This window comes from Pipistrellus hanaki (assembly GCF_964339955.1).
Source record: "Pipistrellus hanaki genome assembly, chromosome: 5".
In the NCBI taxonomy this organism is placed as follows: Eukaryota; Metazoa; Chordata; class Mammalia; order Chiroptera; family Vespertilionidae; genus Pipistrellus; species Pipistrellus hanaki.
The window spans coordinates 53,085,703-53,371,000 of record NC_140507.1 but is presented as its reverse complement, the minus strand read 5'-3'; the positions used below and the strand labels follow the sequence as shown (position 1 = coordinate 53,371,000).

Below are 285,298 nucleotides of genomic sequence, written 5' to 3'. Positions count from 1 at the left end.
TTAAATGTCTTGTCTTCACCAAAAACAGTTTGGCTCAATGGATAGAGCGTCGGTCTGTGGACTGAAAGGTCCTGGGTTCGATTCTGGTCAAGGGCATGTACCTTGGTTTCGGGTGCATCCCCGGTGGGGGGTGTGCAGGAGGCAGCTGATTGATGATTCTCTCTCACCAATGTTTCTAACTCTCTATCCCTCTCTCTTCCTCTCTGTAAAAAATCAATAAAATATATATATTTTAAAATGTCTTGTCTTCTTTTTTTGCTCTGGCCACATTTCATATTTTGTCCTTCCTTAATATAAGTTAAAGTATTCAATAAATACTAAAAATTATTAAAATAATTAGTTGAGTACAGATCAAAATCATTATTACAATGATGATAAATATTTGACATTTTAGTTATAATATATTATATTATATTATATTATATTATATTATATTATATATATTTTTTAAATTTTATATTAAATTGTATTTACAAAAATGTTATTTTAACACTAGTGAAGTTTTCATGCATCTATTTGAAATAGATGTAGAAACACTAACTGTGGCCCATTTCTTTTCATTATTTCCTATAAACCACCAAATCCATCTCTCTCATTTTGTTTGTTGAAATTAGGATTAACAACTTTTACAAGAAACTATAGGGAAACCAAAATCAACAACACATATCCCAGCAAGTGCACTGCTTTGTAGCATTTTATGGATGTTTTTGTACAGAATGTGAAACAGTCTTACTAAAATTTTAAAGAGATTTTATTAAAAAGGCTAGGGCCCATTGCACAAAGATTCGTGCAATAGGCCTACCTTCCCCTGGCTGCCAGCACCAATTTTCCTCCAGCACCCAGACCCAGGCCACAGCAGAATGAGGCCTTCAGCCTTCAGGCTTGGCTCCAGCCACAGTGGAGCCTTCAGTCTTCAGTCTTTGCTCTGTGCCTGTGTATGCAAATTAACCCACCATGTTGTTGGGTTAATTTGCATACACACTCCTGATTGGCTGGTGGGTATCACAGAAGTACAATTTGCAACTTTCTCTTTTGTTAAAAGAGATAAGATGTAAATAGCAGTTTGCACCAGGAGAGTATGTTTTAAACAATGCTTTGAAGTGGACTCCTGATAATGATATGACTCACTACATTTCTTTCTCCTCTGAGTAGCATGGGTTGCTTTCACAAATTTCTTTGACTCAGATTTTTAGAAACAAAGTATTATGTTTAAATTAAGTAAAAGAATTTATTGGGTTTTTATATTTGTGTCCCATTTGTTATCTGTACTTTAACACTAGTTTAGTTTTAACTTTTCTTAGAGGAATATACAATCTGACTGAAAAAGCAAATGTGGGTATGTGTCTATTAATTAAAATTAGATGCAAGAATATTTTCTTTCAAAATGTAACTGAGGAAAAGTTTATGTTAATAATCTAGGCTGGATTTTATTTTAATGATAACAGATTCTTGTTGACTTAAAAAAGACTGACTGCCGAAACCGGTTTGGCTCAGTGGATAGAGCATCAGCCTGCGGACTGAAAGGTTCCAGGTTCGATTCTGGTCAAGGGCATGTACCTTGGTTTCGGGCACATCCCCAGTAGGGGGTGTGCAAGAGGCAGCTGGTCGATGATTCTCTCTCATCAATGTTTCTAACTCTCTATCCCTCTCTCCTCTCTGTAAAAAAAAAATCAATAAAACTATTTAAAAAAAGACTATTATATATCAATTGTACCTCAATAAAAATAAATAAAAAGACTGTAAAGAAGACCAAAATATATTTTTTTCTTTTGAGGTGACATTATTTATTATTAATTTATTTTTACACATTTACATTTCATCAACTAGCAATGAAACCATTATTTAATTTCCAGAAATTTAAATTTCTTCTAGCATCTTAAAAAATCTTGTACAACATTAAAATGGAAACTCCTTTGCTTTCCCACTTTTTTCTACTCTAACTGGCCTTCCTTCTTGCCATTACCAGTAGGAAGGTGGGAAGGAAGGGGATACATTGGTGAGCCAAACAGACATTCAAGAAAAAATTGCAGAATGGATGAGTGCACTAGGCTTCATTGAAACATTGCCTCAGAGACCAACTGCTGATCATCACTTACCTGATTTAATTCTTGGAACCACTAAGGTTCATACTGATGATGAAATTGAGGCTAGGAGAAGTTAAGTAAACTATCCAAGGCAAACAGGTAGTAAGTACTAGAACGAGGACTTGACCCAGGTCTGTCCCTCCAGTCCATGCTCTGTGCCCATTACACCATATTGCCCAACAAATACAAACATGAAGAATTTACTGGTATCTTTTGGCTTTGGTTGTTGTTGTTGCTTTGTCTAGCTCATTGTTTTGGGACTACAGTGTCTCATCCTGGCACACATATTCTTAGCCTTTATTTCCACTTTTTCTATAAGGGTGTGGATGTGGATATTCCTGTCTGTATGAGAGGCATGCATGATGCAGTGACAATAACTATGAGTTTCTTTCATCCTAGTCCTTGTTAGATATTGTTTTTCTGTAGAGTTATAGACAGTTACACTAACACACTAAAATGCCCAATATTATAAAGTACCTTACCATGTTTTCAAAGAAAAGGAATATATTTGCAGAGATTTTGCTTAACTAAAATATGTAATTTCTTTCAAATGTTGATGCGATTGGTGGAGATGCAAGGGAGTACTATTTGTTCAGTTATGATTTCAGGTCAAGGGTGCAGTGTTCTTCATATTCGCTGATGCTATTACATAAGTCAAGGGCAGTAAATCAGTGACAGAAAACATCATTCGTCCTGCCCAGGAGCTCTCTGGCAGGAAGGGCAGATTTGTGGGCACTGACTGTCAATGCACTTGCTCTGGATAGTTTTACACTTCATGCCAGGCCCAGTTTGTAGAGCACAAGGCAATTTGTGTTTATGGTGTACAGCGCCCATTTGTGGCCAGGTAGTGTGCTAGGGGCCACGGATACTTTGGTGACCTGGAGAGACTTGCGCCCCATTCTCATAAAGTTTTATGTCTACATGGAGCAGGGCACCAAAGTTTTGGCACCCTAAATCTGCATTTTTGGATAGTGATTTTAGCTGGTTATTAAAGAAAAAGAGACTCATAAAACACACACACACACACACAAAACACACACACACACACCAAAAAACACAAAAAAACAAACAAACAAAAAAAAACGCACCCTTTAACCCTCTCCTTTTTCTTCCCAACAGATTCATATGGAAAGGCCTGCTCCATGAAGGAAATCTTAGCTTTTCCACCTTCGCTTAAGTTGAATGAAGTATGGTAGATAGGAAGGCACCAAGCAGGGACTGGTAGCTAGATGACCCTTGTCCCACTGAAGCAAAAATTTGCTTGACATGTGTGTCCTACACTTCCTCAGTTACATGTACATTGTCCACCTTCATTTTTGAAACCTAAAATCCCATTTCCCTTTTTTCTCCTTGTTCAAAATGACATATACACATAAACACCCAATTTTGATTCACTGTCTTTAGGAATTTTCATGCTTATGTATTAAAATTTATTTCTCCCTGGCAATCTGTTTCTGTTAATTTATTAGCCCAGCTAAAAGCATTTAGAAGGTGGGGGGGGGGGAGTATTACTTTTTAGCCCCCCCACAAAGGGAAGACAGAAAATGAAAACTACTTATAAGATGCACAGTGCCTCAGACAGGGACAGATGATGCTGTGAGAACAGTAACTTAGGGATATAACCTCCTTCAGAGGGAAAAGAGATATACATGGAAAAGGCTTTTGGACTTGAAACGCGTGGTTTGAATGACTGTATGGTTTATATCATACACCTGACACATGGAAGATATTTGATAAATATCTGTTGAAGAAGATCTGAGTGTATGAATAAGTGAATAATTGAGTAAATAAAATAAAATACTGTTTCTTTCTAAATAGGCATAGCTTTTGAGAAAACCATTGTTAGACGCTGTGTGTACTTTTCTTGAGCTACAGTTTGAAAACCGCTATCCAAGGGAAAATAATACTAAAGAGGTGGAGGCCTATTTGGACCAGAGCTTTGATGGGCAAGCCTGAGAGGCCAGTGTGGGGGTGACAATTGTAATTAGTTAGCCATCCACAATGGGAAAGCAGGGAAGGTGAGATGGGGTTAGCTAGTTCTTGTCTTTTGTGGAGAGTCTCTCTTGAGTTGGAAGATGCCACCTTGTTTTTCTTAAGGGAACTGATTGCTACAGAGCATGGCAATATGGGGAAAATGGGATATTTTCTTCTTCAACCCAATGCCAATCACAAGAGCTAGAGAACATACAGAGATGCTCTTCTGCTTCTGTCACATTGGGACTCTAATGAGACCACAAAGGTTAATGAGCACCTGTTGGAGTTCTGTCCCCTTCTGTGGGAATGACCCCCAAAATGCACGAGTGGTCCTGTTAATATTGTGATACCCTGACTTCTTACCCAATCATATTCATAGCAGCATTCTAGAGAGAAAGTCTATCAACCCCAGCAGCAGAAATAACCAAAACTTCTAAACTTGACCATTTCATTCTTCTGTGAGACACCTAATGTCCTTCTAATAGTACCTATTCCCTGTTAGTTAGGCTGAGATGGCTTCTAAGGTGTGTTAAACTAATCCAAAGGAAAAATTAATATCAAATTTTTAAGAATCACATTGATTATTTTTATAGTATAACTTGCACATTAGGAAAATAAGCTGTATTTTCAAACAATAAATCATTAACAGTTTTAATACTTAAGTACACAGTGCCAGCAGTGAAACTGTAAAAAATAAAAATGTTTATTTTATTTTGGAGTATCTTATTGATATTCGTTAAATTTTTTCATTAATAATTATTTCTTTAATTAAATTAACAATATTTTCTGCCCTGACAGGTTTGGCTCATTGGATGAAGCATCAGCCTGTGGACTGAAGGGTTCCAGGTTTGATTCTGGTCAGGGGCATGTACTTTAGCTGCGGGCAAATCCCCAGTGGGAGGTGTGCAGGAGGCGGCTAATCAATGTTTCTCCCTCATTGATGTTTCTAATACTCTATGCCTCTCCCTTCTTCTCTGTAAAAAATCAATAAAATATATATATATTTAAAAATTAACATTATATTCTGTAAAATTCTCTCAGGATTAGATTAATTGCACAATAGACACATTTATTATTTTGAAACATCCAATCCAATAATAAAGTATGCATTTTCATTCATTCAAATATTTTTAATGTCCCTTAAGTTCTTAAAATCTATCTTGCAAATTTTCCATTTAATGCTATTATAAGATGGTTTTCCCTGTTATATTTTTAATTACATATATGAAAGCTTGAGATTTCTAATATTATTTTTGTACTCAGATACCTTAGTGAATTTTCTTATTCTTTCCAACAGTTTCTCCAGTTGATTCCTTTTTTTTTTCAGATATAAAATTATACCATTTGCAAAGACAAATAGCTTTGCTTCATTATTTCCTGTTTTATACCACTTATTTCATCTTTCATCCAATTGCATGATTAGTACTTTCAGAAAAAAAGTAAGTATGGATAATAATGGTGATAGTGGAAATTCTAGTTTTGTGGCTGGCTAATGAGAATGTTTTTAATATTCATCTATAACTGGAACACATTTCTTAAAATTTACTATGATTAGAAAGACAGACTGTCCAAGTATTCTTTTTTTATTTCTGACATCAGGTATTCCCAAAGAAATGAAAACTTTCACCATTCCTTTCTTTTGAATTAGTGAGGAATTATAAATCTAAAAAAAAAAAAAAAAAAAAGTGAAAAGGACATTGAACCAAACAACACTGCATAATTAGTGTTTGATAAATATTTTAAAATTGATTTTTAGAGAGAGAGAGGGAGAGACATCAATGTGAGAGCAAAACATTGATTGGCTGCCTCTGGCATGCCCCCTACCTCAGAATCCAGCCCACAGTAGATGCCAGGGCAGAAACAACTTTTTGATGCCTGACCAACTGAGCCATACCAACGAGGGTGGTTAAGATTTTTGATCAAGGAAGAAGAAACAATATTTATCATTTTTATGAGCATAAAAATGAGAAAAAGCTTCGTTTAAAAAGACCCAATAAAACGTGTGTAAAAATTGACAATGAAATCTACTCTTGTGATTTCCTATCATTATTCAAAGGCAAAGGGCACACAATTATTTGAAAGAAAATAAAAATATCTCAGTATTGGAGAGCTTTTTAAAAAGTAGCTTAACCAAAGAAAGAAGGCCTTTAAATTTGTATTATTGGTTTCACGGTAGCAGACTTAATGTTTACATTTAAGTTATTCCCATCAGCTTTAGGGAAAAATCCTCCTCCGTTTATGAAGAGCAACAGCGACCCCTACTGCTCTTATAAGACACTCTGGTGTCGGCTGGGACAGGGATTCTCAATCTGGTCCTAGATCCTTTTAAGAATCCAAAGAAATCTATAGAACCCCTCCCTCACCAGAACAAAATTTAGGTTCTTATTAACACAAAATTTGTATACAATATAGGTAATTCATGGATCCCTGATCTAGATAACAGAGTCACTGAGCTCTAAAACTTTCAAGTGTATAATTCTGTGAATTCAAGAGCTTTTTAAAATTTGGAGTACAATCCAGTTCAATTTACCAAAATCATTACAATGTTTTCACGAGTCTGGATATATAAATATAATATATATAAATATATATATATTATATATATTTTTTTTTTGAGGGGGAGAGGAAGGTTAACAAGCTAAAAACCTAATAAAACTATTATATTTCCAGATGTATTAGAACCTTGAATACATTTCTATAACTTTATTGCCATTTAAAATCATCTTCTATTGCATAGTTATTACTGTCTTTATAATTGTATACACAGCATGTATTTTAGAATTATGGCATTTTCCTTTCAAGCCCTACCATCAGCGACCATCGACAGAGAAAATTAGCTCTCGGCAAAACTCACATTCAAATTCAGAGTGATTGTACTTGCTAGTATGACCTTAATTAATGGGTTTAATTAATTAAAAATTAATGAATTTCCAAATGAGATAATCCGTTCACATTGCTTTACTTTTGATAGATTTTTTTTTCCTCCTCCCTCTCAAAGTATACTCAGGATGCCCTGGGGTTGTCCTGATCAGTGGAACTGATTCAGTTAAGAAAAAAGGCAAGCCAGTGAAATGTTCGTCTACTCAAGTTGGCAAACGCGCGACGCCACCCCGTTTTTCTTTATTCCAAAAAACACACACTTTCCAGGAGCCTGGGCTCCCCAGACGCGGGACTCCGCCCCCGAGCATGCCGGGAAGAGGAAGGCCCGCCCCTAGCCCGGAACCTGCGCGCACTGTGCGGGGCTACGTCACATCCGGCGCCAGGGCCCCGTTTCCGGAAGAGGCTGCACAGCGGTGGCGGCTGTTTCTGCCTTGATGTTTAGTGTCTTTGCTGCCGGAGCCTCGGAATACACGGCAGCATCATGGTCGAGGTAGGGTGACACGTGGGTGCCGGCGTATTTGAAATCCTGGGGCAGTTTTTCGTTGGCGGCGGGCGTGGAGGGTCGAGTGTGTTGCGACTCCAGGGAGACTGGAGGCTGCGAGGGAGGCTTGTTTGTGGCCGTGGCCGGGTGTCCCACGGCTTTCTGGAGGGAGAGAGGCTGGGTGAGAGCGCGGGTCGGAGGTGGCGTCCGAGCGGGAAGCCTGAGATGATGCCTGCAGCTCTGAGTTGAGCCTGGGCCACTGGTGGTGGGCCCTGTCTTCGGGGGCGGGCCTTCTGTCCGCGTCCGGCCGCTGGTATTCGGCGCCCGCGGGGTCGTGTCCGATGAAACTGGTCTTCTCCGGTGTTGTTCACTGTGTCTCTTACTCCAGCGGTTCCCCAGGAAAAAATCTGCCATTCCGGAATCTGTGCATCTTTCCCTAGCTGGAACAGTCAAGCCTTGTCTCTGTTTTCTCAGAACTATTTTTTTAAATATATATTTTTGATTTTTTACAGAAAGGAAGGGAGAGGGATAGAGAGTTAGAAACATCGATGAGAGAGAGAGACATGGATCAGCTGCCTCCATTCTGGGCAACCAAGGTACATGCCCTTAACCAGAATCGAACCTGGGACCCTTGAGTCCTCAAGCCAATGCTCTATCCACTGAGCCAAACCCGTTAGGGCTAAAACTATTTCTTGACTTTTATCTATACTCACTGCCATCACCTTAATTCACACCAGCATCATCTTTCTCCTGGACAGGTGAATTAGCTCTCAGCTGGTCTCCTTGTTTCCATTTTTTGTTACAGCTCCTCTTCTCCCCAGCCAATATGTTTTAAAATGTAAATTGGTCCTGCTTTTCTTGCTTAAAACCCTTTACTGGCCTTTTGTTATCAGAGCAAAAATACAGAGGGTTGCAATGGTCTTTAAAAAAAATCACCCTGACCTGCACCTGGTCTGTCAACCCTTGCAACCTTATCTTGCTTCCCAACTCATCCTCTCGTTGAATGAATATATGTAACTATTGTGCAGCCCCTGGCATTATTTGCATTACTGAACACCTTTGTTCATGGCATTTTTGTCTCTGCCTGGATTGTTTTTACTTTTTTCTGTGCAAGGCCTAACTTCTTTTCTGCTTAAATACCACTTCAGAGAGATCTTTTGTCATCTCCTAAGTTCTTGCTCCATTTGCTGGTCCCTTGCCTATTTCCTGCATAGTACTTATTAAAATGTTAGGTTGTTTTTGCTTACTTGTATTTGTCTTGAGCACAGGGGCCAGACTGTCTTTTCATCGTGCTATTTCTAGCTCTTACCACAGCACCTTAGCACAGACATATATAGTAGTAGCTCAGTACATTTTTATTGAATAAACCAGAGACCCAGTGCACAACATTTGTGACTTGGGGTGGGGGGAAAGGGTCCCTCAGCTCGCCCTGCACCCTTTTGCAGTCTGGGAGCCCTTGGGGGATGTCCAACTGCCGACTTAGGCCCACAGCCGGCCTGAGCCTGCAGTCAGACATCCTTAGTGCTGCCACTGCCAAGGAGGCAGGAGAGGCTCCCTCCACTGCTGCTGTGCTTGCCAGCGGTGACCCCTGAGTAGCAACCCATCTGTGGGAGCACACTGACCACCAGGGTGCAACTCCTGTGTTGAACGTGTGCCCCCTGGTGGTCAGTGTGCATTATAGCGACCATTGGTCTCAGTTCGGTTGATTTGCGTATTACTCTTTTATTATATAGGAGGATAGGATGATTAATTTTAATCATCGCTCACTTGGTCAACTTGGGGCTCTAGCCAAAGAGGAGCTTCATCTTTTTATCTGAACTTGACTGCCATAGCTTGCTATAAATAGTTGTGGTGAGTGGTGCAAAGTTTTTTACATTTTTAAACATGTAATAACTAACTTGATTTTAATTTAGGTTTGATATGTGTAATTTGTAGCTGGACATGTAAATACACTTTTTCTTTCTAGGAGGTACAGAAACATTCTGTGCATACACTGGTGTTCAGGTCATTGAAGAGGACCCATGACATGTTTGTAGCCGACAATGGAAAACCTGTGCCTTTGGATGAAGAGAGGTAGGTATAGTTTCCTTTTTAATTGCTAGACTAGTTAAATTTCTAATATTGGGGGAAGAGAGCAGGGAGAGGGGAGCCTTTAGAGTTTAGTGAGTGACACTACAGACATAAGTGATCGATTCAGTAACGAGTAGTGTTAGGGCATAATTTAAGCTGATCTGACTTTTTTTTTTTTTTTTTGCCTTATTTTGTACATTAATCAATTAATTGTATTTTATAAGCACTCAGTGATTAGGAGAGTCCTTTTATATGTTATATTTTATAATCAGTCATTTTGAATGCTTTCAGCTTCTCTCCCGCTGCTCTCAGAGCCTTGTTGAGCTGAACTGTACTTTTACTCCCATCTTTTTCTTATTAGTATGATAAAGATTTTTCGTAGCATATTTTGGTTCTACATGTCCAGCTCCTGTCTGGGATTTACATTATGTGCAGCATTCCTCTTTTGCCATTTACCCTTCTTTTAAAAATCTTCTTAATTACTCAAACAAGCATTTATATTTAATTTGTAAAGTGTACTATTTTTTTTTTTTTTAAAGAATAGTTTATTGATTTTTTTTTTTTTTCCTAGAAAGAGAGGAAGGGAAAGGGGGAAAGAGAGAAACATCCATATGCAAGTACCCGTAACCTAGGCATGTGCCCTTGATTGGGAATTAAACCGGCAACCTCCTCATACATTGAACCATGCAAGGGCTAACGTGGACTATTTTTAAATTAATATAGGTACAATTGAAAAATAATGATTGAACTGAGTACTTTGATTAGTTCTAACTTTTTTTTGATATATTCAGTAAAGGTTACTAGAAAAATTTTACTATATTTTTATATTTAGACATTTGAAGGAAAATATATTGACTTCCAGGTTTTTTAAAGATGTTTTAGTTTCTATATATTTTAAAATCAGATCCTTGATACCTCACGAATCATTGATTTACAAACTATAACAATATTTAGATGGATTCTATGTGGTGGATTGTGAATTAAAGTGTGGAAATGAGCCCTGGCTGGTGTGGCTCAGATGGTTGAACATCGTCCCATACACCAAAAGATTGCTGATTCGATTCCTGCTCAGGGTGCATGTCCAGGTTTTGGGTTCTGTCCCAAATCGGGCTATGTAAAGAAGACAACCAATCAATGTTTTTTTCTCTCATCAGTGTTTCTCTATCTCCCTTCATACCTCTCTAAAAATTAATAAAAACATTTTTTTTTTTAAAGGGGGAAATGAACTTGGAAATTTTGAACTTTTTAAAGTGCAGTTTTATTTTAAATTTTTTATAGAAACTTTTTCTACATGATTAGACAAACCTAATAAACTATTTAAGTACTTGTTTCCTGGCTGTCTGTGAATGCATTCATATTGGGGGATATATTTAAAGAACTTAAGGATACATTCTTATGCTTATAACTTTTTAAAATAGTCACAAACGAAAAATGGCAGTCAAGCTACGGAATGAGTATGGTCCTGTGCTGCACATGCCTACTTTGAAAGAAAATTTTAAAGAGAAAGGTCCTCAGAATGCATCAGATTCATATGGTCATAAACAGTATCCTGCAAATCAAGGTGAGTATGGCATTGTCAGAAATGTAAGGACTTATATATGAATTTTAAAAATAGATACATGAAATCTGTTATTGGTACCCCTCCTGGGAGGACTAATTAGAGCCAAACCCTCTTTAACACCTATACCTGTATTGATTTCCTCATTGGAGTAGTGAGTGAGATTACTAGTTGGTAGATTTTTTCTGTAGGAAATGGAAAAGTGGTAGTATAATGATGGCAGAAATTCTTAGGATATGGAGAAGGTCATGATGGAGATTAAAGGAAAAATTCTTAATATGTGGGGAGACGGACTGTCTGTTTTTCAGAAAGATGACATTAAGTACTGAAGTTGTAGTGAATAAAAATAATTCAGGATTCCCCAGGGAAACCATTTGCTTAGAAGAAAAACCAGAGTGGACTATTACTTTATAGGATGATCGCTACACACCATTGCTTTATGGTAAATGCACAACTTTCTTAACATGTTAGCAAATGGTCAAGGAAATCACTATATACGTGATCTTTAGAAGTCAAAACAAAAATGATCAACTTACCTTATTTTGAGGCTTGGATTTAGTTGTGAAATATTTAGAAATCTGGTTGAAATTTAATACTTAATCCATTAAAATAGGTGATACTACTATGTAAGATAAATTTTGCCATTGATAAAACTTTCTACCTATCTTTTTCTCTCTCTCTCTCAGGACAAGAAGTTGAATATTTGGTGACAGGTACACATCCCTACCCATCAGGACCTGGTAAGTGAGCTACATATAGAAAAAGTCTTACTGTCACATGTATTTCTGTGAATGAGTTAATATATGATTCTCATAGCAGATAAAATAAGTTCAATAGCCAGGCATAACTTTTTAGATGATAATGAACTAATATTTAGTATCACAAGCATTTACTTGGCAAATATACTTAGCCAGTTAACTGCCACAATATTTTGAATTTAATTTAAAAAGGTCTGCCACTTATGACTATAGATGCTTATGGCATACAAATGGTTAAGCATCTATATTTTTTTATGCACTTGGCTAGGAATTCAAAGACAATAAGACTGTTCCAGACTAAGACAAGCTTATTTGGAGGTTTAGGCAGACATAAATATCACTAAGCTTATAAAAATGATAGTAGGAAGCGTTAGTGTAGAAGCAGCTGTGATAGAAATGTTTCCTGGTGTGTATATATGGAGGAATTGGCACACAAATGGAGTGGCCAGTATAACGGGGTAGAAGATAAAAATCTTAATATATTTAGGTTCTAGTAATTTTAGAGTACAGAATTACTATATTGAAGGATAGGAGAAATTCTGCTTCTTGTTGTATGTTATACATTTACTCTTCAAAAACATTCTGTTAATATTTAGGGAAATGCTTAATTTTTATATCTGATGGTAATATCCCAAGATTATAGAAGTTTAACTTTACTGTCTTGGACTTTGCTAATACCAAACTTCTTGAGATTAAATTAAATTTGAGTTATATATTGTTAGGCAATATTTGTGGTAAAAAGTTAGTGACAAAAGACATACAAAACGTAATCGGTTTTTGAAATATCATCACGTGGAGATAATCACTGTTACCTTTTTGGTATGGTTTCCTCCAGTGTTTTATTTTAAATGCATGTGAATAAAAACAAAGATGGCTACTAACAGGCTTTTTTTGTGTGTGTGTTTTAAATTTTAACAGGGGTTGCTTTAACAGCAGATACTAAGATCCAAAGAATGCCAAGTGAATCAGCTGCACAGTCCTTAGCTGTAGCATTACCTCCTTCTCAGGCCAGGTATGAAATATGCTTCTCATTATCAGGGTTTTGCAAGCATTGTTTACTGTTCACATTTTCCCCCCTCATTTTAAAAATTGTTTATAAGTGTATTACAGGTCATTTTTCTTTATCAGTGCTTACAAAAATTTAACATAATAAAATTCATTCTACAGAACATGTGATTGGAGTGATTAAATTCTTAGAATCTGATATTTTTTTGCCTCAGGGTTGATGCCAATCGTGCTGCACCTGCTGTAGGCTCTGACCGTTCGCAGCCTGCAGGGATGACTTTGGTAAGTTTCTCTGTGTCAGATCACACTGCACGTGTCTACCTTTTGAGACATGTTGCCTAGTTTTTCTTTATTCTATTTAAGTTTCCCAAAAAATTTAAGTTGCTAATGAATTGACATATTTTTTAGAATTTAAAATTGTGTTAATTCTGTGTCTGCTAACACATTGTTTTTTAATATTTATTTTGGTGAAGATAATGTGACATTGCTCTTTATTATCCGCTATTTAAAATACAAGAAATTTTATTCTGAGACTTGTATTAGTATGTTTTAGATATGAAAAGCCTTTTTTTTAAAATTAAACTCTCAGTTGATTTATACAATTAAGTTGAGTACTAAAAGTTTATCTACAAGTAAATGGCAACTACTGTTACTGGTAGAAGTGGTTAGAGAAAGAATACCTGAAAACACACTGTCACTGGAAATAAGTGTCAGCTTTACTTCTTCACATATTATGCACTTGGTTTGACTTTATGAAGTTATTGGACTTGTAGTCCTCCCACCACATCCTGTTTTTAGTCTCCATTCTCAGGTCTCTGCTCAGGTTTTTTGCCTTCTTTGGAGGAAGTAACGTTAGCTTCTTGATGGTTGGAACTTTATGGACTTAAGTATTTTTCAATAAATGGGTACTGTAACAGTGGATTGCATATTAGCTAGAATGCCTTTTAAAAGGAGTATTGAAATATTTGGGGGGAAGATAGAAGGACCTATCAGTGTCTTCATTGCAGTATTAAATCAATGATGTTAAAATATGGCAATGAAGGGCAATAGTATTAATACACTATAGTCACTTTAAAAATGAGGCACATAGGTTACATAATTTTTACGCAAGGTCAGTCAGCTATTAGTAGAGCTGGGTTTTGGACTTATGCACAGTGATATATACTCTTAACTTCAATGTTCTGCCTCTCTGATTTTTAAATTGCTTTTTTAAATTAACATATATAAAATACAGTTTTTATTAGAAATCTTAGACTCATTTTCTAGCTATGCAAACATGTTTAGCTGCCCTTTCTCTTCATGGGGTGTAGGGAGCTGCTTTCAAAAATTCCCTCTTTGAATTTCCATTTCTGAGAAAACTTTTATAAATCCCCTCTTCACATTTCCATTTTTGATAACATGAAAACTTAAAAGTGATATCTTTAACAATAATGTAATCTGTTCCACACCTAGGCTGTTATGGAGGGTGGCAATGCCAAGAACTCTGCACTCATGGCAAAGAAGGCCCCGACAATGCCAAAACCCCAGTGGCACCCACCGTGGAAACTCTACAGGGTGAGTGAATCTGTATATTATTCCACTACATGAAACGTGGTCACTACTTTCCAATTGATAAGAGCTATGAATAGAGTAAGGAGGAAAAGGAATGAAAATGGGAACTGGTAAAGTGATCTGAGGTTGGGTGATGGAAGGAGCTTAGGCACTATCTTAAAAAAATATATTGGAAAGCACATTTGTATTTTGTATAAAATATTGATAGAAAGCTACTAAATCTGGAGAGCAGGCGAAATAAATTTAGCAATGTACTTGAGGTATTTAATATGGAGCTCAAGGGGAAAAACTGTATTTTAGTATATTTTTTTCACTCTACTGATTGTCTTTTAAATTATAGTAAGTTAAAATGATTTAAATTGTACCAGATCTAAAATAAAATGTTTATAGTAGGGAAGTTGCATAGTTACTTATAATTTAAGTATGTTACACTTTTCAGAACACCATACAGTAAAATAGATTTTCTTTTGGTATAAAGAGCTAATAAATTTAATAGCTATACTAGATTTGGGTAGCCACTACCATAATCAGGATATAGAAGTTCCATTTTTTATATCCACACCCTTCCCCAACCCTGGAGACCATTTGTTTTCCATTACTGTGTCTTTTCAACTGCGTCACATTAATGGAATCATTCAATGTGTTCCCTTTGGGACTTTCTTCACTCAGCTTAATGCCTTTGAGATTCATCCAAGTTGTTGCAAGTAGTAATACATTGCTTCCTATTGCTGAGTAGTATCCCATTATATAGCTATACCACAGTTTGTGCATTCATTCATTGATTGAAGGTAATTTAATATTTAATATCATTCAAAACTCTAATCTAGGCGAAACAGGTTTGGCTCAGTAGTAGAGCATCGGTCTGCGGACTGAAAGGTCCCAGGTTCGATTCCGGTCAGGGCCATGTACATTGGTTGCGGGCACATCCCCGGTAGGGGGTGTGCAGGAGGCAGCTGGTCGATGTTTCTCTCTCATCGGCGTTTCTAACTCTCTATCTCTCTCCCTTCCTCTCTGTAAAAAATCAATAAAATATATTTAAAATATATATATTTAAAAAAAAATTCTAATCTACACTAATAAGAGAAAAATGCTAATTGACTGTACCTTCACTACCCCCACAGCCAATCAGAGCAAGTATGCAAATTAACCCAAACAAAGATGGCGGTAAATTTGCATATGCGGAGGGAGGGAGGAGTGAAGACTGAAGACAGCATAGAAGGAAGAGGGAGGGAAAGTGGAAAGCAAGGCAGCTGCAAGAGAGAAGGCAGAGGTGGCCCTGCCGCAGGAGAAGTGGGGGAGACAGTAGAAGTGGTGGTGGCAGGAGGGAAGCCAGCCGGAAGCCCTGTTCTTGCAGGAATCTTCCTGCAACGGGCCCCTGGTTGTCAGATAGTCTTAAAATCTTACTAGAGGCCCAGTGCAGGAAAGTCATGTACTGGAGGGGGTTCCCTCAGCTGACCTGCACCCTCTCGCAGTCCAGCAGCCCTCGGGATGTCTGACTGACGGCTTAGCACTGCTGCAGTGAGAGGCTCCCGCCACTGCTGCTGCACTCACCATCCGTGAGCCTGGCTTCTGGCTGAGTGCTGCTCCCCCTGTGGGAACACACTGACCACCAGGGACAGCTCCTGCATTGAGTGTCTGCCCCTTGGTGGTCAATGCATGTCATAGTGACCAGTTGTTCTGCCATCAGGCCAAAAATAGCTCTAATATCCCCTGAGGGGTTCCAGATTTCGAGAACGCACAGGCCAGGCCAAGGGATCCCGCTGGTGCATGATCAGGGCTGGGGAGGGACGTGTGAGATTGGCTAACTGGGGAGGGGCTACAGGAGGGCTCCAGGGTGTATCCAGCCCATCTTGATCAGTCCTGATCAGCCAGACCCCAGCAACAAGCTAACCTACCGGTCGGAGTGTCTGCCCCCTGCTAGTCAGTGCATGTCATGGTGACTGGTCAACCAGTCGACTGTCTGCCCCCTGGTGGTCATTATAGTAAGCAGTTGAGTGGCCTTAGCATATCATTAGCATATTATGCTTTGATTGGTTGAACAGCCAACTGGACAGGCAGACAGCATATTAGGCTTTTATTATGTAGGATCATTTGAAGATGTTGGAGGTCAGTTTAAATTTGAATAAACTTTTAACTTACATGTAATGAGATGAAATTGAATAACCTTTAACTTATGTGTCTACTCATTTTACATTCTGATTACAGGTGATCAGTGGGCATCTTGGCTGGGTTCGATGTATTGCTGTGGAACCTGGAAATCAGTGGTTTGTTACTGGATCTGCTGACAGAACTATAAAGGTAATAAGGAAAGAACTGCTTTGTATTTTCCATGTACATTTAAAATGTTTTAAATTATTTCCTGAGGTGGGAATTGCTCTTGTAGTTCCTCTGACTTCTTAGACCTGAGTATGAAGTAAAACTTACTGTCTATACCAGTTAAAAGTTCCATGTGTTTGGAAAAAGGTATTTAAACAACAGTTTTTTCCAAACAGAATATGCTGACTACCTATCACAAATTCCTTGATATTTAAGTTTTTTCTTCTCTGGTTAAAAAACTAAAGCATGATCATCTATAAAAAATGTGGAAAGTACAGAGAAGTATAAAAGAACATAGACCCATATATAATCCTACCACTATCAAGTATTTGAATGAATTTCTCTTTAGTTTTTATTTCTGTGCATATGTATCAGTGCATTTTCTTCTGAATTTTTTTCCTGTGTGTGTGTGTGTGTGTGTGTGTGTGTATGTATGTATCTTTTAAAATCATGCTTGGTAATATAATTTTCAACCTTATTTTTTGCACTTAACATTATATCAAAGCCATATTTCTGTGAAAAAGCTTTTTAAATGGTTCCTTGGAAGTATATAACTTATGCACCCTCTAATCAATTTTCTTTCAATTTTTTAATATTTATTGATTTCAGGGGGAGAGAGAGAAACAGATTAGTTGTTCCACTTATTTATGCATTCAATGATTGATTCTTATATGTGTCCTGCCTGGGGATCAAACTCGCAACCTTAACATAATGGATGAGCTACCTAGCTATGGCCAGCCTTTTCTGTTTTTAAATTATTTTTAATTCTTGGAAATGGAATTAATGGGTTAAACATTTTTGAAGTTTGCACCCAAAGCACAAATTATTTTCTAAAATGGTTAATTGATGCTTACAGTGTATGAGAGGATTCTTTTCAGCCTATTGATTGTGTATGTTTAAAAATTTCTACTCATATGATAAGCAGAAATGGTTACCGTATATTGTAAATTAGAAGATGCCTTAACTCAGTGGTCAGCAAACTATGGCTTGCGAGCCGAGGTTTGCCACTCTGTTGACTAACGAGTTTATCGACCACTGCATAAAGCATTACCCTTACCAGAAGTTTTGACTTCAGGTTAAAGACATTAGTACATTATTAAAGTATTTTTTAGCGTTTTTCCCTAGCAGTGGTCGGCAAACTGATTAGTCAACAGAGCCACAGTTTGCCGATCACTGCCTTCACCAATAAGCCAAACTTATTATAGTTGGAGTCCTGTTCGCTAGCGCTAGCGGGCCCAAAGGAAAACTCGCTTCTCAAATTCTGGGGCCCAATATGGTGGAAGTCTCCCTTATTTATATGTTTTCAGCTTTGTTTTCCAAATTTGGAATTAGACTTCTGGACCTTGTGAGAAAAAGTCCTGTCTGCTGGGATGGGCTGTGAGATTATATCTCAAGGCCTGGTCTGACACCAGCAATAACAACTCTGTCTGGGCATAGTTTATGGCCTCTCTGGAATGGGAGTAGTCTTATTTTACTTATTATTTAAGCAAGCAAATGTTTACAGAAGCCAGAATAGCAGGGTTAAAATTTTAAACAGCAGTTTTTACCCAAGATGTAGGTTACTATGCTTCAGTTATCCAATCTTTCAGAAACTGTTCAGATAGAATTTTTAATGAGGACCAATTTTTTGATCCCTTATAAAACTACTTTCAGGGTTTGAAAAATATTTATTTGAGTTGTAATTGACATATAATATTAGGTTAGTTTTGGGTGTACAACATAATGGTCCACTATTTGTTTATATTGTGATATGATCACCAGAAAGTCTAGTTAACATCTGTTGTGGTACATAGTTACAAGTTTGTTTGTTTTTCTTGTGATGAGAACTTTTAAGATGTACTCTCAGCAGCTTTCAAGTATGCAGTCCAGTATTATTAACTAGTCAACATGCATACATTAATGACATCCCCATAACTTACTAATTTGTAACTGGAACTTTGTACCCTTTGACTCCTTTCACCCATTTTATTCATCTTCACCCTGGCTTCTGACACCATCAATCTGTTCTCTGTATCTACGAGCTTAGTTTTTCAGTTTTTTGTTTCTGTTTTAGATTCTGCATATAAGTGAGATCATGTTCTATTTGTCTTTCCTTTGACTTATTTTGTTTAGCATAATGCTCTGAAGGACAATTCATGTCACAGGTGGCAAGATAATATTCCATTGTATGTATATATGCCACATTCTCTTTATGCATGTATCAGTTAATGAACACTTAGTTTCCTTAGAGGTTGTTCTTTGTTTTATTTTTAATCCTCACCTGAGGATATGCTTAGAGGGAGAGAGAGAAACATCAATGGCACATTGATAGGTTGCCTGCCCACCGGATCAAACCCAAAACCCAGGTCTGTGCCCTGATCAGGAATGGAACCTGGAACTTTTCGGTGCACAGGACAATGCTCAACCAACTGAGCTACTGCAGCCAGACTCCTTAGGGTTTTTTTTAAGTTGCCTTCCTTGGCTAATTCAATACCATAACATTCACACTTTTGTTAACAACGATATCCATTCTATATAAAGAATATTAACTTTTTGTCATCTGTTACCAATATTTTCCCAGTTTGAGCATGCCTTTTAATTTCGATCTCTCTCCTGCTTTTAGTAGTTGGGAGAGGGTGAGGGGGTTGGCAAATAAAAAAATTTATATGTTCATATCTTTCACATTTTGAAGACTTAATTTTAATATCAGGATCTTAAAATTTTATTTTGGGATAACCAGCAAGGAAAAACATGAAATATTCTTTGATTGCAGATCTGGGACTTGGCTAGTGGCAAATTAAAACTGTCATTAACTGGGCATATTAGTACAGTTCGTGGTGTGATAGTAAGCGCAAGGAGCCCATACCTGTTTTCCTGTGGAGAAGACAAACAGGTCAAATGCTGGGATCTTGAATATAATAAGGTAAGCTTGGATATAGGTATTGAAAACAGTGATTCTCTGAGATCTGCTCCTACTGAAGTGGATCAATGATGAAAATAGCCAAATCTGAGCATCAGAAGACCTTCCAGTCCATCTGATGCATGATCTTTCTAGTTCTGAGAAGCAAAAGTATAAAGTAATTTAAAACAATAAGTGTGTGTGTGTGTGTGTGTGTGTGTGTGTGTGTGTGTGTGAAGGTGACAGTGGATAACTGAGGACTTTGCTGATGGATGAATGAGATTGGGGTGGGGAGGTAGGGACATATGTGTTTGAAAACCTGATCAGTTCTGAGCAATGATGAAAAGGTTTGACTACTGACCTTTGTCATAATGAAGGTTTCTACACTTGACCTGAGCTCAGACTTGAATTGAAGAAACAAAAACTCTACATATTATGAGGCATGGGTTTTCTTTCTAATTATAGAAATTTTAACTTTCCTGCTATATTTGTAGGTTATAAGGCACTATCATGGACATCTGAGTGCAGTGTATGGTCTGGATTTGCACCCAACAATTGATGTGCTGGTAACCTGTAGTCGTGATTCAACTGCACGGGTAAATGGAATAGAGCCTGGTGTTTATCTTTAAATACATTGCATCTTATACTTTACATATGTGGTATTGGAGTCACATATTGTTTGGTAAAGAATTAAAGATAGTTACTTTGACCCGCCAATAACCTAATCCCTCTGTTTCCTGACTTGTTTTTACACTTTCATGTTCAGTTCTGTGACCTCACCAAGCTTATTGGGAATGCCCTGCCTCTGAAATGTGACACTCTCACAATCCGTTCTGCCATTGCAGGTTTCATTTAGTAGTTCCATTATACCTCTTCTTACACTTTCAGTCTCCTACTCTTTTGACTCCCCCCTCCTCCACCCCCCTGCCCCCATCAGCTGTCTCCTATATATAGCTCCCAGCCAGCTTCGAGATTATTCTCTCTCATGTAAGGCTTTCTTTATATTCAGGCACTGTCACATATTAAATTCCCAACCTTGAGTTCATTTAGTTACCTGCCTGAGTTATGAATACCTATTCTCTTTGACAGGATGTCTATTGTATGTGTTTGTTTGTTTTTTTTATAGATTTGGGATGTGAGAACTAAAGCCAGTGTACATACATTATCTGGACATACAAATGCAGTTGCTACAGTGAGGTGTCAAGCTGCAGAACCACAAATTATTACTGGTAAAATCAATACTTTCAAGTTTACCATGTATTCATATCAACACGTTATTGTACATGTATTTTTCATACTTGCTGTGACTCTCGCTTTGTATTGTGTATTCTGTGTTTCTGTGTGCATTTGAAATTTATTGTAGTAACATTTTATTCTGTTATCATGTCAGACTTTTTACATATCATAGACTATGTCTTACACAGTCTTATGTAATGTCTGACTAGCATCAGAATTACTGGTTTAGAAAATTAAAATTAGAAGACAAGATATCCTGACATCAGTAATCTTTAGAACAGGTTTGAGGCTTGTTTTAATTAAAGTTAATAACAATGGATTTTTACTCTAAAACTAGAAATTTCTGTGATGTATTTTATTAACTAAAATACCATTTGAGTTTTTTCCTTCCCCTCCACTAGGGGATAACATCATGAATGTGTTTTATCTGTTATTGGCATTTGTTCAAGCTGTTCAGTTGACAGCACATCAAACATGTATTACATTTTTATTGTGGTTAATTCTCACCCAAGCATAATTTTTCATTGATTTTTATGAGAGTATAAGGGAGGGAGGAAGGAAGGGAGAGAGGCGGAGAGGGAGGTAGAGAGAGAAACTGATGTGAGAGAGACACATCATTTGGTTGATTCCCACATATGCCTAACGGGGGCTGAGGTAGAACCTACCCTTGATTGGGAATCTAACCTGTGATCCTTCTGTGCACTGGCTAGCCCTGTCTATTGAATCATGTGGGTCAGGTCTATATTTTTTTCAAGAATTAAATTTAAAAGCAACCTAAAATTTTGGAAGTACAAAGCAACTAGCCAAGGGTTTATATGACTTCCATTTTGTATGTATGTATCTATGAGAGAACACTTCATATTTTATTATAGTTTTGCATTCTTTTTTTTCTGATCTGTGTTTTGGGGATACGTATTTTCATTACAGGAAGCCATGACACTACAATACGATTATGGGATTTGGTGGCTGGAAAAACAAGAGTCACATTAACAAATCACAAAAAATCAGTGAGAGCTGTGGTGTTACATCCAAGACAGTAAGTGTGTTTGCCTAATGAGTTTCTCTCCTTCCTTCAGTTTTTGGTATAGTATAGGAATACCAACGTTAGTACTACTTTGTAGTCATTTAGACACTCATTTACAGGTCTTTTCCTTAAGTGGTGTTTTGCTTCATGCCTTATATGAGATGAGGTTTTCTACATGGTAAATAATGATAATGTCAAATGAAACTATTGGTCTAGTAATAATTAATGTCGTTTTAAACATTCGTTTAAAATCTTGCTTGGCGTTGACTTGTATTGACATAACCTTCAAACACGTGGTATCTACAGAACGTGTGAAGTGCAATTAACAAGTTTTGCTTGAAAAAGTTTGTGTTTGGTTTGGTTTTTGTTGCAAAACTAGGGCTAAGAAGATGGCGGATGAAGAGCATATTCGGCACTGCATGCTTTACGAGTTCCAATTAGGAAGAAAAGCAAGTGAGGCTGCAAAAAACATCTGTAGTGCTCTTGGTCAAGATGCAGTTAGCGCCAGAAAATGCCAGCATTGGTTTGAGAAATTTCGCGAGGGAAATTTTTCATTAGATGACAAGAGTGGTCGAGGCCGTGTGTCCAATTTTGATCAAGAAGCTCTTCAAGCTCTTTTGGTGCAAAATCCTCAAATTACCCAACAAGAGCTTGCGACAACTTTAAATTGTTCACAAAAAACAATTTCCAATCAATTGCGTGCACTTGGCAAAGTCCAAAAGTTTGGAAAATGGGTTCCTCATGAGTTGACCGACAACAACCGTAATCAAAGAGTCACAATTTGCAGTTCGCTCCTCTCTCGTCAAAACCGGTTGCCGTTTTTAGAGCAAATTGTTACCGGAGATGAAGAATGGGTGCTGTATGTTAATTTGAAAAGGCGGCCTCAATGGTTGGACAAAAATGAGGCTCCGCAGCCCACGCCAAAACCTGACTTGCATGCGAAAAAAGTGATGTTGTGTGTTTGGTGGAATTTTAAAGGAATTCTTCATTATGAACTTTTACCATCTACCCAAACCATTACAAGTGCAGTGTATAGTGCCCAATTGGAAAGGTTAGCCCAAGCTTTAAGAGAAAAAGAACCCGCGCTGATTAATCGGAAGGGCGTAATTCTTCACCACGATAACGCACGACCGCATACTGCAAGAATCACTGCTGAAAAACTGCGCCAGTTGGAATGGGAAGTTCTCCCTCAACCTGCATATTCTCCTGATATTGCCCCTTCCGATTACCATTTGTTTTGTTCTTTGCAAAACTTTCTTCTTGGAAAAAAATTTAATAATGAAGAATGCCTCAAAAATGCATTGACCGAATTTTTTGCATCAAAATCACAAGAATTTTACAACAGAGGGATTAAAATGCTTCCTGAGCATTGGGCACAAGTAGTAGAAAACAACGGCAACTATATTGTTGATTAAATTTTGTTGTATTGTTTAAATAAATTCGATTTAAAAAAATATTAGAAAACGACATTAATTATTACTAGACCTAATATATGAACAAGTCACTTTTAAAAACTGGATGTCAAAATAGAAGCTAAGAGTAGCTAGATTTAACGTTTTGGACATAAGTTTTGTTTATTGTACACTGAGATATACATAGAATAGTTTAGTTCTTAAGGGGGAAGTTAATATACATAGGAAAAAAAGGTTGGAACAATGAACATTATAGTCAGGGTATCTAAAGAGGTGGAGCATAATATCCCAAGCTATTATTTGTTATATCACATCACCCTGACATTTTCTGGCCATATTCATGTGTTTTCTCTCTTTCCTCTCCCTTTTTGTCCCCCCCCCCCCACACACTTTCTACTTTTTTCCTTTCCCTGTGTTCTTTACTCCCTTTCTTTCTCTCACTCCCTTTCTCTCTCCCTTCCTCTCTCCCTTCCTCTTCCCTTCTGTATCTTTCCTTGGGTTGTCCTCTTATCTCCCTGTCCCTCCAAAATAGTTGCACAACCCCTTGCCCTTTATATGAATTTAGGGGTTTTCACATTTATTGCTCTAGCTCAGTACAGGTCATTGGGGAAACGAGAAGAAAATAAAACATTAATCTAGGCCTCAAAAGTCGTTTAAAATAATTTGAAAATCTTACTTAGCTTGGAATAAATGTCTTGGTATTTTTACCTCTTGGTATGACAATAATCTTTGGCTAACACTACATAGATCACTGAATAAACATGCTAAATACAACAACATAATAAGCTTCTTGACTACCATTTTATTTTTTTTACTTGGTTTACTTTGTTGCTGTTTTTAATCTTATTTCAGTTACACATTTGCATCTGGTTCTCCAGATAACATAAAACAATGGAAATTCCCTGATGGAAGTTTCATTCAAAATCTTTCTGGTCATAATGCTATTATTAACACATTGACAGTAAATTCTGATGGAGTGCTCGTATCTGGAGGTAAAAAGATTTTTATAAGTTTGTTTTAGTCTGTCATTGTTTGTTTTAATGAATGAGGAAATATTTGTAAAATTTCTAAGCCCTCACACCTAAATATTATAGATCTTGCCTAATGTATATGTGAATGTTTATATGTGTGTTCATGCATAGTCATCTTACGTGTAGCATATTTCGTAGTTCAACCTTCTCTGAGTTTCCACGTGATAAATCTTAAGTTTGGGATTTATGCTGGTTTCATATTCTGGAATTGGATGTCATTTTGTGGTGCTTTTTGAGGTCTGTAATAAATTCTGAATTAAACACAAATGAAAGTGAACAAACCAATATTAAGAGAAGCTTGAGTGCCTTTGTCATATATATCTTCATAATTATAGTTATTGCCATTGTGCTCAGCTAATGGTTCATGCTTAATGCTTGCCAAGCTGAATTGTTAAAGGGATACCCAACTTAACTAGCTATTTCCCTTTAAGCTGACAATGGAACCATGCATCTTTGGGATTGGAGAACTGGCTATAATTTCCAGAGAGTTCATGCAGCTGTGCAGCCTGGGTCTTTGGACAGTGAATCAGGAATATTTGCTTGTGCTTTTGATCAATCTGAAAGTCGGTTACTAACGGCTGAAGCTGATAAAACCATTAAAGTGTACAGAGAGGATGATACAGCGGTAAGTTCTCAGTTTCATGTGCATGTTAAAGTAATTCAACTGTACCAATTTTGCAAGTACATTCTCATTTTAAAGTTACTGAAATTATCAGAAGGGAAAATATTTATAGCGTTAAAGTATTTATCATCTGGAGTAGTGTCAGCTCATAGCTTTCTATATTGGTCTTATTGATGCCAATGAATCCATGCATCCAACTTTTCTTATTACAGTTACCGGGCAAGTGTTGCAAAAAGAACAACAGCAAATAGATTGCTATGCAAATGCATTGTAGAATCATCAGCTTTGGTGTTACTAGAGTATCTACATAGCAATTTTATTTGAAATGAAAAAACATAAACTAGATTTGTAGTGAATCCACTCATTATTAGATTCAGATAACGGTTCCTGAAATTGTTAAATAACTTAAATATATAATGCCAAGTAATATAATGTAGAATAGGTACCTTATTTTTTTAGGAAGGATGTTACTAAATATGAAGAAAACTAATACTTTATTTTCTTACTACTTTTCTATTTTTAGACAGAAGAAACTCATCCAATCAGCTGGAAACCAGAAATTATCAAGAGAAAGAGATTTTAATATGACCTCTTCATGGCGTTTTTTTGTTTTTTGTTTTTATTTTTGTTTTTGTTTTTAGCTTGGTGGATATCCAGTCATTTTGTGCTCTGGCTAGCAAAAACTCAACATGTTCGAATCATTGCTGCTTCATATTTTACAATAAAATGTAATGTCTCCCCCTTGCCATGTTTTTATTTCTAAAATAAACAATTTAAGTCCTAGGAAGATGCAGATAGTAAGCATATGCTGGCTTGTTGACTCCAACTATTATATAACTACTAGTGGCCTGGTGCACAAAAATTCATGCACAGCAGGGGGGGGGTGGCGCAAAGAGGGTGGTCCCTCTCAGCCTGGTCTGCACCCTGTCCAATCTGGGACCCCTCAGGGGATGTCCAACTACCAGTTTAGGCCCGATCCAGGGACCGCTGCCTCCTAACTGCTTACCTGCCTGTCTTGATCACCCCTAAACACTACCTGCTGGCCTGCTTGCCCCCAACTACACCACACACCCCTGCTGCCTGATCACCCCCACTGCCCTTTCCTCCTGGCCTGATTGCCCCTAACCACTTCTGCCTTGGCCCGCTACCATAGCTTTGTCTGAAAAGTCTCCCAGTCTAATTAGCATATTACCCTTTAATTAGTATAGATTTTAAAGATAGAATATTTTGTCAATTTTATAGGCTTTTTTTTTTTAACTTACCAAATTGCCTGCTATAATAGGACTTGTTTTGAGGGAAGTAGTCGGTGATTTTTTTGTTTGTTTCTCAATTCTTTAAACACTTATTTTCAGATAAAAGAATTTGAAGTTTTAATTTAAATTGGATATGTTGATTCCACCGGCAGTTTTATGACACTGATTGACAGGTGCAGCATGCCTGCTGGCAAGTTACTTAACTTTTCTGATGTTTCCTAACTGACAAATGTGGGCTAATAGTACCAACCCCAGGTTGTGCCTGTTAAAGAGCAAGGTGGTCTTAACAGAACTTGGCAAATAGTAAATTTGTATCAGTATTAACTATTATTTCCCTGGATGCATTGACTTCCATCATTCTTAGTTGCTGCTGCTTGTAAGTCTTATAATTGCCTGAAAATTGTTTTCACTCTCACTTTTTAAAGGTTTTTTTTTTATTAGCCATTTTATATTGATTTTTTTACAGAGCAGAAGGGAGAGAGAGAGAAAGCCAGAAACATTGATGAGAGAGAAACATCGGTCAGCTGCCTCCTGCACACATCGTACTGGGGAGGTGCCTACAATCAAGGTACATGCCCTTGACCGGAATTGAACCTGGGACCCTTCAGTCCACAGGCCGATGCTCTATCCACTGAGCCAAACCAGTTAGAGCTTCACTCTCACTTCTATCTAGAGTTGGTAAATTATTTCTACACTCGAAGGCCATGGCTGGCAAACGGCGACTCAAAAGCCACATGTGGCTCTTTGGCCCATTGAGTGTGGCTTTTCCACAGAATACCACAGCCTGGGCTAGTCTATTTTGAAGAAGTGGCGTTAGAAGAAGTTTTAAGTTTAAAAAAATTTGGCTCTCAAAAGAAATTTCAATCGTTGTACTGTTGATACTTGGTTGACTAATGAGTTTGCCGACCCCTGCTCTACGACATTGATTTCTCCCGAAGTCATTGGAAAAGGAGGGTATTTTTGTTTTCCTACCCTTGACCTGAACCAAACCCACAACCCTTCAGTCCACAGGCCAACGCTTTAACCACTGAGCAACTGGCAAGGGTGAGACTTATTTTCTTTAAAGGTTTGCTTCTTTCCATGTACTTTGCTGCAGCCTTTTCTTTACTGAGTACCCGTGATTCCAGAAGTCATATTACTATCCTTTCCAAATGTTTCATCTTCTTTCCCAGCCTGCCTGCCTTCTAATGAAACTGGACATAAATATTCCTGTAGAAAAGCTAATTTTTTTTTTTTTAGCATGTTTTTATTGATTTTCTTATAGAGAAAGGAAGAACAAGAGTGAGAGAGAAACATCATTTGGCTGCCTCCTGCACACTGCCTCCTGGGGGTGGAGCCCACCACCCAGGCACATGATCTGACAGGGAACCCAACTGGCAGCCTTTGGATGCATAAAACGACACCCAACCAACTGAGCCACACTGGCCAGAACTGTGTGTGTTTTTTACTAGTTAAATTCAAAAAGTGAAATGCTTAAAGCACCTGTGCTACTACTTTCAGAGAGAAAAAAAAAAAAAGACATTTAGGGTGACACCTGGCAAATAATAGGTCCACTATAAATGTGAACTCTTGCTTCCTGCAGTAACAGGCCCTTCACTACCTGGAAGGAATTTTTAATTGTCCATTTGCCTTTTATTTTGTCCATTTGAGTTTTATTTCTTCTTTTCAGATTGTGAACTTCTTGGACAAGCTTACTTTTAACGTATGTCATATAAGAGTGTATAATTATTTTTAAAGACCTTTAAGTTAATATTTTTTTTTCCATACAGACCATTTATTCACCTGTTTTGTCACTTAGATAAAACCCAAGAGAATGAACACCCATCCTGTTTTTCAAAATCATTTTGAAATAATGGGAACCCTGCCCAACCCTTTTGAGTAAAAAGCTTACTTTGATAGATTTTGAGGGGTATCCTAGCAACCACTTCATAGTGAAATTGATTAATTTCTCTGGGAGAATTTGCACTAAATCCATGAAAGGGACACTTCAATTTTAGCTTCTTAGAACCATTCTTTTTTCCTTACATTGTTCCAAGAATTGGATCTTCTTAAATACCTTCACTCTTGAGATTTATTTTAATGACTAAACCATATTTGATGTTATCCTGCTGAGGTTTGCTTCTTTAGTGGCACTGGATTATACCAGATGATTGATTGATAGGTAGGTAGATAGGTCGATAGATGATAGATAGATGACAGATAATATTCAATATTTTAAAATTGTATATGCAACCTAAAACTTAATGAAAAAGTAGAATATATGTTTGTGGGGTCTTTTTGTTTTATTTCTGTATATGCAAAGTACAAGACAAAACATTTCTTGATCCTAAGGATATATTGACAAAAGCTGAGCCTTAGAAGCACATTCAGACTTGATAATTTTGGATTTTCTGGATGCTATAAATGGGAGAAGATTTATTTGGCTGTGTTTTCAGATAGTCGTTTTCAAATTTATGATGTTTTTAAAAAAGGATTATGAATGAAAATTAAAATAGAAAATTCTCTCAGGTGTGTAGACAAGTCAAGCATAAAAGAGCAGGAACTGAGCACACATTTCGAAAGCAGGCTTCAGAATTGAACAGGCTTATTAAAATTAAAGAGCGTTAACAATGCAGCTGTGAATAGCCAGGGAATAATGCCTGCAGAGAAAGATAATATGCCTGAGCAAGGCTTACCCTCATCCTTTTGCTATCTTGGAAAGCAGTATAAAATTATAATATGAATTTAGAATCCAATCCATGTATTGTTTTACATGGAAGTCATTTGGTGTTACCTAGGTATCTATGAGGTTGTGTGTATGAGAACATAGATACCAGCAGAGACTTACTTTAATTAGCTTTATGATAATTTAGTTATAGGGAGAGAATTTCCATAATCTAGCAGGCTTATTAATAATGCTTCCTTAATGTGTTCTGATGAATGAAGCATTTAGAAGTCAGTATATACATGGTCAGGCCCGTTGCACTGGATTCATGCACTGGTGGGGGGTGTGGTCGGCTGTGGGAGCACCACTCAACCAGGTAGGTGAGCAGCACTCCCACTGTGGTAGCACACTAACCACCGGGGGCAACTCCTGGTGGTCAGCGTGTATCATAGCGACTGGTTGGTTGGTCTGGTCATTCCATTGTTTGGTCACTGGGCTTCTCCTGTCTAATAAAAAAGCAATATGCAAATTGATTGTCACTCCAACATACAAGATGGCTGCCACAAGATGCCAGCAGGGGAGGGCAGTTGGGAGGAACCAGGCCTGCAAGAGAGGGCAGTTGGGGGTGATTAAGCCTGAAGGGAAGAACAGTTGAGGAGGACCCCTGCAGGGGAGAGCAGTTGGGGGTACCAGGCCTGCAGGGGAGGGCAGTTGTGGGGGGCCAGGCCTACATGGGAGGGCAGTTAGGGGCAATCGGGCTGGCAGGGGAGCAGTTGGCATCAATCAAGGTTGGCAGGGAAATGGTTAGAGAATGATCAGGCTGGCAGGCAGAAATGGTTAGGGGCAATCAGGAAGACAGGCAGGCGAGCAGTTGGGAGCCAGCAGTCCTGGATTGTGAGGCATGTCCGACTGCCCATTTAGGCCCAATCCTACCGGGTCCCAGATTGGAGAGGGTGAGAGACACCCCTTCCCTCCACCCCATGTGCACGATATAGTATTCTGGCAAAATGCCCATTAACAGAGTTGGAATTTATTGCAAATGCTTTTTAAAAATATTTCCATACCTACTAATATGGAAACATTGTTGATTTCACCATACTAAGTATTCTTTTTTTTAAATATATTTTATTGATTTTCCACAGAGAGGAAGGGAGAGGGATAGAAAGCTAGAAACTTCGATGAGAGAGAAACATTGAACAGCTGCCTCCTGCACACCTCCCACCGGGGATGTGCCTGCAACCAATGTACATGCCCTTGACCGGAATCGAACCCGGGACCCCTCAGTCCACAGACCGATGCTCTATCCACTGAGCTAAACCTGTTTTGGCACTAAGTATTCTTTATGAAATTTATTTCTGTATAGTCTGAATTATTTAACATTTATTGTTTGGGTTATTTTTCAGAGGTATGTTAGCATTACCATAGCTTTTTGCATCCTTTTTACTTTTGTTTTTTTAATCCATTTTTAACTTCATAAGTTTAAAGATTATTATTTCCTAAACTTGATGTTTAGCACATTGAATCCTGCATTATTTGTTTTCTGTTACCTTTGGTTTTCTGGAGGGAACTGAGTATATTGTTGATCATTTTAAAATGGAAGCCTGGTATATACCTTAATCAATAAAATAATTTTAAAAAAGAATGAAAAAAATAAAGTGGAATCCTGGGCACATGGTGGCAGGAAATGCCCGTACTTGGAGGTAGAAAATGTGGTAACCCATCCACTTCCCCGTATGGCCTTCTTTTTTGTTCTCTTTCATCCACAACTCCCTCAGTGTCCCTCCTCCAAATACTCTTAGCCAGGGTAATTTAAGAATCCATAGACTAAGAAGGCTTTTCAAGGCAAAACTATCTTATTGTACAAAAAGCACATTCAAAATTCCTACTGCCTTAGGCCACCTTCAGTTTACACTCACAGAACTGCAACTATTTACTGAATAGCTATGGTATGCCGAGTTTATGCCATATATTTCCTGTAAAATGGCTATTTGGAACTCAGAGACACTTTCCCCTAAACATGGCCATCTTTGTATCTGATATCCTAGGTTGGTCAGTAAAAGCCCAAGGGAACCTGGACCAGCTTAACCACTGTTTAACCCTTCTCCTCCCTTCTTTTATTTAAAACAAACAAAGTGAAATATAGTGGCAACCGGGTTCAACCCCACAACACAAAATCCTGGCTCCTGGCACTCTGAATTTCTGTATATATTTACAACACTCTCAAGAAATCTAATTCCTATACAGGTTAGTTTTAAGCCACTCTTTGCAGGTTTAATTGAGATAACTGCAGGGAGACAAAGAGGTAGCAAAATCTGCCTCAGAAGCTTATTGGGGCAGACAGGTGAAAGATGGGACAGAATTCCAGCAGGAGGGAGTGAGGCAAAGATGGACAAAGCACTTGCTGAGGAAAATGTCAGAAATCTGATGGTCACTTTGACAGGAAAACAGATGTAGAGACTAATGCTTTTAGTATGCATTTTATTTTTGAACTTATGAGCATCTTCCTAAAATGGCCTATGTGGGAGGTCACCAAAAGATTCCAGAGAACACAGGATCATTAACAGAATCAATTACCGGTAGTAATTAATATTACTAATGGGTTTTACTCTGAGTCTTGATGACCTCAACAAGTTTTTCCTTCACGTCTTAAATTTTGCCAACTTCACTGCCAAGGGGACAGTAGAATGAGTACTGAGAGCCATGAAAAATAGCCTGGTGATGCTGCAAAGCCCTGAATTCAAGGACAAGAGCACTAACCTACATTAAAAATAATTCTGTGTTATTTTGAATGCTGGTGCTTGAGGGAGGGCAAGTCTAATTAGAGGACGATGAAGAGATTCCAAATGGGACTTGTGGCTACTTTGAGAACTTAAAAGGCTGGTGGCAAAGATTTCTTTTGAACTCTTTTTTTTTTTTTTTTTTTTTTTTCAGAGCTTCTATGAGTCTTCAGAAGCCATAGAAATGTAACAAAAGAAAGATTCCCAAAAGAAACAGGCAGAAAGTGGAAAGAGGAAGAAAAAGAAAGGGATCAAAAGATATTGAGGGGGCCAAAACCGGTTTGGCTCAGTGGATAGAGCGTCAGCCTGCGGACTGAAAGGTCCCGGGTTCAATTCTGGTCAAGGGCATGTACCTGGGTTGTGGGCATATCCCCAGTAAAAGGTGTGCAAGAGGCAGTTGATCGATGATTCTCTCTCATCAATGTTTCTAACTATCCCTCTCCTTTCCTCTCTGTAAAAAAATCAATAAAATATATTAAAAAAAAAAAAAAAGATATTGAGGGGGATGCCTGACTGGTGTGGCTCAGTGGTTGAGTGTTGACCTGTGAACCAGGAGGTCACCATTGGATTCCTGGTTCCTAGTGTGGGACATGTAGGAGGCAGCCAATCAGTGATTCTCATCGATGTTTCCATCTCTCTCTTCCTCTCCCTACCTCTCTGAAATCAATAAAAAAATATTTTTTTAAAAAGATGTTGAGGGGAGAAATTTCTCAGAGCAGTACTGAGAGTAAGGGAGAGACAGAGGGAGAGTAGACATGTGAATAAGAAAGAGAAGAGAGTAAGGAGGAAAGAGAAAGAGCAAAATGGCAAGGTGAGAGGGTGTCTGGGGGGGGGAGACACATAATTGGGGCTACAGTGGTGCTGTGAACCTGGACGTGCTTTAGTGCTGGCTGCACATTACATTCACCCAGGCCTACGTGCTTTGTTTGTTTTTTGTTATGGCAATTTATGAGAATGCATTTTATTGTATTTTTAAATTTTTTAAATTCATTTTTCTCTTTTTAATTGAATTTATTGGGAAGACATTGATTCACAAACCATACAGGTTTCAAGTGTACAACTTAACAAAACACTATCTTCACACTCTATCATGCACCCATTGCCTCAAGCAAAGTCTCTTTTTTCTTTCTGTCTGAATCCACCTCACCACCACCACCACCCCTCCACCCCTTTCGCCTACTTCCATCTACTTCCCATTCCCCTTTTCCCTTTGGCAATGACACTGTTAAGGTGAAGAGGTCAGGCCTGGGGGGTTCAAAAGCTCACTTGGTAGTTCCACTGCATAGCCAGGGTTGAGAACCTCCTGGCAGATCTGAAGACACAGGGCAACATGCAAGGGACTACTTGTGTTTGCAGAATGCTGTTTGTTACCTAGGTGTCACCCTTAAGAACACTTGTGCATCTAAATACTTGATTTGTACTAATTCCCTTGAGGAAGAGACCCTAGGGGTGGTCTCCAGTGCTATCACCTTCTAAGGAGTTGGACTCTTCAGAAGCCATAGAAAACCATGGCATTCAATATAATGATCAAATAGCTTCTTTCAATTATCGATACATCACACTTCATTATAAATGTTTTTATTACCTACTTTTAATTCCAGGGCTTTTATCATTACAACTCTTCTGCTCAGAGATGCAAAAAGGGAAGGAAGCTTCCCTGTTCAGTTGATTTGCATATTAGCCTTTTATTTTATAGGATAGCTATTATGTGTCAGATGTGGGATTAGGTGAATTGTATAGAGAATCTCATGTCATTCACAGAACTCTCTTTTCAAGGTTCAAATATTGTCTTCAGTGATTACAAAAGTCAGCCTGAACATTTAAGAGTTTTGTGCACATTTCCTGAGAAATCACTGTGGTGCAACAGAATCCTTGTCTGGAAGTTAGAAACCTGTGAGAACTTATTCATTTCTCCACGGTATCATTTCTTCCTTTCTTATATTTTCAGACTGCTTGATTTCTATAAATTTATGAAAATCATGGTAAGAAGACATAGTGGATATAACTGAACTGTTGAGTGCATTATGAATGTTTTTGATGGACGGTGCCTTATACTTTCCACTATCAATGTTGTTATTTTTTATTCCCACTCACAGCTCCTCAGTGAGGTAAGAAGGATAAATATCCCCTCAGCTCCTGAGAACAAGGCTGGGAATGTTATTCTCCCTTAAGAAATGATACAGAAGGAGCAGTCAGTTTTTTTGTGTGTGTGTGTTTTTTCCCCTTGCAGTGCAAGGCTGTGGGAAAAGTAAATGAAAGGTTCTATGATTGCTAAAACAAACACACAAAGAGATGTAAAAGCGTGACTGTTTCACTATGCATTGTAAACATTTTACAAATTGTCATTTTACTAAAGAAGAAAATCATCTGAATTGTTTCCCTCTAAAATACTCCACTTGAAAAGGCAATTCAGTCTCCTAGCAACCAACACTTCTCCAAATGAGAAAAATGTCTGGAGGAAGGGAGAAACTACAATTACACATAATGAATAGAGCAGAATTCTCATGGGCCTGGAGAGAATCAGAAAGGGCATCTGAGCCCATTTCCATTCTCCCAGAGTGTCAGTTTCTGGGATCCTCAGAGGCTCTGAACAGGGTCACCAGCAAGGTCAAATGTAGTGGCCTACCTTCTACCTGTGCCTGGTACCAGGGCCTCTTTCTTTCCTACCGTCTTTCTGAAGGAGCAGCATTTTTATGAGCAATGTCTGGAAATCCTCATGGATTACATTAACATTTAATTTTAAATTTGAATACATTTACATGAAATGAAGTTAAAAGTCAGGTCCTCATTCACACAAGTCCCATTTCAAGCACTCACCAGCCTCGTGTGTTGATGGCCATCATATTGCCCAGTGCAGACTTGGACCACTGCCACCATCACAGGAGTTGTGTGCTGCTGCATTGCGCCACTGTGAGTGTCTGCAGAGCGGATTCAGATGGAGACACTTCAATTAGAAAGGGGCTGGCTGGGTGAGGAACCTTGCTATTGCCTCCCTGGGTTTTACCTCCAACTTTTGATTTTCTCATCATATTTCCATATTAGATATGCATTTTTCCTATTGTCCCCTTCAGTGGGAAAAGTAATTTTCATAACTGGTGCATTATGTTATGAATGTGACTGAGGGTCACAGAGGGGAGATCCATGACAGGACAAGCACCTCTTCGCAATCAAGCAATTGATGTTTTCTACAGGTTTAAAAGTTTGTAGCAGCAAAAGGAAACGCAGGTCAGAAATCACAAAATTCTCCATCAAGATAACTCAGCAGGGGTGGGGTGGGGTTAATCTGAGAACCTCAGAAGTGGTTATTTTTTGGTTCCTATTTTTGGATCCTGCTATTGTCTAGCCTGTGAGATGGTGCTGACTTGTCCTTGGGAATGAACATGGATTTCCAGACAGATCAGGATTTTCTCCTGGATTTCTTCATCTGTTCTTCTTCTCTTTCTTTCTCCTACACTGACTTGATCAGCTCCTTCAGTGCCCCATCTAATAAAACGACTTAGAGTCTTGGAGGAGAAGATGAAGCAGAAAGAGAATGCAGTGATCGTGTACAATTTTTGTTGTTGTTGTTGTTGTTGTTGTTGTGTGTGTGTGTGTGTGTGTGTGTGTGTGTGTTCTTGAACCAGATAACTTTATGGGAAGCTAAAACTAAGCAGTATAAAATTCAAATTTAAAAAGTTACTATTTCACCCTGGCGAGTGTTTCTATATTTTTTCCCCATTTTTTTTTATTAAGGTATTATATGTGTCATTAAGATCACGTTTATAAAAATGTGTCCTATGTCACCAAAATACAGTTCTAGGTTGATATTTTCTTTTCTTACAGGATTGCAAATTCTTCCTTCAAAAAACCTTTCCACTCCGATACAGTTCTCTGGAAGACTTTCAATTTGAGAAATTCTAAGTCAGCCTGAGTAGTGGAGTAGTAGAAGCAAGTAGGAATTCTTGGAAACTGAATTAGTTTATAAAGTGTGGGATATTGAGGAATGGACAGATGCAAGGGCTGTGTGAGTTGATGTACCCAAGAGATGCTGGGCATCAGTGATTGGACAGCAATGCCAGCAGGAGGGAATTCCCTGACATGCTCAGCAAATAATACAGCACCCATACTTCTGCTCATATGGAATCAATTTTAAACTAGAATCTAAGCGAGAATTGATCCATACTTTAGGGGAGGCTTAAGACACTCCTCTTTGTACATGGCTGCACCATGCAGAGGGGAGACCATGCAGAGGAAAACCAGATGCCTAGACCTGGTTGAAAGACTAACAGTTGTAGGTTCCTGATCCTGTTTCCATAATAACAAGCGCTGGCAGCCAGCACTTGAAAGGAGCACAAACCACTTCCTGGAAATCAATTACTAAACAGTAACAAAAGGAGAGGAATTGTAGATCGTCTTAAGAATCAGTTTGGTTAACATTTTTACACAAGTCAACTTTGTCCTCAAGCCCCTATTTCTGCCTACTCCAAAAAAAAAAATAATCTTGGAACTCAGCACAGCTCAATCACTTCAGGTATGAAATATAGTCAGGTCAGGATTTAAACAGATTCAAGTAGAATTTTTCGGGGCCCTCCCGCTTCATACACACACCTAGACATGTACACACTTCCTCCCCATGTTGGAGCTCTGGGACACAACTATTTTTGCTCTTGTAGCTCGTGTTATCACAGGGTCCTCCATGAAGCTGTCTGCTAGAGCCACAGACAGGAATTGGAGCAGGGGCCTGCTGTGCTTTTGAGCCTAAATGGTTGGGGTTTCAATATTGCCTCTTTCTGGTAATAAGATGATGATGACAAGGATTGTGGTGAGGTGGGGGACCAACTGGCCATTGTATTGGTGTCTAAACACCTTTGTTCTCTCTCATCTTCTCCATCCTTCTCCCTCCAGTCCCAGAGGGAGGCCCTCTCTTCTCTGCAGAATAAAACGCTGTGCAGCATGGTGTGTCCTTCCTCTGAATGTCATTGACAGCATGAACCCAGTACCTAAGTCCTCCACTCCCTGTGCTTTTGGAGGTACAGATCCTTGTGTCTCTGAACAAAGCCAGACTCTGGTAAACAACTACTTTTCCCCCCCACTCTGTTATTTCTGTAATAGGTTTACAGAAATTAATTTAGCACTTTAATTAATGTTAAATGATTAATTGTTCTTACCCGCTCTCCTCCTGGAAACAATGAATGGCATTGATTCATTGGGTAAAAAGCCCTGGGCAACTAGAAACTATGAGGAATCACTCACTGGGAATGAAGAAAATACTTCGATTGTTAGGTGCCTCACTGACCTCCCAGACCGAGGCTGCCTTCACCTCTGACTTGTTTATTTCCTCTGGTCGTTTATTTTGGCTTTCAACTCTACCAGGCAAAAAATATTTGTTCTTGGCCAGGGCTCAGCAGTCACAAAAATCTCAATTTCATAGAACCCAAATTGGGGGTGTTTTATTAATAAAGGAACTTCCCAGAATTCCTGGGCCAGCCAGCATTGCATTGTGTGTACAAGCAAGTCAAACTCAGCTAAAGGGAACTGATGTGAGAGGAGCAGGGCAGGGCAAGTAGGAAAGAAGGACCTGGACTCCTAGCATCTGCCCCTAGCCTGGGCACAGTCCTCACTGTGGCTGGAGTTGGCCCCTTTGCCTTCAAAACTTTTTTTTTTTTTTTTTAGAGAAACATTTTGGTTGCTTCCCACAATCACCCTGACTGGGGATTAAATCCACAACCAGGGTATGTGCCCTGACCGGGAATCGAACTTCTGGTGTATGTAACAACACTCTAACTAACTGAGCCATACCAGCTAGGGCAAATTTTTATTTATTTTTAATGGGAGAGTACTATGCTAAGTGAAATAAGCCACTCAGAGAAAGATAAGCATCCCATGATTTCACTCATATGTGGAATCTAATGAACAAAATAAACTGATGAACAACATAGATCCAGGGATGTAGAAGCTTCACCGAACAGACTGTAGAATCTCAGAGGAAGGCTGGGGAGGGGGAGGGGAGAAGAGGGCATAGATTAACTGGGGAATTTAAATGTGTATATGCATAGCTCATACACACAATAGTGTGAAGGGTGGGGAGGAAGGAGTCAATGGGAAAATAAAAACAACAACAACAAACCCAAAGGGGACATCGATAACACAATAAAGGTAAATTTAAACAATAAAAAAATAAATAAAAGAATGATAAAGATACTTGAAGGAGAATAAAGAGAATCGAGTTTCAGAGATAAAGTTAAATTGTTTCAAGCACTTCCATTAATGGAGTTACTGACAGGATTAGTGCCATGATTTCATTTTACAAATCCTTCTCCTTTTTGGCTTATTGCTGAGTGTGAATTCTGTTCATGGAACCTGCTTCATCTCTCAATAACTCAAAAGCCAGAAAACATCTCGGATCAATGATTTTTAAATTCACATCTTTGGCTAGTCTTGCCTACCTGTTCCATTTTCATGCTTTATCATTCTCACAGTGGACAGAGAGGAAGGCAGCTTAAAAAAGAAACGGAAAGAGAGCAACAAGCTAAATGGTCATGCCCGGCTTGGCTGTCTGCTTGGTCAGCACATCATTTCCGTGACGAATTCACTTAGACTTACTTTTCAATATTGATTTATTTATGGGGCGTGAACTGGTAATTAGTTATTGACTCTGTGAAAAACAAATTATTTGTGAAGCGTTTATTCTATAATGGCCCATAATACAAATGAGCTTCAGAATGACCAATGACTTTTCAAAACAGTTTAGTTTATTTCTAGGTACCAAAAATCCCCCAGTGGCTACCACACTGCTTATGAGAAATCCAGTTCTAAGTCATTTGAAAGCAGTCATTGGGAGAACAGACTTAAAAAAGAAGTTTTAGTATAAGGGATGGAATATTAATTGAGAAGTAGTCAAAGAAAGGAAAAAGAAGAGTTTGACAAAGGTGGGGTTTTGTGTTTGTTTCAAAGCAGCACCAAAAAGAATTTGAGAATGTCTGTGTTCTCATTCTGCTCTGTGCCCACTTATGCCTACTTTGTCTTTGAACAGCTCCTCTGAACCTGTTTTTGGTGTGTCACTGAGCAGGTCACGTCCCCTCTCCGACCCTCCCTCATTTGGCTCATTTATTTCTAATGATTGTTGGAGCTAGGTCAGGTATTTTCATATATTATTCTTTCTACTTTTGTATAGGTTTAAAATGTTCCATAATAACAAGTAAAAAGAAATAAATGGATTGGAACCAGATCACGGAAGTTTTTCTAGCTCTAACTTTTTTTTTTCTATTTGGAGTGATAGAAGTCTCAGTCAGTGTTTACTCTGAACATTAGCTTATATAACTGGTTTTTGAGTTTATAACACCGATTTTTTTTAATTATAAAAATAATGTGAGATAATTAGAGTAATATAGTTAATTATGGATCTTCACTTCCCCCTTCCCCAAATTCCCACTGTCCTTACAGTAATAATAGTATCTCTCCATCATTTTTTCTGTGGTCATATGAACACTTATAGATACATATAAACTTTGACTTTTTAAAAAAATTTTATTTTATTTTTACAAAATTTTGGCTACTTGTCACTTAATTAAGGTAGAGTTGAAAAAAAATAATAAAATTAGTTAAACCTATGCTTATTTACTAGGGGATTCCTTGATACATTAGGTAATTAAGTGAGAAATATGTAGCCCAAATTTTGTAAAGAAAATAAAACAAAAACACCAAAATTTATATACCGGTATGTATATAAATGTTTGTATGACCACAGAAGAAGGGGTGGAGTGATACTGGTTCTGAGGTAATTAAGATTAACTGGTATGCCAATATTTCAGGATGGTCTTGACATTTCAAAACACAGTGACTGTTATAAAAAAAAATATTAGAACTCATTTGCCACTGCTTTTGAGGTTTTCATCATATTTACTGTTCAGTTATTCATTTATTCTTTCAATAAGTAGTTCTTTAGGACTTTTCACCTGACTTTATACTGCAGACAAAGTCAATACATTGCTGCCCTTCCAGAGCTGACAACTGTGGTCTGAAACTCATGTTAGTTTCTTAAAACAAAAGACTTTTAAAAATTTTCTAAGCCAGTAAATGAAGTGCAAATGGCTTTTATATATGTGTGTCCTTCAATCTACTTAAGCTATCTGGTTTAGGGAAATCAATAGAACTCTACAAAAGAGTCACTAAAAGTAGAGACATAATTTAGCATTCCTTGTGGTGATCAAATGCTGTTCATTTTAAGGCCCGGGAAAGGAAAATGGTGAGAGAATCTCTGAGACCTTAGCTCTTCTTGTTTATAAAAATTTTATAAAGGGAGGATCAGTTTTCTTTCCACCTTCTTCTGTGATCACCAGATGGCAGTGTTTCTGAGCTTTGCTGATACAGCAACTTGACTTAAAATGGCACTGTCTGAATTGCTGTAGGGAAGTCAGGATAAATGATGTGGAAGAACTTTAGGGTGTGAAATAAAACTTACCAGCAAAGAAAAAACAACTGCTTGTTCAGGAATTTGCATTTCTGGAGGAGTGAGAGCGTGCCTAGGTCCTAGAAGATAACGATGGCAATATTTTATAGATTGACAGTGGAAATGAGGGAGCATGTTTAGATTCTTAAGGCAGGCTAGGTAGTCAGGAAGCCATTCCAAAGGTTTAAATGAGACCTGATAGAAGAGATCGGAACCATAATTAAAATTATAATCAGTAGGACTCAGTGATTGTTTTAAAGTCCTAAGTTAGGTGACTGGGTAAATAATCACATTATTATAACTGAATGGATTCTGCCAGAGGGATAGAAAATAAGTTTAGGGGAAGAAGTGGAGTAGAGAGGCCTATAAAATATCATTTGAAGAAGATTAGCTGAGAATTAGAAATTAGCATTTGAGAGGGAAAGGTGTGTAATCTTAAAAGTCACATGTTGGGGTAATTTAGGGTCTAGAAAGCCAAAGCTATGGAGTGGGCATGTGTTATGAGTAGTGGGGGACAGTTTAGCCCCCTAATAATAATCTCCTTGGTCAGAAAAATATTCTATTTATGGCAACTAATGTACTTTCTGAATCTAGTTTAAGACATGGATATATGCATATTACAGTTGCTTTCATATAAACTGTAGATAAAGGAATCTTGAAATTTCTTACTGTAGTAATTTGGGAACACGTACTCCAAGCAAAAGAGAAGTGTTTGCCATAAAGAGATACTCCACTCCACCTTTATGTACTCCCCTCCCCCCCAAAATTAAAAATCCCTCCCTGGACAAGAAAATGAGAAGAGAAGAAAACCAGAGGAAGTGGTTGTTAGCCTTGCCTGTGCACCAACATTACCTATGGCTCTTAGACAAAAAAGTACACATGCTTGGATCCTGTCCAAGGCAATTTCCAGGCTGCAGATCTGGGAGAAGAAAACCAGGAAAGAAAAGTTTTGTGTAAGCCACAGGAGACACTTTTAAAGGAGGGACTGGTGAGCCTTGTCTAAGGCAGCAGAGGTCAAATAAGATCGATACTAGACAGTGCCTTACATGTGGCTGCTGGAAACACATTCAAGCCCTTGTTGGAGCATTGCTATGGGAGCGGGGGTCATTAACAGAAAGGGATGAGGGAAGCATTCTTATGACTTAAGGAATAAGGAATAAGATTTGTTGATTTAAAGTTTTGTTGAACACCTGTGAGGACCCCACTGAGGTCAAAATGTACAGATTTGAAATGGTGTCAACCTGCATTAATTCATAAGTCCATTCTCTACTGTTGAGGGCACTGGTGACAGAGAAGTAAATAAAATACACAAGGATCTTGCATGTCATAGGAAAGGCAGACAATAAACATAATTAGATAAAGGTGTATATTTCAGAAAATGTTAAGTATTACAAAAACAAAACAAAACAAACAAACAAAAAAACAAAAAAACAGCAGTGATGAGAAACAGAGTGAGAAGAAGGTTACCAATGACACCAGGCAGACAGCATCTCAAAGAAGACCAGATAAAAGGAAAAAGGCGTTAGGATTAATCCAAAAAGATATGAGGAATGCGTAGGCCATGAAGGGGGTGTTAGGGACTCAGAAGGATCAAGGGCTAAGGACGTTCAGGTTGTTGCAGAGAGATCGTTGAAGCAATGAACTGCCTTAGCTAGACTGGATCTGAGTGACAGTGAAACTGGCCCAAGTTTCACAGGCTTTTTGGCATACTTTGTTTATCTTGAAATGTAACTCATTTTTCAGTGATCTGCTTTTCCTAGATTGTGAGTTCTTCTGTGGAAGGGATTTTATCTTACAAGTTTATTCCTTGAATTCCTAATGCATAATGTACTTAATAGGTCTGGACAGTTTCTTTCTGGAATGCCAGCAGGAAGAATTTGGCTCTCATGCCTCCTCATTTTACCGTAGTTCAATATAGCCCTATAATCTGCTTATGTGGGGATCCCCAAAAGACCAGGCAACTGGTAGATAATTCCTCAAAAATAACAAAACAGAAGTCAATGACTTAGACTACTCTCTGTTATGTTGGTAAGATTGCTGGAAGAAACCAAAAGGCAATCAGGAATGGATTTAATATTTTTAGAAGTCTTTGGCAAGAAGTGAGGAAAAACAAGTTTTCTGCACATATGAAGAAAAGGAGGTTTAGATCTTTTATTCATACAATAACATAGAAGACAAGTATTTTTTTCACCCTGAGGCATTATTGTTACTGTTTTATGCCGCTGTCTGCAAGCCCAGCCCACCATAGGAAGCTCATTGAGATGCTACATCTTGGGAGCAGCTTTGTAGTTTGATGGCTGAGCTTTCTGGAATTAATACAGACTTCAGACTTTTAAAAAACTCTATTATTCATTTTAAGTCTCTTTAGATATCAAAAATTATTTATCATAACTTATTAAAAAAAATAGCTGCCTCTAAAGAAAAAAATAACATTTAACTACTTTTTGTATTTGTCTGTAACTGAGATGTCTTTCACTTCTATCATTTAAGCAGTCCAAGGGTTTCTAGATCTTATGAGTCCAAATCATGGCTCTGGAAGGTTCTAGAACCTTTCAGTCTAAACTGGAGATGGAAGCTCCCCTCTGACAATGTGTCCAGCTGCTCAGAATTTCTCTCAGCCTTATAAATCAACACTCTCTTTCCCTTCAGGGCAGCTCAATACAAATGTAGATATCAGAATTTCCCTTCAAAATCCTTATTTGAATGCACTTCTCATAATAAGCCACATACTAAATGGAGTAGTATTTGGTGGAGCCAGACTAAGTTCTGGTCCTGGACAGATGGGACAGGTCCAAGACTGACATTTTCCTGTTGTATTGCTCCCTTCCATTATCTATTTGCAGAGGCAAAGCTTTCTTGGTATCTTCTCAGCTGCTTTCTTACACTCAATATATACTTTCCAGCATCCTTCTTTTTGTTTTCTTATCACTTTTTTATAAAAGAGACCATATCCTTTCAGCCCAAACAAACAAACAAAAAACCCACAAATTTTCAGCAGAATTTGATGGGACTTAAAAACAAAGTCACAGCATTTTTGCTCTATAGTCAAAAGGCTTCCAAAATAGTATGTTTTGCTGAAACCGGTTTGGCTCAGTAGATAGAGTATCGGCTTGTGGACTGAAGGGTTCCAAGTTCAATTCTGGTCAAGGGCATGTACCTTGGTTGCAGGCACATCCCCAGTAGGGGGTGTGCAGGAGGCAGCTGACCAATGTTTCTTTCTCATCAATGTTTTTAACTCTCTGTCCCTCTCCCTTCCTCTCTGTAAAAAAAACCAATAAAATATATTTTAAAAAATAGTATGTTTCATATTGTGAAGCCTGGAACTGTGATCTGCCTCAGTTCCAAGGGAAGCTTCCCCTTTTCTGTCAGATTTAATTTTTTACAATCAAATGAGCTGGAGACACTTATTTACATTATCGTTTATTGACTTGCTGTATTGGGGGGCAAGAGCCAAGTCATCTTGATATATGGCAATTTAAACTAATTGCTCTTCTTAACATGGAAGGGAAATTAGCTGGCCTGGTGAGTCAGCCTATTGAGGCAATATGTCTCCATATGTCAGCTCGCTGCTCTCCGTACCACCTGCCAGAGTCCCCTTCAGGGACACAAACTGATGAGCTCACCGCAGCAAGCTATAGATCTTGGGCAAGTTAAGGGTTTGCTTTTGCTTGGTAATGAGGAGAGCGTCTTTGGAAAAGGGGAAATTGGAATCTGTCGCCCGCTCTGCAAACTGATGAGTGATTGCTATTGTTTTGCATCTTGGTAGGGAATTAACTATTCCTCAGCCCTGAGAGTTTAGTGTCATTTTTTATTTTATAGGCAAGACTCAGAGAAGTGTGTTGTGAAGCATAATCCTTGAAGTCAAAGTGAAGGCAAGCAGATTTCTCTGAGTTTAGGATGCTAATATCACCTATCTGTAGCCAGTGTAGTGATGAGGAGGGAAGGTGATTTTCAAGGTGATGTGGGCTAAGATCATAAATCAAAATGCTCTCAGGGAGTGACTCACAATGCTTTGTCCCCAAAGAGTGACTCTGGTTCCCCAAATTCCTGAACTCAAAATTCACAAATACTGTACCAATGTGTCCCATTGCCCCCCACCCGCTTGCAAATGTGACAATACTTTCAGAAATTCCTGATTTTGGTCAGGAATGAATCATTAAAGAACAAAAAAAGTCAAAATTATCTTAAAAAACATTTATTTATTATTTAAACAAATTTACTGGAGGGAAGTTTCCAAGTTGTTCATCCTTGCTTACTCTATTGAAAAAGAAACTTTGGATATAATAATGTTTCTCTTGAGAAAAAAAAAATACTACAAAACTATAAAATTATAAACTTGGGAAAGACCTTAAACGTAACCAATTCCAAACTATTACTTCATTTGAAATTACTAGGTGATAATGAAAAAACTCTTTATCGTCATTTGGAAGAAAATTCTGTAGTGATAAAGAGTACCACTAAAATCTGTGCTTTTGAGCTGCAGGTCATGACCACTTAGTGAAAAATAATAATACAATTAAATAATAAAAATTAGGAAATATTTAAGTTCATTTCACATTGTAAGGATAAGTAGGGTATCATAAAACTATTGTTCCAGTTACATTGTGTGTGTGTGTAGTGGCTTATGATATAAAATGTATTTTTTAGAAAGGGTCAGAAAAGTTTGAAAACCACTGCGTTTAGAATGAGTATGAGGAGGTGAAAAGAAAGAGATTCTCTCTGTGTGCATTAGCAGGTTTCCTATCTCTTGGGCCAGTGACCCCACCATTGAGTTGATTTCATGGTCCATTATATAACACTTAGGCTGTTTTCACAGTCAGGATTTATTTCTCTCCACAATATAACCAGAACCCCTGGCTGTTGGGCCAAGCGCTTTGCCTTAGAAGTAAGCGTCGTGGTTAAGAACACATCATGGTTAAGACTCCGTTGTCATTCTTAGATATACTGTGGCTACCTCTCAGTTGTACTCCAAATGCACGCCTACTTAAGATTTTAACACTTGTGATTGATTGTGTTTTCTGTGCACAGTATTTTTTAATCTTTTAAGTGGATTTTCTTTGCAGATATTTTTCTAAAACATTTTATAAAAATATAAAACTAATGGAGAATGTTTAAATCAAAGGGAAAAAAACCACCCAATTTGACATTGTAAGAAACGAATTTCCTGCAATGAATATGCTCAAATTGCCAGCTGGAACTAATCTGTTGAGGTACCATTGGCTAGAAGCAAGACCAATGCCATGGCAATGTCCACCTTCTTTGTAATGAGCATTTAGATGTTTGAGAGATAACAGGCACTGGAAACATTGCTATTTATCATGGAGGCGGCAGGAAAGAGGGCAAACTGTCCTGGAAACTATGGAGGGACATATTATTGTAGTTTCTTTTTTTTTTTACTTTTAAAAAATATATATTTTATTGATTTTTTACAGAGAAGAAGGGAGAGGGATAGAGAGTCAGAAACATTGACCAGCTGCCTCCAGCACCCCCCACACTGGGGATGTGCCTACAACCAGGGTACATACCCCTGACCAGAATCAAACCAGGGATCCTTCAGTCCGCAGGCCGAGGCTCTAGCCACTGAGACAAACAGGTTAGGGTACATATTAGTTTCTTATTGCTGTTGTAACAAATTCACAAAAATCAGGTGCTGTCAGGGCTCTGTGCCTTCTGGGTGCCGAGGAGAATCCATTTTCTCGTCTATTTCAGCTTCTAAAAGTTGCCTGAATTCTCTCTCTCATAGTTCCTTCACACTGACCTCAGCTTCCATCTCCTGCTCTGACTCTGCCCCTTCTTTCATTTTACAAAGACTTTTGTGATGACACTCACCCATCTGGACAGTCTCCCTGTCTCAAGAAGTTTAACCAATCTGACAAGTCCTTTTTGTCATGTATAGTAATGCACTCACGGATTTGGGGGCTTAGGATGTGGACATCTTTGGAGGAGCATCATTTTATCTGCCACAGGGGACTATGAGGATGAATGTCTAGGAGCAAGGGAAAATGAGGTCCCAAATAATTCACAAATCCATTGTTCTGCTGCTGATAACATGCTTACAGAGGAGAGACGGGAATCATATCCTGTGGGCCTCTACAAAGTTCAAGGATTGGCAGCTGTGTGCCTCTCTGCGGCCTTGTATGGCTCTGCATTTTTCTTCTAGGGCCACGCTGTACACTTGCTCAAAAATGAACAATTGCCTTTATGATTGATGGTGGTTGCTTCCCAACATTTAACATTCCCCTGTGTCTCTGGGTCTTTAAAGCATCTCCTCTATAGTGCATTTCTCTATGGCTGTCATCTGTAAGCTTGCCTGTTTGCCTGGATTGGAGACCAGGGCTTAAAAGAAGAAAAGAACAGTGAACAAAGCCCACAGGTGAAGCAGGTGGGCGGGGTGGGGGTGGGGGGGTCAAAACACATCCCCTTGAAGGCCTTCCAAGGGGATGTTGAAGATAAAGCAAAAACTCAGAAGCTGGATCTATAAATAAAGTGTCAGAAATAAAAGCCCATGAAAGCAGAAGGAAGAAACAACAATGACAACAACAACAAAAAAAAGCCCATATTTACAGACACAGGAAGTAGTACATACTCTGGAATTCAGTGTAATGGTGAAAACACTGTGTGCTGTGTGATCAGACGGATATTATTGACCATGGGACTTAGGCTTGCTTTCCAGAAAGATGATGGTTTATTCATTGAAAGCATCTTGCCAGGCCAAGAGCTTCTGGAATTTCATCATCTGTTTTTCTCTCTCTGTTCACACTATACAAATAGTCATGGGAAACAAGGAATTTGGCAGTCAACAGAGGAAAGTTGAGGAGCACCTGAGTTCAGGAAGCAGTTTCTACCCCGGCCTCTCCAGGGATGGCAACCTCGTTTCCTGGGGCCGTCACTGGGTAGAAGGGACTCTCCTAAGACTTAGTGTTCCAGAGCCCTCCAACTCTGATCCGTGATCTCTCAAAGCACAGGCTCTCTCCTCAGGATTAGCTCAGACTGCTATCACAGAACATCTCAAAATATTAAGCACTGATTCACTCCTTATAAATGATAGTAGCTATAAGGAACCTCTGCTTGCCTTCAAGTGGGTAAAGTCACTCGCTATTTAATCTTTGCAAATATCTGCCTGATTTTCAGATTAGTCTCAGGGCCAATTGTGGTATTTGAATTATAACTTGCTGAAAAAATATTTGGAAAATAGATGCAAAAGAAGTTTAAGTAAAAAAAAAAAAAGTGGAAAATATGAATTGTAAGATAAAAATAATGTTTTTCCCCCCCTCTAAGTTCATGTGTGTTCAGAAAGGCTTGGAATATTCTTCTCTGATTATGCTACTGTGTTGTTAATCATACCAAAGAAAAACAAGGTTGACCTTTAATCTTGCATTTCTCTTTACATGTACACACTGTTAACTCTAAAGAAGCAGGGCAAAACACTCAGATCCTATGTGATCCAGGAATCTTAATCAAGGAGCAGCCCTGCCTTATCCATATGTGTTCCATGAGAAAAACAACTGTGATATGGACACGGCCAAGAATCTGGGGCAGAAGTTTTCTTCCCAAATGTCTGTGTATTAAAGGCGTTTCTCACAGATCGTATTTGTACCCAGTACATCCCCATCTGTGTGTGCAAATCATGAACTGTGCTTGGATCCAGCAGGATCCATTTATTTCCAAAAGAAAAAAAAAGCTGCTTCTTGATCAAATAGGATTCATGTGTGCCTGTTGTAGTGCGGAGACACTCCTGGCCGGATGTGGTTCTTTTCCCCTCCTGCCTTGATTCAATGGGATCCAGGCGTTTTCCAACCGAACAGCTGTGGCTTGGGGAGAATCCAGGTGTTTTTCTCACTGAGTATTTGTGGGATTGGCAGGGTCCTGGGCATTTCCTTTGCTTTCTCTTGCCTGGAATCATTATAACATATATTATCTGTATGTATGTCACTGAACTTTGCTTTGTCCCAAGGAAACAGATCAGATTCCTTTACTTCGCACAAAGAGCAATTACACCGAGAAAAATATGGGCAGGATTAAGTACTACTTATCTTTTTCTTCGCTAGCTACATCCTTCACGCTGGCTTATACAAATACGTGAATATTCTAAAAAGCCATCTGAGCGAAAGCAAGTAATTTGTCTTTGCACTCTGAATAATTATCTACCCTGAAGGCGTTTCTTTACTGGAATTGGGGGTGCCACACCTGTTCTGACATCCGGTTGGTAGGAACCTGTTGCATTTGGCTTTGGTTTCTGATTGAAGAAGGAAGCTTCCCTGGGTTTGGCAGTGTATAGACCCTGCCAGAATATGGTGTGTGGTTTTGGTTTCCACATCTTAAACAATCAATAGGGAAATTGGAAAGAGTTCAGAGAAGAGAAACAAAATGATTAAAGGGTTGGGGAAATAAGGAGCTGGGATTGTTTCATCTAAAGAAAGGCTCTTGGGAAAAACAAGATGGCGTGTGTGCGTGCGTGCACAAAAGAAAGACAAGCCGGACCTTAAAGGTTATGTGTTTGAGCAGGTTTGATTGGCCTTTGTAGGCCATCTGGAGTTGTGGAGGGAGTTGGGAGAAGTTAGTCTGCTTTACCACTTATTGGTAAGGAGAATAAGCAATTTAGGAAAGAGAAGGGGACTTGGGGGAAAATTAGGCAGAAATTACTTTAGCTAGAGCTTCTGTCTCAGATATATTTATAGGATCATTTTCAAATGGGGGGGGGGGGACTTTAGCATATGCACCTCTTACATTCCAGCTTTTACAGGATTTGAAAAATAGGATTCGATACAGCATATCTAACATTACTTAATGATAAGCTATTATACTTCTCTCCAACCATATGATGAAATGTCAGCATAAAGTTGTTTCCCATCTTCCCAAAGAATCAGATAAAATAATTACAGTTGATCCTTGAACACATGGGAGTTAGGGGGTCCAACTCCCACACAGTTGAAAATCCTCATATAACTCCCGATTCCCCCAAAACTTAGCTACAGTGGTCCCTTGGTACCTGTGGGGAATTATTTCCTGTGGCTATTTTCCTGAGCCATCCACCATTCCCACAAAGATGCTGTCCAAATTTCTTTTTTTGTTGTTGTCCTCCCGGGTCTTCCCAAAACTGTTACTATTTCACTGTTTGATTTTAGGGAGAATTCAGAAGCCAAAAATCTGCTTTAAGCAGAAAAATCACAGAGATGATAAATGACCAATGAAGAGCTCAAAAGGCCAGAGACACTGGAGCAGTGCTATCTGGACTTACATTCTGACACACTTGTGTTGTGACTTTGGTCAAGTTACTGGCAATGTTCTTGAACCTCAGTTTCATCTGTAAGATGGAGGTAATAATTATAATTATTTTCCTAAAAGGTTAATTTGAGATGCTTTGAACACTGCCTTGAGCACTTAGTAACTTGTGGGGGGCTGTTTCTCTGCTTTTCATGTCCATCTCCATCACGGAAAAGGAAACAGTCAGGTTCCTGAGTGGAGGAGCTGGGGATTAAGAAATTAAAGAGAAAAAAAAAAAAAAAAGAGAGAGACCAAGAGGTAGAAATAGATTCATCAAGCTGGGAGCCAGGTGGGCGCCATTCTTCCTCTCTGATGGAGAGGAAGCGAGCCCCCAAGCAATGCAGCAGGCTTATTTTATAGGGACAAAGGAGCTTATTTGCATTCTTAACTAGGCCCTAGCATTACTGGATTTACATATCTAGACCCGCCCCTGCTGACACCTGGACAAAGGAAAGTCAGAAACTGAATAACACCCCCAGCCCTCTTGTGGGGTGTAACCAGGACACGGACTCTGCCAGTGCCTCGGGCTCAGCTGACAATTTAAAGGATGTCCATGTGCCTTCTCAGACGGCCCTCTACAGTAACTTTTTAGACTATTTAAGTTAATTATTACAAAGCTAAGAACTGTCTACCATCTGGGAGAAACTGTTTTGACTGTGGACTTCCTGTTCTACTTCAACTGTGTCATGCTGGGTGAAGATCTGCTCTGGGCCTTTTTGCTCATGATAGGGTCTGTTCATGACACTGGGAATTTTACATTTTCCCTCTCTACACCTTAATAGGGGGGCTAAAAAGTCAGAATTTGATATTACTGAGAATCCCAAAACACTTCTCCCCAAATATTTGATCACACAGAGAGCAAAAGAAATAATATTGACTTCTATGTGCTAGTTCACACTCACTGTCTCACTTAAGGCTCATAAAATTCTTGTAGATTAGGTATTTTAACGCCCATTTTACAGAAGAGGAAACTAAGGCTTAACAAGGTTGAAATAACCTGCCCAAAATTATAGAGCAGAACCAGAATTGCTTACTTCAAAGCTCCAATTCTTGCCAGTTTCTCTCTGACATTTCTCTCAAGGGTCAGACCTTCACCTATTTCTTGCAGGCTATTGGCTTCTGTGCTATCTAAAACTATTTCCTTTTTGCATAATTGAGAATGTTCTTATATCTTTTACTCAACTAAATTGAATTCTCTATGCTAGAATGCTGCTCAGGCACTCAATGAGGGGCATAGTGTTGAGAAATGGGCAGTAGAGCTTAGAAACTAATGAAAAATCGATGCTTGAAGTTCCTGATTTTTCTTTTGTTTCTAAACGAAACCAATGTTTACAAAGAATGTGTCATTGAATGATGCAGAAACAATTATCCACCTTTCCTTTATTTTTAGATTCAAGTAAATATTCGATAATAGTACAGTTTGCAAAATACAGTATACTGAAGAAGCTCAAAAATAAGTCCATGAAGCCCCCAGAGAATGGTTAAAAATGAGTAAATTGTGAAGATACAATTCATCACAGTAAAGAATCTCACGGCAAATTAATTCTGAGTTATGGTTTCAAACTCCTCCTTCAGCAGACTTATCCTTCATCTTCCTTTCAGTTCACTCAACCATTCATCCAGTCACCCAACACATAGTGACTAGAAACACATTTGTACTGCATGCTGTTGTAGGTGCTAGGATAAAATAGTGCTTAGAGTGTGTAAAGAAGGTTAAAGTCACAATAATCAAATAAACAAATGAATAAAATAAGCAAATTTAAGGTAATGATAGGTGCTGAGAATGAAAATGTATATAAAGATACAGGGTTTATGGTTCAGAAGCTACTTGAGCTAAGGTGGTCAAGGAAGCATTTGAGTTGAGACCTAAAAAGAGAAAGAACCAAATATTCGTAAAACAGAAGAAATAACTCCTTTCTGTAAAGGTTCGAACAATTCAAACTTAGACTGTCTTAGTCTATTCAAGCTGCTGTAACAAAGTACCACAGACTGTGTGGCTTATGTACAACAAACATTTATTTTTCATGGCTCTGAAGGTTGGAAACTGGAGATCAGGGTGCCTGCAAGGTCAAGTTGTGGTGAGGGCTTCTTGCTAGTTGCCACTGCTTGCAACTTTTGCATCTCACAGGGTGGGGAGCAGGGAGCAGTAAGCTCTCTCATAGCTTTTATAAGGGCACTAATGCCAGGACCTCATCGGATCCTAGTCTCCTCCCAAAGACCCGCCTCATCATACCATCACATTAGGGGGTAAATTTCAACATATGAATTCTTGGGAGACACAAACATTCAATACACATCAGGTACCAAGATCAGAGAGAGGGCAGTGCAGCTGGGTCAGGAGTGAATGAAGTCAGAAAGGTGGGTAGGGCCATGTTAGCTTAAGTCTTGTACTATTAAAAGGAGTCTGAATTATAATCCACATATAATGGAAATATATTGGCAAGTCCATTTTTACAATATTTATTTATTTTTAAAGTATATTTTTTATTGACTTCAGTGAGGAAGGGAGAGATAGAAACATCAGAGTTGAGAGAGAATCATTGATTGGCTGCCCCCTGCAGGCCTCCTGCATGCCCCCTACTGGGGATCCAGCCAGAAACCTGATCATGTGCCCAGATGGGGATTCAACCATGACCTCCTGGATCATAGGTCTAAGCTCAACCACTGAACCACACCAGGCTGACAATATAGTGCCAAGTTTAAACACATTAATCCAAATGCTTGGCTGAGAGTTACTTACAAAGGGGCAATAATGGAGGCAGGGTGAGCTTGAAGAGGTTAAGGCAAAAGAAGATTCTTAACAAATCTCCTTCATTTGAAGGGGACTTTACTGGTGAAAGGAAGCTGAACTTGTTTTAATAATGTCTCCATTTACATGTAACATTATCTGCTATAAAATTGTTTTATTATTATTATTATGTGAGGGATGGAGATGAATGACGTGGGTGCAGATTAGCAATTATATATAATGCCACTATGTATTAAAAAGGTATCTTACTGTTGTTTCAAGGAGCCACTATACGGGGCTTTTGGTCCTCCCTAAATGAGAGCCACAATATTGAGGAAAATTAATTCTCCCCTCCAGTCTAAATGCAAAACTGCAGAAGCCATTTGCTGAAATATGGCCAGCCATTCTTCACAGGGCACCGAGTCCTTCTTCCGGCATTCCTCTTTAGAGGCCATTTATCATATTCCTAGCAATTATTATGGACAACTTACGGGAAACTTGCCACTGTGGCCATTTATTGGCATTTTTCTGGGGCTCAGCCACAAACTGCGTTGAAACTGGTAAGGGTAGTGGCTCTGCTTCCCAACTTCTTTGCTCAGAGGAGACAGTGGGGCGCTGGGAGGTGGTGGGGCCTCAGCCACCCTGTCTTTCAGCCCATAAATCAGCATCTGAAAGCACCCTGGAAGTGTCACGATGGCGCTGAATATACAAAAAGTGTTCGCGAGCCAAATCCGCTGTCTTGTTCCTGGGGGCAGAGGGGAGTGACAAGACGCTCTCGTGTCCCCGAGCAGTAACGCGGCACAGCAAAGCGTGGCTTACACACCATGTGTGCCACACATTTCTCAGGGTTTCTCGAAGGGTTTTTCTTTTCCAAGTTCCACCATCCCTGCTGTACAGTTACCCTGGCCCCAGCTGTGCATCCGCTTTCGACTCCATCTGTCCTTCCGCTGGGGACGAGTCTGTCTCCCTGGTCAAATGGAGAACACAAGTTTGGCTCCCCAAAGTGAGTGTAACCCCCGCCCTCTGCTCAGGCTGAGCCAAGCGTCTGGCCTGTGGAAGGGAAGGGACTGGCGGTCCAGGGGATGGAGAGGGAGGGCTCCCCCCCCCCCCCCCCGCCACGCCTCCGCCACCATCGGCTCTTTGCACGCAAAGCCGGGGCAGATGCCCGCCTGCGCCGTCCCCACCCGTCTGGCGCCCCAAATCTCAGGTCCTTTCTCCTTTGCTCCCTCCTCCTCCTCGGTCCCTGGCCCAACTGCTAAGGCGCCGGCTGCGGAGCGGGGACCGGCAGGTTGGCATCTGCCCTTGCGGGCGCTGCGTCACCCGCCGGGGAGGAGACCTGAGGGGAGGCGCCCGAGGCTGAATCGCAGAGAGCGCCCCGAGACGCGGTGGGGAGCAGCCGCTCCTCTGCAGCCCATGGCGCCGCTGCCCGACCCGCCGCTCCCCCCTTTATTTCCTCCCTTGCTTGCTCCGGCTCGGCGCCCCCACCCTCCGCCTCCCTGCCCTTACTCCACCCCTTCTCCTGCCCGACCCCTCCTCTCTCTGTGTGCGCGCCTTAGATAATCGCATCCTTTTTGGCAAAAGAAACATGCACCTGACTTTACCAGGGGGAAACGATCGGCCCAGGCAGAAGGAACAGGAGAAGGGGGAGGGGGAAAACAAAAAAGATGAGATTCCTTTAAGGAAATCCCGGGGCTGAAGAGGTGGCCGCAGCGCCAGTGGCATCCAGCGCCCCCTCTGCGGGAGCTGCGAGCGGAGGACCTGCTCACCAGTTGCAGATGCGATCCCGGGAACTCCTGGGTCTGTCGGTGTGTTGGACACACGAAGTCTTTTCCTCCTTTGGCTCAGATCCCGAAGAGGCGGCTGGATTTTGCTGCCATCCTACCGCAAGTTGGCTGTTCCTCCCCGGGAGTCTTCCCCGGGAGCTGGCGGACCGATGAGCCGGTCTGCGCGGAGGATGGGCGCAGGGCGCCGGCGGGAGAGGAGAGGGTGGCCCGGCGGGCGGCCCGGAGGCGGCGGTGGCGCCGGGGCGCAGCGCTTCCTGCTCGGGCTCCTCGTGCACACGTGGCTGTGGGCGGCCTCGGGCTCCTCCGCCCAGGTGTTCCACCTCAGCCTCTCCGTGGACGAGGGGCTTCCCCCGGACACCCTGGTCGGCGACATCCGCGCCGGGCTGCCGGCGGCGCAGCAACAGGAGGCGGGCGGCTTCTTTCTGTCCGAGGATTCCCACGACTCCCCGCTGCTGGACGCCTTCCACGTGCACCCGGACACGGGCATCATCCGCACGGCCCGGAGCCTGGACCGCGAGCGGCGGGACCGCTACAGCTTCGTGGCCGCCACCCTGCTGGGCGCCGTGGTGCAGGTGGAAATCCGCGTCAACGACGTCAACGACCACTCGCCCCGCTTTCCCCGGGACTCCCTGCGGCTGGAAGTCTCCGAGCTCAGCCCTCCCGGCACGGCCTTCCGCCTGCCGGGTGCCCACGACCCGGACGCGGGGCTGTTCAGCACGCAGGGCTACACTCTCCTGCAACCGTCCGACCTCCCCGAGGAGGACCCCGCAGGACCCTTCTTCCGGTTGCGCTACGGGACCCCCGGGTCACCGCCGCCGTCGTCCCTGGAGCCCCTGGACCTGGTGCTGCTGCGGCGCTTGGACCGAGAGGCGGCCGCGGCGCACGAGCTGCAGATCGAGGCGTGGGACGGGGGCCGCCCGCGGCGCACAGGCCGCCTGCGGGTGGAGCTGCGCGTGCTGGACGAGAACGACAACCCCCCGGTGTTTGAGCAGGACGAGTACCGCGCCGCCGTGCGCGAGGATGCTCGGCCGGGCGCCGAGGTCTGCCGCGTGCGCGCCACGGACCGGGACCTGGGGCGCAACGGCCACGTGCGCTACCGCCTCCGCTCCCGCCAGGCGCCCGGGCCGCCGGGGGACGCAGCCCACTTCTCCGTGGACCTGCTGAGCGGCGCGGTGCGAGTGCAGAGGCCGCTGGATCGCGAGGCCCAGGCCTGGCACCAGCTGGTGGTGGAGGCCCGCGATGGGGGTGTGGAGCCCGAGGTGGCCACGGTGCGGGTGTCCATCGCTGTGCTGGACGTGAATGACAACCGCCCCACCATTCACCTGCTCTTCCTCACCGAGGGGGGCGCAGCGCGAGTCTCCGAAGGCGCCAGGCCTGGCGACTACGTGGCTCGAGTGTCGGTTTCCGACGCGGACAACGGTGACCCGGAGAAGGAGGAGGAGGAGGCAGCTGGGGAGCTTGATCTGAGCCCTGGGGACAGGACCATCTCTCTGACCTTGGAAGGCACAGAGGGGGCCTTCGCGCTGAGGCCTGGCGGCTCCCCAGGGGTGTTTTTCCTTTGCGTAGAGGGCCCCCTGGACAGGGAAAGCCGAGACCTGTATGATTTGCGGCTGGTGGCCACCGATGCGGGGTCTCCGCCGCTGAGCACGGAGGAGACACTGCTGCTCCGGATCTCAGACCTCAACGACCAGTCGCCCGTCTTCAGCCAGGAGCAGTACCAGGCCTCAGTGTCCGAGGCCGCGGCCCCTGGCACCGCCGTCCTGTGGGTGAGCGCCTCCGACGCGGACGAGGCTGGCACCGGCCACGCCACACTGCGCTATGAGCTGGTTCACCTCCCCGGGCGCTGCAGCCCAGAGGCTCAGTGGCCCACGGCAGCGGAGTGCGGACCATCCTTCACCATAGATTCAGACACCGGCCTGATCAGCACTATCCGGGGTCTGGACCGAGAAGTTCAGGAGGCTTTCGAGCTGCGAGTGGTGGCCCGAGACCTGGGAGAGCCCCCGCTATCCGCCACCTGCCTGGTGAGCATCACTGTGAATGATGTGAACGACAACGAGCCCATCTTCTGGAGGCAGGTGTATAACGCCACCCTTCTGGAGCACGCCCAGGTGGGACACTGCTTTCTGCAGGTGAGTGCCTCGGGCCTGTGGATCAGAGGAGAAGGGAAGGAGTGGCTGTGTGTCTGTCCAGGGAAGGAGAATTGGGATGTGGTGATCGTGGTCATATCCCAGCTTGATATCAGGGAACACGGGTTCTAGCTCCTCCTCTACAGTGAGGTGCATGGGTGCCCTCTGGCTACCTAACTTTTCTGCCAGGGGCTTGGGCTGAATGATCTCTAGGGCCCTTTCCATGTCACATGATAACTTGGATCTTGCTTTTGCTTGTGGATCCGGCTTCCTGAATGTTAGATATGTTTACCCAAATTGGTAGGAACCACCCATTCTCAAACAGTAGTTGAGTGACAATATCTCATAATTTTGAGCATCGTTATGTGCCATCCTAGGGAAGTAAAGTGGCCCTCACAAATTAGTTTTGTTTGTTTGTTTTGTTTGTTGATCCTCACCCAAAGATCAATGCCAGCCAGGGCACAATTAGTTTTTCGAACAAATTCATGCCTTTAAACGCTGAAAGTGTTTTTGAGTAACTCTTTCCAGAGACTTCCTACACGTTGTCCTGCCTGCAAAGGCCAGTTGAGGACATCAAGTGTGGGGGAGCACGGGACTTGGCTGGAGTATCTGTAAGGAGGATTCTCCAAAAGGTCAGAGGCTCTGAGGGGACCTTGCCCAGGGCGGCAGCCCCTACCTTGACTTTTCCAAACAAGTCCGATCCCCTGGGGTGTTCTACTAGAACCTCCATGTTTAGTCTTTAAAGATTCGACCTTATAGAAGCGTATACTTTCTGAAGGATACTAACCCTGCTAATTGTATCTATAGTTCAATCTGTTATGACAATAAAAGCCAAAGGAGGCAGGCGAACAGGGCTACGTGTTCGATAGCCAAGTAGTGCCTTGGCCCTCTCTTTCACAGAAACGTGTGTTAGAGCAATCTGTTCATCCGTCGCTCAGGGTCTGCCCGTCAGTCCCGGCAATCAAGTCCTTTTTATCTCTCGTAGGCCAAGCTCCTCCAGTGATGCCTTCCAGGACCATGAAGAGTAGGGAGGCTCAAATCATCCTTAATAAAAAGGGATCTTGTTCCGGCAAAGGTTTCTCAGTGGTTAGAGTGTCAGCCCAGGCCCCACAGGGTCCTGGGTTCAATTCCTGGTCAAGGGCACTTATCTGAGTTGCAGGTTTGATCCCAGCCTTCTCATCGGAGCAAGTGTAGGAGGCAACCAATCTATGTCTCTCTCACATCTCTCTCTCCTTTTCTTCCTTCCTCCTCCCCTCCCTTCTAGTCTCTCTAAAAAGTCAATGGGAAACATATTTTAGGGTGATGATTAATGACAAAAAGGTGGGGCTCTCTGACCTTCTTTTTTGGGGTGTTGCCTTTTAGAGTTCTGATCCCTCCTTCACTCTTAGGGTATTGTGATATGTTCCTCTCTAAAACCACACTGCTTATTGATTCCAATTTCCTACTTCTTGTCTGATGTGAAATAACAAGCCAGATCGCCAAGACTGGTTTATTTACTCCAAGAAAACTTGAGTAAATAAATAGAGCCAGAGAGGCTAACTAGTGAGTGAAGCTCTGAAAGCTGTAGTTCACTCTTAAGCTGGGTTGTTTTAAGACCTCAAAGGCGTATTTCCTGGTTGGGGGGGTGAGGAGAGCCCTTTGGCTTTTATAAGTTACTAGAGGCCTGGTGCATGAAACTCATGCATGGGTGGAGGGGATTCCTCAACCTGGCCTGCACTCTCTCACAATCCCGGACCTGTTGGGGGATGTCCAGCTTCTGGTTTAGGCCTTATCCCATAGACATCCCTCTCACAATCTAGGACTGCTGGCTCATAACCGCTCACCTGCCTGTCTGATTGCCCCTAACTGTTCTGCCTGCCTGCCTGATCTGCCTGCCTGATTGCCCCTAGTGTTCTGCTTGCCTTCCTGATCACCCCTAACAGCTTGCCTGCCTGCCTGATTTTGCCCCTAAAACTCAAGCTTCTTCTTTTTTAATTTTTAATATTTATATTTCTTCTTTATTTTTTATTTTAAAATTCAAGCTTCTTGGGAAAACGAGGTGTTTAACATTATTCCATATTCCTTATGGAGAGCTAGGCATGGTAAACATAGCAAATACGTTATACTTATGGACTTCTTTTTTTTTTTTTTAATATATTTTATTGATTTTGTACAGAGAGGAAGGGAGAGAGATAGAGAGAAACATTGATGAGAGAGAGTCATCGATCAGCTGCCTCTTGCACACCCCCTACTGGGGATATGCCCGAAACCAAGGTCATGCCCTTGACCGGAATCGAACCCAGGACCCTTCAGTCCCCAAGCCGACTCTCTATCCATTGAGCCAAACCGGTCTCGGCACTTATGGACTTCTATATAAACATTTTCCAACCAGGAATGTTTTAATAGGCAGTCTCCAAAAACTTGAACTGGAAAACCTATATGTACAGTGCTGAGATTTCAGGTATCAGGTTAGCAGGAATTCTATCCCAATTAAACTCTAATTCTGAGTTTAATTGGACAAACTGCCCTTCACTATCTCCAAAGTTTCTTATTCATCACTCTCCCATTTTCCTCCACTTCAAACCAACGTAATAAATGAAACCTTTAATTCTGACCTTCCTCACTGCAAGGGAACAGCAAACCTCAATAGAAATAATTTTCCACCAGAAGTCCAAATATTGCCAGACTGAGAACTATAGGCTGACTACGCACATGCGCAATAAATAACATGGTCTAGCAGTAGGCGCCCTGGCATCCTCCACAATCCCACAATCCTCTGGTCGCACACTTCAGGTTTCTCTAGCTCCTCCTTAAAAGTGGTGCTTCCTTCAGTCCAGTTGCAACGTCCAGGGCCTCTAGTTGGAGAGGATTTTTCTGTTTTGTCGTTGATGGCTGTTTACTATTTGGAATCAGTGAAGTTTCCGGAGTACTGCCACTGCCATGAACATGTGGGTCCCGAGCGCACTCATGAAACAACCGCCCATTCAGTCCACTGATGGAGCCATCCTGGTTCGCAATGAGAAAGATATTGTGTTGAGCCATTTTCCAATCAGGTCTTCCTCTTCCTTCTTCAGCACACCCCAAACCTACTCTGGGCTGACCACTCCAACCTTGCAGACCCTTTGGACCTTCCTATTTCTTTGACTTTCCCCCATCAAACTCGCATCCTAGGGACCCTCCTATCCCGCTCTCTTTGGTGCGGGGCCTGCCTGGGTAAGGTGCATGGTGTTCTTGTCTCTGGGCGTCCTGGTCCTTTCAGTGTTTAGGTGGCTGGCTTTTTATAAGTATAGATGTCTCCAATCACTTTTAGGTAAGCGAGATGCTACTATATTGTAAATATAAGCTTCATGACCGCTTCTATTTTTTGTTTTGTTTTTAATCCTTTGGATGATAATAACCTCCATCATTTGCTCTGGCACAGTTGGCAACTCTGAAAAGCAGTGAATGCTTGCTGTTGCTGAAATGGACAAATCCACAAATGTCAGTGAGTGACATAATGGGACATTACTCATCACTCAAGCAGGGTCTAATATGGTGCAGGTTGGCTGGTCCTCCTCCATCCAAGAGAGCGCCAGGCCTGAGAGTGACTTAAATCAGGTTCACCAACGTCCCATTGCTCAGAGGTTAGCAACGTGGCCTCATATGTATTGCAAAGGGAACTGAGAAGTGGAGAGGAGCCCATGGATGCCAGGGTATGCTGATGGTTTGTGCCACGGATTTCTAAAACTAAAGTCATGATAAGTGAGAGGTTGGATTAGATTTCTTCCATCTGGAAGATTTAAGGATCTTGATATAAAACAGTACGACTTGGCTCCATTTGAAGGAAAATAAGCAGGGTGGGCTAATTGTGATTCCTTTGACTAGAGCTTGTCTTTAGAGCTGTTTCTAAAACTGAGAGGTGATTCTGCTATGAGGTGTGAGTTTATCCCATTGTTACAACTCGGTTCGTGGCAGATCCATTATGGTGAGCTGAACTTGGCTCAAGTGTAGGACTGCATCTCTAACTGCAAAAAACCTTTTCAAATTGCCAGCTATTGCTGTAGATGCCATTACGTTGTGCTGATTAGAATTTCTGGACATGCCAGTGATCCAGCCCCACCAGAATGCAGAAACCCTCTTGCTTATGAGGCTCTCAGGTGGCCCCTCCACTGCAGCAATGTGAACTTTCTGTGTTCCATAAGCCCGTTCGCTGACTCTGCCCCCTAACTTCTGGGGAAGCCTAAATGGAGTGTCTTCCACACACTTTTTTTTCTTTAAAAAAAGTTTATATTAATTATATTAATTTGAGGTATACAATATAGTGATTCAACATTTATATTAAGTAATCATCTGTCCCATGCAAACTTCACTCAATATTATTGACTATTATGGTATATGTATGACTTTGCTCCATTTGAAGGAAAATAAGCAGGGTGGGCTAATTGTGATTCCTTTGACTAGAGCTTATCTTTAGAGCTGTTTATCTTTCTCTGTCTGACTTATTTCACTTATAATAACCTCCAGGTCTATCAATGTCTTCAAGAATGGCAATATTTCATTCCTTTTTATTGCTGCATGACACTCCTTTATTTACATATACCACATCTTCTTTATCCATTTATTTATCCAAGGACACTTATCTTGGCTATTGTAAATAAGGTTGCAATGAACATAGGCTTTATTTTTTTACTCTCAAATTATTTTATATCTCTTTGTAAAAATGAACTCTTTGGATCTCATAGCCTCACCTTTCTTCCAAGGCTTTGTATTAATTACATTATATCAGTTCTTTAACTGTACCTTCTTTCTGTTGCCCTCTGCCAGATTTCTCCTTAGAGACCTAATACATATAAGCTAGATTCTTCTTTGTCAGAATCAAAACAAACTGAGAGACAACAGGGAGAAAAATTTGTTTTCTAGATTCCCTGTAAGTGAATACTATGTCATCTAATAAAACACACTCCTGAGCCTTTTCGGTGTTTTGGTAGTTTATCCACATCACTTACCGGCTCTCAGTGCTCCCCATCCTCCCGAACCCTGGGGCTGGCTGAACCTTTTTATATTGTCACACCCTGAGAGTAAACATGCATAACCAAGTAATCTCTCCCACAGCCATGGTTTGGAATCTCAAACCAAAGCTCCCCAGATAGGAACTTTCCAAAGACTTTGCATGTGGGTCATACACTCGGTGTGCCTCTCCCAACCCTGTGCCTGGCTCGATAGATTCTCTTTTTCCTCAGATTACAATAAACAAGACTAATTTGCCGAAACCGGTGTGGCTCAGTTGGCCTGTGGACTGAAAGGTCCTGAGTTCAATTCCAGTCAAGGGCATGTACCTTGGTTACCCGCACATCCCCAGTAGGGGGTGTGCAAGAGGCATCTGATCCATGATTCTCTCTCATCCATGTTTCTAACTATCCCTCTCTCTTCCTCTTCGTAAGAAATCAATAAAACATATTAAAAAAAAAAAAAAAGACTAACTTAATTCTTCACCCACACTAAATCCAATGGTTTGAACTGCACTTACGGACTTTATCTTGTAATCAGGTCTTAAAACAATATAAATCCAGTGTTGGTACCCGAATCACCCACATGCCAGAGCAAGATTATTCTCTCATGTCCCTCACATATCAGCACTGGATTCATGCACTAATTCATTTATTTAATCAAACAATAGCATTTATTGAATAAGCAGCATCCAGTGGACAAATATTTATTGAGTACCTATTACACGCCAGAAATTGGTCTTGGTGCTGGAGACGCAGCAGTGAGCACAGTGGGCAAGTGCTAACAGAGTCTTGGTCCTTTCTCCCCTTCTCATACTGTCAGTCCTCGTGGATGAATGGATGTGCCCTGCCTCCACCTGCCTATCACTTCTCCCCCCCCTCTTCTAACCTTCCCCCATTACTATACTAAATTCTGCCTCTCAGAAGGTACCTGTGTTCTTTTACTTCAAACCCAATGAACTTTTATTACTCATAACCTCCTCCATTCTCTCTAAAGTATGCTGGACTGTGGCCCACTTCCTCTCTCTTGAGAGTATCTTCTTATTTGCCCTTATCACACTGCACTCTTTCTGGCTCTGTCCTGCCAATTCCCCCTTTTCCTCTTGTTCTGCCCCACTCCGTGTGATAGGGGTATCGCCAAGGGGTCTGTCTTCTTCTCACTTCTTTCTGTACTTTATTCTGTACTTCCACATCTTGAACTTTTTTTTTTTTTTTTTTTTTTTTACATCTCCAGGGTCAACCTCCCTTATAAACTCCAGATGAAACATTTCTCTACTTGGTATGTATCTCTATTTGGATGCTTTTTTGGCATCTTAAACCTAACATTTCCCCAGTGGAACGAACCCATTTCCCTTCTAGCATTTTTTCTTTCTTTTATTTTCAACCTTCATTAATCAGCTCCTTTTGGAACTTTTCCTATCTTTGTGAATGTGTCCTTTCTATAGATGTGTTTATGCACTCGGTGGGTTCTGGGTGATGTATCTGCTGTTTGTTGGCGTGGTTGTGATTGCATTGCTGAGAATTACGAGGATAAAGAGCGAGGTCATGTCTCATGTCAATCAGCTGGATGAAAAGCAGGTCTTGAGATTTCAAACCATGGCTGTGGGAGAGATCACTTGGCTATGTTTGTTTACTCTCCTGGTCTGACTTTGAGGAGAGGTGTCTGGGCAATGGACCTTAAAAATAGAATGTACCATCTGGAAAGACATGCGAAATTGGAAGGCTTGATTCCCACTGTGCTTTATAGACTGAACAGGACTAAATTACAACTTTTTTTTTCTGCTTCATTATATCTTTGGGGGTTATTTTCTTTTTATTGATTCCCAAGCCTTCAGTAAAGTCTTTCTAAGTATGTTCGCTTTGTCTCAGTTGTGCTGTGGAGGTAAAAATGGAATTCATGGTATGATTTAAGGGAAGACTTATTAATTAGCTTTAGCCAAAGTGTCCAGGGCCAGCAGCTGCTCTCCTAAAGTCTGAGTGGTGATGATAGCAAAGGATGCTGAAGTTGGGTGGTTCTTAGGAGCAGAGGTGCTCCTAGTGCCAACTTCAGAAGTTAGAGAGTTTATTAAGGAAGATGTTTCCTAAAATCTTAGTGTCATCTTTGATTCCTCCTTAAATTTGACTACAGTAGAGTCCAAGTCATATAGTATTTCTGACATCTGTCACTTCATTTATACCCATGGTGATCACCCTCACTTTGCCTACTATCACTGATGCATGTTGTTCCAGCTGTAGGGATTGTAGGCTTATCTCAGTCTCCTTCCACTGAAGTTTTATTGGTCAGTCTGGCTACTTTCTTAATGGTTCTTTATGGAGCTATAATTACTTACTCGTTTTAGTAAAACAGGTTTTTTAGTGCCTTGTGGGATTGCAATTTAATGATATTTGAGTCCCTTGTAATTTCTAGTCTCATGTACTAGAAGATCAATTACCTCGTTGAATTATATTGAAGAGCTACATAGCAAAAACAAATTTCTGAAAAGAGTTACAACTAGTCAAGATTTTTTTACTGTTTCAGTTTACACATTATACAATATATAATATATTAACTTTATTATAAATCACTCAGTATATTTTATCATTGGCTCTTTGGAAATTTATGGCCTGAATTGCATTGCGTATCTCATATTTTTTGTCTCTATCAACTTACTACCGATATACTCTTATGGTTTAATTTACATACCAACAGAATTCCATAGTGTGCACCAGCTTTCACAGTCACATCATCATATTTTCTATGTATGATTGTCTTCTTCTGACTGCTTTAAATGGACTGGACCCATCTGTACCCATGCACTGAAAGCATGTCAGGTTTCCACAGTAGTCATTTGTGCCTGTCTCCAGGATGTGTCTAGACCAGCTGCCAACTGTTGTCTTCCCTGAATATCTGACTCGTCCTGGCTTTATACTATAGTGTCAGCATGTGCTGTATATGCCTGTGGCTTTGCTTTGATAAGCTGCTAGACACTCGGGGTTCACTGTAAATTTATCTCTCAGACTTCATTTTGACATCCCACCTCTCCCTTCTCCCCACAACTGCTACCCAAGACCCATCAGCTGGATTTACTTCCTTTCCCCTTTTCTCACTTGAGCAAGGTGATCAGATAATATATTTGGGTATGTAATAGGGAGGATATAACCTAGAATCTGTAGGATGTATTTCTAGTAACAGTTAATATATAACTTACCAGTAATTTGTCTAGTCCTTAGTTCTATAACTAAAGATGCCTCAAATTGCATGGTAGGGTGTTCATAGGTTTAAGGATGAAAACCAGGCTGTATGCAGTGGTGAAAAATATAAAGTCTATATTATAGACAGACTACAGGGCTAGAGTGCCTGGGTTTGAATCTCAGCTCCACTGCTTCCTAGCTGTGTGATCTTGGGCACTGTGCCTCACTTTCCTCACGTGGAAAATATGGATAACAGCAGTGTCAGCTTGATAGTTTTTGTGTGGATAGTGAATTAATACATGTATGTTTATAACAACTCATGTTATATGTTATTAAATGCTAGTAAATAAGACTTCTATAAATGAGGAGGAAAACTATTTTGCCTGATACAGCAAAGACTGAGACCTAATTGAAAATGATATTTTGAATAAAGATTATCTTAGACTCAAAGATGAAAAAAGAGCAGGAAATATTAAATTGCAGATGCATATGTTTATAACAATGAAAGCAGAAATCTGTTTTACTTACTTTGGATGCTTATAAATCTCCTTTGGGCTTACAGAATCCCAGCTGTCTTAAGGACAGTTCAGATGACTTCTCAATAGTTTTTATCTCCCCACAACCCAAACCCCACAAAAAAAATACTGAGAAGGTCTTCAAGAGCCTGGGCAATGTAATACAAGTTGTGGTGAAGGCATGGTGGTCATGAATCCTCTGGGGTGCACTTTAGGGCACTAACCACCATACTTAGACTCGGCACCTGATCCCTCTCAGGTGTGTAGGGTATGTTTCTGGCCTATAGAGTGCCTTAGGGTCTTTTATTCTGTTTGCCAGTTCTTGCTGTTTAGAATCTTTAATTGAGACAATGTGGAAAAAGACAGCCCTGGAGTCAGAAAACCTTAGCTCCAATTCTGACTCCACCATTTATTGTCTCTATTAACTTTTCTGGCCACAGTTCCTCATGCATGGAATGTGTGTTAGTAAGGCCTCTCCAGAGAAATAGAACCAATAAAATATCTGTTTATATATGTGTGTAAATACACATGTATATTATGGTGAAGAATTGACTAGAGAGATTTGATATACATATGAAATTTATGTTTATAACATATAAATTATTAAAATAAAATATATATTATATAAATTCATTATAGTATAATATATAATATATTACATAAATTTATTATAATTATAATAAGTTTAGAATAAATTATACTATAATAAATATAATACATCTTAATAAATATAAATATAAATTTAATGTGCTATTATTTTATTTACTACATATGTATTATATTACATATTAAATATATACAATCTATTAAGAGGAATTGATTCATGTAATTATGAAGACTTAGAAACTTCAGGGATCTGCTCTGCAAGCTGGAGACCCAAGAAAGTCGATGGCATAATTTAGTCCAAGTCTAAAGCCCTGAGAACCAGTAGTCAGAGGGCAAGACAAGACTGATGTCCCAGCTCATGCCAGTGAATTCATCCTTCTTCCTCCTTTTTGTTTTCTTCAGGTCTTCAATGGATTGGATAAGGCCCACACACATTGGTGGCCAAAAACACCTCACAGGTGTACTAATGTTTAGTCAGCTGCTTGGCATTTCATGGCCCAGTGACACTGACACATAAAATTAACAACGCATGATTGTAAGGATTGGAGGTAGTCTGTATTATGGAGTGGAAAGTAGCTGGTGTAGTAGGAGGTAAAGGACCCCAAGGATGAGAAAGATTCCTTTTGCAGTGGATCAGGATGGAGATTTCCCTAAATATAAACTTTCTAGGGATGTATACGTTTACAAATTGTCATGGATGCCTTCCACTGTACATCTTTTCCCCCCATAAAAATGTGTAAATTTTTAGGCATAGTCACCTTTAAAAGAGAATCACTCAGATGGATCTTAGAAAATTATGATCAGTAACATTTCTTTTCTCTAAGGATTGCAATCTGACAATAAATTAATTTTATTAACATCTACACAACAGACTTCTACTAATGAGCCCCTCACCTTCTAAATTATAAATGAAAAGTGAGCAACTATAGAAGTAATTTATACTTTCATGGTCCATTAGGGAAATTACGCTAGAACACTTTTACAAATACCAGGTTAATTGCTTAAAATCTAATTAACATCTTCATTTAAAAGGAATAGCTTTGTGGTGTAGGTAGATCAGGTGAACATCTTAACAAATCCAAGTTTTAATTAAAAACCTGGTTAGGATTACTTAGTCCAAGTGGGAATAGGATGAACTGAAATAGTCATGGCATTTCTGGTTCCTGTTCTGAAATTAGGGGAGGAGTTTTGAAGACTCTGGAGGAGACAGCCCTCGATGGACTTGCACTGTTTGACTAAAGAGTTTGACCTTAATATACAGATGATGCATTACAGAACTGTTCACTTGAAACTTATAGAATCTTATTAACCAATATCACCCAATAAGTTTAATAAAAATGAACAAACAGGAGTTTGGCTTTTGAGAGATATGGGAGGTTTTTGAGTAAAGGTTGACCCATGTAAAGTAAGGTTTTAGGAGGATTTGTTTTGAATTAATAGAAAGAAGTAAGTAGGGAAAGCCTGTAGGAGAGTCCTAATAAAATTGTTGTAATAATCTGGTTTTGGTCATGAGAGCCTGAACTAGGGGAATGGGAGTGAAGTGTAATAAAAAGGATGGCCTTGCTCTAGTTCCTTCCCTGTCCAGCTAGGACTCCAGGATGCAACAAATTGACCCTTGCTCTTCCATACCTATACACATATTACTGAAAGTGGATTAATCTAACTATGTGTATTCTCCTCCCCAACACTTGGACTGAGGAACATCACTGAAGTAATTCCAAGTGACAATAGGTTCTATTTTAAGTCTTGTGTCAGCTAGGCCTGCAATCCTGTTGGGTGATTTTGTTGTATTCACCTTAGTATCTCTCCGGTAACTTCACTCTCCTTAAACATCATATCTTGGTCCCTTACTTTTTATGGTCCTACCACTCAGTAGAGATTAAGTGAGACCTTGCTTGTGTTTTGCCTCTAATCATCAGACTTTTTTTGCCATCCAATCTCTGAGGACTAGATGATTCTCCTCTTACCAAATCGGTCATCCATTCATACTCTACATTATACCTTCACTGTCTCCTCTGACAGTGCTTCTCCCATCCAAGTACTAACCAGGCCTGACCCTGCTTAGCTTCCGAGATCAGACGAGATCGGGTGCGTTTAGGGTGGTATGGCCGTAGACATGTGCTTCTCAATGATCCCCTTTCTCCTCTATCTTTTACCCCTACCTCTATGCTGCCTTTCCCATTGTTGACAGTTGCTACAAGTCAAGTCTGTGGGCATCTCATCCATTTGCTCCATTTCCTTCCTCAGTGCCCTGTAATGATCGACTTTACTACCTGTTGGCCCATCTCTGCCCAGACCTGGTCATATATTAAGACCCCTTTCCCACTTAAAGAAAGGTCTGGAAATCTGCTGTTGTCCTGTTCAGTGTCTGTTTTCTCTTGCTGATGGATTCAGAACCTCTTAAGCTAATGTGGTTTTCTATAGCATCTATTAGTATCAGGAATTTGTGAAGAAAATGTAGCTGCTGAAGTATAAAAATTGACACGTGAGATGTATTATTATCCATTTCTTAATATTAAGTCCTATATTTTATTGAATCCATTAACTAATGTCTTCCATATGAAAAGAAAGGATTGAACTTGGTAATATAAGATATTCTGATGAGCAGACAAAAATACCTTAGTCTTGATTATTGTTTTAATAATCTTGCTTGCTTTTAGCTTTTTACTCTATGGCTTTTGGGCATACTAACCCTGCCCTATGTATGCAACAGGACACTGTGTCTTTCTTTCCTAGCAATTCTGTTTTGAATTTTCTTTTATAAAGCTCATGCTGTTCACTTCATTTTAGGCTTTACCATTTTCCCATAAAAATGCAGATCTCAGATTGCCCACTGATGAAGTGTGTGAAAGCCCTTTAGTGGAGAGGATGGAAGAGGTTTACTTGGATTCATTATTTCCAGCTGTCCTTGTTTTGGACAGAGGAAGAGTCATCTACTGGTTCAAAGCTTGTACTATGGAGACAGACATCTGGGTTTAAATTTTAACTCTGTCACTTAGTAACTTGACCTCGAACAAGCTCCCAAATCTTCAAAAGCCTCAATTTTCTCATCTGCAAAATAAGGATGATGATAATAGCGTCTACCTTATAGGGTTATTGTGATATAAACGAGGTGATGCATATCCAGTGCCGAGAGCATTGCCTGACACAGGTAAATGCCCAGGTAAGTTTATTATTATGTATAGCTTCAACTGAATTTAATTTAACTGAGCGAGAATGAAACTAAGTGAGAATGAAAAAAAGAAATATCAGTTCTATTGTTTTAAAAATCTCCATGACTAGTCATTTTAAATGGGCAGAAAAATGATCCAGAACCTCAAATGACACTCTGGGAAAACACACTGTCGTCATTATGATGTGGAACTTCATCCTAAATTTAGTCTGCTCCTTATCACAGGCTCCATATTGACTCCCTTGATTTAAAGATTAGAGTAGTCTGTGCTCTGATATTTCTCAAAGGTTTTTCTGGGGCCATACTTGCCAGTCCAAGAGTTCCCATTACCCTGGGTGCTTCTCTGGCCTCCCAAGGTCAAGGGTACCACCCGCATTGATTGTCCTTGATTCCTAACATGTAAGATATCCTAAGAGAAGGAGAATAGCATTGATTTCCTAAGATATTACTGACTTGTACCTTCTTTTAAAAAATATATTTTATTAATATTTTACAAAGAGGAAGAGAGAGGGATAGAGGGTTAGAAACATTGATGAGAAAGAAACATTGATCAGCTGCCTCCTGCACACCCCCTACTGGGTATGTGCCCCAAACAAAGGTACATGCCCTTGACTGGACTTGAACCTTGGACCCTTCAGTCTGCAGGCGAACCCTCTATCCACTGAGCCAAACTGGTCAGGGCAGTACCTTCTTCTTTTTTTTTTTTTTTTTCTAATTGATTATCCTGAGACTTTATTCTCATTCAATAGTAGAAGTGAAGCAAAGAGAAGAAAAAGATGCTTTGAGTTTTCCTTTAATTAAAGAGGAGCAATATCATTCATTGCATTCTTTAACATATGTTTATTGATACACACCACTTGGAACATGGACTTATTATAAAATAAAGTCATTGAGTCATTTTGAATAATTTAATTTATTGCAGGAAGCTTACAGAAAAAAGAACATCAATTATTTAGATATCTCCTTTAACAAAACAAATCGTTACTGAAAAGTTACTTGCATATGAAAAAAGGAACCGCACATATTATTTTAATATTAATTTTTTTCAGTCGTATTTTTGTATGTTATGTGTGCACTTGATACATTGAGATCCCTCAGGTAATCAAGTAAATTATTTGTTTATGTTCACTTTGTAGAAATTAGAACCAGTGTTTTCTATTCTGGTAGTAATATTTAATTGCTGAATTGTTTTTGATGATCTTGTTGGCTTAGTTTATACTAAATCCTCAGACAAGAAAATAGCATCAACTTGATGCTGTGGTGGGAATGTAATGTGGCAAAAATCAAGAAAGACTTGAGTATACCTGTGTTCAAAGGATAGCAAGAGAAAAGAACAACAACAAAAAATCCCCCACCTCAAAACAATTTCTCATCAATTTGATAACTGACTGCTAACCCAAAATTTTTTTCAATACAGGAGATGATCCTTTACCTTTTAAACCTCTTCTGTTCAGATTTTTTAGAAAGTTCTTTTGTTTTTCCTTGTGTAGAAATAGCCATTGTTATGGATATGGTTTCAGGAGATTAAATCTTATTTCTAGCCCTCCCATAAATAGACTTAAATACTATTTGATTTTTAACAGTTGTCTAATCAGAAGCTTCTTCTATTGTATACTCCTCTTGATTCCTACACTAGGAAACCCAGAGGAAGTTATTGTTTACATAGACATTGACTTGTCTAGTTCTTAAGAATGCCTACTATAAAAGGACCAAGCCGTGAGGTAAAAAGCAATCTAAGCTTATGCACTGTTTACTTTCCTTTGAAGTACAGATTATTTAAAGCACCAAACTGTTAAAAATAATACAAAGGCTGTTCTGTTACATTAGGCATAAACAAGAACATAATTTTTCAATGCTGGCAGATGCTTTAGCCTGGACTCATCTTACAAGAATTTTTATGTGTTTTTTTTCCTTGTGTAGAATCTAATTGTCATGCTTATGTCTGTTCCACTTCCATTGCCTCTGTCAGCATCCAGCATAAAGAAGAGAGATGAGCCCGGCCAGCATGGCTCAGTGGTTGAGCATCAACCTATGAACCAGGAGGTCACAGTTTGACTCCCAGTCAGGGCACATGCTCAGGTTGCAGGCTCGATTTCCAGTAGGAGGCATGCAGGAAGCAGCCAATCAATGATTCTCTCTCACTCCCATCATTGATGTTTCGATGTATTTCTCTTTCTCTCTCTTTTCTCTCTTTCTCCTATCTCCCTTCCTCTCTGATATCTATCTATCTATCTATCTATCTATCTATCTATCTATCTATGTATCTATCTATGTATCTATCTATCTATCTATCTATCATCTATCTATATATCTATAGAGAAAGATGATAGGAAGGGCAATTTAAAGATGAATGTTTGATGTTTATAAATTAATTAATGTATTCTAGGTAATTTTCTTACTTGAATTAAAAATATAGATTCTTGCTGAAACCGGTTTGGCTCAGTGGATAGAGTGTTGGCCTGCGGACTGAAAGGTCCCAGGTTCGATTCCGGTCAAGGGCATGTACCTTGGTTGCAGGCACATCCCCAATAGGGGGTGTGCAAGAGACAGCTGATCGATGATTCTCTTTCATCGATGTTTCTAGCTCTCTATCCCTTTCTCTTTCTCTCTGTAAAAAAAAATCAATAAAATATATTTTAAAAAATACAGATTCTTATATATTGCAGCATACTTCTAATACCACAAAATGAATTTAATAAGTTCATCTTGAGTTTTGTATTTTAGTATATTTTAAAAGAAATATATATTTTTTTCTGGAATATGATAAGTCAGTATTGCCATATACCTAGTATGCTCTTATCTAAATTTGTAATATCTTAAAGCCACTTCACTTTATTTCTCCAAATGTATTTTTAAAAATATTTTTTTATTGATTTCAGAAAGGAAGGAAGAGCGATAGAAACATCAATGATGAGAGAATCATTGATCTGTTGTCTCCTGCAGGCCCCCCACTGGGGATCGAGCCCACAACCCCAGCATGTGCTCTTGACTGGAATTGAACCTAGGATCCTATCCATTGGGCCAAACCAGCTAGGGCTCCAAATGTATTTTGACATGTAAAGTATAGTTTTCACTTTTATCTATAATATGAAGATAACTTTTTAGTGAGAAAGTTAAACTTATTCCATGTATTAAGAGGGTTACAACAAAAATAATTTTGTGGTTGGGGGTCACCACAACATGAGGAACTCTATTAAAGGGTAGCGGCGTTAGAAAGGTTGAGAGCCTCTGCTCTAGAGGCTGCTTTTTCTTTACTTTCAAATATTTTCTTGCCTCATTTTTTTCTTTTCTCTGTTCCAGAGATCACAGATATACACGTTAGACCTTTGATCGGATGTCTTGAGGCTCTGTGCCTAGTCCACTCTCCCAAACCACTTCATACTGCACGAAGGCACCATGTTCTTTCTTCCTTCAGCCATTTGTTCCGAGTTATGGACCAAAAGTTGGGATAGCGTCCCCCCCACTCCAAAAAAAAATTCTTATGTTAAAGCTCTACCCCACTTGGTGATAATACTTGGAGGTGGACCCTTTGAGAGGTTACGTGGTTTAGGTGGGGTAAGGAGGGTGGGGCCCCTATGATAGGATTAGTGTCCTTGTAAGAAGAGGTCAGAAGTTGCTCCCTCTACCTTGTGAGAAAACAATGAGAAATCTGCTGTCTGCAAGCCAGGAAGAGGGCTCTCCACAGAGGCTGGCCCTGCTGGCCCCCTCATCTTGGACTTTCAATTGCTAGAACTGTAAGTAGTAAATTCCTGTTTATCTTTTTTAGCTAGGCTGTTCATGGTACTTTAATATGGCCAAGACACTCGTTTTTCTCTTTGCTTGAAATGTGCGGTTCTTGTTATCCCTGCCATTTTCTCTTACTTCGAAAACATCATGTCTTTAGGAAGCCTTCTTTGACCAGCTAATCTCCTCACTTTACCATTTTTAACTAAGTCCTGTCTTATAAACCGCCCATAGGTTGTACCCATTATGCAGTGAACCTCTTTTGTAGCACGCCTCACACAGGTAACCTATGTAGTATCTTTCCCTGCCCATGGTAAGCTTCACAAGATGATGGCAGACACCTTATCGATATTGTTTATTGCTAAGTGCTTACTAAAATACCCACTACATAGTAAGATTTATTCAATTATAAAATGGGATGGACTACATGGAATGAGTGTTGACTGCTTCAGGAATTGGGCATAACCTACAGCGTTCTTCTGATTTTCTGAAAAGCAGTATTGTCATCAAAACACCTGCCATAAATATTATAATATAGTAAGACAGTTGATATCCTTTTAATGTTGTAATTTAGCACAACATCAGGCAATTATCATTTCATGTAAAAAAAACATGATTTTTATTAGTGCCGCTTTTTGCTGTCAGAATATGACATTATGAATTTTGCACAGAATATTGCTAGTCTTTTTGCTTCTTAAATGTCTCAGGTTAACAATCTGCTGTTTCCTCCTTTAACCTGCCTTTAAAAGGCATAGCTCTCATTGTTATCCAGGAAAGTCGGGTAGCTGATTTGAGAATATAGCAATATTTAAACTTTTTAATTTATTCTGTCCTCTAACTTGAAAAATAAACAAACCAGTTCTCAAAACTTAAAAAAGAAAAGAACAATTATAGTAGATATATTTCCCCTTTTGTTTTTGGAGGAATGCCCATATTGTAAAGCACTTTCCAATCCTTTTAAGCAGAATGTGAGCTGGCTTATTAATAGTTATGTGCTCAGTGGGAGACATGATTGGAGAGAGCACATAGAGAGCTGGGTCTGGCTCTGCCTGGTGCAAGCTGTGTTCTTTGAACCTCATTTCATTCATTTAGAAAATGGGATGATAATATGTACTTTGAAGGGTTATTTTGAGAATCAAAGATGATGTATTTCAAACACTAGCACATAGAAAGCACTTAAAAGTTCATAACTATTGCCCTAGCTGATGTGGCTCCATGGATAGAGTGTCGGCCTGCGGACTGAAAGGTCCAGGGTTCAATTCTGGTTAAGGTCACATGCCTGAGTTTCAGGCTTGATCCCCAGTGTGGGTCATATAGGAGGCAGCTAATCAGTTATTCTCTCTCATTATTGATGTTTCTATCTCTCTATCCCTCTCCCACTCTGATGTCAATAGAAATATTTTTAAAAAGCTCATAACTATTTCTTACAAGTGGAGAAATAGAAACTCAACTAGACATTATTCTTAGGATTGGACCTCACTGAACTGGGTGAGATTTTGGCACAAAGCAGTGCAGGATATATGGGGTGCCCGCACAAATGTGTACACATTTTAACAGCTGATAGCTCAATTGATGTTGATTTATTTTCAGATTTAACCCATTGAAATGAATAATTATTCCAAGTGTGCATACATTTTTTGGGGGGCCACCCCATATTTAACTATAAGGTGAGTCTTTCGTCTGCAGGATTATTTTTCTTTATTTCATTTACTTGCTATAATTTACTCATCTTGTCCTAATAAATGAAGTAGGGCAGACCATAAATGATACATTGTAATTCTAGAAAAATTAATTTAAGCTATGGCTGGTTAAATGCAAAAAGTGTTGCTAATCTAGTCCTTCAAGATTTCAGCTTGTCAATGATATGAATCTATTCTTAACTTTATATTGCTTTCCAAGGATTAATTTATAGCTTTGATGGGCAGAACGCTATAAAACATCAGGCATCTATATCTATAATAATAAAAGTGTAATATGCTAATTAGATTGGATTGCTAATTAGATTGGACCTTCCAGAAGAAGCTGCTGGGGCTGAGGCCGAGGTGGTTAGGGTGATTAGGCAGGCAGTCATGCAGAGTGGTTAGGGACAATCAGGTAGGCAGGCAAGCGGTTAGGGTGATCAGGCAGGCAGGCAGAATGGTAAGGGGTGATCATGCAGGTATGCAGAGTGGTTAGGGGTGATCAGGCAGGCAGGTGAGTGATTAGGAATGATCAGGCAGGCAGGCAAAGGTGGTTAGGGGCGATCAGGCAGGCATGCAGGGTGGTGAGGGGCAATCAGGTAGGTGAGCAGTTGGGGGTGATCAGACAGGCAGGCAGGTGAGTGCCTAGGAGCCAGCAGTCCAGGATTGCGAGAGGGATGTCAAATGACCAGTTTTGACCCTATTCCAGATTTCTGAAGGATTGGGCCTAAACTGGCCATCGGACATTTCCCAAGGGGTCCTGGATTGAGAGAGGATGCAGACTGGGCTGAGGGACCCCACTGGTGCACAAATCTGTGCACCGGGCCTGTAGTTAATATATAAAGTTATTGTCAACCTTTTTCATCTAATTGCACATATAAACTAATCACTACAATTCTGTGACACACCCAAAAACATGTTTTTTTTTGCCAAATGACCAAAAAAAAGGTATAATTTTGATTTATTTACACTGGAAGGCTATCGTTGTGTTGTCTATTGTTGTGCATCTGTGAGTCATTTTTTTATTTGACAATCTAAGGCAAAAGAGGTCAGTGCTCCTGACTAAATAGTCAGGTATCACATGTTTTAAAAATCCTTGCAGCACATCAGTTGAAAATCACTAATAGATAAGATCCAGAAATACTATGAAATATCAAGGCTTCTGTTTCAACATCAGTTTTTCTCCTATTTGATTTTTGTAGATTAGATTTAGAATAAATATATAAGTTTACAGAAGGAGTTAGATACATTCATTCCTTTGGTACTTACAAGGAATACAAAATGATTTTATTCCCTTGCTGAGAAATAATTAACTTGGAAATTATGATAATGTAATGGTGATCTTAAAAAGTATTAACATATTAACTTTATTTCAATGGGACTATCAGAAATAATGTATGCTATAACTTATTACCTTTAGCTTCATTCTGATTTATCACTTAGAGAAAGCTGAAAATATAATATTAATATAAAAATGAATTTATTCCTTTACGAATTTTTTTTTCTGCAGAAGAAAACATCCTCATAGTAACAGCTTGTAATAGACATTTACTGAATACTTACCATGACCAGGCACTGTTCTAAGTCATTTGGACGGATGAATGTGTTTTATTCTCACAACGCTGCATGGAAGTCACTACTCTTATTTCCATTTTGTGGGTGAGAAAACGTAGGAGCAGAGAGGTTAAGTATCTTGTGCACAGTTCCCTAGTTTGTAAATGTCCTAGGTCAGGTTCCCTGAAAATAGATGCTGAGGTGGAGACTTGCACGGAGGGGCTTCCTGGGAGCGTACTTGGGAATAATAATACTGGGAGTGAGGGCAGGGGAATTGAGCTGAAGGAGTAGGTGACTCACACAGATGCAGCACTGACCTCAGCCTGTCCTTTAGGGAGCTGTATGCTGGGGCGGTGGTGGTGGTGGGGGGACCATCAGGTCCATCTTGAGCTGAGACTTAGGGCTTCTTTGAGAAAGGGGCAGAAACTTTGGTGATGGCACTTCCTGGGAGAGACACCAGCATCTGGAAATAAGGGTGCCCCGGGCCGAGGGGCCTCTGGGTATGCAGCATCCACACAGCCCACTGTGACTGACTTGACTTGGAAAGAGGGGCTTTTCAGATGTGATTAAGTTAAAGCTCTCAAGATGAGTTCATCCTACGTCGGAGGACCTTAATGCAGTAATTAGTATAAGGGAGAAGAGAGGGAGGTTTGAGACACAGAGGGGAAGGCCATGAGAAGACGGAGGCAAAGACTCGAGCTATGCTGCCACCAAACAAGAAATGCCAGGAGCCATCAGGAGGCCTTGGCAAGGAAGGATGGCTCCTTAGAGCCTCCAGAGGGGGCATGACCCTGTTGATGCCTTGGTTTTTATTCAGGCACGGTTCCAGAAGCCCCCAGTTGGAGGTACTTTATTATGGCAGCTGGAGGAAATGAATACAATGCCCCTTGTGCTTCTCCGGACCACTTCCTTCCTTAATGACTTTATCCCAACTGGGAACTGCTCCTCCTGGATTCTTTCCCTGGGGGAATTTGAAAAGGGAAGGTCAGGAGGAAGAGCTATAGCCCTGAGGCTGGTTTGGAGACTGCAGCTGACCCCCTCATCTTCCTCTGCTCCTGCCCATTCTAGGATCCCCTCACACCAAGCTAGCACCTCTTCTGATCAAGGTGGTGTGACTTAGCCCTCATACTGAGGAATCTTGAGCCTCTGATGACCACAACCCTTCTCAGCCTACATCTGCTGCATTTGTCCATTTTTTTCTATCAAAATTGGGCAACACAGCACCAAAAAAATGTTTCAGTGTATAGTCTGGGTGACAAGTGCATCCCACCCCTGACCTCATTGTGTAACATGGGCTCTGCCTCCTCTTTGTGGTCGGGGTCAACTGCTCCTGTTGGGATGTTAACTTCTTCCCGTGCTGCTGGCCACTTGACACAAGGAGACTGAAGTGATAGGACATCAGTCTAAGCTTAGATTAATGGGATTCTTGCTGTGTCCCATGGGGAAGTGCACGGCCACCCTGGGAACTAGGATCTCTAGACACACAGAGTCCAGCGTTAATGGTGTTGGTGGTCAGTTGTTGTTGTTTTTTTTTAACTTGGAGGTGGACTGGTTAGTAGGACCAGCTGCATAAAGGATTTCTGTAAAGTCACTATACACTTATAATTTCTGGAGCAGTTGCTGAACCATTGATAGACTCCAACCAGTCTGCTTCCCTAGTTTTAGAGGCTCCGGGAGGTGCTGTAGCCCTTCCAGGCTGGCACAACAAAGTAGCAGGTGAGCTGGGACCAAGCACACCTTTTCTAGGCCGGTGTCATGCTGCTTCCCATTGCTTCACATGGATTCAGTTTGCCTACTAGTTAAATAAGTGAGCTGATATTTATATATGCATTCTGTTGAAACATTTTCCAATTTGGTTTCTAAAGGTATTATATTAATATCTTTTCAGTTAATTTAATTCTGTGGGGTGTGTTTGTGTGTGCTTTGAGCAGGATTGGATCATCTCTGAAACATATGTATTTAATATCAATGCTGAGATCCAAAGCAGTTGTGCAATGCCTTCATGTTCCCATCAGTGTTAGCTGCTCATTAAAAAACACATTATAAACTGCATTAAATTTTAGACATTTCAGTGAGAATAAAATCTTTCTCTTGCAGTAAGTCTTCATAAAAAATTTCTTCTAAGTGCTACGTATGCCAAAACTTTAGCGGGGAAATGGGGACTTCCTAATATGATGATAAAAAGGGTCGAACTGCTTAAAAACATACCTATGACATTAGAATACACGTGTATGCTCATCAGTAATTCTAGTGTAAGTTGCATGTCGTTAAACTGGTTAAGTGTGTGGTGGGTTGACATGTTGACAATATCCTCATTTGTCTTTAAGCACATGACAGAGCTTATTTCTTGGAAGCTTTCATTATTGTAAGATTTAGAAAAAGTAATTGGAACCAAGATTGCTTTCATGCTGTCCTGTACTCACAAATGTTAGACTTGGAAGAGACCTCAGTACAGAGAGTAACAATCATTGTCAAGGGGATAAAACATCGAAGAAAAAGGGCCTTTTAAAACTGTGGATTATTTACACATGTGTGACACTGCTGACTAGTGGCCAGAGAGCTGCTTTGTGGTTTCACATCTCAGAGCTTTGCTGTCACACGAATTAATAACTCTGTGCAATCCACATCACCTTCTGTGCCCAAAGCTGTACTTTAAATAGCAAAGTCATCTTTGCTGGAGACTCCCAGGACATAAGACACACAAGAGCTGCAGTGGAATCCTTCATGGTATTCCTGGTAAAATAAGAACATGATTCTGTTGTTCAGTCTAAATGCTCCCGCAGCGTTCAAAGCACACACCGAAATGTGCATCACCTTTGAAATTTGGGCTGGGAGCATTTCTGTTCTCTGCTTCTGCCTGTATTTTTTATCTATATCTTTTCTTTCTTTTTCTTTTCTTTTCTTTTTTTTTTTTGTTGAAGATTTGGCATAGACTTGCATTAAGAAGAACTCTTTCTTCCAGGAAAAGTCCAATCTCAGCATCTAAAGCATTCTCTCAAGTTTAGAGAATGGAAAAGACAGACAAACGTGAGGCACGTGACCGCACCGAGGCTTCAGTGCCCACTGCGGAGACGTGTGCTCCCGGAGACAGTCGCCCTGGCGCTAGGATTGCGCAGCTGGGTCTCAGGAGGGTCAGGGACCTTCAGTTTGACCAAGGATTTATTAACTGAAAAGTAAAAATCATCTGTGATTGAGGACAGCCACGAGGTCCTGAGATAAATCATTTCGAACTCGATTAGAAACATACCTCTTTGTACCGCCAACCTTGAAAATCAAGGAAATCATGGCTTGATCAAAAGTGGGGAGGCTTTCACCCAGTCACCCTCATGCTGCCATATGAAAGGAGCATGATCAGGAACACATTTTTTTAAAACAACACATAATTTATTTCAGACGCATGCTGGAATAAATAAAACTTGTGAGCTTTAACAGATGCAAATAATAGGGAGTAATCTTTGTATGAGTAATTTAACAGATTGTGTGGATCGTGGAACCATTCTGATACAAAACCGGGCTGTCAGGGACAGTGTGGAGCTGAGGGGTTTTGAATGCGGAACTGTAAGCGAATCCATGTGTCCCGAAGCCCGCGGCAATGGCTATAACATCCAGCCAGCAAAAAAATAATTAATAAATGCCATTAAATTTGGGGCCAATAAATAGAAACCATTTGTGAGTTTCTTCTTTCAGCCACTGGGAAGTGGCCGAAAGAAAGTGTTGATGATGGATTTCTTCTAGAACATAGGTACAAAGACCCACCAGTCCAGTGTAACCTTTTCCAGGTCACTTCTCTTGATTCTGAGATGTGCTTGTCCAAATCCAAAGTCTATACGTCACTCCATCTCTGCTGGAAAGACCAGTCGTTAACTGTGTCCAAGTCTTACAATAGCTAAGTGTGGTGATAAAAATCCCCTGTTGGAATCCTTAGCCCTGCTGTATTATTATTTATTATTATTTTTTTTGGAGGGCATGGTGGGTTGGGGTTGGATGCTTTGAAAACATAAATTCCTTTAAATCTAACCTACATTCAGGTTTTTAGTGAAACTTCTAGGACTTTTCCAATATATGTTTTCTTGTGACATATAGCTTATGAAATTGTGCCTGTGTATATATACTAGTATACAATGGCATCAAAATGCTGAGCCCTAAATAGCATCTTTTTGAAAATTGTGTATAAGCCGTTGGTATCTAAAAGTCTTATGTAGGTGATATCAGTTACCTGACAGATCTTACTTAATATTAGCCACAGCAATTTGGCTCTTTTTGAATATTTAAAAATTCCTTTCTCTCTCTTTTTTCATTCTTTCCTTCTTTCCTTCTTCCTTCTTTCATTCTCTTTGTCAATTGCCCATTCATTGCCATTCACTCATTTATCAGCTAATATTTATTGGCTACCTACTATGTTCCAAGTCCTGTTTTGGGCAGTAGAGATACAAGATAGAGTAGGGAACAAGTTTCAGGGGTGGTTTTCTTGTGGGAGAAGACAGACATAAAATAGAAATGACAAAAAACAAAGTAGCAGGTTGTAGAAAGTGCTATAAAGAATGCAATGTGTGCCCTTACCGGTTTGGCTCAGTAGATAGAGTGTTGGACTGTGGACTGGAAGGTTCTAGGTTTGATTCCTGTCAGGGGCACATGCCGGGGTTGTGGGCTCAATCCCCAGTGGAAGGTGTGCAGGAGGCAGCCGATCAATGATTCTTTCTTATCATTGATATTTCTTTCCCTTTCCCTTCCTCTCTGAAATCAGTAAAAATGTTAAAAGAATATAACATGAAACAGTGATGGGTTAAAGAGTGGGCGGGGTGCAGTGGGGTTGCTTTAGTGAGAATAGAGAGAGAAGGCTTCTGAGGAGGGTGAGATTCTAGCTGAGACCTGAATGATGAGAAGGAGGCATTAATGTTGATACTACCTGGGCAACGGCATTGAAGGCAGAAAGGAGCAGTAAGTGCAAGGGCACCTGGACGGGCAGGAACTTGTTACACTCAATGGACAGAAGAAAGACCAATCTGGCTAGAGCTTCTTGATCAAGGGGATGAGTGAGAGGAAGGATAGGTAAGGGCCAGGTTTGGTAGGGTGTCACAGACTATGGTGAGCAGTTTGGATATACACTTAAAAAAAAAAAAAAAAAAATATATATATATATATATATATATATATATATATATATATATTTATTGATTTCAGAAAGGAAGGGAGAAAGAGAGTTAGAAACATCAATGATGAGAGAGAATCATTGATTGGCTGCCTCTTGGGCATTGAGCCAGAAATCCAGGCATGTGCCCTTGACTGGAATTAAACCCAGGACTCTTCAGTCTGTAGGCTGACACTATCCTCTGATCCAAACCAGTTAGGGCGGCGTTGGAGAGTTTTAAGCCAAGGCATGATTTGAAACCCCATGAGTGTGTATTTAAAAGATGTTGCTGAGATTGCATTACTGGATCACAGAATGTCCAATTAAGGAGTACATAGTAGAGAAGCTTCTTTCAGGTCTCAGTATTCAAGCAACAGTTAAAAAATTTAAACTTGCCGAAACTGGTTTGGCTCAGTGGTAGAGCGTCGGTCTGTGGACTGAAAGGTCCCAGGTTGGATTCCGGTCAAGGGCATGTACCTGGGTTGCAGGCACATCCCCAGTAGGGGGTGTGCAAGAGGCAGCTGGTCGATGTTTCTCTCTCATCGACATTTCTAGCTCTCTATCTATCTCTCTTCCTCTCTGTAAAAAAAAATCAATAAAAAAAAAATTTAAACTTATCCCTGATTCTTGTAACAATACAATCACCCAATTGGATTAGACTTGTGGGAAGTTCAAAGCTAATTTCCAGTTTTTCTTTAGCAGTTTCACATTATTGTATAATATAAGCTTTTCTTTTTTTAAAAAATGTATTTATTTTTAATATATATATATATTAAATATAATATATATATTACATTATATTTAATATAATATTAAATATAATATAATATTATATTATACATGCCCTTGTATATGCCCTTGACCGGAATCCAACCTGGGACCTTTCAGTCCACAGACCGACGCTCTACCACTGAGCCAAACCGGTTTCGGCAAGTTTAAATTTTTTAACTGTTGCTTTAATACTGAGACCTGAAAGAAGCTTCTCTACTATGTACTCCTTAATTGGACATTCTGTGATCCAGTAATGCAATCTCAACAACATCTTTATATATATATATATATATATATATTATTAATTTAAGAGAGGAAGGGAGAGGGAGATAGAATCCTCAATGATGAAAATCATTGACAGGCTGCCTCCTGTACATCCCCTATTGGGGATCAAGCCCACAACTTGGGCATGTGCCCTTGACTGGAATCAAACCCAGGACCCTGCTGGCTGATGCTCAAGCCACTCAGCCAAACCAACGGGGGCTAAGATTTTCTTTTTAAAATTTTATTTAAATAGGGAATAGATGTATGATGTATGAAAGTTAAAAAAGAAACAACAACACCCAACATATATTGAGAAGGTTTACTTCCATTCCTGTCTCTGCCCAACTCGCTGTTCACCCCTACCCCCTACACACAGCCTCTTATATTAGTTTCTCAGGAGTCTTTCTAGTGTTTATTTAAACTAAAAAAAAATTCCTATTTCTTTTTCACTTGTCCTTCACCAAAAGGTGTGTGTGTGTGTGTGTGTGTGTGTGTGTGTGTGTGTGTAGTTTTCAACCTCTTGGTTTCTTGACCTAATTGAATTAAGAGATTTTTCTACTTCAGCCCAAAGAGAGCCTTCTCACTCTCTTTTAGAGCAGGAAGGTTTTTTTCACTGAGTAAAAGAGTAGAAATACTATATGCTACTTCATTGATGACTTCATTCATTGATGGACTCGAGCTATTTCTTATTTTTTGGTATTATAAACTGCTGTAGTGAATAACCTTTTTCAAATGTCACTCTATATTCTGAGATATAACTGTGTAAGATCAATTCCCAGATGTAAAAGTGCTAGATCAAAGTGTACTTTTCATGATATATAATTTTGGTTAAGTGTTTTTATTGGCCGAGTTGTGCCTGTGCGAACCACCATTAGCAGTATACGGGAAGTTCCAGTACTCTTATGCTTGGCTTTGCTGCTTCCTTATCATTAACCCATACTGTTTCTTAGTCCTGGATCCCTAATTTATTTATTTCTATCCTTCTCTGTTGTATATATTTTTGGATAGTCAGATGTCGGCCACTTTCAGTTATTAGTTGAAGGAGGCACTGAACAAGTAGATAACATTTTTATGCTTTAATTATTGCATTTAACACTGTGTTATGAATATTCTTTTACATTTCTACTCCTTCACCCACTGGACTCTGAGTGGTTCACAAATCACAGTCCATGTTTTATTGCTCTTAGAACATCAATATCTGGCAGATAGTAGGCAATGAATATTTGGTATACTAATGAATAGTTTAAAGTAGTAATATTACTACTAAGCCAAGTAGAGCTAAGTAATACTTGATATGCAGAGGAGTCAGTCAATAATTTAATGAATGAGTTAATAAATATATTATTTTTCTTTTAAGAGAACCCATTATATCAATAACAATTAAAAGATACTATTATGAAATGGGCTAATCTTGCTTTATTCAACTGTATGCTATTACAAATATAAATAAAAACTATAAACCATCAGCACATGACTTTAGAGCAAAAGAAATTTTATACTATATGGCAGATGAGAATTTTAATGAAAACATTCATAAGGAAAATTGTCCAGCGGATAAATTGGAAATGTAACAGAGAGAGTTGGCTAGGCAAAAGCATGAGGGAGATTAGTCTGCATTAGGGAGCTTTCGATGACAGAAATGCTCTAAAATGTCCTGGAAAACTTCTAAAGTAAAATTCTTACACTTTTCTATGTGTAATAAGATATGATTCTACCTTATGCATTCAATAATCTTGTGACACATTCTGGTCTTTGATTGCTTTATGATTTGTATCTAGATGAGCTGAAGAAACATTCTAAAACATTTAAAATGTAATATTACTGCTCATGAAACTATGTATGTGCAATAAAAATCTGTCATTGGGTAAGAATGTCCAGCTGGAGTGCTGCTCACATTTAATAATTCTTTGTATATGAAATAAATAATCTGACACCAAACAGGATAGCAAGGGGATGAGGTTTTGCCTTTAGGGTAATGATGACCAGGCATTAAAACGAATTCTGTGTAATCAGACTAATTCAAATGTGTACCTGCCAGATATTACACATCACAATGACCAACTGAGCATGTATCTTCAGATTTTTTAAAATGTTCATTCAATAATCTTGGCATGAACATATGACAACAATTTCATCACACTTTGGGAAACTGGTATTGAATATCACTCTGTAAATATTCAGAAAGCGTGGAAAGATATAAAATGGCTTTAAAAAAGTCTGATTTAGAAAAATTCACTTATTTTTAAAAAAATATATTTTATTGATTTTAAATATATTTAAAATATATTTTATTGATTTCCCACAGAGAGGAAGGGAGGGGGATAGAGAGTTAGAAACATCGATGAGTGAGAATCATCGATCAGCTGCCTCTTGCACACCCCCTAACAGGGATGTGCCCACAACCAACGTACATGCCCCTGACTGGAATCGAACCTGGGACCTTTCAGTCCGCAGACCGAAGCTCTATCCACTGAGCCAAACTGGTTTTGGCAAAATTCACTTATTTTTATAAAAAGAGGATTTGCTTTATAAATATTTCTATAAAAATATCTTTAAATATCATGTTTATCTTACACTTGAATTATAATTCAACCTGTAAATATTTTCATTCATTTTTTCTAGAATCATGTATATATTTTAAGTATTATTCTTGAAAATAATTATACCTCTTTGCTTTTGATAAATTACAAATATTTTAAAAACTTTTGAGAATTCTGCAAACTTCCTACAATTGTTTGGAAAGTTGGCTAACGCTTCTCTTGAATATTTTAATTATTTTGGCAATTTAAAAGATTAGCTTCCCTGTTCAAATAACTACAATGGACACAGAGTATATACATTTAGAATTAAAACCACTTAAAATATAGTCTTAATAAAAGTAAAATATTGAGATATGCTTTATTTTTATTTATTTATTATTTTAAAAATATATTTTATTGATATTTTACAGAGAGGAAGGGAGAGAGCTAAGGAGCTAGAAACGTTGATGAGAGAGAAACATCAACCAGCTGCCTCTTGCATCCCCCACCGGGGATGTGCCTCCAACCAAGGTACATGCCCCTGACTGGAATCGAACCTGGGACCTTTCAGTCCACAGACCGACGCTCTATCCACTGAGCCAAACCGGCTTTGGCTGCTTTATTTTATTAATAAGTACAATTATATAGTGTTACTTCATGCCTTGCAATACTCCCTTACTTGTTTGTACAAAACTCAAGTTAAATATAGTATATAACATAACAGTGTGAACTCTTCTTAGAGTATCAGACAACCAAGACATATATGGTATATCAAGCTTCAGTTACTTTTCATTCTGTATTAATATAAAAATATGATTGGTTGCCTCCTGCACGCTCCACAACCAGGGCCCTGGCTGAGGAGGAGCCTGCAACTGAGGTACAGGTCCTTGACCAGAATCAAACCTGGAACCCTTCAGTCCACAGGCTGGCACTCTATCCACTGAACCAAACCAGATAGGGCATCTTCAAAACTTTTTAAACCAGAAATCTTGTGTAACCTTTATGGATGTTACATAAATACTTAGAAATATATATTTTTGTGTCAAACACTAACATCGTTTTTGTGTATAACATTTAATGCCTGTGAATACAGGAAAAAGAGGTAGTTAAGTTTACAAGAAAGTCAAGACTTTGTTAACTAAGTATTACTTACTAGTAAAGGAAGTTGTAATAAAAAGTCATTATAATAAAATCTAATTAAATTGGAAATCCTCTTTATATAAAAAGTATAAGATGCACTACTTATATTTCTCAAGCTAAAAACATAAAGTCTTCGATTAGTTGCTTAAACTATAGCTCTAGCATTAATTCTCTTATTTGGTTAATAACTATTTTGTGTATAGATTGTTTGATTTCTTCAGTTTCTTCGTGTCCATGGGGCATATATATGTGTTCTTTAGCTATTTCTTTCACCTTCTCTACCCACTAACCCCACCCACCTTCCCTTGGGAACCATTCCATGTTTGGCCCCGGAGACCAATCTTTGTGACCTTAGCAGTAGGAAGTTGTTACAAATTCCGCTCAGCCTTCCAGGCTCTCTCTCTCCCCTCTGGAATTGGAATAGTTGCAAACTTGGGATGTATTAATCTGCACTCCTTTCCCTACCACGGTCCCCATAAATCTTTACTCTATCATGAGGTCATCGATGTCTTCAGTTGGTTATTTGTAAAAGTATTTTAATTAAGTTTTTAGTTGTCTTATGAGGACTCAGTCTGTCATTATTGGAAGTAGAAGTCAAACTTCACCTTCGTTTTTCTATCAGAGAAGTTACATACTTTCTTAAGTCACAAAGCATATTCAGTGGTAGGTTTCAGTATGGTAGTTGGCTGAATTCTATAGGAATTCTCTGTGTGCCTTCCATCTAACACTCTGAGGGGGTACTTTTCTGGTGACTAATCTAGTGATCTGCTTGCAAAATTACGTGGTGACATTTCTGGTTTTCCCGTCTATGTGGATGAGTGTGGGTGTTGATTCTGATGTTCACTCATTTTCTGAATTTTACTCTGGTAGACCAGAGTTGTATTTTGTTGTCACTTGGGTAATGAATGGTGGAAGGGATTATATAGCATTTTTTTTAAACATATTCTATCTCTAAGTTATTATCTGCAAAGTTAATTTATGGTTTATGGTTTCTATTTTTATATATGATTTCTAGTAAAGAAGTAAGTAAGTTTGTGTGGATTAAGTACCAACTCCAAATCACAGGGAATACATATATCTTTAGAAAATGCTATGAGAAGGGAATTAATAGTTGGGAATCTTGAGACATTATGTTGTGGGGAAAGCATTTTGTAATTTTAAAAGGTAGATATGTATATATTGACTTAGAAAAATATGCGAAGATATATTTTATTGAAAAAAAAAAAGCTGTATGCCCAAAGCTCCTCGGTTGTGTGTATGTGAGTGTGTGTGCATGCTACTTGTAAATGTATACAAGATGTTTAAAAGGATACAGAAAAAACTGAGGAAGGGGATTGAGGATTTGATATGGGATGAAATCTTATTTTTTCCTTGTACACTTCAAATTACTTGACTTTTTATTATTTCATGTGTTATTTTTCCAATTGACAAACTAGTTCATTGAACACCGGGTGGACACATATTAGTAATGTAATCTTATATTAGAATTAGCTGGAAAGAATGATATACAATTATTTCCCATTATCATCCTGTTTTGTTATGTCTTTTTTCCATTGTCTCTACTAGATATTATGTATATACATTTATTTGTGTTAAACTATGGATGGTATGCCTATTAAGTCTCTTAGACTTTTTTTTTCTTCATCCAAATATTTAATACTTTTTGGTTATTTTTATTTGAGTTGTTAAATCTCCCAAAGTCACATTTCAGACTTGAGCAGTTGTCAATTTTTATATACAAAATCCAGAATCAGAAATGTTGGAAGGAGTTTAAATTCTATCACTTAATAGCTGTAAGACCTGGTGCAAAAAAATTTAACCAACCATTTCCCTCCATCTGTCTATGCTCACAGAATCAGTATTAACAACTATTTTCCAGACACTTAGTTTTCTGTCTGAGGACATGAATAATGATAAAACATTTTTCTCACCTACCTCACAGGTTTGTGACAAAGGACAAAAAGTAATATGTATGAAAGCTTTTGTAGCTGCATAAGAATTTGCAAATATAAGGTATGATTATTTGAAGTCCTTTGCTGCTGCATTGTAAAATTTTAAGCAGAGACCCCCTGAGTTAGACGTCCAATTTTCCATATAGTATCCATGAAGCCAAAAGTTTAAGGAAAAACGTTGACTACATCATCCTAGGTAATAAAAGCCTAATATGCTAAGTGTCTAGTCATCCTGTTGTCCATTCAACCAATCAAAGTGTAATATGCTAATGATATGCTAAGGTCACTCAACTGTTCGCTATGATATACACTGACCACCAGGGGACAAACGCTCTGACTGGTAGGTTAGCTTGCTGCTGATCGAGACTGAATGAGTTGGTCCAGACATGCCCTGGTACCCTCCTGTAGTTCCTCTCCTGCTGGCCAACCTCCCACATCCCTTCCTGGCCCTGATCGTGCACCGATGGGATCCCTCGACCTGGCCTGCACCCTCTCACAATTCAGGACCCCTCAGGGGATGTCAGAAAGCCAGTTCAGCCCAATCCCACAGGCCAAGCCGAGGAACTCCACTGGTGCACAAATTTATGCACTGAGCCTCTAGTTTGTAATAAGAAAAAAGAACAACAAAAGATCCTATATGGTAAGGGGATGAAAATTGTGCATAATAAAATAGGAAAATAGTTTCGTTGTACATAAGAGAAAAGAATGGAGGCATCTCATCTTGGGGGTGGGTGGGAGAGAGGGAGATCTTGCCAGGTGGCTTTGTCCCTTTCCTTCCTCTGAATTTCAAAAGCGTGACCTACTCTTGTGCTTGTGATTAGTTTAACATCATGCTCAGGGCATTGAATATCATCAGTTCCTGACCTCAGGGAGGGCTTTCTGGGAGGCTGTGGAAATTGAACAAATATGGGAAAGTCTTCCTCTGGAAAACTTCTCCTCCTCACTGATCCCTTGGACAATCCATTACAAATTTCAGGTTCTTGTCTCCATTTCTCTAAATGATAAATACAGTTACTTAAGTTTCTATCTGATGTGACCAGATGGTAATAAGCTTAAGAGCACAAGAGGGTGAGGGGAAGCAACATTTTAGCTCTTCTTACTATACACAGGTTCAAAACAGAATATTTATAGTAGACTTCATTTATAAATTTTTAAAATAAATTTCTATTTAATGACTTGTATGCTATCTATCCTGAGTTATGGTATACCATTACAGTGTCACAATCTTTTCCATCTTATTTATTCTTTCTTTTTTCCTCTCTCTTTGGAAGTATACCTCGTAGGACAGAGAAATAAATATATCTTTTAAAAGGTGGGTAAATCTAAATTTCCTGTTGAAATACACAAAATAGTGATCTGTCCTGAGATGTTAAGTAGAATTATTTGTTTTCATGGTTCTAGAACAAATGTTTTTTTTTCTTGAAATGATCTCCATCAACTTTTTTAACTAGGCAGCTATCAGATATACAGTATAAACAATTAATACTGAAAGAGAACAGAAAATAATATTTCATAGAAGAAAGGATAAATATGTTTTAAATAAAAAAAACCCTCTAGATTCTTAGAAAATAGGCCTAAAATTTAAATTGAATCTTGACTTGGTCAGCTTGAGCTGCTGTAACAAGTACAGTGGCTTGTTGGTGGCTTTAGCAGTAGAAATTTATTTCTCATAGATCTGGAGGTTGGAGGTGCAGCAATGGGTGCCAGCAGGGTCACGTCTGGTGAGGGCCTCCGCCTGGTCTATGGATAGCTGCCTTGCTATGGTCTCACCTGGTGGTGAGAGGGCACTGAGAGGAACACTTCATTTCTCCTTTTCTTTTTATAAGGTCCTAATCCCATAATAACCTAATCTAACCTAATTACCTTTTAAATGTCCCACCCCCAAATACCATCATACTGGGCCTGAGGAATTTTGGGGGAACACAAACATTCAGTCCATAGCAACTTTTAGTGATGCTGTCCTCACTACAGGTCTGGGCCTGGGGTTGGCTGGGCTCCCACAGAGCCCCTCACGGCTTACCAGGGCTGGCAGAAATAGCCTCCTGAGGATCTGATGTTTGTCAGAGCCTTGTGCTTTATACATTATTCCTCTGCTCACTGAATTGCTATTCCTGCTTTCCTCTCAAGTAATTTTAATTTTTCTTATTCTGAAAGCTCGATTAGGTAACCCTGACATACAGTAATTCAATTATATCTTTAATTGAAAGCTGAGGCTAAAAATAGGTTTATAAGTATTATATGGACATTTTAGGTTGATAGTTTTCTTATTATTGTTTTAATCAAATAATGTATAAGCCAGCAGCTTTTTCTCATTATATTCCTTTTTTGTTATTGGCAGGAAGTTGTATGCTGGCAATAAAATGATACCTAACACTTATTGAGTTCTTACTCTGTGCCAGGCAATGCCAGGCACTTTGTATGGAATATCTGATTTAATCTGCAGTACATCTCATGAGGCAGGTCCTGTTGTTAAGCCATTTTATAGATATGGAAACTGAGGCCTATAGCAATAGGTGCATGTGCTTGGGGTCAAACACACTGTAAATTATAGAGTCAGATGCCTGTGCTGGGACATTCCTGAGGTTGACAACTCTCTCAGGTGGCAGATCTCCCTTTGGAAGGCATTTGTGCTTTATATGCACAGGAACATTTACATCAACATTGAATAAATAATTCAACAAGATGTATGTCTAAGAAGTGTGGGGGCTTTGAGGTTATCAAAAATAACACTAGGCACTTACATAGCAGTACCCCCTTGTTCCAACTTCACCCTCAGGTGGGAACGTATGCACAGGTGACTGGGGTCCCTCAGCCAGAGAACTGGACTTATACGGGTTTGCCCACAGTACTTAATTAAAATTGACCGAGCATAAACTAAACACAGAGACAAACATTAAGATGCACGAATCCGGTCTTGGCTAAAACATATTGGCTCAATGGATAGAGCGTCCGCTTAGGGATTGAAGGGTCCCGGGTTCGATTCTGGTCAAGGGCATGTACCTTAGTTGCAGGCATATCCCCAGTAGGAGGTGTGCAAGAGGCAGCTGATCGATGACTCTCTCTCATCGATGTTTCTAACTCTCTATCTCTCTCCCTTCCTCTCCGTACAAAATCAATAAAATATATTTAAAAAAAAAAAGATGCACGAATCCCACAGTTTATTTACCAGAGTCCAGGTGGTTTCCAGAAGCATAGGCAGGTCACCTGGAGATCCGCGCCAACAGACACACACACTGGACAGGAACATGTCTCGGTCAAAGTTGAAGCCTCAGAGATTTGGCTCACTCACTCGAGCAGAGCTTCATGCAGTATCTCAAACAGGGAAAAGGGAGTGGAGAGAACATGTTGGGTGGAGGGCCCCTTCCTGGTCTCTGACCAGTGCCTGTAGGTCCCTTCTTTTATGGTCAATTCTGGGCAGTCCCTGGTTCCTTCTGGGTGCAACCAATGGGTCTTCAGTGTGTCTTAGTCAGAGGTCTCCAGGTACTTTTTGTCTTTCCAGCTTTCCAGATAAACACTTGTTAGGGCGTTCACACAGTTACAACTTTCTGGATAAGCACATGTTAGGGCGTTCACACAGTTAGGGGCTCAGAGTCACTTTAAAACTTAAGTTTTACAAAATGGATTTAAGTCACACTAAGTGGAGTTACTTATACTAAGCCTAGAACACATTTCAAATAATTTCTTTTATTTAAAATAAAATCAGAATAAGATCAGAAATACAATTCACACTTAAACTATGAATCACTCATAAAAAAATAAATGCTTTCACTCTTATTTTAAATCACACAAATAATTATTCTCACACTGTTTTAAATCCTTAAAATATAAATCAAGCATCACACTAATATAGCTATAACACCCCTCCCCCAAAAGCTTTTCTAATTAAACTATTGGAGACATTTGTAAATTAAATCTCTATGATTAATTTCAGATAAGATGGGGAAACTGAAGCTGAGATTTATAGATAAATGAATTTGCTTGTGACAGCAAAAATGTACCAGGGCTCTTTGTGCAGCCTTGGTATTGCCCAGTATTACTGACAACATTGCTTTACATGCAGAGACAATCTCCAGCCAACTACAAGTTCAACAGATATAAAACTGGTGACCTGTCAGGGAAGACCCTACGAAGAGCCTACTAAGTACCAAGTTAGTGTCTATTGGGTTGATTGGGTTCATTTAGGTTCTGCAGGTTCTACTTTTACATCTTGTTTGGGTTTTGTAAGTTGGAAACAATGAGCGTGTGCATGTGTATGTGCATGTGCGTGTGCGTGCGTGCGTGCGTGCGTGCGTGCGTGTCCATATGACCATAGGGAAGACAGCCATTGCTACAGACATCACTGGAGGCAGACAGAGGGGGTGGAAGACCTTGGGGTTTCCTTTCTTTAGAAAGTCTCCTGCCATTATGCAAATCTAATGAGAGCAGCTGGCAAGGGAGCCTGTGAAGTGTGGCTTGCAGGGTCCTCCTGTGAGACATGGAGCAGAGCCAGGCGAGGGGAAGTAAAGCGTGAGAGTGCCCACACACAAATGTCAGGCACAGCCTATGTGGGGACACAGAGGTCTGTGTTCTCCTTCATGTAACAAGAGAAATGAATAAACTGTCCTGGCTTGGGGAATTTTTTGTGGTTCCTTAGAGTTTCATTTGTTTCCTTTCTTAGGAATGGTGAAACCTTGAAAGCAGGAGTCCTATCACTTGGGTGTCTGCTTCAATTCTAACCTTCCCTCTCAGGAACAAGGGTTTTTAAACAAGGGTTTCTAGATAGACTCTACCCTCAGGGGATGTTTCAAAGAGACAAAGCATTAGAGGAAGCACAATTCCGCTGAGAAATCCAATTGTGAAGTCCTGTATCATTCATTGATGGGAACTACTGCTCCTGTTCTAGCTTCTATCCACACGTGATAAATAGGAATTCTTCACAATTCTAGCCTTCATTAGGTAACTGTAGAGATGATCTTCTCTTAGAAATCTCTCATACACATTTTGGCAATTTGGAAAGCAGTTATCGCTTTAGCATTTATTATTGTTGAGTATCTACTTGAATTTTTTTTGTGTGGGGGGAGGTAGATTTTAAGAACTCAAAGTGTCCTAATAATTTTTTTATTGTCTTGTAGGGATTGGATTAGCTTTGCATTCATCTGAGGAGTATGTGTGCGTGTTTGTATGTGCATCGGAGAAACTCAACCTTAGAGGACAGTATTTGTACTGGTTATGTAACCAGTCCAATGAACTTGATAATCAAAGAGCATTTTACTTGATCAACTCTTTAAATCAGAGGATGAAGTTTGTTTTATCTTCTTTAGATTTTTCAGTATATACATACATATTCATACATTATATGTAAATATTTTTATGGTATCGTAAAGGATCATTGAACAGTTACCTAAATACAGATTTTTAGATTTTAATATGGTGTATGCAGTAGATGGTGTTTTATCTCAAAATTGAGCTCATCAACTTTTAGAACTTCATGAGCCCAGACCTGAATAGCCAATCATCACCTTTTGAACTTCAACCTCCTGCTCAAAGTGAATTTCAAATTGGGAAATACTGTGAAGTGTTAAATTGTAAGTAATAAAAATTAGCTTCTCTCTGTGGAATTAAGGCCTAAAGGAGAAGGACCATAACAGCTGTTTTCCAGTTCATCCTTTGGAAGCATGAAGCTTCTACTGTCTAACTTTGTGAACCAAGTAACCTGATTCTATAATGAAAATTCCATTCCTTTGGAAATATAGGTCTGAGTTTCTATTTAAACAGTTAGCAAATTGTCTTTAAAAATTTAGCAAATTATTATTTCTTTGGGGGGGGGGCAAAAGAAACTTGTTCTAAATTGGAAAAGTTAATTTTTAAATAATTAGTGTTATTCTAAATCTCCACAATTACCCACCCTTTTTGTATTGTGTGTTTTTGTTTCTTCTGCACCTTTCAGTTAGCAAGAAGATGAATTAAATTGAAGGTCTTATAAAATAATTCATTTAAAGAAACATTTATTTCTATATCTGATTGAAGATTGATGTGGAGTAAAAATACCCAAAGAAGTTAAACATAAAAAACACAAAGCATACCGATATAATTGCAATAATGGAATTATACTGGTTTTATTATATTTTTACATCTGGTATCAATAGGCTGATTTTCCAGATCAGTTGTTCTCAAGGTGTGGTCCCTGGGCTAGCATCATCCGCATCATTGAACTTGTTAGAAATGTGAATTCTTGGGTCCCATCCCAGACCTACTGAAATGGAAACCTTTAGAAGGAGGTAGGGGGAGAGCAATCTGTGTTTTAACAAACCCTCTGGGTGATTCTATGGACCACAGGACAATTACATTAATTTGGTACCACTTTCCAAACATTGAGATTACTCTATTATGAATTGGGTGTAACAGATAATATAAATACTGTAAAAAAAACAACAACAAACAACAACAACACAAAACAAAATCATTAACACTAGTGTTGCTGGTTGTTTTGTTTGTAAGACTCTTCTTGTGGAGAAAAGTTTGTGTGACTGTTTTGGTATAAGGCAGTGGTAGTTATGAAGGCAGGGATATGGATACCATTTGTAAGTTTTGCCGCCATAGCACTTAATGCCATAGTGATGGGACATAGAGGAGCCAGGCACTGGTGAGTTAGTTAAAGTGGTACTTGATTTCATCTGTGTGGTGTTAGTAGAACAAAAGGAGGTAATATATATGAAAATCATTTGCACATTGTAAAGCACTATATAAATGCAATTTGTGCATTTGTTCTCTCAACAAACATTTAATTGCTTATAGGTCTTAGGGAATAGGCAGTGAAGAAAACACCAGCCGATGCCTTTGTGGAACTCATGTTCTGGGGACTTGAGTTATATTTAACTATGCATATGTCACATATGAAGCTATAAATGAATACTTACAAGTACTAGTAAACTGAGGTTAATTTGCAGAAAATTTTTCAAAATAGGTAACACTAATGGTTTACTTACTAATTGCTCAGTTGAATGGTAGTTTCAAACCCATCTACCCACAAAGTAGGAAAATGGACCTCTGCAAACCCAAAAGTGATGTCAACAGGCCCGTGTACTAAGCCAGGATTGACTTAGCTTAGTCTTCTCTGTGTTCATCTTCTCCTTCGGACTGTGGGTCCTGGAGGCCGGGGGCCACACCTCATGGAACCTGTATCACCAGGACCTCCCAGGCTGCTGGTGATAAATACAAGGGGCGCCGTACTGCTTGTTTCATCGATGATTTTAATGTGATCATCTGGTTTCCAATCCCCCAGCCACTTGGAAATAGCAAGTGAAAAGGCAGTTTCTTGGTGAAGACAGGATAGCGGGGAGGAGGGACCCTTGACAATTTTACAACAAAGGACAAAACAGAAAACGTAGTTTAAAAAAAATGAGCATAGCCGAAACCGGTTTGGCTCAATGGATAGAGCGTCGGCCTGCGGACTGAAGGGTCCCGGGTTCGATTCCGGTCAAGGGCATGTACCTTGGTTGCGGGCATATCCCCGGTAGGGGGTGTGCAAGAGGCAGCTGATCGATGACTCTCTCTCATCGATGTTTCTAACTCTCTATCTCTCTCTTTTCCTCTCTGTACAAAATCAATAAAATATATTTAAAAAAAAATAAAAAAAATAAGCATAGCAGTGCAGCAATCTGGGGAAGAAAGCTAATTACTTTATCACACAGAGAATTGATTTCCAAATGTGAAGAAAAGAATGACGTGCTTAAGCATGTAAGACTGGCAGATGTGGTTGCCTGCCGATGAAGGACATCAGCCCTCTAGGACACTCGGCTCCCAGTCTCCAGAGCACCCAGAGAACCGGAGCCTTAGCGCTTTTTATTTTTCAATTAGAACGTTGTTTGACTTACTACAGACTTCAAATACGACTTTAAGTAATGCTATTGCCTGTATTGGTATACCTAGTATTCTAATTTTTCTTAATTTTAGTTTAATAGCATTCTCTTCCAGAAGAAAATATACATAATAGGTCAGCTACAGAAAAAAAAAAGTACTCTCTTCAATTTTAGAGAGATACATATGAATATTTTTCCCATCTGTTACTTCTAATCTTTTTAATTCTATAAGGTGGTAATTTTTTTTAAAATATATTTTTATTGATTTTTTTACAGAGAGGAAGAGAGAGGGATAGAGAGTTAGAAACATCGATGAGAGAGAATCATCTATCAGCTGCCTCTTGCACACCCCCTACTGGGGATGTGCCCGCAACCAAGTTACATGCCCTTGACCGGAATTGAACCCGGGACCTTTCAGTCCACAGGCCGACACTCTATCCACTGAGCCAAACCGGTTTCGGCAGGTGGTAATTTTTTGTGGCTAAGAAACCCTTTCTTTAGCAGCCACGAATGCCTGTTTGACTCACTGCGCTGAGAGGAAGGAGAGCCTGCCTGCAGAAGACAGAGCTGCGGTAGAGTTCGGGATCCAGTCCCGGTCTGCCACACAGTAAATGTGGGTCCCAGCCGAGTCACTAAAATTTCATCAACAGCTGTTCCCTTATCTGTAGAGTGGAGCCAGTACAAACTTACAGCACAGAACTGTTTTGACAATTACATGAAATAATGTGTGCGGAAAGCATTTAAAAAACAAGGATCACTTTCAGAAATGGTGGGAACCTATATCACAAAATATATGTTAAAAGGCAGGATCCAAGCAATTACTGAACATTTAATTCCCCCCCCCCTTCCTATCTCTTCCTTCCTATGATATTTCCCAACACAATTATGAAGTCAGATGATTCTTTGTTTATATAAAATGGCCCAGGTCCAGTTCTCATGAGTTGGCCTGGACCTTCCTCAAGTAGGTTTGTGACTGAGCTTACTTGGTTGGTAAATTAATTATAAATTCTAGGGAGGAAATCATATGTCATTAAGTGAGCATCAGTAACAGAAAGTAGGTCTAGACCTGGTGTGTTTAACAGTGGCTGGGATTTTTAAGACTTGTGAAAGAGTATTTACTACATTAGGCTCCTAACACAATTATAGACAGATTGAATGTTTTTCTATAGATCTCCCTCATTTGAAATTTTTGCCTTCACACAGTTTGTTAGCAGCTGCCTCCTATTAATGTCTGTGGAGACAAAACCTGCAGGAACACGTTTTGACAAGGAATAGGAGTGGGAGGCAGCTGCATGTCTCTTATGAAATCAGTGGGACTGTGCCTTTAATCCCTTTTAATCCAGGTCACAGGCTGAGCTTGGCGGGGCAAGTTAACTATAGCTCAGGTTATTTTTTTCCTGAAAAGCAACTGTACCGTAAACTGCTATCACTTGTTAACACCTCAGAGGACACCAGTTGTCCTCACATTTATGAAAAAAAATATTCAGAAGAGAATGGAATACCTGGATGTGGAGACTGGTCAAAGGAAAAAGCTTGAGTCCATAAAGTGCTTTGTAAAGAGGTGAGGTCTGCAGGGAACATAGAGGTATGTGATTGGGGGAGAGTCTGGTCATAACCCCAAAGGAGCAATGAGGTGGAGAGAGAGGTGGGGAAGAACTTTGAGACTAAAAATGAATAGGAGGGCCCTACCTAGTTTGGCTCAGTGAATAGAGTGTTGGCCTGTGGACTAAGGGTCCCAGGTTTGATTCCGTCAAGGGCATGTACCTCAGATGCAGGTTCCTGGCCCTGGTCAGGGACATGTGGGAGGCAACCAGTTAATGTGTCTCTCTCACATCAGTGTTTCTCTCTGTCTCTCCCTCTCCCTTCCACTCTAAAAATCAATAGAAAAATATCCCCAGGTTAGGAGTGAAAGCAAGAAAGCAAGAAAGCAAGAAAGCAAAAAAGCAAGCAAGCAAGAAAGAATAGGAGGGTGTCATAGGCAACTTTACATGCTTTGCAGTTTGCCTGGTCATTAGCGCCCAAGATACTGTAGAAACAAAATAAATGATTTTTGATAACACAATTCAAATTTCAAATGTAATAATTGCCCAGTTCATCCGTAGAATATTATTTGTAAGCCTTGATTTGTAGTTAGTGGGTAGATTGCTGATGTATTTTCCTGACTAAAATCTTTTCCTTTGGAAGGACTTGAGCGGGTGATGCTGAGTATAGCAGTGGCCTGGAAAGTATCTGTGTGTATGTGTATCGGTGCTTTTTGAACCAGGAGAATGTACAGAATTATTGTACTATATGAAAACAATTACAGTTTCTACTTATTTCATGCTTATCATTTATATGTGTCAAATAATTTAACAGGTAGTTTTAATATATAAAAGCTAAGAAATATATCAGTATTTGTCACATGAATACTTGAAAAATAAGCAGTTGCTTAGCACTCATTAAATTTAATGTGTTATGTACCTACAAGAAAAATATTCCCTTCTAAAAGCTTATAAAAACCAATACAAAATAGCATTGATGATTACAGCACTTCAGGTGCCATGAGAAGCAGACTCCATGGAAGAATAAGACATGCAAGAGAGTCATTGGGAGCCAAACCTGTAAAGAATACAGGGCGATGGCGTAGGAGGAGACTCTGACTGTGATGCAGAGTGCCACCTATGAAAGAAAAGAACGAAGGAGGGGCATTGGGTAGAAAGAGGCTAGAATAGAATGCAGCTCTGAGAAAGGCTTGGCCAGACCAGTGGTATTTCCCAGAACAAAGACTGCCCATTTGAGGGGTCCACATTGGGCAAGAATGGCCAGCCTTAATACCCAATCAGGCTCCGTCATTGCCGGGAGCAGCTGGGGACATTATGGCCTTGGCCAGGTTGTGGCAGCTGGAGGCTGTTGGTTAACTCTACTCCTCCCATCAGGGTCTCTCTCGAAGTGAGATCTGAGCAGCCCCAGTCCCATGGCTACCATAATTAAGCAGTTTATAAACCAACTTATCAAGCTTTAAAATTGACGTTCTAAATATTCACTTATGTGAATATTGTTACTGGCAATTGGGGATTTTTAGAAACACATTGGAATCATGCAAAACCACAGACTAACCAACGTGAAATTGTATATTCTCTGTAAACCTAAGGGCTAATCTTATTTTATTTGAAGATTTATAACCACCATTTTAGTATTTATTTTCATCTGCATCTGGGATCTAGAGAGCAATTCTAGCTTTCTTTAAAAGTTGTGTTAATTGCTTTCTCTAATTCTGAATATAATACATGCTCATTTTAGACAAACTGGAAATATAAGAAAAATTTTATTTTATTACTTATTTTTTTAAATATATGTTTTATTGTTTTTTAGAGAGGAATGGAGAAGGAGAGAGAGATAGAAAAATGATGAGTCTTGGCTGCCTCCTGCAGGATCCAGGCCCCCACTGGGGATGGAGCCCAAAACCTGAGCATATGCTCTGACTGGAGATCAAACAAGCCACCTCTTGGTTCCGGGTGGATGTTCAACCACTGAGCCACACCAGCCGGGCAAGAAACCTTTACAAAAGGATATGAAAATCACTTTCTTTTATTTTTTTCAATTAGCTTACATTCAATATTATTTTGTATCAGTTTTAAATATATAGCATCTGGTTAGACAGTCATATATTTAGAAATAACTGTTAATTCCAACACTGAAAATGAATATACAGTTAACTTTTGTGATGTTTCCCCTGCGATTAAAAAAAATGAGCGAATGTAACAGGGATGTTAATAGGGTCTGCAAACAGCCACTGAATTAGAGGGATGAGTTGTTTCTGTGAGAAGACGCCAGCCTCACCCAATAGCACCTGAGCTGTGAGCTGGTGGCAGTGGCCTGGCAAGTCTGGTAGTGCCTGGGCTCAAGGCCAAGCTCAGGGAAGAAAGACTCAACCAAGATGAACTTGTCCCATTGAGAAAGTCAAGTCTACCATAGACGACTGGAACTCCCTTGGTGACTGCCATTTATATCTGTCTGACAGTCCTGGAGCCATGGAACTCGTGTCTGGGGGCCACAAAGACGTGTTTCAAAAATGTTATGGCTCAAAGAATGTAGCTTTGAGATCATACCAAGTGTACCTAAAGGGGCAAGCTTTCTTGTGCTAACATAGATCACCTGGAAGCTGGCACTTGTGCTGGTGGTGTCGGTAGAGCAATCACAGTGCCCAGTGAGATATGGTGGTACGTACTTGGAGACGCCCAGCTGGCGGAGGGGGTGTTCCGCAGATACCCAGAAGGTGACTGGAAGTGCTTAGATGGAGCAGGAGTGTTTGGAAACACACAGCAGCTGATGATGCTCAGAAGTAGTGCAGGGGTTAGAGCTCCTGCATGAGTAGGTGGGCCACAACCAGTGAAGTTGGGATGATGACTATTAATTAGTCTAATCCCATGTGTCCCTGAGATATGTACACATGAAGAGATGTGTGTGTGTGTATGTGTGTGTGTGAAAAGGAGAAAAGGGGAGACATTGTGTAGTTAATGGAGGTCATAAACAATTTTTAATTCTATTTTTTTCATTTAACATTAGAGTGAATAGGTGTTTGCCCAAATTATTAAATTTTCCTTGAAAACATAATTTTAAAATGGATGTAAGATGTTTCATGCTATATATTTGTTCTCATGTTTTTAATTTTCTTATTGATACATATTTTGATTTTTGTGTTTTTTTTAATTTCAAAGTGTGATGGACATGTTTGCACTTGTATCTTTTATCATATCTTTTGATGATTTATTTAAAATAAATCTCTACAATGAGATTGCCATATTGAGGGACATTCTCATTTTAAGATCTTTGACACATAACATGTACTTGCTATCAAGAAAATTTTTGAAGTTTCCTCTCCCGTTACCAGTGTATGAGATTGTCTCTCTAATTAAATCTACTCCATCATAACACCTATTTAAAATGATCTTTTCTAGTTTGATATGTAAAAATATTAGATTGTTTAAACTTTTTACCAGTTAGGTTAAATCCTTTTTCTGGGGTTTTCTACTTAGTCTACTGTGTGCTCTACCTACTTTTTTTGTAGGATGTCAACATTGTTCATATTTATTGGAAAAAAAATTTTTTATATTATATCTATTAACCTTTTGTATTTGTTCTTTTTCCCCCTCTTATTGCCTTTTTATTTTACTTGCAATATTTTATTAATGCATAGAATTTTAAAGCTTTTTTTTGTAGTTAGATCTTTCTTTTCTTTTGTGACTTTTGGATCTTCTATCCCTAGATTAAAAAAAAATCAGTTAAATGCTTGAAATAAAATCAGTTGGAGTTTCAAATTAAACCACATGCCAAAATTTATTCCAGCTGGCATAAGGAAATAAATATAAAAGGAGCCATAAAATTCTGTTTGCCAAAAACAAGGATTTGTTGTCTCTTTCACTAGGTTGTTGCTGTTAATGTAATCCTTGCAGCTCCAAGTGGGGGGACGATTGGAAGTATGCAGGTCCTTCTTTAACTAAGTTTGAACGGTTGACCCAGGGGTCTGTCATCCACAAGAGCATCTCAAGGCCCTATTTTGGATAAGTAATTTATGCTTGTGAAATCCCTAAACTCCACCACACTAGTCACCAAGAGATAGATCTATAGCAAAAAAGTTCTAAGAAAATGAGGTAATATTCACGAATATAGTGGGCAATGTAGTAAGGAGAGGTAGCTTGTGTATCTGTTGACATGTGCATCAAAAGGGCTGTGGGTTTAAGACAGAGGGAGGAGAAATTGCTTGGGAGCAGCAAAGAGAACACACACTTCAATCTTAGTCCACTGGACCTAGGAGTGTGGGAAGCAAACCCCTGTCACTCCAGAGGGTGTCAACATAACTCATGTGCTAGTGTGTGTGTGTGTGTGTGTGTGTGTATGGGGGGGGGGTGCATACTGTTTTAATTACACCAAGAAAGTGAAGGGAGCATTCAGAGCACAAGGGGACTTTGCTGATGGCAGATCTGGATTATCCAAGGTGCGGGGAAGGATTTGGGGGATCCAGGAAAGGCATGTTTGAGTCAGTTAGGGGACATATGGAGCCATGTGGAGTAAGGGAGTGAGTATGGTTCTACCTACTTATGCAGATGGAGGTCAACAGGATGGAGGCATGATATAAGATTCATCCTGAAGGTCACTTAGGGGAGACTGATGCTCAAATAATTCTAGCCTCCTTCTCGGGACCTGTCATTTAGGCTGTGTCACTCACTGGGCACGATGGGATAGGAGGGTCACATGGTGGTGTGAACTGGAAGAAGTAGAGCTCTGTGTACATGCCCCCACATTCTGTTACAGGGGGTCACAAGGCTGAGAGGTCACCCAGATGAAGAGGCTATAAAAATCTTTGGATTAGTAAGTGAGTATGGTGTATTTGATGAGGATGTTCAGACTTGACTTGTCTGATAGCAGCAAATGACATTTATTCATTTATTTGCCCAATGGTTATTGATTCCCAGGGGCAGAGAATACAGAGAAAAGCAAGAATTATTTTCTCCCAATAATGTAACTCATCAGAATATCACCCTGTTGTGGTCCTTATTCATGTCCTATTTTCTCCCCATGTCTGTGTCCATGGACAATGCATATATGAATATAAGATCTCTAGTTAATTTCTTCCTGTCCCCCTCTTCTTCCTTTCCTCTGAAGTAAGTCTGTTCTGTGTTTCCATGCCTCTGGTTTTATTTTATTTATCAGTTTATTTTGTTCATTAAATTCCTTTTTGTTTATTTTGAATTTTAGATTCAATTGTTGATAGATATGTATTTATTGCCATTTTATTGTTCATATTTTTCCTTCTTCTTCCTAAAAAAAGATCCTTCAACATTTCATGTAATACTGGTTTGGTGACAATGAACTCCTTTAGCTTTTTCTTGTCTGTGAAACTAATCATCTGATCTTCAATTATAGGTTTTTGTTGTGTGTGTTGTTTTTTTTAATTTAGAGAAAGGTTGTTCTGCTATAAAGGCTCTTAAAAATGAAAATAGGAAGGAACCTCTCAGAAAAACTATTCACATCATTGTGCCAATGATCGTCACAGCTGATACTGAGGGCTTGACTGTTTTCCAGTGTACTTTTATTTTATTATATAGATTTGGTACTTTGTGTGGTTTTAAAAATGGACTTTACATATATTCAGTAAGCGGGGAAAGATACAATCATTCATGGTATTTAATTAATTCATGAACCATTATAATGTCTGCTTCCAAAGCTGCTGACCCAGAGTCTTATTTATTTCTTTTTAGCTATCAACAGGTTGCTATAGTTGATGCAGAAATCTTTTGAACATATCATGTTGTCATATTGAAGAAATCTTGGTGAATGTTTTAAAATATGATCAAACCAATTTCCACTTAGCTTTTAAGTCAATGAGGTTTTCCATTCTCTTTCAGTGCATGATTCCAACAAAGACTTAGCATCTTTCTTTTAAACACCCCCTAATATCAAAGGACTTCAGTGCTGCGGCGCCTCTTTATTTTTTGTCTTTGCCAGCAAAAGTTTGTGTCATTTTTCTAAAATGCTGGCAAAGTTCAAAGAGACTTCATAGTAACTCTCAACTTACTCGTGATATATATATGTGTGTGCTTTTTGCACTTTATAACTCCAGGCATCCCATGCTTTTCTTCCTAATGACATATGGAGTAATAAACATGTGAAAGACATTATTTGATGAAACAGAAAGTCTGAATTATGTGGCAAGGATGAGGTTCAATTGTGATTTTTAAAAAATACCTCTCTTTATATCTTCTTTATTCTGTGTTTTTGGTCTTATAACTTCTTAGCCTGTAGGGATAAGGAGGGAAAAACCTAACTATTTCTGGGAAACTAATATAATGACTTTTATGTCTCATAAAAGTAGAATACAAATATGTTCAGTTAGTCATAGAATTTTATCTGGTCTATGAATCTTTAATGGGGGCAGTATTACTGCCAGGGGGCAATAACTAGTTTTTGGAGGAGAAAAACAAAAAGATAATGGCAATGACTTTTGGCTTTTGAAAGCATCAGGGTACATAAATAGATACACAGTATATCTATTATACTTAAATTTCATTAGGAGGGATGAGAAAAGAATCTCTACAAAGGTGATTAGAGGGACAATACTTTCATAAAGGTTGAGAAACACTGTTCTAAGTCTTTGAAGATGGAAATTCAGAATTGACCTAAAACATATGTTACCAAGGAGATAATGTGGATAAAAATTTGAAAGTAAATTTCAATTTCATCCTCTATAAATATAATTTCATTTTTTGTAAACCATTGATCTTTTTTTAAATATACATTTTATTGATTTTTACAGAGAGGGAGTGGGATAGAGAGCTAGAAACACTGATGAGAGAGAAACATCATATAATGACTTTGATTAGCTGTTGATTAGAAACATTGATTAGCTGTTTCCTGGACACCTCCTACTGAGGATATGCTTGCAACCAAGGTACATACCCTTGACCAGAATCTATTCTTGTCCGCAGGCCCTTCAGTCCGCAGGCCGATGCTCTATCCACTGAGCCAAACCGGTCAGGGCTAACCCACGGATCTTATACTGAGTTTTCAGCATGTCAACCTATTTATAACTCATGCTGGCTCTTTATACACCGAGCTTCTGAGGCAGGACATTGACTGGCTCTGCTTTGCTTCCCTGGTACTTTCCTCCAGGAGCTGTTTTTCGGGGGAAATGAGGTAAGGAAAAGTGAAGCACTGGAAGGGAATACTCAGTAAGTGCACATGTAGACAGCTGTGAGATCACAGAGGAATATATAGTTAACTTTGCTGGAAGGAATTTGACAGAGAGATGACTTTAGACCAAGGAGTTTACAAAGTTGGTGATAAAACAATTACATCTTTATTTGCAATGAACTCCACCTGAAATGTAATGTTTCCTTCAATTATGATGTGGCAAACCACAGGAAAATTACCAATATTTGGATTTTGTTCCCAAGAGAAATCATAGATATTTCCATAGCGATAGTTGTTGCAACTCTCTTGAATATTGCTTTCACCACAACATTAAAAGAAAAAGGACAATATGGGAGGCATACAAAACTGAAAAGAGATACATATTTATGATAAAAATAGATCAGCTACAGCAGAGTCATGGAATTAAGGAGAAAATTCATGGCTTATTAAAGAGGGGCTATGACAAGACAGGCTGAGGAAGAAGATATTGACATAGCCAACGCAAATATGAAAATATCTCTCAGATACTCAAAGAAATATGAATTAAAAATAACTTAATAAAATTTTGGCAAATTGCCTAAAACTAAAGGTAAAAATGTTCATTATAAATAGTGTGGGAAAATAGACCTTTTCATGATGTTGATACAAAGTGGTAAATCCTTTTTCTTCCAGGGCAATATTATAATAGCTTTCAGTTTAAAAAAAAATGCTCATCATAACAGTTGACCAAGAAATTCCATCGTTAGAAATTTCTCCTATGAGAATACTGGCATGTAGGACATTGATACACACACACACACACACACACACACACACACACACGAATATTTAGCAAAATAGTATCTTCATTATGAAAAGCCAGAAGTGACTTAAATTTATTGAAGACATTGTCAGATTCTTATAATGGTGCCATATACAGCTATAGAGGGATATAGCTATATCTACTGACAAGGAAACTCTTCTAATACATACCGTTATATGAAGTCATAAGGAAAATAAGTAGTGTGATCTTATTTATGTAAAATATATCAAAGCCAAAAACTAAACAAAATCCAGAGACCATGGAAATTTGTCTGGATGGATATGAGCCCAATTCTTAATAGACAGACCTGCTGGTGGGAGGAGGGGTTTGACTATTTGAATGACAGGTTTGTTTTTACTTCTCTGTAAGGTTTGGACTTTTTATGTGTGTATTACTGCATAATTAAGGAAAAAGGAAAAGAAATCTGGAAGATGATTGCATTTACAATGAGAGCAAAAGGATAAACGTCTTAGGAATGCGACCATCATGAAATGTGCAGGACTGGTGCAAAGAGAACTATCAAATTTTATTGATGTATATAAAAGAAAGTCCAAGTAAATGGAGAGACGTACCATGTTCTTGAATTGGATGTTTCAGTGGAAGTTTATATATTTGAGTGCAAATCTAGTCAAAACCCATGGGAAATTAAACTTGACAAAGCGATCCTGAAGTTCTTCGGCAAGAATAAAAAACAGGCAAGAATAGCTTAAAAATTTTTGAAAACGAATAATGGAGTGTGCCTGTGCAGCCAGATATTGAAGGATGTTCTAAAATTAAAATAATGGAAATAGCAAGCACTTGGCCCATGCTTCCATGAAATGATCCATTTAACAGAACGGAAAGCCAGAAATTGGTTGGCTGTCCACTCCAACCTCTAGGGCACCGATTGGCATTTGTCTACTGGAGACTCAAAGTCAGCCTTCCTACCTCTTTATTATCACTCCACAGGGGCCACAATCAGCTTTGACTCCTTTACATTTTCCAGTGCACATTGTGCAATTCAGTGTTAATGCTCGATTAGCTAGATACTCTGTTAGTTAGGCAGAGGATGACCATTTTATGGGGTTTACCTGGCAAGGTGATTGGACAGAGTGATGTGGGTGTGAACCTCTTAAGAAAAGAGGATTTGGGGAATAGTGTGCTTCAAAGTAATTTTTCAAATATATTTTTTATTGATTTCAGAGTGAGTGGAAGGGAGAAGGAGAAAGAGAGAAACATTGATGAGAGAGAAACATTGATTGACTGCCTCCTGCACGCCCCCACAACACTCAATCAACTGAGCCACATGGGGCAAAGCTAAAAAATGCATAAAGAAGAGTTGAGAGAGGTGCTTGCTGCAAGTCATCAAGGAAAAACAAACTAAGTCAGGTTCAAAGATTGTGCTATTCAAAATCCAAGGATATTCCCAGAAACAGCAATAAAGTTAGAGGCTATAGCATACATTGCTTATGTAGATTCTGAAATTTTACTCCTTTAGAGAAACCTATACATGATATAAGAAAAGTTAATGATATTTACATTGTCTGATTACAAATAAAAGACTGTGTCTTAGTCAATTTGAGCTGCTACAACATAATACATTAAACTGGGTGTCTTATAAGCAACAGAAATTTATTTCTCAGAGTTCTGAGATCAGGGTGCCAACACTGTAGAGTTCTGATGAAGGTCCTCCTTTGGTCCTCCTTGAGCTGGAAACTGCCAATTTTTCTTGCATCCTCCCATGGTTGAAAGAGCAGAGAGAGAGAGAGAGCTCTCAGGGATTTCTTTTATGAAGACAATAATCTCTGAGGGACCCACTCTCATGACTATTCACCTCTCAAGTCTCACTTCCAACTACCATTACATTGGGGGTTAGGATTGCAACATGTAAATTTTGGGAGGGATACAAACATTTAGTTTATAAATGATTAATAGGCACACGTTTTTGTTTCACTGAATTACTTGACTTTGTACCACAGCTCTGGGGAATTTCCAAGGATCCACTTATGTGGAAGTTGCCTCCACCTCCACCGAAGAAAAGCCTGGCTCAGGCTTGTTTTGTTTTAAATTTTCAATAGATTGCTGTCCTCCTTTCATGTCATTGAATCTATCTTTCCTAACGGTTTTCATCATTAGGGTGGTCAGAGGTAAGATCTAGTTGGCCAAATGTTGGATGTTTATCTAAAGCAGTGGTTCTCACTTACTGTGCATTGTAGTGTCCTAGGGGTGTCATTCACAGATTCTGACTCAATAGTTCAGGTGCAGGGCCTGAGAGATTATGCATTTTTAATGAACTCCTCAGTGAACACCATGAGGCTGCTCTAGGGACCACACTTTGAGTAGGACCACACTCAAAAGGAGCCAAGGAGGCCTAATTAGACCTTAGAATCTAGTCAGCACTGTCCCATAGAAATGTACTGTGAGCCATAAATGTGAACCAAATATGTAAATCAATAATTTTCTAGTAGTCACATCAAAAGAAGGAAAAAGGACAAGAGAAATTAATTTTAATAATAAAGTTTATTTAAACCAATATATCACACCCTTAATCTTTCAACATATAATAGATGTAAAAGCTATTGAGATGTTTTACATGCTTTCGTTTGGATTGAGTTTTTGAAATAAGGGAGGAGGGGGGAAAGGAGAGAGCAAGGAAGAATATCAGTGAATCTGTAGATACCTCCCTGGTGCCCTGATTTCCCTCTCTTCCCTTCCTCTGATCTGCCTCTCTGCCTCCTATTGGCTGAGCTCACTGGAAGTCCAAAGAGCAAGGGAGCATCAAGGTGTGATCCATTCAAGGTCAATCCTGAAGGGCACAGAGCCTGGTGGACAAGGGAAGAGACAGGATCAGAGGCCTGTTGGGTTGATTGAGATATTTTGCCCTCTCCCTTTCTCTTCTTTTTTTCATATCATTTCCTCTATTAATCCTGAGCACTTTATTCTCCATATCTGTTCTTTATGTCATCAACCTGCCTGTTTTAACATAGATGCTTAACTTGAAGTGTAAAGTAGACCCTTACCCTCCTACTGAACAGTATAAGAAAGTTAACTCCCATCTTCTCTCCCACCTTAGATGCTGTTATGGTTTGTTTGAAATAGATATTGTAACACATTTGTCTGATGAGGAAAATGAGGTTCTGGAGGTTATGTGGCCTTCCCTAAGCCAGGCAGTACTCCACTGCACTTGAAAAATATAATCCACCTTATCCAGTTGAAATTGTGAAAACATTAGACTGACTAATAGTGTTGCATTTTACACAAAGTAGCTAAAAGCTACTTTTAAATCATAATAGGTTTTATTATGATTTATCTTATGATCTCTTATAATGTCACACTTAAGTCATATACAGTGTGCTTTATTAAAAACATTTCCTTTAGTCAAGACATTATGATGATGGTTGCATCAACTTCTGACAAGGGATCAGGGATGGTTTTTAGCTTAATTAATTCTCTTCCTTATAAAACAATTGATGGCAGGAGAAATATTAAAATAGAAAACCTAATATATAGATTCAGGCTAAAAAAAAGAACACTTTCCTGGAAGCAGGAAGTGTGGCTAGGAGTTCAGCTTCTGCAGGCAGCTTGGGAACTCAGAGCCAGGTGATTATTCTTAGTATCCCCATGGGACAGAAGCCTTGCAATGCCTTAACATGTCCTAAAAGAGATTCACCCTACTAATGTTATCTGCAGAGAAAAACTATATATATATATATATATATATATATATATATATATATATATATATACCACAACTATTAAAGGATTTCTTTGCCATGTACAAGATTAAAATAAAAACTCAGGAGCATTCCTACATACCAATAATAATAAGCAATGAGAAAATGTAAGAGAAGGCAGCTAACCTTTTAACAAAATACATCTGTCAAAAGATGTGAAAGACATTTTCTGAGAAAACAAGCTGGTATTGAGTGATAACATTGCACAAGCATTGCCTGTGATATATACCAAATGCAGCTTTACTTGTGCCTCTTATCTTCCTTTTACAATATATAAGACAAAGAGATCTTCCCAGCACTGGGATAGCAACTTGAGAAGTCCCTTGTCTTTTTTTGGTTCCTCTCAGGTAATAAGCCCTATGTTCTCTCTAAGTGGCACACACAGTCTTATTTCAGCAAATAGAACTCTCAATCCCTTGTCATAGCCAAAAATCAGAATTTAATTGAGTGTTAAATCTCTTCCAGCTGAGGTCTGTTCACTCTTTTTCTTTCTTAATATTGTAAAGATGTTAATGTTCCCCTAAATTGACCTGTAGATTCAACGCAGTTCTTCTAAAAATCCCAGTGGGTTTTTTGGTGGAATTTGACGAGCTGATTCTACTGTGTCTGTAAACATGGAGAGGGCCAAGAATCACTGAGACACTTTTGTAGGAGGAGGTCAGGGGACTTGAACTCCTAGGAAAGAAGACTTGTAATTAAAGCATAGTAATTAAGAGAGTGTATTGCTGGCATTGGAATGGATAAATCAATCAATGAAAGAGAAGAGAGCCCAGGAATAGATTCGTGCATATAGACATTTGATTTATTTCAGAAAGTGGCACTGCAGAGTCACAGGGCAAGATGGTCTTTTTCAATAAATGGTTCTGGGACAGGTGGAAATTTATTGGGGAAAAATGAAATTGAATCCTCCAAAAGCAGTTGTACTAGATACTGCTGAAATTGGATCCTTAAAAAGTTATTTTAGATGATGCAAGGATGTATGAATTTTTGTAGACTATTGATAGATGCTACATCACACAACTCAGTTTAGGTTTTAAAGGACACATAATTCAGATGTTGGTTGTAAGAATAGGTTCAAGAATTCTATAGCATCTCTTCCTCCACAGAAGAGACATTTGGGGGGCTATAGTTAACTCCTCAGCCTGAGGATTAGTTCTTATGTTTCATCAGAAAGATTCCTATGAGGTCATATCTTAATTTTATTCTGTGTGGGATTCCATGTATCTGAATGGAGCCCCTGGGGGACATGAAATGAATTTGCTGAGAGTGCTTCTGGATTTCTGACATCATTCAGGCTTGAAACAAATGTCCTTTGCTCATTTTCTCATTGAATCTTAACCTATTATGATTTTGGGGGTGAACCTTGAAACCTTTTCATGACCTTTAGGTATGGTCTAATATTTCTGTGGCCTAAATGTGGCTAGTTTAAGAAAAAACCTTTCATAAACTGACAATGATAAACAGGGTTTAGATCCATATTTGTGTCCACACATGCATTCTCTGTCATTCTTTCCTACATATGAATTATTGAATATGTATGCCTCTTGCCTCTTCAGTTAGATTCCAAAGTGCTAAAGATCATGGCTAATTTGATCACTGTGACTGCCATCTCATTATCATCTCAGTATCATAATCACAGCTGAAAGTTAGCTTACCCTGATAGACACTTTATCTAATCAATTGACAAGACACCACCATGAGGTTGGCCACTATTATGATCCTTATTTTGCAGATGAAGAAACTGAGGCACAAGGTGTGAAGTGATTTGCTGAAGATCACACAGCTAGTAGGAAGAAGACCTAGGAACAAAACCAGGAAAGTCCTATTCTGGAGTCTTGGCTGCTCTCTACTGTATACTACTTTTTATTATATACACAAGAAATTGATTATAGAAAAGAAGTTTTGAAATTCTGTGGTAATAGACCCTGTCTAACTTATGCAGAAAAAAAAAATTTGGGGAGGATATTGGGCAGCTTTAAAAATTGAACCAATATCTAGGAACCCAGGGAGCTGGGTCATGTTGCAGAATTGGTCTAATAAAGCTGAGGCTGCTGGGTGCCACTGCTAAGGCTGAGTACTCAACTGTCCCTTGTCATTGCCTCCCTTGCTCAGAAATTTAAGTTATCTTGTAGAAACTTCTTTTTGGCCTCTTACCTTTTATCTTATGTTTCATCAGAAAGATTCCTATGCCAAAACCGGTTTGGCTCAGTGGTAGAGCATCGGTCTGTAGACTGAAAGGTCCTGGGTTCGATTCAGGTCAAGAGCATGTACCTTGGTTGCAGGCACATCCCTGGTAGGGGGTGTGCAAGAGGCAACTGGTCGATGTTTCTCTCTCATCGATGTTTCTAGCTCTCTATCTCTCTCCCTTCCTCTCTGTAAAAAAAAATCAATAAAATATATTAAAGAAAGAAAGAAAGAAAGAAAGATTTCTATGAGGTCATATCTTAATTTTATCATTGTTATCATTGTCAGTTTATGAAATGTTCTTTCTTAAACTAGCCACATTTAGGCCACATTTAGGAGCACACCTGTGCATGCTCCATCTGCCAAGGTTGAGGACAGGGAGTAAGTATGTGATCTTCTTTGGCTTTTGCAGTGAGAAGTAGGTCTTGACTTCCCATCAAATCCCACACACTGAAGGCTTTCCCAAGGGGAAGGAGGGTTTGATGTTGAGCAGCCAAAATATAATAAACAGTCATTACAGTTCTCCTATTTACTATCTGTGTTCACCCCACAGCGGCAATTCTGCTCACAGAGAATGGCCCACTAGGCACTTGCATTCCATGCCCAACAACATGCTGGCAAACAGGAGAGCTGTCTGCATAAGTCTGACTCAAAACATAAAACAATAACTCTTTAGTGTCTTCTTATACAGGTCTTATGAGAATCATATGTGATATTTCCTTACATTATCATGTATTAGCACCAATGAATGAAATGCTTCTTGATCTAAAGAATTAAAAAATGTAAAAATGGTGATTTTTAAAGGATCTATGTTAGTATAATGAGATGGCAGGGCTCTTTGGAAAAGCAATAATGCTGGGAAAAATGGAAGGCAGCAAAAGAAGACCAAATATGAGCTATATTGACTCCATGAAAGAAGCCATAGGCATGAGTCTGCAGGCACTGAGCAGGGCTGGTGAGGACAGGACATCACTCATTCACAGGGTCGCCAGGAGTCAGAGTTGACTCAACAGACATTAACACATTAATATCACTGTCACTAAGGATAACTTTTCTTCCTTAGCCATTCATTAATATTTTTATTATCTGCCACTAAGAAATAATTAAAATTGAAGCGAGATATATCAGTGATTATTTAGATGAGATATGATATAATACAGCTTTCTGTCTCTCATTTGTCGTATCAGAGCTTAGGTGACAACAGGAGAGCCAAGCAGGGGCTGAGGTTGAGACAGGGGACAGGGCTGAGGCCCCAGGAAGGGGCTAGTATCTAACTCTGGTCCAGGCAACCTGTATATTAATCCTTAGGAAAAACAGAGGCCAAGAGGTCCACTGAGGAAGGAAACTGGAAAACAGGGCAGGGGATCAAAGAAAGGGCCAGGGATCTCCCTGCCTGGCCCCACGGTGTCCCAACCCTGGGGAGCAGGAAGGTAACAGTCACAGAATGTTTCGGCAGTAAACCAGTGTGATATGGAGTGTGATATTGAACTCCTCCTTGTTTTTTGCCCAGGGCCAGAATGGCTCCCAGCGTGCGGGTGGGCCCAGCGGAAAAGCAATTAGAAACACTTGGCTGGGACTAGAGGGACCTGTAGTGTTCGGACTGCAAAAGCTGATGACAGTATTACTTTTTTAAAAGCCCTGTTTAAAAATTGGTCATGGCTCATTTAAGCACTGTGGCTTTGGGAGTTACCTCACAGCTATGTGTTTTGCCTTAGTTAAGTGGAGCCTGATGAACCAGAAATGCACTTTATATTATGTGTTGCAGAGATCTGGTGGGATGGAAATTCAGTTCCTGCTAAGGGTTTAAATGCTAAATTATCCAAATTAACTAAATAGCATGTCAGTTCAGAGCTCCAGTTTTAATGCTTTAGGGGCCCTGCTAATTGGTATTTGGCTTCTAAGTAGAGCAGTGATTCTGTATTCCTACTCTATGTTCTTCAACATTTGGAAAAGCAAGGGATCCTGGCCAATTAAATTATCCTATCTCAAAGAAGCATTACTTTTACTTCATTTGGGGATATTGAACAGAGAACAATCCTCTAAAAGAGGCTTAGATTGAGGGACTGGGGATAGCCAGGCCTGCTATTTCCAAGTGTTTGTATGACATGGACGGAGCACAGCCTACTTTTCCCTCTGATGGTGCTGAGCTTTTGTAAAGCAATTGCTATTTTTTTTTTTTTAAATCAATCTTTATTGTTCATGTTATTACAAAGGTTCCTCATTTCTTCCCCCCTCCACCAGGTTCCCACCCCACCCTCTGCCCCCTCCCCATCCCCCATTGTCCTCATCCATAGGTGCACAGTTTATGTTCAGTCTCTTCCTCCCTCCCTTTCCCCGATAGTAAATCCCTTTTCAGATAGTAAATCTGTTACTTAGCATTTTCTCATATCAATAATACCTCCACATGCCCAATGATACACTTCACACAAAAGACATTTTCAAATAGGTCAACCAGCCTCATCCAGGCCCCACCCAAGGCACTCACAGATCAACACCCCAGTGCTATACTAACTCAACACATCCAGATCTAAGCCTTCATCACTTGATTGAGCAGACCCTCAAGTTCCCGCAAAAGTTTCCAGCCATGTCTGAGAGGCAGCCGTGGGCAGGTACAGGCGAGGAGCGAGCTGTTTCGGGCCTGGCTGCTCCGGGCCTGGCCTCTGTTGCTCTGGTTCGTTCCACAACCAGCTGCTCTGGGTCTGGTCACTGCCGCTCCCAACCTAGTTGCTCTGGACTTGGCTGTTGCTGCTACAGGCCTGGCCGCACCCGACCCGGCTGCTCTGGGCCCGGTTGCTCCGGTCCCGGCCGCTCCGGGCCTGGCCACTCCCAGCCTGTCAGCCGCTGCTCCGGGCCTGGCCGCACCAGACCCGGCTGCTCCGGGCCTGGCTGCTCCCAGCCCAGCAGCTGCTGCTCCGGGCCTGGCCACTCCCAGCCTGGCAGCTGCTGCTCCTGGCCTGGCCGCACCCAACCCGGCTGCTCCGGGCCTGGCCGCTCCCAGCCCGGCAGCTGCTGCTCCGGGCCTGGCCGCTCCCAGCCTGGCAGCCACTGCTCCGAGCCTGGCCGCTCCCAGCCTGGCAGCCACTGCTCCGGGCCTGGCAGCACCAGACCCGGCTGCTCCGGGCCTGGCCGCTCCCAGCCTGGCAGCTGCTGCTCCGGGCCTGGCCGCTCCCAGCCTGGCAGCCGCTGCTCCTGGCCTGGCCACACCAGACCCGGCTGCTCTGGGCCTGGCCGCTCCCAGCCTGGCAGCCGCTGCTCCTGGCCTGGCTGCACCAGACCCGGCTGCTCCGGGCCTGGCCGCTCCCAGCCTGGCAGCCGCTGCTCCGGGCCTGGCCGCTCCCAGCCTGGCAGCCGCTGCTCCTGGCCTGGCCACACCAGACCCGGCTGCTCCGGGCCTGGCCGCTCCCAGCCTGGCAGCCGCTGCTCCTGACCTGGCCACACCAGACCCGGCTGCTCCGGGCCTGGCCGCTCCCAGCCTGGCAGTCGCTGCTCCGGGCCTGGCCGCACCAGACCCGGCTGCTCCGGGTCTGGCCGCTCCCAGCCTGGCAGCCGCTGCTCCTGGCCTGGCCGCACCAGACCCGGCTGCTCCGGGCCTGGCCGCTCCCAGCCTGGCAGCCGCTGCTCCGGGCCTGGCCGCTCCCAGCCTGGCAGCCGCTGCTCCTGGCCTGGCCACACCAGACCCGGCTGCTCCGGGCCTGGCCGCTCCCAGCCTGGCAGCCGCTGCTCCTGACCTGGCCACACCAGACCCGGCTGCTCCGGGCCTGGCTGCTCCCAGCCTGGCAGTCGCTGCTCCGGGCCTGGCCGCACCAGACCCGGCTGCTCCGGGTCTGGCCGCTCCCAGCCTGGCAGTCGCTGCTCCGGGCCTGGCCGCACCAGACCCGGCTGCTCCGGGGCTGGCCGCTCCCAGCCTGGCAGCTGTTGCTCTGGGCCTGGCCGCTCCCAGCCTGGCAGTCGCTGCTCCGGGCCTGGCCGCACCAGACCCGGCTGCTCCGGGGCTGGCCGCTCCCAGCCTGGCAGCTGTTGCTCTGGGCCTGGCTGCTCCCAGCCTGGCAGTCGCTGCTCCGGGCCTGGCCGCACCAGACCCGGCTGCTCCGGGCCTGGCCGCTCCCAGCCTGGCAGTCGCTGCTCCGGGCCTGGCCACACCAGACCCGGCTGCTCCGGGCCTGGCTGCTCCCAGCCTGGCAGTCGCTGCTCCGGGCCTGGCCGCACCAGACCCGGCTGCTCCGGGCCTGGCTGCTCCCAGCCTGGCAGTCGCTGCTCTGGGCCTGGCCGCACCAGACCCGGCTGCTCCGGGTCTGGCCGCTCCCAGCCTGGCAGCCGCTGCTCCTGGCCTGGCCGCACCAGACCCGGCTGCTCCGGGCCTGGCCGCTCCCAGCCTGGCAGCCGCTGCTCCGGGCCTGGCCGCTCCCAGCCTGGCAGCCGCTGCTCCTGGCCTGGCCACACCAGACCCGGCTGCTCCGGGCCTGGCCGCTCCCAGCCTGGCAGCCGCTGCTCCTGACCTGGCCACACCAGACCCGGCTGCTCCGGGCCTGGCTGCTCCCAGCCTGGCAGTCGCTGCTCCGGGCCTGGCCGCACCAGACCCGGCTGCTCCGGGTCTGGCCGCTCCCAGCCTGGCAGTCGCTGCTCCGGGCCTGGCCGCACCAGACCCGGCTGCTCCGGGGCTGGCCGCTCCCAGCCTGGCAGCTGTTGCTCTGGGCCTGGCCGCTCCCAGCCTGGCAGTCGCTGCTCCGGGCCTGGCCGCACCAGACCCGGCTGCTCCGGGGCTGGCCGCTCCCAGCCTGGCAGCTGTTGCTCTGGGCCTGGCTGCTCCCAGCCTGGCAGTCGCTGCTCCGGGCCTGGCCGCACCAGACCCGGCTGCTCCGGGCCTGGCCGCTCCCAGCCTGGCAGTCGCTGCTCCGGGCCTGGCCACACCAGACCCGGCTGCTCCGGGCCTGGCTGCTCCCAGCCTGGCAGTCGCTGCTCCGGGCCTGGCCGCACCAGACCCGGCTGCTCCGGGCCTGGCCGCTCCCAGCCTGGCAGCCGCTGCTCCGGGCCTGGCCACACCAGACCCGGCTGCTCCGGGCCTGGTTGCTCCCAGCCTGGCAGCTGCTGCTCCAGGCCTGGCCGCTCCTAGCCTGGCAGCCGCTGCTCCAGGCCTGGCCGCACCAGACCCAGCTGCTCCGGGCCTGGCCGCTCCCAGCCTGGCAGCCGCTGCTCCGGGCCTGGCCACACCCGACCCGGCTGCTCTGAGCCTGGCCGCTCCCAGCCTGGATGCTCCATGCTTGGCTACTGCTGTTCTGGGTCTGGCTGCTCCCAACCCGGCTGCTCTGGGCCCGGCTTCTCCGGGCCCAGCCACTCCGTGTCTGGGTGTTCCTGGACTGGCCACCCTGGGCTTGGCCGCCTCTGCCTCAGGCCTGGCTGCCACTGCCCCAGGTCTGGCTGCTCCAGTGCTGGCCGTTGATGCTCTTGTTCTGGCTGCTGCTGCTCTGGGGCCTGGCCACTGCTGCTCCGGGCCCAGCTGCCACTGCCTTGTGCCTGGCCACTCTAGGCCTGGTCGCCGCTGTTCCAACATTCTGTCCCTTTTTTCTCTTTTTTTTTTTTCTTTTTTTAAAAAAAAAAACAAAAACGCATTTATGTTGCAATGTTGGCTGGTGCGTTGAGTTCTGACTTAGTCTTTGATTTTTCAAGATCTTCTTTGTATTCTTTCTTAAGTAATTTTACTATCATTTGCTCTCACTTGATTTCTTCACATTGAGAACTTCTTTGGTTTCTTCCTCCTTGTCCTGGGAGCTCAGCAGGTTGGCCTGTGGCACCCCTTTGTTCTCCGCGGGCTCCCGCGCTGCTCCAGCCTGTTGCCGGGGTCGGCGCCGCCCAGGAAGCAGCCCCCGTCCTTGGCTCCGTTGCCCGCGCTCAGCAGTGGAAGGCTCAGGGGCACCCCCCCCCACTGGGGGCCCCGTCACCCGGCTCCTTGCTGGCGCCCGGCTGGCCGGTGTCCGGCAGGCCTGTGTCCGGCAGGGGCTCCTGCTCCTCCTCGCGTTCCTCCAGTCTGGAGCTTTCTTTCTCCCTCCCGCTAGGGGAGTCCAGGATCAGAGTCAACAGACTGTCCTCTGCGCAGAGTGTGCGCGACTCCGGGGGCTCGGCCTTTCGCCGCGCTCCCAGGACTCCACCTCACAGCTCCGTCTCCCCCTGCCTGAGCCTGGGTCCCCAGGGACTGGCCCAGACCTGGAGTTCGGGGCGGTCTGGACTGAGGCTCAGAGCCGCCGCCGGAGGCTTTGTTTCTTCCGGCTAGGGTAATCCAGCATCAGAGTCAACATTCAGTCCTCTGCGCGCCAAGTGCGCGCGACTCCGGGGCCCCGCCTTTTGCCTTCCCCCGGGATTCCGTCTCCCCCTGCCGGAGCCTGGGTCCCCAGGGTCTGGCCCATAACTTGGGGCTCAGCGCTGCCGGTTCGGGGGTTCAGCCCAGGCTGGGGGTTCTATTTCCTTCCTGCTAGGGAACGCCAGGCAGCACCCAGCCCTCTCCTCCTCTCCGGCTGCGACCTCTCCGGGCGCGCGTGCGTGCGAGCTCGCCGCATGTCTCCGTACCTTAGGCTTTTTTTCAGCAACTCTGATTTTCCTTCTGGTTTTCTCCCTCCTTCCTATTGTAGAGTTTTCAGTCAGTCGACTACCTGTAGCTCTGGGCAATGTCCACTCTACATTTTAGTTGTATTCCATTGAAATTGTTGTGAGCTGCTGCGGCTAGGTGTATACCCGAGCAGCCATCTTGGATCCTCCCCAAGCAATTGCTATTTTAAAAAATATTATTTTATATTGTTTTCAGAGAGAAAGAGAGAGGGGGAGACAGACACATCAATGATGAGAGAGAATCATTGATCTGCTGCCTCCTGCATGCCCCACACTGGGGACCGAGTCTGCAACCCGGACATGTACCGTGACCGGGAATCAGTGACCTCCTGGTTCATAGGTTGACATGCAACCACTGAGCCATCCAGACCAGGCTCTTTCATTCAATCTGACTTTGGGATGACTTGGACAGTAAATCTCTTTACTGAAGGGATAGACCCCACCAGGCCCTGTTGCATAGCCAGAGTGAATAATTGCCGTCACCTGTTACGTGGTCTTGACCCCCTTCATTCTGGCCCCCTGTGCATCTGCAGCTGTCGAGGTGCGCTTATCCAGGATCTACTTTCTGCAGTGTGCTCTCGTCTCTCGCTTGGAAAAGATGTTAATTAAAAAAGAAATAGAACTGCCAAAAGTGAATTATTGAGTTCCATGGTTATCTCTGAATTCTGGGCTTATTGTAGATGTCAGCATCATGGGGAGAGGCAGAGGTCCTCCAGGCGAATCCTCCAACGACCATCCATTACTCTGGAGAGGAGAGGGCCGTATTTGCAGATAACGCAGTCCTGAATCTTAACGAGCATGGGCCTTGAATGAAGATTAGTTCCCCGTTTTCAGTCAGACATTTGATGCGAGGTAAAGGCTTACATACAGAGGCGTAATGAATGGATCGAGCCGGGAAGGTTTCAGACACGTTGCAGTTTTTAAAATCCTGAGAGTCAGTGTTCAGATTATTTCTTCACAGTGTGCATTTGTGCTGTTTATCCTGAAATCCAAAACATTCTAGTTTGATTTAGTAATTCAATTTAGTGTCTGCATGATTCATTTTCTCTGAAGAAAATTCGTTTGGGTTGTTTAGATCTGCAGCTGGCTTTCATCTTCATTTTCCCGTTCTTATATGTATGTTTTGTTTTTTTTCCTATCCGCTGTAAATTTCCATTTTTCTTCAGCCTACATCTTCTCAAGCTCCTTATAATTATTGCATAAAGTGAAGCTTTTTATTTTATTTTTTTTCTATTTTTCCCCCCCAGATACTAGATACATGTGCTTGGTATGTTAAGAAGTTCTTTTCTGGGTTCAGTTTTACTATCGTTTACATTCAGCTCAGTGACTTCTACTTCTGCCCAGAATTCTAGTTGTTTAGGATCTCATTTAATTAACTTGTTCTTCTTAAATTTGTTGCTTCTCAAAGCTTCTTGCATTTACCCGCTGTTTGAGTCACAGCTGCCATTCTCTGTAAGGGACATGTTTTATACTTGGATGCCATTTACACATGTATTAAGTCATATTTCAATAAGTTTTTGTTAAGCTCCCAATCTGTGCATCTTAAGTACAATAATTCATAAAAATGAGTTGAATATGCTTTTGAATTGCCCCCAAGCTTGGGGAAGGTAAGGTAGGAGGCTCTACGCCCCTGCTGCTCACAGTGGGGACCCAGGAGCAGCAGCATTGGCATCACCTGGGACTTGTTGGAAACATGCATCTCGGGGCCCACCCAGATTGCCTGAACCAGAGTCTGAATTTTATTAAGATCCCAGGTGATTTGCATGCATTTTAAAGTTTAAGAAAAAAGTGCAGAGGCATATAACATTTATTTATGTATTGATCTATTTACTTATAGTTTGATATACAATATTATAGTGATTTGTCATATTTTTCAATTATAGTTGACATTTAATATGATTTTATATTAGTTTCAGGTGTACAGCATATGGTTAGACATTTATATATTTTATGAAGTGTTCCCCCTGATAATTCTAGTACCCACCTGGGACCATACATAGTTATTACAATATTACTGACTATATTCCCTGTGCTGTACTCGCATCCCCATGACTACTTTGTAACTGCCAATTTGTACTTTTTAATTCCTTCACCCTTTTCATGCAGCCTCAGTCAGACAGCCATCTGACACTGTCAGTTTGTTTTCTGTATCTATGAATCTGTTTCTGTTTTGTTTGTTCACTTATTTAGTTCTTTAGAATCCCCATGTAAATAAAATCATATGATATTTATTGCTCTCTGACTTATTTCACTTAGCAACTTAGGTTGTCACAAATGTTAAGATTTCATTTTTTATGGCCAAGTAATATTCCATTGTATATGGAGAGTAGTTTACAGTTGTTCACATGGACAATGATTAGTAAATAATAATATAAGAATAAATTGTCGCCCTAACTGGTTTGCCTCAGTGGATAGAGCGTCGGCCTGGGGACTCAAGGGACCCAGGTTTGATTCCGGTCAACAGCATGTACCTTAGTTGCAGGCACATCCCCAGTAGGAGGTGTGCCGGAGGCAGCTGATTGATGTTACTCTCTCACCCATGTTTCTAACTCTCTATTCCTTTCTGTAAAAAATCAATTATATATATATATATATATATATATATATATATATATATATATATATAGTTTTTTTTTAAAAAAAGAATAAACTGTTATGCATACTCATAACTATAAACCTACTTTTGCCCCACCTGTATGTACCAGTCAGTGATTTGGCATTTTTACATCTTACAATGGTGGTTACCCCACTAATTCTGGCAATCATCTGTCATTGTGCAAACTTACCACAATATTATGGATTAAATCTACCTTCACTTCTTCCACCCATCCACTCCCCTTCTCCCCTCTGGTAACCACCCCTTTGGTCTGTGTTCTATGGTTCTGTATTTATTTATTTGTTTGTATGTTTGTTTATTTATTTATTTATTTATTTATTTATATTTTGTACATTTGGTTTGTTTTTTTATAACAAAATTTTAAGTATGCATTAGTAGATTTAATTATTTAATAACTAGAGACTCGGTGCACAAAATTCCTTCAGCCCAGCCTACACACTCTTGCAGTCCGGGAGTCCTCAGGGGATGTCCACCTGCTGGCATTCAGACATCCCTTTCACAGTCCAGGGCTTTCCTAGTCTGGGATCCCTTGCTCCTTACTGCCGCTGCTCTTGTCAGCTGTGAGCCCAGCTTCTGGCTGAGCGGCTCTTCCCTTGTGGGAGTGCATTGACCACCAGGGGCAGCTCCTGCATTGAGCATCTGCCCCCTGTTGATCAATGCACATCATAGTGACTGGTCGTTCTGGTTGTTCTGCCACAAAGTCCCTTAGGCTTTTATTATATCGATTGTGGCTAAAATGTACACATATAGATTTCAGCATGAGTTTTGTTATTTTAGTGATGCAAAGAAGCTCAGTGGGATTCTAAGCCTTGGAAATTGGATTGACATACTGCAGAAGCTTTGAGCCATTTCACTTTTTTATTTTATTATTATTATTTTTAATATATTTCATTGATTTTTTTTTTTAAAGGTGGAAGGGAGAGAGATAGAGAGCTAGAAACGTCGATGAGAGAGAAACATCGACCAGCTGCCTCTTGCACACCCCCCACTGGGGATGTGCCTGCAACCAATGTACATGCCCTTGACCGGAAGAGAACCCGGGACCTTTCAGTCCGCAGACCGACACTCTACCACTGAGCCAAACCAGTTTCGGCCAAGTTCACTTTTTAAAAATTTGTTCACAATATACCTTGGAGAATGCAGTGTAAATGGGAAAGAATGACTCTGAGTTTTCTAGTCCCTCTGACAAGCCACACACTTAGGACTGTCCCGAGGGGTCAAAGTATGGTCTGCATATGTTTTTTAGCCTTGTGAGTCCCATCCTTATGGTTTCTAACAGAGGCTGACCCTCCCAAGAGTGTGCTCCTGTAAATAGTATAATGAAAATATTGTAATAAAATTCGCCGACATGATCCAGGCAACTGGGGGTGGCTGTGATAGGGAGGGGAGACGTGACAGGGACAGATGGAGTCAGGGTCTGACAGGGAAGGAACGATCATGCTTGTTTGGCCTTGAAGCATAAAAACATCTGGGAAATAAAAGGAGTGGAGTTGACTGGAAATGTGAACCTTTGCCAAAATTGTGTAAGAAAGGTGCAGTGAGGAACTGAAGCAGACGCTCACTTCCCTCTTCTCCTCCTCCAGCTTGGAGATTAAAAAAAAAAAAAAAACAGCAAGGGAGAAATCATATTGCTGCACATGGGAAAATTGGCCATCCTCATAAACATGTATTAAGTTTGATTTTCCCAGTTCCCATTCTGTGTAAGCAGTTGGTTGCCCAGGAAAATGGGTGGAGTGACTGTAATGTAAGAGCATGTGCCCGGGAAGAGCATTAAATCACTTCTGGAGTCTTCAGATGTCAGAAAAGTCCTTTCTAGAGACAGGGACAGGAAGACTTTTGAGGATCAGATGGAAGAGATGAAGAAACAGTAGGAAGACCCATTCCTCCCTGGGTGGGGAAGAGCATCATAGGCCTTAGGATAAGAAAAGCTATTGGGCAAACACTATCTCTCTGGCCCTGTCAGTTGCTAATGCCCAGGTGCCTGGGTGACTGTGAGCTCAGCCAGGTCCCTCTGGCTTCTTTGGAGTTCTTATCCCCAGCAGAAATAGTCAACTGGGCAGTGGCACTTCCTCTTCCTGAGACACAATCCTCTTGTATTTCTGCTGTGGGTCCTCTTTCCAGGCCATTCTCTGGATCCATGCTGCTCCCTCTCTGTAATCTTTTCTCCTGCTATGTCCTATGGATGCTCCCCAAACCCTACTGTGTGATCCTGATGGTTTTATTTAGCACTCTCTTTCTACTTGTTCTCTTGTGTCCATCTTATTTCTAAGCATAGCCTTCGAACATCCTTGATTGAATATATGCCTATTAATAAAAATTTTTGAGGAATCATCTCCAATATGTGTTTTAAACCATATTCAAGAATATGTACGTACTAGAGGCCTGGTGCATGAAATTCATGCACAGAGTGGGGGGGTCCCCTCAGCTCAGCCTGGACCCTCTTCAATCCAGGACCCCTCAGGGTATGTTTGACTGCCTGTTTGGGCCCAATCCTGTTTGGACAGCCCTCTTTCAATCTGGGACTGCTGGCTCCTAACTGCTCACTTGCCTGCCTGCCTGATCACCCCTAACTGCCCCCCACCCTCCCTGCCAGCCTGATCACTCCTAACCGCCTATGCCTGCCAGCCTGATCGTCCCTAACTGCCCCGCCCCACTGCCGGCCTGGTCAACCCACATAGCCTGCTAGTCATCCCTTGTTAACCCCCCTACTGGCCTGGTCATCCCAGGCAGCCTGCTGGGAGGTTGTTTGGTCATACCTCGCTAACCCCCTTGCCAGCCTGGTGGGCCCATGCAGCCTGCTGTTTGGTTGTTATTGTGAGGTCATCATGACCAAATTGCATATTACCCTTTTATTAATATAGATATGTATAAATGTAAATATAAAATATATGAAGTCTTATAAATAAACATGTAAAATATAAACTATGTAATAAAGTTTTTTATTTAAAAATATTTAAAAATAAAAAAGAAAACATCATTAAAATGAATTTGTTTTCTTCCCACAACTCTGTCTATTCCCTTTGCCAGATCTCAGAGTGCACCTGTCCCTTTAGGAGAGCCCTGCTGGACAGGAACTGCACTTGACCTGAATCCCTCTGCTAGTCATTGCCCTGACCAACTTACCTCACCTCCTGACTGGCTCCACCTTAATATGCAAGGCCTGGGAGAATGATGCTCCAATTCCCCAGTGTCCTGTTTCAAACTTAGTTCAGAATCTTTAGCTAAAAGCACTGGCTTCCTGGCTTTCCTTACGTACCAGAAGTCAGGTATCAATACCTGAACAGTCTCATAACTTCTGGTTGCTTCTCTGATCAAAGAGGAATTCTGTCAAATACCAGCCCATTTAAGAGCCTCTCAGTGATAATATAGCCACACACCTAGAGACAGGAAATCCTCAGGAACTGGTCTCTGAGATACATGAGGATATTGAAAGTGAGAAGGAAGTCAGGAAGTTCTATTGCAAATGAATCATGGGCTCCAGTCAAAGTATATACAATTACATTCATGTATAAGTCAAAACGAATTATGAAAAGTTTCATCAGTATTTGAGAGTGAAGATTAGAAATGAATTCTAAGTGATGGGAAATACCATTCCAATTACTACCAAATTCGTGACAATACTGCTTATCTTTATGCTTAGTTTCCTCATCTGTTGATTTGCAAATAATAGATTCATTAGGTCCATCATGGTTTTCCTAGATGGTTCAGTAATAATGTATTTAGCCAAAGAAAATAGCCATTTGTTAAGCAGTTGAACAGCTGCTAAAGTTTGTTGGAGGACATCTTACAGGGGACAAGCCTTTTGCCACACCCATATGAGCTCATTTTGGCACTGTGGACCCAACCTCACCCTGTTAGCAGCTGTCGGGATGGGAAGCATTTCCACTGTTGAGCTGCTGCATTCCCCAGTGACATGACTGCCATGCACATCTGACCTCTCTGAATATCCCCTGTTGTCCATCTATACTTGGTTGCCCCATAATCCACAGTATCCCATTTAGGAAAGAGCTGGACAGGGTCCCGCTTCCAGTCTTCCCTTCACTTCTTTATCTTGCATACTTCATTAATTTTAGGTATTTGTGTAAGAAGAGGCTTATCCACCATTTCAGTAGGATTAATGTCTTAATATTTTAAAAGCATAGCTTTAGGCAGGAAATGGGGAGCCAGTGGTGATAAATTTTCGTTTTGGGTAGGGAAATACGTGTATAGTGATGATGCTTCCTGAATTATGGCCTAATTTTTCCGCAGGTATCATGTTTCCCATACTCAAAAAAAAAAAAAAAAAGTTGGTTGGAGATGTCTTTTTGCCTTCATTATATATTATATTCTCTGGGATTTTTCTCCTTTGCTTCCCTTAATGTTAGAAACTCAACTTCATGAAAATAATGTACGAAGTTATGCATTTTTTCTTTTGATTGGGCTTAAAAAAATACTACATTTAGGCTCTGAGTTAGTACTTCATTCTAAACCTTGAAAAATGAATTAATAACCAACTTAGTATTTTGGAATCATCTTTTAAACATACAGAAAATGTTACTCTGAATTTGAATATCTATATCTATATCTATCATGTATCTATATCTGTGTTGTATTCAACAACTATTTATTGATTGTCTCCTCTCTGTCTGCTACTATTCTAGAAGCTGAAGGTAATAGTGGTGAACAAGACAATATGCTTTTCATATGGAGCTTACTGTTATTTTTTGGTAGGGGAAGAATATAAAACAGAAATAAATAAGATTATTTCAAATATTAAGGCAAAGGGGAAAATAAAGTAGATGTATTCATTATGGTTTCAGCAAGAAACAGAGAGAGCACTTAAATTATGATAACTTGAAAACAGTTTAATAAAAGTTCTATTTACAAAGGAATGGCCAGGGGCAGGGAAAGGAAACCTTATAAATGAATGCAGTACTGAGGTTAGTAATAGAGGCAAATCCTGCAATGGAGGAACAGTACTCAAAAGCCAGACAGGCCCAATGGAGAGGGCTGCTGTGCTAAGGCTCTGACCTTAAGGGAGGTCTTGGCCAGCTCTTGTCTCTGCAGGAACAAAACCAGGGAAGTAAGTTGCCAGCCTCACAGTCCCATTGGCCTGACCCATTAGAAGTCACATGGTGAAGCAGCTGCATGATGTAATCCGTACATGTCAGTTTTTTAGGGCACAAAGCAGGTGGGAGAAAGGTGGGTTCTGTCAATCTCAAGGGGCAGGGGCATATCCCACACCAGAGAGAAATGGAACATTACATGGGGTGTACAATGGGTAAGGATCTAAAATGTCATATTGTTTCTGCCATAAGTGTCCTTACAGTTTATTTGCAATGATCAAAATCAAGTTTATGAAAAGATAACTATCTTTTTGCATCGAACAGACTGTCAAATTACAGCACAAAGGCTGGGGAGTGTTGGGGCGGGGGAGAAGGGGTGATGGGGAAAGAGATCAATGGAAGGACTTGTATGCATGCATATAAGCACAACCAATGGACACAAGACACTGGGGGATGGGTGGGATGAGGGCTTGCGACAGGGGGTAGGGGAGGTTGGGGGAAGGTCAATGAAGGGGGGGAGGAGTACTACTATATGTAATACTTTAAACGATAAAAAAACTTGAAAAGATTAACTAGAAAAATAAAACTGGTTATAGATGATACAACTATTATACACCAAAACTCTTACATTTAAGAACAGGAAATGATTGTTTCTCCTTTAGAAGATGAGAAGACATTTCATGGAGCAAGTGTGATTGAAACTGAACTTAAGGAATGGATAGGCTGTTAGTACTTGGGAGAGAAGGAGGAAACATTCCAGGACTATAAAGTGTCCTGGGCCAAAGTGCACACATGGGACACATTTTAGGAACCATTTGGCTGAAGTGATTGGATGAATCTACAATTCTTCTAGAATCATAGACTTGTACTGAAAAGAAACTTTTCTTCTAAACTCCCACGCAGTGTAAAATCACATCTGTAGGCACTAAGTTAGCTTCCTTTCTTCTTCCCTATTTCTCTTTCCCCTCCCTCCTTCTCTCGGTGCCTTTCAACAGGCATTATTGAGCACCCACAATTTGCATAGTTGCAATAAGTGAACCATTGAGACTCTGCACTGAACAAGACGATGTACCCAGTTAGTCGGGGAGTTTAGTTTCAATCGCATATTCCAGAAGGTCTCTCAGTAATTTAACAAAATTGTAATACTGATAACTAACACTTACTGAACATTTTCTATATAACCTACACTGTTCTTATTCAAGGAAACTGTCTTATGAAGAATGCATTCAAGATTTAGGAGAAAGGATTACTGAAATGGTCTTTCATGTTTTGGCCCTACAAAGGTGTGTTTGACTGTTTTAAAAGAAGCACTCCTTTTTTTTGAAGTAGTATGTTGACTGGATAACCTACTGTATATCAAGTGTGCATGAGACTTTAACTTTGCACAAATTATGGAAGAGGAAGATTTTCTTAGTGAGAGACCTGTAGAGATTGAGTCTGGGTCCAAAGAGATTTCCTTCTGCTCTACAGGAGCATCTCCTACTTTGGGGATTTCTTTCTGAGATTCCAGACCTCAGTGAAGAGGAGACCAGGCAGGTGAAGGTCCCAGGCACGATGGCAGGAGACCGAGAGAAGCAGCCAGACTGAGGAGAGGCCAACTCAGAGGCTCAGCTCCCTCAGGGAGGCTGGGAGGATGGTGTCCAGGGCGGAGTGCTGGCTCTGCTCCAGAGAAATCGGACCTGCATGCTGTCCTCAGTGCGATGTTTCCTTAGAGGCCTGCTGTGGTTTCTCTTCATTTCTGATGCTGGTAAGATAGAATTCATTTGGAAAAAGAGAGCTTCGTGATTCACTATTAGCTCCGTGTGTGTTTAATAAGCTCTTTAGGAATTCCCCTTATAACTTTAAATCTTTTCTAACTTCAGACTAGTTATGAACACGTGGTGCCGGGCAGGATTGTCCCTAGGTGGCTGCTGTAGCGTAGGCCGGTGCGTTGCCATGGAGATGAGAGAGGCCAGTAGAGTGGGCTGCGCGCGCAGAGCGGACCCTGCTTTTCCACGCGGACTATGGCTCCTGCGTGATGGTGGGACGGGTTACCCGTTTTCCATGGACACAGCCCAGCAGAGAGATGCGGCCCGGCCGCTGACCACTGGCCTGATGACAGCATCTCCATGTACCTTCCCGGTTGAGTCCCAACAGCCCTCAACCGGCGCCTCTCACGGATCTCCAGGAGCCTGTGTATCCGCAGTGGGATGGCCGCCAACAACGAACTGATGCTCTCCAGCCACCACATCACCTCGGTCATCAGTGTCTCCGGGGAGGTGGTGAACACCTTGTAGGAAGACATACAGCGTGTGCAGGTGCCTGTGGCTGGCACACCCAGGTCGCACCTCTGTGACTTCTTTGACCCCATTGCTGAGCACATCCAGGATATCGGGATGAAGTGGAGCTGCACTCTGCTCCGCTGAGCGGCCGGTGGGAACCGTGTGAGCGGCCGGTGGGAGGCGCCAGGCTGCCCTGTGCCTCATCCACCTCATGAAGTACCACACCGTGTCCCTGCTGGATGCTCACAGGTCGACAAGTCATGTCGGCCTGTCATCCGGCTCAACACTTTTTTTGAGTGCTGGATTTTGGGAGCAGCTCATTCACCAAGAGTTCCAGCTGTTTGGCAAGAAAACCGTGCACGTGGGAATGATCCCTGTGGGAATGATCCCTGACATCTATGGGAAGGAGGTTCGTTTAATGATTCCACTGTCAGCCATGCTACCAGCCCCTGCATGGGGGTCAGAGGTGCAGATCTGCCGCTGATCCTACACTAAGATCTGGGCTTAAACATCCACTTTTGTGCTGCAGAAAAAAGCAGGTCATGCCTTTTATCAGAGCAATAAAAAAGGAAGAGTGCGTAGTTTTTAACTTGTAATCCTTCTCTTTAAAGATTAAACTCACTAAGTGTAATATGGTGAAGATAAGTTTCCTACCCTGTGAGTGACAGGTCATGGCTACTGGCCAGAGGGGGGAGAGTAAGTAAGGCAGGTGGTGCCTGAGTCAGATGGACCAGCGCCCAAAGCCAGACTGGAATCCCACAGCCTTCCCCCAGACCCGTGGTCGGCAAACAGCAGCTCGCGAGCCACATGCGGTTCTTTGGCCCCTTGAGTGTGGCTCTTCCACAAAATACCGTGGCCCGGGCGAGTCTAGTTTGAAGAAGTAGTGTTAAAAGAAGTTTAAATTTAAAAAATTTGGCTCTGAAAAGAAATTTCAATCGTTGTACTGTTGATATTTGGCTTTGCTGACTAATGAGTTTGCCGGCAACTGGCCCAGACCAAACTAAACCAGGCATGAGTGCCACAATTCCACCTTGTTCTTTCAAACACAAGAGCCTTAAGCATCGTGGCACCTCCTTGCTTAACAGTAAGTGCCAACCTACTGAATAAGTGACTGTCCAAGGTGCTCTGGGAATCTTAGGGGTTCTGGGCCAATGTCGCTCCCACCTTCAACCACAGGGCCCAGCTCTGGTTTTTTTTTGGGACTGGAATTATGCATAATTTTCAAAGAAAGCTTTCCACCATATAACATTTTTTTTTTTTTGAGTGCTATTGTACATGATAAGGTCTGAAAGTGCCCTTGGTAAACCCCACCAGCCTTTGCTGAAAGGTGGCATTAGTTTTCTCTGGGCCACCTGTGGAGATCAGGCCTGACATCAGGCCTGAGGTTCCTCTCACAGGCCTTGGCTCAGAAGGCTGGAGCTGCAGGCCCAAACCAGCCTTGCCACCTTCTCCTCATGTGAGTTTGGACCTCTTAGAGCCTGTTTTCTCATATGTCCATGCAATGACAGCCCTTTCATCACAGGGTTGTCATGAAAATTCAATAGTTCCTTAACACGGTGCCTAGAACTGCTTCATGTAACCTGTAGTTCTCACCATGAATGATGCTGTGGCTCTGCTGGTCCAAATCAGCCTGGCCATCCTCATAATGGCATTTCCACATTGTGCATTTCCTTTAATATTTACAAAGCATTCTTCCCAAAAGTCATCATGTGTGAAAAAAAATAAAATAAAAAAGGCTTACATCCTTTTAGACCCGACCTCAGGACACCTAGACTTTAGAACCTTTTCAGAGTCCCCCCGGGTATTTAATCCATGAGTGGGCCCCGCCAGTAGGCCCTGAAAGCCAGGATTGCTCAAATATCCTAGGGGCCTGAGGAGCTGGCTCAACACCAGCGATTCTGATACAGAAGTGTCCAGGCAAACAATATATAAGATGGACAAAAGCACAACTGCTCTGTGGGTTAAGAACCTAGTGCCAACCAAATGCTTTCTCTCTAAAATACCCACCCTCACTTCCCCAGGGGTTCACTTTTAGGCTGGGGGCAGAAGGAAAATCACTCTTTCTAGACTGATCTTATTTTACAGTTGAATAAACAGACCCACAAACACGAGCACTGGGGTGGACGAGCCCTCCCAAAGCAGCCTTTCTGGAAGAAACCTCTTTGGAAAATTTATTCTAAAGTGTTTTTAAAGAGAAATTTATTTGAATTTTGTTTTCATTTTTAAAAATTTTAAATAAGCATACCATAAAATTACCTTTTTTGTATATATAGTTCTGTGTGTTTTAGCACATTTGTCTAACCTCCTCCACAGTCAGAGCATAGCAGTTCCATCACCCCAAGAATCTTCCTTTGCTGCCCCTTTTTAGTCAAACATTCACCCCAACCCAGCCTCTGGCAAACATTGGTTTCTTCCTATAGATTTACCTTTTCCAGAATGTCACATACATATTATCTAATAATAAAAGAGCAATATGCAAATTGACCATTACTCCAACACATAAGATGGCCGCCCCCTTGTGGTCAAAGATGGCTGCCCCCATATGGACACAAACCACAAGTTGGTCTGCAGGGGAAGGCAGTTGTGAGCAATCCGGCCAGCAGAGGAGGACAGTTGGGGGAGACCAGTTTGTTTATATTTTAGATAACAGAGAGGGCAGTAGGGGGAGACCAGGCCTGCAGGGGAGGACAGTTGGAGGGGTGGGGAGAAACCCAGGCCTTTAGGGGAGGGCAGCTGGGAAAGACCAGGCCTGCAGGGGAGGGCAGTTGGGGATGATCAGGCCATCAGGGGAGGGCAGTTGGGAGCAACCAGGCCAGCAGAGGAGGGCAATCGGGCTAGCTGGGGAACAGTAAGGCATCAATCAGGCTGGCAGGGTAGTGGTTAGGGGGTGATTAGGCAGGTAGACAGAAGCAGTTAGGTGCACTCAGGCAGGTAGGAAGGCAAACAGTTGGGAGCCAGTAGTCCTGGATTGTGAGAGGGATGTCCCAGATTGGAGAGGGTGCAGGCTGGGCTGAGAGACATACCTCCTCCCCCGTGCATGAATTTTGTGCACCGGGCCTCTAGTAGAATCATAAAGGATATAACATTTCGAGACTGGCTTCTTCCAGGGTGATGTCTTTTGATATTCTTTTCACTGTTCTGCTTTTTATATTCATCTGTAGAAGGATATTTGGTTTTCTAGTTTGGGGAAATTTTGAAAGAACTACAAACATTTATGTGTATCGGGTCATGTGAACTTAGCTTATTATTTAGGAGTGAGATTTTTGCTCAGTCATATGGTAAAGGTTATATTTAACTTTATAAAAAGCTACCAAACTTCCAGAGTGGCTCTATCTTCTATGTTTCACTATGAGATACTTAGTTTCTGTTTCCTCGCTGCTATTTGATACTGTCGATGTTTTTTATTTTATTTTATTATTATTTTTTAAAAATATATTTTATTGATTTTGTTCAGAGAGGAAGGGAGAGAGATAGAGAGTTAGAAACATCGATGAGAGAGAGTCATCGATCAGCTGCCTCTTGCACACCCCGTACTGGGGATATGCCCGCAACCAACGTACATGCCCTTGACTGGAATCGAACCCAGGACCCTTCAGTCCCCATTGAGCCAAACCGGTTTCGGCTGTCGATGTTTTTTATTTTAGCCATTCTGATGGGTGTGTGGTTTTAATTAGCATTTCTTCAACGGTTAATGATGTTGAGAGTATTTTTGTGTGCCCAATTGACCTCCACATACCCTTGTTAAAAAATTTATATTCAATTCTTTTGGCCATTTTTAAATTGGGTCGTTTTCTCACTGTTGAATGTTGACAATTCATTATATATTCTGGATGCAATGCCTTTGTCAGATATAGATTTGTAAACATTCTCCCCAATTTAGCTTTTTCATTCTCTTAAAAGTGTCTTTTGCAGAGCGAAAGTATTTAATTTTGATGAAGTGCTACTTACCAATTTTTTCTTTTATGGATTGTCATTTTGGTGTCAGACATGTCTAAGAATTCTGCCTACCCCCAGATCACAGGGATTTTCTTTAATGTTTTAAAGTTTGAGAGTTTAAAGTTTTCACTTATTTCTCTGATTCTCTTTTATAAGGTGTGAGTTTCTATAGGTCTAATCGTTTCAGTTCCTCTTGTTAAAGACTCTCCTTTCTCCACTGAGCTGCCTTTGCACCTTTGTGTAGGCCGATTTGGAGCTCTTTATTGTTTGATATGTGTTTTTCTCTTCACCAGAAGTACACAATCTTGATTTACTGTAACTTTATAGTAAAACTTAAAATAGGAAAAAAAAAAAAAAAAAGAAAGAAAGAAAGAAATATGTTCTTAGCAACGGGCAATATATTTTATTTTCCCTGCACAATGTATATGAATTATAGATTGTTCTTCTACAAAAGTTTTTCCTCAAGGGCTATTAACATTCTTAGGTAGAGTTTTAGTGCTAGTCTTAATTAAATTTGTTCATTAAATGTAGCTCAGACACAATCATAAAACTGAAATGGAAGTAATCAATGGGCAGAAAATGAGATATTAATGTGACTTGAAGGTGATCAAGCTGAATGTATTTTACACATGAAAGACGTGTTTTAAACTTGCATTTTTACCACAAACATTTGGAATCTAGGTATCGGAGAAGTTCATCTTAAGGTGATACTACTTTAACTTTCTAATTTTTTAACTTGCTTTCCACAGTAAATTCCATATCCTTTACATATGGAGGTGAAAGATACTGTTGAGCTGAATCCGAAAGGCTGTCCATGACACGGGTGGTCCGAGGGTGAGAGATGGACTGGAGTAAGTGGGAAGCACAACAGCAGGGCTCTGGTTCAGAAACTCTAGCTTTTAAAAGGAGATGGGGCAGGGAAGCCGTCAGGAATGAGGAGAAAAGGAAGGATGTAGTCATGGGAATACAGTCCCACCGCTGGAAAGTGATTCCCCTTGGGACTGCTATTGTGGAGCTTGCAGTGAAGCAGGCTTTGCAAGCACTGCTACTGTAGTCTTCTTCAGATCCTGGAGGAAGGGAGCACTGTACAAAAGACCAGGGGAGAAAGACTCAGGTTTGTGTGGAGGATCTCAGTGACGTAGCTGGGATTCTCAGAGTGTGTGTTCTTAGCCTCTGATGGCAAGCTACCAGCACTTTTTTCCTGTGGTGGATACATGACATGCTCTAAAGCATGCAGAAGGGCAGAACATCTACTTGTCAACAAGAAAGAGAGAAAGATTTCCTAAGGACATTCAGTTTAGAGTGCCTGCTTGGACAAGTCTGTGCTAGAGTCATTTGTAGAGTTACCACATAACCTCTGCTCCACCACACACCTGCAAAGCCTCTGAGTGTTTGCTCTTGGTGAAGTAGATTGGGGTTGACAAAAAAAAAAAGAAGAAGAAAAAGAAGGAGGAGGAGGAGGAGGAGGAGGAGGAGGAGGAAGAGAAGAAGAAGGAGAAGGAGAAGAAGAAGAAAATATAGTAGCTTTTTTGCCGTGAACTAACAGAGATCATATATGAACTGTTGTTGAATTAGGAATTAAGTAGATATGATTCAGCCTCTTAAAGTCAGATCTGTAATAAATGAGCAAGCTCCCCTGATGGAGAGGGGGAAGGAGAAAAAGAGCCCTCAACTCCAAGCAAAAGGCCATGCGGGCCCAGAATTTGGGCATTGGAGTGTGTATCCTGTCCTCAATCACATGGTCATAAAGGGGATTTCTGGACCGCCAAGAATTTTGGGTGCGTGGGCACCTCCACGTTTCTGGTGTGTTTGGTATCCAGCTGCACTCGTGAGGAAAAGGATCAGGGAAGCTGGCATCTTTCTTCTCTGGTGAGAGATGCAGACCCCAGAAGAGGGGAAGATTGGAACCTGATGCTGACTGCTTCCTTTCCAAGATAGACACTTAGATCCTAGCTCCAAAATTTGTCAGAAGAAACGTTGGGGTATGCAGCCATGTGTAGTCAGGAAATTGATCATGTCACCCAACACAATAGCCAAAGAAGAAAGCAAGGTGGGATCTGTGCTGCAAGTCAGAAGAGATTCACTTGCCACAAGCAGATATAACACATGATCCCTCGGAGAGAAAGCTATGTAATAGGTTTGTCAGGATTTCAGAAAGTTTTCTTGCAGTGCCATATAATGAGATCAAGGCATGTAGTCATTAACATTCCTGTGTGGTGTTGACCCTCACAAGGAAAACATTAAGGGCTATCATTTGCTCTTCTGGCCACGCAGAGTAATCCTCCCATCATAAACAACTATAAGACCAGATAGAAAATACGAGACAACTGTGTTCAGGTGTTACATGATAGGCAGCGTAGGACAGATTCTTGAGCAAAGAGAAACACACAAGATGACCCCCCCTTGTTTGCCCTGCCTTTGGGTTCAGGGCACTTCTCTCATTGTGGAGAACTGAGGAGGAGCCCGAGAGAAGCGGTGGGATTGCCGAACTGAGAGGCAGGGACTGGGTCTTGGGGGCTGCTAAAACTTTGTGGGTAGAGCACTAGAAGAGATGGATTTGCTCAGAAGGGGCCCAGAAATCTGTGTGGATGCTTACCCTATGTGTGTGGCCTGGGCCTGGGCCTGGGCTGTGCACATGCAGGCCAAGACTATGAGGGGTAGCAGTAAGTAGTTGTTGTGGGGAAGAGAGGTGACACAGAAAAACCCGAGTTTATCCAGTGCTAAGAGATACTGGAGTTGCATTGCAGATATGGGGAGACCTCGCTGAACAACTTGGATATGCTTTCGAAATCACAGAAAGGTTGTACCCTAGGAATAAGAACCATGAGCTCAAGTAAGGGCCACGCCCTGAAAACAAAAAAACGCCAACTCCTTAAAGGAAGACAGCAAAAATCATGGTCTTTACAGTGTGTCACACCCAATACCCAGTGTACAATAAACATTTTCCAAACATGTGAAGAGGCAGGAAAATGTGACTCACAGAAGTAGACCTCAATGTGACCCAGACGTTGGATTTTTTGTAGACAAGGATTTTAAAATAGCTATTATAAATACGTTCAAGGACTTTAAAAAAAAAAGGATGGTTTGAATGAAGGAACATATGGGGATGTCAGCAAAAAAACAGTAACTATAAAAATGATCTAAATGGAAACTCTAGAAATAGAAAGGAAAATATCTGAAATAAAAATTCCAATATGAAGAATGGAAAGAAAAATGATTTTTAAAAGTTGGACAGAGCCTTAGTGATGTCTGGGACAATATACAGGGTAGGGCAATAGTAGGTTTACAGTAGTTCGGTTGGAAAAGAGTAAATAAATAAATAAGAATAATATAAGAATAAACTGTGTTTTGTGTACTCACAACTATAAATCTACTTTTGCCCCACCATGTAATTTATTATTCAGATAATTGGAATCCCTGGGGAGAAGAAAGTAAATAGGGCAATACAAAATATATATAGTTAAAGAAATAGGTCTAAAATTTTTCCAGATTCAGAGAAAAACATCAATTTACATATCTAAGAACATTAGCAAATCCCAAATAGGATAAATGAAAAATGAAATACACTTAGATATATCATAATTTGACTGCCAAAAATTAAAGATAAGGAGAGTATTATGAAAGTGGCTAGAGGCAGGAGGAGAAGAAATATATATAACAAGGAACAACGTTTAAAAGCTACACTATATCCATAATAAGCATAAGAAAGTTGGTGTGGTTTTGTCTTTTCATATGCAGACAAAAGCTATCACCACAGATCAAGGAGCACATTTCATAATGACAAAAGGACAATTCACCATCTATAATAACAAAAGCATAATATAATGAAAGTGTAATATGCTAATTAGACCGGATAGCTGAACAACCTTTCGACATCCTTCCTGACGACCTTCTGGATGAAGCCAGGGCTGTGAGGGCCAAAGGCAAGCCACTGCAGCTATGAGTCCCTTCATGAATTTCATTCATCAGGCATCTTGTGAAGATGTAAATATCCTAAATGTAAATCCATCTAATAGAATTGCAAAATATGACAGAACTAAATGGAGAAATAATAAAATACACAAGTTGGAGATTTCAACAGCCCTTCTGAGTAATTGATAGATTAAAATATATATATATATATATATATATATATATATATATATATATATATATATATATATATATAATACTTTTACAATATCCTTTCTTCCCAAATTGATCTATAGTTTTATCAGAGACCCAATCAAGATTCCAACAGGCTCATTTGACAAAATCTGCAAGTTGATTTTGTATGGTAATATATAGGATCTGGAATAGTCAAACACACACACACACACACACACACACACACACACACACACATATATATATATATATATATATATATATATATATATATATGAAGTGTCCGGCCTGCTGTCTGGTACCTGTGACACACAATGACCACTAGGGGGCAGATGCTCAACATACAGGCAGGGAAACATGGAACAGACTGATGAATATCAGAGGGAAGGGAGAAGAGGGAGGGCAGGAAGAGATTAACCAAAGATCTTATATGAATACTAGAGGCCCAGTGCATGGATTTGTGCACTGGTGGGGTTTTTCGACCTGGTCTGTGGGGAGTGGGCTGAAACAAGCTCTCTAACATCCCACAAGGAGTCCTGAATTGCAAGAGGGAGCAGGCCAGGCCGAGGGACTCCATCGGTCCCTGTAGTTTTTAGACAAAAACAATTGAGAGACTTGTTCTGATTCATAACTTTGTATAAAGCTATAGTAATCAAGAAAGTGCAGTATTGGCATAAAGACAAAGAAATAAATCAGTGGAACAGAATTTGAGTTCAGAAAGAGATCGTCATAATTGATTTTTGACAAAGGTGTCAGGGCAATTCAATGGTGAAAAGAAAGTCTTTCCAGTAAATCATTGTGGAATAATTGTATATCTGTAAGGGGGGAAAACTTGACCACAATCTCACACCATACACAAATATTAATTTGAAATTACTTATAGACTGAAATGTAAAAGTGAAAATTTTCAAACTTATAGAAGAAAACAGGAAAACATCTTTATACTATTGAGGTAGGAAAGATTTATCAGAGTACACAAAAAAAGCCCAAACCATAAAAGAAAAAAGAAAAACTGGTAAAATTGAATTTCACAAAAATTAAAAAGTTTTGTTCATCAAAAAACGCCAGTAAGAAAATGAAAAAATAATATGCATATTGAGAGAGTATATTTGCTATTTGTTATCTATAATAATAAAAGCATAATATGCTAATTAGACTGGACAGCCAGATGACTTCCAGATGTCATTCCAGATGTCCTTCTGGATGAAGCCGCAGCAGTGAGGGCTGAGGCAGAGGTGGTTAGGGGTGACCAGGCAGGCAGGTGAGTGGTTAGGGGTGGCAGGCAAGTGGTTAGGGGCAAACAGGCAGTCAGGCAGAGTGGTTAAGGGAGATCAGGCAGGCAGGGGAGCAGTTAGGGCGATGAGACAGGCAAGCAGAGTGGTTAGGAGTGATCAGGCAGGCAGGCAAGCAGTTTGGAGCTAGTGGTCTTGGAGTGTGAGAGGGATGTCCTGATGGGCCTAAACTGGCAGTCAGACATCCCCTGAGCGATCCTGGATTGTGAGAGTGTGCAGGCCGGGCTGAGGGACCCTTCTCCCCCTATGTACAAATTTTGTGCACCGGGTCTCTAGTAATCCTATATAATAAAGCGGTAATATGCAAATTGAGCATCTCACAAGATGGCCGCTCCCATGTAGTCAAATATGGCCACCACAAGATGGCTGGCAGAGGAGGATAGTTGTGGGCAATCAGGCCAGCAGAGGAGGGCAGTTAGGGGTGACCAGGCCAGTAGGGTAGGTCAGTTGGGTGCAATCAGGTTGGCAGGGGAAGGCAGTTGGGGGGTGACTGGACCTGTAAGGGTGGGCATTTGGTGGCAATCAGGCTAGCAGGGGAGTGGTTAGGGGGTGATCAAGCTGGCAAGCAGGTGAGCGGTTGGGAACCAGCAGTTCTGGATTGTGGGAGGGATGTCTGACTGCCAGCTTAGGCCTGAACTCTGTGGCAGTCAGACATCCCACGAGGTGTCCCAGATTGGAGAGGGTACAGGCTGGGCCAAGGGACAAACCCCCCCCCCCCCCCAGTGTACAAATTTCATGCACCAGGTCTCTAGTCCTATCCAATAAAGAGGGAATATGCTAATTGACTCTCATACCATTGAAAAGATGGTGGCGCCCACAGCCAATATGGAGGGAATATGCTAAATGACTGTCACACCCTCAAGGATGGCGGTGGTTTCCACAGCCACAAGATGGCAGCATCCAGAACTGTCAGCACCCCAGCTGCCCAGGACCAGCCTGAGGCACATGCAAGCCTTGGATGGTGGCTACCTAGCCGCCCAGGGCTGCCCGAGGTTTAGGTAACCAGGGCCAGCTGAGGCTTGTGCTGCAGGCAGTGGCAGCAACAGAGGTGTGATGGGGTGTTGCCTTCCCCTGATTGCTGGGTTGCCTCTTGCCCCTGAGGGCTCCTGGTCTGTGAGAAGGAGCAGGCCTGGCTGAGGGACCTCTCCCTTCAGTGCATGAATTTTCATTCACTCGGCCTCTAGTAAATAATAAAATATCAAACAAGCCTATAAAAAAAACCAAAATACTTGAGAAGATACTTCACAAAAAGACATGTAGGAATATCCAATAAATTTATGAAAAATATTCAACATCCTTAATCATTTGGGAAATGACAAAGTCATAATGTGTACGACTTCACATCCACTAGAATGGATAAAATTAAAGTCTGATAACATCAATCCAAATTAGGATATGGGGTATCTGGAAGCCTCACACGTTGCTGGTAAAATACTTTGGGGGAAGTGTTTGGTAGTTTCTTAGGAAGTTAAATATACACTTACCCCATAACCCTGTAGTTCCATGACTACATTTAACCCAAGAAAAATGACAACATATGTTTATAAAAAGAAAACATGTACCACAATGTTCATAGCAACTTCATTTATAATAGCCCCCAACTGGGAACAACACAAATACTTATGGTGGAAAAAAAAATTGTGCCATATAGATTTAATGTAATACTACTCAGCAGTATAAATGAATGATCTGAAACATGAAATACTATGTATGGATGCATTTCAAAAACCTAATGTTGAGTGAAATAAACCGGACACAAAACAGCACATACATTATTTCATTTATGTGAAGTTAATAAACTATCAAAATTAATCTATGGCTATAGAAATTAAAACAGTAGTTGCTTATGTGAGTTAGAGTGACTGGGTGAGGATTGGGGTGATTGAAGTGCTCTATATTTTTATTTATATGTTGGTTATATAGATGTTTCTATCTCTATCTCTATCTCTATCTCTATCTATATTACCTGTCTATATCTACCTCAAAACTCATCTAACTATACCTTAAGATCAACACATATCACTGAATGTAAATTTTACTCTAATAGGAAAATGAGTAAGAGAATGGACTCCATTTTATTTTTTGGCGCTGCACACAGTCGGAAGCTGGCAGGTTAGGAGCATGGAGAGGTGGGAGGAGAGTGATGGATGGGTGTAGGGTAAAGGAATAGAAGAGCACAGCAGAGCATTGGAGTTGGGGGGCGGGGACAGATTTCCTAGCCAGCATGAGTATGAAACTTGGGGGAAAGGGAAGAATGTTTAAGAAGGATGTTTAGGAAATATGTTTGTTTTAAACAGTGTGAAGGCTCGTGTCTTCCCTTCAAGAAAACCTGAAACACTCCATTATTCTTGGCTTTCAAAGTCGAACCCTGTTGCTTTTGAAAGTGTCACCATACTAAAGCTAGGTATAAAAGGACTCACAGTTCCTGAGGATTTCAGGTAGCATGCCCAGGAGTGTTTAACTCTCAATACTCTTAGCATGGAGGGATGGGAGGGTGGGGGTGGGGGGTGGGGAGAAGTACTGAGGAGTGTAGTGTAAATTTGTAAACTTATGATTTCCTGAGTGATAAGGGCCTTTGAAGTAAGTTCTTCAAGGATTCTGATATCATCAAACAATAAGGACTGGTTCTGAGATCCTAGTCGCTTTAAAGGGAAATCTTACCAGTGTTTTATAAATGACCCTCCCCCCTCCCTCCTTGATTTCTTTACTGGTTGCTTACACAGCATGCACCGCACTATGGATTTATGTTCCCTTACAACTTGTTCAGGGCAGTTTGGAATTGCCTATTTCTTTGTTCCCAAGGGGACATTTCCTTGTTGTGAAGCAGCCTAGAGCTGTGAAACCTTAGCAGAACATCCTGGGCACAGTTGAGACTGACTTTGTTTACTGCTTAGCCCCTAAAGACCCCCATTAGTTAGGGATGCAGCTTTGGTGCCTGAATCCCTTTGTCACCATCTCCCTCTGCTGGCCTGGGTTTGCATCTTAGCACTCCACCCTTTCCCCCATTTGGTCTGATTTTTTAAAATCTTCTTGGAATATAAAGATATCGACCTCAAACAAAACAAAATGCTTACTTAGGAGTAAGCTCTAGAAAAACTTACTTATTATTATTCCCAGTTCTCATTATCCTGCTCACCTTCCTGTCTTTACTCATCACAACTCTAGTCCTTCTGTGGTCACACGGTGACACTCTAGCCCTCAGCATCACACTCCAGCATATCACTGTACAGCAAAGAGGCACGCCTCAGATAATGCGTTTTCTCCTAAATGTAAAGTACCTTAAATATTTTCATAAAATATTTCTTACTATGGCCGAAACTGGTTTGGCTCAGCGGTAGAGCGTCGGCCTGCGGATTGAAGGGTCCCGGGTTCGGTTTTGGTCAAGGGCATGTACATTGGTTGCGGGCACATCCCCGGTGGGGGGTGTTCAGAAGGCGGCTGGTCGATGCTTTTCTCTCATCGACGTTTCTAGCTCTCTATCTCTCTCCCTTCCTCTCTGTAAGAAAAATCAATAAAATATATTAAAAAAATATTTAAAAAATATTTCTTACTATGAACAGGTTTGTGCTTACTAGTTTTTCATTTTGGAGGGCATATTTTAATGTTAAAATATTGTATGCCATCTGATTGGGGGAAGAATTAAGAGCAAAAGGGGAAGGGTGGGTAGATAAAAATTGAATTATTCTGAACAGTTCTGGGAATGATACCATATTTTAAAATCAATCCAGAATGGAAAATGGGAGTTGCTTCCAGGCATGACAGTCTAGCATTTACAGCTCAATTTCTGTTTCCAGTTCTCCCAGAAAACAGATATCATGAAATCTTTCATGAAACTCCAAATCTCCTCTTAAAATGATGTTTTTGGAGGCATGGAAAAAGCCCACAAACACCGAGGGCTTGTGGAGGGGACAAGGAAGTCTGTTTTCTATTCTCCGTGGGCTGACTGAGAAGAAGGCAGGAGTGGGGAGTGGAGTCTTGACTAAGAATTTGATCACGTTTAGAGGGAAAACTGTCTTTCTAAAGGTTCTGTTAGTTTTATGCTCCCAGATGCAGAGGCCTGTAATGAATGGCTTCTATTAAGTAGAATACTTTATGAGTTTTTGAATATGCAAATCTAGATTCAGGTTTTAATTTTGAATTTTGAACAGGAATGGAAAATTAAACTTCTTCTAGTAAATTAATATGACTTTAGTGGTTGAGGCTGGCAGTCATATGGGAGAAAGGGTCCTACTTGGGAACTTGCTAGAATGAGAATGTCTGAGTGACACTCTCCTGGGGATAGCCATCGAATAGCATTTAGGTTCTAAAAGTCATTCAAGCACTTTGGAAGTTACTCCATATCTTAAGCACATTATTTGAAGCATGCTTCATTGCTGAGCCTTGAGTGATGTGTGGGACTGTGGTGGTTGAGAACTTGTGACCTCAGTGTGACAACAAGGACTGGAATTGTGATGGTAAAGACAGGAAAGTGGACAGGAAAAGGAGAACTGGGAATAATAATAACAAAGTTTTATTGAGTATTTATTACATGCCAGGCATTGGGCACTTTCTCTACATTATTTTACTGAATTTCCACCCTGGGAAGTGGCTATTATTCCCATTTGACACAATGAGTAAATGGTGCACCCAGACTTAAATTCCTATTTAGTGCCTCTCTTTTTATAGAGCATAGAGAATATTTACCATATGTAATTCTTTGTTTGAATGAAATTAAAAGTGAACCAACAAATAGCCACTGGTCATAGTATAATGTCTTGTGAGGACATAGATTTTTGGATTATTCAACTTTAAAACAAGGAGAATCTGCCATTTGTGACAACATGAATGAACCTGGAGGACATTATGGTAAGTGAGATATGCCAGACACAGAAAGAAAAATATTACATAATCTCATTTATATGTGGAATTTAAAAAGTCAGACACATGGAAGCAGAGAATAGAATGGTGGTTATTAAGGAGAAGGAGGTTGTGTGCAGGGTGCTGGTCAAAGGGTACAAAGTTTCAATTATATAGGATGAATACATTTTAGAAATCTAATGTACAGCACAATGACATCCTATATAATAAAAGCCTAATATGCTAAGTGTCTGGTTGGCCTGTAGGAGTGCACTGACCATCAGGGGGCAGTCCTGCACTGAGCATCTGCCCCCTGGTGGTCAGGTGTGTGTGATAGGGACTGTTCATTCTGCTATTCAGTGGATTTGCATATTAGCCTTTTATTATATAGGATAACTCCATTTCTGTAGGATGTTATGTGTTAAGTAAATGTATTTTGTACTCTACTAAATTAAAAGACTAACAAAACTGCTAACAAAATGACACAAAATCCAGAAAGATGAAAATAAAATTCAGAAAAATGGGGCAACTGAAAGTGACATGATAGAGTAAGAGGGAGCCGAGAAGAATTTAGTCGATGGAATTGGAGTCTGCAAAATCACACACATGCATTCAAGCTGTTCCAGTTTTCCAGAGGGACAAGATTCCTGTAATATCCGCATGAAGACATTTCTGCTGCTCAGGAGAAGGTTGACTTTCCTGGAACTAAAGCCTGGGGGAATTGTTTTCCAGTAGGTCTTCCTAAAAGGGAACACTGAAATGTAATAGGATTTCCCCTAAAGAGTGAGCTCACATAAATATACAGTTCTGTAAAAGTGTTTGAACAGGGGGCTGGAGACAAAACAGTGCAGCCCACACTTCCATTAGATCTACACGCACTGTTTTCTCTTTTCCCTCAGGAAAGAAAGCTGCTAACTGGAGTTTCAGTTTCCAAACCTTAACATTTGCCAACTATGATATGATGACTTTGCAGGTGTGAAAACATCAATAAACTCTGTTTTTGTAAGTCAGAGTCCATATTAGAACTCACAGCCTTAAGTTATATTGTGGATGTAACCTTGGTTGGATACTCACTGTCTTCTTGTTAGAATTTTTCAAGTCCCTTTTTCCTATTGACTTTAAAGTGCAACTGTTGTGTTTATATCTCAGAGCACACCATTCCACTGGAAAGACCTCTGGGCATTAATTTAAGGTAGCCCTTTGTTTTATAAAACATGTACTAGAGAAGTACAGCTACAAAATAAAAGTCACATGGTTCTAATTTATGGTATTCATTCACAAAGTAGACTGTGACACTTAAAATGAATTATTTAAAAAATTCAACAACCAGCTCCCCTTTCTTGAATCTGTGGGCTTTCAAAGTGTTCTTTGTGGGTGGAATGGAGAGAAGATATCTCTTCAGAACACATAATATAGAAGAGATAGGTAGGTAGGTAGGTAGGTAGGTAGATAGGTAGATAGATAGATTATGAGGCTCAATGGAAAACACTATTTCCAATAACATATTTAAAAAGTAAAATTTGCGCCTGGTTTGGCCTGTGGACTGAAAGGTCCAAGGTTTGATTCCGCTCAAGGGCATATTCCTTGGTTTCAGGTGCATCCCCATTAGGGTGTGTGCAGGAGGCAGCTGATTGATGTTTCTCTTTCATTGATGTTTCTAGCTCTCTATTCCTCTCCCTTCCTCTCTGTAAAAAAATCAATAAAATATATATTTTAAAAAAGTAAAGTTTGCGATGAGTGCATCCCAAGAGAGAACACCTGTTAGGAGTTTAGGAGTATATTATGCAGATTTTATTTTCTCTGCAAATAATAACATTTATATGTAACTCTACATAATAGTATTCTCTCTTGAGTTAGGAAACTGGTTGAAAGGAAATAAACCTTACCTTTCAGCGGTCCCAAGGGTACCATAAGGCCCATCAGTTTCATCTCCTGTCTTTCATGTTGAAGAGCTACAGGTGTACAGGTGCTGGCAAGAATAATGATATCTGATTTTCTTCTGCGGTTACCTACACAGGTGGAGCCAAAAACATGTAAAAGCCACCTTTTAAAAAGGTTTATTTTTTTATTTTTCAATTACAGTTTACATTCAGTATTATTCTGTGTTGATTTCAGATCAGCATAGTGGTTAGACAGTCATGTACTTTATAGGATGGCTCCACTACTGCTTCAAATAATCACCTGATCCCACACATGGTTATTACAATATTATGACTATTTTCCTATGCTGTAATTTATATACCTGTTGATGTAAATAATACTAGTAAACAATTAAAAAGAGGCCCTGAAACTCATGCAGTTAGAATTTGTGAAACAAAGTCATAATTGTTTTTTCAGTTGTATCTGGAAATAAAAGATAATGTGGCTATATTTTAGGCTACTGTGTGTGTGTGTGTGTGTGTGTGTACATACATGTGTGTGAATTATTACTTACCATATTAAGGTAGTTGACTTTTCAATGTTAGTGTCGAGTCAACTAGTTTACTTAAAATTGCTCCCAGAATTTTTGTCTATTCTCTTGACATAAGATTATTATGAGTTACCAACAGCCTAATTCAGATCACTGAAATTAGTTAATAAATCAGTGAAAGATGATTTTTAAGTTCCAGTCAGTGGATCAAAGACTGACAATCTAGTTTATATACCATAAATATTAGCTAATTATTCTTTAAGATCAGTATCTTACCTGTGAAGGAAGATTTGACCTAACACAGCATTATGGGTGAAAAGCTCTGGATGAACACTTCATGGGCTGTGGGAGTGGTTGACTCTGTTTCTCCAACTTTAACGTCTTTATTACGTAGATTGGAGGGTTTTGGATTCTAGTTCTGTTTGAGTGTGTGTTTGTGTGTGTTTATATATAAGGTAAAAGGATCTTCACAAAAGAGTTATTGCATCATGGCTACATAATTCTATCTTATGGATGAATTATAATTCATTTAACAACTTTTATTGTTGGACATTTAGGTTCTTGAATAAATAATTCTACATTATGTATATGTATTTCATACACATATCTGTCTACAGATACTCAAGAAATATAATAATTAGGTAAAAGAGATGGAATATTTTTAGGTTTGGGAGAATTTAGGTTTACCATATGTATATGGTAAAAGCAAAGTTACTTTCCAGATAGGCTTTTAAAAATGATATACTTATATGCATAGCCAATGGACATGAACAGTAGGGTGGTGAAGACCTGGGGGGAAGGAGGGGGAGGGACAGGATAGATAAGGGCTGGGTGGAGAGAGGGAAAATGGGAGACATCTGTAATACTGTGAACAATTAAAAAAAAAAATGAGTACATATTTATTTTATCATTGCCATCAGTTAAAATATTATTTTTATGGTTTCCAATTTGCTATTACTTTAATAGTTCTCAAATCACTATTAATTTAATGGTTTCCAATTATTTTAAAGGTTAAATATATTCTGTGAATTGTTTATTCATGTCATTTGGTCATTTACCCATTTTTTTGTATTAGGACATCAATACTTTTACTTTTAAAGGACTACTTTTATATTAAGGGCATTAACTTTTTAATATATTTGTTGCAGATAACATATCTAATTTAAAACTTTAAGTATTTAGTGGAGTTTTACATTATGATATACTCATTGTATTGATATTTTTTGTCCATCTGTTTTAGTTTTGTAATTCCTTTCCAATGTAAGAATCAACCAAATATTGCTATATATATTCTTTTTGTGTTAAATGATTTCATTAGTTATATTTAACATATCTGTGGAGATCTTATTTTGGTGTGAGGTTAATATCAAACTTGATTTTCCCCCCCATGTTCTTTGCCATCTTTCCCTAGCAACTTATGTGGATAAACCCACATTTCTCAGTGGTTTATGATGTTTCCTTTGTAAATATTTTTAAAAATTAGGTTTACCAGCATCTGTTTCAGGTCTTGTTTTCGTGTTCTACTGATCTGCCTGCCAATTCTATTTTTAGATCAGACTCTTTTAATTGTTTACTTTGTAAGACTACACAGGACAAGTTACCCCTTACTCCCACCCAGTGGTCCCCTTTCACAAAATTTCCTTTGGTTGCTTTTTGTGGGGAGGGGGGAGAAATAGGATTAGTTGTTTCTTAATCCCATTCTTTAATTAAGGCTATACAAACATGTTACCAGAACAGGGACTTTTTACCATAATTTGAGAATATATAATTAGCTTATTCATTTAACAGCTCTATCAGTTTCTCTGAAAATACATTTTAAAAGGTAAAAATGAAGCAGTTCTGTTTCCAACCACTGAATAGTTTCATATGCCTTCATATAATTTTTTTTTCTTTTGCTGCTTTTAGAATTTTGTATTTTATGTTATGATCGTATAGCTTGGTTAATAGGATTATGTTCCAGGAAAAAAAGTTATTTTTCAATGAATATTATGAAATATATTGTTATGAAATATATTGTTCTTTTGTTATTATTGTTTAGTTTTCATTTCTGAATCATTAACTTGACTCTACAATCCAGCAAGACTTGGAAGAGGATAGGAAAACATGAAACACACACAAATGCAGCAAGAGCACAAAGCTTATAGGATATTGCAAGCAGGCAAGGATGAGGGGTGCTCTCCTGAGCTACAAAAGGAATGCTCTGATGGTGAAGATTAGATGCGAGTTGATTTGTTCGAGTTGTCCACAGTGGGCAATGCCCACCACAGGCAATGTGTGTGGACTGAAAAGAGAAGTGGCCCAAAGACTGGGCTCCAGGGGGCTATTGTGTCCAGGGGCCCGGAAGAGAGCTCAGCCAGTAAAGGAAATTTAGGTATTGGAAAAGAAAGTTAAGAGTGTTACGTCTGATGAGTAAGTTTTTCAATAAGAGGGAGATAATTAACTGTGTTAGGAGCTGCTGAATTGTATAAAAAATAAGAACTCAGCCTTGATGACTAGTCTTGGTAAGAAATAGGTCGTTAGTGAAGTTGCCAAAATTGTTTCAGAGAGTGGCATACTTGCATATGGGGACCATTCGTCGTGGTCCCAATGCTGAATCCAACTTTTCACTGGGATATTCTAATTCTGTTTTAACTGTAAGAGCAGTGCTTGGCCAAGTGTTTCAAATGTAAAAGTTATTTTGTTATTTCTTTTTCTTTTTTTCTTTCTTTTGTTTGAAGTTCTATGTGTGGGTGTGTTGTGCCAATAACTGTTTCTTCAAACAAACTGTTTATGCTCATGGATATAGCATATAATTTTGGAAATTAAATAAGAAAAAAAATTAAAGTGAAGTTACTTAATTTGAAATTTAATCTAATGTGCAGCCACTTTTCTCTAGGACTTTTTTTTTTGGGGGGGGGTGGCGGTTGAACTCTGAGGCTTTTCTATAAACATCACTGAATTAAATGATGTGATTGATACTGTATCACCCTATGACTTTGGGTTGGCTTCTGGGATTGGGTACTAATGCAATTGCTGGGCAAGTGACCTCCAACAGAGCTGCCCAGTTGTTGCAGAGAAGACCTTCCTAAATAGGGATAGGGATATTCTGGTGAGGGAAATGCAAATGTAATTATTCTGCTGGTGGAACATGCCAACATGTTTTTAGGAGCCAGTGTTCTCAATCTGTCTCCTGTCTCCATGACACCTTCATATGGAGGAATCCTTACCCAGATGTAAAAGGAAAATCTTTTATTTAATACTTAAGGAAATTATATTTTTTTAAATATAGGAAGCTAATGATGGAATCAGAGAGATATTTTGCATTTTTATAACATCTCCATTAAATTTGTTGAAGATCAGGCTAAGGGAGAACACTTTTGAGTCAGAATAATTTTAAAATTAAATCATCAAGGTAGACTGAGATTGAAATAAGGAACATGGGATGGCACTGAGAGTGTTTGAACATGGCTCTTTGAGTAGATTCAGGGGTAAAACCTCTGGAGCTCTAGGTACCTCTTTTAGCACCATAAAATTATGATAATAGGATAGTGTTTTGTGAAAATAAGAATGTATTCCTCCCTGTTTTTAACCAAAACAGGGAGGAATACATTTTTATTTTATGATCCAGAAACTCAGAATCTGAATTACTAACATAAATTGACATCAGTACTCTTGTCCCACTTTTGACTCCTTATATTTTGTTTTGCCAAAAGTCCAGATGAGAAAAAAGTGGAAATAAGGAAACTCGTTTTATGTGAGCTAAATTACTTGTTAATATGTGCTATTAAAGGCTGAGAATGAGTTTTAGAATTTGAAAGTTCATTGTACTTATTATCTTCCAATCAAGCCAAAGTTATTGAGAATACCATATGGTTTTAAAAGATATATTTGGTGTCTTTGGGAACTGGAGGCTACTAAATCATTAACAGCTGCCAGAATGGAACAGACCAAATGTACTTGGAATTTAGTCCTTTGTAGTGGGGAAGTTTGTGGGTTTCCTAGTTCAGCCCATCTGATGAGAAGAATAACTCACAAACATGTTAGCTAGTTGCACAGGATGAAATTTTGCCAGAGAATATGATAGATGAGAGTGAAGCTAAATTTAAAAGACTGTGTCATTAGTTGAAAAAAAAAAGATAATTAAAGAAAAAAGTAATATTGCCAATTGTTAAGAGTTTCATCAGGTGCAGGGGTTCTCAATCTAGGAATTATTTATATTTGGGCCAGATAATTGTTTGCTGTGGGTCTGTCCTGTGTATTGTAAGATGTTTAGCAACATGTCTAGCTTCAACCACTGGATGCCAGCAACATCCTCTCTCCAGATGTGACAATCAAAAATGTCTCCAGACATTGCCAAATGTCCTCATGTGGCAGATTTGCCCCTGATTGAGAACCACTCGGCTAGACTGCACAATAACCCCCAAATCAAGTAGTTAGTGTATAGATGTTTTCAAAAATCTCGAGATTGGGTAAGATCAGTTAGATGTAGTGAGAGGAATAAGGAGGCAAAAAGACCAAGGACTGAGCCCCAAGAAATTCAAACTTTCAGAGATCCCATGAAAGTATAGGAAGGAGCAGAAGATACTGTAAAGGAGCCATCACAAAGGGAGGAGGAGAATGGGGAGAGTTGTCACAGAAGTTAAGAGGAGACAACATAAAACTAGAGCCTACACTCCGTGAATAGCTATGGGGGTTACTCGGTTGTGCAAATTACGATAGTAATTCATGACCAACTGAAAAGTGATGCTCGAATTTCTATTTCCTCACCAGCCAACTCCTGTCTCGTAGGTAAAAGCATCTGATGCGGATTCAGGACTCTATGGCTTGGTCGAATATTCTCTTTTTGATGGATTCCAAAGCTACGAAGCACCCCGAGCCTTCCAGATTGACCCACATGATGGGCAGATCTGTGTTTCTCAAGATATTGACAGGGAAAGGGACCCAGCCACCTATGATCTCTTGGTGAAAGCAAGAGATGGGGTAAGTCTTTGTGTGTGAAATTTTAAACAGACTCAAAAAGTGAACCACTATGAATACATTACAGCGTATCAAGGATTATCAATGGCCAATACTGTTTCATAAATCGCTACTTCTTTCCCTTTGCCAGAGAATTTTGAATCAAACACCAGGCATTATATTATTACATCCATAAATAGTTTAATAATATCTCTAACAGGTAAGGATTAAAAAAATAACTATAACAAATTAACATTAATTAATTAATATCTAATATGTATTGCATTAAAATTTTTTGGAGTATCCAAAAATGTCTTTTAATAGTTTGCTTACTTGAATCAAGATTCAAATAAGTTCACAAATTAATTTCATCATAATCTCCCTTAAATTTCAATCTATGATAGTTATCTTCCCACCCCCTTACCTTTTCTCTTATGATATTTATTTTTTGGAAGAAATCGGGTCATTTGCCCTTTAAATTTTCTACATTCTGAACATGGCTGATTTCATCCCTGGGATTCATTTACAATGTTCTTTTATCATATTTCCTATAACTGTCATTTAGAGCCAGAGGTGATGCTGTGAGCTTTTTATTGCATCAGCAGACACATCATTATTTCATTACGGGTAATGACATGGTGATTTTTGAATTCTATTATTCTGTTGCATTTATTTTCTGGAATCTTCAACTAAAAATAAAGTACTCTCATTAACTAGTTGATTACCTTGCAATATTATTCATATTGTAAAGGCAAGTTATACTTGATTATTTCTCTTTATTTTATCAGCTTTTAGAATATTGAGTTGGTGCATTTGCCATCTCCAAAGAATACTAATGACGTTTTCTAGTTTTACTATGAAGTCTTGGATTTTAATATATTTGATCTATTTCATACATTGCCAACCTTATCCTTTTTGATGTCCATATTGATCCATCAAATTGGCTCATATGTCTTTTTCTGCAAACTTTTAAATTGACATTTTTTAAAAAATGCAGAAGAGTGTGCAAATCATAAGTACATTTTACAAAATGACAACATACATAGAAGTAGACAAAGAAATATTACTAGTGCCCTATTGGAGATTAAGTCTGCAACCGGGCATGTGCCCTTGATCAGAATTAAACCTGGAATCCTCAGTCAGCAGGCCGAGGCTCTAGCCACTGAACCAAATCAGCTAGGGCCATTTGTTATTTAATCTCTTTTTAATTATAGCAATGCAAGTACCCATGTAGTGGTATAGCACATTGGGGACTTTGCATCACCTTGAAGAATGATAAATAGAGTACATTTTCAAATCTTACTGGCTATTTGCTTAGCTTGTTTTGTGAAGTGTCTATTCAATTCTTTACCCATTTTTTATTGTACTGTTGGCTTCTTATTGTTTATTTATTAATTCTTTATATTTTTGGCATTCAAGTTCTTTCTTGGATATATTTTTTGCATATATCTTCTCCATTCTGTGGCTTGTCTTTCACTCCCTTATTGGTGTCTTGAGGAACAGAAGCTTTTAATTCTAATAAAGCTCAGCTTATCTACCCTGTTTCCCGAAAATAAGACAGTGTCTTATATTAATTTTTGCTCCCAAAGATGCGCTAGGTCTTATTTTCAGGGGATGTCTTATTTTTCCATGAAGAATACGGTACACATTTATTGTTAAATGAAAATAAAGGAAATTTATTACCTGTATATGTTACGGTAGTACGGTAGTTGTCAACACAAACCAGACAAACTGTGAATCCTACAGTATCAAGAATTTATGTACTCATTTATTCATCATCATAACAATGGAACATCATCATAACAATCCAATTCCTGAATTTCCTGGTGAATTTCTTGTGACTCCATTTCTTTCAGTATCAGTGGACCAAATCTCTCATGTTTAGCAATAGCATTCTGAGACAGAGCCTAGCAGGGGCCTTATTTTCGGGGGGATGCCTTATATTTCACTCAGAAGGAAACCTGTAAGTAGGTCTTATTTTCGGAGGATGTCTTATTTTTGGGGAAACATGGTATATGATTCCCTTTACAACTGTCCTTTAAAGAAATATTTGCTTATCCTAGTACAGAAGAGTATTCTCTTATGTTTTCTTCCAGAAACTTTATTGTTTTACCTTTTACATTTATTTTTTTTCAATATAGTGGGTGGGAAGTTTATTTTTTCCAGTATGGGTATTCAGTTGAACTAGAATCCTTTGCTAAATGATCATTCTTTCCTCACTGCACTGTAGTATCACTTTTGTCATGAATCATGTGGTGTATGTGTGTGTCTATTTTTTGCTTGTCTAACTTTGTACTAGCGCTGTACTCTTAATTATTTTTTTATGTAATAGGTCATGATTCATGTATCCTTTTAGCTTCGTTCTTTATTTTCAAGATTGCTTGGGCTATTCCTGACCATTTACACTTCCACGTACATTTTAGAAACAGCTTGTCTAATTTCCATTACAATGATTGCAGCAAAGATAGCCTACTCTACACACAGTTTTGTACTTTTTCTTTTCTCTAAGTCTATTTTGGAGATTTTCTTTGTTACTGACTATTCCCTTAAGTAGATGGGTACTGCTAACACCTTCTGGTCTAACCCTTTCCTTTTGAAATTAATGAGAGAATCTGCCTACTGAAGATATAAGTCAATGAGGAAAAATGAGTGTGAATATATTTATTATAAGTAAACATGTATAAACTAACATGAAAGTAATCAGTAAAATTACTGTGAGCTATTACTATATTCAGTAAAATTATTATGATCTATTTGGTTAGATTTTTATCAATCCCTGACTATGTGATTGCAGGAATCCTTGAGTACATGTAAGAAAACATGTAGTAAACAAAATTAGGAGTAAACAGAGGAGTTTAGGTTAATTCAAGTCTCTGTGATTGTTTAAAACTCAACATATGCGCACACAAATATTTACCCAAAGCTTCAGAAATATATTCTCAATAGATTTTAAGACAATTATAAAAGGCCATTCTAGGATTGAATAGCTAGTTTAATTACAATACAATAATAGTCAAACATCTGTTTCTAATTAGTTGGTTTCAAATGACTTTGTAAAAGTGTGCCTATTTATCTTAATAGAAATAAGATAATTTGATGCCAGAAAAATTTTTACTGATAAAAAGAGCAGTGCACTAATTAAGATTATTGGCAGAAGAATAAAAAAAAATCAACCCAGATATTTAATTTAAACCTCCTTTCTTCTTTCTGTTTTAATATTGAACCTACTCTGCAGACTTACTCTATGGAAAATCCTCCAACAAAGCCTGCCTTTCCTCAGTTTACCAGTTTCTATGGCAACATTCAAGTATATTTTAATCACAAAGCTTTCCCAGATTGAACAAAGGGGATGAATTCTCCCATCCTCCCTCCTCCATCCCCCCCCCCCCCCCTCGCCCCATGCCAAAAGGTATTTTTCTTTTCTAGATAACTAAGAAAGTGTTAACAGTCTGTATAGCAGCTTCTGATAGCTTTTAGAAATCAACCAAGAAATCAACATTCTTCAGGGTGGTGATTGCTCTGGTCTGAATGTTGGTAATACTTCAAATTCCTATGTTGATGGTCTTAGAAGGTGGGGCCTTTGGAAGGTCACCAGGGTGGAGCCCTCATGAATGGCATTAGTGCTCTAATAGGAGACCCCACAGAACTCCTTAGCCTCTTCCCTCATCTAAGGGCACAGCCAGAAGTTGGCAGTCTCTGGGCCATGCTGGCACCTTGACCTTAGACTTCTAGCTTTCAGAACTGTGAGAAATAAATTTCTGTCATGTATTAATCTCCCACTTTATAGTATTTTGTTAAAGCAGTCTGAATGAACAATGATGTATATGAATCATAATATTCTTGTGTAAAAACTCCTTGTTTTGTAGAAAGAAAATCCTCCAACAAAGCACAGTATAGTCTAGAGCAGTGGTCAGCAAACTCATTAGTCAACAGAGCCAAATATCAACAGTACAACGATTGAAATTTCTTTTCAGAGCCAACTTTTTAAAACTTAAACTTCTTCTAATGCCACTTCTTCAAAATAGGCTCGCCCAGGCCGTGGTATTTTGTGGAAAAGCCACACTCAAGGGGCCAAAGAGCCGCATGTGTCTCTTGAGCTGCAGTTTGCTGACCACGGTTGTAGATTGTTAGAACAGAGACATCCTTCCTGCAGGTACTTCATATTCCAGGTATCATCCTCCTGATAGGTGATTCATCATAATCGCAGACCTGGCACAGATGGGAACTGGTCTGCAATTTAACGTAGGTTTTATTATTATTTAGGTATGAGTAAGGAGCCAATTGCTATATTTACAACAATTTTTTTATATTCACAGATCCCCAGAGGGGGCACCAAGGGAGGGAGTGTGTGTACACAAGGGAAACCTGGTGTCAGGAAGCAGAGGGAGAGGAAACACTTCAGGCAGGGGTTTCCAAAGGAAGGAAGGGGAGAGGCAGAACAAGCAGACTTATGATTGGCAGTTTGAATAGGTTCAGTGGAATGTTGGGCATAGAAGCTGCCTCTGGTTATCTGGTACTTGACTGTGGAAAGATTAGGGTAGGTGCATTGTGTCCTGGAGTGTGAAATCCCCATAAAGGCTGTGGTTGAGGTGTGGGCTCTGAATTGGTTGGTTTGCATTTGAAAAACATGCTCACCTGATCCTGGTCAGTCCTTCCAGAATCAGAAGGTCACAGATGTCAAAGTACCAAGACATAGAAAATAGAATACATGACCAATACACTGCTCTGGTGCAGAGTCCCCTTGAAGAGGAAGGCAAAGGGCTCACCAGAACTTCTGGTATAAGGAAGACTATGCACAAGAAGCTCTTTGCAGCTGCCTTGTTTCACTCCAATTTATTGGAAATAACACCCAATACTGAGGGAATTCACTACTCAATGGCTAATTGTTGGCCCAGGGTAGCATCATAAATCATCAAAGAAAGTTTTTGGTATAACATTGGTTACTTTCAGCAACTTGTTTTTTGTGTCAAGCCCCATGTGGTCCCATACAAGCTTCATTCAATTCTGCTCAGTCCTGGACAGATAGTCCTCATGCTCCCTTCAGGTGCCACCAACCTCTTCCCCACTTCCCTCTCTGGTGTCATCATCTTTCTCATATTCATTTCCTCATTTTGCATCTTCTATCTCCTCTCCATTCTTTTTCAAGTTTACTCCTCCAGATGCGCTTGAGTGTTTGGATCAATCTCCACCACCACCTTCCACTCTTTCATCAAGTCATCGAGGTGAACTGCTTCAACCATACTCCCGCAAACACAAAGCAGCAAGTGTTTCATGGCCAGTACAGAACTGGAGTGAGAGCTAGGCTGTTAGAGGGCCACTGGCTTGTCAGAATCACCTTTCTCTTTCCTGATATCTGGGGCAGAGAGTACACATTCAATGGTGATCAGAGTTGCATCCTCTGTTGCATCCACGTTGACTACCTCCAAGAGCTCTGAGGCGCTCATCATCACCTTCAGGCTGCACTTCTTTTGGCCTCACCTATATTTTCTCTTTCCTGACCTAGCTGTCCCACAAACCAGCAGTTCTTTGAGGTGTCATAGAATACAGGTCATTAAAGAAGTTGTCCTCCAGGCTTTTTTCCTCTTACTCACCACAGACATCCCTGAGGAGCAGTGACTGATGGTTCCAGGCCATAGCCACTGACATGCCAGAGGTTGAGTACACCCTATGCCCCATGATGTAATCTGGGTCCACACCCATTTGCCTTTCCTTCCTTCTTTGGTCTTGAGTCAGAACATATCTGAATGCAGGGTGAGTTTGTCCACCTTAGTTGACTGTTTCCAGTAGCCTCCATAGATGATTATGCTCCCCTGGGGAGTGGTGGACATTTGGCAGCCCTGTCTGGGTGTTGTGCCAGTCCCTCATGGGGACAACTTGCTTCACATGATTGTGTCCAGGCTAGTGGCATACATGTCATTGTAGTGATGTAATCCCTTATACACTCATGGAAACATTAAAAATAATTAGCTGTGTCTTCCAGGCTGCCATCCAATACCCACAATGATGTAAAGAATCCCCTATTGATTTGACTTACTCCTAGGTTTTGGTCACCAAATGCAGGACACTAAAGATCCATGTAATAAAGAGGATCAATTTATCTGTCTCAGTCAATGTGGATGAAGATGGGGACACAGTGTTTCTACACAGTCTTATTAGCATCTAGTGTCTGGAAATGGGCTATCAGAGCTTCAAGGCCTCCTCCTTCTACAGTGTTTGGACACCTTCTTCTCCATTTTGGTGACTGTCTTCTCCTTTTTGCCCATCCCATGTGTCCAGAGAGGTACAGAGAGGTCAAGGAGAGAGCTACACAGGTTCTCCTAAGGGCATGCCTGGCCATGCATTTCATAAAGGAAGGGAGAGAGATAGAAATATCAGTGATAAGAGAGAATGATCAGGTGCCCCCTCCATGCCCCTGCTGGGGATCAAGTCTGCAATTCAGGCATGTGCCCTAACTGGGAATTGAACAGAGACCTCCTGGTTCATGGGTCAATGCTCAACCACTGAGCCACATGGCTGGGCTGGCCATGCATTTTTAAAGACAAATTTTAGAAGAATTATCCCTATCCCTTCAAATAAGGTTTTTAACAACTTCCTAACCATCACTTTGTTTGGACCTAAAACTGCCTTCAATGTTTGTCTTAGAATGTATGAGAGCAAGCAACGTAAGACTGTGTGTGTGTGTGTGTGTGTGTGTGTGTGTGTGGTCCGATGTGCAGTGTTTATTCTGTTGTCTGCATATTTATGCATTTCTTCTGTGATGAACTGTGTGTTTCTACAAGGTGAAGTCTGCATCTGTCATGATTGTTGTGTGCAATATCTACCAGCAGCATATGTCCCTAATCAGAAAGGTTAGCAAAGATGAATATAACACTGTTGACAATGACTGAATAGGCTGTCCTTTAAATACAATCTAGACTGGGTCAGAAGACTAAATTAACTCAGACAGATATTTTAGGTTCAAGACAGTGGAATCTAGGCCACAGTAAATTTATTTAAAACAATGAACTATACTTTGACAAAAGACTTTTAACTTTACGGAATTGCCTTGATAGTTTGTGGTTTTTTCTCTGATCCTTCCTCTTCCTAACACATGTCTTGAAAGCTCTTTGGAAGAAAATTGCTGAGAACCCATTTGCTGGTGGTTACTAAGATATTTATCTGTCAAAAGAAGAATTTTTTCTTATAAAATACCTAGCTGTTCTGGGCTTCTTTTCTATTTATTCTTGTGATGACTGTCAATATTTAAAAAATTCAATCACTTCTCCTATTTTACTGGTATCACTTCTGAAATAACCTATTTTTTTTGCTGCTACTGTTGCTGCTATTTATCTCACTTGTAGACGCCTTGAGGATGTTATAAAATCATACAATAGAAACAAATAATTGGATTACATTGGAGTCAAGAGGTTTTTCACAATAAAGTCCTATAATTTAATTATTCCAGGCTTTACCTAATTCCTGTTTCCTTTTCCCATTTATTTTCATTAAGTGAATGTCTCCTTTTTGGTATATATGTCTATTAACATACTATTTCTATTTTCTGTGACATCCTGAATTCTGTAGCTGAAATATGTGTCTGAGATAAAGCTATTTCATCTCTATCTCACTATTCCAGGCTTAGGGCAGGGATGGGGCAAACTAGCAATATAGAAAGTAAATTGATTTAGCCCTTCACCATTACATGCATTCATGATAAAAGTTGGCTATTATTTGTGCTACATGGTTTGTGTGTAAAGCAGATAGATCTCTAAAATAAAAGCAAACTTGCTAAATAAGAAGGCACATTCATTTTTTTTTTCTTTTTACTGCAGCTTTATTGAGATATAATCCTATAATAAAAGGCTAATATGCAAATTGTCTCCTCGACCTGGACTTCAGTCAGAGGGCAGGGCCAGCTGGCTGACCACCTGCAGCTCCTCCCCCTGGCCAGCCCAGCCTGATCAGCCTGATTGGAATGGGCCTGACAGACCCTATCTGTACACGAATTCATTCACTAGGTCTCTAATTAATAAATAATATTGTATGTATTTAAGGTGTTCACCTTGATGTTTTGATTATACATATACATTGTGAAATGATTACCACAATCAAGAAATTAACATATACATCAGCTTACATACTGAGTGGTGAAATTCCTCAAGATCTCAGCAAATTTAAGTTTAGTATTAAAGGGCCCAATCTGCCCCCTCTCACAGTCTAGGAGCCCTCGGGGCAGGAGGCAACCCAGAGATCAGGGGAAGGCGACGCCTCCATCACACCTCTGCTGCTGCCACTGCTGGCAGTGTAAGCCTCAGCAAGCCCTGGTTAACTGAGCCTCAGTACTCTTTCTGGCCCTCCTGGCCCTCACATGAGCTTCCTGCAGACCTGCACTGTAGCAGTTTTCCTTTCCTCTCCTGCCAAACTTCTTTCCCACAGCCTTTCCTCCTCAGGGCTTCTCTGCCATAGGGGAAAAAAAAAAAATGAAGAGAAAGAGAGCAAGAGAAGGGGGAGGCTGAACGAGTGAGAAAACCCAGGCTGTGACTTACCAAGGATTTTTGTCAAAAGATGAAAGTATCAAAATGTGCCAGATACAAATGGTGCTTTAAAGTAGGAACATATGTTTCACTTTAGAAAAGCATTGTAGTCTTCTACTGTAGTCTCTCCCCTTCTTCGTGTTTTGAGATGAAGGGGACACAAAATAAACAGTATCAGATCCACTTCTCGCTATTTTATGTAGTATATTACTTTTCTAAAATTTGAAATATTCAGAATTCTGAAACAGATCTGGCCCCAAATATTTAGGATTACTATCTTCACTGCTACCATTGCCTTCAGATTTTATTCTAAATCTGTGGTTTTCCTCCTTCCTCCCGGGTGTTCTCCCTCCTTCCTCCCTTGCTGGCCTTCAGTCTGTTCGTAATACTGCAGCCAGAGTCCCAGTGAAAATCCAAGTCAAATCAAGCAACTTCTCTGTTCAGAACCCTCCAGTGGGTCAGAGCCGTGGTTCTTTCAGGGCCTCCCAGAATCCTCCCTGATCTGTCCCTGCCTTTTCGTTCCCCAAACAGGCCTAGGATGGGCATTGCACCCCTGCCTCAGGGCCTGTGTGCTTGCTTTTCCCTTTTTCTGTTATGCTTTTACTCCAGGTGACTGGAGTCCAGCTCCCTCATATAGGTCCATCTATAATTCAAATGGCACCTTCTTAGTGAAGCTTTCACCGGTGATTTTTTCCCTAAAGTTGTGCCCTCCACCCACGATCCCTTCGTAATGGCTTCTCATTCCTCAACAGGGTGGACTGAGCGCTCAAGCTTTTGTTCGTGTGGATGTGGAGGACGTGAATGATAACGAACCTGTGTTCAACCCGCCCACCTATGTGCTGAGCATTAGTGGCCAGACCCAGCCGGGAACCGAGATCATCAATGTTCTTGCCACCGACAGGGATTCTGGGGTCTATGGAACAGTGGCTTACAAGCTCCTCCCCAGTGACCTGTCCTCCCTTTTTACCATCGACTCTACCACAGGTATGTGATCCTCCAAAATCAACTTCTTCTGTGAAACAGCCAGAAAATGAACAAGAGAGATTTCTTTTATTAGCAGGGATGTTGCAAGACTCATGTCACCTGCCAAATGGCAGCGAGGTGTATTGAAAAGAGCAAGGGCTTTGTAGCTTGGTTATATTTGGATCTCCGTCCCAGCTTATGATTTTTCATTGGCCCTACTCTCCTTACCTTAAAAAAAGTAGTGCTGATAATCCCTATGTTGCAAAGTTTTTGTGAGAATTAAAGGCAATAATTTAGGAGAAAACGAGCCAATATGTTTCTTTCTCATATGCCATTTAAGGATGACTTGCATGATTTCAGGGAGCTAATCATAGTAGAGCAAAGAGCCTTATACAGACACCCTTTTCTAACACCAGGTCTTGTATTTTCTTAATCTCTTCGCTTAGTTTCCTTGTTTTTTTTTTTTTTTTTTTTTTTTTTTTTTTTTTTTTTTTAAAGTAATACCTAAAGCTCCTATTAGTTCTTTAATAGGACAATTATGCTCCTGCAAAAGATGTCCAATGAGTAAACTGAGTTTTTTAGAAACAGTCATTATTTAAGTTGTCTCCCTATTGGATTCTTATTAACAAAATAATGTTTGAAAAAAATTTTACTAGAAAACATAAAATTACAAGTCTATTACAGTATAATACTTTTGAGATATTAGAGATATTCTGTTCTAAAATGAGGCTGCAAAAAAGGAAATATTGTTTTCTTTATATTTTTTCTTAAAAATTTTTTTTAATTGTTTTATTTTGTGGTAAGAAGACGTAACATGAGATCGGCCTACTTAACAAATTTTTAGGTGCGCAATCCTTTATTGTCAGCTGTAGGTACAGTGTTGCACAACAGATCTCTAGAATTTATTCTGAAACTTAATTGAAACTTTGTTCCCACTGGTTAGCCATTTCCCATTTCTTCCTCCCTGTTGTTTCCTGGCAACTTCCATTCTACTCTTTGATTCTAGGAGTTTGTTTCAGAAACCTCATATAAGTGGGCTAGACATTTGTCCTTCTATTCCTAGCTTATTTCATTTCAGATAATGTCCTCCAAGTTCCTCCATGATGGCACGTCCTTCTTTTTAAAAGCTAAATAATATTCCATTGTGTGTATATATCATGTTTTGTTTATTCATCCACTGGTAGACATTTAGGTTGTTTCCACAGCTTGACTATTGTGAACAGGCTTCAGTGAAAATGGGCGTGCAGCTAACCCTTTGTGGTTACCTTTATTCTTAAAGCTCCTGATCTGAGCATGGGCAGAATGAGCATGTATTGTGAGGGTGATGATAATGTCAGGTGCCCTCGTAGGCATGCTCTGTACATTGTCCTATTGGATCTTTACAACACTCTTTGCAACAATCATATTCATTAGCAACAAATAGTAATTTACACGGGACATCTAATCTGCCAAGTTAGTTTGCCTTCTCACCCAGCCCCTGGTAGAGAGCCACTGCTTCTTGCCAGGAAAGTGTACTTTATCTGGAGTGTGTGGCCGCTGGGGGATTCGCTGTTTACAATGACAGTCTTTCTAAGGCAGAACTTTCCTTGCTCAAAATAACACACTGATGTGGCCCCTTTGACATTTAAAAGATCAGAAGAACATGCTGTTTTAGGATATTGGTCTGCTTATCTCGGCTTTCTCAAAATTCCTCTGAACTGAGGACCTTAACTGCTTGTCAAAACGCCAGGCCCTCTAGGACAATAGCATTGCCAAAATTATGTAGGTCAGCCAGTAATCAGGGTACAGCATCAAAAAGCATTCAGCAGATTGTTTTTAGAATACATCAACATGCTCATCATCTAGTTTCCTCTGGAAGATCTTGAAGAAGGAGTGGCACAGTATCCCATCTTTAGGAGAGATCTCTGTTGTGCTGGCTTCAGTCAGCCACAGGCTCCCACTCCTGGCATCAGGTACAAGACAAATGTCACTGTTAATCACGGAAAACACTTTATGTGAGTCATATCTAGGGAGGTATCATGGTTTTGCTTTTTTTTTTTTTTTTTTAAAGGAAAACCAGTTTTGTAATGCAAGTGGTTATGGGTTATTGTTGATTGGTGCCTATATTATTTTCATGTCAATGCATTTAAGTTGAAGACATTTCTCAGTGTAACAGTACTTAGAATTTAGTTGCACTTAATCACAGCTCATGAGAAATTCATGTAAGCTGGTAATGCTTTGCTTTGATCTTTAGAAGAGAATTGAAAAGCATCATGACTATGGGGAAAAGGTTGCCCAGTGTACAGGAAGTCTTCAATTTGAACAGTTGCATTCAAGTTCATCTGTTGGTTGACTGCCACCCCACATACATTTTCTAAATTGCACATAATCGACTTCCAGGCCATGACATTAGTCATCTAACAATTGATATTCTCAAAGAACTGAACAGAAGCAGTTTGGAATATTTTTTTCTTCTTCTTAATCTGTGCTTTTGTTGTAGCCTATAGAAAGTGCTCCTTTTTGCTTCTCCTATAAGGCCTATCTTTACAGAAGCTGCCAGTGCAAACATAGTCTCAAGGAATTGCCTTTTAGCTATACACACACGCGCGCACACACACACACACACACACACACACCCCACACACACACACACACACACACACACACACATATATATATATATATATATATATATATATATATATATATATATATATATTTGTGGAATAAAAAAAACAAGTGACATTTAGAAATAATTGAAAATTTATTTAAATCCATATTACATTCTCATAAGAAACTGCAAGGGAGTGTCATTGATAATACATAGCAAAATTTCATTTAAATCCTCTTCCCCCATCACAGCTTAGTAGGTGATTTGTGGCCTACCTCACTTTTCTTCAAAACGAACCCAAGCTCTCTTGTTTTCTCTCTAGCTTATCTGTGCTAGCTGGCACTTATCCAGATTTATATACTAGATAAATATATAGATTGTATATACAAGGTATGGCAAAAGTAGGTTTGCAGTTGAAGCATGTGAAACAGTTTATTCTTGTATTATTATTTATTAATTATTATATTATTTTCCATGTGAACAACTATAACCAATTTTGCCTCCACCCTGTATGTATATATAGTTATATAGATTACAGTTTTTACATAGTTGCTTATATAATTGCACAGTTTTATAGTTTAATATAGTTATGTTGCATGAGGAGAATATCGAGAATTTCTACATTGTCACTTCTTCCTGAGTTACTCTAAAATTCTCTCTTTGAGACATTCATTAATTTGCTCACTGGTCCATTCACCCTTTCATTTTAATGCTTCCTATATCAAACGTGCTATTCTATAAGCGTACATAGTGTTTTATTAGGCTCGTGTTTTCCTGAAGACAAGAGATTTTTCCATTGACCTATTTGTGCCACAACCAAGACTCGAGCATTGAAAATAGAGCTCTGTGATTATTGTGTTCATCTGGTAAGAGCAATGTCTTGAAGAAAACTGAAGGGGAGTGGGTGTGGCAATGTCATGGTTGTTTTCCCTTGTGGGTTTATCATCCTGGTCTGTTTTTGATTTTCTAAGTGTGTTGTTAATTCAAAGAATATTTTTGTAAAATGTGTTTAGGCACCAGGAGAGAGATATTGAATTGAGCCTTCATTTCTCTTATTCTCAGTTAGTTTGGGCTTCTTTGATGTGGCCACGAGGTAGACCACAGTGTTCTGAGCTTTAAAAGTAGGAAATACGGAGACACATTTATTAATAGCTCTTTTTTACGTATTTGTAATCCTATTTAATGAACTATATGTAGATTTTTTTTTTACATTGTTTGAAGTATCCCTTTAGTAGCATGGGGAAAAAAGCAGTTCTTTAGCCTTTTTGTGGTATTTATTTAGTCATTTTCCGCTGAAACAAACATAACTTCTAATTCAGATTATTTTAAGGTGATAGAGATTGCAAGCATTTGTGTTTGCAAAAAGTAGTTGAGCAACAATGAATTACGCTGCCTTGCCCATCATCTGATCTATGTTTAGCTATGACATATACAAAATCCAAGGTTAGCACTACAAACCAAACAATTAAAAGGGTAACTGAGTGAATTAAGCTGCCAGCCAAGGGCAGCTGTGCCTCCATGTTTAGCTTCCATGCTGCTCGGCTGTATGGGTTTTACCATGGACTTTAAGTAATGTAGCACAGACTCTATTTTTCTTTATTCCAAGGGCAGATTCTTTTCTAATGTTAGTTTTATGCTCCGATTTGATACCATGTAATGATTCTCATAATTCTTCATGATTGCCACTTTTCTACATATAGAACATTCTGATATGTAGTTAATAAATTAATACCACATCTCATTTCATAAGGGATCTGAGCCTGCTCACGCCAAAACATTCTTTCTTTTATTTGCAAGACAGAGTCTAAAATTAATCACAGGCACCTAACCAGCGTATGTCACTTGTATAGGAAACAAAAGCATGTTGGAGAGTTTTCTCATTCATTTTTTCAATATAAGATCACTGACTCTTGGAGATGAAAGGGACCTTACAATTTAGTGGAGGAAGAAATTGAGGCAGAAAGGGATTTAGTTTCTTGCTTAAAGCACGTAGTTGGTAATATGGCAGATCTGAACTTGAACCTTTTATAACTTCGTTATAAATTTGGATAATTATTTTCTTTGATAGAAATTTGAATCCGTTCTATTTCTGTCAGCTGCTACAACTTAGTTATCTTGATTCATGTGCAAAATAAATAGCTTAATGTCATCTATTTGGTAAATAAGTTTTTATATTCTCACAAACTGAATATAGGAAAAATATCATAAATATCAATAACCAATAAGAAGGTAGTATTGATACCTCATAGTTTTTGTCTTATTTTTTGAGAAAACCACACTTACGGATTCCATGTTTGTTGAAGGTTATGACTTTGTGCTTGTTTTTGTTTTTAACTATTCCATAGCTTACGATTTTAGTAGCAACCTACAGATTTTTTTCTAAGTAGGAATCAGCATGTTGGTTAAGAATATTCCATCTTTTGCGGGAGGTTTGATTATGAAAGTGAGTGTTGCTTAGTTAGTAGAACATGATTTTATATATACACTGTATATTAAACTTAATTAAGAGGACCTTTGTATTTAAGTACTTTTATTAGTCAATCAATTAAAATAAATTTTATTCCAGCAGTTTCCTCTTTTAAATAAAAAAGTGACAAACTAAAGATCATAGCCAAATATTATTGCACATTAAAATTAGTATGCATAAACCCACACACCCAGTAATTAAAACATAAAATAATTAGTAATCTGTATATGAATCTGTATCTGTTTTAAAGTTAAAGTTGGTCCTCTGAATGAGTGATTAATGAAAAAAATGAGAGCCAATTAATCACTGTACATTAAAATACTAGAGACCTGGTGGGAGTCCCCTCAGACCAGTCTGCACCCTCTCCAATCCGGGATCCCTGGGATCGGGCCTAAACTGGCAGACAGACATTCCTCTCATAATCCTGGACTGCTGGCTCCTAATCACTCATCTGCTTGCCTGTCTGGTTGCCCTTAACTGCTCCTCCCATCCCCCACTGCTGGCCTGATCACCTCTTACTGACTCTGCATACTGGCTTGATCACCCTTAACTGCCCCCCACTGCCAGCCAAGTCGCCCCCAACAGCCCCCTCCCTGCCGGCCTGGTTGCTCCTGACTCCCCCACCCCCACAGGACTGGTCACCCCTTACAGTCCCCTCTGCCAGCCTGGTAACCCCACAGAGCCTGCTTGTTCAGTCATTTGGTTGTTCCTCACTATGCCCCTGCCAGATTGGTCATAGACAGCCATCTTGTGAGGGTGTGAGGGTTAATTTGCATATTACCTCTTAATTATATAGGATAGTGTCATACACTTAAAGCTGACAAAATATATAGACAGAGAACTATTTCTTTTATTTACTACTTCATTATTATATATATTATGTATATTTATATGTAATATATATTAGAGAGCTACATTTTCTAGCTCCTCAACTTTAATAGACAGCTCAGTTTATTTAAGAATGTTGGATTCAAGTAAATAAGTTTTCTAGATACTCTTTCTATTCAAATGTAAGAAAAGGGAATGTTTTGGAATACTCAGCATATGTAAGGACAAGCTTAACCTTAATTAAGATTAGCTCTTCTAAGTGGTGAGTATTCAAAGAAACTCACTGGTTCCTTTCTGGTCTCTAGCAGGGATTGTTTTACTTTACAACATTGACTTTAAAGGCCAACTGAAGTAACCATTGGCTCAGAAGAAGCCTAGTAAAATCTATATACATAGGCATTAAATGAACCGTGTTTATGTATAAAAAGACAGATTTGGCCATTTCTCTCCACTGCCTAAATCTTTAATGACTTCCTATGGACCTTTGGCTGAATATCAAATCCTTGTATGCTCAAACCAGGCCCTTCAGGATCTGCCTGCTTTCCTATGTGTCCTTATCTCCAATAACTCTTTTCTTTAATCTATGTGCCCCCTTCTTATATCAACTTCTTCTTTTCCTCTTTCTCCTTCCTCCTCCTCCTTTCTTATGCTATCTTCCTTCTGCAAGTACATCACATCATTTTTCTCCTGCTGAGATCAATTGATTGTTCCCTCTCCTCTTCCCATCTTCACATCTTCACCTACTTAATGACCTAAGTCATCCTTCAGGTCTCACTTTATGAAGGATTGCCAAAGGAGGTACTAGAAAACCAGTACCTTTATATCCAAATTACTAAATTAAGACTTTTTTGTGACTTAAAGTAACAAAAAGAATTTTAATTGTTTGATAGTGATTGTGGAAATTGTAGGAGCTTCCTGAATTTTGACTTAGGGGTAGGGGAACAACCATTTGCCCAAAAATAAATTTAAGTGAAAGAAAAAAATAGTCTTTCTATGATTGCATTCCATGAGCTTTGCTTTATAATCATACTTTTTACCCATATATGACAGCCAGAGATGATCATGTCTGAAGTAGAGAAATGGGCTACATAATGATGAAGCTACATTAAGTGGGGTGGCTTATGAAGGAACTTAAAAGCATGACAGGGAAGTTTAAACTTAATTATTACAGGAAATGAGGAATGACATAGGGTTCTGAGCACTAGCACATTATGGTGAACATGACATTTAAGGAAAATTACCCTGGCAGCACTGTACTATGTGAATTATAGGACTAGAAAAGTTGAACAGGAAATATAAATTAATTAACAGAGACTATATATTAATATATTAATATAATCTAGGGATAAAGTTATGAAGTTTGTACTAAGGAGATAGTAATAAAAAGAGAGAGGAAGAAACTAATTGAGGATATTTAAACAGGAAAATGATATAAGAATGGTGACTGGTTTATAATGAAAAATGATGAGTCACACACAGTTTCTTAATTTTAACTAAGATGATTGATTGTCCAACTGATGTCAAATTGAAAAATATCCCAGAAGAACTGTCACCTAGAAAGAGGTATAGAACTATAATTCAGGTGGAAAGACATGGGAGATACTAGGATAAAGTAACTATTGAAGAACATATAAATATTTTGAAGGAGAGCATATGCAGAAGTGGTTTTTAAACCTTAAAATTGTAAAACATGCAATTCCTGGATCCTTCCCACATCTAGAAATCGGAATATCTGCATAAGAACCTGGGCGGATGATATGGTAGTCAGGCCTAACAAATGCAGCACCATTTATGTTTTTCTGTTGAATTAATTTAGTTTCAAGATGCCCAATGTTTAAGCTCTAGGAAAATGTTATTTCCTTGTCAGATTTTGGAGCATCGTTTTGCAAATGTACTTAAGTCTTTGTTTGGAAAGTGGATATATTAGGGTTCTTCAGAGAAATGAAACCAATAGGAGCTCTGTATCTGTATCTATGTCTACATTTATGTCTATATCTACCTTGAAACACTCTTACACAGACACATGGAATAATGTTTGACCAAATACCTGGGCACTCCATGGCCCAATCAAGTTGGTATAAAATTAAACATCACAGAAGAATCAACAGATCAGATGTCTGATTGCTCATCAGAATTTATTGCACGTTATCTGTGTCTTAATTCTTTCTTTCCCTTCCCCAGGAATTATTTACTTAACATCAACTCTTGGTCATTTGGAATCTACTACAATTCTGTTGATGGTCTGTGCTCAAGATGGTGGCGGGCTCACCTCTGTAGTTAATGCCGAAGTCACTATACACATTCTTCAGACAACTCTGGCACCAGCTGAATTTGAAAGGCCTAAGTACACTTTCTCAGTTTATGAAGATGTACCCGAAGACAGTCCTGTCGGAATAGTGAAAGCAAAAGAGTCCTTGAGTAAGTACTTCTTATCCTGCATTGAAATTGATTGTTGGAGCATTTCCTGTGTTTTCTTATGCTGTACAGTCTTGTATTAAATATTTTCTTCTCTCTGTGCAAGAAGAGTGGAGACCACACAATTTGTGTCTTACTCATAGTTCTTCAACATTATTTCTATCTTATAATTTTTTTCTATTCAGAAAAGTAATAGGTACTTTCAAAATAAAGTTTTAAATTAAAAAAAAACTCAATGTAAACAATATACATCTCCTACATCGCACTCCCCAAAACACATGCACACACTTCCAAAAAGTTTTTTCTACAAAAATGTATCCTAATATCTTTGTTGTCTTACAACTATCTTTTTTTCTACTATATAATTTCTATGGTATTTTTTTTTTGACCCCCTCCCTCCCTCCCACACATCCCCTCCCTGGTATTTTTTCTACTGTATATTTTTTCTGCTCTTCACTGCACAACTTTACAGGTAACTGTATATCATTTTGTCTCATGATATAAAGTTTGAATGATTTTATGAAACATTTCTCTGTCACTATCAATTTGAATGATTTACAGTATTTTGCTTGTCTGCATAGTACTCAAGTAATGTCCTTGTGAGACTTGTAGAAGTTTCTGCAGGAGAAATTCCTAGAAGAGAATAATTTGTTCAAAGGCCTTGCCCTCCCCTTCTCCTAGCTCCCTCCTTTCCCTTCCCTCAACTTTTGTGGAGGATATTTGCCGTTCAGAGGTAGATATTATAGAATAACATCAACATAAACTTAACTTGGCTCCCTCAAATATATTTAAAAGGCATCCAAATAATTTTCTGAATGTCTTCTCCTTTTGTAACTAATGCAAGAGGAATGATGACCGATAGCAAGCCTGTGCCTTGCTTTGTGTACCGTTATCCACTACAGCATCTTAAACCATATGTTAACTTTTCACCAGACTTTGGAGATCTGGGGAAGACGGAAGACGTTGGATAGTATTCTCTGTAGATGCAGTATACATTAATAGTTCAGATTTCAGTGTTTCCACAGGTACATTCTTTTGACATACAGGGATTGCTTTATTTTTTATTCTTTCTTTTTTTCTTTTCCCTTTTTTATTCAGATTCCTCAGAGCCAATTTTTTACAGGATCTCCTCTGGTGATCTGCAGGGAATGTTCTCTATCCACCCTTGGCTGGGCACCATTCGAACCCAGAAGCCTCTGGACCACGAAACGCAACCCACAGTGGTGCTCACGGTCCAGGCGCAGCTCGGCAGCTCCCCCGCCTGCGGCAGCACGGAGGTCAACATAACTGTGATCGATGTCAACGACAACCATCCAGTGTTTGCCAAAGCCTCCGACGAGGTCAAAGTGCCGCAGATCACACTGCCCGGCACAGCCCTGTACCGTGTGCGTGCAGAAGACAAGGACAGTGGTTGGAATGGGTTCATCCGATACTCCATTGTGAGTCAAAATCCAGGCATCTTTTCCATTGACTCGGGGCTGGGTGTGGTGTACCTCAACGACAGCCTGGCAGACGCTGTGGCCCAGAAGCACACACTCACTCTCATGGCCCAGGATCTCGGCGTTCCTTCTCGAGCATCCTCGTTCCTGCTTACAATAGTTATCGAAAAACAAGAATTGAACCCATCCTTGATTTTTGGAAATTTGGTCTATCAAGTCGAAGTTAGTGAGTCTCTCTCACCGATGACCCAAATACTGCAGGTACAGGCCTACACGCGTGGCCCACAGCACAAAACCTCTCAGCTTCTCTACTTGCTGGAACCCAGCGCAGACTTTGCTGTGTTCGCTGTTCACCCTTACACTGGTTGGATTTATTTGCGGCGACAGCTTGACTATGAATCCACCCAAACATATCATTTTAGAGTGTTTGCCTGGATCCCAGAGGACGGATTGTCACAAAATGTGAGCACTTCAGTAATTGTTCATGTCCTGGATGAGAATGACAATTCCCCTACCTTCTTGCATGATATGTTGTTTTTGAAAGTGGAGGAGAGCCCCCTACCCCAAGGGGTAATAGGCAGAATTACAGCAATTGACAGAGACTCGGGAAAGAACGGACAGCTGTCATATTTCCTTCTGTCTGATGGAAAATTCTTCAAGATGAATCCTCATACAGGTAGCATTTTGTAGCTTCCCCTTATTCCTTTAAAATTGGAATTGACAAAACCCTGATCTTTTAGTTATCACATTAGTGCAAGCATATAATTAAAATTATGGTCTTTAGTGCATACCTTATTGAGTACAGTACTGTGATTTTAAAATTAAGTAAAAACGGATGAAATTTTATTTCTAATGATTCATACTTCTCTTGACTCTCACCCACATATTACTAATATACAGTATGGCTCTTACTCTAAATTAGAGATACAGTCAGAACTGGGTTGAATAAAGCCTTTTATAAGGTCCAATTTCTTCACCAACCTTTTTTTTCATTTGTAGATTCTTAAAACATTAAATAATATTTTATAAAATATGAGTGTCATTGATGAAAACTAGAAATCAATTCAAGATTTTAATACCACTCTATTGTTATATTTTCCCATTTTAACTTTGATAAGGGAACCATGGGGAAAGAAAGATATTTAAAGTTTTAATTATGAAATTAAATTTTTACAACTTATATAATTTAAAATTTTAAAGTATGAATCATTAGAAATAAAATTTATATCATATAAATTTATAGGGACTTTATTTAATCTCTGCACATGAAATATGTTTATGCTACACCTCTATATCTGGGGAACTGAGACTTCGGATAGCTCAAGTAACCTGCCCAAGATCACAGGGCTGGAAGGAGATGAGAGGGGGTCACCACTTGGTACAATTCCTGGAGGCACCATGTATAATGTAGCCCGTGTAAATGAGGCCCTGTGCCTGTAGTGGGTGGAATTTGAATTCAGTTCTGATTAACTTTATCCCAAAGATCCCTGTTGTGTGAATTATAAAAAGGCTCCTTTTCCTCTAGCAGGTGGAGTGCTCACCAGAGCACAGTGCTCGTCAAGTAGCCTGCAAGCTAGGTACCAGCTCCTGTTCACTCCGAAGCTAGTTCTCCTCTGCAGGGCAAATACATAGGTTGGAGGTTCAGTTCCAAGTTGGGGTACATACCAGAGGCAACCGATTTATCTCTCTCTCTCTCTCTCTCTCTCTCTCTCTCTCTTAGAATCAATAAACAAATTCTCAGGTGAGGATTTTAAAAACAGTAGTTTTATGTGTGCGTAATTTTTGTTAAAATCATACTTATTGTAAATACTATATTAATATAGGTGTCCCCAAAAATGTACACACACATTTTGAATAATCATAAAGGCAGTGTTTATTAAAATATATTTCATTTTCAAAATTGAACTATCAGTTGTTAAAGTGCTTATACATTTTTTGGGACACCTTATATAATTTATATAGTAAGTGCTGCAATTAAGCCAACCAACTCAGCAACATACCCAAATGTGAATTTCATTTTTTTGTTTCTCATTTCAGCTTCCTGTTTTGTTGTACACATCATTTTATTTGGACAAAGAGGGCAAATTAAAAAATCTTAGAAATAGCAAGGTTAGGCGATAGTTGCTGCATGTTTACTTTCTCACAAATAGATATTTTCATAAATAGTGAGTTAGTCACTGCCCGGCAGAACTCTGCAGCAGAGGACAGATTACCAGAGAGAGCTTTGGCCTCCAATGGCCCTTGACAAGAAAGTAGAGGCAGTTTCAACTTTATGCCTGAGCTTCCAAGGCTGAAATGTGAGAGACATTGACTAGGAGTGAGTAGGTTCTAAACAAGAATATGTAAAATAAGGCTTGTAAACAAGAGCTATTTGGAAAGTCACTATCCATCGCTACACATATGTTTTGTGAGATAACGATAAATAACTAACTGCATATGTAAAAGAAAAACCATAGCCTGAGGGATCTATTTGATTTTCATGGAGATATTTCCCATTATTTTCAAGTAATGATAACAACTGCCATGCATATAATGATTTACAGCCTACAAAATAATTTTAAATTTATGATTGCATTTGTTTCTGATAGCACTCAGGAAGTAGGCTCAGAGTGGTCCTTCTGCTTCTGAGATGGAGAAACTGAAACTCAAACCAGAGCTCATGGTGCCCAAGCTGAGCTGAAGTGCTTCTTCCCTTTATTCTGCATAGCAAGGTAGAGAGGAACGTGCTACAGTTTAGTCTTCTGAGCCATTTACTAAGGTGCCACAGACTATTTTATCATTGGTTTCTATGAATTCAATTTTTAGTTCAAATTGAATTCATAGAAATACAAAAAAAAAAAAAATGGCAAACTTAAAATGGCATTTTTAGGAGAAACTTCAGAAAATTCTTTCAGTTGTAGAATCTAACTAGTCATATACACGGTCTTGAAAGTTGTGCTTTTACTCGGAGCTTTACAATGTTTGATTTTCCTTTCTACAGATTATGTTGGAAGTGGTTCACAATGCCAGAATCCTAGTGCACAGTGTCACCCTCTTTTGTCCTCTGTGCCCACAGGCGAACTGATCAGTTGGGTGGCGCTGGATCATGAGCATCAGGTGCAGCATCAGGTGACTGTCCTGGTGACCGACCATGGCTCCCCACCGCGGAACGCCAGCATGGTGGTTTATGTTGCCGTTACCGACATCAATGATAACAGGCCATACTTCCCGCAGTGTCTCCCTGGAAAGGAATTACACATCAAGGTCTGTGGGGTTGAAATAACCTTGCAATGGACTTGTAGTATTCTTAGTTATTTGAGCACCATCTTGTGGTAAAAAGCATGAATTTACCAAATCAGTAATGGTGTGGCAATGCATTCATTTCTAGAAGACCTAGAAATTGTGCATATGTCCAAAAAAACTCATCAAAAACTAAAATGCTTATAAGTGCAATTTGAGATCTCATATCCAGTTGTTTTATGATTAATGTAGTTCTGCCTTTTGTGTACAAACATAATGGTTCCTCATTATCAGCAATGCTCAGAGGAGGATTGTTTTTTGAGTAATTTACATGTGTCTCTTTGTGCAGAGCTCCTTATGAGTGACTGATACACATCTCTGCTTAGAGATAAGGGAAGAATCTGTAGCTCTAAATTGGAGAAGCACATATCAAGAGATTATAAAAGCTGATCTATTGGGGGCACATACAAGAACTTCTAATTATAGTTATATTATCTCATCTTTTTTTATTCCTATGTTTTTATATGTTTTATAATGTACATAATAAATTAGCATATTAGTTTACATACACAATTAGTTAATAAATATATCTTGGAGGTAATCAGATTTTTAAAAGTCATGAATGGGTTGTATGAATAAAAAGTTTAGAAGTCTCATCTCCCAAGTAATTAAATTGAACATTCAAATTGTGCTCTGATATGCATAGGGTAGTTAGGAAGCTAATAACTTTAAACTCACCTTCCAAATCCTTATTTAAAGAAAATTTCACCAAAGCTAAATGTTTTGTCATTATGATTTTAATCATGTCATTAAAATATCATGTGGCTTACTTGCACAGTAGGACTTTTATATATGGAGTTCTATTAATTATCTCTCCTATATGAGGTATGTTTCCTGAAATAAAAATTTATGTTTATTCTTTAACATGTTTTAGACCTTAACAACAACTTTTTAAAAAACATCTTGAGAAGGTGATGAATGAAAAGATGCTAGAATCCTTAAAAGACATTTAAAATATAAGACTGTTTAATTATTTTGATTTCATTCTCCACCCTCCTCAGAATTAGTTTAAATGCTGTAGATAATTTGTTTAAATCGAGTAAAATATTTAAATTGTAATGTGGATTCTTTTCATGGGTTTACACCCATATAATTTTTATATGGTAGACATTAGAATTACATGTGGATTTTAAAATAGTTTTTTAAATGCTTAGTAGTAGTGTGTGCTTTCACTTAAAATTCATTGCTTTTTTATTTAAAAAAATTTACTGAGAAATTTGTAAGCCATTTGTTTTATTGACAGGTTTTGGAAGGTCAACCAGTAAATATGTTGGTGACAACTGTGTTTGCAAAGGATTTTGATGAAGGAAACAATGCAGAAGTTATATATTCAGTATCTTCAGGTAAACGTAACTACCCATAAAGAATTATGAGCGTTTAGAATTTTCTCTTTTGTTTATCAACTATCTACCTCCTCTGTGGACATAATTAACATTGAAAATAACACCAAATTACAAACAAAATACATTTGTTATGGTTTAGAATCACCTTTATATTTAAAAAAGAATTGAAAAGTTTAGTGAAAAGTTATAGTAGTTTTTTGTCCCCTAAATAGAAACCAACCCACCAATCATCCACCTTACATGAATAATTTTCAATAATGTGATGTGCAAATCAACATTTATCGAAAGAAAAGTAGCAATTAGTGGATAACGAGTGGTATTAATATAAAGAAATACGATTAGAATAATAAGATCCGTGAATCTCTATGAAGACAAAATATTCATAAAGTTAAAGTAAATCACCCCTAGAAAATGTTCTGTTTTCTTGCGTATATTTTTAGTGCTACTTTTTTTATGTTCATTCTCTCACAGAGTTTAAGGCAAGTACATCTTCCAAATGCTCAATCACAGATGTATTTGGATTAGTTAATTCTGATTTCTGCATTGTTAGTTAACATTAATTTCTTAATTTTTTTGTGTATGCATAGAAGATAGATCTGATCCCTTCAAGATTGATGCCAACAGTGGTGAGATAAGGACAACCACGGTGCTTTTGTATGATTATAGACCTTCCTACAGGATAACTGTAATCGCCAGTGATCAGGGAGTGCCGCCTCTTCAAGGACGGGCCGTTATTAACATTCAGGTAATGTTCTTTCATCGCCATAACATGTAGAAGGGTGTTTTAAGGCTCTGTTTGATTTTTGTACACCTTTATAGAGTGAAGATACATTCAATATATGAATACTGCTTTTGGAGAGCATTGCACATGTATGTGTGCCTTTTTATTATCACTAGAGAAATCATTAGCTCCAATAACTTTTTATTTGAACTTTGCACAATTCCTGACAAGATATGTACTTTCATCCTCTATAGGCATTAATGTTGCTTTATTTTAATAAACAAAAAATGTCTTTCCTTTACTTTTTTTCTAATTGCAAAGACTTGGTAAATTTGCAGAAGTAACTTACATGTAAGCAAATGGCTAAATAATAAATCACATTGCTTTTTGTAATTATTTTTAAATTTATAAAAGTCACTTGGGATCCATATTCTAAGGCTTTATTTTAATCAGAATGTGAAAACAAGATGTGGAAAGTCTTCTTAGAATGAAAAAATTACACCAGTGAGTCAAATATAAGATAACTGTGCATGGCCATTTTTCTTTGCTCATGCACATGATAATCAGTAATATTGATATTGGTATGTATAAAAAATAAGAACATATACCCCAAAGAATTTTTTATTGATTAAGGATATGTATGTTAAGAGAAAATTCTATGTTGGAGTTCCTTAAGTCTTTGGTTTTAGATAAACAAAGACACATGATACTTAAATGTACACAGATGTTATCATTATGTATATATTGGTCTCTAGGATTTAGAGTAATTTGGAGAACTACACATTTCACATTCTCATTGAAGAATCATAAGACTATAGATCAGCTTATCAAAATATAGCATGGCCTCACCAATATAACATTTCACACATTAGAACAAATGGGAAGTGGAAATGTACTTTCTCATCTCCTAGATATTATGCAATTTTCAATCATCAGAGGCATACTGGAATCTATAATAATTAGACCGGATGTCATTCCAGACGTCCTTCTGGACAAAGCTGGGATCAGAGGAAAGCCTGGCTGCCAGAGCAAAGCCCCGGTCCTGTATGCCAGAGGAAAGCCAGTGCTGGCAGCTGGGGGAAGGAAGGCCTTCTATTGCATGAATTTCTTGTATCGGGCCTCTAGTTATATAATAAAAAATAATGCCACCAATTACCATATGTATTTCACACAGATAGAAGGGATAAGTTTCCAAAGTAACATCATCACATAATATACTGATTCAACTGTTTAAGAAAAGTATTTCAAATTAATAGCTCCTTTTAATTCTTATTTCAGGTGATACCACTATCCAAAGGGAGAGCTGCCATTTCTCAGAATATTAGACATTTAGTTATACCAGAAAATTTGAAGCCTGCAAAAATAATGAGCTTGATAAAGTCACCTGATCACTTTCAACAACACCATAATGGAAAGCTACATTTTAGTATCGCTGCAGATGATAAGGATGGCCCCTTTGAAATCGACAGCTCCACAGGGGACTTGTTCCTTTCTAAGGGACTTGATTATGAAATGACATCACATTATCTTTTCAGGGTGGTTACTAAAGATCACAGTAAAACTCCTCCCTTGCATAGCACAGTCTTCCTTAGCATTGATGTGGAAGACCAGAATGACCATTCCCCATCTTTCCAAGAAGAGTTCATTGTGATAAGTGTAGAAGAGAATGTCCCTGTAGGAACTCTGGTACACGTCTTCAATGCCAAAGATGGAGATGGCAGTTTTTTGAACAGTAGAATACAATACTTCATTGAATCCCACCACCCTGGAATCAATCCATTTCTCATCCACCCCTCATCTGGCACATTGGTCACTGCATCCCCCCTCGACAGAGAGAGAGTTCCTGCTGTGGTCCTGACAGTGACTGCATCCGATCAGGCTGTGAATGTGACAGACCGGCGACTGAGGTCACTGATGGCCAAGGTAGTGATTTTGGATGTAAATGACCACAGCCCCACTTTTCTGTCTTTCCCCATCGCTCGTGTCAAAGAGGATGCCACAGTGGGCTCCTTGGTGCACTACGTAACTGCTCACGATCCAGATGAAGGAAGGAATGGAAGAGTAACATACAGCATTCTTTCAGGAAATGAAAACGTGGCCTTTATGCTAGATGAGTCATCAGGTATTTGTCACTGTCAATTAAAACCTCTAATCACTTGCGTACATTGATCCTTTTCAGTTTCCTCTGTTAAGATGATGGTTCCAAATGAATAGGCTTTAAAGAAATGTTAATTTTGTGCTTAACTTCTCTATGGGATAGGTTCAGAGGTTGTATTCAGAGAACCAACTATAACTGGCCAGTTCATTGATATTGACTATGATTTGAAACTAGCTCACATTTCATGAGATGAATCTACAGTAGCAGCAAACTTCTTTTCCCCCCTTGTGGGTAGTCACAGGAGGTGGAGATGGTACCAAAAGTACAAAAAGGTAGAATATGACTAACCAACAGCATTATTCAATGGCTTTAGTATGGAAATTTATCTTTAAGATCATACAAACATGCTTTTGTAAATACTTGGAATTTATTTATCTATCTACCTATCTATCTATTTATTTATTTATTTAGTTAGTTAGTTAGTTAGTTAGTTAGTAGCGGCCTGGTGCATGAAATTTGTGCATGGGAAGGGCCCTAGGCCTGGCCGGTGATCAGGGCCAATCAGGTTTTCCTCCTCCCCTCACTCTTCCTCCTTCTTCCCTCTCTCTTTCAGTACTCCTGCTCGTTGCCCACCATGTTCCTCACTGCCCCCTGGTGGTCAACACACGTCATAGTGAGAAATTGAACTCCTGTTCTCCAGGTTGAACTCTGGAGGGGACACTTTGCATATTAGCTAAATATATATATATATATATTTAAAAGAGAGCAACACTGACTTGTTGTTTCACTTATTTACGCATTCATTGGTTGATTTTGTATGTGCCTTGAGTGGGGATCGAACCTGCAACCTTGGTATATTAGGATGATGCTCTAACCAAATTAATATCTGATCAGGACAGAAATAATATACTTTTAAATGGTTGTATTGATTTGGGTATAAGACCCTTACTTCTCATGTCAGGTGTGCCATTTTTTCCCCCAGAAGCATTTATTCACTGTCAAGTTCTCTGTAGAAATGTCACTAACTGTTACTTTACTTGTCTTGTTATTATGGCATTGCCAATTAACATCTACTAAAATTTCTGATGTAGTGTGATGTATAACGTGTCATTCTAATAAAATTGGAAATGAACTTCCCATGATCTGATTTTCAGGAGCTATTGAGGAGGTAGATTACCATCTCAACCTCTAAAAAATAGTCATTTCTTTATGAGCCTTAGAAAAAAAAAATCTCAGATGTATGCCAATTGACCCCACCATTACTAAGACCATAATTTGAAATGGGACTGAATGTGTAGGAATTGGAAGTCATGATTATAGTCTGGCTATATACTGCTGAAATTTTTTTATCAAAATATTTATTGAATACTGCACATATGGTTTCATTCTGAGGCATGCGTGAGCATCACCTAAAGGCGCAACTGACAGAGAGATAGTCCAGACCTGGTTGCTGATTACTGTTAGAGCGGGGGTCTCCAAGGGCCTGTTTCAGTGATGCTTAAAATGTTTTCCACAATGGCTAAGGAAGGTCTATTTCAGATTTTTAAAGAGGATGGATAAAATTAGAACTGTGTCTCATATATAGGCCTCATGAATCTTGAACAATTGCAGTGGCTGTTTCAGTTGACACATTTTTCAACGACATAAAATGGTAATTGCTGAATGCTTTCATGTGAAATGGGCTATTGTTTCTCTCACGAGGCTCACATTTCTTATAGTGATTTTTTTCAATGGCTTTTGGCTGTAATTACTGGAAAAATGTTTTATAAAATCTGAAGCAGTAAACCTCTTTAATTATTGGAAGAAAAGTTCTTATAAGGATGAGCATGTTTTTAGAGAAGCAAACAGCAGTCCTAAAAGAAAAAGTGTGACAGTTGGACTCATGGGAGCTATATGTGTGCAAGGTTTTATAACACTTTGCTTCCATGAGTTATATGCTCCAATGGCAATTGGATGGAGATACATTTTATTCATGAAATTTGTTGTCTGAATTATAAAGTATGTACTGTATTTTGTTAGTAAAAAAGACAGTTAATAGAGCAAGTATAAGGAGATTATAATTCTTTAATAAAACTAAATACCTTAAAGACTAAATATCTTAAACAATGCAACCGTGTTCATTTTTGTTTTGTTACTTGGTGACTTTAAACATGAATTGTCATTTGACCTGAAGATGTATACTGTTAAAACCTAGATGTCTTAAAAAGTCATCCCTAGCTGGTTTGGCTCAGTGGGTACAGTGTCGGTTTGGGACTGAAGGGTCTCGGGTTCCATTCTGGTCAATGGCACAAGCTCAGGTTGCCGACTCGATCCCCAGTAGGGGATGTACAGGAGGCAGCCAATCAATGGTTCTCACCATTGATGTTTCTAACTCCCTCTCCCTCTCCCTTCTTCTCTGAAATCAATAAAAATATATTTTAAAAAATGAAGGTCGATGTTGGGTAGACAAACCATTTTGATATCATCTTCACAGGAAAGAATGGTATATGATAGATTATTTCTGAATTTTCATTCATCCTTATAGTTTAAATTAGGGTGACTTTTCTGATGAAAAATGCTCTCATTTTATTTTAGATAATATATAAATTTAAAGTCAGTCTAATAGGATTTATTATTTAAAAAATGTTTTGAAGTTTTAGCAAGTTAGATTAGTTAGAGTAAGCTGAACTTTTCTAAATAATATTTATTACATATTGTTTTTCTCCACTTTCAAAACAGGCTTACTAACTACAACGTGCTCTTTGGATTATGAAACGAAAACCCAGCATGTTCTGACCCTTTTGGCCATGGATGATGGTGTCCCAACACTTTCTTCGTCCCAGACCTTGACAATTTCTGTTCTTGACGTAAATGATGAGGCACCAGTATTTAAGCAGCACCTGTATGAAGCTTCAGTTAAAGAAAACAAAAATCCAGGGGAGTTTGTCACAAGAGTTGAAGCCATTGACAGAGATTCAGGTAATTTTAAAATGTGGAAACTATTAATGCTAAAAACACAAATAGACATAATTTCAACTACTTGTGTCCCAGATAAATGAGACACTTGTGAGTCATCTCAAACCTCTCATAGAAAAAACCATTCATGTGTAAAGATAATGTGTTTTTATATAGCATTTTCTTATATTGATCTTTATCAATTGATCTTTATAGTGGAGTGATGCACACTTAATTAACATAGAAGTTATTGGTTTGATCTTGACAGTAAGCAGAACTATGACTTGGTTTCACCTTTTTTTTTCAGAGCATAATGGATACATTGAATACAGGAAGGCCAATAGTTATTTCCTCTCTGTATAGTATGATGGAAGACATAGGATGCTGTCAGACTGCTTGGGTTTGAATCCTAAAACTGCCATTTGCTTAGCTGTGTAACTTTAACAGGTTACTGATCCTCTCTGTTTCTCTGTTTGCTTATCTATAAAAAGGGGATAATAATAATGCCTGATTTATAGTTCTAAGTATGAATGATTATTACATGTAAAGAACTAAGGCCAGTGGCTGGCACAATAAATGGTTAAGAGATGTTAACTTCTATTATTATTATTATTATTATTATTATTATTACTACTACTACTACTACTACTACTATACTATTATTATTTTTTTAATATATTTTATTGATTTTTTACAGAGAGGAGGAGAGAGGGATAGAGATCTAGAAACGTCGATGAGAGAGAAACATTGACCAGCTGCCTCTTGCACACCCCCTACCGGGGATATGCCTGCAACCAATGTACATGCCCTTGACCGGAATCGAACCTGGGACCTTTCAGTCCGCAGACTGATGCTCTACCACTGAGCCAAACGGGTTTTGGCTACTATACTATTATTAATGTCAATCACTATGTTGAGGAAATGACTTTTGAAGTAAACGGTTACTATGGCTAAGAATTTGTAAATTCCTAGATTTATTGGAATCACTTTCCCTTTTTTTGTTTTTTTTGTTTTTTTTTTTGTTGTTGTTTATCCTCACCTGAAGATATCTTTTCATTGATTTTTAGGGAGAGTGGAAGAGAGAGGGAAAGACAGAGAGAAACATCGATGTGGAAAAAACACATGGATTGGTTGCCTCCCTCAGGCACCCTAACCAGGGCCCTGGCCCAGGAGGAGTCTGCAACCAAGGCATGTGCCCTCGACCTGAATCGAACCCAGGACCATTTGGTCCACAGGCTGACACTCTGTCCACTAGGCTGGAATTACTTTTCGATATCACTGACTTTTTGGCATTTAAATTTCAGTAACTTTAACAATATCCTGTTTTTATTTTAAACAAAATAATTGTAAAAATTACAGTGAAGTATTTGCCATTAACAGCATATACAATATTCCCCACCTGAATAAATATGAATAGTTTAATAAACCAGCCTTTCGCGATTCACATTTTTATATAGCAAGTGGCATTACATAATCAGCATAATATTTTTTTCTTGTGGGACTAACAATAGATGTTTCTATGGAGAAATACTAGTAGTATAATAATAGCTTGTTCCTTCTGTTTCAAAGGACTAAAAGATATATTTCCTTCAGCTTTTAATCTAAATTGTATACCATTCTGATGCTTTGCTCTTTAGGAAAATTTCGTCTTTTAATGAAGTGTATTTTACATGAATTTGGATGTCATGCTACAAAAACTTTCATTTTAAGGGCTACCTAATCTCTCTTTTGACCAGAGTGGGGCAGTGTTATCAAACAGTTTTTCTTACTATGCTCAAAGCCGCACTAGGAGCACACTAACAATTGCTTGTTCCAACCTGTGCTTAAAAAATTGATTTAGCACATTTCCCACAGTCTGACTTTTAGGGTGATAGAAACAAGAGAGAATATACATAAGTTTTGTATTTTACTGTAATTCTGCTTCAGTGAAATTCTTTTAGTGTGTAGTCTGGTATAAATTGAGCAACACAGGGCTTGGGACACCATAGAAAGCACTTCTCAAAGTATTCAGACATATGCAAACTGTCACTGATATGCGATTGAGCCATCATTAAAGTCTGTAAAATGCTTCCTTCCCTGGACTTGACTTTAGCTTTATAATTTTATTTTTCTGTAATGGATTCTACTGACTGGATCTCTTTTGCTTTAAATGTTTGAAGAGGAAGGAGAGAATTTCTCTCAAATTTGCATATATCAACTAAAGGTGATGACCATAAATATGCTTTCCAATTTTTGTCAAGTTTCCCAGTATTTGTGTTATTTTCTTTTAGAATCAATAGTCTGCAATCTGTTACTTGAACTGATTGTTCATTATTCTAGAGATTATGATTTGCTGGATGGAGAATTCAGATTTGAAATTACTGTTTTTCTGGCTCTGCATTTATGGATACTTGAAGTACACATTTAGAATCTTCATGAGTCTCATGTACCTTCACATGTTTTAGAGACAATTTCAGTTTATTGGAAATTTCAGTGTTTTTAATGAGGCCAGATCTGTGAAGTAGTGGTTATGTAAATGCATGTGAATTTGTGTGTATGTTTGTGATTTTGAACATATTTTCTCTCAATCTTCTTTTTTTCTTTTCTTTTCTTTTTTTTTTTTTTTGGTTTGGCTTGTTGTGTTAAAGCAATGAAAAAGGATTATGCATGAGAATTAAATGACGCAATCAAGATTTTAACATACTGGCATCACGTTGGAATTTATGAATGGTTTACTTTATAGTATGTATTTTTAAAAATACTATAGCATGACTTAATACCAGAAAGCTTAACATATGTTTTCTAGCATTCTACAGTGTAGTTTTAAAAAATGTCAGCTTAAAGTGTTGGCCTTCAAAACCCATGGGAATTCCAGCACCGAATGTTTATGATGTATGACTCACACTAGTTCCAATAGGAGTTTTTTCTTATATTAAAAGGGAAAAACAACTACCAGGTTTTAACTAAGATATTAAAACTGCTACAGTACTTGGAGCCACCAACAAGAGCTCCATTGTTAGTGAGAAAAGACTTTCCCCTTTGGGCGCCCCACTCCACTGGGAAGATGACTCACTCCTGGCTGATACTTTTACTAAATGGTGGCGAATATCAAGTACATTGCCATACAGAAGTGTTGAATTCTACAATGAGATCTTTTTCTCTATTCTATAAAAATATATTCTTTATCTGGGTTTATCTTGAATGAACTCCACATCTGGTTTCCTGTGCTAGATGAACAACTCCCAACATCCTACACTCATAGCAAGGAGCAACTTGGCAGTGACAGTATCTATTTCATGGAGTCTAAGGCACCCTTAATGGTAAATTGTATCTCAATTTAGAAATCCTAAAATATGGAAAAAAAATGTGTCTTAGAATTAATGAAATAGTAAACAGAAGAGAAAAAAAAAAAGACAGAGTAAGAGCACTGATAACTTCACTCACCCAAAGAGAATCACTGATGAAGTTGATATAGAGTTGTATTTCATTGACTTCATGGTATTGTCCTATCTAATAAAAGGGTAATATACAAATTGACAATCACTCCACCACACAAATGGCTGCCCCATGTGGACACCAGATGGCCACCACAAGATGGCCAGCAGGGTAGGGCAGTAGGGAGGTACCAGGTCTGTAAGGGAGGGAAGATTGAAGGGATCAGGCCTGAAGGGGAGGGCAGTTGAGGGTGACCAGGCCTGCAGAGGAGGGCAGTTGGGAGTACCAAACCTGCAGGGGAGGGCAGTTGGGGTGACCAGGCTGGCAGGGGAGGCAATTGGAGGCAATCAGGCTGGCAGGGGAGCAGTTAGGCATTGATCAGGTTGTCAGGGGAATGGTTACGGTGATCAGATAGATAGGCAGAAGAGGTTAGGGGCAATCAGGCAGGCAGGCAGGCAGGCAGGCAAGCAAGCATTTGGGAGCCAGCAGTCCTGGGTTGTGAGAGGGATGTTCCAGATTGGAGAGGGTGCAGGCTGGGCTGAGGGACACATACTCTCTCTTCCCCCACACACGTGCATGATTTTCATGCACTGGGCCTCTAGTAATTGTATAATTGATTACTTGTCTGCCTGTCTATTAGGCTGTGAACTTCTCATGAATTGAGGACATTGTTTAGTCATTTTTATCTGAGGACCCTTACATAGTACAAGCCAAGACTTTGGAGCTCAGTAAATATGTTTGGCTATGAGATCTGAGAAACCGGAGCATCTGTGAAATAAGCTGCTTCAAGTTGCTTTAGAATCTATTCATTTATTTATCTATTTATTCAGTCAACCTGGCATGATCCTATTTTTTGCTTCAGAAATGTCTGAGCTGCGTGGCATTGCACAGTTGAGGGATTACATGAAAATTTATGTTTCTGAAAAAGCGTTTCTGAAAAGAGCACTCCCCTGGTCAGAATTCTTTATTATAATAATTCCCCACAGTCTTGATGGTAAAGTTCTATTGCTTTTAGCTTAACAACCAGGCATTTTATAACATGATTCCATCTTTCCCCTGTCCTCAGCTCCTACCACACTCCCACCCTTTACTCTAAGATAGGGTTCCGCCAACTTTAAAAATAAACAACAAAAACTTTATTATTTTTTATATACTTTTGTTGATTTCAGAAAGGAAGGGAGGGAGAGTTAGAAACATCAGTGGTAAGAGAATCATTGATTGACTGCCTCCTGCACACCCCCTACTGGGGATCGCACCTGCTACCCGGACATGTGCCCTGCCTGGAAAGGACCCTTCAGTCCGCAGGCTGACACTCTATCCACTGAGCCAAACCAGCTAGGGTGGGTCCCACCAACTTTTCTCCATAAAGGGGGAGACAGTAGAGGTTTTTAGCTTTATAGGCCATGCAGTCTCTGTTATTCAATTCTGTTACTGCAGCAAGACAACAGCAATAGGTAATATGTAAAGAAGTGAGTATGGCTGTGTTTCAATAAAACTTTTCAAAAGCAGGGGCAGGCTGGATTTGGTCAGTAGGTTGTAGTTTGCCAATTGCTGGTTTAATACATGTATCTAGTTAATACATCTAAGTTACTTGTTACTTGCTGCTCATCAGTTCTGATTTTGATAGCGTCATAGTGGTGACTCAATGTGGTATTCTACTGGATGCCAAGATGATCAATATCTTTGCTAAGTAGGTGATGGATGATAGTGGAAGAGTTTACCCTGTAGATGTACTCTGCTGGTTGAAAGCAAATTACCTCTGCTAATCCTTATATATTAGTGTAGAGTGTTGGTTTTCTCAGGACCAATGGCACCATCCTCTATATATTCTACACAGAGACAACTACTGTAGGCTTTTAAAGGATGCTGATGTCTCTTTAACCAATGTCTTTCCAAGGGTCTTTATAAAAGAAGAACCTTCTGAACTCAGGAAATGTGGGGAGGGCATCCAGTATGGATCCAAGTCAATCAAAGAAACTGTCAAGAGACAAAGCTATATGAGCTAACTTATTAAACTCCTAATCTCTGGGAAGCACAATATATAAATAAAATCCATCCTGGATCAAAATTATGTTGATTTTTTTAATTTTTATTTTTTTTAATTTCATATCCTTGGAAATGACTTCCACACATAAGCTTCAGGTTTATTCCAATATATATTAGAAAACTTGATATTCTTTTGAAACTGTAAGCTGCATGCAACTGAGTCAGATTTGTACATGACTATTGAGATCTGACTGTAGCCATGGGTCTTCAGGTCAATAAACATCCCCATGCAAGAAGTTACCTCTTGTATCTGCCACTCAACTTGATCTGATCTTCAGGAAGATTAATGTTAGGGCTTCCAAAGAAGCTTTCTGGTGTTCAACTATGCCTGAGCCGCATGTATAAAGCCGCAGCTTGTAATTATCTTTCTTTTCCTTTTTTTAAATTTTATTTTATTGTTTAAAGTAATAAAATAGTAGTATATATGTCTCCTTTTCCCCCCCCCCCCATTGACCTCCACCCCTGGCCTCCCCTACCCCCCACCCCCCGGCACATGTCCTCACCCCTCACCCCCAGTGTCTTGCGTCCATTGGTTATACTTATATGCATGCATAAAAGTCCTTCAGTTGATTTCTTACCAATCCACTCCTGTCTTCCCACTGTAGTTCGGCAATGCTTCTTTGTCTCTGTATCTCTTTTTGTTCATATATACTAATAAAAGGGTAATATGCTAATTAGACCAGATAGACTGAACATCTTCCGGATGTCAATCTAGACATCCTTCTTGACAAAGCTGGGGCCCAGGTGTCTGCGGCCAGCCTGGGTGAAGCTGGCCCGGATCCCAAGTGCCTGCAGCTGGCCAGAGGGAGGGAAGCCCAGGTCTCGGTTGCCTGTGGCTGGCCAAAGGAGGAAAGCCTGGGCCCTGGGTGTGGGGGCCAAGGCAAAAGCAGTTAGGGGCCATCAGGCATGCAGGCAAGAGGTTAGAGGCAATCAGGCAGGCAGGCAGAGTGGTTAGGGGCAATCAGGCAGGCAGGCAGGCAAGCAATTGGGAGCAAGTGGTTCAAGATTGTGAGAGGGCTCTCCGACTGCTGATATCTTCTGAGAGGCCCCAGATTGTGAGTAGGTGCAGACAGGGGTGAAGGGACCTCCCCACTGCATGAATTTTGTGCACTGGGCCTCTGGTCAGTTTATAATGTTCTTTATATTCCACAAATGAGTGAGATCATGTGGTATTTATCTTTCATTGACTGGCTTATTTCACTTAGCATAATGCTTTCCAGTTCCATCCATGCTGTCGCAAATGGTAAACATTCCTTCTTTTTTACAGCAGCATAGTATTCCATTGTGTAGATGTACCACAGTTTTCTAATTCACTCATCTGTTGATGGGCATTTAGGATGTTTCCAAATATTAGCTATTATAAATCGTGCTGCTATGAACATAGGGGTGCATATATCTTTCTTATTTATGTTTCTGTTTTCTTGGGGTACCATTTCCTGGAAGTGGTATTACTGTGTCAAATGGCAATTCCATTTTTAATTTTTTGAGGAAAGGCCATACTGTTTTCTACAATGGCTGCACCAGTCTGCATTCCCACCAGCAGTGAAGAAGAGTTCCTTTTTCTCCGCATCCTCTCCAGCTATTGTCGTTTGTTGATTTGTTGATGACAGCCATTCTGACGGGTGTGAAATGGTATCTCATTGTCATTTGATTTGCATCTCTCTGATGACTAGTGACTTTGAGCATGTTTTCATATGTCTCTTGGCTTTCTGTATGTCCTCTTTTGAAAAGTTTCTATTTAAGTCCTTTGCCCATTTTTTTGATTGGATTGCTTATCTTTCTTTTTGAAAGTTGTATGAGTTCCCTATAAATGTTGGAGATTAAACTCTCATTGGTGATAACATTTTCAAATATGTTCTCCCATGCAATGGGGTTTCTTGTTTTGTTGATGGTTTCTTTTGATGTGCAGAAGATTTTTATTTTGATGTAGTCCCATTTGTTTATTTTCTCCTTAGTTTCCATTGCCCTAGGAGTTGTATTGGTGCAATTTTCTTTCTGTAAGTTCCTAGTATACTCAGGAACAGCCATCTCACATCATAGTCCTTTTTACTATCACATGGCACAAGCCCGCACCATTTGGTCCTCTAGGAAATTTGAGTCATTTAATAGTCACTTCATTACAGTCGGACACAGGTAGTAATTTATATGATTTTCAGATCACTGCAAGTGATTGTCCATGGGCCAGGAACTAAACAGTGCTTTCAAGGCCAGAGACATAAACCAATTCCAGAGTTCCTGTTACCTGGGACCCACTCCTGGTGCCAAGTACTGCATTAGTCAGGTGCAGGCAGGAAAATGAGAGGTTGGAAAGCTGGATGAGAAAACAGGGGAATCTTGAAGTAACATAGGAAAAATCTTGGAAAATGATAAGAGGTTGAGTTGATCAGAACCTAGGAAGAAAATGAGAGGAGCTTTGCAGAGCCTGATCCTAGAGTACCCAAGAGACTGAAAGCTGTGGGCAGTTGTTTCAGCCAGGTCAAGTGGCATTGCTGATAGAGACAGTAAGCAAATGGGAGGAAGGAAGTCCTGTCTCTTCTTCTGACTCTCAGTCTCCCTAGGTTGTTCCTTTTGGGCCGACACTCTTTCTTCCCTCTTACCAATTGAATGCTATTCATCTTCAGGGTCTTGGCAGTCATATCTTATCATGTGCAATCATAATTGCCTGCTAAGTTATCTGTATCTCCTGCTCTACTGTAAACACTGTGAGGGCAGAGAATTTGTCTTCTTACTATCAGTTATTTCTTATCACCTGGCAACTAACTATCACTCTCTCTACATGTTTATTGAATGATATCATTAGTGAACTATCTACCGGTGATAAGTCTTCCCTGATCCACTTCCTCAGTGATTTAATATATTTAACTGTGCTGTATATAACATTGATTGCATTGTCTTCCCCACCAGAGGGTAACTCTGAGGGTCAGGATAATTACTTATTATTCAGTGGTACCTTTCCAGGGCCTGCACTCAGTAGATGTGCATTGCATAAAGGGACACATGAATGAATGCATCCATGCATGAATGAATGAATGAAACAACCAAATAGCTGAACCTCAGTGCAAACACATGGTGTCATCTGTTTATGAGTATAAACTGAATTCCGTTTTCCTCCATCCCTTCTTCCCAGTCTCCTTATTACCACACTCCTTTGGTTCCTTTCTGTCTTTTTTTAAAAGATCAATCAGCAATATCTGAAGATAAGAACTAAAAATTACCAGTAGAGTTTATAATCAGATAGTCATTGGTAACTATAGAAAAGTAGCTTAGTATGGCAGTAGTCTCAAGCTAGCTGCAGAGAATGGGTAGTATTTTTTTTAGAGACACTTGGCTATGAAGAAAAGGAAAAAAAAATGATTCTTATAGCTAGAGAAGAATATAATATGGTGGTGGGGGAGAATAAATGAGAAAGCAGAATCAACAGGAAAATTCCAAGGAGAGCATTTGAAGAATTCTTTTGCCATGGAGACAGAAAGCAGGAGGTGGAGTGGAGTACAGATGCAGAAAGTTGAGGAAGTTTTTTCCCAATGTCCCAATTTATCTGAGAGTAGGAAGGAGAGAATCTGTGAGAGTGAGCCAGGAGGTGTTTGGGTGGCAGACATGAATGGGAGAGAGGTGACCAAGGAGATTTGGAAAGATCACCAGATAACAAGGACATTTCTGTGCCCTCAATCTATGCTGTTGTGAAATTTTCGCCAACTCCAGGTATCTGCTGGATACTCAAGGAGGGCAGAGAGATGGCCGATATAATCCTGGGTTGGAGTTTTGCTGCTCATCTTTGGCAAAAAACCAAGGACCAGAGGAATGTATGAGATTGCTAAAGTGAGAGTTCGTGGGGCTGGCTTGGATAGGAAAAGAAATGAATTGAAGAGGAAAGTTATCCTATAGTGGGAGAAATTAAGAGCTCAAAAGGCTGTAGGTCTTGAGGTCTAAGAGCAGATGTGTTTATTTGTGCACAGACTTGAGTGGCACACACACGTCCTTTACTCTACATGTGCTATGTATTTATATCTCAGAATAGGTTCAGATCCAGATTTCCAGATTGCTTAGGAAGGTAATGGTTTTGACTGATCTGTTTTCTTAATTTTCAAGTTTGGTGATGGTCTCTTTGTTCTGGTGGGTTATAAGGGTGTGTGAAGGAAGAAGCAAGGAACTGAGCTCTAAAAGAGCCAAAGTAGAATACTTTAAATTTATCTCACACTATTCAAGTTGTGAGGGTGTGTAGTTTGGAGTGAAAATGTATTTGTGCAAATTATCTATGCTATACTAATAAAAGCCTTGGTGGTCATCATGCCCTCACGCCATCACACCATCACAATCCATCACCAGGGTGGCAGGGCTTGATGCTGAGTATGCCATGCAGGGGTAGGTCCTGGAGGCTACTCCACACAGCTTTCACCGGATGTCCCGTGGTCCCGCACATGCCATGGAGGTGGGACCCCTGGCTCTGGCCTACCACTTTGAGGCAATCCATCAAGGAGCCCCAGATAGGTGGGCAGGGTCTACTTCTTTGGAGTGATCAATCACAGGACTCGCGCACTGTGAGAGGGCACAGGCCAGGCTGGGGGACTACCTCCCCACCGAGTGCACAAATTTCGTGCACCGGGCCACTAGTAGTTATAAAGAAAGATCTTATTTACCTTTAGTAATGCACTTGGTGGATTTCAGGTGAATGGTTTAAAGCTATATCAAAAATAGAAATAATAAAATCAGAAAGTTTCTGAAAAGTCAGGAAAATATTGGTTATAGTGGCAAAGCACATTAAAGAACAATGGGAACAATGGAAGAAAGTGAAAATAGAAAGATTTGAGTTTATATTTAAACCTTTAAAGATATTTATAGGTTTGACAAGTGTTGGGAATTTAAAGTCTATAATATGTCATACATAATATTATGTGTAATATATAGTAAATTATATAGTGAGTAAATTTATTTCAAAAATAAAATGTCCAAAAATAAAAAGGTGCCTTCCTCATGTCAGCTCCATGCAGGCAGAGGCCAAACCTGTTTGACTTACCACTGTCTCCTTGGCTAGTTAGCACCGGGCTTGTCACCTAATTTTTCTCACTACATATTTGAGGAGCAAGCAAAATAAATGTAAGATGGTATTGTTCCAATTTCCATAATGTCAGAAGACATAAACAGGAATAACAAACTTTTAACAATCAAAGTGATTACTATGATATTAAATAATTGTTAATGTAATGTTATGCCTAATGCCTAGTGCCTAATGACAGAGTGAAATATTTTGGTGACTTCTTGCTATAGCATATCAAATATATTGAACCTATTTTATTAAACTTTAAAAAAGTTTTAAATGCCTGCAGATTACCTCAAATACCTTTCCTCTTTAAGGGACATGGTAAGAAGATATATATTAGAAAACTAGCATTCTATTCCATGCCTTGTAGCACTCAGTCCTATATCACAGTCACTAGATCAGAGTGAAACTTACATTTTAAGACTGGCAAGATGGAAATTTGTAATTGAAGGTTTTTTTTTTTAATATTAAGGTCAAAGAACAATATTTCATCCTTTATTAAATTATATATCAGATATTCTAAGTACTATATTGCGGTTGGCATTTTCTGTTTTCCATGTCCATCACAGAAAACGACAAGTTCCTGAGTGGAGGAGCTGGGGATTAAGAAATTAGAGAAAGAAAGAGACAAGAGGCATAAATAAATTCATCAAACTGGGCGCCAGGTGGGCGCCACCTCTCTGATGGAGAGGCAGTCACACCCACCACAGACAACACAGCACATTTATTGATTTCCAAAGGGGAAGTTTAAGGTCAAAAGGAGTTTTGGGTGTGCCCAGGTCCTATTTATCAAGACCTGGGTAAGTTCCTCATTTTTTAGTACAAGGACTAGATTTATCATATCAAGGTCCTATTTGTTCCTCATTCCAAGTACATGGATAAAGATAAGAATTCAGTACTGATAACAGGACTCTGCCAGTGCCCTCGGGCTCAACTGATAAGAATTAAAAGAATGTCCATGTGCCTTCTCAGGCGGCTCTCAACACTATATCTATGCATAGATTCTTGTCAGTTAAGAAAAGAATATAGAAAAATGATTGAAAGGAACTTGTGTAAAGTGCAACTAAGCTACAATGGCACGGGATTAACCTGTTCACTTTAATAGTATGAATGCTCTTTCACAACCAGTGATGGAAATGGCCTAATGCTTTTATCAGGGGAGAAATGAAACCACAAACATATGGGAAGAATTCTTTTTATAATATTGAATAATGCAGCACTGCATTTTTCACCCCAGAAAGGATATGGAATACTAACTAGAAAACAAAACAAAATATATGTATAGAAGCAACTCTATGAGCTTGCCTTCTGTGCTGGAGAATGAAGGGTGGCAAAACTGAGTGCAAACTTTGAAATAGGGGTCAACCTGCCAGGGCTGGTCAGCATACCCTGAGCGATGGATGAACATATTATTCTGACACATGGTTCTGTGAAAGAGAGGTTAAGGGGCTGTTTTGCTTTAGGAGCAAAAAGCCCTGTTTGCCTACCTCCTTAGCCTTTTATTGTCACAACAACTTGAACTAAAATTAACCTCTAGATACCAGCAAGGTAAGCATCCTTGAGAAAATGCAACCTACTACAAGGTCGTAGCTTAAAGACTAAACATAGAGATTCTTTAAGACCCTGGGGATCGGACTTGTTTGGAAAAGTCAAGGTAGGGGCTGCCCCGATCTTTTGGAGAATCCCCCTTACAGACATTCCAACCAAATCCCGTGCTTCCCTATATAATCTACAGAAACTGTCCCTTGCCCTGCAAGCCTTCAAGTATGTCATTAAGTCACAAGTACTATTAGAAGGAATAATTAGAAATATGTTGTAGAGTTGCATAGTCACTCTATGGGAGGGAAAGGATAGTAAGCATTCACTTTGGAGAAGTCTTATGACTTAAAAATCAAGCATTTCAGCTCACGAGGCTTTTATTTAGCAAGGATAGGCAAAAGAGTTGTTTTGATGTGTTGTTGTTGTTTTTTTAACCTTAAATTGAAGGTTGTTTTGCCCTTTTCATTCATCACTTAACGTATTCATAGGAAAAGGAATGGGAAAATAAAAGAATGGATTCCAAAGCTATAATTGCTAATTTTTAAAAAAATATATTTTCCTTAAGGAATAAATTCCAAACTTCAGTATGAAATCATGCCGGGTTCATCTTCTGGGCTGTTCGAGATAAATGCTGACACTGGAGAGGTAGTGACAGCCACTACACTTGACAGAGAAGTTCAGGAAGTCCTCACCCTCCGAGGTAAGGGATCCCTTGACTCTGCTAAGCAAACAAACAAAAACGGGCAGGAGAAAGTTCAATGCTGAAATTTTGCATTTCAGTAAGGTGTCTTTAAATAAAACATAATTAAGCCAGGGCTACCTGTCAGTTTGGTCTGATGCTATCTAGTTAGGGCAGTGCATTTTGGGTATGAATTCTTGGCCACACTCTGTGCCATTTTTCATTCCTTGTCAGTTCTTGTTCGAGACGGAGGAGTCCCTTCGTTGTCCAGCACCACCACCATTCTCTGTACTGTGGAAGATGAAAATGACCATGCTCCGAAGATCATTGTCCCCGCTCATGACATAGAGGTTCTGGAAAACCAAGAGCCAGGGATGGTCTACACTCTTTCGGCCTTTGATATGGATACTGGCAATAATGGAGCTGTTAAGTATTATATAATTGGTAAGTGTTTTCATTATTAAACCCTCCCCCCTCCCCAAGGTACTGACCCAGTTGACACACACTGCATGATGATTATTTTGTATTTGGTATCTATTAGAATGCCTACACACCCAGTAAGAACCAATTGGTGCCCTGGGCTTTCTCTCCACTCCTTCCTACAGCCATCTGGAACCACTACCCTCCAAATTCTTTAAAAATCTACTGCCAAGTACTCTTATAAATTTTTCTATAGGGCAATGCATTTTAGTGCCCTAAATTATTTAACATTAATGATGTACAGTTGGACAGATAGCTTTTCCCTCCCTACTTTTGTTTCTCTCTTATAATAACTTATTTTTAATATTTTGAGCAATTCAGACTTTTTTTTAGGTCTTTCTAGAAGGACCTAGAGCACATGAGTGGGCAAACAATTCCAAGTTCTGAATACCAATGTAACACCTCAGATCTACAACAAACCCTGCAGATGGAGGTCTTTAGGGACTTCTCTAGAAGATAATTTTGTGATCTGGCATCTTTGGATCAGAGGCATAAGGATTTCTGACAGAATAACTTCCGCATCAGCACAGTCAGCTTGAGAGAACCATATCTTAATCACCTAATAAAAGAGAGATTGAAGAGTCATCTTTTTAGGAATTGTCACAGAGAACATGGAATGGTAGGAGTTGAAGAGAGAATAATGCTTCTGATGCAGAGAAACTGTGTTAAGGTCTTGTGAACATAGTTTTAAGACTGGTTCTGGAAGTGATTATTCTATGTGGTAAAAATTCTATAACCAGTCTACATTTTCTTTGTACCACCAATTGTACTCCAAAATGTCTTTACCCCTGATTATAAAATGATATGTAATTGTTGTAGAATATACATAAAATTTATTTTAAAAAAACACACAAAACAAAAGTAATAGCACAAAAAGTCTTATGTCATGTAGAGATAACTCATTTGGTATTGTGGCAAACACTTTTTCATGAGTCTAGGGAATACAGACACCTATTTTATTTTATTTTATTTTTTAAATATATTTTTATTGACTTTTTACAGAGAGGAAGGGAGAGAGATAGAGAGCTAGAAACATCGATGAGAGAGAATCATCGATCAGCTGCCTCTTGCACACCCCCTACTGGGGATGTGCCCGCAACCAATGTACATGCCCTTGACCGGAATTGAACCTGGGACCTTTCAGTCCACAGACCGACGCTCTACTACTGAACCAAACCGGTTTTGGCCAGATACCAATTTTAAATGTACTGAATAATTTATATTGTTTCTTCATTTTTTAAGCTAACATACTCTGTAAATCTTTCACGTCAATGAATAGACATTTCTAATGTTTCTTATACATATGCATAGATTTATTTAACTCATTCCTTTTTATGGTCATTTAGATATTGAAAAGTCCTACTATTATGAAAGTGCTATGCTGAACAATATTTTTATTATTTCCTCAGGATAAGGTACTATCATACTGCCATCCCACAGAATAATACTCCCTGTAAGTTACTTATATCAGCAAGCCCAATCCTTTCCTCTTCTTCTCCTATTGCAGTTGAATAGGAATTTCCTCCTCTGTAAACTTCACCCTTCTAAAACTTCTCAAACTATCTGTGATTAGGGGCCAAGGTTTATATTTTTTAATTTCAATCTTTTGTGACTGATACTTTTATAAAATACAATAAGAATAAGTTGCAGGGGAAAAGAATCAGAAACATGCAAAATGCAAACCCCAATTTTTAAGAACTATTGTAATCTGCAGACATAAAATTATTCTCTTGAGCTGCTATAAAATTTTCTAAATGCTTACTCTCAATTTCTGACTTTATCTTGGTGAGAACCAATTACAAACACTTTCGTTAGACTGCCTCCTGTCCCCATCTATGGCATCAGGGATGCTCCTTGTACCATTCACTTCTTTTTTCTGAATTGCCATCTTTTCTCCTCCTCTTGGCTTTCCCCATCACTTTTTACCATTCTTTCCCATTTTGAAAAACATCCCCCCTTAGATGTATCACTTTACTCACAATCTATTTGTCTTAACAATTAAGCTTCTTAAAACCTGTTAACCGGGGAGTTCCCTTTTTAATGACGCAACTTGTAACGGCACGTACTCTTTCACTAGGACGTGTCAGTACGTCACACCCGAAGGACGTAATTTCATATTATTATTTTTTATTTATACTTAATGAAAATAAATGAAATATATATATTTTCGTTTATTTATATATATAAAGCACAAAGGAAAATTCAAAATTACAAAAAAATAGAAAAGAATACCGACAAAAAAAAAAAATGGACACGTCGAATTAAAAAATTATAAATTTTACAAACAATGATAAAGATTACAAAAAATAGCCGAAACTGGTTTGGCTCAGTGTATAGAGTGTCGGCCTTCGGACCTAAAGGTCCTGGGTTTGATTCCGGTCAAGGGCATGTACCTTGGTTGCCGGCACATCCCCAGTGGGGGGTGTGCAAGAGGCAGCTGATCGATGTTTCTCTCTCATCTCATCGATATTTCTAACTCTCTATCCCTCCCCTTTCCTTCCTCTCTGTAAAAAAATCAATAAAATATTTTTTATAAAAAGATTACAAAAAATATATACCGCCCCTCTCGGGGCGCAACATATTCAAGGACGTATTCATACGTCCTACCTGTTCCCAATATTGTTTACGTTTGATGTTTTTATAGGTCCCGCTCGGTTAACAGGTTAAAATCACCTGCACTCTGGTTTTTGTGTCTTTACTTCATTTTCATTCCTTTGTTCATTGCAACATGTTGCACAGAAGTCACTCTGCTGAAACTGTCTTTGCAAAAGACACTAAAGATCTTGTTGCTAAACCCAGTGGATCCTTTTCAGTTCTTAATTTCATTGTACTGCTTTATGCCTTCATGCATCATGCCGTGGACACTTGGTCTGACCTTGACTTCAGAAAGCCACTTTCTCCCTATCCTTCTAGACAAGTCTTTCCAATGTCTCTGTTCTCCTGGTGGTCCTCTGACTTGTTGGAGTTTCCGGGTTTTTTTGTGCTTATCCTTTCTCTTGTCTCATAGATGCACTCTTATTGCATCATTTCATCCAGTCCCTGTCTTCAGCTACCACTGGTACCCCAATATCTCCCAATCTTTATCTGCCCCCTAGATGTCAAGCACTAATGGACTTTAAAAACAACAACAACTCAACTAGTGACTGTCATACAAATATAAAATTAATGACTGCCAAAGATGTGTATTTAACTCATTAATTAATGAACAAACCAAAAAGATGTTAAATTAGTTCAAGGAAAATTCTAAGAAACACACACACACACACACACACACACACACACACACACACACACTTACACACACAAAAAACCATGTAAAAAATTTAGAGTGGTAAAGTAGCTGAGAGATGGTAAAGGTGGAAGGTAACTCTTGATGTCAAAGCCATATTGGACACCCAGTAATCTTTTTCTTAACCCAGGATATCCACTTACCCTTCTTCCTCCCATTTTGAATTGTTTCAATTTTTCCTGGCAGCCTCGAGGACCCAAATTGTATACAACAGCATCACATTATCAAAGTGTCCAAAAACAAACTTAGCATCACCTCCTTCTCATCCCCCCATTATGGTCTGGCTTCTCCTACAGTCTCTGCTGGTGGTTATCAGCTGTTTTTGCTCAACTTGCCCTTAAAAGAATCTTGTTACACATGTAAGCACTGAAAATGCTTGTTCACATGTTTTACATGGGAGAGGATTATTGGTAGAACAGTAATGTTTCTGAAATAAAACCCCATATCAATGATTGACCTTTATTTTTATTTTATGACTTAGAAACTTGGATAGGTCCTACAATTTAGTTCATCTCAAAGATCCCTCCCAACTATGAAAGGATGCATTCCCCAGCCATGAAAGTCAGTCACTGTTTCAACACTGAACACCAATGTTGGGAATACCTCTTTGCTTGGCAAGAAGTTTTACATTTTGGGGTGGTACATCTTGGTCAGGTTAGGATGGGTGAGAAGTGAGCCTTTCTTTATAATCTGAAAGAAGGGTGATAGCAAGAATAAATGTGGGAAAGGCAAACCCATGTGATTCTAGGTGATTTCTTAGGTGGAACAATTTTAGGAATGAGAACATGTGAACTGAGCTTCTGGAAATCACCTTAAAACTGCCTGTTCCTAGGTACTCCTTGGGAAGCTTCATATAAGCCTGGGAGCACTCAGACCTCACTTTAAAGAGAACTGGTCTAAACACTTGTCTTTCACCTAAGCCCATCATGAATTCTTTCTTACTCATTTAAAAAATATATATTTTATTGATTTTTTACAGAGAGGAAGAGAGAGGGATAGAGATTTAGAAACATCAATGAGAGAGAAACATCGATCAGCTGCCTCCTGCATACCCCCTACTGGGGATGTGCCCGCAACCAATATACATGCCCTTGACCAGAATCAAAACTGGGACCTTTCAGTCCGCAGACCTACGCTCTATCCACTGAGCCAAACCGGTTTCGGCACTTCCTTACTCATTTTTTCCTCAATATTTTTGGAATATGTCCACGTCCTCTCTACACATATGATTTCAGAACCTCCTCATTGCTCAAGTAGATTACCATAGCAATCGCTGAACCTCCATATTCTATTCAAGCTTTGACACTGATGCCCAATACTCTTTCTAAAACAGAAATGTGATTCATAACACTTTCCTGCTGCAGTCCTTCAAGGACTCCCATGGACTTTAAGATAAAGTATAGATCCTTCATCATTGTGCACAGAGCACTTCATGATTAGACCCCCTGCTTACCTCTGAAATCCACTGCCAACCCTCTCCATATCAATGACATTTAAATACCCAGGGGACCACGTGTTCACTTAAACATTTGCAAACATTAATTTCTCCTACTCCTGGGACTTCACACATGCTCTTCCCTCTTCCTCCTCCTCTTCCCTGTCTTTGAAATCTGCATCCTGTCTACCTCCCCTTTAGGAGTTAGTTTTAATGTCACTTTCTAATCAGCATATCCTGAACATCCTAACACAGGACTGTGTACCCTTCCTCTGTGCTTCCTAGTGTCCTGAGTATATGATTTTCACACCACACTTTAATGTCCAAGTCCTGACCCACCTTTCCTCCTGAGCTATAAACTCTTGGAGGCTGGGATCATGCCCTAATCTCCTGCTATTCCAGCATCCAGCACATACTTGGGTACACGACAGGTGTTCCTTAAATGTTTGCAAATCCCACAGAAATGTAGTTTGTCTGGTCAGCCCTATATTTGGTACAAATTAACCATGTCTTGTGAATAAATACAAATGCAAGGCCCTTCTCCTCAAGCCTCCAGCACTACCCCCGGCTGTTGTGTTCTCTGAATGCCCATCCACTTCTTCCCCATATGCCTCTAGTGGACTCCAGTGACTTCCCACACTATCGGGAATAGTGTGCCTCATACAAGAATATGCCCCTCAACCAAAAATTGGCCCACCATTCAAGAATATGGCCAGCAAGTCATTGAACCACATTTTTCCTGACTGATGCTCAGGGTAACTTTCAAATATCTTTGAAAGCCTTTTGTCTTGTATTCAGCTTTAACTTACACTCCACTTAGTACCAGGGACAGTAGTAAAGGAAATATTTTTTGAAGGATGCAGAGATGAATAAAATATCCCCCTTGATTATGTTATAGAAGAAATAGACAAGTGTTCCAATAACAGAGTGTTATGATTCATGCACAAGGTGCCATGGAAAGGTAGAACTGTTGCTGTTGTATAAATGGCCTACAATCTGTAGTCAGTAATGTTTGGGAAAATTACTGTTATCAATTTGTAAAATTTTTGCATTTCTTTTTTTTTAATTTATGAGAGAGAGAGAGAGAGAGAGAGAGAGAGAGAGAGAGAACTTATTTATACATTATTTGGTTAATTCTTGTATATGTATACTGACAGGGGATTAAACCCTCAGCCTCTTAGCATATCAGGACAATGCTCTAACCCACAGAGCTACCTGGCTAGGGCTTGTCAATCTGTTAATCTTTGATTGGAATATAAAAATGTAAATTATATTCTGTTTCTTATCCCTGCCAACTTTTGTTTTATTTCAAATAAAAAATACATTTTAATCCTCTCAAAAGGAAAAATATATGAATATAAAAATTCTACATGCACATATACAAAAAATCATATAAATCAGTTAAAGCAGGTGTTAAAATTATTTATTGAATTAAGATACATATTGAATTATATAATTTGTTTATCTCCAATAATAGAAGCTTCATGAGGGCAGGAACTTTATTATTCATATTCACTGTTAGTCTCAGTACTTACAAAAGCACTACAATGTAGTAATCAGGAAATAAATATTTATTGAGTGAACAAATCAGTGAATATACTGTATATATATGTATATTGCTAGTCAAGGGCTGCTACTTTCTTTTTTTAACTCAAGTGAACTTTGAATTTGTTTTCTTTAATAGATGGAAATACTGATGAGTACTTTTCTATTAATGAAACATCAGGAGAACTCTCAAACACTCGTGCTTTGGACCGAGAGCAAGTCAACAATTTTGCCCTTGTCATCCTGTGCTCTGATCTGGGGGACCCCCCGAGGAGCTCTCTGGTGCAGTTGCTAGTTAGAGTCTTGGATGACAATGACCACAGCCCTTCCTTTCCCATGCTTCAGTACCAGTCCTTCGTGAGAGAAGATGCTGACGTAGGAACAGTGGTTCTTGTGCTGTCCGCTGTGGACAAGGATGAAGGCCTGAATGGGCAAACTGAGTATTTCCTGACAGATGAGGCTGCTGATGCCTTCACCATCGATCCCGTGGCAGGCACTTTGAGAACTGGCCACGCCCTTGACCGAGAAGCCAGATCTCAACATACATTTTGGGCTGTGGCCAGAGACTGTAGTGTACAGGGCTCAAGAAGCACCACAGTAATGATAAAAGTGCATGTCACTGATATTAATGACAATGATCCAGTTTGGGAACAGAACCCCTTAGATATTTTTCTTTCCCCTCAGTCACCTGTAAACCAGACAACTGCCATTCTGAGAGCCAATGATCCAGACTTGGGGCCCAATGGAACTGTCATTTTTAGTTTTGCAGAGGCCCAGTCAATGTTTTCTATTAATAAGTATACAGGAGAGATTCAACTTCAGCAAAATCTATCTTCAGAATATTTTCCGATCTGGCTGCGGCTTAAAGTTATGGACCAAGGGGTCCCAGCTAGAACAACCAGTGGACTCTTGATCGTTCACATGGAAGGAGAGGATGTAAAGATGTCCTTCAGCCACCGTCTGTATAAAGGGATTGTGACTGAAAATTGTGAGGCAGGTAAGTGTCCTTTGAGGATTTTTGTTCTGCTTTCCAGCTCTTCCAGGTTCTGCTTATATATAGTCATATATATAGACCAGGAATTGAACTGTGACCTCCAGTTCACTTATACCTTGTTGTTTTTAACAAGCTCTGCAGATTATTTGTTGCATGACAAAGTTGTAAAACCCCTTCATTTGGAAAGTCCTTCCTATATTGAACCCAGATCTGCCTCCTTTGTGTCTATCCATAAATCCCATTTCTGCCCTCTGGAGCACTCCACTGCTGTACACATCACTCTTCAGATATTTTATTTTCTCCTTCAACACATTTTTTGGGGAATACTATGTGCCAGGTTCTTTTCCATTGGGATATGTTAGTGAACTGAAAGACAAAGCTGCTTGTCCTTATGAAGCTTACATTCTAGCAGAGATAGAGAAACAGTATCAATCAACATATTAAATATCTAAAGTACAGTATATGTTAGGTGGTGGTAAGAACTATTGAATAAAGGAAGCAAGATTGGAGGAAGTAGGGAATGCTGAAGGAGAGAGGCAAATTGTGATTTTTAAATAGCAGATAAGATCAGGCATCATTGAGCAAGTGACATTTGGGCAAAGACTTAAAGAAAGGAGGTAGGCATTCCTATATTTGGGGACAAAGTGTTTCATAAAAAAGGAAAAGGTTTGTTTGTTCAAAGAACAGCAAAGAGGACCTCGTGATTGCAGCAGTAAGCAAGGGGGAGAATCATAGGAGATGAGGTCACAGGACTAGGCATTGGGAGGACTTTGGATTTACTTGCTATAATTTTCCCTTTTCTAGGTTGTTTATTTACCCTTCACATGCGAGGGTCTCCAACCACTGCTGGAGACATTCACACCCAGTATAAATTTGGCAGAGCAATAGGCATTAAGTGTGTTATTCCTCAAAAGAATTGTCCTGGAAACCATCATTATTATTACAACTTTTTACATTAGTGAATGAAATTTCTACATATACCTAAGGCCCCAAAGAGAAATTTTTACAATAATGAAAAAAGGAAAAAACCCCACACATTATCTGTCATTCCTTCCTCATTATTTAAGGCCAGTCTCTTATTCGGAATGGAATTCAATAGAATGAGTAGCATCTAACTGACTTCTGCCATTTACAATGATATTGGATTTCATTACCTTACTGCTGACTCTAAGATAGCTTTGGAGGAGACAGAAGGAGAAAGGCCTTAGGCAAGGTCACGTTTTCTCAGAAGACAAACACTCACAAAACAGTGAGTGAATTAACCCCATTACCACCTCTAGGCCTCGGCTGTATAGGCTCAATACCTCATCTTATTAAATCAGGGAGTTCTTTCCCCAGGCTGAGACTTATATATGAAAGAGACATATATAAATCAGAGCTCACATTCTTTTATTCATATTAAGAACCATGTGAATTACAGTGGTGATGTCAGGTTGACCAGCTCTCTCTACGAAAAAAGAAGCCAAATTGTAATCCGAGAGTTGCTCACTAATCCTAATAGTTTGAGCAGGATATGATTCACGTATTGAATGACATTAGCTGATTTACTCTTTCCTCACGAAGAATGCATGAGCAATACCTAGTGGGATTTTTTGATGTTGTAATGACCATCTGGATTTTCATAGCTCATCAACTTCCTTTGGATTTACACATTTTTCTCTTTAAGTCTCTTAACACTTAGTCAAGGCTTCTGCCCTGGGAGTGATTCTGTTTCTTTATGTTTTCTTTATATGTAACAGGGTTAATATGTTTTTGAAGACTATTTTTCCAGAGAATTTAGGTTCATGGCAAAATTGAGAGAAAGCTGCAGAGATTTCCCACACATCCTCTGCCACTACACACGCATAGCCTCCACTGTTACCAACATCCTGCACCCAACATTTGCTGCAGCCAATGAACCTACATGGACACATCATAAATCATCAGAGCTCCATAGTTTCACCATTTGTATTGTGCATTCTGTAGTTTGGACAAATGTATCATGACATGGATCCATCATTATGGTATCACAGAGTAGTTTCACTGCTCTCAAAAACTTCCATGCTCTGCCTATTTATCCATCTCCCACTTTTGCTCCTAACCCTGGCAACTACTGATCTTTTTATTCTGTCTCCATAGTTTTGCCTTTTTCGGCATTTCATATAGTTGAATTCATCTAGTATGTAGTCTTTTCAGATTTTCCTTCATTTAGTAATATGCATTTAAGGTTCCTCTATGTCTTTTCATGGCTTGATAGCACTGAATAATATGTCATTGTCTGGGTGTAGCACAGTTTATTTATCCATTCATCTACTGAAAGACAGCTTGGCTACTTCTAAGTTTGGGCAATTATGAATAAAGCTATTATAAAAATAGCAACTATAAAAATATCCACGTCCAGGTTTTTGTATAGACATAAGTTTTCAACTCCTTTGGGTAAATTCCAAAGAATGTGATTGCTGGCTTTTACAGTAAGAGTATGTTTAGTATTTTAAAGAAACTGCCAAACTGTCTTCCAAAGTGGCTGCACCGGTATGCATTCCTACCACAGTGAAGGACAATTCTTCTTGTTCCGCATCCTTGTCAGAGTTTGATGTTGGCAGCATTCCGGATATTGCCAATTCCAATAAGCATGTAGTAACATCTCATTGTTGTTTTAATTTGCATGTTCCTAATGACATATTGATGTGGGGGAGATCTATTCATGTTCTTATTTTCCTCTGTATATCTTCTTTGATGAGGTGCCATTTTTTTAGTTTGTTTTCCCATTGAATTCTAAGAGTTCTTTCTATGTCTTAGATACCAGTTCTTTATCTTTTGTAAATGTTTTCTCCCAATCTGTGGCTTGACTTCTCATTCTCTTGACAGTGTCTTACTCAAAGCAGAAGTTTTACATTTTAATGAAATCTAGTTTATTAATTATTTTTTTAATGGATTGTGCCTTTAGTATTTATCTAAAAAAGGGTCACTGAACCCAAAGTTATCTATGTTTTCCCCTATGTTATCTTGTATGAGTTTTATAGTTTTTTGCTTTACATTTAGATTTATGATACATTTTGAGTTAATTTTTGTGAAGGGTATAAAGTTAGTGTTTAGATTTATTTTACTTTATATTTGCATGTAAATGCTCAGTTCTTCCAGCACCATTTGTTGAAAGGTCTATCTTTGCTTCATTGTACTACCTTTGCTCCTTTGTCAAAGATTAGTTAACTATTTATATGGGTCTGTTTCTGGGTTCTCTGTCTGCTCCATTGATCTATTTGTCTTTTCTTTTCCCAATACCACACTGTCTTGATTAACATAGCTTTAATGTTAATAATACAACTTTCAAACTTAAAGCATCTTGCTAAATGTCCTTCCCAACTTTCCTTCTTAAATGATTGAAATATGTTTAACATTTCGGTGGCTGGACTACATAACTCAAAATGCATCATTTAAAAGATAATAGATAATTCAAAATTATCGAAATGTTTGAAAAATCTGTTTCTCTCAAGTTAACCATCAATTTAAAAATACGCTTGCATTGCTTAGAAATACCAAAAATAAAACTCTGGAATTATTCACTCATGGACAATTCATAAAAAAATGTTTTCGTAATTATTTTACCTAAGTGTTTCTATGATTATGATTTTTATAGTCATCTAGCATTAATAGAAGAAAAAAGCCAAGAACATTAAATGTATCATACTTTTCAATGCAATGTTAGACATGAAGTGAAATTCATAAAAGCATGAAAATATAAAAAAAATAAATTCTATGTTTTACTTACCTCATAGAAACTGAAGATACCATGTTGGTTTTTATATTTTACCATTTCTATCTTGATGTGAAATGAGAACTAGTTGTAAGTTTCCTCTGGGTGCCTGAAGACAGACAGACTTTTATTTAAAATGTGCATAGTGCCCCGCTGGTGTGGCTCAATGGTTGAGTGTTGACTCACAAACCAGGAGGTCACGGTTTGATTCCCTGTCAGGACACATGCCAGCTTGCAGGCTCGATTCCCAGTGGGGGACATAGAGGAGCCAGCTGATCAGTGATTCTCTCCCTCATTGATGTTTCCGTCTCTCTCTCCCTTTTCTTTTCTGTAACTGAAATCAATAAAAACATTAAAAAAATTAACAATAAAATGTGCATAGTTGGTGGCAGGCTAAGGAGGTGGCAATGAGGGCATCTGTATAGTGTCAACAATAAAAATAATGTGTAGCCCTAGCTGGTTTGGCTCAGTGGATAGAGCATTGGCCTGCATACTGAAAGGTCTCAGGTTCGATTCCAGTCAAGGGCATATATATGCCTGGGTTGCGGGCTCAATCCCCGGTATGGGACGTGCAGGAGGCAGCCGATCAATGATTCTCATCATTAATGTTTCTATCACTCCCTCTCCCTTCCTCTCTGAAATCAAAAATTTTTTTAAAGTTTAAAAAAAAATTGCATAGTAAGCCAAGACCAAGAAGGATGCATGGCTCTTTAATTATTTCCTTTTTTTTTTTTTTTCCAGGCTCTCTCAGATGTAAATTTTGTCAGAGGGAGAAAGTATATAAATATTTGCAACTCTTTGCTGACTTAACATCTAGGTTGAGTGTATTTTGTTGAAAGAAATACTATTTCATTGATATTATGAGCATTTTATTTGCAATAAAGCCAGGATCAGTTCCCTTTATGGGAGAGGCCATGTGTGATTCTTATTTGCAATTCCGTACTCATCTTTGCTCTTTTACATGTAAGTGATCTCTGTGTTTTCGTTTGTAATTGGGCATATAATAAGCATCCTACCCGTGAAGAAAAGGCCGTCAGCAAGATTGTACATCTTGCCTGTTTTTCTTCTGACTGCCATTCTTAAGAATAGATGACAAGCTACTACTTGAAATAGAATTTCCTGTGTTTAAAAAAATAAATTGTATCAGGAAGCACAGAACTGTGAGTGAGCACTGAAGATAAAACATACCGCCCTACTGTGAAGGCATATTCCTACCAAACTGTAAGATATTCTTATATTTATAAAACAGTCCCCTGAAATGTATCAAAATAAGCATCAGATTATAATAAAATTTGAAAGAGTTCTCAACGTGTGTGGTAACTTGATTCCACCATGATTGATTAAAATCCTTTACTTTGTCACTAAATGATTTCATAACTGCCTTGAAAAGAACAACAATTTGGAAATCAGATTTTTAAACTTTGTCACAGTTTATGTTAAGCGTAATGTTTTTAAAGAGAATAATGGATCTAGTCTTAGTGTTGCTATGCTTTCTCCATTACAAATTCTATTTATACCTTTATCACTGAATTTTCAGTTTTGCAGGCAATATCACATACTATTTCTTTTAATATTTATAGCACTCATTGCATTTTTTTAATATTAAGTGTTGAAAAGGCTCCTGGGGAATTAAAACACACAAAGATATATTTAAAAAGTTCATGTCCATTCCAGCTTTTCTTCCTTTTCTTTTTAATGAAACACTTTAGTATCTATTGGGTCGGCAACTAAGTAATTGCGGATTTTTTAAAGAAAATCAAAGACAATTTTTTCATGGAACTAAATAACTTTATTCTGTAATGTATTGCCCATTTTGATCAATGACCTTTTGCCATCTTTCAGGCAGCATCATAATCCCACGTTCAAAAAACTTCAGGTTTTTATTAGCAAAAAACTGAATCAGGTACGATTTGACATCATCATCATTATTGAAATTTTTACCATTCAAGGAGTTTTGTAAAGATCGAAACAAAAAGTAATCAGATGGTGCAAGGTCAGGACTATATGGTGGATGTGGCAAAACATCCCAACCAAGCTCCATTAATTTTTGCCGAGTGACCAAAGATGTGTGTGGCCTTGCATTGTCATGATGGAATACAACACCTTTTCGATTTGTCAATTCGGGCCGCTTTTCTTCAACTGCATTGTTTAATTCCGTTAGTTGTTCAATGTAGACATCAGAATTGATCGTTCGGTTGGGTGGTAAGAGTTCAAAGTAGACAATTCCTTTGTAATCCCACCAAACTGATAACAAAACCTTCTTTTGATGAATATCAGCTTTTGATGTTGTTTGAGTTGGTTCACCTGGCCTGCTCCACGATCTTTTCCGCTTGATATTGTTGTAAACAACCCATTTTTCATCGCCAGTTATCAGTCGTTTTAAAAATGGATCATTTTCATTACGTTTCTTTAGCAAATCGCAGCTGCTAATGCGTTGCGTTAACTGTGATTCTTTCAGTTCGTGAGGAACCCATGTATCGAGTTTTTGAACATAGCCAAGTTGTTTTAAGTGATTTTCAATGCATGTATGTGATACATGAAGCTTCTCTGCAATCTCACGTGTTGTTCTGTGACAGTCTGAATTGATTATTGCTTTGATTAGGGCGTCATCAACTTCAACTGGACGACCAGAGCGTTTTTCATCTTTGAGTGAAAAATCACCAGAACGAAATTTGGCAAACCAATTTTGACACTGCCGTTCTTTTAAGGCTTCGTCACCATAAACAGCACATAACTTTTTATGAGCTTGCGATGCGTTTTCCCTTTGCGGAAATAAAAAAGCAAAATATGACGAAAATGTTCCTTTTGATTTTCCATTTTTCAACGAACGCCAAACGAAAACTACAAAACAGGTCAAAAAACTTTTTTTACTGATTAACAGCTGAATAGCCAACTATCAAATAACAAAATGTGTTTTACATTTTACTACGTCTGCAAACCTAAAAATTCAACTGAAGCCATATATGTGTGAAACCCGCAATTACTTAGCTGCCGACCCAATAGAATATACCCATTTGGCTTAGTTTAGAGGTCATTTTTACCATGACCTCCAGCATGAGGGGTTTCAAGCCTGTTCCCTGGGCCTGCAGAGTAAGATTGAATGAAGATGTCCAGCAGAGATCTTGAATAGGTGTTGTTTTTTAACTATTGCAATTTCCATTATCAGATGTGGTTTTACAGCACTGAGTGATTTAAAAATAATCGCTGTTGTTCAGAAGTGTTCGGTAGGCAGAGAAGCACTTTTCTAAACTCTCAGGCTAGACCATTTAATGACCACCTCCTTCCCTTAGTTCCTCTCTCTTTCTTCTCTAATAACTTCTTTCCCCCCATATTTACTAAGCATTTACTGTGTACAAAGACATGAACTTCTATAATATATCTTTGTGTGTTTTAATTCTTTATTGTTTAAAGTTACATATACCATTACATATGTCTCCTTTTCCCCCCGTTGACCTCTCCCTGGCCATCACCAGGCCCCAGGTCCTCACCCCCCTAGTGTCTGTGTCCATGGGTTATGCTTATATGCTGCACACAAATCCTTCGGTTGATCTCTTACCTCTCCCCCACCTTCCCTCTGAGGTTTGATGGTCTGTTCCATGCTTCTCTGTCTCTGGATCTACTTTTGTTCATCAATTTATGTTGTTCATTATATTCCACAAATGATTGAGATCATCTGCTATTTATTTTTCTCTGACTGGCTTATTTCGCTTAGCATAATGTCCATCCATGCTGTTGCGAATGGTAAGAGTTCTTTCATTTTTACAACAGGGTAGTATATTTTAGATGTACCACAGTTTTTTAATCCACTCATCTGCTGGTGGGCACTTAGGCTGTTTCCAAATCTTAGCTATTATAAATCGTGACGCTATGAACATAGGGGTGCAAATGTCCTTTCTGATTGGTGTTTCTGATTTCTTGGGGTATTGTTTCCTACAAGTGGTATTATTACTATGTCAATTGGAAGTTCCATTTTTAATTTTTTGAGGCAACGCCAAACTGTTTTTCACAGTGGTTGCACCAGTCTGCATTCCCACCAGCGGTGCATAAGGGTTCCTTTTTCTCCACATCCTCGCCAGCACTTGTCCTTTGTTGATTTGTTGATAATAACTATTCTGACAGGTGTAAGATGGTACCTCATTGTCATTTTGACTTGCATCTCTCAGTTGATTAGAGCCCTTTTCCAGCCCAGGGTTTTGTAATTTCTGTTCTTCTCCTGGAATCCTTTTCTTCCAGCTCTTTCTATGGCTTCTCATGCTTCAAGGGTCAACTACAGGGTCACACCTCTGAGGCCTCTCCAAAAGAGTATCTGCCTCCCCCTCAGCAGAAGTGTTTTCTACCATATAATCTTGTTTATTTATTTCCAAGGAACTTAGCACATATGAAATATACCTTGATTGTACATTTGTTTTCTGGCTTGTTATCTGTGTCCTCATCAGTTAATAACCACCATAAGGATAGAGATCTTTTCTATTTTGCTTGTCACTAGCTCCCCAGCAACTAGCATCACATTGGCTTATTGAAGACACTCAATAAGTAATCATTGAATGAATGAACACATGAAAACATGGGAGGCAAATAATAAGTACCCAGTGTTTGTTCTGGTTTTTCCCTGAAATTTTCTTTTCCTAATATTCTTTTTTTTTTAAACTCAATTTTATAGGTACTTCTAGCGTGACTGTAAAAGCCTTTGCTTCTGAGTCAATCCAAGATAGCATTAAATACTCAATTTTTAGTGGAAATGAAGATGGAATTTTTTCCCTGTGCTCCAATTCAGGTAGGTCTTCTCTCCCCAATAACAACTTTATTTCCTGCATCATGTAATGTTATTAGTAATAAATACTTCTCCAAAGGAAACAAAATTGGAAAGGTAGAAATTGTTATAGGTAAATAATTTAAAAGGTAAATAAGGATTTTTTATGGTAGCAGATCAGAAATTGTGGGAAATCAAGAACTATTTACTTGTTCACATGATCTTGCTAAGAATTCTTTACATTTCCAAATTAGATGGCTCCTATCCTATTCTTTGAATTTTTTTTAGATAAATTGGTTTCTATTCATAATTAACTTATCTATGTGGGAGAATTGGAGATATAGTAGAAAGATCATTGATATTTACATTGAATTGAAAATAAGCACACATGTCTAGCCTTAGGGAATTATCATCAGATTCTTCTAATTTGCCACTGAATGTCAATGATGCAATAAGAAAGGACAGCTGGAAAGGTTTCTATATCGTGGTAAAGAAATTACTTCCAAATATAGCATGCATTAAATTTAGCTTTAACAAGACCATTATTGTGTTTTAAACGAATACCAATTGATTATTTAAAACATACTTTTTTGACTAACAACTATGTAGTAGATATGTATCTACAACTTCGTTGTCAACCCTCAAGAAATATGTTTTAAATAATTTCTATATTACCATACAACTGCCTTATTTAATTTGTAATACATGCACATGGGAAGAATTGAGAAAGGGTAATTTCTTAAGTAAATGCTTTCTTGTCCAGGGTAGTGGTATGACTTTTTGATCCACACAGCCTTTAGTCAGGATCTTTCTGAGGTAGTCTGCTAAGAATCTTCATCTCTTCACCCCATCGTTTGGTTAAAGGGTAGTACGGGTAAAGAGCCATTGGAAGCATTATCAATGAAGTATTGGCAGACACTTTTTCCCTCTCCCTTCCAGTCAACACGAAGTCAAGAAAAGCAAGTTTCTGTGCATCCACTTTATATATATATATATATATATATATATATATATATATATATATATATATAACATTGATCACTCATTTGGACCTTTGGGTTTATAGCTTCCTTCTGATTTTTCTATTAGACTTTTCACCTTTTGTGAGTTCAGGCTTTTTCCCTTGTTTTTCTATAGCCTGTGCAGCTATTAGAGATTAATCTCAAAGAAGGAAGTTGTGTTAGAAATTTTTTTTAACATAAATGGGATTTTAGTGCTTGCTTACCTTCCTGGTAAGCACTTTATTTATTTACTTATGGTCTGCATTTTATTTATTATTGAATTTATGGGGGTGAATTGCTTAATAAAATTATGTAGATTTCAGGTATACAGTTCTATAAATACATCATCTGTATGTATTGCATTTTTGCCACCCCAAGTCAGGTCTCCTTCTATCACCTCCCTCCCCTCTGTCCACTACCAGACTGTTGTCTGTGTCTATGAGTTTGTGGTCTGTTGTTTTGTGCTCTGAAGATTTCCTACTGCTGTATCAACTCAGTAATGCATTTCAATGCACACACACACACACACAATTTATCAAACATTTTCGTTTTTTTTTTTTATTATGAAGATCATTTCAATATATATTTTTATCATATTGCTGCCAGGAAACATTTTTTAAAATCATTAAGTGTGATATTAAATTTATCTTTTATGCCACTTTTGTCACATAATCATTAAACTTTGTGGTCACTTTGATGAATGGTAAAAATGGGAGAAAACCATTTTATTAGTTATTGGCGAAATCAGTTATGATTAGATGGTTCTCTGGTGGGCACTGAATTTTCTGTCCATCCTTGCCAGAGTTTGCTCTGTGTCCATAGTCACAAACCAAAGGTTTACTTTTATATCCAAACTTCTTGTCACTTCAGCTTAAAAACATCTACTACTCACTGTCCAAACCAGCAGGAATTTGGGAGCTGACTAACATTGTGTATGTCAATAACAGATGGTAGTATTCATTTCATTACTTGGTAGATTGACATAAAACAAAAATGATCAAACTTTCAATGTTTCAAGGGTATAGCTTTAATGGGAGAGAGTTTAAAAGCTAGGGGATAGCATAAATATTTATCACACTCTGGTTGTATATACAATATGCATGTGCACCATTTATAATTGACCGAAGTGACCTGAGTGTGCTATCAAACACTTAGCATTTAAAGACTCATAATCTCATTTTTATGTGTATTTTATAACTTGGACTAAAGCTATATATGTACATATATCAGAAGGAAAATATCCCTGCAGTTTCATTCTCAAGTTATTGTGTAACTGGCACTCAGACATATGAGAATGAACATGAACTTGGTGTTATGAGGCCCTTCCTCTAAGGAAAACATGGACTCCTGCCCATCTTATTACTAGTAGACAGAACCCAGGAGTACTTTCATCTCACCAGTGACAGAAACCCTTGCTGTCTCTGAGAAAAATATGCATGTATCATCCAAGGCAAAATGTGGATCTGGTAGGTGCGCCAGCCGTGAATTATCTCACAGACTGGTTATTGTCTTTTCCACTTGCATAACTTCCACAGCATATGCCAATTATTATGCCAAAAAAAAAAAAAAATCGAGCAAGGAAAGCATTAGAGCTGCAGAACCATTCCAAGTTCAAAATTCCAATTATCAAAGCCCAAACACAAGCCTTTTATTAAAAACCCCACTTTGATCTGCACTGTAATTGGCACACTTTCTACTCAGTGACACTGGCAATTTAGTGTTGCATTTCCATCGTGTTTCTCCTTTACCAGTGGTAACAGCACATGATAGCAAGCTGAGTGCCCTGCTCGGTGGAGACAGAGCTCCAGATGAGACCTTTGCACCCACCTCAGACTGGGGCTCCTCCGCCATTTGGGGGTGGGGGCTCCTCCTTTCTTTCATGAAGTTTTCTAAAGACCAGCTTCCTTCAATCCCTGCTCATCAAAATGCACCTTAATGAGTCTCCAGCTGCCATAGTTAAAGCTGCTCTAAATTTTGTCAGAGGTATTGGTAACATCAGACTGTGGTTTATAAAAGTAATTTGCCTTTCGATCTAAATTGGTAATTAAATCTGATGATAATAAATGAAAGTGATTTTATGAAATTTCAAATTTGGTAATATAATGAGTTCTTCATATACAATATAAATGTTTAATTTCTCTTAATAACAGAATAGAAACTATAAAATCCCCTCCAAAATACTCAATAGCAAAGTTACCATATTTCTTGGGTTTCGATGGTTACCTAGGAAACGGGTTTAGAGAGAGCAGTAAGAACTGTGGCTTCCAGAAGCAGGCTGTTTCACTAGAGATAGAATTTTTCTAACAGTCTGAGGCTACTTAATTTTCTTTCTGAATTCAGACCTTGTAAAGATATTAAATCTATATCTAGTGATGAAGGGGAAGAGAGATGTAGGTACAACACTGGGATCTATACCATCTGACTACACAGAAACATTCTAAGTATGCACTGTGTGACTTCTCACAGCTACCCTGTGAAGTCATTGCTCGTATCCCCATTTTACAGAAGGGGAGACTCGGCTCTGGAGAACCTGAGTAACTGACTCCAGGCCATAGAATTAGTGGTGGTGGAACCAGGTAATTTTCCTAAGTTAAGCATCCAGGTCCAGGATCTAGGCTTGGTTTCAGGTTCCCTGAACTCCAAATCAATGCTCATTCAGCAAATCCCCACTCAATGGAATCTCTGACAGTGAGAACCAAGTAAATCATCATAATAAAAATAATAACATTAAATTCAGTAAGCAATTCAGCTGAAGGGGGAGGAAAAGATAGAGTAGAAACCAAAGAAAGAAATTATATCAGGGGAGGAATTTTCCTAATTTGAGGGAGGAACTTGAACATGGCATAATCCCCCAGAGCTACTTTCCCTAACCTGGTTATACTTTTCATACAAGGGTGTGACAAATGTTACTGGTGTTTTCCGCAAGCCAGACTTCAAGCTGGGTATTGGGGATATGATGATGTAAGAGGCAGGTAGCCTTCCTCACCTTGCAGAGCCCTAAATCCTGAGGAGTAACTAGACTGAAGCAGTGAACGAAGTACAGCATGTGTTTGTGAGGGTCCATTGGGGGCTGTCAGTGATGGTACAGGGATGGGTGGTCTGGAAAGATCTCTGAGGAAGTACAGGACTGGGGACCGTTTGAGGCAAATGGAAAAGCATACATGGCAACTCTGAAATGAGCATTTGAGGAACAGAATACTTATGGGTTTTATGACCAGAGCAGAGACAAATGGAGAAGGGCATGATGAGATTTCTGAGGTGGGAGAGGTCCTTTGGAGGTTAAAAATGCTGAAATTTTACCATGTAAAATCACCATGGGCAGTCATTGAATAATTTTACACAGGACAATGACAATGTCTTTTTTTATTATTTAACTAGAGGCCCAATGCATGAAGATTTGTGAAAAAATAGGCCTTCTTTCCCCTGACTGCAGGCACCGGCTTCCCTCTGGCACCTGAGACCCGGGCCTTTGTTCTGGCTGCTGCCTTCTGCCTTCACTCCAGCCCTGCTGCTCTCCTGTAGCTTCCTCCACTCCTACCATCCCTGCCCCTCATAGCAGGTGTCCCATCCTACCCTGGCTGCTCCTCATGTGCTGCCCAGAGTCCTGGGGTGGTCAGGGCAGGGCAAAATGTCTGCATCCTGGCCCAGCCATCACCATCTTTGTTGCATCAATTGGCTCCTTATTGGGTGTGGGTGTCACTGTCTTTGTTGCAGAGTGATGGAAAATTTGCATATTCTGTCTTTATTAGATAGGACTAGAGGCCTGGTACACAAAAATCGTGCACTGTGGGGAGGTGTCCCTCAGCCCAGCCTGCACCCTCTCACAGTCTGGGATGAATGCCTGGGGGGAATCAGGCCTAAGCCTGCAGGCAGACATCCCTCTTCCAGTCTGGGACCCCTTGCTCCTTACTGCCCACCTGCAGTGGAGGTGGGAGAGGCTCCTGCCACCACTGCTGCCACCACTGCTGTGCTCACCACTTCTGGTTGAGCGGCACTCCCCCTGTGAGAGCACACTGACCACCACGGGGAAGCTCCTGCATTGAACATCTGCCCCTGGTGGTCAGTGGGCATAATAGTGACTGGTCATTCTGCAATTTGGTTGATTTGCATAGTAGGGTTTTATTATATAGGATTCTGTTAAGTGCTTAATTCAGAGGACAAAATGGGAAATGCCAGTGGATGGAGGAGGTAGATACAAGAAATATCTGGAAGGTAGATTTCCCAGGCATGGTGATGGACCAATTATGGAGAGAAAAGAGGATTTAAGAGATAGCTTCAAGAGTTCAGATATTTTACAGGTTATTTCCCTCCTACATGTTTGAAACTTGCAAACATCTGCATATTCTCAACCTTTTTCACAATGACACCCTCCTCCCCTCCCCCCCAGTCAATGGAGGAGGGAGGCCAGCCAACATGGGGCTTCAAAAAGGGCCAGATGAGCATTTGAGCACATAAGGCAAAGATGATTTGGAACTTTTAAAATAATAAACTACAACATCAACTTTTTTTATTTTGTTTTCTCCCTGGGAATAAAAATAGGAGACCTCACTGTGAAAGAACCCAAGTATCTTGATTTTGAAGTCAGAAATGAAGTACAACTCATCGTTTTAGCTGAATGCAGTGGGCATAGAGCCTACAGCAAAGTAGTCGTCTTGATACAAGATGTGAATGATAATTTCCCACGCTTTGGGCAAAGTATTTACCAAGTATCAGTGCCTGAAGGCCAGTTTCACAATGCTCCTATCATACAGGTAACAGAAAGATGTTTGTGCATGTGTGTGTGTATTATCATGAATCAATGTACATCAAAAATAGGCCTTTTTCCAGCACATAAGTTAAAATTTAAATGTTTTCAAGGCACATCCAATGTTTGGTGGATGAATTTGGAGTTTCTGAGTTCACTCTTCTTCCTCTGTTTATTTAGTGTTCAATCTGTGCCCAGCTGCGCACTCTGCTAACATTAGCAGAGACTCTATAGGGGCACAGAAATTAAACTCACAAATGCATACAATTTAGTGGGGAAATCAGAACTGTAAGTATGTGATTTAAATGCATATAATTAATGTTATAATGAAGTGTGCATTTAATGTCATGAGAGAAAAGAGAAGACACAGCCTGGTCAGCATAGCTCAGTGGTTGAGCATTGACTTATGAATCATGAGGTCACTGTTCGATTTCCGATCAGGGCCTTTTCATTGTACGGCATTGGAGACATGATAGACTTTCTTCTGCCCAAATACAGAGGAGTTGCTCTTCCTGGTGATTCTGAATGGAAGTGTATATTGCTGTCTTGCTGTACCAAATAGCTGGCTGTGTGCCTTTCTGAACATGTCCTGGGCACCCAAACTTGTGCCACTCAGGGACCCCCGAGAACTCCAGCAGCAGTGTGTGAAGGCTGATAGTTTGAGAAGTAGAAGCAAAAACCCACCAGGACATCAGTACAATCAACCAGGAGTGAGAAGACGATGGGCATAGAGAGTAAAAATAAGTTTAAACATTTTTAAATTCATCTGCCATCTTTTTCATAAACAAGACTTTGAATTCACTAATGGTTTTGGGGTCAAAATGTAGTGCAGACTAAACAATATCTTTCCTGGAGGCTGATGCAAAACTTTCGTCCTCAGCACTACTTTGATAATTTGTCACCTAAATGATCAGGGGGGATTTTGTTAGCACTAAACCTAGGCTTTGTTTCATCTATTTAAAGATTCTTTAAAACAGAGACTCTCAATGTAATATAAAAAATCCACATATGGATTCCTTTTCAGGCAACACTTTAAGCAAGAAATAAAAAAGCAAATGACAGATTACCACTCACTGTGTATAGGTTTCCTCTATCATTCCTTTTCTGGGGCCAGCATGAATCCACACACAGAGCTAGAAGCTTTCTATTCATGCAAATTAGATATTTTTCAACTATATTTTCCTCTTGCCTAAAACTGTAGCTTTAAACATATGAGACTCTACTGAAAGTTACCTGGAAATCCTTTGCCTGAGAACACAGACTTGCTTCCTAACCCATTATTCACTTTATTGTAAAGTGAAATGTAAGCTTCAGCAGTTTGTTAGTGTTGCTTTGATGGTTGTTTTTTAAATGTATTTGACAGTCTGTAATCCTGTCATAATGCATTTCTCTGGAAAACAGACCTAACCGCTTTTTTAATGCAAGAGTTACTTCCTTACAGGTTTTTGCTGCTGACCTGGACAGCGGGTCACGTGGCCTCATTGAGTATTCCCTTCTTGCGGGCACACAAGCACAGGTGTTCCAGATTGACGCGCAGAGCGGCGTGATAATAGCAAATGGGATTCTGGATTACGAGTTCACCAGCTCTTACAGGTTTGTCCCAGATTCTGGTCCATTTGATCAGCTATCTGCTTCCTTTCTGACAGCACTGTTGTTGCTTTGAGCTTGATTGTCTATTTATTGTACAAGTTTAGTTATATAATGTGTTTTCCCTTTGATCCAACTTATGATTATGGGGCAAGTCTTAGAAAGTATTTACAACTTTGGAAAGGTGATTCAATTAGAATTTTAAGGTTTTTTTCATTTTAAGATTTCATGAATTTATGATGCTGCTAAGTACTAAATCAAACACTTTTTAAAAATCAATATTTGTCAAAAATCTAATGAGCCATGGAGCACTCTGCTAATGTTTGTTCTTACTATTTTTTTTTAGAACAGTGAAGACTGAATGACATAGCTCTTTTTAATTCTTTATTCTTTTTATGTGTGAATTATAATCCTGTCATCAGGACCCTTGAACTGTGTTTTAATAGACATGATCTTATTGAAAGCACCCATGGAACATTAAATATTTTTTTGCCTAGAGTCCAAAATATGCCAGACTCACACAGAATTCTACAAAAGAGAGAATCATAGTGTTACAAGTCTCCTAGGTATTTAAAATGTCAGTGCTATGATAATCTAGCCAAACATACAGGGATATTTACGACACCTCAGTCTGGAAAAGAAAAAGACTAGGGAACCTAAAATGGCTGTAAATGGGGACTGCTTTTAGAATGCAGCCAAGTCATTCAAACAGAATGAAAGTGATTTAAAAAAAGAAAGTGGTAGCCCTGACCTGTGTGGCTTAGTTGTTTGGGCATCTAAGACTGTTACTCAGTGGAGCCTAATTAGCCACTAAGTCTAACTCCTTCCAGTTTTTCCTATGTATGTCATAGTCTCAATGTTCCCAATATTTAAATTGGTCCCAATATTTAAAAGTGCCCCTCCCCAGTTCTCCATAAAGTATTTAACTCAAGGCTGGAAGAACTGAGAGAAGTTGAATTCTACCCATACAGCCACACACACACACACACACACACACACACACACACACACACAGTCACCAGTAGCACTAAGGGAAGGAAATAGTTTACAGCTTCTGCCTATCTAGGTTCGGGGCTCCCCTTCTCCCTTGCAGCTTTTTTTTCCTCTTTAGTGCTCTTTCTGACATTTAAGGCAGTAGGAAATATAGGTTGATTTCCCCCTCGCCTACCTATATGTCCAGTGAGTGCCTCGGGAAAAGTGTCATTTAGCTTTTAACTTCACTTTTGAAATATTATTGTTTTGTCTGATGAGGAAAATATTCTCAATTCCAGTCCTCTGTTTTACAATATAAAACAAGGGGTAAAGGATAGTGTCAGTTATGCTTCTATTCAATATAAATGCATTAAATAAAAATTAAATACTCTTTTGCCCTCATAGTAAGCCTCATATAAGAAAACTCAGTAGAAAAACGACAAATTGTAAAACAGACTGTAAGCTCTGTCTGATCTATATTTCCTTGTTTTAAAAACTGTTTACTGAGCTTGAGATATAAAGCCATATGAAACAGTTCTTGTTTCCAAGGAGCTCAATAAAACCGAGTGCCCTTATAATCCATGTCAGGAAGCATAGTAACAATCACAGTAATTTATGATGCACCTGCATTACATGTTGAATTCTCATCATAAACTAAATTTACAGAATAAGGAAGCTGAAGTTCACAGAAGTAAGGTTTGCCAAGACTGTGTAGCCAGTAAATGATAGAATGAGATTCTTATCCACTCAAATGGCCATAGTAGGGTTTCCTCTTGTATTATGTGAATGAATCTTAAATGTACACACCTGCCCCAGCCATTGTGGCTCAGTTGAGTGAGCGTTGTCCCATGTACCAAAAGATGGTCAGTGGATTCCTGGTCCAGGCAAATGCCCAGGTTGTGGGTTCCATCCCCAGCAGGAGGTGAGCAGGAGGCAGATTATTCATTGTTTCTCACATCCATGTTTCTCTCTCTCCCTCTCCCTTCCTTTCTCTCTTTCTAAAAAAATTAAAAGTCCTTTTTAAAAGTACATATCTGTACATTTATAAAACACAAAACAGAATAAAACTATTTTAGGAACATAAAATAATAATAAAATAAGTTCCAGCTTGCAGTTGTGAAATAACACATCTAGGAATGAGTATACAAAAATGCGCTTTGAATCATTTGAAAGCATTTCCATTGCTTGACTTATAACTGATGAGGAGAGACTCATCCCTTTTTAAGTTGCTATTTGGATATTCCTGGGAGCCTTGTAATGCTTTAGGGCCAAAGCTTTTATTATCAAATCAATACACTTTTAAAAAATCCAGTAGTAGCATGGAGTATATCAACAGACTAAGAAGAAAGTCAGCCACCATTGCCTCACCCATCCCAGCACTAAAGCTCCCCCCCTCCCCCCCAGAGACTGACATTTTAAACTGGTTTTCTCTATTATTTTAAACACCAAGATGTCTTAACTTACCATTTTAAACATTATCTATCAACTGCCTGTCATAACAGATGTGTATTTAATATTTTTACTTTCTCTTATCCAATTCTGTCTTTGTATTCATTCACTGGTTTTCATTTACTTAGTAATCAGTGTTTACATTATAAGATTCTTTAAGTGTTCATTTCAGAGCCATGTCATACGTATGTTTCCTTTCTTATGTTTCCCCTCCCCCTGCTTCAAAGTTAATGAATTATCTTTCTTGTTTTGCTCACTCAATTCCCTACATCTATGTATTCCTTGTCAGCACTCCAACAGATCTTCATGCCTACCCATCTTCCCCCCTCAAATGCCTCCCATATAGAATATTCTATCAAGTCCTCTTTGTTGCTTCCAGCCCTGTTCCTGCTGCTTTCTGCCCTCCTGGTCTAGCATTAATAATCAGCAGTAGCTTTCTGAGTCTTCAGCAAAGCGGGGTATTTCACGGCTTTGCTTTATTGCTCTCTTAAATTAAGCTCATGTTCCAGAACCCATGCCTTTCTCTCTCTTTTTTTTTTTTTTTTTTTTTTTTTTCTTCCAGTAGCTTTGGCCAGGGAAGTAAATTCTGTGAGTTCTTGAGTATCTAAAAGTGCTTGTATTCTACTCTCAGGTGTGATTTATACAATGTATAGTATAGAAGTTGATATTTTTAATTTATTTTTTAGAATTTTGAAGGTATTCTCTTATCTTTTAAAACCCAGTGTTGCTGTCGAGAAGTCTGTTGCCATCCTAATGATGTGTTTTGTACATGATTTGTTTTTCCTTCTCTGTGGGAGTTCTCGGGTTATTTTCTTTATTTCTAATGTTTAGAAATGTTGTGATTATATACTGTAATGTGGGTCTTTCCTTGTGCTGAGTACTTGGTCTGCTCTTTAGATAAGGAGAAATCTTTCTATTTTTCTATCTTATTTCATTAATAATTACCTCTTCTCTTTTTCTCTGTTTTGTTTTGTGTGCTTACTTTGCCCTGTTCCTTTGTCCCAGACCTTATTCAGTCAATAGTTGGACTGCTGGATTGATCCTTTGTCAATACTATTTTATTTCCTACTTTCTATTTTTTTTTGTATGTGGGTTTATTTTTGTTATTTTTTTTTTCAGAGAGAATACCTTAATTTTAACCTTCTAAACTTTCTTTTTGCTCTAGTTAGAAAACATTTTTGGATATTGTTTATATTTTTCCCCTCAAGAGTTTTTTTCTTGACTTTGAACTTTCTGTAGCATCTCATTCTTAATGTATGCATGCATTACCTTCTTATGTCTCTCAAAGGACATGAATTAGAATTGTTTTTGCATTTTCTTTTGTTCTTTCTGGATCTCTGTTTCCTTTGGGCTCATTTCTTCTCTTTGTCTATTTCATACTTGTGTTTTCATGTTGGAGACTTTCTTTAAGTAACTGATGATCCTTGCTCTGAGTGAAACAATAGCAAAGTCGATTGAACCTCTGAGTGGGCTGGAGGGGTTACTGACCAACACACTTTACTTTCAGATGAAGCAGAGAGGAAGTAGACTATTTTGCAGGATGACATACAAATGATAATACATGTAGATGGTTCTTTTTTCTTTGGGATGGGCCAGTCTCATTGATAGTCTCTTGGTAATACTCATTAGGGTAGCAGCCCTAAAACATGGAGCCAATTGGACTGGCTACAACCAATATTCCACAAAGACTGCCAAGGAGCTATCATAAAAAAATTGAGGTCTCTAACAAGTTGTGTGTAGAATCTCAATGGATCTGACTTTATAATTTTTCATTTTTTTTAAGCCACTGAGAAACCTTTTAGTTGTCCTTTTATTTTGAAACCGAATCATATATTTTTCTCTATATCAAAGAATCCCATTTTTTTTTTTAACCTGACATCAGGTTAAATGTTGTAATGTTGTGAAGGGCGGTTATGGTTTTGGTAGAAGGAGACATAACTTTGATGTGTTGGCTGAGACTTTAGTATGACATTGGGGAAGGGCAGGTAGCAGGGCCAGAGAACATTATGAGTTGATTATTTTTAGTAAAGCATTTCCATATGTATCTGACTTATGTTCATACTAACAAAACAGACCTTCCACATGGAATTATTCCTAGGCTCCAGAAGTGTGAAACTCAAGTCATTATATACTGACTAGAGGCCCAGTGCATGGATTCCTGAACATTGAAAAGAAATTAATTAGAAGGTGGCCAGTGGAGCAGGACTGGGTGAGATAGGCAACATGCCCTGGAGCCAACCTCCATGGTCCCTCTCTGGCCGGCTGCACCTGGGGCAGCACTGGGGCTTAAAGGGTATCTGGAGTGAGTGGGGTCCCTCCTGCAGATGGGTCCCTCCAGCAGGTAGGGTCCCTCTGCCTGGCCTGTGGCGATCAGCCAAAACCCATAGTCCAATATATCCTAAGGGGTCCTGGCGTGTGAGAGGGCTCTCTGCAAAGTTGCTGTCGCTCAGCAAGGCTCCTGTGGTGAGCATCTGCCCCCTGCTGGTCATTGTGCATCATAGCTACTAGCTGGTTGGCTGGTCAGCAGGTTGCTTAGGCATATATATATATATATATATATATATATATATATATATATATGTGTGTGTGTGTGTGTGTGTGTGTGTGTGTGTGTGTGTGTGTGTGTATGTTCCAACTTTGATAGTGTTAAAGGCAGCCAGCCCGTGTGCTTTATGAATGGTAGATAACAGTAATCATTTGCTATCAAGTGGAATTTAAACCAAGAAAGAGTTGATGGTTATCTTACATCATTTTTAAATTTAAGGTTAAAAAGAAAGAATACTTCTTAGGTAAGCTAACAATGGAAAAGAAAGTATTTTCTAGGAAATTGACACACTTATACTTTCTCAAAAGGTATCATCAACAGCTGGCTAAGACTAACATCGCCTCTGAAATAAAGATCATCTTCTATTGACAACTCACTTTATTATTCAGCTACCCCTATTGACCTCCCAGTGTTTAGAGGAGAGTGAAAAATGAGCTAATGATTACACATTAAGGAGTTACATATACACAGTAAGAGAGAGGAGTGGAAGGAGGATCATATATATAGTGGAACACAAACTGTCCAGTCAAGCAAGACCTGGGCTTGAATCTGGCTCTGTGATATAGTACACTTATAATCTTAAAAAAAATTTTGAGAAATCTGTATTCAACATATATTAAAGAAAATCAGAGAAGGTAGCCAACTGGCCCTTGAAGCAGTTATGGGAGAGCCTGACAAATAAATCATTAAGAACAAAAGCTAATTATTGTACAGAAGAATGTACAGGGTCAGAGAGGGACATCCAAATCAAATGAGAGGTCAGTGAAAACTACAGACCAAAGGTGTAGGGACAGGATTCCAGGCAGAGGACAGATCATAGAAGGGCATTGTACACATGCTCAAGGATTGGACTTCCTCTTATATGCATGGAGAAACAAGGAAAGGTTTTAAATAGGGAGGTAGGTTTTTAGATCTGGAGTTTAGATAGAACAATAGAGTTGCAATGTGGTGGTTGGATATGAGCAGATGAGACTTGCAGCAGGGAGATTGGTGAGTAAATAAGTACTCCAGATGAGAAAGGATATAATGAATACACACCATTCCCGGTAAAGATGATGAGGCTACAGAACCAACTTATCCTGGTTTTCCCAGAGCTGTCTAGTTTTTTAAAAAAAATCTGAAAGTCTCACAGCCTAGGAAACCCTTTGGTCCTTGGCAAAGCAGGATGGTTGATCAGCCTTTCTGAGACTCTGGAGGAAGGGGTGAAATGGATGAGATCACTAATTCAAGTGATACTTAAGAGGTAAAATCTTCAAGACTCATCATTAGTTGCGTGTTGGAAGGGTGGTGACAGAAAGGGAAGAGTTGAAGACACTAATAAATTTTCTAACGTGGTTGCTGGATAAACTAGTTGTATCATCATCCAAGAGAGGTTGAATCACGGCATGTGAATTTTTTCAAATCATGTACTTTCACATCTACTTTATAGTCCTAGCCAATCATGCATTTTTTGTATATGTATTAATCACAGCGATTTCCTCTTTCAATTCTACAGTTTTGATTGTTTTTGCAATTTGGGTCTGAAAAAAAAATATCAATATAAAACAACTGTTTGGTGGCTTTATCTTTTGTTGATACAGTAAAATGAAAATATGTAGCAGGTACTTTTTTATGTTTTAGGTTGTTCTTAGTAAGAAAGGAATGAATTTGACAGTCTATTTCCCAGAAATGATGCATTCTTTTGATCCAGATGCCTCCAGAGCCCTGGTGGTTTGCTGGAGTTGCTTCTCTAAACATGACAAAAATAAATAAATAAGTTTCAGGCTACTATTCTTATGAAATAAATTTGAAATGATATCATTTAGAAAAAAGCCAGTTGGAGAAAGAAATATAGTTAGCCAGCTCATTTTAAAATTTTCAACTGGAAATTTGATATTTATGTTGTTTTTCTTGATTCTTTTCCAAACCAGCTTGATTGTACAAGCCACAGATAAAGGAATGCCCAGGCTTACGGGTACAAGTATGGTCAAGATACAAGTGACTGATGTAAATGACAATGCCCCGGCTTTCCTCCCCCTTGAACCAGTGGAAATTGCAGAAAGTGAGTGTAGCAGTTTGGAATGGTGGTTTTGATTAACTTGTATTAATATCATCTACCATATTTTCAGACAGATGCTGTATTAAGTATGAGCACTAATTCTAAACATAGTTTTCATCTTTATTTTAAAGAATAAAATACTGGTGGTCAAACGTTTATCAAATGTCAAAGAAGTTAAATGTTGAAGCTGGGATTTGCATTCAAATAAACAGAAGGCCAGTTCCCCATGCCCAGACCACCATTGCAAATGGGTTCTTTTTGTGTTCAGATATTTCTTAAAAATGAAATTTGCTCTGTGAAGTAGCACATTTTGTTTACTAATAATCAGCCTAAAACTCCTCTGAGAAGAAGCAATCTCAGATTGATAACTTTGTCAGTCTTTGAAGTATATTAATAATAAGTGACAGGGATTGCTTTTCATCATACAAAGTCATCATTTTCCTCTCATGTAAACTAAACATCTGCAAAAAGTTTCACACCATTAGTGGTAGAGGCTGAAAATACAGAATTTTATGTGATATGCTGATTAATCTTAATTGTTTGGGCCTCTGGGATATATGATGACTCAATAGATTATGATCCCAAAGTTGCCTGTGGTCAACAGCTCTGGTAAGAAAATGCAACCCAACTCTTTATAATTGAAGCCCCAAATAGTGTAGCCCCTGACTTGCCTCTCTCCTTGTACTATTAATACTAAATTTATTCCTACAGTGTTCCTAACATTTTTAAGTCCCCTTTCCAAACAAATTGTAACCATCACCGATCATAGACAGCAATGTTGCAGAAATTTCTATATCTAGGGACATCTCCAGATATTCTATTCTTAAATATATTTTATTGAGCTTTTACAGAGAGAAAGGGAGAGAGATAGAGAGCCAGAAACGTCAATGAGAGAGAAACATCCACCAGCTGCCTTTTGTACACCCCCCAATGGGGATGTGCCCGCAACCAATGTACATGCCCTTGACCGGAATCGAACCTGGGACCCTTCAGTCCACAGACCGACGCTCTACCACTGAGCCAAACCAGATATTTGGCCAGAATATTCTAAATATTCTAAAATATTCTATCAATAAAAAAAATTCTTCATTTTTGTTTCCTACCTATTTGATAGATTTTCATGTGTTTTTACTGAAGGTGCTATTCTAAAGTATATGCATTAGCATAAAAATGCAGCAGGGTGCCCGATATAAACACCGGGTGTCCCAAAAAATGTATACACACTCTAACAGCTGATAGCTCAATTTTGAAAATGAAATGTATTTTAATAAGCACTGCCTTTATAATTATTCCAAGTGTATGTGTATGTATATATTTTGGGAGGACACCCTGGGTATTACAAGAACAAGCAACATAAACCAAAACATACTGAGTGGATTAAGATGTGGTTGGTGAACATCAAGAATGTTCAAGCTTGAATATGAAAACTAGGAGTCTTATATGCAGTGGAACTATTCTGAATACCTTGTTGTCATCTTTCTACCTGTACCATACATGTAAGCTAAAAAACAAAATCCCTGTCACAGCAGTTTAAGTTAGAGGATACATAGAGTGTGAGGCATTTAGCATGTCATCTCTTTTGTGATTATTTTTGTGTGTAAATAATACTAAAGATTTGTTTTCATAACTAGTACTATGTATACTTTGGCTTTCTATAGTATTGACCATTTTGAGAGTTATATTTTAAGGGAAGGAAGCAATGTATATGTGACTCCAAAAGAAATAAATTTGCAAGATAAGTGCCAAAGAACTAAGTATCTATTCCTTACTTCGGTATCCAAATATTTTTATTTCAGACTTGCCTACTTTTTCAAAATGTTGTTTTTATTAGTGTTTTGAGTAATAATCTTCTTCCCAGCCATACCCCCATGAATATATGATTTTGATACAGAATCTATATAGTACAAATAAGTGGCTTAGAATGTTTCTTGGTCCTGGGAGTATGTTGTAAGCATACAATGAAAAATGTAATATAAAAATTGACTCTGCTCTATCCCCTCAATTCTCAATTCAGTGGTAAAATTTCACTTTTATTGGGCTTATAAATTCTTCAAAGTTTTTGTTTACTTTATAATGAGCTGTGTATGAGAAATCATGCCAAGAAAAAGCAAGTCATGTTGGACTTCACATAAATATAAAAAAGCTTGGATTGAACTATTCAAGAGATATTTCAAAGGATGAATTTTAATAGAGACTGACATTGGTCATGACTATTTCAGATTCTTTGCCTGGTGTAATTGTGACTCGAATATCAGTTCATGATGTGGATTTGAATCCAGCTTTCGTCTTCAGTTTCACCAAAGAGAGTAATCCTGGAACAAAGTTTGCTATTGATCAGTACACTGGGGAGGTGGTGCTAATGAAAGCATTGAATTTTGAAGAAGCTACTGAATATGAGCTGCTTATCCAAATTTCTGATTCGGTGCACCACACTGAGGGAGCACTCATTGTCCATGTGTTGGACATCAATGATAACCCGCCAGTGTTTTCTCAAGATTCTTACCAGGTAAATAGCTTGCCTACATGCTAAAACACAGCACAAGCTGGAAAGAATAGTAAACAATTAGAAAGAATAGGGAACAATGTAAGCCTACCATTGAGGACAGACTAATTTAGACAGACAGACAGCAGTCCCTATTTTTAGTGCCTAAGTTGATGCTTAGAGGATAGAAGTATATATGAAATTGAATGTATCATTCTATTGAGTTTCTTAAGTATGTATTATATATCATCATATGAAACTATGTTATCATTTTTCTAGTTTTTAGGGATTGGGGTCCTGTTGTTCATAACAATTGGAACTTACCTAATGTTTTCAAGGTCACAAATAAGACAATAAGGTGACCTATTGTAGCCTAAAGTAGATTATCTGCAGGTAATTTGGAAAACCTTTTTCTTTCCTAGGTATAGTTTTGGAATATTTTGGAGTGCTATCATTTTGCAAAAAATAAATATATATACAACAAAACTGTGAAGTGTATATTTTAGTTTTTAGGGCATAGTATATGTTTATAGAAATAAGAACAATGATAGCATTCAACTAAGTACTTGGACGTGGGCTTTAGGACACTTGAATGTAACACATGCTAAGTTTCTGTATAAACCCAGGAGAGAAACTAACCTAAGTAGTGATCTCCTGTAAAGGTTAGTTAAATCAGGTAATGTATGTAAGTCATAATATATTACTGAATGTATTAACTATCCTCTACCACACAGAAATAATTTAGAAGGAATTTTTTCATAATAAAAATAGAAACTGAATTAATCTTTTAAAAATATTTTTTCTGAATTCTAGGACCACAACATAATCATCTTAATATGTCAGCTCTGTAAACATAGCTAATAAAGTCAGGTTCACTGTGAATTTTCTATAAGCAAAATGAATAAAATGATCTCACATTTTGGCCCTGTGCATGAGAATATCTGTAGTCTTGTAGCACAACATCCACTTCTCTGTCTTTGTTCCTCAGATCACTATTCCAGAATTGGTGCCTGTGGGGTACTCTGTGCTCACTGTGGCAGCCACAGACCCAGAGAACAATGAGTACATTTCTTACAGAATTATTCCCTCTTCCGCGGAATTCTCCATTGATCCTAGGAATGGTGAGTTATGAATAGTGGCTTTAGTGTTCAGAGTCTAATTTATAGGCTGGAAACCTGAAATAATCCTTTCCAAATGCTCCTAAAATAGCTCCTCATCCCCTCCCCCTAGTATTACAAACACCACCATCTTATTTCTCTTCATGTCAAATGCTGTGATAGCAAGCCCCAGTGTTATTTCTCTTCCCCAGCATCTCAATGGCTGGAAAGCAAAAGGAATTGATTAAATGCTGGCGATGGCTCAGAGGTTCAGAGACCCCCATATAGTAAACACCCAGTCCATTAGTCCAACCAAGCACAGTTCAGGAAGTTATCCCAGGCTTCGAAAGAGTACTGAGGACTTTGTGTTACTAAAGTTTGAAAGTTTTCATTGAAGCCGAATTACAGAAAGTTCAGTAATAACACTCAATAAGGACCAAAGAAAATGGGGGGGGGGGGGGGATTATTTGAGCATATCTACTGAGTAAAAACATGGTCGTGTTCTGGTTTATTTGATGCTATCCAAGGCTGTTTGTGTTTTTATCAGAGCAAGACATCTGTGGCAGTGAAATGCATTTAAGCAAGTGATTTCAGATTAGAGCAGTTAAGCTTTGTACAGAGAAAGTTTAACAGTGAGTAGACAGTATAGCTAAACTTGGTAAAGATGAATAAATAGCAATGGAACAACTTACCATACAAAAAGAAAACTGGGACAAATTTATGGCAAAGTTATCTGCAAGTAGCACACATATTAAATAGAGTGAATGTCATGAATATTATTTCTGACTCTTACGTGTTACAAAAGTACAAATATAATAATTTTAATTTTCTATTTGGAGTTACTTTTGGTTGTAAATTAAGTAACAAATAAACACATTGGTAAATATTTGAAACACATTTGCTAACTAAATGGATCATGAAAATTTAATTTCACAGCATTTTTAAATGCTACATCTTATTTTTCAGGCATGATATTTACGACCAAACCCATAGTACTTCTGGATAAAAAATCAACAGTTCAATTTCTTGTTGAAGCCAGTGATGGTGGAATTCCTAACCTGAGGGCTCTTACCTTAGTGGAGATAGAAATACAAGATATTAACAATCATCCCCCTGTGTTTGCCATAGAATATTACAATCTTAGCTTGAGTGAAGATGCTCAAATTGGAAGTACGCTTGTCACCTTCTCAACCACTGACCAAGACTGGGCCCCTGAAAACACACATGTTGAATATTCCATCATCAGTGGTAATTCACAGAAGAATTTCGACGTGGAAACTCGTTTCCTTCATTCACAATATCCTTTTAAGCAGGTTGGTTATTTGGTGTTGCTTCATAATCTGGACAGAGAAGTATCTGCCAGTCACAAGCTTGTCATTCTGGCATCTGACCACGGCTGCCCTCCACTGACTTCCACCACCATGGTGTCCATAGAAGTGCTCGATGTCAATGATAATCCACCAATATTCCACAGTCTGACATACCACGCACATGTCAAGGAAAGTACCCCTCTGGGGAGTCACATCACCGTGGTGTCAGCCAGTGACCGTGATGTGGGTTTACATGCAGAAATCATCTACCACATAATCTCTGGGAACGAGAAGGGGCATTTTTACTTAGAAGAGAGGACTGGAGTCCTTTATTTGACTAAGCCTTTGGATTATGAAGAAACGACAAAATTCACTTTAACCATCCAAGCTTCAGATGAAGAAAAGAAACATTTTTCTTTTGCAGTTGTGTTTGTCAGTATCCTAGATGATAATGATCATGAACCTCTGTTTCTGTTCCCAAGGTTGAACTGTGTTGTTCCTGAAAATCTGCCTGTGTTCTCCACCATATGTTCTGTAAATGCTTTGGATTTTGACGCAGGTCCTTATGGAGAATTGACCTATTCTATTTTATCCCCTTGTCCTGCCACTCATGGAGCACCTCCTGACCATGATCCCTTCCTCATTGACCCTCTGACAGGGGATATTCATGCTAAGCAAGTCCTTGACTATGAAAATGACAATAAATACTGCCTCATGGTTGAGGCAAAAGACAAAGGTGACTCCACAGCCTCCTTAATGGTTTGGGTCGAGATTGAAGGGATAGATGAGTTTGAACCCATTTTCACTCAAGATCAATATTTTTTCAACCTCCCAGAAAACTATAACCTAAGACAATTGATTGGCAGAGTGGAAGCATCAGATGCAGATGCTGGTACTGATGGTGTTATTCTTTACTCCCTTGAAACGCCATCTCCTTTCTTTTCAGTAAATAAAACGAATGGAAATATTTATTTGACTAGAGCCCTTCCCCTCATAAGAAGTCAAGTCAGCAAAGAAGACACCATTGAAATGAAAATAATCGCTCGTAGCCCTAAACAGGACTCCAAGTTCGCATCTTGTACTGTTTTTGTGAATGTGTCTTTTTCCTCAGAAGGAAAACGCTCAGCAGTTTCGGCTAGCCGCTTCTCAATCAGCCTCACCGTCTCCTTTTTAGCGTTTCTGTTACTCATCATCCTTCTGACTATCCTGATTTTAAGACATAAACAAAAAGACACAGGCAACAGTTATGAAGACAAGAAAACGTCATCATCCTTAGATACCAGTTTGAGACTGACCAGGGACACCAGCAAGCCCTTGAAGACAACGGATGGCTGCAATGATGCGGCAGCGCCTCTGGACTCCACGCCAGAATGGTTGAGTTTAATAAGTATCATGGAGAAGGACGCTGGGCATCTGTACAGGCGCTCAAACTCCAGTGACTGCTGTTCTGTAGAAGGAGAAACCGCAGAAGATAAGGAGATCCAGAGGATAAATGAGCACCCGTACAGAAAGGACTCTGGCTCAGCTCTGAGCGACCGGGAGTCCCGGGTGCCGGACTCTGGGATCCCAAGGGACTCGGACCAGCTCTCCTGCTTGTCTGGGGAAACTGACGTGGTGGTCACTGTTGTGACAGCAGAAACCAGCCATGCGCTGGAGGAAGAAGATGGAGGAGACGGCTGTGGCACAGCCTACATTCAAAATGATATGCTGCTCCAGACACTAAGGAAGAGAGAGGTCAAAGTGGACATCCCGGCTGAGGTCAGGAAAGAGCCTGTCTTTGTTTCAGGTGATCCGGAAGCAACATGCTCGACACAGAGAGCCTCTGATCACAATGGGAGAGGCAGCTTTCACTGGAATTATCTCCTCAGTTGGGAACCCAAGTTCCAACCCCTTGCCTCAGTATTTAATGATATTGCAAAACTAAAGGACGAGCATTTACAGGAACCTGGAACTCCCGAAGAGAAGAAATGTTTTGTTTTTCCACCCCCTTTGATCACCGCAGTAGCTCAACCCGGGATTAAAGCAGTGCCTCCAAGAATGCCAGCCATGACCCCAGGGCAGGTTTTTCACAAATACCCACGCTCCCCCCTTCTCTACCATCTCAATTCCCTGCCTGAAGCCATGACGCCCAGTTTTTCTCCATCTCTTTCCCTCTTGACAACACAGACCCCTGCCGTGACTCCACTATTGTCGCATGGAGATTTCTTAGGAGCACATCTAAGTGATGCGTGCCATGAACTTAAGGCAGAAGATGAAGGTCAGATATAAACCAGTTGTGATGTCAATTGCACTGCTCACCATTGGTCAAGAATGGTTGAACAGAACATTCTTAAGCAAGCTTCTCAAAACCACGTTCATTTTACCCACACAGGATGATATCATTTTGTCAGGGTTTTTAGAACCTCCTCATTTAAGTTTCTCAAATTTCTTCTTCCAGCCTTAAAGAGAAGTTACCTCCTTTAACCTTTATGTTTTGCTCTCAGGATTCCTTTGTTTATATTAAATAGTATATATTCCGTCAGGCCTGGTTTTCTGTATGTTTAGATTTCCAAAGGACACAGTGAACTTGACTTACTAGCAACATCCTATCTAATAAAAGAAATATGCAAATTGGTCATCACTCCAATATACAAGATGGCTGCCCCATGTTGTCAAAGATGGCTGCCCCCATGTGAACACAAGATGGCTGCCACAAGATGGCCAGCAAGAGAGGGCATTTGGGAGGTACTAGGCCTGCAAGGGAGGGCATTTGTAGGCAATCAGTCCAGCAGGGGAGGGCACTTAGGGGTGACCAGGCTGGCAGAGGAGGGAAGTTTGGGCAACCGGTCCTGCAGGGAAGGGCAGTTGTGGGGGACCGAGGCCTTCAGGAGAGGGCAGTTCAGCATCAATCAGGCTGGCAGGAAAGTGGTTAGGGGGTGATCAGGCAGACAGGCAGAAGCACTTAAGGGCAATCGGGAAGGCAGACAGGTGAGCAGTTGGGAGCTAGCAATACTGGATTTTGAGAGGGATGTCCAACTGCCAGTTTAAGCCCAATCCGGACATCCCTCAAGGGGTCCTAGATTGGAGAGGGTATAGGCTGGGCTGAAGCACACACACCCCCATGCACAAATTTTGTGCACCAGGCCTCTAGTGTTTACATAAAAACAAATGGAAATAAAGTACAGGTAGAGTCACTCAGTCACATTACTGCTGATTACCTAGTAATTTGGAAGGATGAACTTAAGTTTTAAAGTGAAACCATTTTCCATGTACCTGACACATTTAGAGATGCATTTCTCCACTTTCAGCATCAGCAACACTGGTGGGGTTAGCCAAAATTTGAATTTTACTAGTAATGTGGTGTCTTTTGGAAATTTAATTAAGAATGAAATTTGTCATAACTCTGTGCCAAATAAGAAAATTATTATTTTTTAAATGAACTAGGAGTGTTTGTTCTTGACAGAGGGTCAGGATTGATAAAAGCAGTGTGTGTTTAGCTGTCACCTGAGACACATTTCCTTGACCTTTCCAAATAGAATGAGTTTTTTCTCAGTGTCTGTCTTGTAACATTGTAGGGATACAGACATTAACATTTGAAGATTAAGTCATATATATTTTTGAATTTTATTTTCTTCTAGATATAGTAACTTTTGGTAAGAAATAATTTATCCACTCAATGTCAGTTTTAAAAGTTTGTGTAGATAAAGTTATGTTATTAGCAAATAATTTTATAGAGTAATTTAGCGATATATTTTTCAATGAAGTTTTTTTACATAAATATTTCTACTATAAAAGTTAAGAATGGATATCAGAAGTACTTCTTCCATTAGTTCATGTTTAGCTTTAACTGACATTAGATGGAGCAGTTGGACAACACAGTTAAAACAAGTCTGTTTTGTATGGCTGTTTCAGAAGTATAGTGGTGTGGAGGCCAGGGGCTCACATATAATGCTATACCTTCTCTCTGGTGAGTCTGAGGATCCACCCAAAGTTGTTCTCTGTTCCAGGAAAGCAGAGCACTTCCTGATGATGAGGGTCCTGAAGTCATCCATGGTAGGCGACCTAGGCAATCTTTGGAATGAGTTTAGGATTCTCATGAACATCTGATATGGTTTTCTTGGTGGTTAATAAACAATATTATTTGTGTAGTTTTCCTTCAAGTTTAATATTAACTTGCCTCATATGTTCTGTGTTACTTTGCTGATCTACACACTGTGTAGTATGAATGTCTGCTATAGAAATATTTCCTCTTTTATTTTTCAATAGACCTCATCTGTAAATGTGAGCTAACTCATTTCTCTCTACTGGAAAACAGTTGCAGGATGCTGTGTTTGATGTCCAATTTTGTAGGTAAATAATTCCAAGGCTTTCTATGCTGATTTGATCATATCTCTGCTGACTCTTACATCAAAAACAAGTCTGTAAAACCACATTAGAAATTGTATGAAACATGAAGGTTTTTGGTCAAGCCTAGAATCCCAGAGAATGTCATTTAGGCATGAGATACTTAAATATTAAAGGACAATTCCTCCCTTCCTTCCTTCCTTCCTTCCTTCCTTTTTTCCTTCCTTCCTTCCTTCCTTCCTTCCTAGGAAAGAAGTTTTCATGATTTTTCTAAAAAGAAAAAAAAATAATTCTTCCAGTGTTCCAATATTTATCCTCTCTTTGACCTCCTTCAAAAGATCACTTTGAGCATACAAAGAAATTGATACTGATGTTTAAAAACTTATATATATATATATATATATATATATATATATATATATATATATATATGTTGTGTTTTGCAACAGAATTATTTCTAAGAACAAAGAACATTTTGTTATTTTTAATTAAACAGGTTCTTTCTTTACTTATGCTTAAAGAGAGATATTCATCTAACTCTTAAGTTATTTGCCTGTGACTTATTACTCCTTTTGGACAAGATTCTGCTTTTTTTAGAAATTTAATACAAACAGAAGACAAAAAGTATTTAGAGCCATTCCTTACCAATATCTAGTGGATTTTTAATTCATGACTTTATTAATACTGTATCCAATGCCATACCACCACCAAACAAATGATGCAAGTGGGGTTAAGAGTAAAACTGTAAACATGCTGGTTAAGTGTTTGCAATAAATCATATGTCAGCCCTTTTCAACTAGAGTGCTTTTTTTCCTAAATAAACAATATAATTTGTATAGTTTTCCTTCAAGTTTAATATTAACTTGCCTCATATGTTCTGTGTTACTTTGCTGATCTACACACTGGCTTTAGCACTCTGGAGGGTGTACAGATCTTGTTAATGGAAAATCATATTAAGCCCCAAATTCATAAGCTATAAAATAAAAGACAGTTGTCTCTTGTGGAATTTTGGCTGCCTGATATTCTGGACTTTCTTATTGGCAACCTTAAAAATACTGGTGTAAATCAGTACCAAATGGATATCAAAATTCCATGTCCCAGTAGTAATCATTGAATTGGCTTCCAAAACAGATTCCTGGGGGGGGGGATAGCCGGGGGGGGGGGGGGGGAGGGCGGGGGGGGGGGGAAGAGGTGCTGTATCTTTAAGGATTGGATCACTTAACTATTCTCTGAAAATATTAAAATGTGCTATAAACTACTGGCTGCCTACATGTATACATACTTAGTCTAGAAAAAGGGTCCAGTTGAGATAGGAGTTGAATTTCTCAGCATGTTTACAGCAGTTTCAGTGACCTCTTTGCTGTGTTTTCTAGAATTTATCATGAAAGCTAATTACTAATGTTAAATTTATTTACATCCAAACATATCTTTTGTTACATTTGTTTTGCCACTTTGCACGTTTTAAAACTTGTTTAAAAAAGCAAGACATAACTAAAATATGGTGAGTAGATTTGAACAGGATTATTACGGATAAGCTCCTTGGGTTTGCACTCACAGCATGCCTTAGTTGGGCTTAAAAGTACAGAGCCATCTGTTTGGCTGTAGCTGAGGAGAGGTAATATGGAAAATCATTCTGTTTCAAGGAGAACACCTCCATCAGTGAAGTTGCAGAAACCTTGCTTATGACTAAAACCAGCATTCCCGTGTGAGTCACTGAATGAAGGTAGCTTTCCCCCATTATAGAGATGGAGGGAGAGAAGCAGGGAAGAGAAAATGGAGGATTAAATCTGAAAAGGAATAGTTTAGGGCACTGATAGAGAGCAATGAGAGAAAAATAATTTTTTAAGTGTAAAGATCTTGCTGAGTCATTTCCCTCTTACAGGTCCATTCTGTCCAGGAATTTCTTTCTTTCTTTCTTTAAGGAATATTTTCCCCTCCTCCTTCCTTTCTGTTTCTTTCAAGTTTCTATCTCTATTGCCCCATTGTTTGAAAATTTAGGTTTATCCAAATGGTGAGCCTAAAGCTAGGCAGCATGCACTAAAGTAAACTTGACTGTGAAACTTGAATTTCTTTTTGGCGAATTATAAGATAAAAAATTTGGAATGATTACTCTGTCTTACTTCCCACTCTGCATAACTTTGGCATTGAGAGTGCCACAGTATTAAGTAGGTGAATTTACACAGATACCAAGAAATGAAAGTTCAGAAGGCAGTTGGGACAGATTATGGAATTTTAGTACCTGGTCCTTTTTCTGGTAGCTCATCTTTTTTCTTTTCTTAAAAAAAAAAAAAAAAAAAAATATATATATATATATATATATATATATATATATATATATATATATATATGTATAATTAATTAATTTAGAGAGAGAGGAAGGGAGAGGCAGAGAGAAAAAGAAAAACACCTATGTGAGAGCATAACATCAATCTTGGCTGCCTCCTCCACGACCCCTCTCTGGGATCGAGCCTGTAACTTGGGCACATGTCCTGATCAGGAATCAAACTGGTGACCTTTCTGGTCATGGGAAGACTCTCAACCACTGAGCCACTCAGCCAGGCTGGTGGCTCCTTTTTAAAAATGAGTGCTTGCTTGGTAGTCATGATTTTATATTAAAATATTACATTTTATGTAACCTTTAAACTACAGTATTTAACACACAGACATGGTTGATAGTTTGTTCTCAAATATTGTCAATTTTATTTGAATTCTAGTGTCATAAATTATTTGATTCCATACAGTACAAAGAAATTAATTGGAAATAAAATTGTCCAGCCAATATAGCTCAGTAGTTGAGCACCAACCCATGAACCAAGAGATCACGGTTCAATTCCTGTCAGGGCACATGCCTGGGTTGCAGGCTCAATCCTAAGAAGGGAGCAAGCAGGAGACAGTTAATCAATGATTCTCTTTCATCATTGATGTTTTTCTCTCTCTCCCTCTCTTCTCTCATCCTCTATCTCAAACCAATAAAAACATTTTTTTTTTTTTAATTATGGCAATCTTACAAAGATCCACCAAAAAGTGGCTGGAGTATCACATGATACATTTCTCTTGTAAACTCAGCACTTGGTTATTTGATGACAATCTAGCACTTCCTACTGTTTGGGTCTACATAATTTTCCTCATTTCACTCAATATATTTGTTAAACCCAAACTGTGAAGTGAGTAACAGAGAGCCAGAAAGCATGCCAAATAAATAGCAGATGCACAAGCGCATCTTTTGAATGAGAAAGCATCATTTTGGTTACAAAACTAAATACATGGATTTCCTTGTTAGATAGTATACCCTCAGGGCAAAATCCTGGTCTCAACTTGCTTTATCAAATACAGATGTTTCTTAGAATGAATGAGCACATATGTGAATGGGCACAGAGGGTGTTATAAAGTGAGAGTGTGATACACAGGCCTTGAACCCATGAAGTGTGAATTCTAATTTAGTTCTGTGATTTTAGCCAATCACAAGGCAGAGGGAAAGTACAAAGATCCTATCAAAATACTGTAGAATATCTTAGACAAAATCAAATGACTAGAAATTTCTTTCTGTAATCTGGTTTGTCTTCTCTTTCTCTATCCTTTCCTTACAATCCACATACATTCCTTGTGAGTTTTAGACACAATAGAAACAAGTTATGGGTGACATTCAAAAGCACTTTGTTTGAGAAAGCCACATTCTATGACCAAGCACACTGGTTTAATTTAATTTCAGATTCTGTAATAAATGTTGACTGCTCCATGGCAGAATGAGCTTCCAATAAAAGAAGAGCATGTAGTTTAGCAGATATGTCTAGAATATTTACATCAAAATGTATTAAAATTTAAAAAATATGAGGAATTTATGAAGGATATTCTATATGTACATACAACTTAGTATGTGTAAAAATGATATTCTAAGCAAGTTCAGGCTATTTAATAAATGCATACTGGGAGATTGGGGAAGGAGGTAAATATGAAGTTATTTCTCCTCATTAACAAAAATGTATTCTACTTGGATTAATGAATAAAAGTTAAAGTAAAACCATAAAAACTGGAAGGATAGAATAAACATATAAAACACCTTTTTAAAATATAAAAGCAAATTTAGAGGGATAAAGTTGAACTTGTGACAATAATCGGTACTATAACAAGTTATAAGAAATGGTAATTAGGAAATGCTTCATACAGCTAATCAACAAATATTTCTTAGCACCTATTGTGGACAAGGCATGGATCTGGCTCTGGAAATACTTAAGTGAATAGAGTAGATAAATCCAGTGTATTTACAGTGCTTACATTTTATTGTGAGAGATAACAATAAAAATATGCTCTCAAATAATAATAAATGTGATAGGAAGAAAACTAAAGTATATAAAGAAAAAAAAGAGATTGATAAGGGGTGGGCCAATATAGCAGTCCTATTTCAATGGAATGTTTAGGGGGTGTCTCTGATAGGATGCTATTTGAACTGGACAAATGGAGTGAGCTGTACAAAGATTTGAGGGAGAAGCATGTAAGATATGTGTGTGAGCATGTACAGGAGCTACATGGAGTCTTGGGAAACTACAAAGCCAATGTGGCCTTGAACTAGTGTGAGAAGAAGAATAATAGGAAATAAGATCATTGAGGAAACTAGGGTTCAGATTACGTAGGGCCATGTAGGTTATGGTGAAACACTTAGCTTTTGTTGCAAGGGTTATGTGATGCCATTGGTAGTTTTTTCTCAGAGATGTGATATTATCTGATTATATTCTTAAAGAGTAATTGAGTACTTGAAAGAAAACAGACTAAGTGGGGAAGGTTAGGGTAGTAATAGCAGCCCAGTTAATTGGCTATTGCAGTAATTTCTGATGGTGATGATTGTAGCTCAGCTGGAGTATTACAGGTGGAGGTAAACAGTCAAGATATATACTGGAGGTAGTGTTGCTTGTTCTTGATAATGAGCTAGATGTGAGGTAGGGAGAAAGTTATACATAAGTCTATGGCTTAAGAGAACTTGGGGCTTTAGAGAAATTTTGGAGTTATGAGATTACAGAAAGTATGTGTATTTCTGGAAGCTCTTGGAACTTGACCATACCAGCATAATCTAATTTTATTTTAATCTTTCTACACTCATCTCAAAACTGCATGCTCTGCAACCCTACCCCACTTTTCACAGTAATTTTCAAGGCCTGCCTGCTAGGATTCCTCTCCAAGGATAGACTTTTCCTTGAGTAGTGAGTACTTGTTAGCCATTCCTTATTCTCTAGCTGAAGGAAAATTGGAAATTCCTCCTTTTTTTTTCTTCCCCCTATTACTGCCAATAGTTGGAGTTTTCGTTTGCCTGCTCATATTCTAGAATGTGTAGGAATAACTTTTTGTTAAAGATGTTGTCCATGAGATTTTCCTTTCACTGTTCTAGAAGCTCAGAATGTTTTGTAAGATGACTTGGGAATATTCAGTAATTCACTGATGATGCCCACTTTCCCCAACTAGAGCCTAAACCACTTTCTCTACTTGGCTTTTGGGACACCACACTACTCTGTTTTCTATCCTAGTTGAAGAGTTGCTTTTCTGAGAATTATTTTCTGGTTATTCTTTCTCTTTTTAACCTCTTGGTCAGTTTTCTAAGGTTCAGTCCTGGGATCTTTTCTCTATTTATACTTACTCCTCAGTGATCTCCTCCAATCCGATAGATAGTTATTACAATATATTTTTATGCTGTACTTTACATCAACATAACTATTTTTATAACGGGCAAATTGTGTTTAGTTATTTTCACCTTTTTCACTCATTCCTGCACTCTCCCTATTATGTAGCTACTATAGACTTGTTCTCTGTATCTGAGATTGTTTCTTCTTTGTTTGTTCATTTGTGTATGTGTGTGCGTGTGTGTGTATGTGTATGTGTGTGTGTGTGTGTGTGTGTGTGTGTTTAGTAAAATCATATAAATACCAAGATATATTTTAAAAATCTATTGAGATAAAGAAAAAAAGTCTTTGGGCTTCCTGATTTAAAGAAAAAGCCATACTTTCCAACAACGATATTTTAAACCAGAAGACTGTAGGGTAGTATATTTAAGATACTCAAAGGTAATGTAAGCCAAATTTTAAATCTAGTTTAGCTTACCTTTTAGTATATATATTATAAGTGAAGCTATAAACATGCATGACCTCAAGGAATATTCTTAAAGAATCACTAGGGAATGAATTCAGACAACTGAGAATACTGGGGAATGTTCACTATAAGGACAGTGAATATACTTAACTGTAGAGTTGATGGCAAACGTTAAGGTGATAGAATAGTATATACTTAATATATGCCCTAACAATGTCAATAAATTTCAACTACAAAAGTGGATGAATTAAAGAAGTATATATGGAAATAAAATGTTTGCTGATTGCCTTATAGATACTAACTGGGAATTGAAAAGTATCAAAATTAGAAAGAAGGAATTAGAAAGAAAAGAAATAAAAGTAAAACAAAAATAACAATTTAGAGGATAAAACAATAAATAATCCACAGTGTTTATGAATAAATAAATCTGGTCCTTTAAAAAATAATTAAATTGAATCAGTTAAATGTGAGAAAATGCAAAATAAGAAAATAGCAAAGAGGGAACAATGATAGCTGTCAAAGAAAGGAAGTTTAATCAAGAAACTTTTCTATACAATTCTATGCAAATTCATTTGAAACTCTAAAAAAAATACTAGATAACTTTCTAGTAAAATATATTTTACTAAAATTGATCCCATTAAACATATAGTCTAAATAAAATGAATTTTAAAATTAAATAAAATGTAAAGATCCTCCCACAGATTGTTCTATAATGAAATTTTACCAAACTGTTAAAGATTACATTATCCAAATACTATTTGAACTACTTCAAAGCATGAAAAAGTAATAAAAATAATGAATTGAATATCAAACTAATATCAAAACCTGAAAAATATTGTATAAAACAAAAACTATAGCCTGTTTCCACTTATAAACAGGTATACAAAACTCTTAAGTAAAATGTTAGCAAAAATAATTAATAGTGCATTAAATAATAATAATACATCATAACATGAGAGATTTATTTCAGAAATACAAAGATAATTAATTATTATTTTTTAAATATATTTTATTGATTTTTTTACAGAGAGGAAGAGAAAGGGATAGATAGTTAGAAACATCAATGAGAGAGAATCATCGATCAGCTGCCTCTTGCACACCCCCTACTGGGAATATGCCCGCAACCAAGGTACATGCCCTTGACCGGAATCGAACCAGGGACTTTTCAGTCCGCAGGTCAACGCTCTATCCACTGAGCCAAACCGGTTTTGGCCAAAGACAATTAATTATTAAGGGATACATCAATATAATTCATCATATTAATAGAGCTATGGAAAACAAATATGAACATTTTCTTGAATGGGAAAAGGTCACTGAACAACATAAATCATCCATTTATGTAAAAAGAAAAAACACTCAGTTTTCATTAGTATATACTTCCTTAAAATAATAAAATGACTGACAGTTCACTGAAAAGCTAGTATCCTCATCAATGAAGATATTCTAGACCCTTTGGTATAAGAACCAGGAATAAGAAAATGTCTAATATCCCCATTAAAATCTAATACAATTAAATGAGAAAGGAATTATAAACATAAGAATTTGAAAATACAAGGTAAAACTATTTGTGTAGACTATATTAACATATTCTTCGAAAACCCAAAATAATTTATGAAAAAATATTATAAGCAAAGAATTCAGTAAAGTTGCAAGATATAACATAAACAACAAATCAATGCCCTTCACACATGTGAATAATAATAAGTTAGAGGATGAATGGAAGAGAAGACTGTTATAAGTAATAGAAATAAAACAAAGTAAAATTCTGAAAAAAAAAGTTTAACATCCATATGAAGGAAATTATAAAATTTTCTGAAGGCACAGAGGAAACTGAAGTAGATTTTTTAAATAGACAATACTACACTCAATGCTAAAATGATGTACATTTTGTTCCTTAGTAAATTTACAAATTTAACCTGATCCAAATACAAATATCACATTTGTTTTCTGGAGTTAAATAGCTTTATTATACAGTTTATTTAGAAGAATAAACAAGAAAGAATAGCTAGAAGACACTGAAACATATGAGCTGTGTGTGTGTGTGTGTGTGTGTGTGTGTGTGTTGGTGTGTGTTCAAGTATACATATGTACATTAATCCTACCATATATAAAAATATGAAGTTCTCTATAATTCGAATAAGGTGGTTTTGGCACATGACAAGAAACTAATGGAATAGAATAGAAAATCCAGAACTGAGTCCAAGTGCTTACAAAGGCATCCTATAATGATAGATCAGCTTGTCATATACCAACTCTCTTGCTGAGAATAAAAATCTGACTAATAATAAGGACAGAAAGAAACAGTTTTGTGTATGTATGTGTGAGAGACATCAGAGGACGACCAAGACTTGAGAAACCATGACCCTTGAGAGAATAGAAACACAGAGAAGTACTCGTGTACCTGACAAACTACCTGAACCCCCCGGAGGCTGTGCAGAAAATGTCCACTGCAAGGTTGAGAAGCTAAAAAGAGATACTGGAAATAGTATGTAATTTATATCTCAATAATTGTTAAAATACAATAATTGAAATAAAGAACTCAATAAATATGTTTAACATCAGGTTAGACACAGATGAAGTGAGAATCAGTAATTAGAAGGTAAATTTTTAAAAATACAAGAACTATAACATGTTTGGAAAATGCTGAGAATAAGAGCTGTGTGGAACTTGATTTTAAAAGATCCAATATGTGTAATGAATCCCAAAAGGAGAATGGAGAGAATAGATCAGAGGAATATTTTAAAAGTTAGTGGCTGAGAATCTTACAAAACTGACATTAAATCACAATTCAAAATGTGCTACAAACCCCAAACAGAATTTTAAAAACATACACAAACACATCACAATAAAGCTGCTATAAAACAAAAGGAAAATATTTAAGATATTCAAAGAGAAATATCACATTACCTTCAAACTGGTGCACATGAAAATACAATAAAGGCAGCACATCAAATTAGTGAAGAAAGAATTTTTAATAAATGGAGCTAGGATAAGTGGACAGCCATATGAGAAAAATATTATATTGAAAATACTAGACACTAGGATAAGCCCTACAAATAAATATAATTAAATACTATAAGAAAATCTGAATATATATACTTTTAAAACTAGAAATGGAAAAATTTTCTACAAGAGTCACAGTCCAAAAGCAATGAGGGAAACAAAAAGTTTGACTAAAAAACCTTTTGCATAGCAAAAAGTCTCTAAGCCAGTCACAGTGCTCAGGAAGATGGTTCTCTGGCTCCATGTTTAACTTTGTGTACGAGAAGTAAACCTTGTGATTGGTAAGCACCTGACAGAGTACAGCCAGTTCCTGGAATGAACAACATGAATTTGTCACTGTAACAACATGAATCAAGGGCTATTGTTCACATTGCATGTTTACTTATAAAATCAATTTGTAAATACACCATATGGGCTAAACCATGAGTTTACCAGTATAAGTGTTATTTCACAGATTAGAATGTATGTGTATGCTAAGGAGAAGGTTAAATTCTTATAACATCAGTAAGTGAATCTTTATTTGGTCTTTAAACTTGAATTCTTATATTTCAGTTTTATGTGCCTTATTTTCTTTCCTGTCATTTTTAATCTATCATTCATTGTTTTCTTCTGTTAATGTAAAGCAAATAATTTGCTGAATGTTTAAAGTAGTTTTCAACAATAAAACCAAACTGATTGGACTTCAATTATTTTATAAAGTTTATTTTAACTATTTTAATTTATTTAAAAGTATAATTTATTTTTCTTATCTAAAAACTCTGGGAAATCCTATACAACATGCTAATTACTGAAAGCATATATGCTTAAGTTGTGTGATATGGACAAATTGAAACTAATGAAAATAAAAAACTTCAGATTATTGTCAAATTATGTCATATAAAAGGGAAATATATTAACCTTTGTGAACTAAAATAAATAACAGCTAAATTTTATTGAGTGTTTATTATGTGCCAAATATTATGCTAAATGTTTTATGTATACTTTATTTTGTTTAATCTTCAAAATGACCCGTTAGAGAAGAGATGGTCCCTTTTTACCAATAAGGAAACCATGGCTTAAAGAACTAATAATTGGTGAAGCCTAGAATCCAACTCAGTGGTATTAAACTCTTCTCTTAACCCCTTCCTTACATTTACCTCACACTTGAAAGTTCCTTAAGAAATCTGTTTTTTGTTTTTGTTTTTGTTTTTTATTATCATAAACTTCTATTGGCTCCATTTAAAAAATCCTTCAATATGTGCTGATCATGTTCAACAAATGGCAAATAAGCCATGTGGCAACTGGATGAATCATTTCCTTGTGTAGAGACCTGTAATCACAGGCAATTCGTAGTTTAGGAATTATTCTACAGACATATAGCAAGTATAATTTTTTTTCTGATTCTCACCTTTTGTTTGTAATATTTTGTTCCTTTTACAACTCTGAAACAAATCAGGTAAAATATTAAACTTTCATTGAACTGCATTGCTGGAAATACTTTTAAATTAAAACTATGTAGTACTGAGGACAAATACCAGTATTGCATAAGAAGACTTTACTTTAAAAACCCGGCTTCCTCTAAGTCCCCATTGCTACTTCTAACTTAGCTGATTTGTCTTCTGAAGGAGAGTTCTAGTGCTGCAGGAAGTGTTTTAGGCAGCATGCTTTCATCAGCATCTCCTGCCAATGAATTTTCTTTGCTTTCACATTACAAAGAATGCCAGTAGGGTGAGTGTAATCATGTAACTGCACAACATTACGAGAGGGGGGAACCACAGAACCTGAGAACTGGCAAGGCTTTTGAAATACACATTTTAATTTTGAGCAAAAGAGCCCCTTGTTTCTGTGATGAATGTGATGTGGCATTTTCTGATTGGCAAGTGACCCATGAAGCACCCCGTGTCACAGTCCCACTTCATCATTAAGTGTAGTTTTGTTTGTGACCTTAGTTGCATTTGTTGGAAGCTGAGTCCTTGATTTCCCAATCATGTCTGCATTTTTACTTGCCCAATGTAAAAATGAATAAGAGGAGGTATAAAAATTTGGGAGATTTGTTTGGTAAGGATAGCAGTAGAATGTTTATTCCATTATGTAGCTGCCATAGTTTTCCCAGGGAAAAACCCGAGTCTTTGTATCATCTGGGGATGTTAGCTATAACCAAGAATTTGTCCTTTCAGCTAAATGCTGCTAATCTGATACTTCTTCCTAAACTGAATTGCTTCAATTAATAAATGGGCTGGTTTAAATGTCTACCTCCTTGATCTAGCTTTCTATATACACAGATATTTTATCCTACCACAATCTCTCATCTTCTCTCCACAATAATAGATGAAAATTGAAAAATATGAAAATGTATATGGCAATGCTCTGTATGCTAAAAACTGCCTTCCAAGTGTAACAAGACAACCCTGGATTTATGTAGCTCCATGTCCCTCTCCTTTAAAGGAAAAGAGATGCTTTGTGTCCCCAATTTGCTCATGAGCCCACAGTCAGGGTCTGGCAAGCAGCAGGTTCCCAGGGTACCCGTGGTGATTCCAGAGGCATGACCATGCACTAAGGAGCATATTGAGATGAGCAGTTCAGCACGCCTTTCTGTGAGTATAGACAACTGGGTTTCCCTGAAGACAAATGCCTGCAGCACCACTGGGCTTGTAGAGTTAACGATGATCACGTCTAATGCAGGAATGTCTCCATGGACATGTTTGCCTGAAATCACATATTAACTAATCACAATAGCAGTGTTTTTTGTTGAGTCCATGGGGCTGACAGAGATTCATAGTATCAGTGTGACTTTGGGAGAAGGCAGAGAACAGTCCGGGTGTGGACTGAGATAATGCCCTACGCATGAAAATGAAAAGGCCTTCACTCCCCTCCTCTTCCTTTTTGCTTTTCAAACTTATTTCTGTAAACCTGAAACCGAGAGTGCACCAAAGGATGTAAAGGATCTACAAAAGCTTGAGCCAAAAATCTTTATACACACTCAGTATCCACTTCACGAGCAGCTCTGCTGGTAGCTGATGGATTGCTGCCCCACCCCACCTCACCACCTCCAAGTCCGCTGGCCTCCTCAGACTTCTTTCCTAAGAATTAGCAGATTGTTCTGAACTGAAAGGAACACAAATGGTAAACAGCAGGACATTCTGCACCCTAGAACACTAGTGCGCCTGGAGGAAAGTAGGTGATACCTGGTTGGGCTTTAAGTTGCCTGGGGTAGAGGAAGAAAGGAGTCCAAGAGGAAACCCTGTTCACCTCTAAACCCTGGAAAGTGTACTGTTATCCATTTGACAAGCCAATTTAATCACGTAAGTTCATTATCTCACTAACTCCTTGAGAGTACCGCTTCTCTAAAATGATGTCATTTTTCCTTAATTGAGACAGAAATAAATGCATCAGGACTCAGAAGGTTGGTCCTCCTGGTATGCTAGTACCTGACAGAACACTGGAAAGGCTCCCTCTGACTCAATTTAAAATTTTTAAATTTTTTGTGTACATTTTTCTTTGTTCCTGGTCTCCCAGCTTTTTCCACCTCAAAAACAGACCTACCTTATTTCGGGGTATAGGGGGATGAGAAGAGATAAACCAAATACTTTCTAGAGGTCCAGTGCATGAAATTTGTGTATGGGCCTGCACCCTCTCGCAATCCAGGACCACTGGCTCCCCTGCCTGCCTGCTTGATCACCCCTAACCACTCTGTTTGCTTGCCTGATCACTCCGAACCACTTTGCATACCTGCCTGATCAACCCTAACTGCTTGCTTGCCTGCCCCTAACTGCCTCTGCCTTGGCCCCTACCACCACGGCTTTGTCCAGAAGGATGTCCGGAATGTTGTTCAGCTGTCCGATCTAATTAGCATATTATGCTTTTAGTATTATAGATACGTGTAGCCCATGGACATGGGCAGTAGGGCAAAGGGGGAGAAATAGGAGATATCTGCAATACCACTATTAATAAAAAGTATATTTTTAAAAAAAAGCCTTTTTCTTGGGGGTGGGAGGGTTTGAGCAAAATATGCTATGGGAGTAAATAAAGTTGTCATAGAAACAACTAGAAATTCTAGAGAAGGAACTGATTTGTGATGCCAGTTTTTGTTAGGGAATTTCAAAATATATGTTTTGCGATAGTTTCCCTATTTTTAAAAATTACTTCTTCTGTTTGGTGGACCTTCAAAAGAAGGCATCTATGCCTCTCCCCACCACCCAGTCCCTTTATTCCAGCCAGGGAGGTCCAGATGGGGTTGAGATTTAGGAGTTGACTGTCCTTGTTCCTTCCTCTAACCTTGTGGCCTTAGGCAAGTCACTCAACTTCTAAACCTGGTTTCTCAACTTACAATTAGGGGTTGGAAAGTGGTTATCTTCAAGATATCTTCCAATACGAGCATTCTATAAAATTACTATTTTTAGATGTCTTAATTAGCTGCTTTAAATCAGCTAATACAGGAATCATTTATATTTGCCTTTGAAATGTGTTTTTGTTCTTGTAATGGAATCTGTTTGAAATGTTGCCCAGCCTATCCAATTATAAGGCCACTCTTCTGGCTCTTTCTCTCTATATACTCCCCAGTCTAAAAAAAAAAAAAAAAAAAAGCATATAATACCCAGAAGAGCAGCAGAGTTTGAGGAGAAGATAATTAACTGTTAGAGTTCAATGACTTTTGTTAGACTTTACCACATGGGAAGAATATATAAGGATAAGCAACATTTTAATATCAGCAATTCATTTCCTATAATTGACTAGAGCTGAAACTGGTTTGGCTCAATGGTAGAGCGTCGGTCTGCCGACTGAAAGGTTCCAGGTTCGATTCCGGTCAAGGGCATGTAGCTTGGTTGCGGGCACCTCCCCAGTAGGGGGCATGCAGGAGGCAGCTGATCAATGTTTCTCTCTCATCGACGTTTCTAGCTCGCTATCCCTCTCTCCTCCTCTCTGTAAAAAATCAATAAAATATATTTATTAAAAAAAAAATTTGACTAGAGGCCTGGTGCATGAAATTGTTGTATACGGGTGTGTGTGTGTCCCTAAACCTAGCCTGTACCCTCTCCAACCTGGGACCCCTTAGAGAAATGTATAACTGCCCGTTTAGGCCTGACTGGGATTGAGCTTAAATGGGCAGCCGGACATCTCTCTCACAATCAAGGATTGCTGACTCCCAACTCCTTCCCTGCCTGCCTGATCACCCTAACCACTCCCCTGCCAGCCTGATTAACACCTAACTGCTCCCCTGCTGGCGTGATTACCCCTAACTGCCCTCCTCTGTTGACCTGGTAGCCTCCAACAGCCCTCCCTGCAGGCCTGATCCCTCCAACTGCCCTTCCTGGCTGGCCTGCTCCCCCCCCACAACTGCCCTTCTCTGCTGGCCCAGTCACTCCTAACTGCCCTTCCCTGCCAGCCTGGTCATCACCAACTGCCCTCCCCTACAGGCCTAGTCCCCCAAAACTGCCCTCCCCTGAAGGCCTGGTCCCCCCCAGTTGTCGTCCTTTGCAGGCCTGATCACCCACAACTACCCTACCCTGCGGGCCATCTTGTGGTGGCCATTTGTGTCCACAGGGGGGCAGCCATCTTGTGAGTTGGAATGATGGTCAATTTGCATATTACTCTTTTATTAGATAGGATTACTTCTATCAACTCTGTTTAAATTTTTCAGTACAATATGCTTAGTATAAGTAGACACAATTAAAACGAAAAAGCTTTCTTATATTCATGAACCCCTAATATGGGCTTAAGGATGCATTGGAAACCCTCACCCCCTGAGACATCATCAGAGAAGTTGACTGACCTGCTTAAGTTCCAGGCGCATTAAGTGGAGAGCCTACAGCAGTGATTTCCTTGTTCTTAGCCTTGGGGCCAGGGACACTGTTGCTCTGTGGTTTGTACCCATTTTCATAATTGGCCTCTTGTCTGGCTTCCCCAGGGTCATATCTCATCTTGTATCCAGCTCCAATGACAATATCAAGGTCTGTTCCTTGGTGCTCTCCTGGATTCTAGCTGGCTGTTGATTCTCTCTCTATCCACCACACTTCACTAACTTCCTGAAAAATTATGTCATTGCCTGGCAGTTTGGGTAACTAACTGCCTTGGCCTTGCCTCTCAAACTCTTCAGCTACTGTAATCCTCCCTCTGAGGCCCTCATCCACATCTGTCTGGTCCTTAAGATCTATACTTCACTGTTAAAAGAGCAAAACTAACAATCCGTCTTGCCCTGCAAATCCTGCGGATGTCTGGCACTGCTCTAGGACTGGTCCTGTCTGGAATTGCTAACAGACTAGGGCCAGGATTCCTGGTAGTGGCCTCAGGTCATCAGAGGCTCTTGAACCGCCACATATACTCTGGGCATTTACAACTGTGGGGTCAGTTCTGGGGCCTGAAGGGTTTTATTTGCTTGCTTGTTTTTTGCCTGTCTAGCATCTTTCTTGAAAACAACACACACACTGACCTAACATGGTTCTGTGATCATAATTGAGATTGGAGCTTGTTCTGACTTCTTTGGAGAAGATGTAACTGGTAAATGTGAGCATTGTCATTTTCATTTCTTTTTCATCTGTCACCATTTAAAGAGAGTACTTATAACAGTAGACTCGTGTTACACAATTAACATGTTGTAAGTCATTTAATATGCTGTCCCCAGATGGGACATGCAAAATAGGACATGCAAGTTCTCTGCCAAAGTTTAGCAAACAAGTGGGTAGGAGGGAGAGGCAGAGTTTGCCAATTCTCTGGATGTATTTTAGTTCTTCTGCTTGCAAAGTATTTCTGTATCTCATTTTTAAAAATTATCCCAGGAAGAGATTGAGAAATAAGTTATTAAATTACCACTTTACACCCGAAGAAGGTCGGGATAGTTGAGTCAGAGTGGTTCCCAGAAAGGCCACTGTGATGCTGAGCCCAGGGACTGAAACTCTGGCGTGAGTGGGAAAGTACGGGTGTGTGATATTGTGATATATAATATAGAATAAGAACTATATATTTGTTTTTTGTCCAAGTTCCTGTTGATTCTATCTCTGTGGTGGACAGAGCTCTGAAAATTCTTGCAATGTCCTATGTGATGAGAACAATGGAGATGTCTTTTGTTTTGTTAATGAGGGAACTTCTGAACCACACCTAAGGATGGGAGCCAACCATGTGATTAGAGGGTTGGAACTTCCATTCTCAATGCTGATTTCTGGGGAGGAAAACAGGACTGGAGGTCAAATCGGTTGCTATTGACCCGGTTTTAATCAATCATGCTTATGTAATGAGGCCTCCAGAAAGCCCCCAAAGGAAGGGTTTGTAGAGCTTCTGGGGTGTTGAACACGTGGTGGTGCTAAGAAAGTGGCCACCTGGCAAGGACATGGAAGCCCTGCGCCCCTGCTCACATACCCTGCCCCACGCATGTCTTCTGTCAAGCCGTACCTAGGATTATTCTTCTAGAATAACCCAGTAATATAGTAAGTAAAATATTTCTCTGAGCTGCTCAAGCAAATTCACTGAACCCAAGGAGGGGTTCATGGAACCTCCAATCTATAGCCTGTCAGTCAGAGTCCTGGTGACGACCTGGACTTGGGATTGGCATTGGCAGTTGGGGCAGGGTGGGGCAGAGTGTTGTAGACTGAACCCTTAACCTGTGGGAGCTAATGCTATCTCTGGGTAGATAGTGTCAGAATTTGGTTGAATTGTAAGATATCCACGTCTGGAGCATTGCTTAGTGGTGTTAAAAACAAACAAACAAAAAACCCACCCATAGTAGAATTGAGTGTCAGAATCTCAGGGTGTTTTACAGTTCCTCTTTCCATCCCCTGGGCTTGGTGGTCTGGGTCAGTGGTCGGCAAACCGCTGCTCGTGAGCCACATGCGGCTCTTTGGCCCCTTGAGTGTGGCTCTTCCACAAAATACCACATGCGGGTGTGCACATACAGTGTGATTAAAACTTTGTGGTCTGTGCGCAGAAGTTGGTTTTCGGCCTGGGCGAGTCTATTTTGAAGAAGTGGTTCTAACGCCGAGCCACACTCAAGGGGCCAAAGATCCACATGTGGCTCGAGAGCTGTGGTTTGCCGACCACTGCTCTGGGTGATCCTTTGTTGTCTAGTCCAATAAAACTCTCATTCATTTTTATTTATTTATTTTTTGTTACATTCTGCCCACTTCTGTGTACAGCTCCTATGGCACCTGGATGGTTAGGCCTTCCCCATTCAATGAGGCAATGGTCAAACTACAAGGAGAGCTCCCCTGTCCCTAACCATGTTTTCAGGGACCAGAGATGAGGGAGAGTCCATGGACCTTGGAGCTCTGTGAGCAGATAAACCCAGTAAAGCACATCTCCATCAAGGCCAGACAGAATTCTCACCTTCAGGGAGCGGACCGACAGCGCTCTGGGGTCTGCCATTGACACCACCCTTTGAGCCCACTGGGCACTCCCCCTTTGAACACTGGTGGCTATTGCCCATCTGTCCCTGGTGGTGACAGGGGTGGTGTAAGTGTAGAGAATAAGCATAAAAACAGGTATGATCCTGACCACAGGGCACAGCTTCCAGAAAGGAAAATAGCTTGGACTGTTGTGAAAAGTGACAAAGCAAAGGGACTTATTGATCTAATTATGGTCCAAAAGAGATCAGAGAAACTCCACGTGGTTTCTTTGCTTATTGCTCACTTGGGTCAGGGACCCAGGAATAAATGATGAATATGTCACAATCTGACAGGGTCCCACCCACCATCTGATGAAGATGGGTGCCCTTGCTCACAATGCTTGTACTTTTAAATTGGAGATGCATATATTTTTCTGGTAACATAAATCATTTTCTTCGCATATTTTGCCTTTTGTTATTGTAGGGGTGAAGGTAGGGCATAGGATTCGGGACAATTAAAAGGAATGGGAGAGCAGAAAGACCATCCATAATCTATACTTGGCATCCTTGAGCTCCTAGCCCCACTGCTAACATAGGTCACCCTGTATTTCTCTTGCCTGCCTCCTCCTCTCCCTAGGGCTGGGACAGGGACAGATCCCATGTGGAAGCCAGCTGGAAGGGTCCCTACCACTCTGTGTAGGAAAATAAACCACAAATCAACAGCAGGAGATTTGCACTCAAAGAAAGAGATTCTTAGAATAGTTCCTAGTTCCATTAGGGAACCAAGTGCGTCAAAACCCAAGATTTCACTGGGCTTCTAAAATGGGTTGGGGGAGAGGGGAGAAAGAGAGAGGACATGGGATTTGCCACATTCTGGGAGATTGGCCAAAGCATTTTTATCAACCATGCACACGTCCATGACTCTTTTAAAAAAGAATATAAACTTGCCCAGCTGGTGTTGCTCAGTGATTGGGCATAGACCTGTGAACCAGAAGGTTGCAGTTCGATTCCTGATCAGAGCACATGCCTGGGTTGCAGGCTTGGTCCCCAGGGGGAGGCATACAGGAGGCAGCTGATCAGTGATTCTCTCTCATCATTGATGTTTCTAACTCTCTCCCTCTCCCTTCCTCTCTGAAATCAATAAAAATATTTAAAAATAAAATAAAAAGAGTATAAATTTTTTAAAACAGTATAACAAGAACAACATCAAAGCTGACTAGCAACTTTTTCCTTTCAACCCCGTGGGCACTTTAGGACGTAATTTCCAAACATTACTAACTAAGGAGTTGCTCTAACAAGGGGCAGGTCTCCCGAGGAGCCAGTGTTGCCTGTTTCAGTGAGGTGCAGGAGCTTGGGATCTGGCTGGCTGTGTTTGATCCTGGGTCTGTTTCTTTTTCTTACCTCCCTTCTAAGTATCTATCACTGCTGGGTGCACAGCCCACCATGTCTGGGAATCATATACTATGAGCATCTTCACGCTCACACCAACCTTTCCAAGTAATGGTAGCCAAGGATATTGTAAAGACACCTCAGTGGAGAGGCCACATAAACTCAACTTTCATGGCAGATGGCCACAGAGAGAATTAGCTTTGCAAAGACAGAAGGTGCGTGACAGTCACGGCACTGCAATCCTGTATAGACCGGTTCCTGCAAAGCCTTCAGGCAAGGTCAGCATCACAGAGAAGAAGGGCTGGGATTCTCTGCAGCTCTTCCTAGGAGTGGAGACTAACAGAAAGGCCAAGGTTCTGCTGGGGTTGAAATGGGTCTTAATTGAAAGACTATGTGGTAAGAAAGCCTAAAGGAACTGGGAAGAAACCTACCACTGAGTGAAAGTGTTGCTAAGGATAATGTTTCTTAGCTAATTGCTGCCTGGTGAGTTGTATGGGCCTTGCATTTATTTCCTTATAATAATAGCTTAGTAAGAGTGGAGAAGAAGCCCTGACCAATTTGGCTCAGTGGATAAAGCATCGGCCTGTGGACCGAAGGGTCTCAGGTTTGGTTCCTGCAGGCTCCTCCCTGGACTGGGCCCTGGTTGGGGTACGTGCAGAAGGCAACCAATTGATGTGTTTCTCTCACATCCATGTTTCTCTCTCTTTCCTTCTCTCTTCCACTCTTTCTGAAAATCAATGGAAAAAATATCCTTGGGTGAAGATAAAAAAAAAAAAGAGTGGAGAAGAGGTAAATGGCAAAGAATCCTATAATAGTAGTGGATCTTAAAGGGCTCTCTCTACTCTAAGCCATTCTTTGAAAAAACAAAACAAACATAGTGGTGATAGTTGGGCAACAATGTGAATGTATTGAATGTCACTGAATTGAATTGTACGCTTAACAATGGTTAAAGTGGTAAATGTTATGTTATAGATATTGTCCCACAATAAAAAATTTCAAAAACATGAAAGTATATAAAAATGAGACCATCTTGGGCAAAGCATAAATTGTTTAAGACCAAAGTGGGAGAATCAGAGGGTTCTGTCCAGTTAGACTTTGGAAGCTGGACAGGAAGCAAGAAGAGCTCATCATCCCGGAGCCACAGTGATTGTACTTTATAGTGAAGGTGGATACACATTTGTATTAATACTAGAGGCCTGGTGCACAAATTTGTGCACAGGTGGAGTCCCTTGGGGTGGCCTTTGGGGATCAGACGGAAACCCAGCTGTCTAACGCTGCCTGCAGCTCTTGCTTGCCGCTCCAGCTCATCCCAGACCCTCTGTGCCTTCCATGGGCTCCCACCAGTCAATCCCAATTGGGAGAGGCTCAAGCTGCTGTAGGATGGGGAGCCAGGACGTGATTGGTCCTCTAGGCAGGCGATGGGATGCCCTTGCCAGCCTGGGATCCAGATCTGTCCTGTTGACATTTGTGTGGGTTGTCAGGAGCCACCTGGCAGACACTTTTATATTGTTTCTTCCTTGTAGAGCATTTAGGGAGGGGGAAGTGGCCATGGTGCCCGAGGTCAACTTTCAGGAGGCTGGTGGCGCTATCAGGATTGTGCCAGCGGTCCCAGTCCATCAGTGCCTGGCCTGTTGTTCTCTGGAGATTTTGGACCTGCAGGACTATTGAGGGAGTGAGTGGCTGCCGCTGGGCTGGTGGGCCGATAGCTGAAAGGCACTCCCACTGTGGGAGCACACTGACCACTAGGGGGCAGCTTATATGTTGGTCAGTGCATGTGGTGGTCAGTGCATGTCATAGTGAATGGTCAACTGGTTGTTCAGTCGTTTGGTCGCTTAGGCTTTTATATAGAGAGATATGTCACTTTCCTCCTCTTTCTTTGGCTTTAGTTCTGAGGAGATGATAGGTAGAAATAGGGCCTAGGTCTCAGGGCCATCATAAGGGAAGACAGACGTGTCCAGACTGATGTTTCGAAAAGAGCTCATCTGCTCTTCACTAAACTTTAAATTAAAGGTAGATCTGAAGCTATTTTCCCTATATAACTGAAGTCACTTGAGTAACCTTTATACTTGATTTTCTATTACTTTGTTCTATTTAAAGGTGCTTGCTGTCTAGGAGATTGGGCTGGGTGAGGACCCAGGAAGCTTGATTCTGGCAGCAGGAACACCAGGAGGCTGAAACAGCAAGTGAGCCCAGGCAGACACATACAATGAAGAAATGGGTCCAGAAAGTAGGCCATGAACATCAGGAAGTGGAACACAGCTGGGGCAGAAAATTCAAAGTGGAATGGGACTCCACAACCAGGGCCTGTTGCCCAGGAAAGGGTTTAGGCCATCAATCTAACTTACTGAGAAAGCAGTTCTCAAGGCCTGGAAATCTGTGAAGGAGACTGAGAGTTAACGGAAATTTAAACAAAGGAAATATATGTACCAGTGAAGAGTAACAACAACTACCTCCATAAATGGAGTAACAAGTATGTGCAAGGCAGAGTACTGAGCAAGATGCATAGATTATATGTAATCTACAAAGCACTTTTGAGAAGGTATGATTGCTCAAGCCCAGATTTTGGCAGATACAGTTTGAGTAGTAAGACCTTTCCTAGTTTTATTTGAAGGAGAAACAACCTTATCCTCTCTTTCTCCGTGATTTTCATTGGTGGCAGGGACCAGCCCACTTGAGCATTTGACTCAGACAATCCTTTGTTGTACTGGATTGTTCCATAATTGCAGGATATTTGGCATCTTTGGTCTCTATATATTACATGCCTGTGTATTCCCATCTCTATGACAACAAAAAATAACTTCATTCACATCCAGTTTACCCCACCCCATCAGAGGAGCTCGGTGCCCTCTCTCTCACATATTTAAATGAAAGCTCAGCTAATTCTAATCTGCCCACTTATTTCAGAAAAAAAAGAAAAAGAAACAAGAAAGCAGCCACATTTATAAAGGAAAATAAATAATATTTATTGTGTGTGTGTTCTGTTTCAGCTAGTATTCTAAATGCATCACATATATTGAATATTTTACTCTTTTAACCCTGTGGAGTAAAAACTATACTTTTACCTTTTACAGATGATAAAACTGAGGCAGAGTGGTTAAGTGACATTACCCAAGTCATGCTGCTAGAAAGTAACCTAGTCAGGCATGAACCCATGCAAGTTCAATGCTAGAGCCCAAATATTCCCTTGGTCACTTCACTAGACTTCCTTTTCTGATGCTGGATCACACCAGGGGCCCCTCCAGCTCACGGGGTTATTTTTTATTTTTATTTTTTAAAAATATATTTTATTGATTTTACACAGAGAGGAATTGAGAGGGATTGAGAGTTAGAAATGTCGATGAGAGAGAAACATCGACCAGCTGCCTCTTGCACACCCCCTACTAGGGATGTACCCGCAACCAAGGTACGTGCCCTTGACTGGAATCGAACCCGGAACCTTTCAGTCCGCAGGCCTACGCTCTATCCACTGAGCCAAACCGATTATTTTTATTATTTGTGATAGAGGTGGTTTGTTCATTGTGTTGTTTTGTTTAACTAACACCACCCCAAAAGTAAAAGTTGGTATCTTCCCTGAAATCAACCTTCACGGTATATCCCAGGTTCCCTTAATAGCTATTTTCCCCTCTGTTAAAAAAATAACTACCAAATTATATTAATAATATAATCTGTTAACTAAGAACAGTCATAGGACTCACCTGACCATGTCATCCCTTTCTCAGAGGTCACAGTTTTTCTCTGCTTGTTCTCTTTGATCCAGTAGGACTGTGAACTTTCTGGCCAAGTTTCAGACACTCCATCTGGCATGGAGTGGGGTCTGTTTTCAGGTAAATCTTTGAGAAAAAATGAGAAACTAATCCTTTAGCATTTCTTCCTCCCAAGTATAAACTGCTATCGAGGTTCTGCCTGTTTTTGTTTGCTCTCGAGTGTATTGAGGTAGTTGTTATATTTTCTCCCAAGTTCACGGTTGCTATTTGAAGGATATTTGGTCCAATAGAGCTATTCATCCATGGCCAGAAATTAGAATCCCATTATTCTGGTGTGGATTCTTTTAATGTACAAATGCAATGCCTCAAATTTTTCCAATATCAACTATTTTTCTGTTCATGTTCACAGAGAAATCAGATCGTTCAGGAGTCTCACCTCAACTACACAAAATGACAGTATCATCTCCAAATATGAATATTGTGCTGTGTAGCTTCCCCTCCAAGTCATTTATTAATTCCTGTTGTCCATACAGAACTGTCTTAAGATCATTTCTAGTCTGAGTTCATTTATCTACACTCTTTGTTTCCTATTCCTAAACCCTTTCCAAGATAAAATAGCCTCTTCACTACCCCATGGCCATATTTTTAAAATAACTTATGTGGAACTTTGTCAAAGGCCTTTTAAAATTCACTGTGGACTGTAGCAACTAATTGTTTATGCTCATGCCTTTTTAGCTCTTTAAAGAAATCAGTAATTTATTAATAACATATTTTAAAATGTTCCTTTGGAGAAACCATTGTCCCAAGGGTTACTTTAAGGACTGATAGATCAATCCTTTATTCATTATAACCTCATATCAGCTTGTCTGGAATAGAACTGTAGTGTAATGATGTAAGGTCCTTGGATTCTCCCTGGATTTCTTCTTCTTCCTTTTTTTTTTTTTTTAAACTGAGATTACTAGAAGCAATCTTCTAGTCTTCTGGCATGAGAGTCATAACAAGTCAGACTTTACATTTTGGCCACACATCCCTGGTTTCATATCTCAGTTGTTTCAAGAGTGCCATCTGATTTTGGTGATGTAAATGAAATTTATTTTGCTAATAACAACTATTTATTGTGCATATCTTAGATGCCAGACAATGTTCTAAGTGTATGATCTCATTTTGTACTCTAATAACCCTATAAATTGCCTTTATTTCCATTTACAGATATAAATCTGTTGGAGCACATTCTAGGTATTGACCATCAGTTGATCTATTGCTTCTAATTTTTTTTTTCCACTTGGAAGAAATTTTAGAACTATGCATCTTCTTTCTCAATAAATCCTCAAAACACAAGGTTGCTTGGCCTGTTGTTTAAACTGGTTCTACAAGCATAATATCAGTTTCCTCTGGGGAGGAGAGATTTTGAAAAGTAGGAGAAATGGTAATGATAGGAGGTTGTCACTCAAAAAAAAAGTTTCTATGCTGAAGTTGCCAGCAGGGACAGGCAGCATGTTGTGGATAATAAATCACACATTATTACTCTCAGAGCCTCATTCTTTTATTAATGTTTGAATAAAACAGGCATGTTTTATGCCTTTTTCGTGTGTTTCTGGCTCCATTTAGCTGCCCCATATGTTTTGTCTCTTCCCTAGCTTGGGTTATAGGTTTTCTTATCTGTCATTCAGCTTGAGGCATCCCCTTGGGCCTCATTTGCCCTTGAGATAGCTTTTCATTATTGTAAACTTTGCTTTCTGTTGGAAGAGTCTTTTCCTCTCTCATTGTCTTTTTAAAAAAACAAACAAAAACAAACAAAAAAACAACTCCTATTTTTCCATTTTTCTCTTTTCATCTGCCTGGCCAGTTGTGATTCATTTTCATTCTCTGTGTTTTCAATTACAAGCTTCCTCCCATGGTACCTTTCCTCTGGTCCCTTTAGCATTTTCCTTTATCTCTTCACAACTTATTTTTTATTTCTACAATGAACTGGCTTATTGAATTGGCCCAGTATTTATGATATCTCCTGGGGTCCTTTTCCTTTTTTTCTTTCCTGAAACTCCTCTTCCGTACTTGGTTTGGTAATGCACCGAGCCGAAACAGAAGAATCGCATGACCTTTCCCCTGCTCCCATTCCCTGTTTTTTCAAAGCACCTTGGCATGGCCCACGCTGTAGACTAGACTCCTACTTTCAGCGTGGAGAGAAATGTGATGGGTCTAGTTAGAAGTTCTAGTCCAAAATTGCCTGCGTTAGCCCCATATAGAGTACCTGGACTAAAAGCCTGAATGGAAGGATGGGAGCACCAGCTGATGAAAGCACAGCATCTGTGTGTTGAGAGGAGGCAGAAGGTAGTTCTCTCAATGACATGAGAGATGAGATGAAGTTGTTTTGTTTGGGGTTTCCTGGAGTTGTAAATCATTGAAAACAAAAGCCATATTGAAAAATTAGGTTTAAAAAATTTTTTTGGAATCTCGGAAACTTCCTTTGGAGATAGTGTGTGTGCTGTTCCACTTTTGTTTGGTTCTTATTTCCCAAGTGTTTTCATATCGTCTCAGTTAATTCTGTTACTACGCTGAGGGGAAAAGACTGCAGAGAAATGATGCCCACTTTTGAGCTCACTGAGATGTGCAGTTTCACTTCTCTGACATCATAGAACTAAAAACAAATGGGGATTTAATATATGCCTGTTGAGTTATGTGCTTTCTTAACTTGTATTTCCCTGCTACCCTCTCCACCCTGCCTAACATGTCTGCAAAGGATGATTTGAACTAACTGAGGAAGAAGAAAGTAGTCATCATTTTCATGTGCTCAAGAAGATGACCGTATGTATAATACTCTGTATAGCTCAGCCTCATCTAATAATTACCCTAGTCTAAAGCTAGTTACTATTCCTAAGGTGTTCATTAAAATTGGGGGTAGGGGGTGTAAGACACATGACTTAAGGGAGGAAATGACAGCGGGGGTTTGACCGAGTTTAGTAGGGAGGAAGTCTAAGAGTGTCACACGGATCGGAGGCTAAGGAACAGAAGGCAGATATTTGTTTTATTTTGCTGCCTTTATCGTTTTCACCTCAGTGGCCTTCTTGCAGGCCCATGGCAGCTGTGACCCGCCCTTAACCTCTGGAATACCCAAGAGTCCAAACTGGCTCTTCCATTGTTTCCATGTTGAGAAAACAATAACTGGATATTCCCAGTGGGTTTTGTTTTGTTTTTCCTTATCTCAGGCATCCAATCATTCTTTCAACATGCACTCCAAGATATCCTGTCTTTTGTCAGCTCCTTGTTGACTTTCTACCAAGTATCAGAGGACTCTCAAACCCTGTGTTTTCAGGAAAATAGTTCCAGTCCATTTTTTCCCCTGCAATGATCAAGCTTGTGCTCAATGTCACCAATTTCACTGCCCACCTTTAGCTTCCTGCACACCCTTGGGCTCTAGGAATCCTGCTGAGGAGGTTCAGGGCAGCTCCCGGCTTGCCCCAGGTGAAGCAGGCACAGCCCTGTCACAGAGCATGCCTTCACTTAGCTTCCCTTGGGTCTCTTTTCGTGTGTTAGGCTTCCTTACCAATAATGCTATGTGTAGGCATCTGCTTTATCAGCTTTGGGTGAGGGTGAGAGGAGCCATGAGGAGAGAGGGTAGGAACAGAGGCACAACTGAGCAGAAGACACTCTCTGGCCACCTAATTGTGCTACAATTTCATAGCCCCATTGCACTGATTGATAGGAAAAGCCAGCTGGATGGCGCTGACAATGCTCTGTGCTCACAGTCCTTGGTCCAATATAAGTTGATGAAAACTTCTCTTGCAAGTATTCTGTTCTAAAGCTAACCTGAATCACAAATATGGTGTGAAATAGGTCTTATCCTGTTTCTCTGCCATCAGTGACTTTTCACAATTTATCCTGGAATGCAAACATGCCAAATACATTTAGTCTATCTAAGGAGAAGCACTGTATATTGGTAATGGTCAATAGAAATTTATCTGAAGAAATCTGTTTCCACTACTCTCCGTAGTCCAGTAAGTGGATAAGTGAATTGATTTTTCCATAGCCAATGATTCTTGCTGATACTTTTCCAAAGAGCCACAGAAACCAAGAAAAATATATCGTAAATGCTATTAAAAATAAACTGTTTTTTGAGACAACATTTTAGTCCTTTAAATTAAAGCAGAATGGCAATGGTCTGCTTTTAATTCACATTGTCCATGAAATTGAAGCAATGTCTTCATCTTGATTTTTCATGCTCATTGTCCCTATTTTAAAATGGTCAACTTCAACTGCCGATTATTTGCTCAAGTGGTTTACCTTTGAGTCTATTTTTGACCAAAATTTAAACAAGAGCATTAAAGTGCTATCATTTAACATGTGGCCAGCGGTACCCTACAGTGAAGTCCTCTGTCCTCACTGAGGATTCAGAGACTCCAAATATGGTGTTCTTGAGAATGAAACAGGTTATGCTCAGGGACTGGGTAAGGAGAAGAGAGAGTGTGTGCTTGCTAGTACCAAAGCAACTCTAATAGAAAAAAATCTTAACAAAATAGAAGTCAGCATATGCCGTCATTTATAGTACGGTGTGCATACACATTCCATGATTTTCAGAATCAGCTTGACAATTAAAAAGGTGGAAGATGACTGATTAACAAAGAATCCAAGTGGTTTTACAACCTGATACTAATAATTTCTAAAATTATTCTGAGACCTCACAAATTTGAGATTATGAAAAGGCATATGAAAGCATATTCATTTTGGAGATGAAATTTTAGTCATATTTGTTTACATAAAACTGCAAAATAAACTGGTGGCTATGCAAACATGTCAGCTTTTGCAACTGGCACAAAATTAAAAAATGTTATTCCCCTGGCCAGTGTTCTCAGTGGTTACATACAGCATTGGCCCACACACACTGAAGGGTTGAGGGTTCAATTCCCAGTTAAGAGATGCATTTCGGTTGCAGGTTCGATTCCCAGTTGGGGTGAGTGTGGGAAGCAACCAATCGATATGACTTTTTTACATTGATGTTTGTCTCTCTTTAAATTTAAACTTCCCCTCACTCTCTTCTCCCTCCTTCTCTTCCACTCTTTCTAAAAATCAATGGAAACGATATCCTCAGGTGAGGATTAACAAAACAAAAAAGTGTTCACACTACCTTAAAATGGGTGACTATATAAGAAACCTGGTACCTCAGGGATATGCAGATATGTTGTATATAAGTACTTTTTGCATTGTACATAAAGGTACTATTATTCATTTCTAATTACTTATAAATAAGTACAGGATACCTCAGAAATATGGTTGGGTTAGTTTTTAGACTACCATAATAAGGTGAATATCCCAATAAAGTGAAACACACAAAATTTGGGGTTTCCTAGCGAATATAAAATTATGTTTGTATTTAAACAAGGCATGGCCCACCAGCTGCAAGTTTGACATGCCTATTAAGTATACAATAGCATTATATTTTAGAAATGTACATACCTTAATTTAAAAATACTTAGGGCTAAAGATGCTAACCTTAATCTGACCCTGTTGGAAAGATGGCACAAATACACTTGCTCAACAAAGGTTTTCACAATTTGTACAAAACACAAATACATTCAAAGCACAATATAGTGAAGCACAATAAAACATTTGATGTTCATGAACAGCATTTACATGTATTTTTCTTTTGTAGGAAAAGATCATCAAAGCACAAGACTAGATTACAAAGAATTTAATTCATAGGATATTTGTTAAAGATATCAAAATTTTTTTTGCAAGATACATAAAGAGTAGTATTGAATCTTTACAAATGGACTGAAGTGGAGAAATTACGGCTCTCAATATGCTTACATGGAAAATCCCAAGGAACTTTATAGGAAAGGAAATTGCTAGACCTGGAAGTGGAAGAAAAGCTAAAAGAAGCTTTCATCTCTCAGCTCTTATTTTGAAGAATAAAAAACCTCTTTGAAAATCAAATATTTTCTTAAGACCCCAAAACATTTTCAATAAGGAAATAATTTGCAATTTTCTATTAAGTAGGAATCATAGGAGTGGTGCTTAAATTATGTAAAATTCTGGATTAGTGGAATACCAATTAAAGAGGAATTATCGTAAAACAGAAACAGATTGTGCAAGCTTAGTTCTAAAGGTGCTTGGAAAATCCAGTCATAACGCAGGATTTTGGAATCGGCTGTGATTACTATGTGGGCAGTGGCTGTCTCCTGAGTTTGGAAGGAGCCAAATGGCTGAGTTGCCATATTGAAATGGCTTAGCAATCTTACCCCAGAGTTTAGTTTGAGAGGAAGATGAATTGGAACCTCAGTGTAAAAGTGAGCAGCTGAGCTTCTGTCATGGGAGAAAGAGATTTATAACTGGACACATGTGATAGTCATTTACTTCGTTATTAATGCTGTTGAACCTAAGTGCATCTAACATTAGAAATATCACACAGAAAAAGAAGAGGCCATTCTTTGCCTAGAATGAGCTCAGAGAAAGAATCCAAGGATTTCTCTTGTGGACCTGAATATTCTGAGCCATTTCCCCCCCACGCTCCATAGTTACTGCCATTTGGACTTCTTTATCCTTCTGTTAAGGGCTACATATGTTCACTCAGTTACACAAGCTCTTAGTGTGGATTTAGGAGGAAAATAATGCAGCTGATTCCAATTGGAATTCTGAACTAGCTGAAAATTAGAACAGGACTCCTGCAGGTACAGATAAAAAGGTCTGGGGTAATAATGTTAAAGCTATCTATTTGTTCAATATAGTTTAGGTCAGTGGTCGGCAAACTGCGGCTCGCGAACAGCATGAGTTTGCCGACCACTGCCTTAGGGAAAGACACTTAAAAACATTTTAATAATGTACTAATGTCTTTAACCTGAAGTCAAAACTTCTGGATAAGGGTAATGCCCACACAGTGGTCGGCAACCTCAGTCAACAGAGCAGCAAACTGCGGCTAGCGAACAGCATGTGGCTTGTGAGCCGCAGTTTGCTGACCACGGGTTTAGGTGAAGCCAAAAATGGGCTTGATAACATTCTTCCAAATTAAACATTTACCCCCAGATAATAAGCTTTCTGCAGGCAACCATCTCCCCCAAAAGAAAACACAGACCAGTTATATCTCCCAAACTATGTAATGGTTATAAATGGTAAAGACAATTCGGGTGTGTTACTCCAGTGCCGTGTCAAGTGTGTTCCAGGACCAGAGAGGGTGGGGAAGCAATTACTAGTGCAGTGTTCTAATGCTGGTTTTCTACTGCCCTCATTCCATCCACATTTTTAATTTAAATAATTCGGTTTCCCTTTATCCTTCACTTATTTATTTATTCAACTATGTATTTACTAGAGGCCCAGTGCATGGATTCATGCACCGGTAGGGTCTCTCCGCATGACCTGCAGGGATCTGACAGAAACCGGCAGTCTAATGCCTCCTGCTGTGCCTGCCTGCTGCTCCTGCTCATCTCCTACCGCTGCTCAGTAGGCTCGCTGCCGCCCCTCTGGGGTCTCCGGCTGCAGCAGCCAGCTGTGAGCCCTGTGTCTGGTGCCTATAGGTCAGCTGAGCAGTGCTCCCACTGTGCGAGTACACTGACCACCAGGGGCAGCTCCTGTGTTGAGCGTCTGCCCCCCAAATTGTTTCTCTTCTTTTATCCATTGGCTGGTGATCCTTAGTTTGCACTTATTTATAATTTCTAAAAATGAACTTTAGAAAGCTTAGCCTCTGTCAAAGTTGTTTAGAGAACAGAAGAAATGTGTTTTCATGTGACAGGTGGCAGCCCTACCTCACCACAGTCTGCTGAGGTTAATGATGGGAGACCCCAAAAATGAAACGTTAACAACCCCCCCAAACACACACACACACACACACAAAAAAAAAAAAAACAAAAAAAAAAAAAACAAAAAAACACCACAAAACAAAACAACAACAACAAAAAAACACCTCACATAAGTTAAATTCACTTCAAATCCTCTTTATTTCATACTGGGGGAAACAAATGGTGAAAAACAAAAAGAGGTTGATAATAATTATGACAAGAGAGGAAAAATAGCTTCCCCCCACTTCAAATAAATGATTTTTTTCTCTTTGCATTTTCCTCCAAAATGAGTCTATGCTTTATTCACAAAGAATGATACCTAACTTGAGATTCCAGTGTGTTGTTGGGAGTGGGAAGGCTGGCAGCTGATAAAGCTCCACGTTTTTGCAATTATCTCCCTTTTGCATCCCTCCCTCTGTGTTCCCAGCACAGGAGCAGAGCTGAAAGGTGGGGCAGGGTGTCTGGGGAAAGAACGTAGTTACACGCAGGGTGGAAATGTGCTGGCTTTAACAGGTGGTAAAGCGCATCAGTGATCGAGTTTTGTGGACTCACTTCTTACTTCTCACAAAAATACAGCTGTTTACTGCTGATTTTTATGCTACTTAAGCCTATAAAAATATTTTATTCGGACCATAAATAGTTTTGCTCCAATCAGCTTTGGGGCTAATTCATGTGATGTCTGTGTTCTCAGAAGGCAATTTGGAAATAAAGGTGAAGTGATGTAACCTCATGGACAAAACAGTACAGCACAGTACAAGTGGGTTTTCTCCTCTCTCTCTCCTTTTTCTCTCTCTCTCCTCACCTTTTTCTCCTCTCTCTCTCTCTCTCTCTCTCTCTCTCTCTCTCTCTCTCTCTCAGCATTTAAATTGACGAGAAAACAGATGGGGTTTAAAAATAGGAAATGCATCCTCGGTTTTCTTTGCTAAACTTGAATAGAATTGGTTAAGAAAAGAATTTATTAACAAATGAAAAGAACATAGAACACGCGCTGTTTCCTAATTAAAGACTCTAAAAAATTAATAAGCACCAAATGTAGAGATCTAGATATATTTATGCACTGGCGGGAGCACGCACACAGGCATTCTGGTGTGTGGAGGCACAGGAGAGGGTCCCTGCGTTAATGGACTCATTTACAGCAGATAATGACATGGCCATTCTGTGTGTAGATGTCTACGTTCAAAATTCAAGCCAGGTCCTCGGGCTCTTAAAGCATGGAGAGGGAATTCCATAGCCTTGTTTTCAAAGGGACTTTGGCTTTCTCCAGGGTGCTTTCAGGGATGAGCTTAACCGAGCCAGTTACCTAGTCTCTGGGTCTTGATCTTAGGGGAGAGGCTGATTGGAGAGAGTTATTTCCTGAAATGGCTGAGAGCAAGGAAGTCTGCATGGCAGCAGGGAATCATAGACGAGGAGGAGAGCCAGACGCCAGTCCTTGGGATGAGAGTTAAGAATTATGTAAAGCAAGACCAGAGCAGAGATTTTGGACACCTTTGACAATCAAATATGGAGTTACTGTCAGGCCATAAAAATTTTTCCCAGTGCTACATCAAGACTGGAAATGCTTTAGGAGGGGTCTGAATGCCCAGAATCAGAAGTCTGGACACTTGGATAAGGACTCCATATGGGCACAGAAATGTGTGGGGCTGCCACTGCAGACTATAAGAACTCAGAGCTCCAACCACCCAGTGGTGGCTATAGTGTGGGTCAGGCTCAGAGCCCAACAGGACTTCCACTCCATCAGATGCGCGTTCACCACTGAATCCACCCAGCTTGAGACCCATGCCTGCCTCTGCAGATGCTGCCAGTGACCTGGATTTCAGGGCAGATGCTTGCTCTGCTCTATTTTATCAAATAAGCTCCCTCTCTGTGTGTAATCTGTAGTGACTCTATTGGCTTACAGGGGAGGTCTCCCTTGATAAACCTGGCATTGTGGAAAGATACAAAAGTGTGAGTGACTCCTTTCAGCCACACTCCCTTGCTCTTGACAGGAATCAAGCTTGAGAAATTGGTAATGTTGCCTGTGGAAACTGGGCTCTTCCAGGGGATCGCAAAAAGAAGCATTCTAAGGACCCCCACAATAAATCTTACCACCTCACAAATTAAAGTTCAAAGCAAGGAAAGGTTTACTGATTGAGAAGGCCAAGCTCCAGAAGATGGAAGAACTAATTCTCAAATCCATTTTTAGAGATCAAAATTCAGACCAAGGTCCTGTCTGACCCCACCAGTCTAACTCCTGGTGCAGTTCTTGCTGCTGCCAACATCTAAAACCATTTGAAAACAACAAAGATATTCCCTGAAAAGAGGAGAAACATAACAACACAACATTGCACGAATTTAGAAAGCAAAATTGCCAAATTAGCCTCTTTGAGCATCGCTTTTCTACCATAAATGCCACTCCTTGAAGCAATTCCTGCCTTATCTCCCTCTTCATGTCTTACTCCTCTCTTTCCACCATCACTGCCCACTCCACCTCTACTCCTTAGGTCTTGGCTCCTGCTATTGGCCTCATCTTCTCTCCCATGGCACAAGTTGGCCTCCTCAGCTTTTCCAGTTCTTTCCACAGATCATCTCTCTTTTTAGAGTAACAACCATCAGGTATCTAACCTGACAACTGACGTGTCCTTTCTCTTTAGGAGGCAGTAGAAAGGAAGGATTTTAAATTATTAAAATGTACTTTTTCCTGTCACATAAGGAAGTCCAATCACTGCCTTGACTAATTTGCTTAGCATGATACAAATTTGCTTGGAAAATCTCAGTTTAGATCCTGGGATGGAGTGGAAAGATGACTGGGCCCAATTGGGACTCTGGGGCTGGAGTCTTCGCTGTGAGGAACAATGGAGCATCCTCAAAAGGAGTCACTCACACAGGTTTGTGACGTTCCACAATGCCAGGTTTATTAGGGGAGACGTCCCCAATAGGCCAATGGAGTAGCAGACACTCAAAAATAGGGAGCTTACACGATAGAGCCAGCAGAGTGATCATCTGGCAGGCAGTCCCGATCATTGGAGGCATCCTCACCTGAGAAGCAGGGTCCCAAGCCAGGCAGATACAGTGGCAGCACACTTGTGGTGGAATGAAAGTCAGGCAGGACTCTTAGGTGACCTATGGTACAGCCAAGCTCAAGCGTCAAATGGTCCAAGTTCTCAGTTCTTAACATCTTCAATGGATGGTAGTCCCACTCATATGGATATACAGATGGAATCCTTATCCAAGTGCCCAGACTTTGGGTTTTAGGCCTTCCGGCCCATCTCAAGGGCATTCGCATTACACCTCATTACCTCAGTTCTGAGCATCATGCCACTTGACATAATTGTCATGATTGACCTAAACTCCATATGGATTGTCCAAAAGTGTCCATGAAGTCTGCTCTATACACCAGCCTAGCCAGGTACCTGGCAAACCTAGAGCTTTTGAGATCTTTGAGCAGCATGAAGATGTTGGCCTAACCAACAGGAACTCTAATGGTAGCCAGCACTTGTGTAGCACATCACTGTTTACAAAGCACTTTTCACAGTTATGTAATTCAATCTTCACTTAGTTTCTGAGGGCTCCACACCTGATAGATGATGATAATCAGAGGAATCAAATAATTGGGTCCAAGGTCACACAGTTAGAAAGTGTCCAAGGCTGTATCAGAAACAGAATGTGTGATACACAAGCATGAAATTTAGGGCTTGGAACTTGATAAAGCAAATTGCCTATGAGAGCCCTTTGTTTATCCATTGAAAAAGACACAGTCAAAGACATTTAAAGTCAATGAGACCCAAGAGCTTCAGGGACAACTTGGTATTTCTATGGCATTTTAACTCTTTATAGAAACTCATTCCTATCTATTCATTTTATTGGCAAAGGACTTGACATTTCTTCAAATTCAATGTTCTAATATTTTAAATAAGCTGAGAAAGGCACTACCATCACTGCATCAATATGTTACTTCAGTGTTTTCCAAAATGCAGATCCCTGTGTAGTTTGAGAGAAGGCAGGTTACCAGGCCCTGTTGTAGCCATGCAGGTGGTCTGGACTGGGGTCCAAGTGACTTGGGCGAATAGCCCAATACCCTCACGTAAACAGATACTGTCCTTGTCCACAGACCCTGGATATCCATAGCAAACTAGTTTACTTGACATAGTTAGGCTATTTCTTTCATGAAGTGGAAAATAGAAATATAAAATTCATCCCACCACCTCTCTGATAGGAGACTGCCAAGGTGCTGGGCATCAGATATACCACTTGAAATGTTTTTTCCCCCCGCTTGAAAGCCATTTTCCTTTAGGGGAAACATTAGGCTTTCTTGTTATCTTAAAATAGTTTATGCATAGGAAAAGAATCATTTTTGAGTTTAGGGAATTTAGGAAAGTGGTGGTGGTGGTTGTGAAGGTGATGGTGGTGGTAGTGGTGGTGGTGGTGGTGATGGTGGCAGCGGCGGGAGGGGGTGAGGGAAGGTTGATGAAAAGCAGAGAGGGGAGGCACAGAAAGCGGGGAGAGAAAGACCAAGGGCAGACATGATAGCAGGGTCCACAACCTGGCTGCACAGCCACCTGGGAAGACCTGAAAAATATGAATGCTTGTGTCCCACCTCCAAAAATTCTGAGGTAATCAGTTTTTAAGCATCAGGGTTCTTCAAAACTTTCCAGATGATTCTAATGTGCAGCCAAAGTCGAAAACCACTGTTTTACAGTTTTGCCCTTGCTGGCTGTATTTAGAAAAAAAAAGAGGCGAGGATTGTATGCAAGTGAAAAGTGTAGCTGTAAAATAGAATATGCAGTGAGCCCAAATGGGACTAGAAAACTTTATTTTCCATGTTGCTACACTCCTGGGGGACATAGGGGCCTTGATTGGATCAAAATGTAAGGCTTTTAAAGGAGCAGCATTTCACCTTGCACTTTGGTCTCCGATGGCATGAATGCATAGTCAATGGATTTAGATAATAGTGAAATGATTGCAAGCCTTCTGGTGTTTAGTGTGCATGTAAAAGTTTATGGTTTATTGAAATGGGAACTAGCAGGGGTCTCCTACCCCACAAATGGAGTCGTTAACAGTGTGTGGGCCGTCCGCTTAGAGCATAGAGGGCAGTTGTCTTCTCTCTGTGGGTTGCGGGAGGGATTTGAGGTTGTGAGTTTTCATAATTGCCACATACGTAAAATCCCAGGCATAATGTTGCATTTCCATGAACTTAGTGGATTCCAGTTGTGCGTTCTGGCATGACTTCCAGCAATAGTCCCCACCCTGGACAAGTTTTGCTGTTTGACACTCACCTATAAAACGTGTTGTAATGACCTAAAATAATGGAAAGAAATGAAAAGTGAAGGTAGCCACAAAGGCATGTTGCAATGAGGTAAGACTTGGAATGGCTTTGGCATGTGCAATGTTCTATAAAGTCAAGTTCAAGACTTGGCCTTCCTTTCATTTTCAGAAGATTTGTGCACATAAAAGAGTACTATTTCTATGACAAACGCCTGGGACTTGTGAGTTTATAGCAAAAGCAGTCTTAAATGTAAGATTCAGGGGCCTGCTTGCTTACAGTTGCCCTTGTCTGTTCTGTAGCCAGCAGCAGGCAGTCACCAAAATCCCCAGGCTGTGTCTTCACAAGCTCAGGGAGTTGCATAAGGATGTCTAAGATAGCTGTCATGACTTAACATGATAAAACACTTAATTTTTGCCTGCTTAACCATGAAATGCCCAGCCACCACCCTCTACCACACCAGAATTGAGGGCCACTTGCAGAGATGTCGTTTTCAAGTCTAAGAAAGATCTCCCAAGCTTGTATGTAGGTCCATTATGCATTGCTTTTCACTTTCTAAGTGAACACTGTGTAGAGCAGTGGTTGAGAGCTCAACTGAGTCCAATGAAGCTGGGCTTGCCTCCCAGCTCAGTTGTTTACTGGCTGTATGACTACGTAAGCAACTTGTCCTCTCAGGGAGTCAGTGTGCTAATTTACCAAGTGGGATACCGGTAACAATACCTAGCTAAGTCCTGGGATTGTTGTAAAGACCAAGTGAAGTAATGAATATGAAGTGCCTAGTACAGTGCATGGTACAGAGTAGCTTCTCCATGACCCGTCATATTCCTATGGAATCACCTTGGATTTGGCATTGATATAGGGGACTAGGAAAATTAAAGATGACTTTCAAATTTTTTGCGTAGTGGCTGTATCCCTTTTGCCTTTATATCGTTGTCTTTTATTATCAGGATGCTCTTTTGGGTTTATATCTTGCTTTTTACCTAAATTTTTTTATCATAAATTTTCTCATACTGGGCCACTTTCTGCATTTTACCATTCACTTAACCTTCATTTCTTAGTTTATCTTTACCAGGAGAGAGGAAGGGAGAGAGGGAGAGAGAGAGAGAGGGAGAAGGAGAGAGAGAGAGAGAGAGAGAGAGAGAGAGAGAGAGAGAGAGAGAGAGAGAGAGAGGTGGGGAGAGAAATTTTGCTAAAGTGAAAACCTTGTAACTTCAAGGCCCCCAAGACTGGGCTAGAATGAAGCTGAGAAGCTGATGCAGGAATGGTGGGAGGCAGGGCAGCTGCCTCCGACCACCTTTCGTTTAACATGTGGTCCACAAATATTTATGGAAATGAATGAATGAATTAGCTCTGATCTGTTTTCTTCTTATAAACATTTCAGTGAATTAACAATGACAAATTCTGCCCTGAGTAGCTCAGTTCCTAGGGAAGTCATTAGGATTTATCCTGGAAACATTGGCTTCATGACTGTCTGAAATATGTGGTTTACCCGTGCATAATACCATCATCAGTGTGTTGGCTGCAAACTTCATTATGAATAGAGTGGACAGTTATGAGTATTTTTTGGCCTCCCAGCATGTGGGCCTCTTTCCCGTGTTTGGGAAATCTTCCACTGTATTGGTCTCAATTGGAAGTGGAGTGCATCTCTTAGACACCCTGGATACCCACATATTTCCAGACCCTTAGCAATTGGCAGAGACCCAAGCTCATCTCCACAGATGGTCACCATGGGCCCCCATGTCTCAAGTGTTACACAAAGGGCAGAGACAGAGGATAACACCTGCCAGAGGCAGAGGAAGTGTTAGCATTTGGTTTCCGGTCTCCAGAAGGATACATATCAGGGTCAAGAGTCTCGTGATGAAGCCAGGTGTCCAGCGCCAGTTGCTGTGACAGCACGATGTTACCCACCTGTGTTCTGCCTAAATTCTCACCTGCTCCTATTAGCCCTCTTAGAAATGGTCTCTGCCCATTTTCTAAACCTGCTTTCACAGGCCTTTGGTCGAATTGGCAATTGAAAATGTATTGTCCCAATAAGCTCCTTTTCTACTTAAGTTACCTAGTCAGTCTGTGCTGTTTTCAACCAAGAACTCTGACAGTCACAGTCAGGGTAGATGGAATTTTGTGAAAGATGAATAAGAACATTGATTGCATTTTTTAAAGCAATCAATCTTCTTATTTTTTTTATCTTTAAAATATATTTTTATTGATTTCAGAGAGGAAGGGGAGGGAGAGAGATAGAAACATCAATGATGAGAGAGATACGCCCATTGGTTGCTTCCTACACTGCGCCCTGACCAGGGCCAGGGATAGAACCTGCAACTAGGTATGTGCCCTTGACTACAATCAAACCTAGAACCCTTCAGTCTGCAGACCAACACTTTATCCACTGAGCAAAGCAGGCCAGGGCAGCAATCATTCTTTTTAAATCAATTATTATTACACTCTTGTTTAATTAAAATTAGTCAGGGTCCTCTTCTAGCATGGAGTCCCAGTAAATATTATCCTATCCTATCTAATAAAAGAGTAATATGCAAATTTACCATCACTCCAACACACAAGATGGCCGCCCCTATGTGGACACAAGATGGCTGGCAGGGGAGGGCAGTTAGGGGCAATCAGGCTGGCAGATGAGGGCAGTTAGGGGCGACCAGGCTGGGAAGGAAGGGAAGTTAGGGGCAATTGGGCCAGCAGGGGAGCAGTTAGGTGTCTATTTGGCTGGCAGGGGAGTGGTTAGGGGGTAATCTGGCTGGCAGGCAGAAGCAGTTAGGGGCAATCAGGCAATCAGGCAGCCAAGCATTTGGGAGTCAGCACTCCTGGATTGTGAGGGGACAATTGGACATCCCTCAAGGGGTCCCAGATTGGAGAGGGTGCAGGCGGGGCTGAGGGACACCCCCTCCCCACTCCAGGACAAATTTCATGCACCATGCTTCTAGTTGTTGAATAAATGAATTAAAAAATGCAATCATTAAAATTAAAAATTTAATAAATGAGCTTGACATCAGATTAAAAATATAAAACATGGGTGAACTGGAAGAGAGCTGAGCAGAAAATGTTCAGGATACAGCAGCTGGAAAGAAATATAAGTGTGTGGTTTATGTCCCCATGAAACTTACAATCTAGCTAAGAAGAGGAGACTGATATCCAAAAAACAATTTGCAAACAACGAACAACATAATTGTATGTAACTAAAGGGTAAGTGGGGGAAAGTGATGGAAGAATATACACATTGTATATTCTTGACATTCCTCCTTTGGCACTTTTCTGTCAAATTATCCCCTTTGCCAAGCATGACGATGTGGGAGAAAATGATCCAGAACAGAACACGCATGTTCTCATTGTGTTAGTTTCAATGATGTCAGCTAAAGCATTCATTCTCTGGATCTGTATATTGACAGAGCCATAGTACCAGGTTTTTCTGTTAGGTTGGGTCCAGAAATTGCTATTGTGCTCTCTAGTTAGAAAAGACAAGAAACTTGAAGAACTGTTCGATAACATGCCTGGTCCCAGTCAACCTCTATGGATGCCACTTCCTCATATAGAGGGCTCCTCTGTTCCTATCGGTATCAACAGAGCACACTCAAGATCATTTAAGGAGGAGCTCATAGAGGGACAATTTTCAAATGGTATAAGGCAGTGGTCAAAAAACTGGCTCGCACGCCACATGCGGCTCTTTGACCCCTTGAGTGTGGCTCTTCCAGAAAATACCACATGCGGCGATTGAAACTTCGTGGCCCATGTGCAGAAGTCGGTTTTCGGCTCTCAAAAGAAATTTCAATCATTGTGCTGTTGATATTTGGTTCTATTGACTAATGAGTTTGCTGGCCACTGATATAAGGAAATCACAAAGAATAGAACAATACCTTGGGGCTGTTAGATGTTCTAAGGCCAACGAGACAAGAGGAGAGAGTAACCACTGAAAACCTGAAGGAGGCACTCAGAGAGAGATGGTGACCTAAGAGGAACCGTGACCTTGAATCAAGGGAGTCAGCCTTCCATAGAAAACCCTGCTGAAAGGAAACCTGGAAAATCAACACCCCAACTTCACTCTCCTCCCTAATTTATTGAATAAATCTAATCAGAAGCCAGAGGGCAAGAAGGGCTGATAGTACTTGTATAGTCCATGTAGATCAGCATCCAGAGACAGAGAGCAAGGTGAAGTGTGGGGGATGAATCTGGAAGGGAAAAGGAACATTGTCTAGCACACTACAGAATAGCAGTTTTCAAAGCGGTACATCCTTACCTAATTTGGAGTACTCACTAAGATTTTTAGGATTTGTGGCAAATTCTAGATCCTTAAGTTGCATTTGTATTTTTCCCTAATATTAATCTGCCTGAGGATGTGCTTTTGGTCAAGGCAGTTTCATTTCTATCTCCCCTTTTATAAATGCCCTATTCACCTTTTTTTGTTGTTAAAAAAAGGAATATCTTACCCATGTAAAAAAAAGATATACCTCTTTTCCATATTGGTATATTATAATGATGTCTAAAAACCTTTGAAGAGACTAACAAAAGTAAAAATTTAAAACATTAATATCTGTGAACTCTTTTTCATCAAAATTTATAATGTATTTAATTTCTTGTGATCAATTATTAAATTTTCAACAGTTATTCAAGCAGAAGCAATTTTTATTTTTTAACATTTAGAGTAGTGATTGCCAACAGTGACTGCACATTATAATTAGCTGGAGAGATTTAAAAAATATCTTAATGCCAAAGCTGTACCCAAGACCAATTAAATGTGACTCTCTAGGGATAGGATCTATACATGAACAATTTTTTAAAGCTCCCTAGGTAACTCAAAATGCAGGCAAAAGCAAGAACCATTGAATTAGAGACTTAGAAAACTAGAAACCACTGGTCATAGGAAATTAAACTTACTTTTAAAATTACGTGCCCATTTTGTTTAAGAAAAATTTTATATGGTGATCAATAGACATTTAAGTCTAAAATTACATTAAAAAGTAGAATGAACATATGCAAATAAACCAGCTCAGGAAACAATACAAAATCCCCAACATTATACTGTAGAACTTAAAAAAAACAACAACTTAGAATGATAATTGTATTTATCAAATCTTCATCATATTGGGCTAAGATGGAGTCACTTTCAGCAGATCATGCTTCTAATGAGGCAACTAGAAAAGCTAGAAAAAATACAAATGAAATTCTCTGAAGGATCATAAAAAACAAACAAACAAACAAACAAAAAAAATACTAGGGTAACCCTTGCTTGGTGGGCCAGGATCTCAGAGAGAAAAATTGAAAGGTGAGCTGACATTCTTTTAAACAGATTTCAAATTGAGGCATATGCTGATTCTAGTCTTTTGTCAGCCCCCTTGCTGAGAATACATTTCACGCAACTCACACTCTGCTTAATATCTCATTCATTCTTAAGATGGTGGTTTTACACATATAAACTCTAAATATACAGAGTGAAGCAAAAATAGGTTTACAGTCGTTTGTATGGAAAACAATACAATAATGATAAATAATTGTACAAGAATAAACTCCGTGTCATGTACTCACAATGATAAATATACTTTTGCCCCCATCCTGTGTGTTGCTAATGGGACCTATGGTCTCAATGGGCACCTTGGATTATACCTGTTGGTTCCTAAATCAGTTATTTACTCATTCAACAAGATGGTTTTTGCCTGGTGCTTTGTATGTTTACATGTTTAGCATTAAACTGTAATATTTTTAATTTTAAATTTCCTAAGGTCAGAGGGCATGCATATCTAAGTTTCCACTCTTTAGTCATGATGATATCGGTGATCTTAAAGTTTTATCTTTCTTACCTCTTTGAGTCACACAATAACATCTCAAGTGGTCATTTTTCTTGATTATCTCAGCTTTTCACCAATGACTTGGTCTCGGGATACAATGCAACATATGTGAAACCAGTCAGAAACAGTGCTTCTCAAGCAGTGTGTGAATCAGCAGCCGCAAGTTTGCATTTTGGAAATAGTTTTGGCAGCTGGGGAAATTATCCTGAGCTAGTTGAGACTGTTATCTCTGAGTGGAAAGAAGGAGTCATATGAGGGTGAGATGGGGCAGAATGAAATCACTGGAGAAAAGGTAGCAATTAGGCTAACTCAACAGCAACATGGGAAAGGTTAGAAACAAATATTCCACTGAAACTGAATGTGATTTAGAGCCACAAAATTCCAGGGAAACCACATGAGCCAAACCTCTCATTTCACAGATAAGGGGCCTGGAGAGGTAGTGTTTAGTCACTTACACGAGTAAGTCAAGGACAGAACCATACCAGGACTCCACAGTTCCAGTTCCCAGTTCGTGCTGTCTGTCTCAGGATGCTTTCAGGACACATTCTGATGATCTCTCTGTTGGGACTTTTTGACTCTTAGGATTCTTTAAAGCACCATTAACCAAGAATTTAGCAATACTTTCACTGAAAATCACAATGGCAATGAAATCTCTTGCATATAGATTTTTTCTTCTTCATCCAGAGCCTTAACATCATCCTAGATGAGATGATACATGTGTTGACTCACCCATCTTCCCAGCCTTGCGGCTCCTTGACCTTATCTTCCATTCCTACACATTGGTCCACTCCCAGACCCACAATCTAGATATTGCCACTACCAGGAACTATTGTGTCAGTAAATTTTTGCTCTCTGATTTCTATCTCCAACACTTCCCACATCTCACACGACTTACATCTGTCCTGCAAAATTTCCAGTCACACCACGCCTCCTTATACTCCCAAATTTGATTTGGCTTTAATTTTCTACCCCCTTTGGACACCATTGTCAGTAATGTGTCAGTAACATTCTTAAAAACATCTTTAAGTCCTTCACCCTCATGATCTTCAGAGTATTGGGTCCAATAATTCATAACTAACCACATCACATCCATTGTCTGTTCCTCACCTGCTGAGTTCAGTTGAAGAAAATCACAAAGTTGTAACAATTAACCACTAGTGAATATTTGTCATTTCCACCTTCACTTGGGCCCTCAGTATAGCTCATCAGTCTTTTTACTTTCGGCCTTTATTATTTTCCATATATTAGTGACATTAGAGTTCTCAAATTAGCTCCTTTATTCCACTTGCATGACTCTCAAAAGATCCTGTCTTCTATGACACCAAAAAAAAGGAACCATGCACACCAACTCATTCAACTTCACATCCAAATAAATACAGTCACCTACCTTTCCTTCTTTAAGCTTCTCTCAAAGTATACAGAACTAACTGTATACACTGAGTGGCCAGATTATTATGATCTCTGAATGCATAATAATCTGGCCACTCAGTGTGTGTGTGTGTGTGTGTGTGTGTGTGTGTGTGTGTGTATTATAGGCCTGGTGCATAAATTTATGCATGGGTGGGGGGTCCAGCCAGCCTGGCCAGGGGGAGGGGTCATGGGATGTTGGCCAGCCTGCCTGCTGGTCGAACTCCTGGTCGAGGGGACAATTTGCCTATTAGCCTTTTATAATATATAGGATATACACTGAATGGCCAGATTATTATGCATTCAGAGATCATAATAATCTGGCCACTCAGTGTATATAAAAGCTTAAGTGACCATCGCAACAGAAAGGACGACCGAACAGGCCACGTGGGACGACCAGGCCAGCAGCAGGGGGGATAGTGAGGGGCAACCAGTCCTGCAGAGGAGGGGAGTCAGTGGTGACCAGGCTGGCAGGGGGACATTTGGGAGTGACCAGGCTGGCGGGGGTGGGGGGGTAGTAAGGGGTGACCAGGCTGCTTGGAGGGCAGTGAAGGGTGACCAGGCTGGCTGGGGGAAGGGACAGTTGAGGCGACTAGGCTGGCAGGGGGCAGTTGGGAGTGACCAGACCAGCAGTTGGGGCAGTTAGGAAGGAGAGGCAGGTGAGAAGTTAGAAACCAGTGGTCCCAGATTGTGAGAGGGATGTCCAACTGCTGGTTTAGGCCTGGTTGCCAGGACATTCCCCAAGGGGTCCCAAATTGGAGAGGGTGAAAGGTGGGCTGAGGGGACTACTCCCCCCCCGCCTTGACTTGTACATGAATTTTGTGCACTGGATCTCTAGTTTAGATATAAATTCCTAGGCTTTCTTCATTCCATCCACATCTACTTTCCCTACTTATTGCATGGAGACTTTAAAATAACTATTTCACAGGGAGAAGCTGTTTTCCTCTTTCTTTCTTTTCACTTTCTAATTTAATATATTGGCCTAGCATTCTCTAAGTTTTACACACACACACACACACACACACACACACATGAATTTAGAAGTCTATGCAAGCCAGTAAAAATAATCTTTATTTGGTAATGGGTCACCATTATAGACCTCAGGGAAAAATATATGTAGTGCATTTTATGTTTGTGCATTGTGTTCCTATACAATCTTCTACAGGGTAATTCAGAACATCCCACCAGTAATGAAATGCTGATTCTCAGCAGTTAACAGCATATAGTTAACCTACTGACATCATCTGATGTGGGAGTTTTCAAAAATCCCAATCTTTTTATTTCCAAAATTTCTAAATAAAAAAAAAATCAGCTTCTGGGCTACTCTATAAGGTACTTGTGATACCTCTGAGCTCCAGGTATATTTCCTGAATTTATTTCAAGGAAGCAGCAACTGCACGCATGAAATTCCCCTCACAAACACCATTTCCACTGAGAGAAATCACTTAGCCATCTGTGTGAAGGAAAAAAGGACAGTTTTTGATGGTCCAGGATTCTAGCAGAAAACATTCTCTATACTCCACATTGGGAGGGTTGAAATCCTCTAAATAAATCTCAGTATTTGTGCCTCCTTATCAAATAGACCTCAGTGTTCATTTGAAAGCATTGCAACATTCTGATTGGGGGGGGGGGGGGGCCCACTCAGACTTTCTAAGGTTTTCCTAGGCAGTTGATCTTGAAATGGAATCAACTTAATCCAGAAATTGTATCAACTTAATCCACAAAAGAGGGGTGGAATGGAGACTAGGGCATTTGCCGTTATATTTTACTAGAGGCCCAGTGCATGAAATTCATGCACTGGTGGAGGGGGGGGTCCCTCAGCCTGGCCTGCACCCTCTACAGTCCTGGATCCCTCAGGGTATGTCCACCTGCTGGCAGTCAGATATCCCTCTCACAGTCAAGGGTTCTTGCAGTCTGGGACCCTTTGCTACTTACTGCCTGCCTACAGTGGAAATGGGAGAGGCACCCCTCTGTGGGAGCTCACTGACTAACAGGAGTGAGCTCCTGCATTGAGTGTCTGCCCCCTGCTGGTCAGTGCACATCATAGCAACCTTTGTGTCATAGCAATAAGTCGTTCTGCCATTTGGTTGATTTGCATATTATGCTCTTATATAGAACTAGAGGCCCAGTGCATGAAATTCGTGCAGCAGGGGTGTCCCTCAGCCCAACCTGTACCCTCTCCAATCTGGGACCCCTCAGGGGATGTGGCAGTCGGACATCCCTTTCACAGTCCAGGACTGCTGGCTCCCAACTGTTCACCTGCCTGCCTGATTACCCCTAACCACTCCCCTGACAGCCTGATTGATGCCTAACTGCTCCCCTGCTGGCCTGATAGCCTCTAACGCCCCCCCCCCCCTGACAAATTGATCACCCCCAAATGCCATCCCTTGCATATTCCCTCTTTATTTGATAGGGGTTTTTTTTGTTTTTGTTTTTTTAACATATTGGACAGTGTACCTGCCATGGTCTTGACAAACCAGTAAAAATGTAAACCCAAACTAAAAGTGTCATAAAATAAACTCGTTAAACAGGAATTTCATGAGACCTTGGAAAGGTGATATCATGTGGTTGTTCCTTTTTTTCTTCTCTTTCCTTTTCTTGATGTTTCACCTTTGTCCTTTCTTCCTTTTCTCCTTTTATTCCTTTTCTGTCTCTAATCACTCTGCTGGGGGCAAGGGAAATCCCAAGGCTATATAGGTGTGTGTGTGTTGGTGGAGGGGGGGAATCACTCCATGGAGGTGCAGGCCCACACCACCCCCCCACCCTGCCTGTAGATAGGAGCTAATCGCTGGAGGTGGGGAGGGTGGGGATAGGTGGTCGCAGGTGCCTCCCAAGCCCACAGCCCAGGCCAAGGTTAGGAGCAGATTGTACATGGTGTTGGAGGGGTAGGAGGGTGGGAGGGATGGAGGGGAGGGCGCAGCTGCCTCCCAGGCCACTGCCCAGGTCCTGGCTGGGAGCTGATCTCGACTGTGGTGCGCGGCAGCTTATTATGCTCTTATATAGAACTAAGTCAAGGCTGGGAGTGGATGGTGGCGGGGACGCAAAGGCGCCTCCCAGGCCAACAGCCGGGGCCTCATGCTGCCTGCTCTCAGCAGCAGCCCTCCCTGGGCCTGAGAGGACTGGCACCACCATTTTGTCGTGGAGTGATGGTTAATTTGCATATTACTCTTTTATTAGATAGGATTATGACTTGTTTGTAACCTACTTTCTAGACTTGGTACATGACATGGTGTCCACAAATGTACTTCTTCCCTGAATTTGTTTGGAGCGAGTGGATGATGGTCCCTGAGCCAGGCCAGGCTGAACCCATGAATGGTGCTTTTTTGCAAAGCTATTTTGTCCTGTGTTAGAAATAACTTTGCATAATAAATCATTATTTTTCTTTCCTGAGTCTAAATAATGATGCATGTTACCTAATAGTTTATGAAGTAATGCACACATGCTCTTAATATGGTGAGCAATCAATGCACAGGGTTCACCTTCTCTCCTGTTCACACACACACACACACACACACACACAAAAAAAAAAAAAAAAAAAAGAGGAAAAATAGGGAATGTTATCTCAAGGAAGAGTGAATCAGCAACTCTAACCATTTCCAATGGAATTTAAAAGTGTGTGTGTGTGTGTGTGTGTGTGTGTGTGTGTGTGTGTGTTATCTTTTAAAACAATCACAAAAGATGAAAACTTTTGGGAAAGTTCAGGATTATTTATGGATATTTAGGACATTTGGAAGATTCCAAGAAAGAATAGGCTTCTCCTTTCGTGTGCCCTGTGGTTCCTGATGATGCTGCTGTGGCCCCGAGCACCCCTGTGGACCAGATCCCCGAACAATGAGCACAGCAAATTAAACGTGGCTCCAGTGGTTTTGGACTGGATCCAGGAAGTTATCTTTATTAATGCATCCAAGGAAAATGTTTCATTTTCATTACATTGTTTCCCTAAAGATAAAGGCAGTGAGAGCACAGAACAAAGACACACCAAAGAAATCTCCGGCTCTTGGCAGCCAGGTCCATTTCCATGTGCTGGGTACAGCGAGGACTTGGCACTGTCCAGCTCCCCCGCTCAGGGTTCCAAAAGCATCACCCTCACCCCTTTCCCATGCTGCGTCTCTTTGCTTCCTCTGACATTTTCTTGGCGTGGGCTGAAATTTTGACACATAAATCCCACTTGTCAAATGATATTGTAAAACAAGCATCCAAGTGTCAGCACATGGCCCTACAGTCTGGGGACCAGAGAGGAGAATGAGGAACACCTAGATGGAGGCTTTCATCTGCCTCCAGCCATCTGCAAGTAATTTGAAACCGGTTTCCAATGCAGCGAGGTTATTTGGCCAGGCAACACACACACACAGCAACGAGAAAGGGCCAGCGTCATCAGAACCTGTTAACTCTGCAATGAGTAGATAAAATTGGGTATTTTTAAAACCTGCCTCATCAGCCCATTAGCATTCAGTCAGATGGCCTGCAATCCCTTTGTAGTTACAAACCCCACCAAACAGCTCTGGCCAATTCAGACAACACATTTGCCAAACACAACCAGCCTTTTGACCTCACATCTCTGGACTTGAAAATTGCTCAGACCCTGATAGGACTGAGAACCTGAAAGTGACACTTCTTACTTCTTATGTGATAAAGATTGATAGGGATGTTTCCAAAGTTGACAGGAATCCTCAATATTTATCGTGGACTGTTGAATAACATGGGTTTGAACTGCCCAGGTGCACGTAAATGCAGATTTTCTTTTTCAATAGATTTCTATACTGTTTTTCAACCCCTAGGGTTAGGAGTCTTTGGGTGCAGAGGGCTGACTGTATGCATTGATATATGGCATTTTATATAGGGGATCTGAGCATCCCTGGATTTGGTATCCACAGAGTGGGTGGGTGGGGTGTCCTAGAACCAATTCCCTGTGGGACAACTAAGTTTTGGGGGAGTCCAAACTTATCTGCAGATTTTCGACTGCATTGGGGGGCAACATCTTGTGTTTTTCAAGGGTCAACCATGCCATTAACAAGTTGTGATGCTGAAAGGATGCATTACACAATAATAAAAAGCAAGTTTTGATCATTCATGCTAGCGGAAATATTGTGATCTCTTTTCTCAATAAAAATGATATCGCAAAAGCCCTGCCATAAGAAGAGATGATCAAAGAGTATGCAGACAAAAAATATAGGAATGAAGTATTTTAGAGGTGTGTCATGAAGTTAATTAATTAAAATATATATCATTTTGTAGTTTCAGTGTGGTAATGATTGTGTTTTCAAATTTTATAGCTTCTATATTTCCCCTCAATGTAGAATAATATTCATTTCCATATCAGACCTCTTCACAATTGTTATTCTTTTCCTTAAAGAGGGACCCCAAAATAATACAAGCTGTGGGCCCTGAAAACCCAAATGTGCCTGTGGAGCCAAGGAACAAACTAGACACAAGCCCTTGGAAAATCCTGTACTCATTTATCTTCAGACATCCCTGTCCCTTCTGACCCTGGCTGCTAAGCCTGGTCTCCACTTCCTGCCTGGTCTCCTCCCACAGTCTCTCAGGTGAGGCCCAAGAACCAATGCCGTCACCTGTATGCTGCCCCCCTCCTCGCTGCCTCTGCTCCCGTCAGCACTCACCTGTGTAAACCCCGGGACCTTGCTTGAAGTCAAGACTAAAAGGCCCTTTCATAGCTTACTCTGTGATGAAAAATGACCTGACTAACCACTCGATACACAAATGACCCATACAATCTTGAGTTTCCCAAAGCTGAAGGCGTGTATCTAAAAGTAGGAACGCCAGTGCTTGGGATGCTGGGGGCAGGCCTCTGTGCATCTCTCAGCACTGAGGATGTTTTCCAGCTTGCTGGCAGCTGGGTGGGCCACTGTCTGTGAGACTTCATGCTGCTGCCAGTATGGACAACTATCTAAGGACAACAGCTGCCTGCTTGGTTTCTATTGTTCAGACCTTTCCACAAACTCTTTGAGACGATTGGATTATGTAGTCATCCCAGAAGACAGCCTCATGGGCTTCCATTTACAAAATTGTGTAAACTTCCCCCTCAGATCTGAGTCATAGAAGGAAAAGGACCTCTGCAGCCATCTCCTCTTCCCAGAACCCACCCTGGTACCCCCGACCCCAGTTTGGCAGTCTTCTCACTGCTCAGCCTTAGAATTGCCATGGGGCCTGCCAGTCACCTTTTAACACCATTCTCATCCACCCTGAGGTCCGTCCCCTTCAGTGGTCCCTAACCCTGGCTAATTGACAAAATCATGCGATCACTTCAACTATATATTCTCTGTGGAATATATTGTAAGAACAAAAAGAACTGAAATGAAATTTGGAACTTAGTATGTTTAATATCCTATATAATAAAGAGGTAATATGCACATTGACCATCACTCCAGCACACAAGATGGCTGTTTCCCCATGTGGAAACAAGATGGCAGCCACAAGATGGCCAGCAGGGGAGGGCTGTTAGGGGTGACTGGGCAGGCAGAGGAGGGCAGTTGTGAGAGATCAGGCCTGAAGGAAAGGACAGTTGGGGGGACCAGCCCTGCAGAGGAGGGCAGTTGGGAGTGACCAGACCTGCAGGGGAAGGCAGTTAGGAGGGACCAGGCCTACAGGGAAGGGCAGTTGGGGGGAACCAGGCCTGGAGGGGAGGGCAGTTGGAGGTGACCAGGCCAGCAGGGGAGGGCAGTTAGGGGCAATCAGACTGGCAGGCCAGTGAGCAGTTAGGAGCCAGCAGTCCCAGATTGCAAGAGGGATGTCTAATTGGATAGGGTACAGGCTGGGCTGAGGGAACCCCCACCCCATTTACTAATCCCAAAAGGGGAAATCTACCTCACTATGCACAGACCACACTAGTCACCACATCACTTTAGCCAAGTGACCAAACAGGACCACCAGTCTGATATCATGAACTTTCCGATATAAAGCATTCAGAAATATAAAACATCAATGCCATGTTCTTACCAAAGAGCCTGAATCTAACAATGAATAATCAATCAGGCAAATCCATAACTAGAAAATTTAATGAGAAGACTACCCTGGATTCTTCAGAAAAGTCATTGTCATGAGATAAAAAAACCACACAAATAGAAATATGGGAAACCTGTTCTAGGTAAAAAAGAGACTGAAAAGACAACCAAATGCAATGTGTCAACCATGATGGACCTGTATCAATCAATAAATAAATATAACAAAAGACATTCAGAAAACAATTGGGAAAATTATAATATGGACTTCCTATTAAATGATATGATGGACTTATTATTAATCTGGGGGTGCATTATAATGGTACTGTGGTTCTGTTCTCATGTTTAGAAGATGTACAATAAGGTCCATAGAGGTGAAGTATCATAATGTTTGCAACTTACCAGGTGTACCCGTTAATAATGCTGATTTTTAAAAAATAGATGGAGTTACATATATGCTGATATATATGTGATCTGATATGTATGCTATTTTGTTGTACTGACAGCAAGCTTCAAAACTTTATATGTCATCAATATTTTTATGCTTAAAAATGTCGAATTTTGTTTTAAAAAAAAAAAGAGCATTTGCAGGAAGTTTTAATGCATTACTTTATTTTGAAGAAAATTGCTGCTGAAAGTTATCATTTACTTTGGGAAGCTTATGGTGTACATGCTCCATCTCAAGATGTTTGTGAATGCTGGTTTAAATGCTTTAAAAGTGACGATTTCTATGTGAAAGACAAAGAATGTTCAGGTCAACCGAAAAAGTTTGAAGACCAACAATTACAAGCATTATTGGATGAAGATGCATGTCAAACTCAAAAACAACTTGCAGAAAGATTAAACTTTGCTCAGCAAACAAATTACAATCATTTACAATCAATGGAAAAGATTTTAAAGGAAGGAAAATGGGTGCCACATAAACTGGGAATGAAAGACAAATGAAAACTGAAAAGTCATCAGTAAAATGTTGCTTCAACAGCACGAAAGACTTTTTTTTTTTAATATTTTTTATTGATTTTTTACAGAGAGGAAAGGAGAGGGACAGAGAGCTAGAAACATCGATGAGAGAGAACCATCAATCAGCTGTCTCTTGCACACCTCCTGCTGGTGATGTGCCCACAACCCAGGTACACACCCTTGACCGGAATCGAACCGGGGACCCTTCAGTCCACAGGCTGATGCTCTATCCAGTGAGCCAAACCAGTTTCGGTGATGAAAGACTTTTTTTGCATCGAATTGTGACTGGTGATGAAAAGTGGATTTATTTTGAGAATCTCAAATGCACAAAATCATGGGTTGATACAGGTCAACCATCAAAATGGACTGCAAGACCAAATTGCTTCAGAAAGAAGCATAATGCTCTGCACTTGGTGGGATCAGGAAGGTGTGGAGTATTATGAACTGCTAAAAGCAGCTGAAACCATTAATAATGATCACTACCAACAACAAATAACCAATTTGAATTACACTTTGATTATGAAATGACCAGAAGACATGGCAAAGTAATTTTGCTTCATGATGATGCACCATTACACACTTCAAAAAACAGTTAAAGATATGTTAAAAGATCTTGCCTGGGAAGTATTAACCCATCCACCATATTCACCAGAACTTGCTCCTTCAGATGACCACTTGTTCTGATTGATGGCACATGCACTTTCTGAGCAGCACTTCAAAATATAAGAAGAAGTGGAAAATTGGGTCTCTGAATGGTTTGCCTCAAAACAAGAAAAGTTCTATTGGGACGGTATCCACAAACTACCTGAAAGATTGGGAAATGTGTAGCTAGCAATTATTTTGAACAAAGCACTTTCGTTGTAACTTTTGAAATTATCCTGTTTTCTTTGATTATAAAATCTGCATTATTAACTGGTACACCTGGTACTTGCAAAATAGTTCAGCAAAAATAAATAAATAAATAAATAAATAAAATAACTGATAAGTATAGAAGTAGAACATATGGATTTTTATTATACTAGTCTTTATCTTTTATGTAATTTGGAAATATTCAAAATAAAATGGTTTAAAGATTTTAAAAAATAATAACTGCCTTGATCAATGAAGCAAAAGATGTGTTCACTCACATTGGACAATGCGTTCTGTATTGTGGTTGGGAGAAAGAAGTTAGCTTGCGAGGTTGCTGACCTGCATTGGGCGTTGGTGCTGCTGGGAAAACCTGAGGCACTGCTTTCCATGCCTGGGGTTCCATTGCCCAAGACCAGATTGCAAACTTCGCATTTTCTCCAAATGAGTGTCTGGAAGAGGCAGGCAATACTATACAGCACAAGTCTGTGCTTCCCAGCAGTTAGAGGAAAGGCATTGGACCAAAAGGTTGTTAGGTTTAATTCCAGCTAAACCCCTGGCAAAGAGAGGCTCCCCTCAAATTCCTTGGGAATAGATGGGAAACACAGGCTTCCTAAGAAACCTGCTACGATATTTCGACGGGATCGCTTTGGGAAGTCACTTTCCTCCATTAATTAGTTTATCACCACTCATTTTTAAAAAAATATATTTTATTGATTCTTTTACAGAGAGGAAGAGAGAGGGACAGAGAGCTAGAAACATCGATGAGAGAGAGTCATCAATCAGCTGCCTCTTGCACACCCCCTACTGGGGATTTGCCCGCAACCAAGGTACATGCCCTTGACCGGAATCGAACCCGGGACCCTTCAGTCCCCAAGCCAACGCTCTATCCATTGAGCTAAACCGGTTTCGGCATCACCACTCATTTTTATCTAATCATGAGCATCACATCGAATCAAATTTAGGTATAAGAAAAGACAAAGACTTGATATAAAATCGCATGGCTTTTTTTTTATTTTGACAGGCTTTTGTGAAACTATGGGTTTTGTTTTTTCCCCTTTGCTAGATGTTTTACAGAGCACTAGATGTTCTCCAAAAAAATATTGTGGGGAGAGAGGTCCTTGTCTAGACAGAGAAACGAAAACAGCAAGCTTTCCAATGAAACAAATGGAGAAAGTTGTCCAAGCTTTGCATATACTAAGGGCCCATCCCAACCAAAGGACTCAATCCACTCCACTCCAATTGCAAGAGTATGCTTTGACTATTCAATCTTAATAAAAGTCAAGCCAGGCTTATGGTTGCTCAATCTCTTTTAGCAGGTGCCAAAAATCTAGCCAAATGTATGGAAGCAGATTCCCCCTCTTTGAGCCGCCGCAGGGACTCTGATGTGTGTGCCGAGTAGAAGGAATCTAGGTTGATGGCCCTCTCTTCCAGAAGACCATCCCTTTCTTGGTAAAGTGCATTCCTTCTGATTTAGCCAGCTTGGAAGGACACCATGAGCTTGGCGTTCCAAACCTACTTATTAAAAATCCTTGACCCTTTTATTCTTTGATCAGTCTTGAGAATCGGAGACTCTCATGCAACAAAGTAATTAACTTTTGCAAATTTTTTTCATTTAAAAAAATCTAATTTTAAGATAACCCAAATGTACTGTGCATTGGCACCTTCTATTTAGTATTAATCATTTTTTTAAAAATACTTTGAACAGAAAAGAAAAATTTTTTAAATTTTACTATGAGTCCTTTGAAAAAGCAACACAATTAAAACTATCCCTGTGATATTAGATTTCATACGTTGAAAAATGAGTTTGCTTTGTACTTCCCAACCCACCTGAGGTCCCTCCTGAGGAACTCTCGCACAATGTGCTGCCTGTTGTTCTCAAGACTTAACGGTGCAATTTAAAAATACAACTAAGCAGCTATTCCAATGAAAATTCATGTAAATACCTGAGTACACAACATCTTTTTAATGAGTTACCACGTATAGCACCTCATTCCTGGTAGCGTTCGGTGCAAACTGTGTCTTCATCCAACCACTCACGGTTTCTTCAGTTTTGGTTTATTTCTGAATCTCAGCTGGCAGGGCCCTAAAAGTGTGAAAGAATTAAGCATGCTGACGTCATGTCAGATAAGGCAAGTGCAGATTTTGAAATGCCTGTTTGACACGTGGCACTGGAATTTCAGACATCCTACATAAAAAATTCTTACACAGCAATGGGGAGGTTCGCTGTGGACCCAGGCACTAGAAAACCATGTTTGTTTTTTGATAACTCTGCAAGGGAAATTTCTTTATTCCCTCATTAAGAATTATACAGGGTAGTTACACAGCACCCATCGCCCTCAGCTGTAAAGAAAATGCTAGATGCGTTGTTTATTTTATGCGTAGGTACGGCCAACCAAACATGCTAAACCACTTAGACCAGTTTATTGACACTGGCAAAGAACAACAAGTTAGAAAAGCACATGACGCAGATTGTACCCTGGGAGTTTTCAAGGTTTCTTTCTCCTCAGCCCCCCTTTTCTTTAAAACAGCTTTCTACATCGAAAACATGTCGAGAATTTGGAAAGCAACAAGCAATCAGCGTTTTTTTTTTCCCCCTCCTAAAGCTATAATTTGATAATGTGCCAATCTTATACAGTGGACTTTTCCAATTTAACCAGTTTTGCTCATTCAAAATGACAAGGTCTGTCCAATAATAAATGCCTACAGGTATTTGTTAGGTCTTCAGGCCTGAACTAGGAAGCAGAAATCAAACGAAATCTTTGCCACGAGCAACTTTTCAATGGCCAAATTTAAGGCAAAAAAAAAAAAAAAAATAACACTAATATCATTCACGGATACAGTTTTAATTTTGACCAAATACTAGTTAATTTTTTGTTCTACATGAAAAGTAAAATTAGTCTCAGTCTATAAGTACCTATATGAATAAATTTTTAAAGACAATATATATGCATTTGAGAATATGTATAGTAGCATAGCATGGTAATTCAGGATGTGTTTATTTCATCATTTATCATTACTGCATCCTCAGGACTCATCAGTTAACAGTTTTGTATAGAGGTGATGTGACACAGTGGAGGAGAGCATGACCAAACTGGATTTTGTCCTGTCATTGACTATTTCTGTGAACTTAAAGAACAATTATTAGCTTTCTTCTGCCATGGTATCTTCATCTGCAAAATGTGAATAATAATACCTTCTCTTAGGTAGACTATATGAGGATTTGAATGAGAAATATTTGCAAAATCATTGGAACAACTCCTAGCACATAATAAACAGTTATTGACAGCTATTCCTTTTAGACTCCAGAAGCCTCCTTTTTAGAATAGTATTCAATTTAGTCCATAAATACATCATTCAAAAGGCATTTCTTTGAGAAACCTTGATGTTTTTCTGACTTATAATGCTTGTCTAACTTGCTAAGACTTCCGTATTCCCTTGGATAAGAAAGGTTGTGTTTATTCACATGCCAAAACGCAGGACTTTTGATGTTTCATCATTCCTCAATATAATCATAG

At 39.7% G+C, this 285,298-nt stretch overlaps 2 protein-coding genes and 1 pseudogene across 3 annotated transcripts; all 3 read left to right on the top strand.

The window, feature by feature from the left end:
* Positions 1-7,304: 7,304 nt before the first annotated feature.
* On the top strand, positions 7,305-25,624 carry PLRG1 (pleiotropic regulator 1). The gene is made up of 15 exons (XM_084884085.1): positions 7,305-7,428; positions 9,386-9,492; positions 10,908-11,050; positions 11,734-11,787; positions 12,724-12,817; positions 13,026-13,092; positions 14,263-14,364; positions 16,567-16,659; positions 19,430-19,579; positions 20,050-20,151; positions 20,682-20,784; positions 21,719-21,827; positions 24,080-24,219; positions 24,690-24,883; positions 25,404-25,624. Exons 1-15 carry the CDS (start codon positions 7,420-7,422, stop codon positions 25,461-25,463), a joined length of 1,527 nt encoding a protein of 508 aa, XP_084740211.1. The 5' UTR covers positions 7,305-7,419; the 3' UTR covers positions 25,464-25,624.
* A 28,260-nt stretch (positions 25,625-53,884) lies between these two features.
* Positions 53,885-230,511, top strand: DCHS2 (dachsous cadherin-related 2). The gene is made up of 20 exons (XM_084883976.1): positions 53,885-55,887; positions 148,118-148,309; positions 157,551-157,782; positions 165,828-166,064; positions 167,160-168,176; positions 170,556-170,743; positions 172,023-172,122; positions 172,710-172,867; positions 174,122-174,965; positions 177,660-177,899; positions 190,478-190,612; positions 190,826-191,035; positions 197,480-198,337; positions 206,728-206,841; positions 212,358-212,569; positions 214,004-214,155; positions 221,026-221,156; positions 223,373-223,659; positions 224,624-224,756; positions 225,699-230,511. Exons 1-20 carry the CDS (start codon positions 53,908-53,910, stop codon positions 228,308-228,310), a joined length of 10,032 nt encoding a protein of 3,343 aa, XP_084740102.1. The 5' UTR covers positions 53,885-53,907; the 3' UTR covers positions 228,311-230,511.
* Positions 126,603-127,253, top strand: LOC311622566 (dual specificity protein phosphatase 18-like; annotated as a pseudogene). Its single transcript has one exon. The product of its transcript is annotated as a dual specificity protein phosphatase 18-like (transcript).
* Positions 230,512-285,298: the final 54,787 nt, after the last annotated feature.

What these genes read in the sequence shown, in the direction of transcription:
- PLRG1 (XM_084884085.1), top strand. An exon ending in AGCCTGCAGGGATGACTTTG is followed by an intron (nt 13,093 to 14,262) that starts GTAAGTTTCTCT and finishes TTCCACACCTAG; the next exon opens with GCTGTTATGGAGGGTGGCAA. An exon ending in GTCGTGATTCAACTGCACGG is followed by an intron (nt 20,152 to 20,681) that starts GTAAATGGAATA and finishes TTTTTTTTATAG; the next exon opens with ATTTGGGATGTGAGAACTAA.
- DCHS2 (XM_084883976.1), top strand. Translation starts at nt 53,908, where the DNA reads ATGAGCCGGTCTGCGCGGAGGATGGGCGCAGGGCGCCGGCGGGAGAGG. An exon ending in GAAAGGAATTACACATCAAG is followed by an intron (nt 170,744 to 172,022) that starts GTCTGTGGGGTT and finishes TTTTATTGACAG; the next exon opens with GTTTTGGAAGGTCAACCAGT. An exon ending in ACAATGCTCCTATCATACAG is followed by an intron (nt 212,570 to 214,003) that starts GTAACAGAAAGA and finishes ACTTCCTTACAG; the next exon opens with GTTTTTGCTGCTGACCTGGA.